The sequence below is a fragment of the Aquarana catesbeiana genome, linkage group LG11, assembly GCF_042186555.1.
Source record: "Aquarana catesbeiana isolate 2022-GZ linkage group LG11, ASM4218655v1, whole genome shotgun sequence".
Classification (NCBI taxonomy): Eukaryota; Metazoa; Chordata; class Amphibia; order Anura; family Ranidae; genus Aquarana; species Aquarana catesbeiana.
This window is the reverse complement of record NC_133334.1, coordinates 23,098,403-23,386,760: the sequence shown is the minus strand read 5'-3', so window position 1 is coordinate 23,386,760 and position 288,358 is coordinate 23,098,403. Positions and strand designations below refer to the sequence as shown.

Here is a 288,358-nt window from a genome sequence, read left to right as displayed (position 1 = left end):
CTAATGTAGCTTTGATGAAAGATTGCGCCTCTGTACCGCAGCACACCCGGGTGTCGCTATGGCTTAGTTGGTAACAGCGCCTGTCTTGTAAAAAGAAGATCCTGAGTTGAACTCTGAGCTGTGCCTTTCTCTAGCGCACATTTGACGCCAGTAAATAGAAATGTGTTCTGCTGCCTCTTACCGCAACCCAACATTATCACTCACTCTGCACAGCGTACACGAAAAATATAGATTGATAAATGAGCTATGAATCACCTTTCTCCCAATTCCTTTCTTGCACGCCAACTCACATAGACGCATGTGGGATGTGATAAATCACATCTAGGAGGGAAGGCTCATTTTGGTTTAAAAAGTAGCTAAACCCCAAAGTAAAACTGCAATTTATTGCTGCTTAGCAGTCCCTAGAGGTGGCTGCTTTAGCTTTCTTTTTTTTTCATTAATATTATACAGGATTTATATAGCGCCAACTGCTTGCACAGCACTTTACAATATAAAGGGAATACAATACAGTTACAAAACAATTTAACATAAGAGGGTTAGGAGGGCCTTGTTCGTGGGAGCTTACAATCTAAATGGGGGGGTCAAGTGATACAAAAGGTAATAAATGTGGAGGGAAGATTTGATGGAGAAAGTAATAGTCCACTTTTTAGCTGAAGGCAGGATGGGCTTTTCTGAATAAATCTGTTTTCAGGGATCACCTAAAAGAGTAAGGAGATAGCCTGAAAAGGTTGGGGTAGGGAGTTCCAGAGAATAGGAGAGGCTTTGGAGAAGTCCCAGAAGTCAGCAATGGAGGAGGTGATGAGGGAACTAGAGAGCGGGAGGTCACAGGGATCGGACAGGTCACTGTAAGCTGAGCTGCGCATGCACATACAGGCCGCACATTGTGAAACTGTAGAATGTCATAAGGTGGGAGGCTGCAGCAGGAGCTGATCTGTGTCAGACATTTGTGAGCAAAGAACTGCACAGGCAGCAGGATTTACGATTGTGCTATTTATCTCAATTTCAATCGAGAAGATTGATTGTGAACCTGGTTGATACCTGAAGAAAGACGGCGCTGTCCTTCTGGAGAGAAAAATAGATGAAGGCATTGTCAGGGGGAGCGCTGTGATCTCTGCGAGAGGTAATGAATATCTGGAAGAGTTACACTGGCACAAGACTTACTTTTTTTTTTCATAAAACATTCACATTCTTCCAGTGAATCTGCATGTACATTCCTGCATGTAAAATACAGCAATATGGACACTAGATGGAGCCGAGGATCATAGGAAATACATACATCGGGGATACTGAATTAAAATTCACGGAGTAACATTTTCTTTCTAGAGAGGTCCGACTCTCATTTATGTTCTATGACTCGGGTCCTTCACATCACAGCCCCCTTTATGTCAGTGTCTTCAGACCCCTCTTTCACATCGCAGACCCCCTCCCACTTCACATCAGAGCCCCCTCTCCTCACATCACAGCCCCCAAACATCATCCTTGCAATCACATCCCTTCACATCACAGCCCCCTCATATTACTGCTCTCTCTTCTCATATCACAGCCCCCCCATATCACTGCTCCCCCTTCTCACATCACAGCCCCCCATATCACTGCTCCCCCTTCTCACATCACAGCCCCCCATATCACTGCTCCCCCTTCTCACATCACTGCCCCCCCATATTACTGCTCTCTCTTCTCACATCACAGCCCCCCCATATCACTGCTCCCCCTTCTCACATCACAGCCCCCCAATATCACTGCTCCCCCTTCTCACATCACAGCCCCCCATATCACTGCTCCCCTTTCTCGCATCAAAGCCCCCCATATCACTGCTCCCCCCTCTCACATCACAGCCCCCCATATCACTGCTCTCCCCTCTCACATCACAGCCCCCCATATCATTGCTCCCCTCTCTCACATCGAAGCCTGCCAATATCACGCCCCCCTCACATCATAGCCCCCCATATCACTGCCCCCCCTCTCAAATCACAGCCCCCCCTCTCACATCGCAGCCCCCCATATCACTGCTCCCCCATCTCACATCACTGCTCCCCCTTCTCACACCACAGCCCCTTATATCACTGCTCTCCCTTCTCACATCACAGCCCCTCATATCACTGCTCTCCCCCCTCACATCACTGCCCCCCCTTCTCACATCACAGCCCCTTATATCACTGCCCCCCCTTCTCACATCACAGCTTCTTATATCACTGCTCTCCCTTCTCACATCACTGCTCCCCCTTCTCACATCACAGCCCCCCATATCACTGCTCCCCCTTCTCACATCACTGCTCCCCCTTCTCACATCACAGCCCCCCATATCACTGCTCCCCCTTCTCACATCACAGCCCCCCATATCACTGCTCCTCCCTCCCACATCACAGCCCCTCATATCACTGCTCCCCTCTCTCACATCAAAGCCTGCCAATATCACGCCCCCCTCACATCACAGCCCCCCATATCACTGCTCCCCCTTCTCAAATCACAGCCCCCCATATCACTGCTCCCCCCTCTCACATCACAGCCACGCATATCACTGCCGCCCCTTCTCACATCACAGCCCCCTATATCACTGCTCCCCCTTCTCACATCACAGCCCCCCATATCACTGCTCCCCCTTCTCACGTCAAAGCCTGCCAATATCACGCCCCCCTCACATCACAGCCCCCCCATATCACTGTCCACCCCTCCCAAATCACAGTCCCCCATATCACTGCTCCCCTCTCTCACATTGCAGCCCCCCATATCAAAGTTACCCCCAAAGACAGTCCTCCCTTACAAACACAGCCCTCCCCCCATTTAAATCATAGTTTCCACTGCAGTTACAGCTCTTCCCCCTTTACAGTCCTACCTTGGCACATTTGAGGGCACTTAGCAGCCTGAACTCTTCTCCTGCTGCCACCACTGCTGCTCTTAAAACTCACAGCGGAGGGCAGGAGACAGCAGGCTGGTTTCCTTTTCTGTATTTGTATTCGCCTGCCTGCCACTGGAACGTCTGCACTGAGGGCGGGAGCTGACTAACATCTCTTAACAAGCGAAAGGTTGGGCAGCTCCCGCTCCCTGTGTAAAAATGCCATATCTATGGCCTTCTCCCCTGTTGCGAATGTAACAGCAACGGCAACAGGCAAATATATATACAGAAGAGGAATCCACCCTGCTGTGTCTCCTGCCCTCCACTGTGAGTTTTAACAGGAGAAGAGATCAAGTTGCTAAGTGGTGCAGCCGCGGTTTGGACAGGACTGTCACTTGGTCCGTATCCAGACCGTGGGCCACCATTTAGGTAATGAGATACAATGTAACAATTCTAAAAAATACTAGTGTTAATTAGCAAATAAATATAAACAATGGTTTTGTTTATTTTCTAATTCCTTCTAGAGAATTGTTACATCGTATCTCTTCTTACAAAGATATATCTGTTTCCTATGCTTCTAAGCTCCACCTAGTGGTGATATGCGGTATTATACTACTGCCCATAAGTAAAGTACATTCGTTCCGAAGAGAATATAGCCTAAAGAACATTTGATTTTGGCAATTTGCACATGCAGATTCATTGGACAAATGGCGAAAGCAAAAGTTTAAGTATAGATCCCCTAAATCTTTATCTACACATTTGTTCCAAGCCAAAAATTCAGCAATGAGGCTAGGGGATCAGTAAGACAACCACAATACTAAAAAAAATGGAAAGGACAGCGGCTACAGGCTTCACTTTTCATTTTTACTTCATCCGTTCAATAAGTCGGACTTGCTTCGCACCAACTTTCAGAGTAAACATTATTCGCAAACAGTCAATACCTCCACCATTCATGAGACCGCGCTGTCGGGTCAAGGCGAGGGCTCTATATACAATTTCAGCAATGACGCCTCTGGATAAACATCCATTATCTGTTGAAATTGGTCTACGCCATTATATCCCTTGGTGAAAAGCCACATTCAGCAAGCCTTTAACCAGCTGCAAAAAAAAAAACAAAACAAAAGCGCATTTTGTTTGTTTTGAACAACCTTGTATTGGATATGCTAAGCACTGTTATAGGGATTTGTTTGCGCTGCTTTTCCAATTAGCCTGCACGCGGTGTACTTCAATTTCTATAGTATTGAAAAAGTGAAATAAAGACACAATGTCCTAAGTCTCACACTACATGAGGAATGGGGGGGGGGGAGTGAAAGAAGTGACATCACCATTCTCAGAGGGGAATTAAGGTAAAGCGAGAAGAGACATACAAACAGTAGAAGGATAAGTGCAATTTCAGAAGCCAAACATCATTTAGATGTAATATTGCACAGAAATGTGATGGCCTTTATGCAATATTAACCTTTTTATGTGATGATGGCGCCATCTTGTGGACATGTAGGATTATCACAGATTGCCCTTGACATACCATAGCCTTGACATTTTGTGAATATACACTATACCAGGGTTTCATGGAAGCCTTCAGAGGTTGCTAGGGGTTCCTTGAGCCATGGGTCATTTCTGCCTCTCAGATGAGTAACCTCTGACACCAATGATCTTTATAGCTCTCTGTAACAAGGGGATTCTTCCCACTGACCACCACACTAATGTACTGTGAGCTGTAAATATAATTATTACTAGGGGTTCCCTGGAGCCTAAAAGCTATTTCAAGGGTTCCTCCATGTTAAAAGGGTTTAGAAAGGCTGCACTATACTATAGCCAGACTTTCTACAACAGCCTTTCTCAATAAGGGTTTTTGTGGAACTCTAGGGTTCCTTCTGAGGTTGCTAAGGATTCCTTGAGCAGTGAGAACTGAAGTACTGATGCCCCACCTAAACTGGCCACCATCAGCCTTCTTCAACAAGGGATTCATGGAACCCTAGGATTCTTCATGAGGTTGCTAAGGGTTCCTTGAGCTGTAAGCATTGGAGTACTGATCCCCCACCAAAACCGACTACCGTCAGCTTTTCTCAATAAGGGTTCCATGGAGCCCTAGGGTTCCTCCTGAGGTTGCTAAGGGTTCATTGAGCAGTGAGCATTAGAGTACTGATCCCCCACCTAAACTGACCACCATCAGCCTTTTTCAACAAGGGTTCCATTGAACCCTAGGGTTCCTCTTCACGTTGCTAAAGGTTCCTTGGCAGTGAGCACTGGAGTACTGATGCCCCACCTAAACTGGCCACCATCAGCCTTCTTCAACAACAGTTCCATGGAACCCTAGGGTTCCTCCTGAGGTTGCTAAGGGTTCCTTGAGCACTGAAGTACTGATCCCCCACCAAAACTGGCTACCATTACCCTTTTTCAACAACGGTCCCATGGAGCCCTAGGTTTCCTCCTGAGGTTGCTAAGGGTTGCTTGAGCAGTGAGCATTGGAGTACTGATCCTCCACCTAAACTGACCACCATCAGCCTTTAACAACAAGGTTCCATGGAACCCTAGTGGCCCTCCAAATGTTGCTAAAGGTTCCTTGAGCAGTGATAATTGGGGTACTGATCCCACACCTACACTGGCCACCATCAGCCTATCTCAACAAGAGTTCAATGGAACCCTAGGGGTCCTCCTGAGGTTGCTAAGGGTTTCTGTAGCAGTGAGCATTGGGATACTGATCCCATACCTAAATTGGCCACCATCAGCCTTTCTCAACAAGGTTTCCATGGAACCCTAGCGGTCCTCCTGATGTTGCTAATGGTTCTTTAAGCAGTGAGCATTGGGGTACTGATCCCACACCTAAACTAGCCACTATCAGCCCTCCTCAACAAGAGTCCCACAGAACCCTCTGGTTCCTCCTAAGGTCGATAGGGGTTCCTCGAGCAGTGAGCAATTATAGTGTCAGGGCTGGGCTCAGCCCTTCCTTCTCTGAGCTGGAAGCTCAGCTGTTGGATAATTGTCAGCTCTCTTCTCTCTCCACAGTTACTCAGCTGTTGATGATATCCTGCTCGTCAGTCCTGCCTACTTAAGCCGTCCAGCCCAGAGGATCTCTGCATTCGCCTTAGTCAACTTCACAGAGACGCTCTCCTGCATTCCTGTTTAAAGACTTGCTTGGCTGACATCCCTTCTGGCTCCAGATCCTGCTTGCTGTTCTAATACGCTCATCTTCGGCTCCCTGACGTTTGGCTTGTCTGATTATCCGTTCCGGTTCCTGAACTCTGGCTATGTTTTGACTACGTTTTGTTCTATTTACTTTTATTATTAAACAAGTGTGATTTAACTGTACTTCTGTCTCGGTCTGATTTCATGGTTTCTGACATATAGTACTAATCCCATACCTAAACTGGCCACCATTAGCCTTTCTCAACAAGGGTTCCATGGAACCTTGGGTTCACCCACCGTGGAAATCCGACCTGAAGTGGGAGCGGGCACCTGTCAAAACAAGCTACCAAGCCCCCCCCCCAAAAAAGAAGTGCAAAATATGGTAGAGGGCAGACAAGTGGAACTTTCCTCTTCTGTCAAGTTCCGCTTTAAAGACATGCAATATCCATACGAAGAAGGCCACATACTGATGACGACAGTCCCTTAAAATTAGTTTATTCAGGACGCGTTTGCTGAAAGTCCCTGTAGCCATGCTCCTTATGATGCATTTCACCCTGATTGGGCCTCTCCATGCCCAGTCTGGGTTAAATACATCAGTGGGGGTGGCTATTGTAAACTTTTAGCAAACGTGTCCTGAATAAACATGACCTCTGCAGAGACACTACTGCTTCCACAAAAAGAATAAGAAAACTCTGATAGCAGAATGCTGGCAGGGAAACGGCTTTCCTCCTCAGGCTGTGGCTGCTTTCTAAAGAAAATGAGGCACCAGGAATAAGCTTAGTCAACTTAAACATAAGGTTTGAATCGAAGTTAAAACTGTAGGTTGGGCTTTATTGCATAATGAGCAAAGGTAAGGCTGGCTGCAGGAACTTTTCTTTACATGTGATCAATTTTTTTTTTAGCTTAGTTTTCTTTAGAAAGCACCTACTGCCTGAGTAGAAAAGCCTGCATGCTGCAGAGAAGGATCCTTTACTCTATGTGAAAGCAGCGGCCACTCTGCAGAGTTCCAACATGCTGCCTGCTGAGTCAGATCCATAGCTGATCAATCACCAAACCTCATGCTCCATGCTAATTGGGCAGAATTATGTGTAAATCAGCAAGGGGTGTTTTGGACCTCTGCTTCCACACAAAGCGTAACAGTCTATTAATGCAGCATGCTGGCAGAAGACAGGCTTTACAACTCAGACTGTGGCTGCTTTCTAAAGAAAATAAGGAATCAGGAATAAACCGAAATGTTAACGTTGAAATCAAAGTTACAACTGAAACTTGGGCTTTACTGCATGCTGCACATGATGGACCCCTTATAGAAGCAGTGGTCTCTCTGCAGAGTTTCAACACACTGCCTGCTGAGCCAGACCCAAAGCTCTATAATCAGCAAAGCTCGTGCTCCCTGCCAATTGAACAACTACAGTGCCTTGAAAAAGTATTCATACCCCTTGAAATTATCCACATTTTGTCATGTTACAACCAAAAACGTAAATATATTTGATTGGGATTTTACGTGACAGACCAACACAAAGTGACACATAATTGTGAAGTGGAAGGAAAATGATAAATGGTTTCCAACATTTTTTACAAATAAATAATCTGAAAAGTGTGGAGGGCATTTGTTTTCAGACCCCCTTTTGCTCTGAAACCCAACTAAAATCTAGTGGAACCAATTGCCTTCAGAAGTCACCTAATTAGTAAATAGAGTCCTCCTGTGTGTAATTTAATCTCAGTATGAATACAGCTGTTCTGTGAAGCCCTCAGAGGTTTGTTAGAGAACCTTAGTGAACAAACAGCATCATGAAGGCCGGGGAACACACCAGACAGGTCAAGTTGTGGAGAAGTTTAAAGCAGGGTTAGGTTATAAAAAAATCTCCCAAGCTTTGAACATCTCACGGAGCACTGTTCAATCCATCATCCGAAAATGGAAAGAGTATGGCATAACCGCAAACCTACCAAGACATGGCCGTCCACCTAAACTGACCAGCCGGGCAAGGAGAACATTAATCAGAGAAGCAGCCAAGAGGTCCATGGTAACTCTGGAGCAGCTGCAGAGATCCACAGCTCAGGTGGGAGAATCTGTCCACAGGACAACTATTAGTCCTGTACTTCACAAATCTGCCCTTTATGGAAGAGTGACAAGAAGAAAGACATTGGTGAAAGAAAGCCATAAGAAGTCCAGTTTGCAGTTTGCGAGAAGCCATGTGGGGGACACAGCAAACATGTGGAAGAAGGTGCTCTGGTCAGATGAGACCAAAATTTAACTTTTTGGCCTAAAAGCAAAACCCTATGTGTGGCGGAAAACTAACACTGCACATCACCCTGAACACACCATCCCCACCGTGAAACATGGTGGTGGTGGCAGCATCATGCTGTGGGGATACTTTTCTTCAGCAGGGACAGGGAAGCTGGTCAGAGTTGATGGGAAGATGGATAGAGATAAATACAGGGAAATCTTAGCAGAAAACCTGTTAGAGTCTGGAAAAGACTTGAGACTGGGGCGGAGGTTCACCTTCCAGCAGGACAACGACCCTAAACATACAGCCAGAGCTACAATGGAATGTTTTAGGTCAAAGCATATTCATGTGTTAGAATGGCTCGGTGAAAGTCCAGACCTAAATCACATTGAGAATCTGTGACAAGACTTGAAAATTGCTGTTCACAGACGCTCTCCATCCAATCTGACAGAGCTTGAGCTATTTTGAAAAGAAGAATGGGCAAAAATGTCCCTCTCTAGATGTGCAATGTTGGTAGAGACATCCCCAAAAAGACTTGCAGCTGTAATTGCAGCGAAAGGTGGTTCTACAAAGTATTGATGTGGATAGGCTTTTCCACTCAGGCTGTGGCTGCTTTCTAAAATAAAATGAGGCACCAGGAATAAAGTTTAAATCAAAGTTAAAACTCAAAGTTGGGCTTTATATGATATGAAGAAAGGGCTTGGACAGTAAGGCTGGCTGCAGGAACTTTTCTTTACATGCGATAACACTTTTTTCCTGTATTCATCATTACAATTTTGTGAGGCGGAGGGAACCTTGAACTAAGCCGGTTTGCATTCAGCTTGCAGAGTGTTCTTCTACTCTCATGACACTTGATCACTGATACTTATTAAAATGTGTAAAAGCCACAGTACCTCCAATTAACCGAAAAGCACTGAAATAAAAAGGAGCCTGGAATGGCCTCAGTCACATCGAGGAAAACGGTCTGAATGAAGCCCTTGAATTCCTCTGCAGTACATTTACCTTGGCACCGCACTTGTGATTTATATAACGTGTTCTAATTCTGGTGATTTCAGGCTACAAATTGCTGTGGTTGAAAAGAGAGAAATTATAATCATTTGGAAAAAGATTGCCTGGAAAAAAACAAATCTGATATAAACTGTACGCTGGGTTTATTAAAGGGAAAAGCCAATGGTATGAATGTCATAGAGAAGTGTATAGAGTTCACTTAAAGTGGACTGTCCCTGTTGAGTTCACTTTTTTATGAAGGGTACCCACAATCCTTGTGCTGAGTTCCTGGGTCTGTACACCTGCTGTGCCCATTATGAAAGGTTCCCACCATCCCTGTGCTGAGCCCCAGGTCTTTAAACCTGCTGTGCCCATTATGAGGGCCTCACATCATCCCTGCACTGAGTTCCTGGGTCTGTACACCTGCTGTGTCCATTATGAGGGGTTCCCACCATCCATGTGCTGAGTTCCTGGGTCTGTACACCTGTTGTGTCTATTATGAGGGGTTCCCACCATCCCTGTGCTGAGTTCCCGGGTCTGTACACCTGCTGTGTCCATTATGAGGGGTTCCCACCATCCATGTGCTGAGTTCCCGGGTCTGTACACCTGCTGTGTCCATTATGAGGGGTTCCCACCATCCATGTGCTGAGTTCCCGGGTCTGTACACCTGCTGTGTCCATTATGAGGGGTTCCCACCATCCATGTGCTGAGTTCCCGGGTCTGTACACCTGCTGTGTCCATTATGAGGGGTTCCCACCATCCATGTGCTGAGTTCCTGGGTCTGTACACCTGCTGTGTCCATTATGAGGGGTTCCCACCATCCCTGTGCTAAGTTCCCGGGTCTGTACACCTGCTGTGTCCATTATGAGGGGTTCCCACCATCCATGTGCTGAGTTCCCGGGTCTGTACACCTGCTGTGTCCATTATGAGGGGTTCCCACCATCCATGTGCTGAGTTCCCGGGTCTGTACACCTGTTGTGTCTATTATGAGGGGTTCCCACCATCCCTGTGCTGAGTTCCCGGGTCTGTACACCTGCTGTGTCCATTATGAGGGCTTCCCATCATCCATGTGCTGAGTTCCTGGGTCTGTACACCTGTTGTGTCTATTATGAGGGGTTCCCACCATCCCTGTGCTGAGCCCCGGGTCTTTACACCTGCTGTGCTCATTATGAGGGGCTCCCACCATCCCTGTGCTGAGTTTCTGGATCTTTAAACCTGCTGTGCCCATTATAAGGGCCTCCCATCATCCCTGCACGAGTTCCCGGGTCTGTACATCTGCTGTGTCCATTATGAGGGGTTCTCACTATTCCTGTGCTGAGTCCCCGGGTCTTTACACCTGCTGTGCCCATTATGAGGGGCTCCCACCATCCTTGTGCTGAGTTTCTGGATCTTCACACCTACTGTGCCCATTATAAGGTGCTCCCATCATCCCTGCATTGAGTTCCTAGCTCTGTAGACCTGCTGAGCCAATTATGAAGGATACCCACCATCTTTCTGCTGAGTTCCCAGGACTGTACACCCGCAGTGTCCATTATGAGGGGTTCCCACCTTCCTTATGCTGAGTTCCCAGGTCTGTACACCTGCAGTGTTCTTTTTAAGGAGTTCCCACCATCCCTGTGCTGAGTTCATAGGTCTGTACACCTGCTGAGCCCATTATGAGGGGTTCCCACCATAGAGCTGGAAATTATGGTTTGGAGATCTCACTATTGGCATACCCTAGACCAGTGTTTTCCAACTTTTTTTCAGTCAAGGCACCCTTAAAAATTCTACATAATTTTTAGGCACCCCTTCCCCTCTGTGAAAGTCACGTGGGTGTGACACAACACGTCAGGGTGGAGCTAGTGACGTCATCATGTCCAAACATGAAAGTAAGCTAATTTTCTCAGAGCATGGCCAATATTAGCTTGATTTTAAGGGGGAAATGTATATGTTTTTACCTTGAGTGCACCAGTGTTGTAGACAATATTCTGCCAGTCATATTTTAGTGCTTTAGTAAATTTCATAATATTGCAGCAGAAAGCACTATCATCTTTTTTATTTATTCCTGAGCACCTGTTGTGGGGAACATAAAAAGGAGCAATATAGAAAAAAAAGTACCACCTTTGGAAAAATTAGAAATCAGGACGGTATGGAGCATAGATGGAGATATAAAATTCCAACAGAGGTCTGCAGTGAATAACCCAGCATCCATTTGCCCCTTAAAGGGAGGGTGCATTTCGATCTATTATTTTCTATAGGTCAAATAATAAGGTGAGATCACATGGGTCACATGGTTTTTATTAAAGTGGATGTGGAGCACAAAAAACTGACACAAGTGGATTTTAATTGCTAATGGAGAGTGGTAAACAAGGATATCTTTAGGTACCCGATGTCCTCCTTATTAACCTATGACATAATTGGTTGTTAAATAAATCAAATAAATAAATAGTGTAGCGCAACCTGTAGAACAGGCACAATATCTAAGCGTAAAAATACCGTATTTATCGGCGTATAACAGGCACTTTTTTCCCCTTAAAATCAGGGGAAAATCGCGGGTGCGTGTTATACGCCGAACCCCTGCGATCCCCCGCTGTCAGATCTAAAAAAATCGCCGACCGCGATTTGAAAATGGCGCCACAGGCGCCGAAATACACAGTGCCGGTCCTCGGCTCTTCTCAGCCACTCTCGGCTTCACTCGAGCGCCGCCCGAACCCAGTCAAGTGTACTCGGCTAGGTTCGGATAGCTCCGCTCACCGTCACGCCCATCCTGAGTGGAGCCGAAAGTGAACGAGAGCCGCCGAGAAGAGCCGAGGACTGGCTCTGTGTATTTCAGTGCCGGCGGCACCATTTTCAAATCGCGGTCGGCGATTTTGAAGCTCAGCAAGCTGCAAGGCTGGACTGGGGCAAGGCTGCAATGGACACTGCGGAAGGCTGCACTAACATGGCTGCACTGGCAAGGCTGCACTGGGGCAAGGCTGCACTGAGAAGGCTGCAATGATGGGCATTTAAATGTAAGTTTTTTTCCCTTCAACTTCCCTCCTAAAAGTTTTTTTTTCCTTAAAATTCCCTCCTAAATTGGGGTGCGTGTTATACGCCGATAAATACGGTAATCAAAATTAAACCAATAGTGCTATAATTGTCCATAAGAGTCCAAAACACCAAAGATCTTCAATGTTACATTTCTAGATTATAAGTGTATCATTCTTCAGGAAATGAGATAAACACCCAAGTGTTCTCCTTTAATGAACAAAATTTGTGCTAATCCTCCACCAGGTGAAAAACCTGCTTACCTCAAAATCAAGGAAAAGGCACCTGTATCATGTACTGTATCATCCAGAATACCAGCACACAGAAAAGATCCTGCACTCCTCTTCCCCTTGCTCCGACCGGCAGACTTATAACTCCTCCATACAGTTTATATATCCATAGCCAGGCAATATGGAAAACATAAGGCACAGAAACATAGTGCACACTGTTAAAAACGTTTACGCAGAAATACACTTACTAAAAACAGACTTGAACAGAGCTCCAAGAAAAATATCACCTGCCGACTCAGCTCCTGGGCACTAAGAACGGCGTGACATCACAGGCTTGGCTCCTCCCTAGACACATTGCGCCCTCTGATTGGGCCTCATCGATAGGCCTACTAAAGAAGCCCAATCAGAGGGCGCAACGCACCTGATTATTTGCCCTATAAAAATAATAGCTCTAAATGCACCTTCCCCTTTAAGATATAAAGATATACTGCCATATGGTGAAGGTATCATCATTTTTATGTCACATTGAAAATGTATCACTGAATAACTTGTGGACATCACAAAGGACTGCTTTATTATTTAATAGTACCAAGCAGGTTGTACTTTATATTTGTTTATGAAATTAATAAATTGCATCATATTTTATTGTTGAATCAATTGTCAACAATCACTAGCGCCCCCTCACTTCTGTTCAATATTACTAAAGTTAGCATGTCTATACTTTAAGGGGAGCAGCTCTTTTAGTCATTTTTATTTTCCTTTTTGTTGTTCACTCTTTGTTGGCGTGAGGTTTTTTTTAAAGTATTTTCAATGATCCACCTGCAAGTTGTTGACAATGATTGGGCAATTTATATGCATTTTGTTAAGATAGGTTCCTGGCACGCTACTCTGGTTGAAAAAGGCTGCTCTAGACCACGAGTAGGCAACCTCAGCACTCCAGCTGTGGGACTTATGGCTCTCACTCTTGCAATGCCTCATGGGACTTGTAGTTCCACAACAGCTGGAGTGCCGAGGTTGCCAATCCCTGCCCTGGACACACAAACACCAAGAGCCGACTCAGCCCACCGGGCCTCACTTTATAAAAAGGGGTGTCAAACTCAATTTCATTGCGGACTGCATCAGCATTATGGTTGCCCTCAAAGGGCCGGTTGTATCTGTAAGAGTAGATGTTCAGAGCACCCAAACCCCATTTACATAAGATGTCAAGAGCCTCCCCACCACAGTGCAACTCCCCTTACCTTGTGCTGCTTCTGGGAAGAAGCTGTGGGCTGAGCTGGGAAACGAAACGTACGTCACGAAACGAGTTGTATGAAACGTATGTTGGGGCGCATTCCGCTTCCTGATTACGTTGTGAAATGAAACGTGCGTAGTGAAACGAATTGTACGAAACATATGTCAGGGAGCATTCCGCTTCCTGATTACGTTGTGAAACGAAACGTACTTAGTGAAACGGATTGTACGAAACGTATGTCGAGGAGCATTCCGCTTCCTGATGATGTGAAACGAAACGTACGTAGTGAAACGGATTGTACGAAACGTATGTCGAGGCGCATTCCACTTCCTGATGAGGTGAAACGAAATGTACGTAGTGAAAACGGATTGTACGAAACGTATGTCAGGGAGCATTCCGCTTCCTGATGAGGTGAAACGTACGTAGTGAAACGGATTGTACGAAACATATGTCGAGGCGCATTCCACTTCCTGATGAGGTGAAACGAAACGTACGTAGTAAAACGGATTGTACGAAACGTATGACAGGGAGCATTCCGCTTCCTGATGACGTGAAACGAAACGTACTTAGTGAAACAGATTGTACGAAACGTATGTCGAGGCACATTCCACTTCCTGATGAGGTTGCCTATTCCTACCCTGGACACACAAACACCAAGAGCCGACTCAGCCCACCAGGCCTCACTTTATAAAAGGGGTGTCAAACTCAATTTCATTGCGGACTACATCAGCATTATGGTTGCCCTCAAAGGTCCGGTTGTATCTGTAAGATTAGATGTTCAGAGCACCCAACCCTCCTTACATGAGCCCCCCCCACCATCAGAAGTTAAGAGTCCCCCACCCTCCCTTACATCACAGTGCAACGCCCTTTATCTTGTGCTGCTTCCGGGAAGAAGCTGTGGGCTGAGCTGGGAAGCAGAAAGTGCAGTGTCTGGAGGAGGACCAGAGGAGGGCTGCAGTCAGCTCCTGGAGTGTGCTAAATGCTGAAACCAAGGGAGGCAGAGATGAGGGTGTGCTGTGGCTGCACAGAGAGGCGCAGGATCTGGTGAAGAAGTTCTGTCCTCCTCTTTGCTACAGGCTGCCGAGATGGGGGGGGGGGGGCAGAGATAAGGGAGGTGCCACAGCTGCAGGAGGTGTGCGAGGACCACATGAAATGGCCTGGCAGGCCAGATTCAGCCCTTGGGCCTTGTGTTTGACACATGTGCCTTATAACTAATTAACTTTAAGGCCTCGTTCACAGCTATGTGTTTTTAGTGTATTTTGCGTTTTTCAGTACATTCCATTTAAAAAAATGATCAATCCAACACATATGAGTATGCAGAAAGTCCATAAGTAATCACTTCAGCTTGTTGATGTCACCACAGTGCAGGATCCAGTCTGCCGATTTTGGTGTGATCATCCACAAGCTAAAGGCCACGGCTGGGTTATAGCCATCTGCCCTTTATGCTTGCTATCTGGTAAGCAGGTCCATATTACGGTGGTGGGCACTCTCCTGTCTGTTTTTATACACTGTGGTGACATCAACAAGCTGAAGTGATTGACTATGGACTTTCTGCATATTCATATGTGTTGATTTGATCAATGGATTGATCATTTTTTTAGTGCAGCTTCTCTATTCCCAATTATCCCTTGTGTGCATCCCACTTCATGCTGCTGCTTGTTTTGGTTCATATATGCTCTTCATGTATGTTAGTTAGCATAATTTTTAGCGGGGTTTATCTTTTGTCTTTCTACAGTCCATTTAACACGGTTTCCAATGTTCACATCTATGCGTTTTTGAGCCTCTGCCTTTTTGGAAAGGGTCTTTTTTTCTTGCAGCAGATTGCGTTTTGGGTGTAAAAGACTTCAATGGACCCGCACCAAAAACACAAGTGTTGCGTTTTCGATGCATTTTTGCATGCGTTTTATTCTTTCCAATAGAAAAGGCTCCTTAGCAAACTGTGAATAGCCGGTTGTTAAGGAACAGGCAGCCTCAGCGTCCTTAAAAACCAATGAGTCATCAGCCGTCAGCGGGATTCCCCGCTGACAGCTGAATGTAAACCAAAGAATGCCGGCAATGAAAACTGTGTGTGGGTCCCCCCAATCCATACCAGGCCCCTCAGGTCTAATGCAAAAAGCATAAGAAACGCAGCGCGTGCAAAAATGCGTGTTCAAAAAAAGGCAAAACGCACTGGAAATCCTAATCAACCACAACAGCACAGATGTGAACCGAGCCTTAGGTAAAATGTCCCTTTAAAAATGTAACAGTTGCAATATTTCATATCTTTACAAATGGATACATTGTTTTTTTCCTTCCTTTCTCTGTGACTTCTCCTGTAAAAGCCATAATTGTATCTCATCACCAGTCGCTGCCCATCTTCCGCCTATTTTACTGACACGAACGTCTTCGTAGCCAAAGTTTCCGCACTTTAAAAGCTGCTCAAAGGGAAAAAAGCGATACATCAAAGGCAGAGCGGTGAGGGTTTCTATACAATCATTTTCCTGCACGGATCGTTACGTTCCGAGCCAAAGCTGCTACTGGCAACGCATTGCGGAAGCGCAGACAGTTTTCACATCGCCAGAAAATGCTAATCCGAGGACATTTTATCTGTTCTCGTGCATTAAACAGGAAATAAAAATGTACGGCAAATGGATCTTCAGAAAGATAACATCAGCAGTACGAGGTCTCAGGAACTGCATAAAGTTACATTTCTTTCTACAGCAGAAGCGGCGTGCCGTGCACAGGTCTGTTGGGAGCTAGAACCTTACTGTGCTGTAATGGCCTTAGCTCCGCCCACTGCGACCGATGCCGCTTACTGAAATATCTGGCCTGCCCACAAAATTGAAGTCTCTTTTGATTATTCTTGACCGATGCCTTTAAAGCCCGTCTAGGCTCTTTCACACTAGAGGTTGAAGGGCGGTTAACACCCCCCTCCAGTTGAGCTGTTTTTACTGCCCTCCAACCACTTCCCCTTAACTATTTGCCTACTGGCCACTTTTACCCCCTCCCTGCCCAGGCCAATTTTCAGCTTTCAGCGCCGTTGCACTTTGAATGACAATTGCGCGGTCATGCAACGCTGTACGCATATTAAATTTTTGTCATTTTTATCAGACAGATAGAGCTTTCTTTCGGTGGTATTTATTCCCCATCAAGTTTTTATTTTTGCTAAAAAAAATAAATAAATAAATTTGAAAAAGTAAAAAGTTTTTCTTATGCCGTGTACACACGAGCGGAATGTCCGACAGAAAAAGTCAGACGGAAGCTTTTCATCGTCTATTCTGATCGCGTGTACGCCCCAACGGACTTTTTACATCGAAAATTCTGACGGACCTAGAAATGGAACATGTTCTAAAATATTTCCGACTAAACCAATTCCTATCGGGAAAACCGCTCGTCTGTATGTTCTTCCGACGGACCAAAAACGACGCATGCTCTGAAGCAAGTACGAGACGGAAGCTATTGGCTACTGGCTATTGAACTTCCTTTTTCTAGTCCCGTTGTACGTGTTGTACGTCACCGCGTTCTGGGCGGTTGGAATTTGGTGTGACCGTGTGTAGGCAAGACCGCTTGAGAGTTTATTCCGACTGGAAAACCGGTCGTGTGTACAGGGCATTGGTTTCTGTTACGAAAATTTTGTAAACAAGTAATTTTTCTCCTTCACTGATTTGCGATAATGAGGCTGCACTGATGGGCACTAATAGGCTGCACTGACGGGCACTGATAGCACGGCACTGAAGGGCACTGATGAGGTGGCACTAATATGCAGCACTGATAGGCTTCACTTATGACCACTGTAAATAAGTCATTTTTCTCCTTCACTGATTTGTGATGATGAGGCTGCACTTATGGGCCGCATTGAGGTGGCACTGATATGCAGCACTGATGAGCGGCACTGATGGGCACTGACAGGTGGCACTCATGGGCACTGATTGGCGGCATCGATGGGCACTGACAGGTGGCATTAATGGGATGTAACAGGCAGCACTGACTAGCATCACTGATGGGCACTGATTGGCATCACTGATGGGCACAGACTGGCATCTCTGCTGGGCACTGATTGGCATCACTGCTGGGCATTGTTGGTGCTGCACTGATGATCAGTGCCTGGATTATCTGTGCAGATCTCCCCTGTGAGGAAATGCCGCCGTCTCCTCACACGCTGTCAGCGTGAGGAAAGGAATGCCGATAACCGGCATTTCCTTCTTTACATGTGATCAGCTGTGATTGGACACAGCTGATCACATGGGTAAAGAGCCTCGTCATTGACTCTTTACCGCGATCGATGATGTGCCATATTGTGCTAGCACGGCGGGAGTGGGACGATGTCATACGACGTCGACCCAGAACGAGAGAGCCGCCGCCCGCCCGTCATTTGACAATACAGCGGGCAGGAGGTGGTTAAGGCCCTGTTCACACCTGAGCCTAGTGAAATCACGCCCCGAAACGCGGTGCGATTTTGATACGCAAAAAATAGCTGCACAACACGCAAATGGGCCTGGCTCATTTGGTACACGAGATTCTTTTTTTTTTGGAGCAGAGGGAGGCTCATTTAAAATGAACGGTGCCACTCCAAAAAAAAGCAGCAAAGAAATGCGACGAGGCAGCATCATTTGGTGTCACTCAGGGGGTGTAACCCATGTTGCGGCAGGAATTCTAAACCAGCTAAACCGCCCGGCGTTGTGGTGCGCTAGCGTGGAGATTAAGGGGTTAACGCTGGTGGTGAGGAGGCAATACAACGCACAACTCGCTGCCTGTCAAACCCTCTCTGAAGAGCACTCCAAACATGTAATGCTCTTCAGAGATGAACCCTCTCCCTCTTAGATTGTAAGCTCTAAGGAGCAGGGCCCTCTGATTCCTACTGTATTAAAGTGTATTGTATTTGTACCGTCTACCCTCAAGTTGTAAAGCGCTACGTAAACTGTTGGCGCTATATAAATCCTGTATAATAATAATAATATAATAATGAACACTAGTGTGAATGAGCCCTAAGGCTGCTCTTTATCCTGGGGGGTCCCTCGAGTAGGAGCACCCCAACTCAACGGTACCTTTGAATTGTGGGTGTTGCCATTATTTTAAATATTTTTTGCTTTCTTCTTCAAGGAATAGATGAGAACATTTTGTTCCAGGATCGTCATTTTTTTTTTTTTCTGGGGAAAGCCGCGCAGCGTTTAATCAAACGGCCTGGAAAGAAAATGTTCTTGTGATTCGGCGTTCGCGGAGGACAATTATTTATGTTCTACTTCTCCTCAGTAAACAGATGCTTTGAAATCGCGCTGATTGTAAACAGTAAACTGGCCCTGACAAGCCATGCGTTTCCCCAAATCTACAAACCTTTCATCACATTCGTCTGAGAGTTCGGGGGAGGAGATCAACGTGACGAGCCGCACAGCGATGTCTAGGGGTATCAGCGGCAGAGGACCAAGACAACGTTATGTGTGTTTACTGTGAAACAAATACACACACACATATACTGTATATGTATAGTGATAAGAGAAATAATCATTATATGTTTTACTAAAGATCAAACGACAATATTAAGCGCTTATATGCTAATCTTAGGTTCTTTATATGGTTTGCTTGCTAGAAAGACTTTGTGCAGAAAGATGTTGTTATTGGAATTAATTATTGTTCTCTCATCTCCTTGGAAATAGCTTGCTGTGCAATTTAGCCTTAGTTTGCAATTTTTTTTTTTTATGTCACACGGTATTTGCGCAGCTGTTTTTCAAATGCAATTGTTTTCTGGGAAAAAAATCCACTTAAATGAATTTGAATGCAAAACAAAAAACACAATACATAACCCACTTTTTGGGTAAAATATAAAAGATGCTGTTATGCCGAGTAAAGAGATACTGCACGATTCTGGCTAAAATGAGAATCACGATTTTCTTGCTTAGAATAAAGATCACGATTCTCGCGGCGTAACATCATCTTTCACATTATACAAAAAAAAAATTTGGGCTAACTTTACGGTTTCATTTTTAACTCATTAAGGCCCCTTTCACACTTATACGACTTCAAAGTCTCGCGATTTTACCGCGATTTCGCGGCCACTATTTTGCTGCGATTTGGGAGCAGTACTACTTTGTACGACTTTGCCACAACTTTGGCATGAACAAATGAAAACATACATGGTGTGAGGCTTGTGCTTACAGTTTGTGCTTACAAAGTCGTACTGAAATCGTGTCTATATTATTCAGGTACGATTTGCATGCTACTTGAGGGTTTAACATTGAGGTCTATGGACATCAACTCGCATGGAAGTTGGACCAAAGTAGTGCAGGGACTACACTGAAGTCGGCACAACTTAAAGTCGTGCCAATATGAATGGTAGTCATTGAAAATCATGGATTTTGCAGTACAAAATCGTGGGACAAGTCGTATAAGTGTGAAAGGGGCCTAAAGTGTATTTTTTCCCAAAGAAATTGCGTTTGAAAGGCCGCTGCGCAAATACAGTGCAACGTAAAATATTGCAACAACCGCCATTTTATTCTCTAGGGTCTCTGCTAAATACACATATACACATATATATATAATGTTTGGGGATTCTATGTAATTTTCTAGCAAAAAATACGGATTTTAACTTGTAAGCAACAAATGCCAAAAAAAGGTTTAGTCTTTAAAGGGGTTGTACATGTTGTGCATCCTATGCATTAAGGTGAAAAAAACACCTGGCAGTGACCGGGGGTTCTCGGCTCTTGATTGGATAGGTCGATAGCAGCGCAGCCATTGGCTCCCGCTGCTGTCAATCAAATCCAATGACGCGGGCGCCGGGGGGGAGGCGGGCCGAGTCATACATTCGGCGGCTATGGACGCCGAATGCTGGACTCGGGAGCGCGCCCGCAAGGTAACCCCCCCGGGAGAGCGCTTCTCCTAGGAGGTTATCTGATGTGGGGAGGAGCCGCGAGAGCCACCGGGGGACCCCAGAAGAGGAGGATCGGGGCCACTCTGTGCAAAACGAGCTGCACAGTGGAGGTAAGTATGACATGTTTCTTATTTTAAAAAAGGAACCCTTACAATCACTTTAAGACCCCTTTCACACTGAGGCGCTCAAAAACTGCCCATAAAACATCAGGCGTTTTTGTGGTGCGCTTTTTTTAAGGTCACGTGAGAACATGACCTTAAAAAAAAAAGAAAAAAGAGCCATTTTATGGCACTTTGGAAGCGCTTCCCGTTCATTTCAATGGACAGGGGCATTTTTTGTAAGACCTCTCTTCCGCCCCTGATAAAAGTGATCTCGCTGTGAAAAAAATAATATAGCGTATACAATTGAGACACAAGTCATATTGTAATTGAATGTTATTAATAATTTCCTTTCCTTTTTCAATCTGCAGCCGCTGTAATTTTCTGAAAAATGCAATACAATATGGCTACCTGGAGGTGTTTTCCGTACACAGAATGTCTACTGACCAATCCCCAGAAACTGCTTGTGTGATTGGTCACTAATTTTCCCAGAAGTCTGCACTAAGATACTTGTCAGATATCAGGCATCCCCTGGAACAAAAATGTAATTTTTGGTAAGATACTCCCATTAGGAAATCACGTCTAAAAGGATGCAGGCCCAGCAGCTTTCCTCGTTGGTGGCCTGCAGCTGCTGCAGCTGATTGATAATTATAAAACCACTCCCATTCAACTCACTTTCCCACACGGACACAGAGAAACACACAGGGATTTCTTCAGAATAACAAAAAGGTAGGAATCTGCAGCAAAGTTTGTAGAAATCCTTGTAGTGTACATCGATCACCCAGAGGGGAAGGTTTTTTTTCTTGATAAAAGTGGAAATTACGCTTTAAAGTGGTTCTATAGGCAGAAGGCTTTTTTACCTTAATGCATTATATGGATATAAGTCTGTACAACCAGTTTTCCCTACAGGTAAGCCTATAATAAGGCTTATCTGTAGGCACTGGAAATAACTCCTAAACCTGTACAGTTTAGGAGATATTCGCCATATATGAAAATTTACAATATTTTGTTGCGCTAGGGGAAGACAGCTGTGGATTGGGGTGAGCAATACACAAAGGGATATTAAGTAATAGAATTGATAAAAAAATTTTTGGATAAGAAATTAAGAATAGCTTGTATGAGACATCAAATATATAACAGTAATATATAAATTATAATACAGTCCAATAATAAAAAATGATAAAAAGAGTCCAGGTATAGTGCTGGGTTAATAAACAGCAGTCCAGGCATAAAACTGGGATAAAATGGATAAATGGGGGGGGAGAATTGGGGGGGGGGGGGGCGGACAGAGTATAGGTCTGTGACCTCAGGGGGAGAGGTACTGACACAAACACAGATACAGGTGCTTGAAGGGCAGAATTCACCTTAGGAGGAAGATAAAAAAAGAAGAAAAGCAGCGCCAACCTAAGTGCTCCTTCATTAGGCTGATGAAGGAGCACGCATGCTCCGAACGCGTGCACGCCCCCAACGTCACTGTAACCTGGGAAATACAACATTGAACAAGACGATCCACGCTGTGCCTGTCTCAACCCAGCCTGTGACACTGGTCACCACCGGCGCCGCCAGACGGGACAAGAGACAGTTGTGATACACTCCAGCACATAGGATCGCCCCCCTGTGGAGCCCTGCTGCCCACCACACAACCTACCCGGACGGATTTTTTTACCTGATGTGCCTGTATCTACCTTACTCTGAGTGAGTGCATTTCAACTTGTAGTAAAATGTTTAGGCTTCAATACTGCACTTAGGTTGGGGGCTGCTTTTATCCTTTTTTATCGCCATATACGCCTGCGCCGACATCATCGGCGCTTGCGCACTGAAGAAAGGGCACGATCGTGCCCTTTCTATAGTGACATGACCGTCGGCTCCCGCGTGGGAGTGACGTCACGCAGCTCCGGCCAGTAACAGAGCCGGAGTCCGCGGCCCCGGAGGGAGCAGGGGATGAAGATGGACGCATTTCACAGCCGGGACAGCAGTGACATTGCGGGCTTCTTCTGCAAGTAAGTGGCACATAATGGGCTAGTATGCGATGAATACTAGCCCATTATGCTTTTACTTTGCAGGGAACAAACACCATCAGGGTTTACTTCCTCTTTAAGGTAGTTGTAAAAAACCTTCTGTGTGCGGCTGCCCCACAACACTTATGGGGCGTACACACGGTCGGACTTTTCGTCTACAAAAGTCCGACAGCCTGTCCGACAGACTTCCGGCGGACTTTCGGCGGACTTGCGGCAGACTTTCTAACGAACGGACTTGCCTACACACGACCACACAAAAGTCCGACGGATTCGTACGTGATGACGTACACCGGACTAAAATAAGGAAGTTCATAGCCAGTAGCCAATAGCTGCCCTAGCGTGGGTTTTTGTCCGTCGGACTAGCACACAGACGAGCGGATTTCGGGGTCCGTCGTAGTTACGACGTAAAGATTTGAAGCATGTTTCAAATCTAAAGTCCGTCGGATTTGAGGCTGAAAAAGTCCGCTGAAAGTCCGGAGAAGCCCACACACGATCAGATTACCAGCCAGCTTTAGTCCGTCGGCGTCCGTTGGACTTTTGTAGACGAAAAGTCCGACCGTGTGTACGCCCCATTAGACCTCATACACACTATTAGATTTTCTGCAGATTTTTGTCTTCAGATTTACCAAAACCATATAATATGAGGTCAAACCTTAAGAGTTTAAATTTGTATGCAATCAGACAGGCCCTTGCACTACATGGCTTTGGTAAATCTGAAGACAAAAATCTGCGGAAAATCTAATAGTGTGTATGGGGCCTTACCTGAGCCCGATGTCGATCCAGCACAATACATGAAAGCAGCATCGCTGCACTTTCTCCTCAATGGCTCAGGGGCAGCAACAGGAGCCACTGGCTCCTGCTGCTGTCAATCAAAGCCAATGAGGAGGCAGTGGGGGGGGGCTGGGCCAAGTCGGGCTCTGTTTATCAATAGACACACAGAGCCCAGCTCAGGGTCAAGTCCACACGAAGTGCCCCCGTAGCAACTGGCTTGCTATGGGGGCACTCGTTAATGAGGAGGAGCAAGGAGTGCCAGTAGGGGACCCTAGAAGAGGGGGATTGGGGCTGCTCTGTGCAAAACTATTACACAGAGCAAGAAGGTAGGACATGTTTGTTATTTTAAAATTAAAATTTTTTTTCTTTACTATCCCTTTAAGGCCAACTGCCCCTCTACCCCTACTACTGAACAGCACCACATACCTCATACCCACCCTGACCTCTTTCCATACTGTAAGCCTATTTCACCACCTACCTACCACGTCCTTTATAAACCTTATTTCACTGACATAGCACCAACACGTGCACCTCACAGATAAAAATCATTCTATATCGACCTCTGCCCCTGAAGCAGTGCCGGGTCATCCAGTGCCCAAGGCAAAGATGCCAAACTGTGCACCCTCTCCCATTCATGATGTGCAAGCTAAGAGGATCCTACAGCCAGGAGTCACACACTTCGTAAAATCACTGTCGCTGTCACTACTCCTGCCAGCCTTGCAACAGAAGAAAGGTGCCCCCCATCCCTACAGTTAACCGATTGTGCCTACGGCAACAGTCCCCTCCTGCCCACCCCTTGTCCCAAAGGTAGCTCCACCCCAGAGGAGCTTACACTATAATGTCCCTAGTCAAGGCTTTTTTTCGCAAACAAATAGGTGCTGGAACTTAACCACGGCCCCACCAAACCCCTCCCCCTACACACACCCCCCAAATCACATCAAATAGTGGGTGTGTTCAGTCAAATTTCACAAAAACAGTAGGAGAGTCTTAAAGGGGCATTAAATACCAGGACTGCATTACATACAGAGTGCAGAGCTGTCACTTGTAAACACAGAAACCGGACTTCTGTGTTTACAAGTGATTGTGGTGAGCAGGCACCAAAGGGTCTGAGCCAGAGGTGGTGGAACTGAGTTCCACCAAGTTCCCCCTGAAAAAAAGCCCTGTCCCTGGTACAGTCACACTATTATTATTAGACTTTTACAAAAGCTCTGACATAGTCCACGGTGCTGCACAGAGAACACTGTATTAGTCACATCAGTCCATGCACCTGGGGAGCTAACACTCTAATACACCCATCTTGGTCTATTATATTATATTTATATACAGTAGCTCTGAAATAGCCTACAGTGTTTTACAGAGAACCCTGTACCAGTCACATTGGTCTCTGCACCAGAGGAGCTTACACTCTAATATACCCAACTCAGTCACACGCCGTTTTTATTATTATATATTTGTATAGCTCTGAGATTTTCTGTAGTACTGTACAGAGAACACTAAGCCACTCACATTGGTTTCTGCACCGGAGGAGCTTACACTCTGTCCCCTACAGTCACAGACAATTATTTTATTTTTTTATAGCTCCAACCTAGTCCGCAGCACTGTACAAAGAACCCTGTACCATTCACATCAGTCTCTGCACCTGGGAAGCTTACCCTCTAATACACCCACCTCAGTCACAAACTTTTACATTTGTATAGCTCTGACATATTTCATAGGGCTGTACCCAAAATGGAAACATCAGCCTTTAACGACTAAATACAGCTCACAGTAATGTTTTTCATTTTTTTTTTTTTTTTTTTTATTAAATATATATAATTTATATAAAAATACAAACAAATTTATCCAGCGCCATTAAAAAAAAAATAGAGCTGATAAAAAAAAAAGTACACAAAGAAACAATAGAACATTTAAAACTTATAACGACCAATAGTCTGGGAATGCGCTTGCAATCTGATGTCTTCAGGAAAGAACTGAAAATGTGAGTTTTGCAAGAAAGAGATACATTCCCTTCACTTCATGAAGGGGGCCAGTTAGTGATTCTCTAATATTCGCTCTGCAAGCTTTCAGTGGCCATGGATATATGTGAGATGTGCGCAGCCAGGCTGAGATGGATTGGTTGTTAGGGGCGGGTTCTGCCAAAGATACTCGGAGAAGTTGTTATCAGTGGTGTCACCTCACCCAAAACGTCCATCTCTTGTAAACCACCGAACAGACCCCATCTACTGGAAACACTCGAACTGCTTCAACCTTTAAAAATCATTAGTAACAACTTTAAAACCCAACTACAACCAAAATAAATGAACTATATTGCCAAAAGTATTGTGACGCCTGCCTTTACACGCACATGAACTTTAATGGCATCCCAGCCTTAGTCTGTAGGGTTCAATATTGAGTTGGACCACCCTTTGCAGGCAATAACAGCTTCTGGGAAGGTTGTCCACAAGGTTTAGGAGTGTGTCTATGGGGATGTTTGACCATTCTTCCAGAAGCCCATTTGTGTCAGGCACTGATGTTGGACGAGAAAGCTTGGCGCACAGTCTCCGCTCTAATTCAGCGTGTTTAGAGTAGTGGAACTTGACTGGCCTGCATAAAGTCCTGACCTCAGAACACCTTTGGGATGAGTTAGAGCGGAGACTGCAAGCCAGGCCTTCTCGTCCAACATCAGTGCCTGACCTCACAAATGTGCTTCTGGACGAATGGTCAAACATTCCCATAAACAACCTTGTGGACAGCCTTCCCAGAAGAGCTGAAGCTGTTATAGCTGTAAAGGGTGGACAACTCAATATTGAACCCTACGGACTAAGACTGGGATGCTATTAAAGTTAATGTGCGTGTAAAGGCAGGCGTCCCAATACTTTTGGTAATATGTATTTTATTTTGATTAGCATGAGGAACTGTTATACCATCTGTTGGTCCTATTTTGAAGATTGCTGCTCACTTCTTGTGCTGGTAACCTAACCGAAACTGAGATCAACCCAAAGAGGAGACAGACGGCAATAAAAATCCAACAGAAGTTCTCATTTTCCCCCACCATGGTTAACAAAATGTTTTATTTCTGTATATTGTCCCATTGGAGAAGTTTTGTTCACTTTGTCTTGGTGGCCTTGCAGGAAGCAAGGGAAAATCTCCCTAATGGTTACTGTGACATCTTTAAAACCTTGATATCAGTTATGGTCCAAGGAAGGAAGGGAGTGGGCAAACTTTCACACTGCCCTAAAGAGAAGAAGCTTTGACCTTGACCTCAAAAGTGATAGGTTAATAGGGAAGAGGGAGCAGGCAACCTTTGACAATACCTTCAAGAGACAGCGTTTTGACCTTTACATCACAGTAATGGGCCAAACGGGAGGAGGGAGCAGGCAAACTTTGACAATGCCCTAAAGAGACAGAGCTTTGATCTTAACATCACCGTGGTGGGCCAAAAGGGAGGAGGGAGTAGGCAAACTTAGACACTGTCCTAAAGAGATGGAGCTTTGACCTTGACCTCAAAGTGATAGGTCAATAGAGAGGAGGGATGGAGCAGGCAAACTTTGACACGGCCCTAAAGAGATGGAGCTTTAACCTTGACATCACAGTGATGGGTCACTAGGGAGGAGGGAGGGAGCGGGCAAACTTTGACATGGCCCTAAAGAGATGGCACTTTGACCTCGACATCACAGTGATGGGCCAATAGGGAGGAGGGTGGGAGTGGGCAAACTTTGACATGGCCCTAAAGAGATGGAGCTTTGACCTTGACCTCAAAAGTGATAGGTCAATAGGGAAGAGGGAACAGGCAAATTTTGACAATGCCCTAAAGAGATATAGCTTTGACCTTGACCTCACAGTGATGGGTAAATAGGCAGGAGGTAGGAAGTGGGCAAACTCTGAAAATGCTGTAAAAAGATGAAGCTTTGACCTCAACTTCACAGTGATAGGTCAATAGGGAGGAAGAGGGTGGGAGTGGGCAAATTTTGACAATGCCCTAAAGAGACAGAGCTTTGATCTTGGCCTCACAGTGATGGGTCAATAAGGAGGAGGTAGAGAGTGGGCAAACTTTGAGACAGCTCTAAAGAGACAGAACTTTGACCTTGACCTCACAGTGATGGGTTAATAGGGAGGAGATAGGGAATGGGCAACCTTCAACAATGCCCAGAAGTAACTATGAGCAATCAGAATGCCCCAGGATTCAGCAGTTGGGACTTTAGGGTGTTGTGAGACTAAAACACAAAGTGGGCTTAGCTATTGAGATCTGGTCTGGTTTAATTAATATAGTATATGACTATTCAAAATTATCTAAAACTCTTAAAATAACTGCTGATAGCATCTCTCTTATGTACAGAATACAATTGTTATGACTACATTTGCACTTTAAAGTGAACCTGTATTTGGCTGTCCCAATCCACCACTACGGGCAAACATTCATTTATAGGGAAAGATGTGACACTTGTCCTCCTTCTCCAGGCTAAGTACTTGAGCAGCCAATCACCTGCCCTAAACATTGGTCAGATGCAGCCAAGATATAAATTTATAATACAAGCTTGTATTATATTTGACAAGAGACAGGTTGATATCTTTTTGTTATGTCATTCCTTTCTACCACTGTTGTTCAAAAGGGCATCAAAAAAGTTCTGGTTAAACTGAAATGTAAAGGTTCCTTGAGTGAATAATACTGGTAGGTATTCTGAAATACTGAAAAACCTTAAGAAAAAATATAATTCTCTGGGGGATAACCTATGTAAATGTATGACAATAGTTAGAGGACACTTGCAGTATCCTTTATGACCTAGATTTTTTGCCTTTTTTCTTGGGCTTTTTCTTCATCCTTAGCAACGGTGTGATAGGAGTCAGTTGGTCATTCTCTCCTTTACCTTTGAAATAATATGACGAATTTAGGATGGTCTGAACAAACTTTGAATTATCAAAAGGCTGTGGTGGGCTCAAAATGATTTGTCCCTTGAAAGCCTTTCCTGAGGCTTTGAGGTCTGGAGAAGATTCTATTATAATGACCTCTTTGTCATTGACAAGACCTCTGCGTGAGCCTATAGCCCTGGTTCGAGACTGCAGGCGAAGATCAAGAGGCTTCTTGGAGCAAGCCTCCAACACCTTGACTTTCTTCAGGTAGGTCATCAACGAAAGGTAAGTGAAAAGGTTGTCAGTCTGAGTTGACTTATCCTTCGAGTTTCCACCACTGTCTTGCATCTCACATGAATCATCTTCACTCTTCGGCAAGGAATGAGACAGCGGCTGTATTTCACAGGAAGAGTTTTGACTTCTCCTGTGTTTCAAGCCTCTACCATCTTGCCTTTTCTGACCAAGAGGTGGCGACTCTTCACTACAACTCGAAAGTCCATTCGGCAAAAACTTCATCTGAGTTATAAACAGATCTTGACTGTGATCAGAAACGGTGTTTGTATCTTCAACTTTGCCGAAAACCCCAGTTTTGTCCTCCAAGAAAGCCTTGGGTAGATTTTGTGGAGAAGACAATGAACATCTCAATGATTCTGCTTGTCGGTGACGCCTTAATTTGTTTCGGGAGGACCACCCTTCTAGAGTGGGTTCTTGATCCGATGGAGAACAGTTATTTGGAAGCAGTGATTCAAAATGAACTTCCCGGGTTTTATTCTTTCCCTTCCTCACCTTGACAGAAGACAAGTCTGGTATTTTGCCAGCTTGGCCGTTTTCCTGTAGCAGAAAACTCTCCAAGCTTTCCAGTGTAGATCGTTTACCCTTCTTCTTCTTCTTTGATGAGCTACTTTTAATGGAGGAATCACCCAAAAGGTTGCCATTCTCCACATCTTTGCATAGCAACGGAGATCCCAAGGATTCAAAATTAACTTCATGCTTTTTTTTCTTTTCCTTCTTCACTTTGATGGAAGATGGTTCAGGAATTTTGTTAGATTGGCTGTCTTCCTGTGGAAGAACGTTCTCCAAAAATTCCAACTGAGACCTTTTCTTCTTTGATGAGCTGCTTTTAAAGGAGGTGTCACTTACAAGGCTACCATCATCTATTTCAAGTTTGGGAGATCCTAATAACTCATCAGAAGACAATTTTGATTTCTTGTGTTTCTTTGATTCTTTTTTCTTTCGGTTACTTGGCTTGTCTTTGGTGTTCAAAAGAGAATTTTCCAGATGATGTAGATATTCAAGGTCCTCCTCCTTCAACTCCTCATTATCCAGCTTCTAGACAAAGGAGCAGGAAGCAATATATTACAATGGATGGCTATTTTCTAACATATATGGAGTTCTGTTAGACCCCTTTCACACTGAGGCGCTTTACAGGAGCTACAGCGCTAAAAATAGTGCCTGCATAGCGCCTGTAAAGAGCCGCTCTTGTTTCTCCAATATGAAAGCCCCGAGGGCTTTCACACTGGAGCGGTGCGCTGGCAGGACACTAAAAAAGTCCTGCAAGCAGCATCTTTGGAGCGGTGAAGGAGCGGTGTATACACCTCTCCTTCACCGCTCCTGCCCCTTGAACTGAATGGGCACTGCTGCAGAACCGCCGGCAAAGTGCCGCTGCAGCTGCGCTTTGCGGGTCGTTTTAACCCTTTTTCGGCCGCCAGCGGGGGTTAAAACCGCCCCGCTAGCGGACGAAATCCCCCGCAAATACGACAGTAAAGCGCCGCTAAAAATAGCGGCGCTTTACCGCATACGCCCCGGTGTGAAAGGGGCCTTAAAGCGGAGCTCCGGGCTCCTTCAGAAAAAAAATAAAAGTCAGCAACTACAAATACTGTAGCTGCTGACTTTTTATCTTAGGACACTTACCTATCCAGGAATCCAGCGGTGTCCTCACCTGAGCCGATTTTTCAATCCTGGCTAAGGGAATCCGACAGTGAATCCTTGCGGCTTCACAGGTGGTTCCCTACTGCACATGCGAGCACGCTTTGTAAATGGCCCGGCAGCAGGGGAAGGAGAAGGGGGGCCAAACTTCCTGCTGACTATGCTGTGGCGAAGTCAGCCGGAAGTCGGAGCGGGTACCTGTCATACAGGCTCCCCCCCCCAAAAAGGTGCCAAATGTGGTAGTGGAGGGGAGGAGGGGGCAAACAAGCAGAGCTTCCCCTTTTTGGTGGAGCTCCGCTTTAAGGAAGGGCAGGCTTAAAATACAGAACCGTGCTTTGCTAAACAAACAAAATTACAAGGTTCGAAGGTAAACTACTTCTTTCTCTGTCTGTGGAAGACATCAAAGATCTTTAGAGCAGGTGGGATTATAAATACTTGGTCTGCTTATTCACATGGCTCAGTGGCTCCTATTCCCAGAACAGATCTCTAAGAACAAGACCATTGTAAGCAGAAGCAAAACAAATGATGCCTGGGTGGAAAACAGAAGCTCTGGGAGGGTGTCCTTCTAGGCATTTCAAGGTCAGATTTGACCGCATTGCACCTAGAGCCTTACTTCCCTAATGATTATTAAATTATTTTTTATTTTTCCAAGGAGAGGGTTACAGGAAGGGTTAGTGTTATGATTACAGGGAGGTTTAGTATGAGAGTTAAAGGATATACAGCAGGTAAAATACGTATTGAACATGTCACCATTTTTCTAGGTAAATATATTTCTAAAGGTGCTATTGACATGAAATTTTCCCCACATGTCGGTAATAACCCATGCAATCCATACATACAAAGACCAGAAATGAAGTTCTGTGTAATAAAATGGAAGGACACAGGGAAAAAGTATTGAACACACTAACTGAAACGTATTTAATACTTGGTACAAAATCCTTTGTTGGTAATGAGGGCTTTGAGACGCCTCCTGTATGGAGAAACGAGTCGCATGCGTTGCTCAGGTGTGATTTTGGCCCATTTTTCCACAAAAACAGTCTTCAAATCTTGAAGGTTCCGTGGGCCTCTTCTATGAACTCTGATCTTTAGTCCCTTCCATAGATTTTCTATTGTATACAAGTCAGGTGATTGGCTGGGCCATTCTAGCAGCTTTATTTTCTTTCTTTGAAACCAATTGAGAGTTTCCTTGGCTTTGTGTTTGGGATGATTGTCTTGCTGAAATGTCCGCCCTCGTTTCATCTTCATCATCCTGGTAGATGGCAGCAGATTTTTATCAGGAATGTCTTGGTACATTTTCCCATTCATCCTTCCGTCAATGATATGAAGTTTGCCAGTACTGTATGCTGAAAAACAGTCCCGCCCACACCATGATGTTCCCACCTCCAAACCTGTTGGTGTGATGTGCCATGTGACCTCCAAACATGGTGTGTATTATGGCATCCAAAGAGTTCAGTTTTGGTCTCATCTGACCAGACTATATTCTCCCCGTATTTCTCAGGCTTGTCTAAATGTTGTGCAGCAAACTTTAAAAGAGCTTCAACATGCTTTTTCTTCAGCAATGGAGTCTTGCGTGGTGAGCGTGCATACAGGCCATGGCGGGTGAGGGCATTACTTATTGTTTTCTTTAAAACAATTGTACCTGCTAATTCCAGGTCTTTCTAAAGCTCTCCACAAGTGCCTCTTGGACAACTCTTCTGATAATTCTTCTCATTCCTCTGTCAGAAATCTTGCGAGGAGCGCCTGGTCGTGAGGCCAGTTAATGGTGAAATTATGTTCTCTCCACTTCCGGATTATGGCCCCAACAGTGCTCACTGGAACATTCAGAAGTTTAGAAATCCTTCTGTAACCAATGCCATCAGTGTGTTTTGCAACAATAAGTTTGCGAAGGTCTTGAGAGAGCTCTTTGCTTTTACCCATCATGAGATGTTTCTTGTGTGACACTTTGGTAATGAGACACCTTTTTTATAGGCCATCAGTTGAAACTGAACCAGCTGATATTAATTTTCAATGACAAGGGGCAGGATTGCTTTCTAATTACTGATCGATTTCAGCTGATGTCTTGGCTTTCCATGCCTTTTTGCACCTCCCTCTCTTCATGTGTTCAATACTTTTTCCCTGTGTCATTCCATTTTATTACACAGAAATGCATTTCTGAACTTATTTGTTTTGGTGTCTTTGTATGTATGGATTGAATGGGTTGTTACCGACATGTGGGGAAAATTTCATGTCAATAGCACCTTTAGAAATATATTTACCTAGAAAAATGGTGACGTGTTCAATACTTATTTTAACTGCTGTAGGAAGAGTTACTGTTAGGTCTGGGTTCATAGAGAAGGTTTCTGGGAGAGTTATTCCGCGTACACGCGGTCAGACTTTCCGACGGGAAATGTTGGATGTGAGCTTGTTGTCGGAAAGTCCGACCGTGTGTACGCTCCATCGAACATTTGCTGTCGGAATTTCCGGCCACAAGTGTTTGAGAGCAGGTTCTCAAATCTTCCGTCACTTGTTGTCGGAAAGTCCGATCGTGTGTACACCAGTCCGTCGCACAAAAGCTCACGCACGCTCGGAATCAAGCAGAAGGAGCCGCACTGGGCTATTGAACTTCCTTTTTCTCGGCTCGTCGTACGTGTTGTACGTCACCGCGTTCTTGACGTTCGGAATTTCCGACAACATACGTGTGACCGTGTGTATGCAAGACAAAGTTTGAGCCAACATCCTTCGGCAAAAAAAAAATCCACGTTTTTGTTGTCGGAAAATCTGATCGTGTGTACGGGGCATTATGCCCCGTACACACGATCGGACTTTCCGACGGAAAAAAATGTGCGATCGGAGCTTGTTGTCGGAAATTCCGACCGTGTGTGGGCTCCATCTGACTTTTTCCAGTCGGAATTTCCGACACACAAAGTTTGAGAGCTGGATTTAAAATTTTCCGACAACAAAATCCGTTTGCGTAAATTCCGATCGTGTGTAGACAATTCCGACGCACAAAGTGCCACGCATGCTCGGAATCAAGCAGAAGGAGCCGCACTGGCTATTGAACTTAATTTTTCTCGGCTCGTCATATGTGTTGTACGTCACCGTGTTCTTGACGTTCGGAATTTCCGACCAACTTTGTGTGACCGTGTGTATGCAAGACAAGTTTGAGCCAACGTCCGTCGGAAAAAATCAGATGGATTTTGTGGTCGAAATGTGCGATCATGTGTACAGGGCATTAGAGTTGCACAGAGGATTGATCTTTGGAGCCGAGGATTCCAGTGCTGGAGGAGAGGTAAGTATGCAACAAACAAGAAGTTTAAGCAGTTGAAAAAGTGTAAAGGTATGCATTAAAGTAAAAAACTTTTCAGTGCAGCTCGCCCCCCCCCCCCCACCACCACCATAAATACTCACCTGAGCTCGATCTGGATCCAGCTCTGTGCCCTCTGCAACAGTTCTTCTCCCCTCTCCTGGCTCTCATAGGCTTGGCTGAGAGCAGTGGGAGCCATTGGCTCTTGCTGCTGTCAGTCAAAACCTGTGAGCAGAAAGTGGGTGGGGGGGCGGGGATGAGCCAAGCCATATGTCTGAATAGATGCAAAGAGCCCGGCTCGGAAGCGAGCATGCACGAGCACCGCCATAGCAAGCAGCTTGCAATGGGGGGCACTTGGCGGGGAAAGGAGCCAGGAGCACTGGTGGATCCCAGAAAAGGAGGATCGAGGCTGCTCTGTGCAAAACCATTACACAGAGCACTGTAAATATAACATGCTGTTATTTTAATTATTTTAAAAATGGAACCCCATTAGGTGCACGTGCCCTCCTATAAACGTTCAGTGACCAAGTCCCCTCTCCCCTTCACCACTATAACAGACGCATGTAAAATCCTGCAGGCCGGTTGTTTCCCAAGTTTCTCAATCGATCACCTTGAGTATATTCGGCTTGCCCATACATGGTTGGAATCTCAGCCGGTTAACCTTTTCGAATCGTCTGTGGCCCGGCTTTAGGATTAAAGGGAGGTTTGTAAATTAGGGGGTCTATCTATTAAAGATTTGTACAGCAAATGTTGACTGGGCATTTGTCCCTTTGCATTTTAAAGTATTCAGTTATCAAAGAGGATTCACCCATACAACACAGAGATTGGAAACCAGATCTGTCACGTTGGAATTCAAACAATATTCATCTGTCAGCATACATAGTAAGAGATTCCAATTACAAGCAAGATTCCCTCTTTGCATTTAAGTAGTTCAAAGAAGATACTCCCATTGGTATCAGTATACAACATAATAGAGGGATTCCAACCGCAAACAAGACATCAGCTGCTGCATTACACTAATGCCGCGTACACACGGTCGGACTTTCCGGCATACTTGGTCCGGCGGACCAGAGTGTGCCGGACAATCCGCCCGTGTGTGGGCGCCGGCGGACTTTTCCGGCGGGCTTTTTCCCAAAAGCCCGCCGGACCTAGATTTGAAGAAAGTTTTAAATCTTTCCGCCGGACTCAGTTTCGGGCGGAAAGTCCGCTCGTGTGTGTGCTGGTCCGACGGAAAGCCCGCTCGTGTGTATGCTGGTCCGACGGACCAGATACGACACGAGGGCAGGGTATTGCATCTCGCGCTCGCTGCAATAGGAAAAACAAATTTTCCTATTGCGGCGAGCGCGGGGCATACCAGGCCCTTAGGTCTGGTATTGATTATAAAGGGAACCCCCTACGCCGAAAAAACGGCGTGGGGTCCCCCCTAAAATCCATACCAGACCCCGATCCGAGCACGCAGCCTGGCCGGTCAGGAAAGGGGGTGAGGACGAGCGAGCGCCCCCCCCCCCCTCCTGAACCGTACCAGGCCACATGCCCTCAACATGGGGGGTGGGTGCTTTGGGGGAGGGGGGCCGCCCTGCGGGCCCCCCCACCCCAAAGCACCTTGTCCCCATGTTGATGAGGACAAGGGCCTCTTCCCGACAACCCTGGCCGTTGGTTGTCGGGGTCTGCGGGCGGGGGCTTATCGGAATCTGGGAGCCCCCTTTAATAAGGGGGCCCCCAGATCCCGGCCCCCCACCCTATGTGAATGAGTATGGGGTACATGGTACCCCTACCCATTCACCTAGGGAAAAAGTGTAAGTAATAAAACACACTACACAGGTTTTTAAAATAGTTTATTAAACAGCTCCGGGGGGGATCTTCCTCCGGCTTCGGGGGTCTTCTTCCGGCTTCGGGGGTCCCTCCGCTTCATCTTCTCCCGGCGTCCGGTTGGTTCTTCTCCGCTCTCTTCTCTCCAGTTCTTCGGCCGGCTCCTCTGCTGTCTTCAGGTAGCTCTCTTGCCAGCAGAGGTCCGGACTTCTTGTCTTCTTCTCTTCTCCAGATGTTGACACGACGCTCTCTCCGGCTGGACTGCTCTCCGAGGGCTGCGTTGTGACTTATATAGGCGGAGACCCCGCCCCCTTTTGATGTCACAGTCCCTGGGCATGCTGGGACTGTGACGTTTTAGGGGGCGTGGTCACTGGGTGATGTTGACCACGCCCCCTAAAACGTCACAGTCCCAGCATGCCCAGGGACTGTGACATCAAAAGGGGGCGGGGTCTCCGCCTATATAAGTCACAACGCAGCCCTCGGAGAGCAGTCCAGCCGGAGAGAGCGTCGTGTCAACATCTGGAGAAGAGAAGAAGACAAGAAGTCCGGACCTCTGCTGGCAAGAGAGCTACCTGAAGACAGCAGAGGAGCCGGCCGAAGAACTGGAGAGAAGAGAACGGAGAAGAACCAACCGGACGCCGGGAGAAGATGAAGCGGAGGGACCCCCGAAGCCGGAAGAAGACCCCCGAAGCCGGAGGAAGATCCCCCCCCGGAGCTGTTTAATAAACTATTTTAAAAACCTGTGTAGTGTGTTTTATTACTTACACTTTTTCCCTAGGTGAATGGGTAGGGGTACCATGTACCCCATACTCATTCACATAGGGTGGGGGGCCGGGATCTGGGGGCCCCCTTATTAAAGGGGGCTCCCAGATTCCGATAAGCCCCCGCCCGCAGACCCCGACAACCAACGGCCAGGGTTGTCGGGGAAGAGGCCCTTGTCCTCATCAACATGGGGACAAGGTGCTTTGGGGTGGGGGGGCCCGCAGGGCGGCCCCCCTCCCCTAAAGCACCCACCCCCCATGTTGAGGGCATGTGGCCTGGTACGGTTCAGGAGGGGGGGGGGCGCTCGCTCGTCCCCACCCCCTTTCCTGACCGGCCAGGCTGCGTGTTCGGATCGGGGTCTGGTATGGATTTTAGGGGGGACCCCACGCCGTTTTTTTGGCGTAGGGGGTTCCCTTTATAATCCATACCAGACCTAAGGGCCTGGTATGCCCCGCGACGGGGCTCGCAAGGTGTCAATCTCGCCGATAAAAGCGGCAAGATTGACATCCTTTTCTAGTCCCGTCGCACCTGAGTCACGTTCAAAATGAACGGACTTGTCCGTGTGTGGGCAAGTCCGTTCATTCTGAAAGTCCGCCGGAACTCCGGCGAAAGTCCGTCGGAAAGACGGGCGGACTTAGCCCGCCGGAAAGTCCCGGCGTGTGTGGGCAAGTCCGTCCGTTTTAAAGTCCGGCGCACCTGGCGGACAAAGTCCGTCGGAAAGTGTGCCGGACCAAGTAGGATAGAAAGTCCGACCGTGTGTACGCGGCATTAGGGCTCTTTCAGACAGGCAGTAATGCTTTTCTGCCCTTTGAAAAGTGATCTGCGGTGGACTGCCTTTCACAGGGCGGAATAACAACAGCTGAACTGTGCTGGCGAGTCCAACTGTACTGAGGGGTCTGTGGGGGGGCGTTAGCATTGAGGGGTCTGTGTTGGGAGATGGGGGGGTCAGATTGTACTGCAGGGTCTGTGCTGAGTGGGGGGGGGTTTAGACTGTATGGAGGGGGCGTTAATATTGAGGAGTCTGTGTTGGGGGGGGGGGGGGCAGACTGTACTAAAGGGGTCTGTGCTGGGGGGGGGGCGAGGAAGGGGAAATTAGTACTGAGGGGTCTGTGTAGGGAAATGAGGGGACGGGGGGGGGGGGGGGGGGTTCGGTCTGTACTGAGAAACCTGTATTGGGGGGAGGGGTCACACAGTGCTGGGGAGGTCCAACTGTACTTAGGGGTCTGTGCTGGGGGGGGGGGAGTTAGCACTGAGGGGTCTGTGTTGGGGGAAGGGAGGGGGGTCAGACTGTACTGAGGGGGAGTTAGCACTGAGGGGTCTGTGTTGGGGGAAGGGAGGGGGGTCAGAATGTACTGAGGGGTCTGTGCTGGGGGGGAGTTAGCACTGAGGGGTCTGTGTTGGGGGAGGGGGGGTCAAACTGTACTGAGGGGTCTGTGCTGGAGGGGGGGGGGGCATTAAAACTGAGGGGTCTGTGTTGGTGGGGGGTCAGATTGTACTGATGGATCTCTGCTGGAGGGGAGGACTGTGCTAAAGGGTCTGTGTTGGGGGGACATTAGTACTGAGGGGTCTGTGTTGTGGGGGAAGGGGGGCTGTACGGAGAGGTCTGTATTGGGGAGAGGGGTCAGACTGTGCTAGGGAGGTCCAACTGTACCAAGGGGTCTGTTGCGGGGGGACATTAGCACTGTGGGGTCTGTGCTGGGAGAAGAGGCTTCAGACTGTACCGAGGGGTCTGTGTTGGGAGAGGGGGGTCAGACTGTATTGAGGGGATGTTAATACTGAGGGGTCTGTGTTGGGGGGGGTTGGTTTATGTTGGAGGTGTCGGTCTGTACTGAGGAGTCAGAATGGAGGAGTTGTTCTTGAACCCACAATTCCTTTATAAACAGACTCAATATGTGGGAGTATAAGGCTTTACATACCTGTTGCTGCTGTGAGGCTTCTGACTTTCTGAAAGGTGAAGGAATGTTCTGTGATGCCATTTCTATTCTTCCTGGATGGCGCATGCTGAAAACAAGAGATGGGATATGAACATCTGAAAATCCCACCATCCTCAGTGCAGGGTGAGAGCTCAAACATGTCACAGGGAAACAATTTTCAGAGATCTTAAATAAGAACTCTCATCAGAAGTTAGAAGGCTTGTTCAATCCTCCATGAGACCCCGTGCACATAGAACTTGTCCCCAATAAATGGGGTGCCGGGGTTTGGAAATGAAATGCCGTATTTAATACTGCCAGTGCTGACTGTAGCTGCACCCTAGGCAGAAGCCCAATTTACGGGCACTCTTATGCCGCGTACACACGGGCGGACTTTTCGACGGACTAGGTCTGGTGGACTTTTCGACGGACTTTCCGAATGAATGGACTTGCCTACACACGATCAACCAAAGTCCGACAGATTCGTACGTGATGACGTACGACCGGACTAAAACAAGAAAATTCATAGCCAGTAGCCAATAGCTGCCCTAGCGTCGGTTTTTGTCGGTCGGACTAGCATACAGACGAGCGGACTTTTCTACCGGACTCGAGTCCGTCGGAAAGATTGAAACATGTTTCATTTCTAGGTCCATCAAACTTTTGGGAAAAAAAAGTCCGCTGGAGCCCACACACGATCGAATTATCCGCCGGACCAAGTCTGATGTAAAGTCCGGTCGTGTGTACGCGGCATTATGGTGACAGGTACAGGCAGCACTGAAGCTACAACCCCACTCGGTTCTGAAGTCCTTCTTACCATCACTCTGCTGGGCCTCCTCTGATATTTGTACCAATTAAAAGGCTAAAAGGATAAGCCCACGCTACACCCAGCAATATATATACCGCCCCACATACACAACACACCCAGCAATATATATACCGCCCCACATACACAACACACTACACCCAGCAATGCATATACCACCCCCCATACAGTCCACATTACACCCAGCAATGTATATACCCCCCAATGCACACCACACTACACCCAGCAATGTATATACCGCCCCCCATACAGTCCACACTACACCCAGCAATGTATATACCCCCCAATACACATCACACTACACCAAGCAATGTATATACCCCCCCCATAAACACCACACTAAACCCAGCAATGTATATACCCCCCCCCATAAACACCACGCTACACCCAGCAATGTATATACCCCCCCATAAACACCACGCTACACCCAGCAATGTATATACCCCCCCCCCCCGCCCATACACTGAATGTCCCTCAAACCCCTATACATTTGGTGCTTCTCCCATACACTGAACCCCCTCCATGCAGTCAGTTCTCCCCCATACATTAAACCTCCTCCATGCAGTCAGAGCTCTCCCATACAGTGAAACCCCTCCATGCAGTCAGTTCTCCCCCATACATTAAACCTCCTCCATGCAGTCAGAGCTCTCCCATACATTGAACCCCCCCATGCAGTCAGTGCACTCCCATAAATTGAACCCCTCCATGCAGTTGGTGCACTCCCATACAGTGAACCGGCTCCATGCAGTCAGTTCTCCCCCATACATTAAACCTCCTCCATGCAGTCAGAGCTCTCCCATACATTGAACCCCCCCATGCAGTCAGTGCTCCCCCATACATTGAACCCCCTCCATGCAGTCAGTTCTCCCCCATACATTGAACCCCCTCTATGCAGTCAGTTCTCCCCCATACATTGATCCCCCTCCATGCAGTCAGTGCTCTCCCATACATTGAACTCCCTCCATGCAGTCAGTGCTCCCCCATACATTGACCCCCCTCCATGCAGTCAGTGCTCTCCCATACATTGAACCCCCTCCATGTAGTCAGTGCTCCCCCATACATTGAACCCCCTCCATGCAGTCAGTGCTCTCCCATACATTGAACCCCCTCCATGCAGTCAGTGCTCTCCCATACATTGAACCCCCTCCATGCAGTCAGTGCTCTCCCATACATTGACCCCCCTCCATGCAGTCAGTGCTCTCCCATACATTGAACCCCCTCCATGCAGTCAATGCTCCCCCATACATTGACCCCCCTCCCTGCAGTCATTGCTCCCCCATACATTAAACCCCCATGCAGTCAGTGCACTCCCATACATTGAACCCCCTCCATGCACCCAGCAATGTATATACTTCCCCCCACCCCATACAGTCCACACTACAGCAAGCAATTTATATATCGTCCCCTAATTTAAACCCCCCTTTACATTTGGTGCTCCCACATACATTGAACCCCCTCCATGCAGTCAGTGCTCCCCCATACATTGAACCCCCTCCATGCAGTCAGTGCTCTTCCATACATTGCATTGACCCCCCTCCATGTAGTCAGTGTTCCCCCATACATTGAACCCCCTCCATGCAGTCAGTGCTCCCCCATACATTGACCCCCCCTCCATGCAGTCAGTTCTCCCCCATACATTGACCCCCCTCCATGCAGTCAGTGCTCCCCCATACATTGAACCCCCTCCATGCACCCAGCAATGTATATAGCGCCCCCCATCCCATACAGTCCACACTACAGCCATCAATTTATATATCGCCCCCTACTTTAAACTCCCCTTTACATTTGGTGCTTCCCCACACATTGAACCCCCTCCATGTAATCAGTGCTCCCCCATACCTTGAACCCCCTCCATGCAGTCAGTGTTCTCCCATACATTGAACCCCCTCCATGCAGTCAGTGCTCTCCCATACATTGACCCCCCTTCATGCAGTCAATGCTCTCCCATACATTGAACCCCCTCCATGTAGTCAGTGCTCCCCCATACCTTGAACCCCCTCCATGCAGTCAGTGTTCTCCCATACATTGAACCCCCTCCATGCAGTCAGTGCTCTCCCATACATTGACCCCCCTCCATGCAGTCATTGCTCCCCCATACATTAAACCCCCCATGCAGTCAGTGCACTCCCATACATTGAACCTCCTCCATGCAATCTGTGTTCCCCCATACATTGAACCCCCTCCATGCAGTCAGTGCTCTCCCATACATTGAACTCCCTCCATGCAGTCAGTGCTCCCCCATACATTGACCCCCCCTCCATGTAGTCAGTGCTCCCCCTTACATTGAACCCCCTCCATGCAGTCAGTGCTCTCCCATACATTGAACCCCCTCCATGTTGTCGGTGCTCTCCCATACATTGAACCCCCTCCATGCAGTCAGTGCTCTCCCATACATTGTACCCCCTCCATGCAGTCAGTGCTCTCCCATACATGGAACCCCCTCCATGCAGTCAATGCTCCCCCATACATTGACCCCCCTCCCTGCAGTCATTGCTCCCCCATACATTAAACACCCATGCAGTCAGTGCACTCCCATACATTGAACCCACTCCATGCACCCAGCAATGTATATACTTCCCCCCACCCCATACAGTCCACACTACAGCAAGCAATTTATATATCGTCCCCTAATTTAAACCCCCCTTTACATTTGGTGCTCCCACATACATTGAACCCCCTCCATGTAGTCAGTGCTCCCCCATACATTGAACCCCCTCCATGCAGTCAGTGCTCTCCCATACATTGAACCCTCTTTATGCAGTCAATGCTCCCCCATACATTGACCCCCCTCCATGCAGTCAGTGCTCCCCCATACATTGAACCCCCCATGCAGTCAGTGCACTCCCATACATTGAACCCCCTCCATGCACCCAGCAATGTACATAGCGCCCCCCATCCCATACAGTCCACACTACAGCCATCAATTTATATATCGCCCCCTACTTTAAACTCCCCTTTACATTTGGTGCTCCCCCACACATTGAACCCCCTCCATGTAGTCAGTGCTCCCCCATACCTTGAACCCCCTCCATGCAGTCAGTGCTCTCCCATACATTGAACCCTCTCCATGCAGTCAATGCTCCCCCATACATTAAACCCCCCATGCAGTCAGTGCACTCCCATACATTGAACCCCCTCCATGCAATCTGTGTTCTCCCCATGTGTTACCCCCTCCCCAAACATTTGGTGCTCTCCCATACACCGACCCCCCTCCATGCAGTTAATGGTCCCCCATGTATTGAACCCCCTCCATGCAATCTGTATTCCCCCCATACACTGACCCCCCTCCATGCAGTCAGTGCTTTCCCAAACATTGAACCCCCTCCATGCAGTCAGTGCTCTCCCATACATTGAACCCCCTCCATGCAGTCAGTGCTCTCCCAAACATTGAACCCCCTCCATGCAGTCAGTGCTCCCCCATACATTGAACCCCCTCCATGCAGTCAGTGCTCTCCCATACATTGTACCCCCTCCATGCAATCTGTGTCCCCCCATACATTGACCCCCCTCCATGCAATCTGTGTCCCCCCCATACATTGACCCCCTCCATGCAATCTGTGTTCCTCCCATACATTGACCCCCCTCCATGCAGTCTGTGTTCCCCCCATACATTCAACCCCCTCCATGCAATCTGTGTTCCCCCCATACATTGAACCCCCTCCATGCAATCTGTGTTCCCCCCATACACTGACCCCCCTCCATGCAGTCAGTGCCCCCCCCATACATTCAACCCCCTCCATGCAATCTGTGTTCCCCCCATGGGTTACCCCCTTCCCAAACATTTGGTGCTCTCCCATACACCGACCCCCCTCCACGCAGTTAATGGTTCCCCATGTATTGTACCCCCTCCATGCAATCTGTGTTCCCCCCATACATTGACCCCCCTCCATGCAGTCAGTGCTCGCCCATACATTGACCCCCTCCATGCAGTCAGTACTCTCCCATACATTTAACCCCCTCCATGCAATCTGTGTTCCCCCCATACATTGACCCCCTCCATGCAATCTGTGTTCCCCCCATACATTGACCCCCTCCATGCAATCTGTGTTCCCCCCATACATTGACCCCCTCCATGCAATCTGTGTTCTCCCCATACATTCAACCCCCTCCATGCAATCTGTGTTCCCCCCCATACACTGACCCCCCTCCATGCAATCTGTGTTCCCCCCCATACATTCAACCCCCTCCATGCAATCTGTGTTCCCCCCCATACACTGACCCCCCTCCATGCAATCTGTGTTCCCCCCATACATTCAACCCCCTCCATGCAATCTGTGTTCTCCCCATGGCTTACCCCCTCCCCAAACATTTGGTGCTCTCCCATACACCGACCCCCCTCCATGCAGTTAATGGTCCCCCATGTATTGAACCCCCTCCATGCAATCTGTATTCCCCCCATACACTGACCCCCCTCCATGCAGTCAGTGCTTTCCCAAACATTGAACCCCCTCCATGCAGTCAGTGCTCTCCCATACATTGAACCCCCTCCATGCAGTCAGTGCTCTCCCAAACATTGAACCCCCTCCATGCAGTCAGTGCTCCCCCATACATTGAACCCCCTCCATGCAGTCAGTGCTCTCCCATACATTGTACCCCCTCCATGCAATCTGTGTCCCCCCATACATTGACCCCCCTCCATGCAATCTGTGTCCCCCCATACATTGACCCCCCTCCATGCAATCTGTGTCCCCCCCCCATACATTGACCCCCCTCCATGCAATCTGTGTTCCTCCCATACATTGACCCCCCTCCATGCAGTCTGTGTTCCCCCCATACATTCAACCCCCTCCATGCAATCTGTGTTCCCCCCATACATTGACCCCCCTCCATGCAATCTGTGTTCTCCCCATACATTGACCCCCCTCCATGCAGTCTGTGTTCCCCCCATACATTCAACCCCCTCCATGCAATCTGTGTTCCCCCCATACATTGTACCCCCTCCATGCAATCTGTGTCCCCCCATACATTGACCCCCCTCCATGCAATCTGTGTCCCCCCATACATTGACCCCCCTCCATGCAATCTGTGTCCCCCCCATACATTGACCCCCTCCATGCAATCTGTGTTCCTCCCATACATTGACCCCCCTCCATGCAGTCTGTGTTCCCCCCATGGGTTACCCCCTTCCCAAACATTTGGTGCTCTCCCATACACCGACCCCCCTCCATGCAGTTAATGGTTCCCCATGTATTGTACCCCCTCCATGCAATCTGTGTTCCCCCCATACATTGACCCCCCTCCATGCAGTCAGTGCTCGCCCATACATTGACCCCCTCCATGCAGTCAGTACTCTCCCATACATTGAACCCCCTCCATGCAATCTGTGTTCCCCCATACATTGACCCCCCTCCATGCAGTCAGTGCTCGCCCCATACATTGACCCCCTCCATGCAGTCAGTACTCTCCCATACATTGAACCCCCTCCATGCAATCTGTGTTCCCCCATACATTGACCCCCTCCATGCAGTCAGTACTCTCCCATACATTTAACCCCCTCCATGCAATCTGTGTTCCCCCATACATTGACCCCCCTCCATGCAATCTGTGTTCCCCCCATACATTGACCCCCTCCATGCAATCTGTGTTCCCCCCATACATTGACCCCCTCCATGCAATCTGTGTTCCCCCCATACATTGACCCCCTCCATGCAATCTGTGTTCCCCCCATACATTGACCCCCTCCATGCAATCTGTGTTCCCCCCATACATTGACCCCCTCCATGCAATCTGTGTTCCCCCATACATTGACCCCCCTCCATGCAATCTGTGTTCTCCCCATACACTGACCCCCTCCATGCAATCTGTGTTCCCCCCATACATTGACCCCCTCCATGCAATCTGTGTTCCCCCCATACATTGACCCCCTCCATGCAATCTGTGTTCTCCCCATACATTCAACCCCCTCCATGCAATCTGTGTTCCCCCCCATACACTGACCCCCCTCCATGCAATCTGTGTTCCCCCCATACACTGACCCCCCTCCATGCAATCTGTGTTCCCCCCATACATTCAACCCCCTCCATGCAATCTGTGTTCTCCCCATGGCTTACCCCCTCCCCAAACATTTGGTGCTCTCCCATACACCGACCCCCCTCCATGCAGTTAATGGTTCCCCATGTATTGTACCCCCTCCATGCAATCTGTGTTCCCCCCATACATTGACCCCCCTCCATGCAGTCAGTGCTCGCCCATACATTGACCCCCTCCATGCAGTCAGTACTCTCCCATACATTGAACCCCCTCCATGCAATCTGTGTTCCCCCATACATTGACCCCCCTCCATGCAATCTGTGTTCTCCCCATACACTGACCCCCTCCATGCAATCTGTGTTCCCCCCATACATTGACCCCCTCCATGCAATCTGTGTTCCCCCCATACATTGACCCCCTCCATGCAATCTGTGTTCTCCCCATACATTGACCCCCTCCATGCAATCTGTGTTCCCCCATACATTGACCCCCCTCCATGCAATCTGTGTTCTCCCCATACACTGACCCCCTCCATGCAATCTGTGTTCCCCCCATACATTGACCCCCTCCATGCAATCTGTGTTCCCCCCATACATTGACCCCCTCCATGCAATCTGTGTTCTCCCCATACATTCAACCCCCTCCATGCAATCTGTGTTCCCCCCCATACACTGACCCCCCTCCATGCAATCTGTGTTCCCCCCATACACTGACCCCCCTCCATGCAATCTGTGTTCCCCCCATACATTCAACCCCCTCCATGCAATCTGTGTTCTCCCCATGGCTTACCCCCTCCCCAAACATTTGGTGCTCTCCCATACACCGACCCCCCTCCATGCAGTTAATGGTCCCCCATGTATTGAACCCCCTCCATGCAATCTGTATTCCCCCCATACACTGACCCCCCTCCATGCAGTCAGTGCTTTCCCAAACATTGAACCCCCTCCATGCAGTCAGTGCTCTCCCATACATTGAACCCCCTCCATGCAGTCAGTGCTCTCCCAAACATTGAACCCCCTCCATGCAGTCAGTGCTCCCCCATACATTGAACCCCCTCCATGCAGTCAGTGCTCTCCCATACATTGTACCCCCTCCATGCAATCTGTGTCCCCCCATACATTGACCCCCCTCCATGCAATCTGTGTCCCCCCATACATTGACCCCCCTCCATGCAATCTGTGTCCCCCCCCATACATTGACCCCCCTCCATGCAATCTGTGTCCCCCCATACATTGACCCCCCTCCATGCAATCTGTGTTCCTCCCATACATTGACCCCCCTCCATGCAATCTGTGTTCCTCCCATACATTGACCCCCCTCCATGCAGTCTGTGTTCCCCCCATACATTCAACCCCCTCCATGCAATCTGTGTTCCCCCATACATTGAACCCCCTCCATGCAATCTGTGTTCCCCCCATACACTGACCCCCCTCCATGCAGTCAGTGCCCCCCCCCCATACATTCAACCCCCTCCATGCAATCTGTGTTCCCCCATGGGTTACCCCCTTCCCAAACATTTGGTGCTCTCCCATACACCGACCCCCCTCCATGCAGTTAATGGTTCCCCATGTATTGTACCCCCTCCATGCAATCTGTGTTCCCCCCATACATTGACCCCCCTCCATGCAGTCAGTACTCTCCCATACATTCAACCCCCTCCATGCAATCTGTGTTCCCCCCATACACTGACCCCCCTCCATGCAATCTGTGTTCCCCCCATACATTGACCCCCCTCCATGCAATCTGTGTTCCCCCCATACATTGAACCCCCTCCATGCAATCTGTGTTCCCCCCCATACACTGACCCCCCTCCATGCAATCTGTGTTCCCCCCATACATTGACCCCCCTCCATGCAATCTGTGTTCCCCCCATACATTGACCCCCTCCATGCAATCTGTGTTCTCCCCATGGCTTACCCCCTCCCCAAACATTTGGTGCTCTCCCATACACCGACCCCCCTCCATGCAGTTAATGGTTCCCCATGTATTGTACCCCCTCCATGCAATCTGTATTCCCCCCAAACATTCAACCCCGTCCATACAGTTAATGTTCTCTCATACACATTGTGCTCCCCCATACATAGAACACCCTCCATGCAGTCAGTGGTTCTCCACACGTTGTAGCCCCCCCCCCACACATATATTTGAAGCTCTCTCTTCCATACACTACGCCCCCCCCCCCCCCCCTGCAGTCATACATAGCTCCTCCCCCACACACTCGGTACTCCCCGGTTCCTCTCACCGGCTTCTTCTGGCGGCAAATCCCCCGCGGCTCCTGACTGACCGCCCGGGCCTGGTGACGTCAGTGGAGAGGGCGGAGCCTGTGTCCCTCTCTCCTGTATACAGTATATGAGGGGGGGGGGGTCCGTGTGTCCTCCACCTATCACAAGAGGAGGTCACTGAGGGGTCACCAACTATCACTGATACATTATATACAGAGGATAATACCGATACATTGTATTCATCCCCATCATTTCTTCTATAGTACATCTATATATTCTAATAGAGGGGCAATGAATGGCCTGTGTTATTATCCTTGGGGATATGTATTATATGTAATATGTGTATTGTGTGTAATATGTGTAATATGTATATTGTGTGTAATATGTGTGTTATGTGTAATATGTGTGTTATGTGTAATATGTGTAATTATGTGTATTATGTGTAATATGTGTAATATGTGTATTATGTATATTATGTGTAATATGTGTATTATGTGTAATTATGTGTAATATGTGTATTATGTGTATTGTGTGTATTATGTGTAATATGTGTATTGTGTGTATTATGTGTAATATGAGTATTATGTGTATTATGTGTATTGTGTGTATTATGTGTAATATGTGTATTATGTGTAATATGTGTAATATGTGTATTGTGTGTAATATGTGTATTATGTGTATTGTGTGTATTATGTGTATTGTGTGTATTATGTGTATTATGTGTAATATGTGTATTGTGTGTAATATGTGTGTTATGTGTAATATGTGTATTATGTGTAATATGTGTATTGTGTGTATTATGTGTATTGTGTGTATTATGTGTATTATGTGTAATATGTGTATTGTGTGTAATATGTGTGTTATGTGTAATATGTGTATTATGTGTAATATGTGTATTGTGTGTATTATGTGTATTATGTGTGTTATGTGTAATATGTGTATTATGTGTGTTATGTGTAATATGTGTGTTATGTGTAATATGTGTGTTATGTGTAATATGTGTATTATGTGTAATATGTGTGTTATGTGTAATATGTGTATTATGTGTGTTATGTGTAATATGTGTAATATGTCTAATATGTGTATTATGTGTATTATGTGTATTATGTGTAGTATGTGTATTATGTGTATTATGTGTAGTATGTGTATTGTGTATTATGTGTAATATGTGTATTGTGTATTATGTGTAGTATGTGTATTATGTGTAATATGTGTATTATGTGTAATATGTGTAATATGTGTAATATGTGTAGTATGTGTATTATGTGTATTGTGTAATATGTGTAGTATGTGTATTATGTGTATTGTGTAATATGTGTATTGTGTATTATGTGTAATATGTGTATTATGTGTATTATGTATAATATGTGTAATATGTGTAATATGTGTAGTATGTGTATTATGTGTATTGTGTAATATGTGTAGTATGTGTATTATGTGTATTGTGTAATATGTGTAATATGTGTATTGTGTATTATGTGTAATATGTGTATTATGTGTATTATGTATAATATGTGTAATATGTGTAGTATGTGTATTATGTGTATTGTGTAATATGTATAATATGTGTATTGTGTATTATGTGTAATATGTGTATTGTGTGTTATGTGTAGTATGTGTATTGTGTATTGTGTGTAATATGTGTAGTATGTGTATTGTGTATTATGTGTAGTATGTGTATTATGTGTAATATGTGTAATATGTGTAGTATGTGTATTGTGTATTACGTGTATTGTGTAATATGTGTAGTATGTGTATTGTGTATTACGTGTATTGTGTAATATGTGTATCATGTGTATTGTGTATTATGTGTAGTATGTGTATTGTGTATTATGTGTAATATGTGTATTGTGTGTATTATGTGTATTATGTGTATTGTGTAATATGTGTAGTATGTGTATTGTGTATTATGTGTAATATGTGTAATATGTGTGTTATGTGTATTATGTGTATTGTGTAATATGTGTAGTATGTGTATTATGGGTAATATGTGTATTATGTGTATTATGTGTAATAAAGGGTTTTGTACTGTGTGTGTGTTGGTAATGTAGATATTTATTGTAGGTCCGTCCTACTTGGAATTTTTTCCTAGACCTCGGTGATCCTTTATTAGAGTCCAAACCAGATTTTGGGTGGATTTTGTCTCACTTCAATGCCGGGCACTGTCACCCCCTTTCCTGCCCAGACCAATATTCAGCTTTTAGCGCTGTCAGACTTTGAATGACAATTGTGCGGTCATACTACACTGTACTCATATGGAATTTTTACCATTTTATTGAGACAGAGCTTTCTTTTGGTGGTATTTAATATCCACTGTTTTTTTTTTTTAGTTAAATAAATGAGAAAAGCCTGAAAATTTTTCTCTTTCACTGATGGGCACTGATGAGGCTGCACTGATAGGTGGCACTGATATGTAGCACTGATAGGTGGCACTGATATGTAGCACTGATAGGTGGCACTGATATGTAGCACTGATAGGTGGCACTGATGGGCAGCCTTAATGGGCACTGACAGGTGGCACTGATGGGCAGCCTTTATGGGCACTGATAGGTGGCACTGACGGGCAGTCTTTATGGGCACTGATAGGTGGCACTGATGGGCAGCCTTTATGGGCACTGATAGGTGGCACTGATTGGCAGTCTTTATGGGCACTGATAGGTGGCACTGATGGGCAGTCTTTATGGGCACTGATAGGTGGCATTGATGGGCAGCCTTTATGGTCACTGATAGGCGGCACTGATAGGTGGCACTGATGGGCAGTCTTTATGGGCACTGATAGGTGGCACTGATGGGCAGCCTTTATGGGCACTGATGGGCACTGATAGGTGATATACATCCTAATAATCTCCCCCCAACTCTTGGGCAGACCCCCTTAGGCTTGATCCACCTCCGGCACTCTCTCAGCACCTCCCACATGGCCTCTTGTGGGTCGTTTTTTGACGCTCCTGTAACGATGACAGCCAGAAAACAGTGCCGAATTTTAACCTTGATCAGCTGTGGTTGGTGTTTAGTGTCTCCATCTTTAAGATGTCCCTACCCCCCCCCCCCCCCCCAGGAAGATTCTGATCATTATAATCGAAACGCGTTGGGTTTTATTGATAGGCAGGAGGACAGCTTTGGAAATTCCCATACAAAGTTTGTTACCGGCCTCTGTCTAAGGACATCACTTACTGTAGTTGGGGTTATACATACCAGAGCTCATATTTTAAAGAGTATTGTTTCTCAATTTTAATATCTGAATCAATAAAAATGGTTCACTTTGTTCACTCTTTGACGCATTGTCTAAATTTTTGCTGCATAAAAGTCCTTGGGAGAAACTATATTGTGTTTGTAATACTGCGAACAAACTTACAGTGCCTTGAAAAAGTATTCACACCCCTTGACATTTTCCACATTTTGTCATGTTACCACAAAAAACGTAAATGTGTTTTATTGGGATTTTATGTGATAGACCAACACAAAGTGACACATAATTGTGAAGTGGAAGGAAAGTGATAAATGGTTTCCAACATTTTTTACAAATAAATATGTAAAAAAGTGTGGGGTACATTTGTATGGCGCCCCCCGGAGTCAATACTTTGTAGAACCCCCTTTCACTGCAATTACAGCTGCAAGTAATTTTGGGGATGTCTCTACCAGCTTTGTACATCTAGAGAGGGACATTTTTGCCCATTCTTCTTTGTAAAATATCTCAAGCTCTGTCAGATTGTATGGAGAGCTTCTGTGATCAGCAATTTTCAAGTCTTGCCACAGATTCTCAATTGGATTTAGGTCTGGACTATGACTGGGCCATTCTAACACATGAATATACTTTGATCTAAACCATTCCATTGTAGCTCTGGCTGTATGTTTAGGGTCGTTGTCCTGCTGGAAGGTGAACCTCCGCCCCAGTCTCAAGTCTTTTGCAGACTCTAACAGGTTTTCTTCTAAGATTGCCCTGTATTTGTCTCCATCCATCTTCCCATCAACTCTGACCAGCTTCCCTGTCCCTGCTGAAGAAAAGCATCCCCACACCATGATGCTGCCACCACCATGTTTCACGGTGGGGATGGTGTGTTCAGGGTGATGTGCAGTGTTAGTTTTCCGCCACACATAGCGTTTTGCTTTTAGGCCAAAAAGTTCAATTTCGGTCTCATCTGACCAGAGCACCTTCTTCTACATGTTTGCTGTGTCCTCTCATGACTTCTCACAAACTGCAAACGGGACTTCTTATGGCTTTCTTTCAACGGAGGAAGGTAGTATGGGGAAGGGGGTCCTGTGTAATGATGGGGGTAGTATGGGGAAGGGGGTCCTCTGTAATGATGGGGGTAGTATGGGGAGGGGGCTCCTGTGTAATGATGGGGGTAGTATGGGGAGGGGGGCCCTGTATAATGATGGGGGTAGTATGGGGAAGGGGGTCCTGTGTAATGATGGGGGTAGTATGGGGAAGGGGGACCTCTGTAATGATGGGGGTAGTATGGGGAAGGGGGTCCTGTGTAATGATGGGGGTAGTATGGGGAAGGGGCTCCTGTGTAATGATGGGGGTAGTATGGGGAAGGGGGTCCTGTGTAATGATGGGGGTAGTATGGGGAAGGGGGCCCTGTGTAATGATGGGGGTAGTATGGGGAAGGGGGTCCTATGTAATGATGGGGGTAGTATGGGGAAGGGGGCCCTGTATAATGATGGGGGTAGTATGGGGAAGGGGGTCCTGTGTAATGATGGGGGTAGTATGGGGAAGGGGGTCCTGTGTAATGATGGGGGTAGTATGGGGAAGGGGGCCCTGTATAATGATGGGGGTAGTATGGGGAAGGGGGTCCTGTGTAATGATGGGGGTAGTATGGGGAAGGGGGTCCTGTGTAATGATGGGGGTAGTATGGGGAAGGGGGTCCTGTGTAATGATGGGGGTAGTATGGGGAAGGGAGCCCTGTGTAATATTGGGGGTAGTATGGGGGAGGGGGCCCCTGAATAATGATGGGGGTAGTATGGGGAAGGGGGCCCTGTGTAATGATGGGGGTAGTATGGGGAAGGGGGTCCTCTGTAATGATGGGGGTAGTATGGGGTGGGGGGTCCTCTGTAATGATGGGGGTAGTATGGGGAAGGGGGTCCTCTGTAATGATGGGGGTAGTATGGGGAGGGGGCCCCTGTATAATGATGGGGGTAGTATGGGGAAGGGGGTCCTGTGTAATGATGGGGGTAGTATGGGGAAGGGGGTCCTCTGTAATGATGGGGGTAGTATGGGGAAGGGGGTCCTTTGTAATGATGGGGGTAGTATGGGGAAGGGGCCCCTGTGTAATAATGGGGGTAGTTTGGGGAAGGGGGTCCTGTGTAATGATGGGGGTGGTATGGGGAAGGGGGTCCTGTGTAATGATGGGGGTAGTATGGGGAAGGGGGTCCTCTGTAATGATGGGGGTAGTATGGGGAAGGGGGCCCTGTATAATGATGGGGGTAGTATGGGGAAGGGGGTCCTGTGTAATGATGGGAGTAGTATGGGGAGGGGGGCCCTGTATAATGATGGGGGTAGTATGGGGAAGGGGGTCCTGTGTAATGATGGGAGTAGTATGGGGAGGGGGGCCCTGTATAATGATGGGGGTAGTATGGGGAAGGGGGTCCTGTGTAATGATGGGGGTAGTATGGGGAGGGGGCCCCTGTATAATGATGGGGGTAGTATGGGGAAGGGGGTCCTGTGCAATGATGGGGGTAGTATGGGGAAGGGGGTCCTGTGTAATGATGGGGGGAATATGGGGAGGGGGCCCCTGTATAATGATGGGGGTAGTATGGGGAAGGGGGTCCTCTGTAATGATGGGGGTAGTATGGGGAAGGGGGCCCTGTGTAATGATGGGGGTAGTATGGGGAAGGGGGTCCTCTGTAATGATGGGGGTAGTATGGGGAAGGGGGTCCTGTGTAATGATGGGGTTAGTATGGGGAAGGGGGACCTCTGTAATGATGGGGGTAGTATGGGGAAGGGGGTCCTCTGTAATGATGGGGGTAGTATGGGGAGGGGGCCCCTGTATAATGATGGGGGTAGTATGGGGAAGGGGGTCCTCTGTAATGATGGGGGTAGTATGGGGAAGGGGGTCCTCTGTAATGATGGGGGTAGTATGGGGAGGGGGGTCCTCTGTAATGATGGGGGTAGTATGGGGAAGGGGGTCCTCTGTAATGATGGGGGTAGTATGGGGAGGGGGCCCCTGTATAATGATGGGGGTAGTATGGGGAAGGGGGTCCTCTGTAATGATGGGGGTAGTATGGGGAAGGGGGTCCTCTGTAATGATGGGGGTAGTATGGGGGAGGAGGTCCTGTGTAATGATGGGGGTAGTATGGGGAAGGGGGTCCTCTGTAATGATGGGGGTAGTATGGGGAGGGGGCCCCTGTATAATGATGGGGGTAGTATGGGGAAGGGGGCCCTGTGTAATGATGGGGGTAGTATGGGGAAGGGGGTCCTCTGTAATGATGGGGGTAGTATGGGGAGGGGGGTCCTCTGTAATGATGGGGGTAGTATGGGGAAGGGGGTCCTGTGTAATGATGGGGGTAGTATGGGGAGGGGGCCCCTGTATAATGATGGGGGTAGTATGGGGAAGGGGGTCCTCTGTAATGATGGGGGTAGTATGGGGAAGGGGGCCCTGTGTAATGATGGGGGTAGTATGGGGAAGGGGGTCCTGTGTAATGATGGGGTTAGTATGGGGAAAGGGGACCTCTGTAATGATGGGGGTAGTATGGGGAAGGGGGTCCTCTGTAATGATGGGGGTAGTATGGGGAGGGGGCCCCTGTATAATGATGGGGGTAGTATGAGGAAGGGGGTCCTCTGTAATGATGGGGGTAGTATGGGGAAGGGGGTCCTCTGTAATGATGGGGGTAGTATGGGGAGGGGGCTCCTGTGTAATGATGGGGGTAGTATGGGGAGGGGGGCCCTGTATAATGATGGGGGTAGTATGGGGAAGGGGGTCCTGTGTAATGATGGGGTTAGTATGGGGAAGGGGGACCTCTGTAATGATGGGGGTAGTATGGGGAAGGGGGTCCTGTGTAATGATGGGGGTAGTATGGGGAAGGGGCTCCTGTGTAATGATGGGGGTAGTATGGGGAAGGGGGTCCTATGTAATGATGGGGGTAGTATGGGGAAGGGGGCCCTGTATAATGATGGGGGTAGTATGGGGAAGGGGGTCCTGTGTAATGATGGGGGTAGTATGGGGAAGGGGGTCCTGTGTAATGATGGGGGTAGTATGGGGAAGGGGGCCCTGTATAATGATGGGGGTAGTATGGGGAAGGGGGTCCTGTGTAATGATGGGGGTAGTATGGGGAAGGGGGTCCTGTGTAATGATGGGGGTAGTATGGGGAAGGGGGTCCTGTGTAATGATGGGGGTAGTATGGGGAAGGGAGCCCTGTGTAATATTGGGGGTAGTATGGGGGAGGGGGCCCCTGAATAATGATGGGGGTAGTATGGGGAAGGGGGCCCTGTGTAATGATGGGGGTAGTATGGGGAAGGGGGTCCTCTGTAATGATGGGGGTAGTATGGGGTGGGGGGTCCTCTGTAATGATGGGGGTAGTATGGGGAAGGGGGTCCTCTGTAATGATGGGGGTAGTATGGGGAGGGGGCCCCTGTATAATGATGGGGGTAGTATGGGGAAGGGGGTCCTGTGTAATGATGGGGGTAGTATGGGGAAGGGGGTCCTCTGTAATGATGGGGGTAGTATGGGGAGGGGGCCCCTGTATAATGATGGGGGTAGTATGGGGAAGGGGGTCCTCTGTAATGATGGGGGTAGTATGGGGAAGGGGGTCCTTTGTAATGATGGGGGTAGTATGGGGAAGGGGCCCCTGTGTAATAATGGGGGTAGTTTGGGGAAGGGGGTCCTGTGTAATGATGGGGGTGGTATGGGGAAGGGGGTCCTGTGTAATGATGGGGGTAGTATGGGGAAGGGGGTCCTCTGTAATGATGGGGGTAGTATGGGGAGGGGGGCCCTGTATAATGATGGGGGTAGTATGGGGAAGGGGGTCCTGTGTAATGATGGGAGTAGTATGGGGAGGGGGGCCCTGTATAATGATGGGGGTAGTATGGGGAAGGGGGTCCTGTGTAATGATGGGGGTAGTATGGGGAGGGGGCCCCTGTATAATGATGGGGGTAGTATGGGGAAGGGGGTCCTGTGCAATGATGGGGGTAGTATGGGGAAGGGGGTCCTGTGTAATGATGGGGGTAGTATGGGGAAGGGGGTCCTGTGTAATGATGGGGGTAGTATGGGGAAGGGGGTCCTCTGTAATGATGGGGGTAGTATGGGGAGGGGGCCCCTGTATAATGATGGGGGTAGTATGGGGAAGGGGGCCCTGTGTAATGATGGGGGTAGTATGGGGAAGGGGGTCCTCTGTAATGATGGGGGTAGTATGGGGAGGGGGGTCCTCTGTAATGATGGGGGTAGTATGGGGAAGGGGGTCCTGTGTAATGATGGGGGTAGTATGGGGAGGGGGCCCCTGTATAATGATGGGGGTAGTATGGGGAAGGGGGTCCTCTGTAATGATGGGGGTAGTATGGGGAAGGGGGCCCTGTGTAATGATGGGGGTAGTATGGGGAAGGGGGTCCTGTGTAATGATGGGGTTAGTATGGGGAAGGGGGACCCCTGTAATGATGGGGGTAGTAAGGGGAAGGGGGTCCTCTGTAATGATGGGGTAGTATGGGGAGGGGGCCCCTGTATAATGATGGGGGTAGTATGGGGAAGGGGGTCCTCTGTAATGATGGGGGTAGTATGGGGAGGGGGCTCCTGTGTAATGATGGGGGTAGTATGGGGAAGGGGGTCCTGTGTAATGATGGGGTAGTATGGGGAAGGGGGTCCTGTGTAATGATGGGGTTAGTATGGGGAAGGGGGACCTCTGTAATGATGGGGGTAGTATGGGGAAGGGGGTCCTGTGTAATGATGGGGGTAGTATGGGGAAGGGGCTCCTGTGTAATGATGGGGGTAGTATGGGGAAGGGGGTCCTGTGTAATGATGGGGTTAGTATGGGGAAGGGGGACCTCTGTAATGATGGGGGTAGTATGGGGAAGGGGGTCCTGTGTAATGATGGGGGTAGTATGGGGAAGGGGGTCCTGTGAAATAATGGGGGTAGTATGGGGAAGGGGCTCCTGTATAATGATGGGGGTAGTATGGGGAAGGGGGTCCTGTGTAATGATGGGGGTAGTATGGGGAAGGGGGTCCTGTGTAATGATGGGGGTAGTATGGGGAAGGGGGCCCTGTGTAATGATGGGGGTAGTATGGGGAAGGGGGTCCTGTATAATGATGGGGGTAGTATGGGGAAGGGGGTCCTATGTAATGATGGGGGTAGTATGGGGAAGGGGGCCCTGTATAATGATGGGGGTAGTATGGGGAAGGGGGCCCCTGTATAATGATGGGGGTAGTATGGGGAAGGGGGCCCTGTGTAATGATGGGGGTAGTATGGGGAAGGGGGTCCTATGTAATGATGGGGGTAGTATGGGGAAGGGGGTCCTGTATAGTGATGGGGGTAGTATGGGGAAGGGGGTCCTGTGTAATGATGGGGGTAGTATGGGGAAGGGGGCCCTGTGTAATGATGGGGGTAGTATGGGGAAGGGGGTCCTGTGTAATGATGGGGGTAGTATGGGGAAGGGGGTCCTGTGTAATGATGGGGGTAGTATGGGGAAGGGGGCCCCTGTATAATGATGGGGGTAGTATGGGGAAGGGGGCCCTGTGTAATGATGGGGGTAGTATGGGGAAGGGGGTCCTATGTAATGATGGGGGTAGTATGGGGAAGGGGGTCCTGTATAATGATGGGGGTAGTATGGGGAAGGGGGTCCTGTGTAATGATGGGGGTAGTATGGGGAAGGGGGTCCTCTGTAATGATGGGGGTAGTATGGGGAAGGGGGTCCTTTGTAATAATGGGGGTAGTATGGGGAAGGGGCCCCTGTGTAATAATGGGGGTAGTTTGGGGAAGGGGGTCCTGTGTAATGATGGGGGTAGTATGGGGAAGGGGGTCCTGTGTAATGATGGGGGTAGTATGGGGAAGGGGGTCCTCTGTAATGATGGGGGTAGTATGGGGAGGGGGGCCCTGTATAATGATGGGGGTAGTATGGGGAAGGGGGTCCTGTGTAATGATGGGGGTGGTATGGGGAAGGGGGTCCTGTGTAATGATGGGGGTAGTATGGGGAGGGGGCCCCTGTATAATGATTGGGGTAGTATGGGGAAGGGGGTCCTGTGTAATGATGGGGGTAGTATGGGGAAGGGGGTCCTCTGTAATGATGGAGGGTAGTATGGGGAGGGGGGCCCTGTATAATGATGGGGGTAGTATGGGGAAGGGGGTCCTGTGTAATGATGGGGGTAGTATGGGGAGGGGGCCCCTGTATAATGATGGGGGTAGTATGGGGAAGGGGGCCCTGTGTAATGATGGGGGTAGTATGGGGAAGGGGGTCCTATGTAATGATGGGGGTAGTATGGGGAAGGGGGTCCTGTATAATGATGGGGGTAGTATGGGGAAGGGGGTCCTGTGTAATGATGGGGGTAGTATGGGGAAGGGGGTCCTCTGTAATGATGGGGGTAGTATGGGGAAGGGGGTCCTTTGTAATAATGGGGGTAGTATGGGGAAGGGGCCCCTGTGTAATAATGGGGGTAGTTTGGGGAAGGGGGTCCTGTGTAATGATGGGGGTAGTATGGGGAAGGGGGTCCTGTGTAATGATGGGGGTAGTATGGGGAAGGGGGTCCTCTGTAATGATGGGGGTAGTATGGGGAGGGGGGCCCTGTATAATGATGGGGGTAGTATGGGGAAGGGGGTCCTGTGTAATGATGGGGGTGGTATGGGGAAGGGGGTCCTGTGTAATGATGGGGGTAGTATGGGGAGGGGGCCCCTGTATAATGATTGGGGTAGTATGGGGAAGGGGGTCCTGTGTAATGATGGGGGTAGTATGGGGAAGGGGGTCCTCTGTAATGATGGAGGGTAGTATGGGGAGGGGGGCCCTGTATAATGATGGGGGTAGTATGGGGAAGGGGGTCCTGTGTAATGATGGGGGTAGTATGGGGAGGGGGCCCCTGTATAATGATGGGGGTAGTATGGGGAAGGGGGTCCTGTGCAATGATGGGGGTAGTATGGGGAAGGGGGTCCTGTGTAATGATGGGGGTAGTATGGGGAAGGGGGTCCTGTGTAATGATGGGGGTAGTATGGGGAAGGGGGTCCTCTGTAATGATGGGGGTAGTATGGGGAGGGGGCCCCTGTATAATGATGGGGGTAGTATGGGGAAGGGGGCCCTGTGTAATGATGGGGGTAGTATGGGGAAGGGGGTCCTCTGTAATGATGGGGGTAGTATGGGGAGGGGGGTCCTCTGTAATGATGGGGGTAGTATGGGGAAGGGGGTCCTCTGTAATGATGGGGGTAGTATGGGGAGGGGGCCCCTGTATAATGATGGGGGTAGTATGGGGAAGGGGGTCCTCTGTAATGATGGGGGTAGTATGGGGAGGGGGCTCCTGTGTAATGATGGGGGTAGTATGGGGAAGGGGGCCCTGTATAATGATGGGGGTAGTATGGGGAAGGGGGTCCTGTGTAATGATGGGGTTAGTATGGGGAAGGGGGACCTCTGTAATGATGGGGGTAGTATGGGGAAGGGGGTCCTGTGTAATGATGGGGGTAGTATGGGGAAGGGGCTCCTGTGTAATGATGGGGGTAGTATGGGGAAGGGGGCCCTGTATAATGATGGGGGTAGTATGGGGAAGGGGGCCCTGTGTAATGATGGGGGTAGTATGGGGAAGGGGGTCCTATGTAATGATGGGGGTAGTATGGGGAAGGGGGCCCTGTATAATGATGGGGGTAGTATGGGGAAGGGGGTCCTGTGTAATGATGGGGGTAGTATGGGGAAGGGGGTCCTGTGTAATGATGGGGGTAGTATGGGGAAGGGGGCCCTGTATAATGATGGGGGTAGTATGGGGAAGGGGGTCCTGTGTAATGATGGGGGTAGTATGGGGAAGGGGGTCCTGTGTAATGATGGGGTAGTTTGGGGAAGGGGGTCCTGTGTAATGATGGGGGTAGTATGGGGAAGGGAGCCCTGTGTAATGATGGGGGTAGTATGGGGGAGGGGGCCCCTGAATAATGATGGGGGTAGTATGGGGAAGGGGGCCCTGTGTAATGATGGGGGTAGTATGGGGAAGGGGGTCCTCTGTAATGATGAGGGTAGTATGGGGTGGGAGGTCCTCTGTAATGATGGGGGTAGTATGGGGAAGGGGGTCCTCTGTAATGATGGGGGTAGTATGGGGAGGGGGCCCCTGTATAATGATGGGGGTAGTATGGGGAAGGGGGTCCTGTGTAATGATGGGGGTAGTATGGGGAAGGGGGTCCTCTGTAATGATGGGGGTAGTATGGGGAAGGGGGTCCTTTGTAATGATGGGGGTAGTATGGGGAAGGGGCCCCTGTGTAATAATGGGGGTAGTTTGGGGAAGGGGGTCCTGTGTAATGATGGGGGTAGTATGGGGAAGGGGGTCCTGTGTAATGATGGGGGTAGTATGGGGAAGGGGGTCCTCTGTAATGATGGGGGTAGTATGGGGAGGGGGGCCCTGTATAATGATGGGGGTAGTATGGGGAAGGGGGTCCTGTGTAATGATGGGGGTGGTATGGGGAAGGGGGTCCTGTGTAATGATGGGGGTAGTATGGGGAGGGGGCCCCTGTATAATGATGGGGGTAGTATGGGGAAGGGGGTCCTGTGTAATGATGGGGGTAGTATGGGGAAGGGGGTCCTCTGTAATGATGGGGGGCAGTATGGGGAGGGGGGCCCTGTATAATGATGGGTGTTTTATGGGGAAGGGGGTCCTGTGTAATGATGGGGGTAGTATGGGGAGGGGGCCCCTGTATAATGATGGGGGTAGTATGGGGAAGGGGGTCCTGTGCAATGATGGGGGTAGTATGGGGAAGGGGGTCCTGTGTAATGATGGGGGTAGTATGGGAAAGGGGGTCCTGTGTAATGATGGGGGTAGTATGGGGAAGGGGGTCCTCTGTAATGATGGGGGTAGTATGGGGAGGGGGCCCCTGTATAATGATGGGGGTAGTATGGGGAAGGGGGCCCTGTGTAATGATGGGGGTAGTATGGGGAAGGGGGTCCTCTGTAATGATGGGGGTAGTATGGGGAGGGGGGTCCTCTGTAATGATGGGGGTAGTATGGGGAAGGGGGTCCTCTGTAATGATGGGGGTAGTATGGGGAGGGGGCTCCTGTGTAATGATGGGGGTAGTATGGGGAAGGGGGTCCTGTGTAATGATGGGGGTAGTATGGGGAAGGGGGTCCTGTGTAATGATGGGGGTAGTATGGGGAAGGGGGCCCTGTATAATGATGGGGGTAGTATGGGGAAGGGGGTCCTGTGTAATGATGGGGGTAGTATGGGGAAGGGGGTCCTGTGTAATGATGGGGGTAGTATGGGGAAGGGGGTCCTGTGTAATGATGGGGGTAGTATGGGGAAGGGGGTCCTGTGTAATGATGGGGGTAGTATGGGGAAGGGGGTCCTGTGTAATGATGGGGGTAGTATGGGGAAGGGGGTCCTGTATAATGATGGGGGTAGTATGGGGAAGGGAGCCCTGTGTAATGATGGGGGTAGTATGGGGGAGGGGGCCCCTGAATAATGATGGGGGTAGTATGGGGAAGGGGGCCCTGTGTAATGATGGGGGTAGTATGGGGAAGGGGGTCCTCTGTAATGATGGGGGTAGTATGGGGTGGGGGGTCCTCTGTAATGATGGGGGTAGTATGGGGAAGGGGGTCCTCTGTAATGATGGGGGTAGTATGGGGAGGGGGCCCCTGTATAATGATGGGGGTAGTATGGGGAAGGGGGTCCTGTGTAATGATGGGGGTAGTATGGGGAAGGGGGTCCTTTGTAATGATGGGGGTAGTATGGGGAAGGGGCCCCTGTGTAATAATGGGGGTAGTTTGGGGAAGGGGGTCCTGTGTAATGATGGGGGTGGTATGGGGAAGGGGGTCCTGTGTAATGATGGGGGTAGTATGGGGAAGGGGGTCCTCTGTAATGATGGGGGTAGTATGGGGAGGGGGGCCCTGTATAATGATGGGGGTAGTATGGGGAAGGGGGTCCTGTGTAATGATGGGAGTAGTATGGGGAGGGGGGCCCTGTATAATGATGGGGGTAGTATGGGGAAGGGGGTCCTGTGTAATGATGGGGGTAGTATGGGGAGGGGGCCCCTGTATAATGATGGGGGTAGTATGGGGAAGGGGGTCCTGTGCAATGATGGGGGTAGTATGGGGAAGGGGGTCCTGTGTAATGATGGGGGTAGTATGGGGAAGGGGGTCCTCTGTAATGATGGGGGTAGTATGGGGAAGGGGGTCCTCTGTAATGATGGGGGTAGTATGGGGAGGGGGCCCCTGTATAATGATGGGGGAAGTATGGGGAAGGGGGCCCTGTGTAATGATGGGGGTAGTATGGGGAAGGGGGTCCTCTGTAATGATGGGGGTAGTATGGGGAGGGGGGTCCTCTTTAATGATGGGGGTAGTATGGGGAAGGGGGTCCTGTGTAATGATGGGGGTAGTATGGGGAAGGGGGTCCTCTGTAATGATGGGGGTAGTATGGGGAGGGGGCCCCTGTATAATGATGGGGGTAGTATGGGGAAGGGGGTCCTCTGTAATGATGGGGGTAGTATGGGGAAGGGGGCCCTGTGTAATGATGGGGGTAGTATGGGGAAGGGGGTCCTGTGTAATGATGGGGTTAGTATGGGGAAGGGGGACCTCTGTAATGATGGGGGTAGTATGGGGAAGGGGGTCCTCTGTAATGATGGGGGTAGTATGGGGAGGGGGGTCCTGTGTAATGATGGGGGTAGTATGGGGAGGGGGGCCCTGTATAATGATGGGGGTAGTATGGGGAGGGGGTCCTGTGTAATGATGGGGGTAGTATGGGGAAGGGGGTCCTGTGTAATGATGGGGGTAGTATGGGGAAGGGGGACCTCTGTAATGATGGGGGTAGTATGGGGAAGGGGGTCCTGTGTAATGATGGGGGTAGTATGGGGAAGGGGCTCCTGTGTAATGATGGGGGTAGTATGGGGAAGGGGGTCCTCTGTAATGATGGGGGTAGTATGGGGAAGGGGGTCCTGTGTAATGATGGGGGTAGTATGGGGAAGGGGGTCCTCTGTAATGATGGGGGTAGTATGGGGAAGGGGGTCCTGTGTAATAATGGGGGTAGTATGGGGAAGGGGCTCCTGTATAATGATGGGGGTAGTATGGGGAGGGGGCCCCTGTATAATGATGGGGGTAGTATGGGGAAGGGGGTCCTGTGTAATGATGGGGGTAGTATGGGGAGGGGGCCCCTGTATAATGATGGGGGTAGTATGGGGAAGGGGGTCCTGTGTAATGATGGGGGTAGTATGGGGAGGGGGCCCCTGTATAATGATGGGGGTAGTATGGGGAAGGGGGCCCCTGTGTAATGATGTGGGTAGTATGGGGGAGGGGGCCCCTGTGTAATGATGGGGGTAGTATGGGGAAGGGGGTCCTGTGTAATGATGGGGGTAGTATGGGGAAGGGGGTCCTGTGTAATGATGGGGTTAGTATGGGGAAGGGGGTCCTGTGTAATGATGGGGGTAGTATGGGGAAGGGGGCCCCTGTATAATGATGGGGGTAGTATGGGGAAGGGGGCCCTGTGTAATGATGGGGGTAGTATGGGGAAGGGGGCCCCTGTATAATGATGGGGGTAGTATGGGGAAGGGGGCCCTGTGTAATGATGGGGGTAGTATGGGGAAGGGGGTCCTATGTAATGATGGGGGTAGTATGGGGAAGGGGGTCCTGTGTAATGATGGGGGTAGTATGGGGAAGGGGGTCCTGTGTAATGATGGGGGTAGTATGGGGAAGGGGGTCCTGTGTAATGATGGGGGTAGTATGGGGAAGGGGGTCCTGTGTAATGATGGGGGTAGTATGGGGAAGGGGGTCCTGTATAATGATGGGGGTAGTATGGGGAAGGGGGTCCTGTGTAATGATGGGGGTAGTATGGGGAAGGGGGTCCTGTGTAATGATGGGGGTAGTATGGGGAAGGGGGTCCTATGTAATGATGGGGGTAGTATGGGGAAGGGGGTCCTGTATAATGATGGGGGTAGTATGGGGAAGGGGGTCCTGTGTAATGATAGGGGTAGTATGGGGAAGGGGGTCCTGTGTAATGATGGGGGTAGTATGGGGAAGGGGGTCCTGTGTAATGATGGGGGTAGTATGGGGAAGGGGGCCCCTGTATAATGATGGGGGTAGTATGGGGAAGGGGGCCCTGTGTAATGATGGGGGTAGTATGGGGAAGGGGGTCCTATGTAATGATGGGGGTAGTATGGGGAAGCGGGTCCTGTATAATGATGGGGGTAGTATGGGGAAGGGGGCCCTGTGTAATGATGGGGGTAGTATGGGGAAGCGGGTCCTGTATAATGATGGGGGTAGTATGGGGAAGGGGGTCCTATGTAATGATGGGGGTAGTATGGGGAAGGGGGTCCTGTGTAATGATGGGGGTAGTATGGGGAAGGGGGTCCTATGTAATGATGGGGGTAGTATGGGGAAGGGGGTCCTATGTAATGATGGGGGTAGTATGGGGAAGGGGGTCCTGTGTAATGATGGGGGTAGTATGGGGAAGGGGGTCCTGTGTAATGATGGGGTTAGTATGGGGAAAGGGGCTCTGTATAATGATGGGGGTAGTATGGGGAGGGGGGTCCTGTATAATGATGGGGGTAGTATGGGGAAGGGGGTCCTGTGCAATGATGGGGGTAGTATGGGGAAAGGGGCTCTGTATAATGATGGGGGTAGTATGGGGAGGGGGGTCCTGTATAATGATGGGGGTAGTATGGGGAAGGGGGTCCTGTGCAATGATGGGGGTAGTATGGGGAAGGGGGTCCTGTGTAATGATGGGGGTAGTATGGGGAAGGGGGTCCTGTGTAATGATGGGGGTAGTATGGGGAAGGGGGTCCTGTGTAATGATGGGGGTAGTATGGGGAAGGGGGCCCCTGAATAATGATGGGGGTAGTATGGGGAAGGGGGCCCTGTGTAATGATGGGGATAGTATGGGGAAGGGGGCCCTGTGTAATGATGGGGGTAGTATGGGGAAGGGGGTCCTCTGTAATGATGGGGGTAGTATGGGGAGGGGGGCCCTGTATAATGATGGGGGTAGTATGGGGAAGGGAGCCCTGTGTAATGATGGGGGTAGTATGGGGGAGGGGGCCCCTGAATAATGATGGGGGTAGTATGGGGAAGGGGGCCCTGTGTAATGATGGGGGTAGTATGGGGAAGGGGGTCCTCTGTAATGATGGGGGTAGTATGGGGTGGGGGGTCCTCTGTAATGATGGGGGTAGTATGGGGAAGGGGGTCCTCTGTAATGATGGGGGTAGTATGGGGAGGGGGCCCCTGTATAATGATGGGGGTAGTATGGGGAAGGGGGTCCTGTGTAATGATGGGGGTAGTATGGGGAAGGGGGTCCTCTGTAATGATGGGGGTAGTATGGGGAAGGGGCCCCTGTGTAATAATGGGGGTAGTTTGGGGAAGGGGGTCCTGTGTAATGATGGGGGTGGTATGGGGAAGGGGGTCCTGTGTAATGATGGGGGTAGTATGGGGAAGGGGGTCCTCTGTAATGATGGGGGTAGTATGGGGAGGGGGGCCCTGTATAATGATGGGGGTAGTATGGGGAAGGGGGTCCTGTGTAATGATGGGAGTAGTATGGGGAGGGGGGCCCTGTATAATGATGGGGGTAGTATGAGGAGGGGGCCCCTGTATAATGATGGGGGTAGTATGGGGAAGGGGGTCCTGTGCAATGATGGGGGTAGTATGGGGAAGGGGGTCCTGTGTAATGATGGGGGTAGTATGGGGAAGGGGGTCCTCTGTAATGATGGGGGTAGTATGGGGAAGGGGGTCCTGTGTAATGATGGGGGTAGTATGGGGAGGGGGCCCCTGTATAATGATGGGGGTAGTATGGGGAAGGGGGTCCTGTGCAATGATGGGGGTAGTATGGGGAAGGGGGTCCTGTGTAATGATGGGGGTAGTATGGGGAAGGGGGTCCTCTGTAATGATGGGGGTAGTATGGGGAAGGGGGTCCTCTGTAATGATGGGGGTAGTATGGGGAGGGGGCCCCTGTATAATGATGGGGGAAGTATGGGGAAGGGGGCCCTGTGTAATGATGGGGGTAGTATGGGGAAGGGGGTCCTCTGTAATGATGGGGGTAGTATGGGGAGGGGGGTCCTCTTTAATGATGGGGGTAGTATGGGGAAGGGGGTCCTGTGTAATGATGGGGGTAGTATGGGGAAGGGGGTCCTCTGTAATGATGGGGGTAGTATGGGGAGGGGGCCCCTGTATAATGATGGGGGTAGTATGGGGAAGGGGGTCCTCTGTAATGATGGGGGTAGTATGGGGAAGGGGGCCCTGTGTAATGATGGGGGTAGTATGGGGAAGGGGGTCCTGTGTAATGATGGGGTTAGTATGGGGAAGGGGGACCTCTGTAATGATGGGGGTAGTATGGGGAAGGGGGTCCTCTGTAATGATGGGGGTAGTATGGGGAGGGGGGTCCTGTGTAATGATGGGGGTAGTATGGGGAGGGGGGCCCTGTATAATGATGGGGGTAGTATGGGGAGGGGGTCCTGTGTAATGATGGGGGTAGTATGGGGAAGGGGGTCCTGTGTAATGATGGGGGTAGTATGGGGAAGGGGGACCTCTGTAATGATGGGGGTAGTATGGGGAAGGGGGTCCTGTGTAATGATGGGGGTAGTATGGGGAAGGGGCTCCTGTGTAATGATGGGGGTAGTATGGGGAAGGGGGTCCTCTGTAATGATGGGGGTAGTATGGGGAAGGGGGTCCTGTGTAATGATGGGGGTAGTATGGGGAAGGGGGTCCTCTGTAATGATGGGGGTAGTATGGGGAAGGGGGTCCTGTGTAATAATGGGGGTAGTATGGGGAAGGGGCTCCTGTATAATGATGGGGGTAGTATGGGGAGGGGGCCCCTGTATAATGATGGGGGTAGTATGGGGAAGGGGGTCCTGTGTAATGATGGGGGTAGTATGGGGAGGGGGCCCCTGTATAATGATGGGGGTAGTATGGGGAAGGGGGTCCTGTGTAATGATGGGGGTAGTATGGGGAGGGGGCCCCTGTATAATGATGGGGGTAGTATGGGGAAGGGGGCCCCTGTGTAATGATGTGGGTAGTATGGGGGAGGGGGCCCCTGTGTAATGATGGGGGTAGTATGGGGAAGGGGGTCCTGTGTAATGATGGGGGTAGTATGGGGAAGGGGGTCCTGTGTAATGATGGGGGTAGTATGGGGAAGGGGGTCCTGTGTAATGATGGGGGTAGTATGGGGAAGGGGGCCCCTGTATAATGATGGGGGTAGTATGGGGAAGGGGGCCCTGTGTAATGATGGGGGTAGTATGGGGAAGGGGGCCCCTGTATAATGATGGGGGTAGTATGGGGAAGGGGGCCCTGTGTAATGATGGGGGTAGTATGGGGAAGGGGGTCCTATGTAATGATGGGGGTAGTATGGGGAAGGGGGTCCTGTGTAATGATGGGGGTAGTATGGGGAAGGGGGTCCTGTGTAATGATGGGGGTAGTATGGGGAAGGGGGTCCTGTGTAATGATGGGGGTAGTATGGGGAAGGGGGTCCTGTGTAATGATGGGGGTAGTATGGGGAAGGGGGTCCTGTATAATGATGGGGGTAGTATGGGGAAGGGGGTCCTGTGTAATGATGGGGGTAGTATGGGGAAGGGGGTCCTGTGTAATGATGGGGGTAGTATGGGGAAGGGGGTCCTATGTAATGATGGGGGTAGTATGGGGAAGGGGGTCCTGTATAATGATGGGGGTAGTATGGGGAAGGGGGTCCTGTGTAATGATGGGGGTAGTATGGGGAAGGGGGTCCTGTGTAATGATGGGGGTAGTATGGGGAAGGGGGTCCTGTGTAATGATGGGGGTAGTATGGGGAAGGGGGCCCCTGTATAATGATGGGGGTAGTATGGGGAAGGGGGCCCTGTGTAATGATGGGGGTAGTATGGGGAAGGGGGTCCTATGTAATGATGGGGGTAGTATGGGGAAGCGGGTCCTGTATAATGATGGGGGTAGTATGGGGAAGGGGGTCCTATGTAATGATGGGGGTAGTATGGGGAAGGGGGTCCTGTGTAATGATGGGGGTAGTATGGGGAAGGGGGTCCTATGTAATGATGGGGGTAGTATGGGGAAGGGGGTCCTATGTAATGATGGGGGTAGTATGGGGAAGGGGGTCCTGTGTAATGATGGGGGTAGTATGGGGAAGGGGGTCCTGTGTAATGATGGGGTTAGTATGGGGAAAGGGGCTCTGTATAATGATGGGGGTAGTATGGGGAGGGGGGTCCTGTATAATGATGGGGGTAGTATGGGGAAGGGGGTCCTGTGCAATGATGGGGGTAGTATGGGGAAAGGGGCTCTGTATAATGATGGGGGTAGTATGGGGAGGGGGGTCCTGTATAATGATGGGGGTAGTATGGGGAAGGGGGTCCTGTGCAATGATGGGGGTAGTATGGGGAAGGGGGTCCTGTGTAATGATGGGGGTAGTATGGGGAAGGGGGTCCTGTGTAATGATGGGGGTAGTATGGGGAAGGGGGTCCTGTGTAATGATGGGGGTAGTATGGGGAAGGGGGTCCTGTATAATGATGGGGGTAGTATGGGGAAGGGAGCCCTGTGTAATGATGGGGGTAGTATGGGGGAGGGGGCCCCTGAATAATGATGGGGGTAGTATGGGGAAGGGGGCCCTGTGTAATGATGGGGGTAGTATGGGGAAGGGGGTCCTCTTTAATGATGGGGGTAGTATGGGGTGGGGGGTCCTCTGTAATGATGGGGGTAGTATGGGGAAGGGGGTCCTCTGTAATGATGGGGGTAGTATGGGGAGGGGGCCCCTGTATAATGATGGGGGTAGTATGGGGAAGGGGGTCCTCTGTAATGATGGGGGTAGTATGGGGAAGGGGCCCCTGTGTAATAATGGGGGTAGTTTGGGGAAGGGGGTCCTGTGTAATGATGGGGGTGGTATGGGGAAGGGGGTCCTGTGTAATGATGGGGGTAGTATGGGGAAGGGGTCCTCTGTAATGATGGGGGTAGTATGGGGAGGGGGGCCCTGTATAATGATGGGGGTAGTATGGGGAAGGGGGTCCTGTGTAATGATGGGAGTAGTATGGGGAGGGGGGCCCTGTATAATGATGGGGGTAGTATGGGGAAGGGGGTCCTGTGTAATGATGGGGGTAGTATGGGGAGGGGGCCCCTGTATAATGATGGGGGTAGTATGGGGAAGGGGGTCCTGTGCAATGATGGGGGTAGTATGGGGAAGGGGGTCCTGTGTAATGATGGGGGTAGTATGGGGAAGGGGGTCCTCTGTAATGATGGGGGTAGTATGGGGAAGGGGGTCCTCTGTAATGATGGGGGTAGTATGGGGAGGGGGCCCCTGTATAATGATGGGGGAAGTATGGGGAAGGGGGCCCTGTGTAATGATGGGGGTAGTATGGGGAAGGGGGTCCTCTGTAATGATGGGGGTAGTATGGGGAGGGGGGTCCTCTTTAATGATGGGGGTAGTATGGGGAAGGGGGTCCTGTGTAATGATGGGGGTAGTATGGGGAAGGGGGTCCTCTGTAATGATGGGGGTAGTATGGGGAGGGGGCCCCTGTATAATGATGGGGGTAGTATGGGGAAGGGGGTCCTCTGTAATGATGGGGGTAGTATGGGGAAGGGGGCCCTGTGTAATGATGGGGGTAGTATGGGGAAGGGGGTCCTGTGTAATGATGGGGTTAGTATGGGGAAGGGGGACCTCTGTAATGATGGGGGTAGTATGGGGAAGGGGGTCCTCTGTAATGATGGGGGTAGTATGGGGAGGGGGGTCCTGTGTAATGATGGGGGTAGTATGGGGAGGGGGGCCCTGTATAATGATGGGGGTAGTATGGGGAGGGGGTCCTGTGTAATGATGGGGGTAGTATGGGGAAGGGGGTCCTGTGTAATGATGGGGGTAGTATGGGGAAGGGGGACCTCTGTAATGATGGGGGTAGTATGGGGAAGGGGGTCCTGTGTAATGATGGGGGTAGTATGGGGAAGGGGCTCCTGTGTAATGATGGGGGTAGTATGGGGAAGGGGGTCCTCTGTAATGATGGGGGTAGTATGGGGAAGGGGGTCCTGTGTAATGATGGGGGTAGTATGGGGAAGGGGGTCCTCTGTAATGATGGGGGTAGTATGGGGAAGGGGGTCCTGTGTAATAATGGGGGTAGTATGGGGAAGGGGCTCCTGTATAATGATGGAGGTAGTATGGGGAGGGGGCCCCTGTATAATGATGGGGGTAGTATGGGGAAGGGGGTCCTGTGTAATGATGGGGGTAGTATGGGGAGGGGGCCCCTGTATAATGATGGGGGTAGTATGGGGAAGGGGGTCCTGTGTAATGATGGGGGTAGTATGGGGAGGGGGCCCCTGTATAATGATGGGGGTAGTATGGGGAAGGGGGCCCCTGTGTAATGATGTGGGTAGTATGGGGGAGGGGGCCCCTGTGTAATGATGGGGGTAGTATGGGGAAGGGGGTCCTGTGTAATGATGGGGGTAGTATGGGGAAGGGGGTCCTGTGTAATGATGGGGGTAGTATGGGGAAGGGGGTCCTGTGTAATGATGGGGGTAGTATGGGGAAGGGGGCCCCTGTATAATGATGGGGGTAGTATGGGGAAGGGGGCCCTGTGTAATGATGGGGGTAGTATGGGGAAGGGGGCCCCTGTATAATGATGGGGGTAGTATGGGGAAGGGGGCCCTGTGTAATGATGGGGGTAGTATGGGGAAGGGGGTCCTATGTAATGATGGGGGTAGTATGGGGAAGGGGGTCCTGTGTAATGATGGGGGTAGTATGGGGAAGGGGGTCCTGTGTAATGATGGGGGTAGTATGGGGAAGGGGGTCCTGTGTAATGATGGGGGTAGTATGGGGAAGGGGGTCCTGTGTAATGATGGGGGTAGTATGGGGAAGGGGGTCCTGTATAATGATGGGGGTAGTATGGGGAAGGGGGTCCTGTGTAATGATGGGGGTAGTATGGGGAAGGGGGTCCTGTGTAATGATGGGGGTAGTATGGGGAAGGGGGTCCTATGTAATGATGGGGGTAGTATGGGGAAGGGGGTCCTGTATAATGATGGGGGTAGTATGGGGAAGGGGGTCCTGTGTAATGATGGGGGTAGTATGGGGAAGGGGGCCCTGTATAATGATGGGGGTAGTATGGGGAAGGGGGTCCTGTGTAATGATGGGGGTAGTATGGGGAAGGGGGCCCCTGTATAATGATGGGGGTAGTATGGGGAAGGGGGCCCTGTGTAATGATGGGGGTAGTATGGGGAAGGGGGTCCTATGTAATGATGGGGGTAGTATGGGGAAGCGGGTCCTGTATAATGATGGGGGTAGTATGGGGAAGGGGGCCCTGTGTAATGATGGGGGTAGTATGGGGAAGCGGGTCCTGTATAATGATGGGGGTAGTATGGGGAAGGGGGTCCTATGTAATGATGGGGGTAGTATGGGGAAGGGGGTCCTGTGTAATGATGGGGGTAGTATGGGGAAGGGGGTCCTATGTAATGATGGGGGTAGTATGGGGAAGGGGGTCCTATGTAATGATGGGGGTAGTATGGGGAAGGGGGTCCTGTGTAATGATGGGGGTAGTATGGGGAAGGGGGTCCTGTGTAATGATGGGGTTAGTATGGGGAAAGGGGCTCTGTATAATGATGGGGGTAGTATGGGGAGGGGGGTCCTGTATAATGATGGGGGTAGTATGGGGAAGGGGGTCCTGTGCAATGATGGGGGTAGTATGGGGAAAGGGGCTCTGTATAATGATGGGGGTAGTATGGGGAGGGGGGTCCTGTGTAATGATGGGGGTAGTATGGGGAAGGGGGTCCTGTGCAATGATGGGGGTAGTATGGGGAAGGGGGTCCTGTGCAATGATGGGGGTAGTATGGGGAGGGGGGTCCTGTGTAATGATGGGGGTAGTATGGGGAAAGGGGCTCTGTATAATGATGGGGGTAGTATGGGGAAGGGTTCCTGTGTAATGATGGGTGTAGTATGGGGAAGGGGGTCCTGTGTAATGATGGGGGTAGTATGGGGAAGGGTTCCTGTGTAATGATGGGTGTAGTATGGGGAAGGGGGTCCTGTGTAATGATGGGGGTAGTATGGGGAGGGGGGTCCTGTGTAATGATGGGGGTAGTATGGGGAGGGGGGTCCTGTGTAATGATGGGGGTAGTATGGGGAAGGGGGTCCTGTGTAATGATGGGGGTAGTATGGGGAGGGGGGTCCTGTATAATGATGGGGGTAGTATGGGGAAGGGGGTCCTGTGTAATGATGGGGGTAGTATGGGGAGGGGGGTCCTGTGTAATGATGGGGGTAGTATGGAGGAGAAGCTGGAGGAGAAAGATTTGCGTCACAGCCTCAGCAAATTTAATTTAACCCGGCTTTTCTAATTGACAGGCGGCCTGGTAAACTCGCCAATTCAAGTCAATGCAACTGTAAGTCATACGCTTGGCTCACAGATGCCGCGTATTCGTTTTATTCAAAACCGGGCATTTGGGAGGTGGCGGGATTGCCTCCTGGATGCTTGGAAGCCACCTTCCGAGAAGCGATCCAGCACGGGTTGCTTTTCACTGTGAAAGTAGCCTAGCTTTATTGAAATGTCACAAAATGACTCTTTGAATTGCAGCTCGTTGTGACAGTTTGGCGCGGTGACGTGCAATGAGGTGCTTTGCGATGCAAACCAATGCAGCACCTCAGTGGAGTGTGATGGTGTAAATGGGGCTTGTAAAAACAGTTGCGCTCTTGCTTTAATCCTGCGTGGTGAGGCTGTGCAGATCAACAGACATGAAGGAGCCCTAAGGCTGCATTCACACCTGAGCGCAATGTCTTTGAGCGCTTTTTTATTAGCCAATAGAGAATATAGCATAATTTTACGTAGCATATTTTTTTATTCATTATAATGTTTTTTTTCGTTAGGGTAAGGGGTTCGAGTTCAGTTTAGGGTTAGGATTAGGAGTTGGCGTTAGGGTTATTTATTATTATTTTATTTATTTTTTATTTTATTTTATATATTATTATTATTATTATTATTATTATTATTATTATACGAATAATAAAAAAATAAAAATAATTGTAAAATAAATACACAAATAAATAAAAAATAAATACATTTAATAAATTAATACTAAGTAATAATAAATAAATAATTAACCCTTACCATTAACCCTTACCCCTTAAATAATAAAATAATAAATAACTAAACACCCTAACCCTAATACAAAAAATATTATTATTATTATTATTATTATTGTATTTTTTTGTTCGTGTTTGGGTGTTGTTATTTTATTATTATTATTATTAATAGTAATAATAATGTTTTTAATATTTTTTAAGGTTAGAGGTTAATTATTATTTATTAATGTGTTATTACATATTATTAATTTATTTTACGTATTTATGATGATTTTAAGTTATTTGTGTATTTATTTTACATTTATTTATTCATATATTATTACTATTTTATTTTTTTACTTTTTTAAATTTGAGCAGAAAATCGCGCAGAAACGCACAAAAACGCGCAAAAAACTTGCGAATGGCGTGTTTCCATTCATTTCTAAGGGAATACAAACGTACCAAAAACGCCCAAACCTGCCCGATTCGAGCGACAAAAAAAAAGTTCCAGAACTTGTCTGAGCTTCAGGCGTTTGGCTTCAGGCAACTTGGAGTGGAGATGTGAACCAACTCCATAGAGAATAATTGATTTTTTTTCCTCCTCCAACTTTTTTGAGCTTCAAGTTTCAAGCAGATAATCGCTCAGGTTTGAACGGGGCCTAAAACTTTGCAGTTCTGGGGGGATCTACTATACAGCCACTAGGTGGGGACAGAGTACACATAGCAGCTCAACATCTATAGAAAGTTTATGGCATTCTTGCACATCTCATGCGTTTATGTAGAAAAAGCAATGACGTGTAATCAATGACATCTACCAGTTTAGAGGTCAGCGCAGAGCCGGCCCACAGAAACTGTTTTCTGACTGGCTGTCATAAGATGTGGTGAACCACAACAGGCATGTTTTTTGAAGAATTTATTTTGTCCGCCCCCCCCCCCCCCCCCCCCCAAAAAAAAATCACAGTTTCCTTTTTACTTTTCTAGATCAGAAGTGAGAATAAAGGGGACAGTGATGGGCTGCCATGAGTATGTCTCTGGCATTCAGGGTTCTGTGAACCAACTGCTTATTGTCCATGAGATCCAATGCACTCCATAGAGCTATAGCCCTAAAAAAGGGCAGGTGCTTTGGTGAGATGGTGGATGGCGCCATCAATAAACCACTCCAAAATGCAAGGTGTTTCTAGCGCACCTCTGTTTCATTGATGGCATCTTCAGGCATCTTCAGTCACCCCATCAAAGCACCCACCATTATTGTGCTGCTACATTCTCTATATCATCGGGGGGTTCCAAGATCCATCTATTTACTATCCACGGGGTCCAATCCACTCCTTACAACCATAGACCTAACAGATTGATGAGATTTACAAATGGTGCCATCAGCAAACCAGCTCAACGTTCAAGGCATCACCAGCACACCATTGTTATATTCATGGTGCCTTCTGTCATCTCACCAAAGCCCCCCACCATTGTTGAGCTTCTACATACTATATATCACCAGTTCCGACATCCATCCAAAGCACTCCTTACAGCCATAGCCCTAAAAAATGGCAGGTGCTTTGGTGAGATGGTGGATGGCGCCATCAATAAACCACTCCAAAATGCAAGGTGTTTCTAGTGTACCTCTGTTTCATTGATGGCATCTTCAGGCATCTTCAGTCATCTCATCAAAGCACCCACCATTATTGTGCTGCTACATTTTGTACATCATGAGGGTTCCAAGGGTTTCCGTCTATTTACTATCCACGGGGTCCAATCCACTCCTTACAGCCATAGACCTAACAAATGGCGAGTGCTTTGGTGAGATTTACAAATGGTGCCCTCAGCAAACCAGTTCAATGTTCAAGGCATCACCAGCACACCATTGTTTTATTCATGGTGCCTTCTGTCATCTCGCTAAAGCCCCCACCATTATTGCTTGTGCTTCTACATATTGTATATCACCACTATAAGCTGTATATCACTTGCTGACACTCAGGGTTCCAAGATCCATCTGGTTAATATCCATGGGATCCAAGGCTCTCCTTAAAGATATGGACCTAAACACTGGCAGGTGCTTTGGTGGTGAGATGATGGATGGCGCCATCAATAAACCAGTTTAAGGTGTAAGGTATCACCAGCGCACCATTCTTTAATTAATGGTGTCCCAAGTTATCTCACCAAAGCACCTACCATGATTGTGCGTCTACATATAGCACTACTACATGCTGTATTTCACTTGCGGACACTCAGGGTTCCATGGAATCCAATGCATTTCTTACAGCCATAGACCTAAATAATGGCCAGTGTTTTGGTGAGATGGTCGATGGGGCCATCAATAAACCACTCCAAAATGTAAGGTATTTCTAGCGCACCTCTGTTTCATTGATGGCATCTTCAGTCATCCCATCAAAGCACCCACCATTATTGTGATGCTACATTCTGTATATCATCGGGCTTCCAAGATCCATCTATTTACTATCCACGGTGTCCAATCCACTTCTTACAGCCATAGACCTAAAAAAATTGCGGGTGCTTTGGTGAGATTTACAAATGGTGCCATCAGCAAACCAGTTCAACGTTCAAGGCATCACCAGCTCATCATTGTTTTATTCCTGGTGCCTTCTGTCATCTCACCAAAGCCCCCGCCATTATTGTGCTTCTACATACTGTATATCACCAGTTCTGACACCCATCCCAAGCACTCCTTACAGCGATAGCAGAAAAGGAGAAGCGGTGGGGGCGGCTGCATATAGAACAATAATTCTCTCCATCTTCCTCCTGCAGTCTCCTGCTTCTCCTCTACCTCTCGCAGGCATTCCGATACTGCAGGAGGAAGATGGAGAGAATAATTGTTCTATATGGAAGATGGAGAGAATGATTGTTCTATATGGAAGATGGAGAGAATGATACTGCAGGAGGAAGATGGAGAGAATGATTGTTTTATATGCAGCCGCCCCCACCGCTCTTACTATCCAGGTTACAGGGGGGTGGCGGAGAGCATGGGGCTGCACTCACGTTTTTCTGTTATCCAGCTTCAAGTTGTTAGCAGCAGCAGGTGTCTGCTCTGGCTCCTCCCCCTTTGCAGTCACGCCCCCTGGCACCGACGGCTGACCTAAACGGGCGGCTGCAGAAGGCTCTAGCTCCACCCCCTCTATGTTTACGTCCCCCCGGCGCCAATGGACTAAGTTTAACTGGCAGCCGGGCAGCCGCGGAGAGGCTGCATGAGCGGCGCGGGCTCGAAGAGCCTTGTGCCCTGCAAGGACTTGCAGCCTGGCGGCCCAGGCGGCCGCGGCCCACCGGGCAAGTGCCCAGTTTGCCCTATGGCCAATCCGGGCCTGACCGCCCATACCTCAGGGGAAAACAATATTGATATGTCGGGTGGATCTAACATGGCCAATCAACTGTCCCCACCTGAAGGTTCAGCCAGAACATTTATGAGACAATGTGCAATTCGTTTTGTTCCGAATTAGTTTTTTAATGAATTTTGACAAATTCGGAAATTGGGAAATATCAAAATTAACAAAAACCCGTTTAACTAATTTTTCAGAATATTCGTAAATTCGAAAATCCAGAAATTCAGAATTCAAAAATCCAAAAAAACTAAAATTCTGAAATTCTGAAATTCGAAAATCCGAAAATTTGGAAATTCTAAAATCCGAAAATAAATGAAAATTCAAAAGGAGAATGAAAATCTGATAATTTGAAAATCTGAAACAATAACTAACTAATAATAACTTAACTATTACTAACTATTATGCCCCGTACACACGGTCGGGCATTGATCGGACATTCCGACAACAAAATCCTAGGATTTTTTCCGACGGATGTTGGCTCAAACTTGTCTTGCATACACACGGTCGCACAAAGTTGTCGGAAAATCCGATCATTCTGAACACGGTGACGTAAAACACGTACGTCGGGGCTATAGACGGGGCAGTAGCCAATAGCTTTCATCTCTTTATTTATTCTGAGCATGCGTGGCACTTTGTGCGTCGGATTTGTATACACACGATCGGAATTTCCGACAACGGATTTTGTTGTCGGAAAATTTTATAGCCTGCTCTCAAACTTTGTGTGTCGGAAAATCCGATGGAAAATGTGTGATGGAGCCCACACACGGTCGGAATTTCCGACAACAAGGTCCTATCACACATTTTCCGTCGGAAAATCCAACCGTGTGTACGGGGCATTAAAGTGATTGTAAAGGCTCATTTTTTTTTTTTAAAATAACAAACATGTCATACTTACCTCCATTGTGCAGCTGGTTTTGCACAGAGTGGCCCCAATCCTCAACTTCTGGGGTCTTGCAGCCCCTCCCTGCATCAGATAACCCCCTAGGAGAAGCGCTCTCCCGGGGGGTTACCTTGCGGGCGCGCCCAGGAGTCCAGCATTTGCGTCCATAGACAAGAAAACCGGACTCAGCCCCGCCCCCCCCAGCGCCGGCGTCATTGGATTTGATTGATAGCAGCAGGAGCCAATGGCTGCACTGCTATCAATCTATCCAATCAAGAGGCGGGACCCTGTGCAGAGAGGGACAACGCCTTACGGGGGGAATTATGGGGCTCAGGTAAGTGAAACGGGGGGCTGGGGGGCCATTGACTGCCAGAAGTTTTTTCACCCTAATGCGTAGGATGTATGAGGGTTTACAACCCCTTTAAATTATGGGTATCGTTCCATTTGTTTAGATGCGACATTCGTTATTTCGGATAATTTGTAACTTAGGATAAATTCGTATTTGTTATGTTCACTAACAGGAAATCCCAATACCTATAATTTAATAGTAATTATTAGTTAGTTCGTTAGTTATTATTTCGAACTTCCGGATTTCGGATTTTCTAATTTTCCAATTTACGAAATTTCTCATTTCCGGATTTCGGATTTTCGAAAATTACGAATTTATGAATGAATTTTTGAATTTCCGGATTCATGAATTTACGAAATTCCAGATTTACGAATTTTTGTATGTCCGGGTTTTGGATTTTCGAATTAACGAATTTTAACATTTTAGGATTTATGAATCTCGATCATAACGAATGACCCGAAAAACAAAAAAAAAAAAATGAAGCAAAAACTAAAACAAACACATTTTGCAGCAGTGAACATGTCTAACATTTATGGTTGGACAATAAGACTGCTGTCCGATTGAGGGAGGCTCCTCCTATGTCTGCGGCCATCTTTATTTTAATTTGCCAGGCATGGTGACATCTGCAGTAACATCTGATGGGTTCCTGAGTTTCCCAGAGAAACCCTCCAAGGATTCAGAATGGCTCGCCATTATGACATCAGTGCTGGTGAAGGGTCCAGCAGGACAGGAAGTGAGAGGAAATTCAGCAAACAGAAAAGAATTCTAATCCTGACTCACTCTATTCACAATAAAGGCTTTATGCAGGGCTATAAGGTGGTCACACCGTGTTCATTCAGGCGTATTTCTCTTCCTGGGGGTGACAGGTGGGTCATACAGCCAGCCTATAAACCAAAGACAAGCTGGCTGCAGCCGGGAAAGTACAGGAATAAACGAAAATCCCATTGTTTACATCTGTACCCCCCCCTCCCCCGGTTGTCTCCAGAGCAGGAATAGAGGGGAAATCTTCCAATGGGGACACTAGTTCTGGTGACAACCAGGGATTCCCTCACTTTAGAGGGATTTCCTCACTTCCTGTTTTGGATATAATACCAGACATCTCAAGTCTCCCGCGAGGTGCGGGAGACTCCCGCATTTCTGCAGCGGGACTGATCGGTGCGGCGGGGAACAGCTATGAAGACAGACTCTGTCCCCGCAGACGTCTCTGCAAACAGCTTCCGCTCCTAGCATCCCCATCAACACTAAACAATCTGTCCTTGTAATTAGGGCTCCAGCTGGTGGCCATTTTGTGGTGGACCAACTTGCATTGATTTTAATGGGAGAATTCTCAAACGCTAGAGAAAAAATGTTCTTCTTGTGTTGAGTCTCCTTACAGCATAGGAAAAAAAATAAAAATAAAATATGTTACTATATTTTATATATATATATATATATATATATATATATATATATATATATATATATATATATATATACACATGTACACACATACACACTGTTTGTTTATTTGTTATGTTTTTTACTTTATTTCAGAGCATATATATATATATATATATATATATATATATATTCTGCTTTGAAGTAAAAAAAAAATGAACAAGTATATATGCTGACATCTCACCAAAGCCCCACAAAAAAAAATATTTAAAAAATTGTAAAAAAAAATCTAAAAATTAAAAAGTGTAAAAAAAAAACTACTGACACCACTCTCCCCTGCCCTACCAACACTGTCCACTGCCCCAACCCCCTCCCCCCAAAAAGCATTGTGAAAAAAAAAATAAGAAACAAATTAAATTGTAAAAAAAAACAATTATTAAATATAAAAATAACTACTGACACCGTCCACTACCAAATACCACTCACCCCCTTTCCCAGAAGCACTGTGGAGAAATATTAAAAATGTGATTTAAAAAATATTTTGCCGCGGGGGGGGGGGGGGGTATGTTGCGGGCACGAAGTGTCACCTCCCTGAAATTAGATTTTGCAGGTTGGGATGTCTGTGATACAGGAAGTGAACCATTTTCTATTACCCTGAAGACTGAAAGTGAAAGAAAATCCTATTTTTTGGGTTGTCACCAGCACAGGAATAGAGGGGAAATCTTACAATGGGGACACTAGTTCTGGTGACAACGGGGAATTCCCTTACTTTAAAGGGATTTCCTCACTTCCTGTTTTGGCTATGCTACAAGGAAGTGAATCATTTATTGTTATCCCCAAGAGTGAAAGTGAAAGAAAATCTAAAATTTTGGCTTGTTGTCACCGGAACAGGAAAAGAGGGGAAATCTTCCAATGGGAACACTAGTTCTGGAGGCAACCAGGGATTCCCTTTCACTTCCTGTTTTTTGCTATGGGACAGGAAGTAAAGGGAAATCTCCCCTATGTCCACCACAATATTACAGTCCTGCTAAAGGTCGCTGATTGCAGCCATTACTAGTATTAAAAAAATAAATAAAAATCCTGCATATCCTATAGTTTGTAGACGCTATATCTTTTGCGCAAACCAGTCAATATACGCTTTTATTTTTTATACCAAAAACATGTAGCAGAATACATATTGCCCTAAATTTTTGATGAAATTTGATTTTTTACATTTTTTTATTGGATGTTTTATAGCAGAAAGTAAAAACATATCATTTTTTTTTTCCAAAATTGTCGGACTTTTTTTGTTTACAGCACACAAAAAAAAAATGCAGAGGTGATCAAATACCACCAAAAGAAAGCTCTATTTGTGGAGAAAAAAAGGACATACATTTTATTTGAGTGCAGCATCGCACGATCGCGCAATTGTCAATTAAAGTAACGCAGTGCCGTATCGCATAAAATGGCCTGGCCATGAAGGGGGTAAATCTTCCAGGGGTCAAGTGGTTAAAGGAAACATTTATTATCAATATTATTATTTTAACAGGCTGCAGTTGGGGTGTCCTTCTCACACTGTGGCAGTGAGGTGACATGAGTCAGTGTTGTTGTTGTTGCTCAGTGCGGGTGTACCAATATGGCTGCCCACCCAACTCTAATCAAGCAGCGCTCCGGCCATCTTGGTACTCCCAGCTTGGCATCGCCATAGCGACGGGAGCCCCGGGGCCTGGGGAAGTGACATCGGCCGTGCTCTCGCGAGAGTTCCGTCGGCCATTTCTCCATTGATTGCGTCTGCTGCTGGCAGGGTGTCCGCTCAGCATGTACCCCGTGTGACGCCGCCCGCCGCCCGGAGAATGGTGCCCGGAGAGGACGGACAGCCCGTCCCCCGAGAGGTGAGGAACCCTGACAAGCTGGGGGCCCCCGGATCAAAGGAGGGGCCCCCCAGGCCTGACAGCACTTTGAGGGCCCTGATCGCCGTCACTGTGGCCCTGATTAGCATTGTCATCTCTGGGGCCCCTTGTCATTAGGTGGGCTGATGGCTCTCACTGATGGGGCCCTAAATATTATGAGGCTCTCAGGGGCCCCTTATCATTGCCAGTGAGGGCCCACCATCATAGGGGCCCCTCATTGTAGCCCTAGGGCCCCTTGTTCTTCCTGATAAGCCCCTCAATATTATTAGGATCTCAAGGGCCCCATTGTCAACCTAGGGTCCCTTATCATCATTGTGAGTTGGGGGCCCATCTGTTGCTGTCATCATTGGGGGGCCCCCTGTCATTATAGGACTTTTCATCATTATTAGGATCTCAAGGGCCCCTTGTCATCCTAGGGCCCCTTCATCTGAGGGTCCACCATCATAATGGTCCCTTATTGTAGCCCTAGGGCCCCTTGTTCCTGATAAGCCCCTCCAATATTATTAGGATCTCAAGGGCCCCTTGTCATCCTAGGGCCCCTTATCATCATTACCAGTGAGGGCCCACCATCATAGGGGCCCCTCATTGTAGCCCTAGGGCCCCTTGTTCTTCCTGATAAGCCCCTCAAAATGATTAGGATCCCCTTGTCAACTTAGGGTCCCTTTGTCATCATTGTGAGTTAGGGGCCCATCTGTTGCAGTCATCATTGGGGCCCCCTGGCATTATAGAGCCCTTTATCATTATGAGGATGTCAGGGGCCTCTGGTCATTTCAGGGCCCCTTATCATCGTGAGTTAAGGGCCCATCAGTTCCTTGGGGCCCCCTGGTCATCTTGGGGTAGCTTTATCATCATTGTCAGCGAGGGCCTACCATCTCAGGGGCCCCTCATTGTCATCATAGGGATGGTCATGTCCTTTACCCTTTTTAAAGGGACCCTATACTGTCATCACAGGGGCCCCTTTGGATTATTGGGCCCTTTATCATTGTTTTCTTCATCGAAGTCCCTTTTTATTATAGCAGGGGCCCCTCACCGCTGTGATCATCCTAAAGACCCCTTATAATTTTTATTGAGGGGCCCTTACCATTAACATTACAGGGGCCCCATGTCCTCATAGTGGCTGCTATAAGTGTCAATGAGGACCCCCTATCATAAAAGTCCCTTTATTATCAGGGGGTCCTTCATCACTGTGATCATCCAAAGGACCCCCTAGAATATATGCTATTGAGGGGCCCTTGCCATTAAGATTATAGGGGGCCCCTTTCATGGGGACTACTATAATTGCTGTCAGTGAGAAACAGCTCAACAGGAAGGATGATCTCTTATCACTCGGGGGCCCTAGCCATTATGACTGTCCCCGGGACCCCTTATAATGGTTTTATGCTGTTAAGACAATTCTTGACATTAAAGGGGCCCCATGGTCTTCTAGGACCCTCTGTTGTTGTCCATGAGAACATCTATCATAGTACAGTGTGCTACATCGTCACTGGGGCCCCAACTCATTATGATTACTCTTGGAACCCCTTATTATTTTCTTTATTGTTGTTCAGGGGCCCTGAGTGTTGACATTATAGGGGGCCCTTTGTCTTTATATGATCTTCTAGTATTACTTTTATTGAGAATCTGTCATTGTAGAGGTTGCTGCATCATCACTGGGGGCCCCTAACCTTCATGATTATCGCAGGGACCCATTATAATAATTTTATTGTTGACCCTATAGGGTCCCCATGGCCTTGTAGGACCCTTGGTCACTGAGAACATCTGTCATTGTGGAAGTATCATCACCGGGGGGCCCCGAACCTTCATGATTAAGGATATATATATTTATATATTTTTGTTGTTAAGGGGTCCATAGTGTTGACATTAGAGGGGCCCCATAGTCTTATAGGGCCCTCTATCGTTGTCCATGTGAACATCTGTCATTGTAGAAGTTTCTGCATCATCACTGGGGCCCCTAACCATTATCACTACCCTGGGAACCCCCTTATTATGTACTTTATTGTTGTTAGGGGGCTCTTAGGATCATCTGCCATCATTGATGGTGAGACCATCTGTCATCATGGAGGTTGGTGCATCATCGCTGGGGCCCCTAAACGTTATGATCATCTGAGAGACCCCTTATAATAATTTTGTTATTAAGGGGCCCCTACTTTTGAATTTCTAGGGGCCCCATGTCATTTATGGATCCTTCATCATCATCATCATCAGTGAGAACAATTGTCATTGTAGAGGTTGCTGTATCACTACAGGGGCCCCAACCATTAGAATTATCCTAGGAACACCTTATCATTAGGGACCCCTTGGCCTCATTGTCAGTGAGCACCATTATCCTAGAGGACTCATTATTATCGCTGGGGGCCCCCCTAACCATTATGGGTATCCTAAGGACCCCTTATAATACTTTTTATAGTTATGGATGGGGCCTTGCTATCGTTAACTTTACATGGGCCCCCGTGTCCTTATAGGACCCTCTATCTACACTGTCAGCTATCATCACTGGGGCCCCTTAACCTGTAATAATACAGCAGCCTCTACAGTGACATGCGTTCCCACTAGCTCTGATGATAGAGGGTCCTATAAGGGCACGGGGCCCCCGATGGCACTGGAATGAGTAGGGATCCCTTATTAGGGCCACTTCAGTAAATACCAGCCAGGCAGAATGTCATCTCTCTGCTCAGGTTTTGCTGATGATTGCACTGTGGGGGGCCCCTCCAGTGTTCTCACTGACTTCAGGGATGTGTGCATGCTGAAAGCAAGGGCCCCACCCGGGATCTGGGCCACCAGAGTCCAGAACAAACAGGATACAAAAATACAACGTTGGTTGAGTTGTCTGTTGTAGAAGTAGAAGAAAAGGAATATAACAAAAAATGACTTTGTACACGTTCCTCCGCATTGCCCTGCGTATGTTTCCTCATAAATTGTAATGTCAGTGTAGGCTTCCTGTGTGATCATGTGACCACAAATCTCCAGCTAGTCTTCATGTCTGTGGAGGGCCCACAACGCTTCTTAAACACATCTTCTGTGGAGGGCCGGGAACACTTCCTCGTCCCATCTTCTGTGGAGGGCCCACAACGCTTCCTTATCCCATCTTCTGTGGTGGGCCACAACGCTTCCTTATCCCATGTTCTGTGGTGGGCCACAACGCTTCCTTATCCCATGTTCTGTGGTGGGCCACAACGCTTCCTTATCCCATGTTCTGTGGTGGGCCACAACGCTTCCTTATCCCATGTTCTGTGGTGGGCCACAACGCTTCCTTATCCCACCTTCTGTGATGGGCCACAACGCTTCCTTATCCCACCTTCTGTGATGGGCCACAACGCTTCCTTATCCCACCTTCTGTGATGGGCCACAACGCTTCCTTATCCCACCTTCTGTGGTGGGCCACTACGCTTCCTTATCCCATCTTCTGTGGTGGGCCACTACGCTTCCTTATCCCATCTTCTGTGGTGGGCCACTACGCTTCCTTATCCCATCTTCTGTGGTGGGCCACTACGCTTCCTTATCCCATCTTCTGTGGTGGGCCACTACGCTTCCTTATCCCATCTTCAGTGGAGGGCCCACTACGCTTCCTTATCCCATCTTCAGTGGAGGGCCACAACGCTTCCTTATCCCATATTCTGTGGAGGGCCCACTACGCTTCCTTATCCCATCTTCTGTGGAGGGCCCACTACGCTTCCTTATCCCATCTTCTGTGGTGGGCCACAACACTTCCTTATCCCATCTTCTGTGGTGGGCCACAACGCTTCCTTATCCCACCTTCTGTGATGGGCCACGACGCTTCCTTATCCCATCCTCTGTGGTGGCCCACGACGCTTCCTTATCCCTCCTTCTGTGGTGGCCCATGACGCTTCCTTATCCCATCTTTTGTGGTGGGCCACGACACTTCCTTATCCCATCTTCTGTGGTGGGCCACGACGCTTCCTTATCCCATCTTCTGTGGTGGGCCACAACGCTTTCTTATCCCATCTTCTGTGGTGGGCCACGACGCTTCCTTATCCCATCTTCTGTGGAGGGCACACGACGCTTCCTTATCCCATCTTCTGTGGAGGGCCACAACGCTTCCTTATCCCATCTTCTGTGGAGGGCACACGACGCTTTCTTATCCCATCTTCTGTGGAGGGCCGGCAACACTTCTTCATCTCATCCTCTGTGGAGGGCCTACGATGCTTAGTCATCCCATCTTCTGTGGAGGGCACACAATGACGTTTCCTCATCCCATCTTTTGTGGAGGGCCAGCAACACTGCTGAATCCCATAGAGCAATGACATCCCTGCTGGTGTTGTCAGATGAGAGAGTTGATGCCCACCAGTTGCTCAGATAGTGATAGTGCTGAAGCTTTGCGGTCACGTGATCACATAGAAGAACTTTAGATAGTTGCAATTTATTATTTAATGTATGTAGGGCAATGGGAGGGGGCAACATTCAAAAGTCAGTGTATTGTGTAGACTTTCCTTCTACTTTTAAGGGGTCTGTTTCTAACAAAACAAAAAATGTAGATATCCGCACAGCCGTCAAATCCCCGTAACGTGTGCATTTCCCATGATTGCCAGCTCCATCTAGTGGTATTTTTCATTATTGCAGGAAAATGCTACATTATGACCACTATATGGTGATAATGGTCAAAGAAAATGGACATTTTAGTCACGTTATGGCGACCGTATGCACAAAGCTTATTTTATAAATAGCCTGTAAAATATAAACACCCTTAAAACATTTTTTTTTCCTTCCACAATCACAGTGCGCTATTCTTGTTAGATCCAATGATCGATTTGTAGATTTGAGCATTTGAATTGATTGGCATCAGTGCTGCCCGGGATCCCACTGTCAGACCGGAGAGAGGTGTATTGTGTTGTGTTTTTTTTTTTTTTTTTTTTTTTTTTTTTTTAGGTTTGCTCAAAAAACACATGACCCCAGGCTTGATTTTCTGATTGGCCAGGAGGTGAAGGGGCGGAGACAAGACCACAGTACTGGTATTGGGTTCCTGCAGTCCGGATCACTCCTCTAATCCCGGCATGTAGAACGATTTCCAGGACATGGGTTTGCCTGCGTGCCGGTGATCGAGTTTTAAAGAACAGGAATATTTGCTGTAAACCTGTTATAATTGCGCCCGGAGTGACACTTCAAGATCATTGGCTGGTTGTGCGTGTAGATTGGCGCTTCAGTTTTATACCACCTGACACCCTCTTATGTTCTATTTAAATGGCCGATTTATTTTTAGCAGAGAAAATCATTTCCTATTTATAGAAGGAGCTTTTCTAGGAAGGATCATCCATGTGCAGGGTTGGCCCGGAGTCTGGCCGGCGGTGTCCTGTGTCTTCTGGTAGCCTGGAGATAGGGCAAGGTGCCGGCTCGTGTCTTCTTCTCTGGAGCCCCAGAACCTGGATAGCTCAGTATACAAGGAGCACCCCCACTCCCAGAGTGACCCCCTCAATGCACTGCGATGGGGACGTTCCAGAACTGGAAGAGGGGATGTAAATTCTACGACTCCCGGGTTGGATTTGGAGAAATAAGTTTGAAGATGGAATCTTGGGGTGCCGGCTGTTAAAGGGGAAGTACGGTGTATTTTTAGTGCACTCGTGTTTTTTTTAGCAGCATTGTCTTACCTGATAAAATTGTGAGACTTTTTTTGTTTTAAAGGGAGACCAGTCCTCTAGAAATATAAAAGAATGTATAATAAAATTAAAGCATATGTAAACTCAAGAACAGAAATGTCATATTGCAGATTACCAGTCATTCGATGTACTGGCTGCATTTGTTTTCTTTTCTTAGGCTTTTTTTTCTCCTTTTTATTTTCACTTGTTAGTTCTGTAAATATCACACTTCCTGTCCTTCTGTGGCTGGATACAAACACAATGCACTTCCTTGTTCGATTTTTCTTTCCTTAATATTCAACAAGCTTTATTGTAAGTAGTACTCCTAAACACAGACTGTAGCATATCACTTCACCGCGAGGCCAGACTCTCCCGTGCTCCCTGATAGGGATATTTAATAATAATAATAGAGATATATAATAATAATAATAGGGATATTTAATAATATTTTTAATAATATTATTATTAAAAATATTATTATTATATATCCCTATATTATTATTATTATTATTATTAACAATGTTATAATAATAATTTTATTCTTCAGGATTTATTTAACGCCAACAGTTTACGCAGCGCTTTACAATATAAGTACAATTTCAGTACAGAAGGAATAGGAGGGCCCTGCTCATGGAGCTGACAATCTAAAGGGAGGGAGAGGTGGTACAAAGGGTAAAATCTGCGGGGGGGGGGGGGATGATTTGATGGAGGTGGCTCACTACAGTTCTTTAGGTGGAGGAGGGGATAGGCTTCCCTGGTTAAGTGAGTTTTCAAGGATCACCTAAAAGGCGGACAGGGTAGGAACAGACCGGACATACTGGGGTAGGCAGTTCCAGAGGATGGCAGAGGCTCTGGAGAAGTCTTGGAGGTGAGGATGGGATTTTGTCATGACACAGCTTGGGAATGGAGTCGAGGGGGATCGCAGAGAAATTGGAGAGTTGCCCTTAAAAGGCAAAGTGTCAGTTACTTTAACCTCCACAAATCTATTGTATGTGGAGTCACAGAGGTGAACTTTAACCACTTCAATACTTTCACCCCCTTCCTGCCCAGGCCAATTTTCAGCTTTCAGCGCTGTCACACTTTGAATGACAATTGCTAAGTCCATGCAACACTGTATCTAAACTAAATTTGTAATCTTTTTTTTTTTTTTACACAGAGCTTTTGGTGGTTTTAAAACACCACTGGGTTTTTAAATTTTTTTTTTTTTTCTAAATAAACAAAACCCCCCCCCCCAAAAATAGCAAAAAGGTAATTTTTCACCCTCCCTGATGGGCGATGGTGGGGCTTCCTTGGTGGGGCTTCCTTGATGGGCGCTGATGAGGCTTTCCTGGTGGGGCTTTCCTGGTGGGGCTTTCCTGGTGGGGCTTTCCTGGTGGGGCTTTCCTGGTGGGGCTTTCCTGGTGGGGCTTCCCTGATGGGCGCTGGTGGGGCTTCCTTGGTGGGGCTTCCCTGATGGGCGATGATGAGGCTTCCTTGGTGGGGCTTCCCTGATGGGCGATGATGGGGCTTCCCTAATGGGCGATGATGGGGCTTCCTTGGTGGGGCTGCCCTAGTGGGCGCTGATGGGGCTGCCCTGATAAAAGCAAACTTCCCCATCCATGTCTCGGTGTTTTATTATGCTGAGAAATCACTTTGAAACCACCCCTCCCCCAGCATTTCTTGCTAACGATCTTGAGTAAGGGCAGACGATTCATGTACCATTTACTTCCTGAAGTCCATCTGTCCTTAGCTCGGGCATGCGGATGTACTTCGCAGAGAAAAACTCCTCTTCCTTTCCTGGAGACTCCTGGAATGTATGCCGTAATTTGCCTAGGAATGGAAAGCAAGAAGTAACTGAAGAAATGTGAAGAAAAAAAAAAAGATTTAAAACAAGTAAATATAATATACCTTCCTATCTATTTACTAATGCTAGCAGCATGAGGATTAAAAATAATCAATGCTGATTGAGAGTGAAGTTCCGCTTTGAATTACAAAAGTTTTACACTGCATGTGCAAGACAAAGTTCAACCCCCCCATATATATATATTTTTTTTTACCTGTGACTGCGGTCATGCGATACTCCAATTCCAGGCTTTTTCTTCTGTTTTACTGCCTGTGGGGTCCTTCTTTGGGTGTCCACATTACTGCCGGCGTGATGTGGACACTTCCTATTGGCTGTCCGGTGGTAGGGTCCTCTCAGGATCGAGAAGAGGGGTCTCTAGGGGATCTAGCAGTCCCCTGCACCCAAGAACATGGTAGTGAGGGACCTAGAGAGGGGTCTAGTATACTTTCATTCAATAAATGTCTTTTAAATTTCTAAGAATGTTCATTGGAAAACCAAATAATCAGTGGGGGGGTCAAATTAGAAATGCGTTTTTGTCTGTCTGCAGTAATGAGAAAATCTAAAGGAGCAGCATGGAAACCTTTTCTCAAACACATTTCTAACACTGAATGTAGTTTTCTTTCCAGGAAGTCCAAAATCAATTGTTCAAATGAAGCTACATTTTCAAGTACTTTTTGAGCGATTATTCAACAAGTCTTCCAATGTACTGAGATTATTAGTATGAATGTTTGTAAGAAAATAATCTATTTGTGTATGGCCGGCTTTATGCCTCTTTTACATCAGAATAGCGATCTTTACTCCCCTGTGAAGGGTCGTCTTCCACCATCTGGGATGGACAGGTGTTCTCTGCAGGAAGCCTATTGAAATCAATGACAGATGGTGGGCTGCACGGACCTCCATGCACCTCCTGAAGTGTACATCTTCCGGTCCGTGTCCTGATCCATGCCTTGGGTACATCTTCCGGTCCCTGTCCTGATCCATGCCTTGGGTACATCTTCCGGTCCGTGTCCTGATCCATGCCTTGGGTACATCTTCCGGTCCGTGTCCTGATCCATGCCTTGGGTACATCTTCCGGTCCGTGTCCTGATCCATGCCTTGGGTACATCTTCCGGTCCGTGTCCTGATCCATGCCTTGGGTACATCTTCCGGTCCGTGTCCTGATCCATGCCTTGGGTACATCTTCCGGTCCGTGTCCTGATCCATGCCTTGGGTACATCTTCCGGTCCGTGTCCTGATCCATGCCTTGGGTACATCTTCCGGTCCGTGTCCTGATCCATGCCTTGGGTACATTTTCCGGTCCGTGTCCTGATCCCTGGATATTTTCTCTTTTTCCCACCATTCTCTGTAAACCCGAGAGATGGCTGTATGTGGAAATCCCAGAAAGACTCAGACCAGCCCGTCTGCCACCAACAACCATGCCATGTTCAAAGTCACTTAATGCCCCTTTCTTCCCCATTCTGATGCTCAGTTTGAACTTCAGCAAGTCGTCTTCACCACATCTAGAGGCCTAAACCTGGGTTCAAACTCTTGCGATGCGGGAAGCAGCGCGATTCCAGTGTGGGTTCTCACAACGAATCTCCCCCGCAGGCAGTTCACACTTCCCTCTGTAAACCGATGCGGGTGTCAATACAAAGTTAATGACACCGCCCAGATCAGTTCACAGATCGCAGATGCGAACTGTGGATTGGGATTGTATTGTTGTGAACACCCATGTGATCCGATTCCAGTGTGTGTGTATGGGATTCCCTGCACCTACTTTGTGCGAATCCAATGCGAGTTCAGCCATACAAACTGTATGGCTGAACTTGCATTGCACAGACGTCGCATGTGATCGGCGCAGCAATGCGGGTGCGAATCACATGCGATGTTTGTGTTTTGCATATGTGTGAACCGAGGCTCAATGCGTTGAGTTGCTGCCATGTGATTGGCCGATTAGCAATTTGTGTTACCAAGCGATTGAACGGGTGTACCTAATAAAGTGGCCGGTGAGTGTATGTGATATGAATTTGAATGTACACTTTACATAATATGTGTATATATCAGGTGTGGTGTTTTTTTTTTACTGATCTAAAATAAACCGTGATCCCCCTCCAGCCACGAACACACATCAGTGTCTGATCCCCTCAGGACATGGAGCAGATCACAGCCGTCACTTTTGTTTGTTGTCAGTCTGTGGCTCCGCCCCCTCCTCTGCACTTCCTGGAACTGCGACGCCTGCGATGGGTTTCTGCCAGGAGTTTAACCGTCTCCTGCCCGCCACCTTCAGTGAGCCGCCATCAGTTTCTCAAATGTTTAATTTTGGCCTCGGTGGTGATGTCATCCATCGCTTGTAACGGGACGAGCCGTGTCATTTTCATGCATTTTAGGATCTGCAAAAGAGTAGAGATCTGCAGGGAAAGCTGTGATGATGAACGCACTCTCCTTCCAATCAGAGGATCCCCAGCGCCCGCAGCCTGTTTGCTTATCTTTTCATACCCGCCCTATTTTAAAGGAACCCAGTCATGTAGGTCAATGCTGACTTTGTGTTTTTTAAAGCAGATCTTTAACATAAAGGACATGTTGCCCGGCCTCGCCCTCCCCTCCTCCCACCTTACAATCTACTATCATTGACTTCCACATTTCCTGCCTAGGCAAGAACTACTCACCCCCCCCCTGTGTGTGCATAAATGTGTTGCAGTGCTTTGGATCCTGAGCCAGCCCTGTGGCTCAGCTGTGCAGACGCTGCTCTCCCCATCCACCTGCACATGTGCAAAAACAGCTATTAGGGAAGTTGCAAACCTTACCTGTCTTTGCACAAATGTGCAGATGAGCTCTGCCAGGACCTTAAAGAAGAACTGCAGTATGCTCACATAATTTGTAATAAAAACATCTTTGCCATTCTGAAGCTTCCTTCCCAACCACTTTGCATATTATTTTATATATACTGTGATTCTGTACTTGACAAATATGCTGCAGAAATCTCCCTCCACTGAGTCTGGCTGCAGCCATTTTAACTGTGGGCAGCTGAAGCTGCTGCCTGTTCACTTCCTGGATTTACACAGAGGCACACCTCCAGATCTGCAGCTCTCATTGGCCCTCTTATGACTCACCCCCTCCCTCCGTTCCTGGCAAACTCTCAGGAGTGGGAGAGCTGTGCATGATGACATAAGCCTAGGCTAATGACCAGACAAGAAACAGGAAGTGGGCTGTATAGGGGATTTACTGGCTGAAAAAAAAAAAAATGTCCAAAGTTAAAACAACAACAACGGCAGAAGATTTAATAGATGAAAAGATGAAAAAAAAAAAGACGGAAGTTTCGCTTTAGGGCCAGGTAGAGCCCTTTCAGCATGTCTGCACATCTGCAATAATGGCGGCGCCGGGGATGGTGGAGGTACAGAATGGGATGAAAGTTTTTGCTTTAAGGGTTAATTTACACCAACCCTGCGTCTGAATCGCACAGGAATTCCTTTGTGATAGAAATGGGGTTCTGTGCGTTGCAATTTTGAATAGGTTGTAATTTCAGCACACCAAAAGTAGTGCATGCACCACTTTTCAAAACGCCCCGTAACCGGATCACTCCCTTTTACAGTGAAGTCCCCTTTATATTAATGTAACGGGGACTGCACTGTAAAGGGGCAATGTAATGTAATGGGGGGGGATGTGAAAGGTAACAGAGAACTCTGTGGGACTGCTTTAAAGGGGCAGCTGTGATGTAAAGGGGGTTGTGGTGTGAAGGGGGCGCTAAGAACAGACTCCATGAATATCCAGTCCCCCCGGTCACTGGAAAAATTGGTTGCCACGAAAGTGGTCCCGGGTACCATCAGGTTCTTAGGGAGGTTGGTCTGTCCAGAAGTGGTGAGAAATATTTCAAAAGAGGAACGTTGGCTTTCTGTGACGATCTGCACCCCCAGTTCTCGTTTGGGTGTCACAGGAAGTGAGGAAAATTCTACCCAGTGGGTGGGCATAGACAAGAGTTTGAAATTGTCCCTTCAGTCTTCTTCCCTTCACCGCACATCTCACCAAATGGAGAAGCTTTTCTGAGAAATTCTCTTGTTGCTGTCTATTGTGACGTGTCAGGAATTCTTGGACACTTGGTCCACTTTAATTCAATTGCTCCGAGAAAGGGGAAGATAATTCTTGAATGGCACAAAATAGAAATCATAGTAGAATGTTGATCTGGGGAGTTATCAGATTATGTCCGGGGCGGGGGGGGGGAGGTCAGGAGGAAATTTTATTTCCCTGTCGAAACAAACCAGGCTCAGATAAGGGGGGTGGTTTCTCTCCTCTGGGTCAGCTGTGAGGGTGGGATTTGTAGTGTCAGCACTTTGCTTGGAAATGGTTCAATCTGAGATGGGGATTGTCTATGGGCCTTCTCCTTTCCAGTGGAAGTGAAGGCCAGCTCTACTCATTTAGGCCTCCTTCCCCATGGCCATACTTGTGTACTCCTGTGCAAAGGGCTTGGGTTTTCCGTGCAGCAGAGGCGTTTTGTTGTCGGCTCACTACAGGAAGTTGGAGCTCCTTGGATTGGAATTGTTGGGGAGGGAAGGCTCATTGATGGAGGTGGGGGGGGGGAGGCTCATTAATGGAGGTGGGGGGGAGGGGCTCTTTGATGGAGGTGGGGGGGAGGGGAGGCTCATTGATGGAGGTGGGGGGGGAGGGGAGGCTCATTGATGGAGGTGGGGGGGGGGGGAGGCTCATTGATGGAGGTGGGGGGGGAGGGGAGGCTCATTGATGGAGGTGGGGGGGGAGGGGAGGCTCATTGATGGAGGTGGGGGGGGGAGGGGAGGCTCATTGATGGAGGTGGGGGGGAGGGGAGGCTCATTGATGGGGGGGAGGGGAGGCTCATTGATGGAGGTGGGGGGAGGGGAGGCTCATTGATGGAGGTGGGGGGGAGGGGAGGCTCATTGATGGAGGTGGGGGGGAGGGGAGGCTCATTGATGGAGGTGTGGGGGGGAGGGGAGGCTCATTGATGGAGGTGGGGGGGAGGGGAGGCTCATTGATGGAGGTGGGGGGGAGGGGAGGCTCATTGATGGAGGTGTGGGGGGGAGGGGAGGCTCATTGATGGAGGTGGGGGGGAGGGGAGGCTCATTGATGGAGGTGGGGGGGGAGGGGAGGCTCATTGATGGAGGTGGGGGGGGAGGGGAGGCTCATTGATGGAGGTGGGGGGGAGGGGAGACTCATTGATGGAGGTGTGGGGGGGGCTCATTGATGGAGGTGGGGGGGGAGGGGAGGCTCATTGATGGAGGTGGGGAGGCTCATTGATGGAGGTGTGGGGGGGGGGGGGGCTCATTGATGGAGGTGGGGGGTGAGGGGAGGCTCATTGATGGAGGTGGGGGGGGGAGGGGAGACTCATTGATGGAGGTGGGGGGGGGGAGAGGCTCATTGATGGAGGGGGGGGAGGGGATACTCATTGATGGAGGTGTGGGGGGGGGGGGCTCATTGATGGAGGTGGGGGGGGGAGGCTTATTGATGGAGGTGGGGGGGGGGGAGACTCATTGATGGAGGTGGGGGGGGAGGGGAGACTCATTGATGGAGGTTTGGGGAGGGGGGGGCTCATTGATGGAGGTTTGGGGGGGGGGCTCATTGATGGAGGTGGGGGGGGGCTCATTGATGGAGGTGGGGGGGGGGGGGCTCATTGATGGAGGTGGGGGGGGGCTCATTGATGGAGGTGGGGGGGAGGGGAGGCTCTTTGATGGAGGTGGGGGGGAGGGGAGACTCATTGATGGAGGTGGGGGGGGGGGAGGCTCATTGATGGAGGTTTGGGGGGGGGGGGGCTCATTGATGGAGGTGGGGGGGGGCTCATTGATGGAGGTGGGAGGGGAAGCTCTTTGATGGAGGTGGGGGGGAGGGGAGACTCATTGATGGAGGTGGGGGGGAGGGGAGGCTCATTGATGGAGGTGGGGGGGAGGGGAGGCTCATTGATGGAGGTGGGGGGGAGGGGAGGCTCATTGATGGAGGTGGGGGGGAGGGGAGGCTCATTGATGGAGGTGGGGGGGAGGGGAGGCTCATTGATGGAGGTGGGGGGGAGGGGAGGCTCATTGATGGAGGTGGGGGGGGGAGGCTCATTGATGGAGGGGGAGGGGAGGCTCATTGATGGAGGTGGGGGGGGAGGGGAGGCTCATTGATGGAGGTGGGGGGGGGGGAGGCTCATTGATGGAGGTGGGGGGGGGGGTGAGGCTCATTGATGGAGGCCGGGGCAGGGGAAAAGGTAAATGCTGGCTCTGATAGGTGTCAGGACACACAGAACATCTCAGTTTGTTGTGTATGGGGCAGACCGGTCAGGGTGTCCATGCTGACCCGTGTCCACAGCCAAAAGCGCCTACAATGGGTACGTGTGCATCAGAACTGGAGCACGGAGCAACAGAAGAAGGAGGCCTGGTTGGATGAATTCAAGAATGGTTTGATGAGCACACCAAGTTTGAGGTGTTGACTCGCCCCTTCACATTCTCCAGCTCTCAGTCCAATTGAGCATCTGTATGATCTGCTGAAAAAACAAGTCCGATCCATGGAGGCCCCACCTCCCGACTTAAAGGACTTAGAGGATCTGCTATTGACGGCTTGGTGCCAAATACCACAGCGTACCTTCAGAGCTCTAGTGGAGTCCATGCCTGGATAGGTCAGGGCTGTTTTGACCGCAAAACCTACTCTATATTAGGTGGGTGGTCATAGTGTTATTGCTGATCGGTGTATGCAGAACCATTAGGGAATAGTCCTTGTGTGTTGCATATGACAAATTATTAGGAAATATTCCCCAACCCTGCTTGGGATCTATAGAAATATTCATCTTCTCTTGGGTCGAGCGCTCTGGTGGTAAGCCCGCAGCTTATTCCTGATCAGCCTGCCTTGTAGCTGTGACGTCTAGTACTTTGACGTAGTGACACGAGCTAAATATATGCCTGGTGTCACCTGCCTTGTGTGCTGATGGCTCCAGAACGGTGGGAATGTTGGAGCGCACGCTGGCCGCGCTCTCCATCTGCTGGAAATCTTCTGTCTTCACATAGAAGCCATGTGCCTGTTTGCTGAATAGGAACATTTAAAGGGGAACGTTGTGTGGTTTATTGTTCGATGTGCCTGTGTAGTATCTGAAGATCATTTGATCTGTGATGGAGCTCGTTAATGTTTTCTTGTGCAACTTATAACATCCAGGTGAAAGATATCACACCAACATGTCAGAAAAAAATCTAAATAAAGTTCCAGTCCCTGCTGCAGAGAACCACCCCCATAACCGGATATTACCACCCCCCCCCCCCCCCACCCCCGCCAGACGTATTGTTTGGTACTGAGGCCAAATAACTCAATTTTGGTCTCATCTGACCACCTTAGACCCCTTTCACACTGAGGCACTTTTCAGGAGTTTGATAGCTCCTGATATCTGCCTCTCAGGCCACCCCAGTGTGAAAGCCCAAGTGCTTTCACACTGGGGGCGGTGTGCTTGCAGGACAGGCCTGCTTGACTCCTCCTCCCACATTTGTGTTTCTGTCCCCCCATGTAGTTTTCGGCAGACAGCCTGTAGTGGGTAGGGCCTGCTTGACTCCTCCTCCCACAGTTTTGTCTCAGTCCCCCCCCATGTAGTTTTCGGCAGGCAGCCTGTAGTGGGTAGGGCCTGCTTGACTCCTCATTCCACAGTTGTGTCTCAGTCTCCTCCAGCCCCCCCCCCCCTTGTAGTTTTTTTGGCAGGTCAACCCAGCCTGCTTCTCCTTAATGGAGGGATCGTGCCTCCTGGGATATGAGACAGCATGGTTGTATCTGTAAGACTAGATGTCCAGTGCACCCCCCCCCCACCTTGTGCTGCTGCCGGGAAGAAACTGTGGGGGTGGAGCTGGGAAGTGGAAAGTGCAGGATCTGGAGGGGGGCTGGAGTCAGCTACTGGAGTTTTCTGAGACCAGAGGGGGGTGCTGCAGCTGCACAGGTGAGGTACAGGATCTGTAGGAGGAGTTCTGTCCTCCTCTCTGCTTCTGACTGCTGAGACAATCCTCTAGCTGGATGAAGAAGTGCAGGGTCTGTGGGAGGAGTTTTGTCCTCTCTGCTATGAACTGCTCAGACGGGGGGGGGGGGGGGGGGGACCTTAGGTAGAGACCAGCCTCTCTGCAGCTGCACTGAGAAGCGCAGGATCTGGCAGCGGATTTCTGTCATCCTCCCGCTGCTGGGATGGGAGGGGTTTCTGCAGGAGAGGTGTGAGGGCCGCATAAAATGGCCTGGCAGGCTGTATTCGGCCCGAGGGCCTTGTGTTTGACACAGGTGGCCTAGGCCAGTGGTTCTCAACCTCAGTCCTCAAGTACCCGAAACGGGCCATGTTTTGGGAAGTTCCCTTAAAGATTAAATGGCTCCTATCAATACCATGTCTTTGATATTGATTTAAAGCAGCTGTGCAAAGTAAAGGAAAACCTGAAAACATGGACCGGTTGGGGGTACTTGAGAACTGAGGTTGAGAACCACTGGCCTAGGCAAATGACATGAACAGGGGGGCGGTCCTAACGCGTTTTTTATTCCGGCACATCGATTCATATTATTTTGCGAAGTGCTTGCGCCTTTTCTTTATATTTTACCTAAATCTAAACAGTTTCTGGGTGGACGTCTCCTTTAAGAGTAACTCTACTTTTGTTGAGAAAAAAATATTCCCCTCTGGGTGATCGATGTCCATTGAAGGGATTATAACCTTTTTTGTTCTTCAGAAGAAATCCCTGTGTGTCTTTCTGTGCTGAGTAGGTCTTAGGCCACTTTCACACTGAAGCGCATTAAAGGCGTTTTAGCGCTAAAAATAGCATTTCGGCCCAGCTAGCGGCCGAAATGCACCGCTAGAAGGGCGGTAAAGCGCCGCTAAAACTAGCGGTGCTTTACCGCCGACGCTTTCACCGCCCCAGTGTGAAAGTAGCTTAATGGGAGTGGTTTCGTAATTAACTGTCAGGTGTGCAGCTGCAGGGTAATGAGGTCAGCTGCTGGGTCTGCATCCCTTTAGACGTGCTCCTATTGAAAGTATCTCTCCAAAAATGACATTTTTGTTGCAGAGGATGCCTGAAATCTGACTTGTATCTTAGTCAGACTTCTGGGAAAATCCAAAAAGAACCCGCTCCAGGTGTTTGCTTCCTAATGATCTCTCCCCTCTCCGGGCGTGGGTGCAGCTCAATATGCAACCATATGCAAAAATTGAACAAAAAGGTCCAGATGGCCGCAATCCAATGAAAATGATTTCTTTATTGTTATAATAAATCCATGCAGCAAGGTTAAAACTACTGACGCGTTTCACACCTTTACAGCAGGTGCTTATTCATAGCTGTAAATAAGAACCTGCTGTAATGGTGTGAAACGCGTCAGTGGTTTTATCCTTGCTGCATGGATTTATTATAACAATAAAGAAATTGTTTTCATTGGAGTGCGGCCATCCAGACCTTTTTCAATTCTTGTTCTGGGAAAATCAGTGAGCCAATCACACAAGCAGGAAATGATGTTTCTGGGGAGTGGTCAGTACACGCTCTGTGTGCAGAACAACTCCAGCTGGCCATATTGCATTTTCCGAAAATTGCAATGGCTGCAGATTGAAAAGGTAACTTTTAATAAGGCCCCTTTCACACTGGGGCGGTGCGGGCGCCGGCGGTAAAACAACGCTATTTTTAGCGCCGCTTTAACGTCATTTTAGAGGCGCTATTCGGCCGCTAGTTGGGCGGTTTTAATCCCCCTAGGGGCCGAAAAAAAGGGTTAAAACCGTCTGCAAAGCGCCGCTGCAGCGGCGTTTTGCCAGCGGTATAGCCGCGCTGCCCCATTTTATTTCAATGTTTAGGAGTGGTGTATACACTGTTCCTTCACTGCTCCACAGATGCTGCTTGCAGGAGTTTTTTTACCGTCCTGCCAGCGCACCGCTCCAGTGTGAAAGCTCTCAGGGCTTTCACACTGGAGACACAGGAGAGGCGCTTTACAGGCGATATGCAGGCGCTATTTTTAGCGCTGTGGCGCCTGCAAAGCGCCCCAGTGTGAAAGGGGTCTAACATTCAGTTACACTATGATTAGTGTCGCAATTATATGTGCTATATTATTTTTTTTCTTCATTTGCTATCTTTTTTTTTTTTCCTCGCGAAAGTAGAGTCGCCCTTTAAGTTTGAACACTGCCTTGGAGTTCCCATTCTATGGTTTGGTCATTATGGAGCAGCTGGCAGCGTACGGCGTGCCACCTGTCAGGCATCCCATTTGGCTGACAACTGTCACTCCAGACATAGCCCCCCCCCCCAACTGTTGTGTTTGTAGGTCAGTTGTATATTAGCTGGGCTGCTGGGTGCTCAACTTAGCGATCTCTAAACGCTGGGGGGGGTCATAAAGTGAATGGCCCATTCAAAGTCCTGGACTTTGACTGGGCCATTCTAACACATGAATATGCTTTGATCTAAACCATTCCATTGTAGCTCTGGCTGTATGTTTCGGGTCGTTGTCCTGCTGGAAGGTGAACCTCCCCCCAGTCTCAAGTCTTTTGCAGACTGTAACATGTTTTCTTCTAAGATTTCCCTGTATTTATCTCCATCCATCTTCCCATCAACTCTGACCAGCTTCCCTGTCCCTGCTGAAGAAAAGCATCCCCACAACATGATGCTGCCACCACCATGTTTCACAGTGGGGATGGTGTGTTTAGGGTGATGTACAGTGTTAGTTTTCCCCCACACATAGCGTTTTGCTTTTAGGCCAAAAAAGTTTAATTTTGGTCTCATCTGACCAGATCACCTTCTTCCACATGTCTGCTGTGTCCCCCACATGGCTTCTCACAAAATACAAACGGGACTTCTTATGACTTTCTTTCACCAATGTCTTTCTTCTGGTCACTCTTCCATAAAGGACAGATTTGTGGAGAACACGACTAATAGTTGTCCTGTGGACAGATTCTCCCACCTGAGCTGTGGATTTCTGCAGCTCCTCCAGAGTTACCATGGACCTCTTGGCTCTTCTCTGATGAATGCTCTCCTTGCCCGGCCGGTCAGTTTAGGTGGACGGCCATGTCTTGGTAGGTTTGCGGTTATGCCATACTCTTTCCATTTTCCGATGATGGATTGAACAGAGCTCCGTGAGATGTTCAAAGCTTGGGAGATTTTTTTTATAACCTAACTCTGCTTTATATTTCTCCACAACTTTATCCCTGACCTGTCTGGTGTGTTCCTTGGCCTTCATGATGCTGTTTGTTCACTAAGGTTCTCTAACAAACCTCTGAGGGCTTCACAGAACAGCTCTATTTTATACTGAGATTAAATTACACACAGGTGGACTCTATTTACTAATTAGGTGACTTCTGAAGGCAATTGGTTACACTAGATTTTAGTTGGGGGTATCGGAGTAAAGGGGGCTGAATACAAATCCACGCCACACTTTTCACATATTTATTTGTCGACTTTTGAAAACCATTTATCATTTTCCTTCCACCTCACAATTATGTGCCACCTTCTGTTGGTCTATCACATAAAATCCCAATAAAATACATTTACGTATTTGGTTGTAACATGACAAAATGTGGAAAATTTCAAGGGGTATGAATACTTTTTCAAGCCACTGTACATAAAATTTTAAGTATATATTGTCGACTGAAGATTTTTTGGTGCCGGGCTCCTGGGATTCGCCATGACCAGCAGCCTTATGTAGGGCAGCACCCGGCGGTGTGACGCACTCTATTTGGTTGTGTAAATAAGCATCTTAAGTTGACATTGCTGAGTCATCAGTGTTGATCTGGGGAGTGCGGCCCATTCAGTCACTGGTCGGTGTAATCTGCACTCGTCTCTTCTTCAGACAAATGGATGTAATCGTGTTATGTAGTTGTTTGCCCTTTTTTAAAGGCATATTCCACTTTTTGCAAAAGTAAATAAAATGTATTATAAAAATGATTGCACCCACTGATTGTCACTGAGTGACTGTATACTGTATCGCGTTCCTGTACGTAATTCTGAACTTCTGGGTCTGGGGCATGCAAGTGCGCTGCCAGCGGCCTGCTCTCACTGTGATTGGACACAACAGGAGCCATTCAGCAGGTCCGGTGGAGCGGCCAATTGTTCCTGAAGGAGGCAGGAGGCTGGTCTGCTTATGTAAACAAGGCAGATCACTGTTCTGTTTGTAGAGAGGATAGAGATCTTGTGTTTCTGTAAAGCAGCAACACGGCTCTCTGCCTTCTCACAGTTAAAGCACCTCCCCCCACAGTTAGTAAGCACTCCCTAGGGACGCATTTAACACTTTGATTACCCCTGATGTTAACCCCCTTCCCTGCCAGTGTCATTAGTACAGCGACGGTGCTTATTTTATTTATTTATTTTTATTTTTTTAAGCACTGATCTCTGTATTGGAGTCACTGGTCCCCAAAAAAGTATCATCATAGTGCAAAAAATAAAAACACGCAGAGGTGATCAAATACCGCCAAAAGAGCACTATTTGTGGGGGAAAAAATTATTTTGGTACAGCGCTGCACACCTGCCCAATTGTCAGTTAAAGTATAACACAGTGCTGTATCACAAAAAATGGCCTGGTCATGTAGGGAGGTAAATCTTCAGAGCTGAAGTGGTTAAAAAAATGCATTTTAAGCCCCTTCCTTCCTTCCTTCCTTCCTTCCTTCCTGGCCCCTCCCTTCCTTCCTTCCTTCCTGGCCCCTTCCTTCCTTCCTTCCTTCCTGGCCCCTCCCTTCCTTCCTTCCTTCCTTCCTTCCTGGCCCCTCCCTTCCTTCCTTCCTTCCTGGCCCCTCCCTTCCTTCCTTCCTTCCTTCCTGGCCCCTCCCTTCCTTTTTTCCTGCTACCATTCTTTCCGCCTCCCTGAGATTCCATGACACACATCCAGGGCTTTTTTTCAGCAGGAACGCGGGGGGGGGGGACACGCAGTTCCGGCACCTCCAGCACTGAATGTATGTAATAGTATGGGGTGTGGGGTGTGCTGGAGGGTCTATGATGTTGACTGCTGGGTGATCTGTTGTCACTGGTGGGGATCTGATTTTGTGTGAGGGTCTATTGTTGCTTATGGGGAATCTATTGTTGTTGTTGTTGGGGGGTCTTATGTTGCTGGAAGGGATCTACTCTTGAGGGAGAGGTCTATTTTTGCTGGCTGCTGGGAGATCTGTTGTTGCTGCTGGGGGGGTCTAATGTTGCTTGGGTGGATATTTTGTTACTGGATGTGATATTTTGTTGTGGGTGGTTCACTGTTGCTGCAGGGAATCCATTATTGTTGGGGTGGAGTCCATTGTTGCTGGGGGAGTCTATTGTTGTGTGGGGATCTATTGCTGGGATTCTATTGTTGCTGACTGCAGGGGATCTATTTTACTGCTTTTTCTTTTTATCATCAACATGTTTCATACAAATGATTTAGCTCCACAAAACGATACTTGGTTCTGTATTCTCTAAAAGGGGCAGTACTAGTAGGTGGGTAGGGGGTGGTCAGAGACTGCAGATATAGTACAGGAGATGGGCAGAGACTGCAGACATAGTACAGGAGATGGTCAGAGACTGCAGATATAGTACAGGAGATGATCAGAGACTGCAGATATAGTACAGGAGATGGGCAGAGACTGCAGATATAGTACAGGAGATGGGCAGAGACTGCAGACATAGTACAGGAGATGGGCAGAGACTGCAGATATAGTACAGGAGATGGGCAGAGACTGCAGATATAGTACAGGAGATGGGCAGAGACTGCAGATATAGTACAGGAGATGGGCAGAGACTGCAGACATAGTACAGGAGATGATCAGAGACTGCAGACATAGTACAGGAGATGGGCAGAGACTGCAGACATAGTACAGGAGATGGGCAGAGACTGCAGACATAGTACAGGAGATGGGCAGAGACTGCAGATATAGTACAGGAGATGGGCAGAGACTGCAGACATAGTACAGGAGATGGGCAGAGACTGCAGATATAGTACAGGAGATGGGCAGAGACTGCAGATATAGTACAGGAGATGGTCAGAGACTGCAGACATAGTACAGGAGATGGGCAGAGACTGCAGACACTGTCTCTCTATAGTTTGTATGACCATAGAGCTAGATATAGATCGTAGAGCACTTTCTGGGTCCAGCACAGAATAGCGGGTCTTTAGTTGGGTTGGTGGACAATCTGGAAATCTCGCTCCCTCATTTACCGACTTCAGTCTCAATCTATTCTGATTGTCTGTCTGATACAATCGCTGATCGTCTAGGAAGGTCATTGGTTTCCTCAGTCTGATGGTCGGTGTGTTGGGTGCCCCTCCCGGTCACGTTGCCCCTTCGGTGATCATAGAATTGGGAGTGTGAAGTTCATTGTGGATATTAAGCAGTGTGGAAGGTCTTAGTACAGTCATACGTCTTAGTGAGCCTGGCCCAGGATTATCTCCTGAAGAATCTGACCGAGCGTCATTCTCTTCACTTCTATCCCTCGCCGTTCTTTCCTCCCTCCAGTCTTCTCTTCAGTCTTGCACAGTTGTATCGGCTCCTCTCCTGGACTGAAACGACTTCCTCTGATTTCACCGCACACTGTGAGCTTCTCACAATGTGCATTAGAGGCTGCAAAAAGTCAGACAGAGCCCCGCCTCATTTCCTGGCTGGAGGACGCCCAGCATCATCGAAGTTTGTCCTCCGCAGCCTGACTGTCCTTGGCCCTGCCCCTTTTTCATTCATTGACTTTCATTTTTTTTTTTTAGTCGTAAGGGATCAGTAATCGTATCGCATGCGTGTTACCTATGCAAATACATCCTGTCTAGGATCGCACACTTCTCCAGTCTGACATCTTCACATTAAGACATTTTGATATTTGCATAACTCCTCCCATGATCCCACCCACTGTTTGCATCAGGACTGAGGGCTCTTAGGAGCAGTACTGAGGCCGGGGGGGGGGCTGGGATGTTTTCAGGAAGCCATGTACCGCCCCTCCCACCCGCTATGATCTGTATGCACTGCATAGAGAAGCACATAGACCCAGCGATGACCTCAGTGAGGAGTAATAAAACTAGAAGAGTTTTGATTACAAATATCATCAGTGTGTGTGGGGGCAGGGCAGGGAGGACCAAGTATAAGTAGATTAAACTCCAGCTTTATAGGTCGGCTTTGAGCCCTGGTTCACACTGATGCGGGAAACGCACAAGATTCGCAGCATTTTCCCGCATCGCACTGCATAGCAATCGCATGGCGTCCCTGCGATTAACGACACCTTGAAACAGCGCAAAATGCAATGTGATTTCCAGAATCGCATGGGTGTTCACGATGCGGGAAATAAAAGGGCAATTTGAGCCATACAAAATGTATGGCTCAAATCGCACAGACATGACGTGATGTGCACAGGAATGCTGTGCGAATCGCATGCCGCGTTCCGCATGTACTAGTGTGAACCTAGGCTAAAGGTCACATTCTCAATGATAACACAGCTAACATGAGCAAGGGGCGCTTTAAATGAATTTATATTTTTTAATTGTATTTTTACACTGTTTTGTTTTGTTTTTTGTTTTGTTTTTTGTTTTGTTTTTTGTTTTGTTTTTTGTTTTTTGTTTTGTTTTTTGTTTTTTTTGTTTTTTTTTTGGTTTTTTTTTTGTTTTTTTCAACATTTTTTTTTTTCCCCCCCATCACTTTAATTCCAATAACAAGGGATGTAAACCTCAATAAGGCATGACAGGTCCTCTTTATGGAGACCTCTTTTTTCTACTCTAGAAAGTATGAGATCAAAAAAAAAATTGATCTGTGTTTGCCATTGCCGGAGGTGACTGTCACTTCCGGCCTCCCAGGATCATAGAGCTGGCCGGGGACCATCCAGTACACGGCCAGCTCTGTGGTAACTCCACTGCCAGATCGGATCCTCAGCTCTCCAATCACACAGGAGAACCTGAAGAGGGGGCGGTAGCAGCGCCCCCCTCCTGCTGCCTGTTAAAGCATTCCAGTGGCTAATCTGCTGCTAGGATGGCTTTTATTAAATTGTAAGGAATGGCCCGGCTAAAAAGAAAGCTATCCGGATGATTCCTGTAGCTGCATTCATCAACCAGATATTTCCACTTCAAGTCCTCGACATCATACGGACGGGAAGTGGTTAACCACCTGCCAACCACCCGCAGTAAATATACTGTGAGCGGATGGCAGATACAGGCATGGAAATGTACGTGACGGACCTCTTCCTGGTTTGGCTCGCGCCAACACCCCCCCGCAAACTCGTGCTGTGATTGGACACACCACGAGTTTGGCAGGAGATTTCAGCCAATAATTTTGGCTGAAACCTGCTGATTGGCTGTGTCGGATCGCTGTTCCTATGCACACTGATTTGTGTGTTTACAAACACATAGAACTTTGTGTACATAGGAACAGCGATCTGGCTGTTCTTCCTGAAAAGCAGGGAGGAAAAACAGCCAGATTAGTAAGTAAAAGAAGCATACATTACACTTGTTAGGCACACAGTTAGCTCCTTGGCTGACTTATAGGGGCAATCCCTTCCCATCCAGTGTCATTAGAGACAGAGTGTATAATATTATCATTGATCACTGCATTCGTGTCACTTGCAACGTCGGTGTCCCTTCAAGCCAGTCATACTATAAGTTTCTAATCACCGCCATTGCAGTGTAGCGTCTAGCTGCACAAATTGGTATATATACCATAGTTTGTAGATGCTATAACTTTCACATAAACCAATTAATATACACTTACTGCAATTTTTTTTTTTTTTTTTTTACTTAAGACGTAGCAGAATACATTTTGGCCTCAATTTATGAAGAAAATTGATTTTATTGGACAGGTTTTTATAACGGAAAGTAGAAAATCTTATTTTTTTTTTTTTTTCTTCAAAATTTACAGTAATAGTGCACTGAAATGAAAATTCTGTTGCTGAAACCGAACATTCAGGATGCACTTGACCAAAACTGAAATTGACGTTTTTTTAACCACTTCCCGCCCGCCAAATAGCAAAATGATGGGGGGAAAGTGGTTGTATTATCCCGACTGGATAGGAGCGCTTGCAGGGGCGTGCAGCGCTGCAATCAATGGTGTGGTGTCAGTCTGACACACCCCAACTCTGATCTAGGTAAAGAGCCTTTAACATAGGCTCTTTACCATGTAATCAGCTGTGTCCAATCACAGCTCATCACATGGTAACCAGGAAGTGCCGTTTATCAGCTTTTCCTCTTCGCGCTGACAGGTGCAAGTAGAGGAGAGCCGATCAGGGGGCGAGGGCGCTGCACTAATAATAAGTGCATTGATTATCATTGCAGACCCATCGAGAATGCCCACTGGAGACCATCAGGGATGACTATCGGTGTCCATCAGTGCTAATCAGCAAAGGAGAAAATGTACTTGTTTACAAAGTTTTGTAACGGGAACGAAGAAACTTTCTTTATTTTTATTCTTTTTCAACATTTTTCTTTTCTTTTTTTACATTTTTTTTATTTGTAGTGCAAAAACTCCAGTGGTGCTCAAATACCACCAAAAGAAAGCTCTATTTGTGTGGAAAAAAAAAATATAAAAACTTTGGGTACAGTGTTGCATGACCGCGCAATTGCCATTCAAAATGTGACAGCGCTGAAAGCTGGTCTGGGAAGGAAGGGGGTAAAAGTGCCCAGTATTGAAGTGTGTGTCTGTCTCTCTGTCTCTGTCTCTCTGTCTCTGTCTCTCTGTCTCTGTCTCTCTGTCTCTCTGTCTCTGTCTCTCTGTCTCTGTCTCTCTCTGTCTCTCTCTCTGTCTCTCTCTGTCTCTCTGTCTCTCTCTCTCTGTCTCTCTCTCTCTGTCTCTCTGTCTCTGTCTCTGTCTGTCTCTCTGTCTCTGTCTCTGTCTGTCTCTCTGTCTCTGTCTCTCTGTCTCTCTCTGTCTCTGTCTCTCTCTCTCTGTCTCTCTCTCTCTCTGTGTCTCTCTCTCTGTGTCTCTCTCTGTGTCTCTCTCTGTGTCTCTCTCTCTCTCTCTCTCTCTCTCTCTCTCTCTCTCTCTCTCTCTCTCTCTCTCATTTTTATATATATATATATATATATATATATATATATATATATATATATATATATATATATATATATATATATATATATATAGATATAAATCCTGCATTTTTGATGCATATTCAGTCTGTTAAAAAAAAAAAATGCACCTCCCCATTGAAATGCATTGAAAACACATAAAAAGTGCATCCGTGTTGCGCTTTTGATGCACTTTTTGAGTCACATGACCTCTGATAAGCACGGTAAAATCCCAGGTGTTATTGGCACTTTTTTTTTTTCTTTTCGGCACAATGCTGAAAACCCTATTTTCAACGGCCGAAATTTCGGTGCATCACTAGTTTTCAGTATGTTTGTTTTATTTATTTTTTTATAGCGCAATTACCAGTTAAAGTAGCGCAGTGCTGAAAAGCATAAAATGGCCTGGTCACAAAGGGTGGTTAAAGTTCTGGCGTTGGATATACTTTTTAGACATGCTGGGAGGTTAATTGGCTTCTGTCTAAATTGGCCCCAGTATATGAATGTGAGTTAGGGACCTTAGATTGTAAGCTCCTTGAGGGTAGGGATCGATGTGAATGTACAATGTATATGTAAAGCGCTGCGTAAATTGACGGTGCTATATAAGTACCGTTTTAAATAATAATAATTGAATTCCACCGGTGCTTGTCAAATTTGGTGGACAAGCTCTGCTGGTATACATGAGTCTTATCTGACCTTATTGTTCCCCATAATGTTCTAATGAAACGCTGGGATTGATGGCATTTTATAGCCACATCTCTCGTGGTTGGGGCCTCTAATTCTCCTTCCTTGCAGTGTGAATTCCTGTGCCTTGACCAGGTGACGTAGGTTATAGTGGATGTTATATTGCAGCTCAAAGTCTTACTGATAAGAATTGAGTAAGAAAGTTTCTGAGAAAGCAGGAAGTGGTTGTGACTTTCACTTCTGAATAAAGTCACAGAAAAAAAAGACGGTCATTTTGGATTTAGCCGGGTGCTGGACGTTGGCTACGGGCCCCCTTCCATGGTCCTGGGATTAGGAACGATCCCTGGAGCTATGAACCATGTCAGCGTGGCCTGCTCAGAGCTGGCTGGAGGGTGCATCTACCATAAAGGAAAGTGCTGAAAAATCTGCACATGACTCAAAGCTCGGGCTCCTCGATGATCAGGTTCCTGGTCAACCTGTTTCAGTCATGCTCCAAATCCAAAGGTGAATTCCGAATCCTCAGCCAGGTGAGTCGCGACCTGAAGATTAGGAGACATTTCTGTTCTCTCTGTGGGTGGTGTTGAAAAGTTTATTGAAAGATTTGTTTGTTTTCATTACTAAATCTAACTTACTGAGTCAAAGTGAACCTGTCCTGTTTATCAAGGTGTTTAAAGCAAAATTGCCCAAGAGTATCTATACTGGTCTTCAGAACAGCAGACTTTGGGTGTAGAATGCAAGGTATTTCAGAGGTACAAAACCGAAAAAAGATACTTTTATATTCTTGGACAGGCACGACAAGTTCACTTTAAGGGCAAGCACCTAAAGATGTCTGCATACTTCCTTCTTTATCCTCCTGGGTGCTCCGTTTAAAGAATTTTTAATAGATGTAGAATGCGGGGTCTTTAAAATAACTCAATCATGTGGAGCGGTCTGTAACACTAACCCTTGTCTAATAATAAATTCCTGGATCTCCCAACCTTAATGCTGACCTTCCCTGGATCCATGGCCTTCACTTTTATCTCTCCAAGAAACAATCCTTATATATCCCAACCCTCAAGTTAACCCTCCCTTGATTCCCAACCCTCATTGCAACCTTCACACTGACCCTCCCTGGTAACACACATAATAACCCTTCTTAAAACAGTCCTTGGATCTCCCATTTTTTTTTTTTTACTTTTTTTGTCCCTGAATTGCTAGCCCTCCCAGTAACACTCCATTAAACAATCCTGGGATATCGCAAGTGTCATGCTTGGCCCCAACCCTCCTTGTAACCCTCCCTGACCCTCATTGGTACCACTCACACTAACCCTTCTTAAAATGGGATTTTGATCTCCCAGTACTCATAGCTGTCCTCCCTGGACCCCCAGCTCTCATGCCAAACCTCCCCGGATCCCCCAACCTTTATTTTAATTTTTCTTTGGATCTCTCAAACTGACCCTCCCTTGTAACCTCCACTAACGCTCATGCCAACCCTCCTTTTGAGTCTTCCAACTATCACACCAACCTTCCTCCCCCGATTGGCCACCCTTCTGCCAACCCTCACCGCTTACCCTCCTAAGATCTACCAACCCTCCCAGTTATCTCCTTTATCCTCCCTGAATCCTCAGCCCCCCCTGTAAGTCTCACAATAACCCACCTTGAAAAAAATGCTTGGATATCCCAACCCTCATGCTTACCCTCCCTTGATCCCCAACCCTCCTTGTAACTCTCTGACCCTTACTGGTACCACTCACACACTAACCCTTCTTGAAACAGGCCTTGGATCTCCCAATTCTCACGCCTATCCTCCCTGGACCCCCAGCCCTCATTATAACCCTCCCTGGGTTTATTTTAAACTTCTTTTGGATCCCTCAAACTCGCCCTCCCTTGTAACCCCCACCAACACTCATGCCAACCCTCCTTTTGAGTCTTTCAACTATCACACTAACTTTTCTCCCAGATCGGCCACCCTTCTGCCAACGCTCACCGCTTACCCTCCCCAGATCTACCAACCCTCCCAGTTATCACCTCTTTCCTCCCTGAATCCTCAGCCCCTCCTTGTAAGCCTCACAATAACCCACCTTGAAAAAAATCCGTGGATATCACAACCCTCATACTTGCCCTCCCTTGATCCCCAACCCTCCTCGTAACTCTCTTACCCTTACTGGTACCACTCACACACTAACCCTTCTTGAAACAGGCCTTGGATCTCCCAATTCTCACGCCTATCCTCCCTGGACCCCCACCCGTCATGCTAACCCTCCCTGGATTTATTTTAAACTTCTTTGGATCCCTCAAACTGAACCTCCCTTGTAACCTTCCACTAATTCTCACGCCACCCCCTCCCCGGAACTGCCACCCCCTCCCCAAATCTCACAATGCTCCTTGTAATCTCTGGACCCCCCCAAATCCTGTCCCAGTATCCTCTGCACGGAAAGATACCAGCACTGGGAGCCCAATTCTGCAATCTGCTATTCCACTCTTTAGTTCGCTCGATGTACTTGGGATCAGTTTTTCTGCTATTCTGATCATTGTAAAGAGTAGGGTGTGCTGTTTGTTCTAAACAATTAACTTTTTTATGTGTAGGTTCGCTTCAATCTCTCCTGGTTAAATTTTTATTGGGGACCCTTCTGGCCCTTATTGCCTTGAGGCCTTGAGCCAATGGTGAACTTCTAGCTTCTATCACGTCTTGACATTCGTGAAGTAGTAGGCCGTGTCGGAGATGAGGAGGTAGGCCGTCGTTTCACATGTGCTGTAATCACGCCGAGCTCTGCTCCTTGTATGACCTTTAGCCGGTGAGTTGTGAACACGGATTGGTGGCGGGTGTAATCTCGGTCTAATCTCAGATTTATTACCTCACAGGAGTATTCCATCGCAGATCTGGCTTATTCTCTTTTTATCTGCAACACCCAAAGAGCCAATCAACTTAAACCACAAGCTGATTTATGGAAAGGAGATCTTTAAATTTGTATGTAATGATCTTTTTAATAAAATTTCATCTCCCTTTAGATACAATTTTTAAGTTGCATTTTTTAAATGCTTCTAAAGGTATTTTTAGTTTTCTTAGCTTTTCTCGTTCACATCGCTTCTCCAAACTTCCAGCAAAGGAACATGCATTGAGTAATCGCCTGACGTCTGAACTACATGTTCCTTGATTCTTGGACGTAACATTGTTCCTTTTTTGGGTGCAGGTCAGACAACCAGCTGTCAATCGCAAGCTTGTGGGCGGAGTGACTGACAAGATTGCTAGGAAGGCCATATGGTCATTAGTTCTACAGCCTCGAGGAGGGGGGGGGGGGGCAGCCAATCATGGAACTCTGGGAGTGAGTCTAATCCATGGGTGCTCAACCTGTGACCCCTGTGGGCCTACAACTCCCATGAGGCATTGCAAGCTGCTGACAACTACAAGCATGACTCGCAGAGGCATGATGGGACTTGTAGTTCTCCAACAGCAGGAGGGCCACAGGTTGAGCACCTATTGTATCCAACAACCGGAGAATATTCTATCCGCTGATATGAATAAAATGCCGGCCTCTCCTTCCAGTCTTGCACAGTTGTTCCGGCTCCTGTCCTGGACTGAAATGGCTTCCTCTGATTTCACTGCACACTGTGAGCTTCTCACAATGTGCATTAGAAGCTGCAGATAGAGCCCACCCGCTTTCCTTCCCAGCCTGACTGCCCCTGGCTCGCTCCTTTCATTATTTGGATTTCAGTTCTTTCAATCATTGAGTCTCAGCATCATATGTGGGTGTTCTGTATACAAACGCCATCTGCCTAGGAACACCCACCCCTCCAGACTGACCCATTAAGGCATTTGCATAACTCATCCCAAGAGCCAGCCCACTGTTGCATCAGGACTGAGGAGTACAGGGGGGGGGCTGTGATGTATTTGGGAAGCTATTTACAGCACCCTGCCGGCACCTCCCACCGGCCATGATCTGCCCGCATTGCATGGAGGAGCATAGAGAACCAGTGCTGCCACCATCTTGGATTTGATTACAGTAGACTCCGTGCTTATATCCTATAGCAGCCATTCTCAGCCAGGGTTCTGTGGAAACCTAGGGTTCCTCGAGGGGAGTACCAGATGAGAAGAAATGAGGGGCGCAATCGAAGTGTAGCAGATTACATCTTTGTCAGCTGATAAATCCCAATATATTTCTACCTGGACTGTGGTAACCTGCTGTGTCCCCTACACCACAGTGCAGCACAGTGTAGTGGTTAGCACTTTCACCTGGCAGCAATAGGGTCGCTGGTTCAAACATCGACCAAGACACCATCTGCGTGGGGTTTGCATATTCTCCCTGTACTGGCGTTGGTTTCCTCCGGGTACTCCAGTTTTCTCCCACATGCCAAAAGACATGCTGGTAGGTTAATCAGATCCTGTCTTCAAAAACTGGCCCTAGTATGTAGTATGTGTATGTGTTTGTAAGCGCGTCGAGATCCTACGGGGTAAATGACCGCGCTATATCAAGATGCAACTCAACTCTCAACTCAACCACTATATTGATGAGCCAGTGTTTTTTACTGTCACATGTGAGTTGCCAATTGTCTTTTATTACAATAAACCTGTAATTTACTGCACTTAGATTGTGCCTTCCTTTCTCCTTATATGTTGGATGTAGGATGGCACTTCGATGAAAATTCTCAACCTACAAAGAGCTGAATTCAAAGACACCCTGAAAATCAAAGTGATAAAATGGAGCAGGCTAGTCCATTTTGCTGAAATCTCATTGCAGCAACTCAAAATGTTCCTCAGTAGTTTGTATGGTCCCCATGTGTTTGTATGCATTCCTGACAACGTTGGGGCATGCTCCCAATGAGACGACGGATGGTGTCCTGGGGTATTTCCTCCCAGATCTGGACCAGGGCATCACTGAGCTCCTGAACAGACTGAGGTGCAACCTGGTGGCGTCAGATAGACCAAAAGATAATGTCCCCGAGGTGCTCTATTGGATTTAGGTCGGGCGAGCATGGAGGCCATTCAATGGTAACCATTCCTTCATTCTCCAGGAACTGGCTGCATACTCTCGTCACATGAGGCCGGACATTGTTGTACACCAGGAGGAACCCAGGACCCACTGCACCAGCGTAGGGTCTGCCAATGGGTCCAGGGATTTCATCCCAATATCTAATGGCAGTCGGGGTGCTATTGTCTAGCCTGTAGAGGTCTGTGTGTCCCTCCATAGGTTGGACTTGATGGACTTGTGTCTTTTTTTTCAATCTCACCTACTATGTAACTATGATATGCCTCCCCAGACCATCACTGACCCACCACCAAAAACCGGTCATGCTGAACAATGTTACAGGCAGCAGAACGTTCTCCACAGTTTCTCTAAACCCTTTCAGGTCTGTCACTTGTGCTCATGGTGGACCTGCTCTCACCTGAGATGAGTAGAGGGCGCCAGTGGTGGACCTGCCAATTCTGGTGTTCAATGGCAAATGCCAATCAAACTCCACAGTGCCGGGCAGTGAGCACAGAGCCCACTAGAGGACGTCGGGCCCTCAGGCCACCCTCATGTAGTCTGCTTCTGATTGTTTGGTCAGAGACATTCACACCAGTGGCCTGCTGGAGGTTGTTTTGTAGGGCTCTGGCGTTGCTCATCCTGTTCTTCCCTGCACAAAGGAGCAGATACCGGTGTTCTATCAGAATACAGCTACCCATCAGAAAGTGCAACGGAAGTGACGTTGCAAACAAAATTTGCTTATTGCGCACAAACTAAGCGTTCCAAAGTGGCCACTATGTGATTCAATAGATTTCCTAATTTGATAGAACACGAAGGCGGCAGCGGACATCTTGTTACACCCAGCAAAGTCCTTAATTTCACACTTATTTTAGCAGTTAACTCGCCTTATATACTGAAATAGACTATTTCACTGCGACCGAGTGAGGGTGTCGAAAAATGTGCCTCGGCGCCAAATGACTATGGGTTTGGTGCTGAGCAGTGCGGGGTGTACCAAGATGGTTGATGTCACCTTCTGACTGCAGGCTTGTCGCTGCTTTTCAAATGCAACATCAAAACGGTATCACAGATTTTAGAAATACTATTTTATATATTTATATATACTGTATTTCAGTATATAAGGTGAGTTATTACTGCTAAAATAAGTGTGAGATTGAAGACTTTGCTGGGTGTAAGAAGATGTCCACTGCCGCCTTTGTGTTCTGTCAGATTAGGAAACCTATTGGAATGCATAGCGGCCATGTTGGAACACATGGAGCATGTGCAGTAAGCATTTTTTGCTCAGAACATCGCTTCTATTACATTTTCTGATGGGTAGCGGTATTCTGATGGGTTAAAGACCTTCTACGACCCTGTCCAGCTCTCTTAGAATAGCTGCCCGTCTCCCGGAATCTCCTCCTTGCTCTTGAGACTGTGCTGGGAGACACAGCCAACCTTCTGGCAATGGCGTGTACTGAGGTGCCCTCCTGGAGGAGTTGGACTGTCTGTGCAACCTCTATAGGGTCCAGGTATGGCCTCATGCTACCAATAGTGACACTGACCCTAGTCAAATGCAAAACTAGTGAAAAACAGTCAGAAAAGATGAGTGGGGGGAAAAAATGTCAGTGGCCTCTACCTGTAAAACCATTCCTGTTTTGGAGGTCATCTCATTTTTGCCCATCTAATGCACCTGTTGTTAATTTCAATAACCCCAAAGCATCAGAAACTGATTAACAACCCCCTCTGCTACTTTAAAGCGGAACTTCAGTCATTTTTTTTCATCATTCAATGTCTAGGCTTATGACATCATGCACAGCTCTCTCTTTCACTCTTGTCAGAGTTTGCCAGGAAGGGGGGGGTTGGGGGGGGGAATGAGTCATAAGAGGGCCAATGAGAGCTGCAGAGCTGGAGGTGTGCCTCTGTGTGTCTGTGTAAATCCAGGAAGTGAACAGCCAGCAGCTTCAGCTGCCCACAGTTAAAATAGTTGCAGCCAGACTCAGTGGAGGGAGATTTCTGCAGCATATTTGGCAAGTACAGAAAATATATATATATTTATATATGCAAAGTGGTTGCAGGGAAGCTTCGCAGACTGCAGCTCCTCTAACTGACCAGATCAATATGCCAAGAGTTCCTCATCAGAGCCCCCCCTCCCACGCTTGTATTCCCATCAGAGCCCCCCTCCCACACTTGTATTCCCCCTGTCTATTCCTGCTGTACTGTGCCTCTCAAGGACTGGCTTTATTGCAGACCTCCTGCACCCCCGACTCCCTTTACATCGGTAAAGGACTGAATCTACCTGGAGGGGGGGGGGGGGGTGCAGCAGGTCTGCATTGAGAAAATGTGGACTCTGTTGGGTTGCAGGACTTGCGCTGCACACTCAACCCATATCAGTATCCAGAATAAGTCCCACAACCCGAGCAGAGACCATCCCTGCAGTGAGTCTGAGGACCAGATGTGGCCCCTGGGCTGTACATTGGGAACCCCTGAGCTAGATGGAATCTTGCCCCGCCCCCACACACACACACACACACACACACACACACACACACACACACACACACACTTGACTCTCTATGTACTATTGGAAAAGGAGGACTGAGCCTTTAAAGTACATAGAAACCTTTTCTTGGTGATGGGCCATGATAATAGTTTCTGGGTGCTCAGTGTGGGACTGCTGTGATTTATAGTCCTTATGGGTGATCCATATCATTGGTATGGTGGTCATGTGATCAGTGATGGAGGAATAGTTGGCGTCCTGCCCCGGGTGTGGATGGTTCCAGGCTGGTCTCAGTTTATTGTACACAGAAAGGTGTTTTATGTGTGAATTGTATTTCCTTTTTCCTTATAAAGTTGTCAGTTAATGATTTATTTTTCTCACCTGTGCTGAGGGGGGGAGGGGAGGGGATATTCGGATTTGGAGTGACGCCCCAGAAATGTATTCTGCATTTATAGTCACTTGGCTCTGCAGCCTAAGATTTCATACATACGGGGCGTTTGCCCATCTCTCCTAGACATCTTTTCCTCCTGGCGGCAGCATTTTGGCAAAAAAATAAAAATGCTTCACCCTTGCAAATGCATTAAGGTGCGTCAAGCTTTTGGGCGTTAACCACTTGCCCCCCCGGAAGATTTACCCCCCCCTTCACAGACAACAAATAAACTCAGCGCTCGTTTGAGGGGAGACCCTGGAGGTGTACACAGATCAAATAAATGTGGTTAATAAAGTCTCTTAATAGGAGGGACGAAGTCCATAGCAACAGTCTCTAAGAGGGAGAGGAATCCATGTACCAGCACTAAGGCCCCTTTCACACTGGGGCAGTTTGCAGGCGCTATTGCGCTAAAACTAGCACCTGCAAACCGACCTGAAAGTGCCACTGCTTTGTCTCCAACGGGAAAGCCCCGAGGGTTTTCACATTGGAGCGGTGCGCTGGCAGGACGGTAAAAAAAGTCCTGCTAGCAGCATCTTAGGAGCGGTGAAGGAGCGGTGTATATACCGCTCCTGCCCATTGAAATCAATGGGACACTGCGGCAATCCCGCCGGCAAAGCGCCTCTGCAGAGGCGCTTTGCGGTGGTTTTTAACCCTTTCTCGGCCGCTAGCGGGGGGTAAAACTGCCCCGCTAACGGCCGAGTACCGACGGTAAAGCGCCGTTAACAATAACGACGTTTTACCGCCGATGGCGCCCCCGCCCCAGTGTGAAAGGGGCCTAAGGGCAGCCAGTGTGAAGAGCTAGAAGCAGTCTCTGCAATGCAACAAAGGAAAAGAAACACAGCGCCTTCTAAGTGCAGTATTGGTAAACCATTTATTAAGTCAAAAGTAAAACCACTCACAAAGGGAGCATAAACACAAGCATGATGGTAATCCTGCAGCAAAATCCAGAGGTGGTTTTACTCCTAAACGTCTCCGAAGTGCAGCTGACTGCTCGTGCAGGGGGATTCCAGCATTCACAGCCTATGAGAACAGCAGGGAACACAGGGGCGATCGGAGATGACGTCACTTCCGGGTGCAGCATGCTTGCTCCTCCTTCCTGAGGAGCAAGCATGCTCCGCTGCGACTAATCTTTTTAGCTCTTACTGACTCTTTGTCACTACTCTGCCATTTGTCTGATCCCACAGTTTGTGTTCCTCTGCCCAGGCTTTTTTCTTAACTTTTGCAATCTTAGTGTCACTAAACCCACATCATAAAAAACGATCAATAAATGGTGTATTACATGATGTTCATACTCCACTCAGTCACTACAAGATTCCTTTTCTGTATTCTGCAAAAAACCTGGTTGATCCTGCTGCTCTCTATCGCCCTCTTCTGTCCATGTCCCCACTGCAGCTATGGATTTTGCAGCTGTGGTGGCAACTCTGCACATGCTCAGTTTTCAGTAAGTTTCTATGCTGAGCATTTCCTCCCTATAACATCTGAGGGCTCATGTGAATTTAGAGTCACACATGTGGGCGTATACACTGTGGTAAATGACAGCCCACTCCCTCCTCCTCCTCCCTCCTCCTCCTCCCTCCTCCTCCTTCCTTCTTTTTCCTCCTTCTTTTTCCTCCTTCTTTTTCCTCCTTCTTCTTCCTCCTTCTTCTTCCTCCTTCTTCTTCCTCCTTCTTCTTCCTCCTTCTTCTTCCTCTTCCTTCATCTCCTCCATCATGCCCACTAACTAACTAAACACAATGGGATTCTGATATTACCATGTAGTTTGATGGAGGCTTCACCTCCCTCTTCTAAGACACAGCCTGTGACTGGCAGAAATCAACCCACACCATGTTATTGCCAAAAAAATAATATAGATTTAATTTCAAATATATATTTGTATGACCATTTAAAAACGTTTGCTATTAATTATTTTTACTCTGTAATCCAAAGGCTGTTTTATTTTTTGAACATGTGACCAGCACCAGAGGACTTGAAGCTCCTCCTGCTTATGTTTCCCTGCAAACAGGCTTGGAGAGAGCTGGGTCATGGATCGATTTTGGGTAAAGGCACTAAAAGCTGGTGGTTTTTTTTTTTTTATTAAAATACAGTGCCGTCATCCATCCTTTTCCCTATTATGGAGAGGTGCCAGCCAATTTAAAAAAAAAAAAAAAAAAAGAAAAAACCTTTGAAAATGTATACTCTGTAATGCTGATAATGTTGAATGCTGTTATCTGTCCAATGTCTGATGGGCCTCGTCTCTGTCCCAGGGGTTATTTTGGAGTTGCAGACAGAGTATCTTTAATGAAATGAAGAAGAAATTCTCGCAGGTATTCGGTTGTTGTGTGTTCCCGGAGCATGGCGTCCATATTGCACGGTGTTGAACACTAACATTTGATATACGGATTGTGCTGGACTAATATTGGCCTAGACTGTGTCTGATAGTCATATCGGGTTCATGAATAATGGAGTACAAATTTGTATCAGGGAAAAATCATCTGGCCATACATTATACAATTTTTTAAATTTAATTAGATTTACCTTCAACTGTGTAGTGCAAGGACCTGCTTGGTTGCATACAAATTGAAAGGGTTTAGGTTTGATTTCACATTATATGGCTTCAGTAAATCTAAAGGAAATTTGTATACTGTATGGCCAGCCTTGGGTTTGCTGAATTTTGCACCCCATCTTTACTCTACCTACTTGCGCAAGTCCAGTAATTGGAAATTTGCATGTGCTTATGGTAGGTCTAACCAGTTTTGCCCTTAAACAGTGGCTGGCATCAAGTTTGAAAAAGCTGTAAATTTTGAAAAGAATAATAAATAAAATCTGCACACTGCACAGGTGGAACAGAATATTCTAAGGGTCTTTTAGATTCTTGCCGACTGCTACAGACTCTGTGCCACTGCCCTGCCTTTTGCCTGCTCCTGCAGTGTCTGTGGCCCTGCCCCACTCCTTGCCTGGTCTTGCAGTCTGTGCCCCTGCTCCTGCAGTCTGTGCCCCTGCTCCACCTCTTTCCTGCTCCTGCAGTCTGTGCCCCTGCTCCGCCTCTTGCCTGCTCCTGCAGTCTGTGCCCCTGCTCCGCCTCTTTCCTGCTCCTGCAGTCTGTGCCCCTGCTCCGCCTCTTTCCTGCTCCTGCAGTCTGTGCCCCTGCTCCGCCTCTTTCCTGCTCCTGCAGTCTGTGCCCCTGCTCCGCCTCTTTCCTGCTCCTGCAGTCTGTGCCCCTGCTCCGCCTCTTTCCTGCTCCTGCAGTCTGTGCCCCTGCTCCGCCTCTTTCCTGCTCCTGCAGTCTGTGCCCCTGCTCCGCCTCTTACCTGCAGTCTGTGCCCCTTCTCTGCCTCTTGCCAGCTCCTGCAGCCTGTGCCCCTTCTCACCTCTTGCCAGCTCCTGCAGCTTGTGCCCCGTCTCACCTCTTTCCTGCTCCTGCAGTCTCTGTGCCCCTGCTCAACCTCCTGCCTGCTCCTGTAGTCTGTGCCCCTGCTCCACCTCCTGCCTGCTCCTGCAGTCTGTGCCCCTGCTCCGCCTCCTGCCTGCTCCTGCAGTCTGTGCCCCTGCTTTGCCTCTTTCCTGCTCCTGCAGTCTGTGCTCCTGCTACTGCAGTCTGTGCCCCTGCTCCGCCTCTTTCCTGCAGTCTGTGCCCCTGCTCCGCCTCTTTCCTGCAGTCTGTGCCCCTGCTCCGCCTCTTTCCTGCAGTCTGTGCCCCTGCTCCGCCTCTTTCCTGCAGTCTGTGCCCCTGCTCCGCCTCTTTCCTGCAGTCTGTGCCCCTGCTCCGCCTCTTTCCTGCAGTCTGTGCCCCTGCTCCGCCTCTTTCCTGCAGTCTGTGCCCCTGCTCCGCCTCTTTCCTGCAGTCTGTGCCCCTGCTCCGCCTCTTTCCTGCAGTCTGTGCCCCTGCTCCGCCTCTTTCCTGCAGTCTGTGCCCCTGCTCCGCCTCTTTCCTGCAGTCTGTGCCCCTGCTCCGCCTCTTGCCAGCTCCTGCAGCTTGTGCCCCGTCTCACCTCCTGCCTGCTCCTGCAGTCTCTGTGCCCCTGCTCCGCCTCTTTCCTGCTCTTACTGACTCTTTGCCACTACTCTGCCACTTGACTGCATCTACAGACTCCGTGTCACTGCCTGATATCTTGACTGCTCTTTGATTTGCTAGTGAGCATCACCACACTGATGAGACCTGACCTTCTCCACCTCCTATTTTTTTTTTTCCTCCCATCAACTCCAAGGTGGCCATTCTATCTTTCAGCTTGTATGTGCCAGCTCAGTAGTAAAGTCCGACATTCCAGGTGATTACACGTCATCTATTAAAAATGAGACTTTTGAAGGAGTGAAAGCAAACCTGCTGTAAACATATAATGTCAGCCAAGGTTGTGTTTAGATAGTAGGCACCATAAAGTGCCATATTATACCTGCACTATATCAGACCACCTCGCCCAAGTGCCACCACGCCCCTTTAAAAGCCTGTACTTCCCGGTATAGGGAGAAATGGGCACTACAGGGTGTAGAGGAAATCACTTCGATTAGACCGTTGTCCTGGAATCAGGTGTCCTCATGGAAAGACTTTTCCTCACTTTGAGTTATAGTGACAGCTATATAAAATGTGATTTCCCATCACTGGCTGATCCGGTGAAAGTCGCAGGACGGGATGGTGGATCTCCCCAATAATATAATCACATACAGATATATTGCCTGTCTCTGTGCCGGCACATCGTTCATTTTTTTTTTTTTTTCTGCTTCCAATCTTGCTTTGTCAAGAGCACATGTGTCACCTATTATTCCCTATAGCGCCTCCTAGAGTGTGCACTGTTCATGGCAGATCTATGGAAGTGGACAATGTATGGGGTGGGTGCACAGTGTAAAACCTGAAGCTCCATTGAAGTTTCCGATGACATCCTCTACTGGACTGAAATGGCTTCCTCTGATTTCACTGCATCCTGTGGGCTTCTCACAATGTGCATTAAAAGCTACAGCAAGTCAGATAGAGCTCCGCCTCATTTCCTGACTGGAGGACATCCAGCATCATATAGCGCTTTTTTTCCCTTAGCCTGACTGTCCCTGGCCCACCCCTTTTCATTCATTGGATTTCAGTTCTTTCAATCATGGCGGCTCAACATCACATGTGGGCATTACCTAGGGTGGTCTGTATGCAAATACCATTTGCCTAGGAATGCCCACTCCTCCAGACTGGCACCCATTCATCAAAGCATTTTGATATTTGCATAACTCCTCCCAAGATCCCGCCCACTGCTTGCATTAGGGCTGCGGGCTCTGTAGTACAGTACTGGGGCCGGGGGCTGGGATATTTTCAGAAGGTATTTGATCCCCTGCTGATTTTTTTACATTTGCCCAGTGAGAGAACAAGAAAATCAAGAAAAACACGTTTCAAAAAAGTTATAAATTGCTTTGCATTTTAATGAGTGAAATAAATATTTTTGATCCTTTCACAAAACATGACTAAGGCCTCTTTCACACGGATGATCCGTATGTCCGTTTTTCATCCATCCGTTTTCGGATGAAAAACGGACATACAGTCATCCCTATGGAGCGTCGGATGTCAGCGGTGACATGTCCGCTGACATCCGACCCCGCTCCGATCCGAAAAGTGTAACGGAGGAAAAACCTACTTTTCCCTCCGTTTTCGGATCGGATCGGATGACGACGGACACTACGGACCGTCATCATCCGATCCCCCCATAGGGGAGAGCGGCGCTCTGACAGGTCCGTCGCTGCACAGCGTGCAGCGATGCACCTGTCATCTTCCTGCTCAGCGGGGATCGGCGGAGCGATCCCCGCTGAGCCAGCGTGTGTTCACGGGGCGGATCATGACTGATCTGCCCCGTGTGAAAGAGGCCTTAGTACTTGGTGGAGAAACCCTTGTTGGCAATCACAGAGGTCAGACGTTTCTTGTAGTTGGCCACCAGGTCTTCACACATCTAAGGAGGGATTTTGTCCACTTCTTTTTGCAGATCTTCTCCAAGTCATTAAGGTTTCCAGGCTGACGTTTGGTAACTCGAACCTTCAGCTCCCTCCACATATTTTCTATGGGATTAAGATCTGGAGACTGACTAGGCCACTCCAGGACCTTAATGTGTTTCTTCTTGAGCCACTCCTTTTGTTTTCTTGGCTGTGTGTTTTTGGGTCGTTGTCATGCTGGAATACCCATCCACAACCCATTTTCAATGTCCTGGCTGAGGTAAGGAGGTTCTCACCCAAGATTTGATGGTACATGGCCCCGTTTATCATCCCTTTGATGCGGTGAAGTTGTCCTGTCCCCTTAACAGAAAAACACCCCCAAGGTATAAGATTTCCACCTCCATGTATGATGGTGGGGATGGTGAACTTGGGGTCATAGGCAGCATTACTCCTCCTACGAACACAGCGAGTTGAGTTAATGCCAAAGAGCTTGATTTTGGTCTCAACACTTTCACCCAGTTCTCCTCTGAATCATTCAGATGTTGATTAGCAAACTTCAGACAGACCTGTACATGTGCTTTTTTGAGCAGGGGGACCTTGCGGGAGCTGCAGGATTTCAGTCGTTCACGGCGTAGTGTGTTACCAATTGTTTTCTTGGTGACTATGGTCCCAGCTGCCTTGAGATCATTAACAAGATTCTCCCGTGTAGTTCTGGGCTGATTCCTCACCGTTCTCATGATCATTGAAACTCCACGAGGTGAGATCTTACATGGAGCCCCAGACCGAGGGAGATTGACAGTTATTTTGTGTTTCTTCCATTTGTGAATAATCGCACCAACTGTTGTCACCCTCTCACCAAGCTGCTTGGCGATGGTCTTGTAGCCCATTCCAGCCTTGTGTAGGTCTACAATCTTATCCCTGACATCCTTGGACAGCTCTTTGGTCTTGGCCATGGTGGAGAGATTGGAATCCGATTGATTGCTTCTGTGGACAGGTGTCTTTTATACAGGTAACAAGCTGAGATTTGGAGCACTCCCTTTGAGAGAGTGTGCTCCTAATCTCTGCTAGGTTACCTGTATAGAAGACACCTGGGAGCCAGAAATCTCGCTGACTGATAGGGGATCAAATACTTATTTCACGCAATAAAATGCAAATCAATTTATAACTTTTTTGAAATGCATTTTTTCTGGATATTTTTGTTCCTGTCTCACTTAAAATAACCGACCATTAAAATTTATAGACCGATCACTTCTTTGTCAGTGGGCAAACATACAAAATCAGCAGCCGATCAAATACTTTTTTCCCTCCACTGTATGTACAGCACCCTGCTGACCACTGGCCTTGTCTGCATTGCATAGAGCAGCACAGAGACCCAGTGATGACATCGATACAAAATAATGAATGTGGTAACTTTAATTAAAAAAAAAAAAAAAAAATGACTAAAAAAGCATGTTGATTGGGGTAAGGGTGGATGGGGTGACCAGGAAAGGCAAAATGTAAGCCACTCAAAGAGGAACTGCAGTCTGCTCACATAATTTGTAATAAAAACATCTTTGCCATTCTTAAGCTTCCCTCCAACCACTTTACATATTATTTTATACATACTGTGATTCTGTACTTGCCAAAATCTCACTCCACTGAGTCTGGCTGCAGCCATTTTAACTGTGGGCAGCTGAAGCTCCTGCCTGTTCACTTACTGGATTTGCACAGAGGCACACCAGCTCTGCAGCTCTCATTGGCCCTCTTAGGATTCATCCCCCTCCCTTCCTGGCAAACTCACAAGGGTGAGAGAGAAAGCTGTACATGATGTCATAAGCCTAGGCTAATGACCAGACAAGAAACAGGAAGTGGGCTGTATAAAGGGATTTACAGGCAGAACAAAAATGTTTTACTATCCAAAGTTAAAACAACAACAACAAGGGCAGAAGATTTAATAGATGGAAAGATGAAAAAATGACTGAAGTTTCGCTTTAAACTTTTAGCTTTTAAAAACTTTTTTTTTTGTTTTTTTTTTTTTTTTGTAGGATTCAGTAAAGATTTGACCCTCTACCAGCTTTCAATTGCTGTCTTAATTCTCATTTGTATTTTTTTTTTTTCTTTCACTTCCTGTCCTGGAATCAGTGTTTGTCGCCAAAACAGGAAGTGCAAGGAAATCTGCCACAAGGGTCATCAACCTGGCAGAGGTTCTAGCCTTCTCTATTCTGCCCAAAAACGAAATATATGGTCTTCAGTTACACTTTAAATAGTTTGTTTTTGCTGGCAGCCTGTAAGTGCACAGAGCAACCATTGCATGGCGCTGTCGTACCCCGTGTGGTAGATGTAGCCCTCTGACCTCTTCCTTTTTTACTGTCTCTTCCAGATAGAGAATGCTGCTGATGAGCCGCGAGTGCTGTGCATAGTCCAAGACACCACCAACTGCAAGACCATCAATGAACGCATCACTCTGAACCTCCCGGCCTCCACCACCGTGCACCAACTCTTCAAGGATGTGGCCGGCAAAGTGGGCTACGTGAGCGGGACCTTCAGCCTGAAGAGGGGGAATGTAGGCAGCACGGAAGACATGGTGGGTGATCAGACCTCATCATCTGTTCTTAAACTGATACCAATAGCAGGGCTTGTGGTTTTTGGCCTCTTAGAATTGGTGCCTGAGTTTAGGGTTAGTTAGACCCAAAATCCTGGCACCAGTACATTGTACACGACATAAAGGGGGTTGTGACCTGTCCACACCAAAATATAAACAATGACATGCCTCCATCCCTAATTTTGTATGAGAACAAGGGATAGAAATTCGAACGGGACATGCCTCATGCAAAGTCCCGTTTCAATTTCTATCCCTTGTTCTCATACATTGTACACAAGTTCTTTAATCACTAAGGACCAGGCCTCTTCTTCTTTTTTTTTTTTTTTTTTTTGTTTTTTTTTTTTTTGTTTCTAGAAAATTACTTAGAACCCCCAAACATTGTACATTTTTTTTTTTCTAACACCCTAGAGAATAAAATGGCGGTCGTTACAATACTTTCTGTCACACCATATTTGTGCAGCAGTCTTACAAGTGCACTTTTTTTTTTGGAAAAAATACACGTTTTTTTTTATTAAAAAATAAGACAACAGTAAAGTTAGCCCAATTTTTTTTATATTGTGTCACGCTTCAAAATTGCGCCCGCTCGTGGAATGGCAACAAACTTTTACCCTTAAAAATCTCCCTAGGCAACATTTAAAAAATTCTACAGGTTGCATGTTTTGAGTTACAGAGGAGGTCTAGGGCTAGAATTATTGCTCTCGCTCTACCGATCGCAGCGATACCTCACATGTGTGGTTTGAACACAACGTTTTCATATGCGGGAGCTACTCACGTAGGCTTTCGCTTCTGCAAGTGAGCTCGGCGGGACGGAACGCGTTTAAATTTTTTTTTTCTTATTTATTTTACCTTTTTTACTTTTTTATTTTTACACTGTTTAAAAAAAAAATTAATAGAATAGAATTAAATAGAAAAAAAGCATGACAGGACCTCTTAAATATGAGATCTGGGGTCAAAAAGACCTCACATCTCATATTTACACAAAAATGCAATAAAAATTTGTCATTTAAAAAAACGATTTAAAAAAAATGGCCCTTTAAGAGCTATGGGCGGAAGTGACGTTTTTGACGTCGCTTCAGCCCTGCAGTGTCATGGAGACGGGTGGGGGCCATCTTCTCCTCACTCGTCTCCATGCACAGTCTGTGAAAGGACCGGATCGCCTCCGCCGCTGCCGGCGGCTCCGGTAAGTGGCAGAGGGCACCGGAGCGTGGCGGGAGGGGGCCCTCTCCTGCCGTCGAAAAAAGTGATCTTGCGGCGAATCCGCCGCAGAGACCACTTTTATCTTGTAGCCAGCCGAACACTGGGATACCGGGGTTTGGCAGTTAGATACTGGCATAACAACGATACCCGTCCTCAAAGTGAGTACGTAAATCGGCGGTTGGCAAGTGGTTAACCAGTCTATGAATGTGTGGACAGGTGATGTAAATTGCATAGACACTGCTATTGATTGTGTCCAGTGATTCCCAATTACAACCAACTTTAATAGCCCACAGGGGACCTAGCAGGACACGACAGAGCTTTACTGTTTGAAATTATTTTTATCTCTAACCTCACATTAGATTTGGTGTTTAGGATAAAATGATTTACCTGGTCACATACTTGATCAGTTCAAACTGGGCATATAATGACAAGATCAATCCCAGGTACGCTCGCTCTCCCATGCTCCTTGACCACCTTCAGGCTCTGTTGCTTTAATGAGGCTTCCAGATACAGGGAGCTTGTGACCTCCTTCCCCCAACTATGTGACCATTCTAAAGAAGGAACGTTCTCCCGGGTAGGTTATGACAGCGCTACACTTAGTGCCGGTTCACATAGGGGCAACCGACTTACTGCGCGACTTTGCAAGGCGATTTGGAGGCAACTTCAGCGCTACATTGCGCAACTTACAACGCGACTTAAAGTTGCCTCCAGGACAGGAGACTTTGGCCAATCACAGAATAATCAGCTCTGTGGGAGGGAGGGGGTTACCTGGGTAAACGTGGAAAGTACCTGGGTGAGTTATTTTCTTTTTCCTGTAAAGTCGCTTCACAGGAGATCTGACTTGGAGGCGAATTCCATTTAAAGCTATGGGTACGTGTTGCCTAGAAGTCACCTTGAAGCATTACAGGAACCTTCGGAGCAATTTCAGTAGTGTACATTAAGACGGCTCTCATTTACTTCTTTGGCATTTCTTATGTCCAGCAACTTGGGGCGACTTGAGGACTTACAAGTCGGATCCCAAGTCGCTGTGGTGTGAACTGGCACCTAGGGCTTCTTCAAACTAGCATTTGGGGGGGGTGAGTAGTAAAACTCTGGTACTGAGCTGCATTCTTTCTGCCCCACAGTAGGCAGAGGCAGCAGGTGGGGGGTGTACATATTCCACGATGGTTTGCGACAGACATTACACTCGTGGTATTTTCAATGGGTGTAACGCCTGCAACCTGAATTTGGCTGCTCTGCAAGCGCCCTGCAACCGATGTAATCAAGGGGTTAAAGGGGTTGTAAACCCTCAAGGTTTTTCACGTTAATGCATTCTATTTATTAAGGTGAAAAACGTCCTGTGATGCAGCTGCCTCCCCAGAGCCCCCCTTTTACTTACCTGAACCCTGTCTTTCCAGGGACAAGCACACCAGCTCCAGCCACTGTCTCGGGTCCTGATTGGATAGATTGATAGCAGTGCAGCCAATGGCTCCCGCTGCTGTTAATCAAATCCAATGACGGGGGGGATTTGCGCGAGTCCTGCTGCCTGTGTCAATGGACGCAGCAGCAGGACACAGGAGCGCACCCGCACGAGCCAGGAGCCCAGAAGAGGAGGATCGAGGCCACTCTGTACAAAACCAACTGCACAGAGGATGTAAGTATGACATGTTTGTTTAAAAACAAAAAAGAAACAAACCTTTAGATATCCTTTAAAGCAGGCAGTAAGGAGGCGATATGACGTCTCCTCACTGCCCGTCCACAATGCTCTCTGAAGAATGATGTGTTCGCAGATCACTGTTCAGGGTCCAAAGCTTGTGTGAACAAGCTCTTACTCAGTGTGGACTCCTGCACTCAGGACAGTCCACTGGCAATGACATCACCCACTTTGTTGCACCTTGACTGTTGCTCGTGGTGGACTCCTGCAGTGTGACCGTGCTCAGGCAATGACCTCATCACCCCGGTAAGCTGTGACACATTTAGGGCCTGTTCACACTGCAATGCAATTGGGAGAGCTGTGTTCCCTCGCGGCTTTCCGCGCTGTGTTCTGATCACAATGCTATTGAGATCTGCTGCGGAGTCAGTTCAAGTTAAAGCGGAGCTCTACCCAAAATTGGAAGCTTTGCTTGTTTGCCCCCCCATTCCACTGCCACATTTGGCACTTTTTTTTGGGGGGGGGGAGTGGGTACCTGATTTTGACAGGTACCCGCCCCCACTTCCGGGTCAGATCACCACAGCGATCTACGAGGTTCTTCGACCCCCTCTTCCTGCAGGTCCCAGAAGACTGCAGGATCATTCACAAGCATGGCTCATGCTTGTGCAGTAGAAGACCGGCTGTGAAGCTGGAAGACTTCACTGACAGTTTTCTTTTACCTAAGATGTCAGTGCCTGCACCAAAGCCGATTTGAAGAATTGGCTTGGGTGCCGGTGTTCTGCCGAGAAAGTTCCCCTCAGCGGATAAGGACCCCCCTCTACTGCGCAGGCGCGCCTGCGCAGTAGGAGCTGGCGGAAACAGCCGAAGCCGAATAGTTGGAAATCAGCTGTACACGGCTCGCTTCGCTCGCCACGCTTCGGGCACGGCCTCGCTTTGCTCGGCACTTTTTTATTCTCCCTCTAGGTCCACTCGGATGGTAGGGCTTGAACCTGGACCCAGGGCACAGGTGCCGTGTACAGCTGACTGAAGATTTTCAGCTTCAGCTATCTCCGGCGGCTCCTAGTAATTCGTACTGCGCTGCGCCTGTGCAGTATGGGGGGGGGTCCTTATCCGCCGGGGGAACTTTCTCGGCAAGACACCGGCATTGCTGGATCCCTGGACAGGTAAGTGCCTTTACATTAAAAGTCAGCAGCTACAGTATATTTTGCTACTGACTTTTAATGTTTGGTTTGCCCAGACTGGAGTTCCCCTTTTAAGGACAACCCAAACACAGGTTGTAAATGCATTGTGTTTGCCTGCACTAGATTGCATGGTTCAAAATAAAAATATTGAGTACAGTGTTGAATGACTGCTCAATTGTGTCTTAAAGTGCGACAGCGCTGAAAGCTGGCCTGGGCAGGAAGGGGGTGAAAGTGCTCAACAGGCAAGTGGTTCTTCACACATATAGAGCTTTCTTTTGGTGGTATTTAACCACTGCTGAGTTTTTTATTTTTTACTAAAAGAAAAAAAATTTGGAAAAAAAAAAGTTTTTCATAGTTTGTCAGTAATTTTTTTTTTCTCCTTCACTGATGTGCGCTGATGGGCACTGGTAGGCTGCATTGATGAGGTGGCAGTAATGGGCACTGATTAGGTGGCACTGATGAGGCACTAATATGCGTCACTGGTGGTTACGGTTAGGTAGCACTGATAGGCGGCACTAGTGGGCACGGATAGGTGGCATTGATGGGCATCACTGATGAGCAGGCACTGAAAGGCAGCACTGACTGGCGGCACTGGGGGGGATTTACTGTAATCGGCACTGATGATCAGTGCCCTGATTATCTGCCGGGGGTCCCCTGCGAGGAGATTGTGATGAGCGCCGATTACCGGCACTTCCGCATTTATATGTGACCGGCTGTGATTGGACACGGCCGATCACATGGTTAAAGAGCCGCGTCATCGGCTCTTTACAGAGATCGGGGCCACACCGTGTCCTAGGAACACGGCGCAGCTGCGATCGCCGTGCTGCATGACGCCCACCCAGAACGAGAGCTGCAATTCTCCTCCGTCATTTGACGTGGGTGGGTGGGCGGGTGGGCGGGCGGCAAGCGGTTAAATGTGGAGTTGGTCTTTAAAAAAAAAAAATGGTAGTGCTATAAAAAATATAGTACCAAAGCCTCCACTTTTTATCAGAAATAACTTCCTTTTGACCCATTTATCACTGGAAAGTTATTTCCAATGGTGTCCCAAAACAGATTTTTAATCTTTTTACTCCTGCGGCCCCTGGCTTCCTTTGTGCCTCGACCCCAAACCTCCGGTACTCTGGGAGCCACCTGATCTTTGGGACTACATGTCCCATCAGTACTCGCCCCTTTGCACATGCATGCCCCGTCATTGATGTTCTTGTTTCTGGTATCTTGGGCTGCCTGGGCATGTGTGGTACAAGCCGCACCTGCATGTCAGGCCATAGTTCATGAATGCACATGAAAGGGTGTTTACAGCAGGGCAGCATAGGACTCTGCAAGGCAATGTGCCCGAAAAAAGGGATGCTGGTTGGCAAGGCCAAAGGCAAGCCTTCCAAAGGATAAGCAGCACACAAGGTAAGTGCTGAGGTCAGCGGCTGTGTCTTCTAACATTATTAAGGTTTTATTACATTTTTATTATTGTATGATGTACTTTGGTTCATAGAACATTGTCATTGGGAAGAGTTTGCCTCTAAAAGATTGAGACAGATGGCGGGAAGGCATTTCATCGTTTTCTCAAGTCCAGTTGCTATCTTCTTTTTTCAGACTGAGCTGGATCCCAGCCCGGATCAGTCTCTCCTGGATGCTGGCTTCGAGGCGGGGAAGAAGAATTTCCTCCATATATCGGATAAGAACGGGGAGCAGCCGCAGCTGACATCGGTAAGATCCCATCTCTGCTACATCCCAATAAAGATCTATAAATCTTACCCCAAGTCTGCACATCAGAGGTTTCATGTAGGGATCTTCTTCCTGACCGGACTGAGCTGACACTGACCTCCTGAATCCAATTCTTCATACCTACAGAGAAGGTTCATCATACCTACAGAGAGCGTGTCTTTTCTTCATAAGACGCAATCTGATTCCACCTGTCATAAAAAACTTAAAGCGAAATCCCTGTCATACCTATAATCACTTCCAGCCCAAGGATGTCATATGACGTCTTGGATTTTGAGTGGGGATATCTGAATGAGGGGTGCAGCTGTAGGGATCATTAAGATATATTTTTTGGGCAGTTCAAACGCTTGATTGTCCCCCCCCCCCCCGCCCTTGAGTGCTTCTCCCGGCTCGCTCCCGTGTGATCTGCGAGCAGGAGAATGAAACGGTCACTGACGGAAGTTTACCATAGAGATTACCATAGCACCCCAGATGGTCCACAGCCATCTCTATGACCCTCAGAGGCCCGGGTGCAATGTTATGACATCACGTCCGGGCCAGCGGAAGTAAACCATGCCAAGGCCAAGACAGTGTTTTTTTTTTTTTTTTTTCTTAATCTGTCTTTCAAGCCTGGAAGAGAGATGGGGGGTCTTATAGACCCCCCATCTCTCCATAAAGAGGACCTGTCACGCACTATTCCTATTACAAGGGATGTTTACATTCCTTGTAATAGGAATAAAAATGATCAAAAAAAATTTTTTTCTCAAGAGAAAGTAAAAATAAAAGTAAAATGAACAATAATAACTTTTTTTTTTTATAAAGCGCCCCCATGCTCGCGCACAGAAGCAAACGCATAGGTAAGTCGCGCCCACATATGTTAACGGCGTTCAAATCAGGAAACAATCGCCATTTTATTCCCTGCTAAAAAAAACATATATAATGTTTGGGGGCATGAGCGACAGCATGGGGATATATATATATATATATATGTGTGTGTGTGTGTGTGTGTGTGTGTGTGTGTGTGTGTGTGTGTGTGTGTGTGTGTGTGTGTGTGTATGTGTGTGTATGTGTGCGCGCATGTAAACACACAAATCCCTGTGCTGTCAGGATACATGTCGTTTATTCCTAGTAAGTAGGAACAGCGATCTGGCTCCTCCTCTAGTCAGTCCCATCCCCTCACAGTTAGAAACACACTGAGGGAACACACATTTAACCCCTCGAACGCCCCCTAGTGTTAACCCCTTCCCTGCCAGTGACATTTACACCGTAATCCATGCATTTTTATAGCACTGATCGCTGAATAGATGTCAGTGGTCCCAAAAATGTGTCAAAAGTGTTTGATCTGTCTGTCCGCATTGTCGCAATACCGCTAAAAATCGCAGATCACCGCTATTACTAGTAAAAAAAAAAAAGAAATAATAAAAGTTTGCGCACAAGTTAAAGCATCTACAATCAATATACGCTTATTGTGATTTTTTTTCTGTTTTGTTTTTTACTAAAAACATATAAGAGAATATATTGGCTTGAACTGATGAAGAAATTTGTTTTTTAAAAATATTTTTGGGGATATTTATTATAGCAAAAATTAAATCTTTTTTTTTTTTTTTTTTTTTTTTTCAAAATTGCCGCTTTGTTTTTATTTTTTGTGCTATACAAAAAAAAAAAAAAAACTGCAGAGGTGATTAAATACCACCAAAAGAAAGCTCCATTTGTGGGGGAAAAAAAGGACACGCATTTTTTTTTTTTTTTTTGGGTACAATGTTGCATGACTGCGCAATTACCAGTTAAAGCGACGCAGTGGCAAATTGTAAAAAGTGCCTTGGTCAGGAAGGGGGTAAAAACTTCCGGTGATAAAGTGGTTTTAAAAACAAGATTGCGCATTTTGCTGGTTTTCTCTTCTTCTTTTTTTTTTTTTTTTTAACCAGCCTAAAACACACTAACACAAATTTGAAAAAAGAAAAAAATCCTGTCCCCCCCCCCCCCAAAAAAAAACTGACCTAGATCAAACCTTGATCTAGGTATATTCTTGTGCTTTTTTTTTTTTTTTTTTTTTTTTTTTTTAAATGTAGTAGTAGTATTATTATTATTATTATTATTCATTTTATTTTTTTCCTCTGCAAAAAGAGATAGATACAGTTTATCTCTCTCCTCCATTTCACAGAGAGAGGACACACGGGGGCGGGCTTCACAGTGACTATTCATTGTGATAGCCAATCAGAGGCTTTCACCGCGATCGGGAATCGGGAGTTCCGGGTCCAGATTGTTGGTACAGGGCCCGGACGCGGTGAGTCCCCGGTCTCTGTGCTGGGAGCGCGCTGTGCGGTGAGCTTCCAGCACAAAAGGAGATGCGCAAATATGCGGCCCCACGGGAAAAAGCCCAGCGAATATTTGTGTACGTTCCGCATGAAGGGGTTAAAGTGTTTTTGTAGCTGTCTGCAAAGATTTCCCTTGAAGTCCCGTGTTGTCATTGGGACAGGAAATTAAGGGAAATTCCTCCGGTGGTTTCACAACCGTAAAAACAGGGCAAAGGTTTTAGCCATTTCCAACCTTGTGCAAAAAAAGTAAAATAAATTTCAGCGGAAGTTGTGCTTTAAACATTTGTCTCTCCCTTCTCCGCTCCTGCTCCCTGCAGCCATCCTGGCCCCCGGCACTTGTGTCCCCGAACGTTATCAGTGCGGGGACTGAAAACATGGAGGCAGAGATGAGCACCAGAGACAATTTTTCCTAAGCCAGTGAAAGATGCTAAAGAGATGAGTGTTAAGTCGGCTATGCATGGATCGAATTTCTGTTGGTTCAGCAGGGACCGGCCCAGATTGGATCTGTCTACGGGCAGGCTGGTTGTACTGTCGATCCATTGATGGACTTCAGTACAACCAGCCTGTCAGATTTTTTTCTTCTTCATGCGATCACTGCCAGCGGATATAGCCACCAGTAGTGATCATTGTGTTCTGCTGTCAGGGAAGGCTCCCCCACTAGCAAAACACGATAGTGCTGCAGGAAGGATTCCAATCCGTGTTGATGGGGAAATCATGCAAACTGCTCAATCTGTGGGCTGCTTAACCACTTCATAACCGTGCTAAAGCCGAAAGATGCTACAGTGCAGCTCTGTTGTTCTGGAAACAACCCCCCCCCCCTCCCCCCCCCGTGTGCCGCCTGTGATCCCTGTGTCCTTTTACAAACAGCTGATCGCAGATCGAGGTAGAGGGCCAATCACAGCGGCCCTTTACCACGTAATCCGCTGTGTCCAATTACAGCTGAGCACATTGTAAACAGACTTGCCGGTTATTAACAGTCCTTTCCCTAAGCGCTGTCACAACGCGAGGAGAGGAGAGCCAGTAACCGGCAAATGTGATGGGACATTTACACTGCCAATCAGTGCAGCATCATCAGGCTCATCCAGGACCTATCAGTACAGCGTCGTCAGGGCCCATCGGTGCTTGTCAGGGTCCATCAGTGCAGCGTCGTCGGTGCTTGTCAGGGCCCATCAGTGCAGCGTCGTCGGTGCTTGTCAGGGTCCATCAGTGCAGCGTCGTCGGTGCTTGTCAGGGTCCATCAGTGCAGCGTCGTCGGTGCTTGTCAGGGCCCATCAGTGCAGCGTCGTCGGTACTTGTCAGGGCCCATCAGTGCAGCGTCGTCGGTGCTTGTCAGGGCCCATCAGTGCAGCGTCGTCGGTACTTGTCAGGGCCCATCAGTGCAGCGTCGTCGGTGCTCGTCAGGGCCCATCAGTGCAGCGTCGTCGGTGCTTGTCAGGGACCATCAGTGCTTGTCAGGGCCCATCAGTGCAGCGTCGTCGGTGCTTGTCAGGGCCCATCAGTGCTTGTCAGGGCCAATCAGTGCAGCATCATCGGTGCTTGTCAGGGCCCATCAGTGCAGCATCATCGGTGCTTGTCAGGGCCCATCAGTGCAGCATCATCGGTGCTTGTCAGGGCCCATCAGTGCAACGTCGTCAGTGCAGCGTTGTCAGTGCAGCGTTGTCAGTGCTCGTCGGGGCCCATCAGTGCAGCCGAAATGTATTTTCACAATTTTATAACCTAAACTAAAGCGGTTAAGTTACACATTACACCAACTCTACAGAATTGCCGACTTCCTTGAGTCTCCTGTCACACATCTATGACCAGAGGTCTCTTGATAAAGACCTGGGAATTCCCCCATATATTTTTCCTTTTTTATTGACTTGTCCTACAAAAAGGTCACCAGCCTGTAACCAAGACTGTACTGTGACAAAGCAAACCTCCACCAGTGGGTGAGATAAATTGAGGAAGTATGCGGAACAACAAAGGATTTCTTTATTTGAAGAAGAGAAAAAATCGCACTTAAAATGAACCTACGTGCCACCAATTAACCCCTTGCCAACCGGAGCAATTTTTTAGTTTTCACATAAGTGCAAAACTTGCAATTTACAAATGTTTTTTTTTTTTTTTTTATTTGTTTATTTCGTTTTTTTTATCATTTTAACTGCATTGCTGTCACGGGGGTTGAACACAACCCCTTGTGATAGCTTTGAGCAGTGACAAGTATTTTTATTTTTTTTTTATTCCTGCATGCTTTATTTACAAAGTCGTTTCCATTTTTAGACAGACCGTAAAAACAATTTACAGGCCAAAGAAAAAAAAAAAACAAGAAAAACGGGTAATACAGCAGCAAACCACCCGTATCGGGTGCAACGGGAACCAAACTATAACAACATTCAAAAGTGGGCCCCATGACACCTACGTCATAGAAACAGGAATTCAACAGGTACTTTATATGCAGACATTGGGGGACTATTGGGCCCCTGATGCCCTGTCCTTCAAAAACATCTGATCAAACACAGTTCGTGATTGGTCAGATGTTTCTGTGGCTGTAATGGCCGATAAAACAAACATGACAGTCACCAGCTCTCTGCTCGGGGAGCTGTGAGAACCGAGCGATCGACTGTGTTCAATCGCTCGGTTCACAGTGTAGGGGCTCTGGTGGACCGATCCACCTAGGTAAGTATTAATCTGGAAAACAACCCAACCCCCATACTTTTCTTTTTAATGATGCATTAATAAGTTCAGTACTATGTATGTTTTTATTTTTGTATTTTAAAGTGGTTGTAAAGGCAGAAGGTTTTATACCTTATGCATTAACCACTTGAATACCAGGCTTTTTCTGGCACTTTTTGTTTCCAAATTTAAATTAGTATTTTTTTGCTAGAAAATTACTTCTAACACCTAAACATTATGTATTTTCTTTTTTTTTTCTTTTCTTTTTTTTTTTTTAGCAGAGACCCTAGAAAATAAAATGACGTTGCAATTTTTTATATCGCATGGTGTTTGCGCAGCAATTTGCAAACGCAATTTTTTGGGGGAAAAAATACACTTTTTAATGAATTTAAAAATACCACAATATATACCCCATTTTTTTGTAAAATGTGAAAGATGATGTTATGTCGAATACATAGATATCTAACATGTCACGCTTTAAAATTGCGCACGCTCGAGGAATTGCGACTAACTACGGTACTTAAAAAATCTCCATAGGCGATGCTTGAAATTTTTTTTACAGGTTACCTGTTTAGAGCTGTAATGTTCATGGTGATGCTTCACGTTTGGTGCAAATACCGTTTACTTATGCGTGCGCTACTTACGTATGCGTTCGCTTCTGTGCACAAGCACGGAGGGATAGGGGTGCTTTTTACATTTGTTTTTTTATTTTTTTTTATTTTACACTGTTCTTTTTTTTAAAAAAAAAATGTTTATCTTTTTTATTTCTATTACAAGAAATGTAAACCGTGTAATAGAAATAAGAATGACAAGTCCTCTTTATGGAGAGATCTGGGGTCAAAAAGACTAGAGCTAGTCAGCTCACCCTTCTTTTTTTTTTTTTTTTTTTGTTTTTGTTTTGTTTTGTTTTTTGTTTGTCTATCAGTTTTCTTTTTAGTAGATTTTGTCACCAGACCCCTAATGTTGAGGTCTGGGGGAAAGTTACTTTTCTTATCCTAAAAGTAGATAAGCCAAGGAATAATAAAGAGAGATATTAAGCAGCGATATAAATATAATGTATTATAGATTAATAGTTGATGTAAATATTATATTTTAGGTATAGGACCCTATTAGATTTGATAATTAATTTTTATTAGGGTGGCGTAGGGCTGGGGAAAAAAATCGATTTAAATCTTGAATCGAGTTGAGAGGTCAAATCGATTCAAAATTTAAGCAAATCGATTTTTTTTTAGTGGTTTTTTTTTTTTCACCGTGCCGGTCCTGAGGAGCTGCGGGCAGGAGTTTTTAGGTGAGGCCGTGGCTTCGGCCTAGTCCACGAACGAGGCCGGATGTTCACGGACTAGGCCGAAGCCGCGGCCTTGCCTAAAAACTCCTGCCCGCAGCTCCTCAGGACCGGCGCGGTGAAAAGAAAAAAAAAAAAACTTTATTCGAATCGTGAATCCGAGGTTTTTTTAAGAAAATCTCAGATTTTTTATTTTTCAGAAAATCTCCCAGCCCTAGGGTGGCATAATTATTATTATTATCATTATTATTATTATATTTTATAATTTGTATTAATTTTTCTTTGCCCATGAATTTAATATGTGCCGCTGCTGGTCTATCTGTTATATTTACTTTGTGAGGTTGGTTTTGATTTATTTCTCATTTTAAAATGTGTTTATTTCCTTTTTCTGTTATTATGTAGATGTTTTGTAAATTAATGGAAAAATCTTTCGAATAAAGAATTTATACTTAAAAAAAAAAAAAAAAAAAAAAAAACAGGAAGGGGGTATAAGTGGTTACAGAGATGAATTCAGGCCTTTCTTAAGTTGTTTTATCCTGTGATCTGATGTAGGATGAATCGGGCACAGCAGACAGCAGCGGTCTCGATGACAGCACGCAGGAGAAGTTCATTGGACCTCTTCCCCGGGACGGCTCGGTGGGCTGCACGAGCGACTACGTCAGTCAGAACTACTCCCATTCATCACTGCTCCATAAATCAGACACTGGTATGTGTCCTCCCCTCCGCTGACCTTCCCTGGCCTCCTTCTCCACCATGAGGAGGCGATATTTATCCTGATCCTGTCCTTTTTCTACTGTTTTTTTTTTTCACCTCTCTCCTTCCAGGTTACGTGGGTTTAGTAAACCAAGCCATGACCTGCTACCTGAACAGCCTGCTGCAGACACTGTATATGACCCCGGAGTTCCGCAACGCTCTCTACAAGTTAGTATTGTGCAAACTGTTATTTTTTTAATGGTGATAGTCAAGCCACATGGTTAATTTTTCTGACGTGGGGGATATTTACAAAAACTGGTACACACAGAATCTAATGCACCTGTGCATAGTAACCAATCAGATTCCAGGTTTTATTGTCAAAGCTTAATTGAACGAGCTGAAGTTTGAAGCTGATTGGTTACCATGCACAGCTGAACCAGATTTTGAATGCTCTTGTTTTAGTAAATCTCTCCCCCTCTGTTCTCTTTGGAGTAACCCTTAATGCATCCAGTGGGTTCCTAGTCCCTTTAGTAACTTATTTTTGTTTGTGTTCATGGGAACATTTCAGTATGTTTCCATATTTTGCTCAGTGCCTGTCCTGTTCCATTTATATTCATTTAAAGCTAAACTCCGGGATAGGCAAAATTTGTGTAAATCCATCAGTCATGTCTATTCTTCCTGAATCTCGGTGAGATTTGTGTATTTCTTCCAGATCTGTGCAGTAATCCAGTGTGAGACTTTTCCTTCCTGTAATAAAGACCGCTCACTGCTGCTCTCTCTCCTTGTGTAGGGGGACTGGTCTTGTCTCCACCCCCTCCTGTCGTTTCCTGCAGGCTGCCTGTAGTGGGTGGAGCCTGCTGAGCCTCTCCCACAGCTCTGCTGCCTTTCCTTGTGCAGGGGGACTGGTTTTGTCTCAGCCCCCCCCCCTCCTGTAGTTTCCTGCAGGCTGCCTGTAGTGGGTGGAGCCTACTGGCCCCTCCCACAGTTCTGCTCCCTCTCCTTGTGCAAGGTGACTGGTCTTGGCTACACCCCTTAATGTAGTTTTCTTCAGGCTCTTCAGGTTTTCTTCTTCACTCTCCCACAGCTCTGCTGCCTTTCCTTGTGCAGGGGGACTGGTTTTGTCTCAGCCCCCCCCCCCCCTCCTGTAGTTTCCTGCAGGCTGCCTGTAGTGGGTGGAGCCTGCAGGCCCATCCCACAGCTATGCGCCCTCTACTTGTGCAGAGGGACCGGTCTTGTCTCTGCCCCCTCCTGTAGTTTTCTGCAGGCAGTCTGTAGTGGGTGGAGCCTGCTAGGCCACTCCCACAGCTCTGCTCTCTCCTTGTACAGGGTGACTGGTCTTGTCTCCACCCCTTTCTATAGTGGGTGGGACTTGCTGGCCCCTCCTACAGCTCTACTTTCTCTCGTTATGCAGAGTGACTGGTCTTCTCTGCTACACACAGATTGTGGTGCGGCTGTGCATGGTAACCAATCATGAAGCTTTCACAATAAAACCTGGAAGCTAATTGGTTTCTATACACAGCTGCACCAGTTTTAGTCTCCCCCACAGAGTCTCCTCTGTCATAAAAGCCCCTCTATCAGTGTTTTGTTTTTTGTTTTTTATTGGGGTTTACTTTGACTTTAAGGTGTTTTATGCCACTCCTAAAATTCAATTATCTTTTTTTTTTTTTTATTATAATGAACACATACTTGGATTTTTGATCTATATTAATCTGCTTGACGTTTAGCATGAACATGTTGTTCTGACAGGTGGGAGTTTGAAGATCCTGATGAGGACCCAGTAACCAGCATCCCCTACCAGCTGCAGAGGCTCTTCGTCTTATTACAGACCAGTAAAAAAAGGGCGATCGAAACAACAGATGTGACGCGGAGTTTTGGCTGGGATAGCAGTGAAGGTAAAAGGAAAAACTTAGACAAAGCATACATTGTTAGAGGATCATGTCTGCTTAGCATGCTCTAAGCCCTGACTATTGTTGTGTTTGACAGCCTGGCAGCAGCATGATGTGCAGGAGCTCTGCAGGGTCATGTTTGATGCTCTGGAGCAGAAATGGAAGCAGACGGAGCAGGTAAGTGTCCCTGGAGGGGGGGGGGTGTTAATTGCTGAAGATATGTACAGCAGCTCCCTGAGTAGGGCTGAGCCTCCTCTTTCATAAAGTGCCTTCATGTTATAACTCTGATTGCTTAAACACTTGCTGACCCGCCACAGTACATTTACTGCGGGGGGGGGGGGGGGGGGCGGGGCGTCACAATTAAGTAGATGTACATCATTGTGCCTGCTCGGGCTTATCGCTTTTTGGAGACCAGTGACACCAAAACGGTGATCAGTGTTTAAAAAAAATGCACTGTCACTGTACTAGTGACACTGGCTGAGAAAGGGGGAACATCATGAGCGATCAAAAGGTTAAATGTGCCCTTAGGGAGTGCTTGCTTGCTGTGGGGGAGGTGCTTGTACTGTGGGAAGACAGAGATCCGTGTTCCTGCTTAGCAGAAACACAGGATCTCTTTCTCCCCTCGTCACATAACGGCGATCTGCCTTGTTTTTATAGGCAGACCGCCGTTCTGCCTCTTGTCGGGAACGATTGGCGGATCCGCTGATTAGCTCCCGCTGTGTCCAATCACAGCAGAAGCTGGTCTCCCGGTGGCACGCCGCAGACCTGGAAGTGGGGAAAACGTACAGGTATGTGATTTCGTCTGTAGGAGCCGCCTCCCCGCAGTACACATACATATATGTGAGGAGGTTGGCAAGCAGTTGAACATACGGTCACCAGTCAGTGTCATGAGATTGGCTGTCAGTACATCGGGATTGATCAGTTTTCAAATATACAGTGGGGACGGAAAGTATTCAGACCCCCTTAAATTTTTCACTCTTTGTTATATTGCAGCCATTTGCTAAAATCATTTAAGTTCATTTTTTTCCTCATTAATGTACACACAGCACCCCATATTGACAGAAAAACACAGAATTGTTGACATTTTTGCAGATTTTTAAAAAAAGAAAAACTGAAATATCACATGGTCCTAAGTATTCAGACCCTTTGCTCAGTATTTGGTAGAAGCCCCTTTTGATCTAATACAGCCATGAGTCTTTTTGGGAAAGATGCAACAAGTTTTTCACACCTGGATTTGGGGATCCTCTGCCATTCCTCCTTGCAGATCCTCTCCAGTTCTGTCAGGGGGGATGGTAAACGTTGGTGGACGGCCATTTTTAGGTCTCTCCAGAGATGCTCAATTGGGTTTAAGTCAGGGCTCTGGCTGGGCCATTCAAGAACAGTCACGGAGTTATTGTGAAGCCACTCCTTCGTTATTTTAGCTGTGTGCTTAGGGTCATTGTCTTGTTGGAAGGTAAACCTTCGGCCCAGTCTGAGGTCCTGAGCACTCTGGAGAAGGTTTTCGTCCAGGATATCCCTGTACTTGGCCGCATTCATCTTTCCCTCGATTGCAACCAGTCATCCTATCCCTGCAGCTGAAAAACACCCCCACAGCATGATGCTGCCACCACCATGCTTCACTGTTGGGACTGTATTGGACAGGTGATGAGCAGTGCCTGGTTTTCTCCACACATACCGCTTAGAATTTTGGCCCGAAAGTTCTATCTTGGTCTCATCAGACCAGAGAATCTTATTTCTCACCATCTTGGAGTCCTTCAGGTGTTTTTTTTTTTTTTAGCAAACTCCATGCGGGCTTTCATGTGTCTTGCACTGAGGAGAGGCTTCCGTCGGGCCACTCTGCCATAAAGCCCCGACTGGTGGAGGGCTGCAGTGATGGTTGACTTTCTACAACTTTCTCCCATCTCCCGACTGCATCTCTGGAGCTCAGCCACAGTGATCTTTGGGTTCTTCTTTACCTCTCTCACCAAGGCTCTTCTCCCCCGATAGCTCAGTTTGGCCGGACGGCCAGCTCTAGGAAGGGTTCTGGTCGTCCCAAACATCTTCCATTTAAGGATTATGGAGGCCACTGTGCTCTTAGGAACCTTAAGTGCAGCAGAATTTTTTTGTAACCTTGGCCAGATCTGTGCCTTGCCACAATTCTGTCTCTGAGCTCTTCAGGCAGTTCCTTTGACCTCATGATTCTCATTTGCTCTGACATGCACTGTGAGCTGTAAGGTCTTATATAGACAGGTGTGTGGCTTTCCTAATCAAGTCCAATCAGTATAATCAAACACAGCTGGACTCAAATGAAGGTGTAGAACCATCTCAAGGATGATCAGAAGAAATGGACAGCACCTGAGTTAAATATATGAGTGTCACAGCAAAGGGTCTGAATACTTAGGACCATGTGATATTTCAGTTTTTCTTTTTTAATAAATCTGCAAAAATGTCAACAATTCTGTGTTTTTCTGTCAATATGGGGGGCTGTGTGTACATTAATGAGGAAAAAAATGAACTTAAATGATTTTAGCAAATGGCTGCAATATAACAAAGAGTGAAAATGGTAAGGGGGTCTGAATACTTTCCGTCCCCACTGTGTATCCCATAGTTTGTAGATGGTATAATTTTTACACAAAACAATGATTATACACTTATTGGGATTTTTTTTCACCAAAGACATGCAGCAGAATACATCTTGGCCCAGATTTTTGAAGAAATTTGTTTTTTTGTTTTTTTTTTTAAATCTACTGCAGAATTCTCTCCCTACATCCAGCCGTGCCGCTGACAGAGATGGTCTGTCAGATGACATCTCCTCCAAGGCGCTTTACAAGCGTTTCCACTTAAAGGCTAAGATCACATACACTATATTACCGAACGTAGTGGGGCGCCTGCCTTTACACGCACATCTTAGTCCGTAGGGTTCAATATTGAGTTGGCCCACCCTTTGCAGCTATAACAGCTTCAACTCTTCTGGGAAGGCCGTCCACAAGGTTTAGGAGTGTGTCTATGGGAATGTTTGACCATTCTTCCAGAAGAGCATTTGTGAGGTCAGGCACTGATGTTGGACGGGAAGGCCTGGCTCGCAGTCTCTAATTCATCCAAAAGATGATCAGGTTGAGGTCAGGGCTCTGTGCAGGCCAGTCAAGTTCCTCCACCTCAAACTCGCTCATCCATGTCTTTATGGACCTTGCTTTGTGCACTGGTCCAAATCATTTGGTGGAGGGGGGATTATGGTGTGGGGCAGATTATGGTGTGGGGGTTGCGTTTTAGGGGTTGGACTTGGCCCCTTAGTTCCAGTTAAGGAACTCCTAAGACTTCCGCATGCCATTTTTGGACAATTTCATGCTTCCAACTTTGTGGGAATAGTTTGGGGATGAAGAAAGAAAAAATCCTGGACGGCTGCACTCTGCTGAAGGCATCTTTATTGAAAAAATGTTTTAAAATCCAACATGGTCACTTCATGCACAGAGAAAACAGGGAAAACCAGCTTAGCTTTTTCTTTCTTCTAAATTTTGTGCAGAACCAGCACCTGTGAGTTCCTAATAGGGTGGGTGTTTCCAAGAGGTCTGGAGCTTTTTGGAGCGGCAATCCCTTTTTCATCTAACGGTGGGGATTGCACCATAATCCCCCCTCCACCAAATGCACAAAGCAAGGTCCATAAGGACATGGATGAGCGAGTTTGTGGTGGAGGAACTTGACTGGCCTGCAGAGAGTCCTGACCTCAACCTGATAGAACATGAATTAGAGTGGAGACTGTGAGCCAGGCCTTCTCATCAACATCAGTGCCTGACCTCACAAATGCGCTTCTGGAAGAATGGTCAAACATTCCCATAGACACACTCCTAAACCTTGTGGACGGCCTTCCCAGAAGAGTTGAAGCTGTTATAGCTGCAAAGGGTGGACCAACTCAATATTGAACCCTACGGACTAAGACTGGGAGGCCATTAAAGCTCATGTGCGTGTAAAGGCAGGCGTCCCAATGCTTTTGGTAATGTATTTGAATATGGTACAAGTTACACCGGGTTTAAGATGTAACCTGTTTAGCATGCACCCCCGCATGACTGTGGGTGTGGGATCCTCTCCCCATATCTACTGTCGCAGTTTGAGAACAGTATGGCCATGCAGTCTCTGCCCACACGCCTGCTCCATTCATTCACAGTTTCTTGCGAAAGAATAAACTGCAAGTACCATCAACCATTGCGGCTGATGGCTGCTTGTTCTCTTGGTGAGCGCTCTCAAAGTTCATTGATCTTCCTGCTCTCAAGTATCTGCCTGCCTGTATCAGAGATATGAGCAGAAAGCTATCCTGAGAGTCATAAGGACGTCCCCACGATCTGCTGATCTGGATCCTTAGAAAAAGAAATAAATGCACATTTATTGCGGTGCGATTCCTGTGCGAATCACATGCAGCGTTCCGCACTGCACTAGTGTGACCCCTGGCTTAAAAGACTGTATTTTGAGAGATTTATCCTGAAGCACAAGTTAAACCGTCAGGTTTTTATTTCAGATTTCCCATCACTTCCAATCTCAGCTGGGATGGGAAATCAGGAGGAATCGTCCCAACAGGGAGCACAGGCGGCAGTAAAAACCTGACAGAGGATCTAATTTTATTAGTTACCTGGTCCATCCAGAACAAGTTTTGCAGGAATTCCACTTCAATCTGTTGTAGTTTTATTTTTTGTTTCTTTTTGTTGGCAGGCCGACCTCATCAATCAGCTGTATCAGGGGAAGCTAAAAGATTACGTCCGATGCTTGGAGTGCGGCTATGAGGGCTGGCGGATCGACACCTTTCTAGACATCCCTCTTGTCATCAGGCCCTATGGCTCCAGCACAGCGTTTGGTAGTGTGGTATGTAGCTGTACTGAGGGCTATGTAACTGTGCTGAGGGCTATGTAGCTGTGCTGAGGGCTATGTAGCTGTGCTGAGGGGTATGTAACTGTGCTGAGGGGTATGTAGCTGTGCTGAGGGCTATGTAGCTGTGCTGAGGGCTATGTAGCTGTGCTGAGGGGTATGTAGCTGTGCTGAGGGGTATGTAGCTGTACTGAGGGCTATGTAGCTGTGCTGAGGGCTATGTAGCTGTGCTGAGGGCTATTTATGTAGCTGTGCTGAGGGCTATGTATGTAGCTGTGCTGAGGGGTATGTATGTAGCTGTGCTGAGGGGTATGTATGTAGCTGTGCTGAGGGTTATGTATGTAGCTGTGCTGAGGGTTATGTATGTAGCTGTGCTGAGGGTTATGTATGTAGCTGTGCTGAGGGTTATGTATGTAGCTGTGCTGAGGGTTATGTATGTAGCTGTGCTGAGGGTTATGTATGTAGCTGTGCTGAGGGTTATGTATGTAGCTGTGCTGAGGGTTATGTATGTAGCTGTGCTGAGGGTTATGTATGTAGCTGTGCTGAGGGGTATGTATGTAGCTGTGCTGAGGGTTATGTATGTAGCTGTGCTGAGGGGTATCTCCCTGTTGCTGGGGTTGAAGTTGCTATCTAGTTTTGGTAGGAGGGTCGTCCTCCTTAAGCACTTCCATACCGGACCTATTCTGGTACTTCTCTCTTACATGTAGAAACCATCAGTTTTTTTTGCTATAAAATTACTCAGAACCCCCAAACATTATATATGTTTTTTTTTTTTTTTTTTTTTTTTTTTAGCAGAGACTCTAGGGGAAAAAATGGCGATCATTGCAACTTTTCACATGGTATTTGCGCAGGAATTTTTTGTAAAAAAAAAAAAAAAAGGAAAAAAAAAGCAAAACCATAAAGTTAGCCCAATTTTTCTGTACAATGTGAAAGATGATGATACGCCGAGTAAATAGATACCTAACACGCAACGCTTTAAAATTGCGCCCGCTCGTGGAATGGTGCCAAACTTTGGTACTTAAAAATTTCCATAGGCGACACTTTAAATTTTTTTTTTTTTTTTTTTACAGATTACCAGTTTAGAGTTACAGAGGAGGTCTAGTGCTAGAATTATTGATCTTGCTCTAACGCACGCGGCGATACCTCACATGTGTTGCTTGAACGCCGTTTACATATGTGGGTGCGACTTACGTATGCGTTCGCTTATGTGCATGGGGACAGGGTGCTTTAAATTTTTTTTTTTTTTTTTTTTTTGTTTATTTTACTTTTTTTATTTTTTCATTTTCACACTTTTTCTCTTTTTCACACTTTCAAAAAATTTTTGATCACTTTTTTTCCTATTGCAAGGAATGTAAACGTCCCTTGTAATAGAAATAGTGTGTGACAGGTCCTCTTTATGGAGAGATGTGGGGTCTATAAGACCCCAGATCTCCTCCAGGCTGGAAAGCTTGAGATAAAAAAAAGAATGTTTCTGCCTTTACAGCCGAGTCCCCAGCTTTGGTTACATCCGCCTGGCCCGGACATGACGTCATAATGTCGCACCTGGGCCCCTGAGTGTTATAGAGAGCACTGGGGACCATCTGGTTACCATAAATCTCTATGATCAACTTCCGGCGGTGACCGATTCGTTCTTCGGCTCGCTGATCGTATGGGCAAGCCCGGAGAAGCACTGGGGGGGGGGGTTGGGTAAATGTCCCCTCCCACCACCTGTAAGAACGACCAAGCGGCTGAACTGGCTGCTCAGGTACTAGTCAGTGCATTGTGGGAATACGGGAAGCCTAGTTACTGATCAGGAGGTGTGGGGTATTGTAGGGGAAGGTAAGTCCAGCCTTCTTTAGGTGAACCTGTGCTTCACTCATAGAAGATAAAGCAACAGGTTCTCTTTATTTTGACCTTCACAGCAACGTATACTCGTCTTTCTTTCGCTCCTGCTCTGCAGCCACTGGGAGCCAAGAAAAGACCCGTGTAAGCTACAAATCACTGAAATCATAGCCTATAAAGGACTAGGGACTCCCCTGTGCCAGTTCTAATTGGCCCAAAGCTATCACATGCCCCTTCATACCCACAAGTATCCTTTGGGCTCCCTGCACTGACCAGAGTGGCGGGGGGGGGGGGATTTGCTGGAGCGTAGATAGATTTGTAACCTATTCCAGCCTTGTGTAGGTCTACAATCTTGTCCCCGACATCCTTGGACAGCTCTTTGGTCTTGGCCATGGTGGAGAGATTGGAATCTGATTGATTGCTTCTATGGACAGGTGTCTTTTATACAGGTAACAAGCTGAGATTAGGAGCACTCCCTTTTAAGAGTTCTAATCTAAGCTTGTTACCTGTATAGAAGACACCTGGGAGGCAGAAATCTGATTTGATAGGGGATCAAATACTTATTCCACTCATTAAAATGCAAATCAATTTATAACTTTTTTTTTTTTTTAAATGCATTTTTTTCTGGATATTTTTGTTATTCTGTCTCTCACTGTTAAAATAAACCGACCATTCAAATTATAGACCGATCATTTCTTTGTCAGTGGGGCAAACGTATAAAATCAGCAGGGGTTCAAATACTTTTTTCCCTCTCTGTAAGACCACGCTTGCTATCATGTTATATATGTCTGTTGGTCTTCAGCCATTTTTATAAGTACGATTTGTGTTGTGTTCTGCCAGGAAGAAGCTCTTCATGCATTCATCCAGCCTGAGACTCTTGACGGTCCCAACCAGTACTTCTGCGAGCGCTGTAAGAAGAAGTGCGATGCCAGGAAGGTAGGGGGTGTGTGTGTATGGTGGGGAGGGCAATCTATATTCATTGGCCTTTGCTTGTTTCTGGTGTCTGTCCCATTAAAGTGGTAGTAGACTGCCTTCTGTTTTTTTTTTTTTTTTTTAAAACCTGCAAGGCAAAGTTATAATGTGCTAGTATGCATCACATACTAGCACATTATGTGAAACTTGCCTTAAAACGATCTGTCACTGCTGATGGGGCTATCATCTTGACCCGGTCTTCCTACCGGGTTAGCGTTTTCCAGCCGTCTGATTGGCTGCACCACGATGACATCAATCCTGCGCATGTGCGCGGGAGCCGCTATTCATGGCACAGGACTCTGAAGGAATGGTACGGGCAATGCCATTCATTCAGAGCGCATGCACCGATGATGTCACCGGCTCATTCACAAGTAAATATCTCCTAAACGGTGCACGGTGTTTAGGAGATATTATTGTACCTGTAGGTAAGCCTTATTATAGTCTTGTCTATAGGTAAATATCATCCATGGGAGTTTCCTCCCTGTTTAATTGTTGACATTTATAAAAAGCAGTAAGGACATTACACCAGTGATCACGAGTCCAGAAAACTTTATTGGTAGAGAAGAAAAGCCAATGCCTTTTGAGGGGTTTGGATTCTTTCCCTCCATTAGGGTGTAAGTAATATGTAACCTCAAGATTGAATGGACACAGTAGGATGTGGAGTCATTTTGTACAGAGAACGGAATATCGGCAATTCTATAACAAGTTGGTTACATAAATTGCTGATATTACCTGACTTGCGTGTATAAAATAATACCCCTATATACTCACATAACTTGGTAAATAATATGCTGGTATTACCAGTTTCCTGATTTTGTGCATATACATTTTAGCTATATCCTATTGAGTCCACTTAATCTTAAAGTTACATTTTACATGGGTCCTGATGAAGCGGGAGTGTCCAAACACCCGAAACTCACTATTTTTAAATTGTGACTAAGTGCAGGGAGAAGATCCCCTGTCTGCTGTCACAGGGAGGGGAGATGGGGTGGAGGAGGCAGGCGCTGCAACATGTTACACCCTAAATAGGGTGGAATATGTAACCTGTTCCAAAGGTGAACCCAAAGTGGAAGTCCATGCAAAAACTAAAATCCCTGCCATCTATAGACACCACGGATCTAACACTGACCTCTCTATCCCTGGGAAGAAAAGATGAGTATACATACCTTTTTGGAAGCCGTTCTGACCCGCTCCAACCGGATCCCATGCTGAGCTGTCAGCCTGCGGCTTCACTGTAGAGGCGGGTGCAGAGGAGACGGACAACAACGGACGCCCCATAGTAAGTCTATGGGTGACGTCGCTTCCTATTCATTTCACAGCCGTTGTCGACCGTGTCCTCTGCAGAGCTTCTGCCACTGGAGATCGGGTCACAGCGGCTTCCAAAAAAGGTATGTGTACTCATCTTTTCTTTACAGGGATAGAGAGGTTAGTGTTAGATTCGTGGTGTCTATAGATGCAGGGATTTTAGTTTTTGCATGGACTTCCACTTTAACCTTTAAAAACGTATTCTGGACTCTATGATCATTGGCGTGGCACTGGTTTCTACAAATTTTGACTTCTCCCCATCTTGCTGGGGTTATTTTTGGTGTATGAGGAGCCTTTCCGAAGTGAGTCAGTGAAAATACTAAGGCCCCTTTCACATTTGTACGACCTGAAAGTCACACGACTTCAAGCTATCCCTGTGTAATCTTGAGGTCCATAGACCTCAAGTCACATCAAAGTTGGACCAAAGTAGTGCAGGGACTACTTCAGTTGCAATTGAGCAATGGGGCGGAATGCCTGATCAGAGGAGGCCTGCAAGGGAGGGATGGCATCCTCAGCATGTCTCAGGTGGTCCTCTGCCTCTGATACACAATCCCAGAGTTTATGAAGATCCTGTCCGATTAAAGTAGGGGTCTCAAACTGGCGGCCCTCCAGCTGTTGCGAAACTACAAGTCCCATAATGCCTCTGCCTGTGGGGGTCATGCTTGTAACTGCCAGCCTTGCAATGCTTCATGGGACTTGTAGTTTTGCTACAGCTGAAGGGCCACCAGTATGAGACCCCTGGCTTAAAGAGATGTCCACCTTCACCTCCTCGATTTTGGTAGTCGGTGTTGCCTGACAAGTGGAGATTGCCTCCAGGACCTTATTAGTTACAGGGGCCGTTGTCTCCATCCCAGAAGCAGAGGGGTCGCCATCTTCTCCCTGCCCGTCCTTCTCTTTGTGGCGGAATTTGTCCAGCTTTGCGATGGTCTCCGTGACCTTACGAGGAGGGGACATGTCACTGGCAGTGGAGGTATCGTAGGAAGTAGTTGTTAGGCAAGTATGGACTCGGGATAGATGAGAAGACGAGATGCCGACGGAGCTCTGGTGATGTGCGTTCTACTTTGTGGCTTCAGGTCACCCCCCCCCCCCCCCCCCCCCCAGTGCAGGGACTGCTTAAAAGTCCCTACGACTTGAAGGCCCACAGATATGAACGGTATTCATTGGAAATCTTGGGGTACGACTTGTCATGCGGCTTTGCAGTCTCCAAGTCGCAGGACAAATCGCACAAGTGTGAAAGGGGCCTAAAATAGTCATTTTCATTACCGGCAATCAAAAATAGGAGATCCTGGGCCTCTTATGCATCTGCCCCATGAGAGTTCTGACCTGAGATCTGCTTCTCCAGGGCCTGCGCTTCCTGCACTTCCCATATCTGCTGACTCTGCAGCTGAAGAGGTTCGACTTTGATTACACCAGCATGCACCGAATAAAGCTGAACGATCGGATGACCTTCCCCGAGGAACTGGACATGAGCCCTTTCATTGATGTTGAAGATGAGGTAATCTAATTGCTCTGTGTTGGGGGGGGGGGGGTTCTGTTGAACTAGTGTATTTAGTGTCTTAAAGATGTGCTTTGCAGTGGATTCTTCCAATGCAGGTCTGTGCTGGGAAATAGACAATCCCTGCAATTGACAGACCATCAGATTTTCTACTTGTGACTAGGGCTGGGGAAAAAATTTATTTAAATGTTGAATCGAGTTGAGAGGTCAAATCGATTCAAAATTTAAGCAAATCGTTTTTTTTTTCGATTTTTTTTTTTTTTTTTTTTTTTTTTTTTTTTTTACTGTGCCGGTCCTGAGGAGCTGTGGGCAGGAGATTTTAGGCAAGGCTGCAGCTTCGGCATAGTCCAAAGCCGTGGCTTTGCCTAAAAACTCCTGCCCGCAGCTCCTCAGGACAGGCGCAGTGTTAAAAAAAAAAAAAAACGATTCGAAATGTGAATCGAGTTTCTTTTTTAGAAAATCGCCCATCCCTACTTGTGACACACAAAACTGTTTATTCCCCCCCATCATCGCAGTCAGTGTTGACAGGGGAATCCTTCCCACCGAGCTTCTGTGTTCTGCTGAGGGGAGCCTCCCCCACCGGCAGAATGCAGTCCTCACTGCTTGCCGCCAGCTATGAGTAAGCATTTCCGTATGTGAAACGCGTTAGCTATCGCTATTCCCCTATCGTATCTGATGACTTTTGTTGGATTTTAATACTTTTTGAAATAAAGTTGAACTTTTTCAGAGTGCAGCAGTCCGGGATTTCCTTGCTACTACAGCCACACACATTATACAGAGCTGCGTTTCGGAAGCAGGACAGGGAACTTCCATCCTCTTCCCAAAATGGAGTTAGGCTGAGCGCTGCTGAGACATACATATGACGCCTTGTATTTTTTTTATCAGTGAATATAAGGCTTCCTCTGATTGGCGGAGGTGGGGAGGTGGGGGTGGATGTCTTGATCCCCATCTCAGCCAATCAGAGGAAGCTGTTTATTCATGCACACAAGTACAAGGCTTCCTGTAAATGGCTAAGCAGCGTTCAGCCCGACTTGATTTTGTTCTGGGGACGGGAAAGGTTCAGCATGTGGCTACTTTATACCCTTTGTTCCCTTTTTTTTATGATTAATAACTGGACTTTACAGCAGCATAAAAATCATCCCCCATCATCTTAATGGAAGACCCTCACCCTGCATTTCCTGTGTAAACTATCATTGTGATATATACACAAAAGTGAGTACACCCCTCACCTTTTTTTAAAAAATATTTTCTTCTATCTTTTCATGTGACAACACTTTGCTACATTGTAAAGTAGTGAGTGTACAGCTTGTATAACCGTGTAAATTTGCTGTCCCCTCAAAATAACTCAACACACAGCCATTAATGTCTAAACTGCTGGCAACAAAAGTGAGTACACCCCTAAGTGAAAATGTCCAAATCGGGTCCAAAGTGTCAATATTTTGTGTGGTCACCATTATTTTCCAGCACTGCCTTAACCCTCTTGGACATGGGGATCACCAGAGCCTCACAGGATGCCACTGGAGTCCTCTTCCCCTCCTCCATGACGACATCACGGAGTTGGTGGATGTTAGAGACCTTGCGCTCCTCCACCTTCCATTTGAGGATGTCCCACAGATGCTCAATAGGGTTTAGGTCTGGAGACATGCAGCTTCTTTAGTAAGGCAGCGGTCGTCTTGGAGGTGTGTTTGGGGTGGTTATCATGTTGGAATACTGCTCTGCGGCCCAGTCTCTGAAGGGAGGGGATCATGCTCTGCTTCAGTATGTCACAGTACATGTTGGCATTCATGGTTCCCTCAATGATCTGTAGCTCCCCAGTGCCGGCAGCACTCATGCAGCCCCAGACCATGACACTCCCACCACCATGCTTGACTGTAGACAAGACACACTTGTCTTTGTACTCCTCACCTGGTTGTCACCACACACGCTTGTCACCATCTAAACCAAATACGTTTATCTTGGTCTGATCAGACCACATGGTTCCAGTAATCCATGTCCTTAGTCTGCTTGTCTTCAGCAAACTGTTTGCAGGCTTTCTTGTGCATCATCTTTAGAAGAGGCTTCCTTCTGGGACGACAGCCATGCAGACCAATTTGATGCAGTGTGTGGCGTATGGCCTGAGCACTGACAGGCTGACCCCCCCACCCCTTCAACCTCTGCAGCAATGCTGGCAGCACTCATACGTCTATTTCCCAAAGACAACCTCTGGATATGACGCTGAGCACGTGCACTCAACTTCTTTGGTGGACCATGGCGAGGCCTGTTCTGAGTGGAACCTGTCCTGTTATACCGCTGTATGGTCTTGGCCACCGAGCTGGAGCTCAGTTTCAGAGTCTTGGCAATCTTCCTATAGCCTAGGCCGTCTTTATGTAGAGCAACAATTCTTTTTTCAGATCCTAAGAGAGTTCTTCGCCATGAGATGCCATATTGAACTTCCAGTCACGGGTATGCAAGAGTGAGAGCGATAACACCAAATTTAACACACCTGCTCCCCATTCACACCTGAGACCTTGTAACACTAACGAGTCACATGACACTGGGGAGGGAAAATGGCTAATTGGGCCCAATTTGGACATTTTCACCTAGAGGTGTACTCACTTTTGTTGCCAGTGGTTTAGACATTAATGGCTGTGTGTTGAGTTATTTTGAGGGGACAGCAAATTTACACCGTTATACAAGCTGTACACTCACTACTTTACATTGTAGCAAAGTGTCATTTCTTCAGTGTTGTCACATGAAAAGATAGAAGAAAAGATTTACAAAAATGTGAGGGGTGTACTCACTTTTGTGAGATACTGTAGCTGTCCTCTTCTGTGTAATCATGCCAACTTGTGTCCTCTTTGTAAGAAGTCTCCTCAGACGGAGAGCTGCACAGACAGCGGAGCAGAGAACGAAGGAAGCTGTCATAGCGATCAGATGAGCAATGACTTCTGCACTGATGACGCCTTAGATGAGGGAATCTGTCTAGAGAGTAACAGCAGCGTGGAAAAGCTGAACAAGTCCTCCGAGAAGGTAAGGGACTTCCATCAAAGGAAATTAGGTTTGGAAAATATTCTGCAGCTCAGTACCTCTTGATTATACAGGACAGATCATAAAGGTGAACTCTAGGCAAATACTAAAGACACAAATTAATGCAACTCTATTCATTAGATTGGTAAAGTGGAACTAAACCCTCCTATCCTTTTCAGCCAAGGAAGCTGCCATCTTGGTCTCAGTTTGATCTGCAACTGCGATGGTGCTACACATGTGATCCATTATGACACCAGCCGTTTGATGGTTTGACAGTTTGGTTGAGAACAAAAGGAAATGTGACCGTTGGCATTCCTGGCATACCGTGACTGCCAGGTCCTTTCACACTGACAGCGCGGGCGGGGGAGCGTTTTTAGCGGTGTTTTACCGTCGTTTTAGAGTTGCTGCAGCGGCGCTGCCCATTGCTTGTATACACTTTTCCTAAAGCGCCTCAAAGAAGCTGCTTGCAGGACTTTTTTTTACGTCCTGGCAGCGCAGCGCCCCAATGTGAAAGCACTCGGGCTTTCACACTGGGATTGCAGGTGAGGCATTTTTCAGGCGCTATGTTTAGCGCTAAAGCGCCTGAAAAGCACCTCCAGTGTCAAAGGGGTCTAACTTTTTTTTTTTTTTTTTTAACTCGTTTTAATGGATGGGTTTAATTTCACTTTAAAGTGTAAGTTCACCTTTACAGAAAATCTGTAAAGGTGGAATGGTGGACCCTGTCCACCATTCCACCCCCCACCCTCCCACCCCCGTCCTGCTAACCTGTAGTCCGGCAATCGTTCGTTCTAACAGCTCGTATCGCTGCTTTACCAGTCAGGAGATTTGAAATCCCCGCGACTTTCCTCTTCGCCCGCAGTGACAGGACGGGCTACGCGGGTTCTGATTGAACGGCGCCCGACCAATTAGAATGCTCCTAAAAGTACCTCCTGACGAGGTACGTTTTGGAGATTAAGCTGAGTGGCTTTCTAAGCCTTGGACCGGTGAGGCGGCGACCCGATGTGTCAGTGCGGGTGATTGCCGCGCTCCAGGTCAGTGGGACCAGGGGGGATGGGGAAGGGGTCCTGTGTAAGTTCACCTTACAGATTTTTCTGTAAAGGTGAACTTGCCCTTTAAAGATGATCTCGATGTTTTAGTGAACTTTAAAGTGGAACTAAACCCTCTCTATCCTTTTCTGCCAAGGAAGCTGCCATCTTGGCCTCTGGTTGGTTTGCAGCTCCCATGGTGCTGCACATGTGATCAGTTATGACACCAGCCATTTGATGGTTTGACAGCTTGGTTGAAAGATCAAGCAAACGTGACATTTAGCAATCTTGGCATGCCAGGAATGTAAGGGCTCGTTTACATCATACTTGAATGAAAACTGATGGGAAAAACCGTGCAGATTTCACTTGCAGAGACATCAGTTTACATAATTTTCACATCAGTTTCACATCAGTTCACATGCAAGTTTCAGTGAGTTTTTATGCGCGTCATTTATGTGTTCTGCCTGTTCACAAAAATGATTTCATGTAAATTTTATTTTTTTCCCCGGAAGATTTTCCCCCCTTCATGACCAGGCCACTTTTTGGGATATGACACAGCGCTACTTTAACTGACAATTGCGCGGTCGTGCGATGCTATACCCAAATACAGTGTATGTCCTTTTTTTTTCTCTCCCACAAAGTTTTCTTTTTGGTATATGATCACATCTGCTTTTTTTTTTTTTTTTTTTTTTTTTTTTTCTGCGCTAGAAATGAAAAAAGAGCGACAATTTTGAAAACTTTTTTTTTTTTTACTTTCTGCTATAAAACTTATCCAATAAAAAAAAAAAAAATTTTAAAAATCTAATTTCTTCATAAGTTTAGGCCAATATGTATTCTGCTACTAAGCGTATATATTGATTGGTTTGTGCAAAAGTTATAGCGTCTACAAACTATGGGATATTTTGTTTTTATTTTTTACTAGTAATGGCAGCGATTAGCGACTTATAGTGGGACTGCCATATTGTGGCAGACAACTCAGACACTGACTGAAGCTTTGTGGGAGCCAGTGACACTAATACAGTGATCAGTGCTAAAAAAAAAACAAAAACACTGTCACTGTACTAATGATACTGGCTGGGAAGGGGGGTTAACATCAAAAGGTTAACTGTGTGCCTAGCCAGTGTTTTACTACACTGTGTCAGGTGCTTCTACTATGGGATGAGATGATGTGTGTAACAGGAGCGACCTGGTGGCGGCACACATGCGAGCCCCCTACCCGAATGATTTGGATTCCATATATAGCCTCAACCCATATGTGAAACATTCATTTTGCATTAACTTACTTTTGATACCCTAAAATGTTTGTTAACCCCCAAAAAATAAAGATCCTCTTCCCTTAAAGCATGTTAAACAGCACAGTGCTTGTGCTGTGTTATTTGGACCCCCATATCATCTGAAATTCCTGGCTGATCCTGCCTGGCTATGCCCTCCCCTCTGCAGACTGACCACAGTAATTATGGCTGCTGAACTCTGACACTGTGGTCAGTTTGCTTGATTCCATCATCCGCAGCCTGCTATCTGTCTCCTGTGTCCTTCTCCCCCCTCCCCTCTCTGCCTGTCTCTGCTCGTTCCATTATAATAACTGTCCCTGTGCCTGTGTTCTGTAAAAAATTTGCCCGATCATACCTATATAAGTGCGGCCCTCGGCGCTCAGCTGGTTGTCGGCTCTCTCTCCTCTCTCCCCCTCCTTCCTGACTGATGTTAGGGCTTGGCCCCGCCCACTGCAGCCGTGATCCAGGGAGAGAAGAGAGCTGAAGTCTGCTGAGCAGCGGAGCTCGTATAGGTACAATCGGGCAGATTTATTTTAGAGAACACAGGGACAATTATTATAATGGTACAGAGCTGATGGGAGTATTTAATAGAAGTGGGTTAACAACCACTTTAAAGCTAAATTTCAGGAATTAAGTTCAGCGAAGTACACCTGGGCTTAGTCCTATTATTTATATCTGACAGCTTTATAGTACTCCTAGAAGACTATCTCTGTAGTTCTGGGAGAGCGACACTAATCCTTTTGCAGTAGAGCCATTGCAGCTGCTATGACCTCCCCTCCTCCTGCCCAATTACAGAAGGCTTGGTATTATGTGAACACATTCACAAAATACAAAGGCTTCTATGAATGGGAAGGGAAGGGGCGGGCATAACAGCTGTGTGGGTTTCACTCCTCTCAGATCCAGGAGTGTCTCTCTGGGAGAGCAATAAACCCATCAAATGTTAATAATAGACATAAGTCCAGGAGATGTAATGCAGCTTTCAGCCTTAATTACATTTTTCGTTTCTATCTCCTATTGTAGAGATTCGTATTTGTGAATTGTCTTTTTGTACCACATATTAAAATGTACACAAATTTCCTTTTCTAGAATTGTTTGTATGAACTCTTTTCCGTGATGGTGCATTCAGGCAGTGCAGCGGGCGGACACTACTATGCCTGCATCAGGTCCTTCTCCGACGACCAGTGGTATAGTTTCAACGACCAGCATGTCAGCCGGGTAAGTTACCAGAAGTACAAACAAATACCCACTGCCCCTACCTATAACTGGCCTTTGCAGCAAAAAGCACGTGGAAGGGCAACGCATGCAAAACAAAACCAAAGCAATTCCCAGCTCAACTTACCGACCAGTCTGCAACCAACAGAGTTATCCTTTCTAACAGTTTGCTTTAAAAACGGGTTTAGTTTGCACACAAATGCAAATACATGTGTAAGCCACAGAGCCCTGTCAAGGCACCCCAATATTACAACTGGGGTGCCTTGGCAGGGCTCTGTAGCTTATGGATGTGTTTGCAAATGTGTGCAAATTAAACCTCTGTTTTTAACGCAAACTGTTAGGCCCGGTTTACACCTATGCGAATTGGATGCTGCTTACACCACATCCAATTCGCATGACATTTTAAAATACGTTCATTTGAATGAGGCTGGTTCACATATGTGCGTTGCATTCGCACTCCGCTTTGCTCAAAAAAAGTGTGTGTTTTCTGGGCATTGCGGTGCGAATTGCAAGCACATTATCTTCTATGGGAACGCATCTGATTCGCAGATGCATTCCGTTGTGAAGAGGATAAAATCCTGGTCGGTAAGCTTAGCTAGGAATTTCTTTTGGATTTGGGTTACCAGAAGGTCCTGTTGTCTGCTGTATTTCAAGTCCTAGATGGTGGCTTTCAGTAGCCAGGGTCCTCATTACTTGTAATTGATGCAAACACACAATATAGATTATGTGGCTCAGTATGAAGTAGGCTTTCTTGGTGTTTAACCACTTCCAGTCAAAGGACGTCATATGACGTCTTTGGGGATATCTGAATGATGTCTGCAGCTGCAGGCATCATTCAGATATCATCCTCTTTTACAGCCAGCGAGTCTGTGCACCCTAAGAACAATTATAGCGGCAGTTCAGCCTCTTGATCGTCACCGTACACCCCCCCCCCCATATCCCGCTACCCTCCGGTGCTTCTCCAAGCTTACCAGTGCGATCGGTGAACAGAAAGAAGAAAGAAAGAAGCCGCCGGATGTTGAGCATAGAAATTTCCCCAATCATGTCTATGACCTTCGAATGGCGGCAGAAGTAAACAAAGCTAAGAACTCGGTTGGAAATAAAGAGATCGTTCGTTCATTTTTAAAAAATGTTTATTTTTTATTTTTTTATTTCGATCTTTCCAGCCTGGAGGAGAGACCCCAGAGCTCTCCATAAAGAGGACCTGTCACTCACCATTCCTATTAAAAGATTACAAGGGATGTTTACATTCCTTGTAATAGGAATAAAAGTGATCTGAAAAAAAAAAAATAATTGTAAGAAAAAGTAATATAAACAATAAAAAAAAAATAATTTTGAAGCGCCCGTGTCCCCGTGGGCTCGTGCACAGAAGCCAACATATGTAAACGGCTTTCAAACCACACATATGAGGTATCACCGGGTGCGTTAGAGCAAAAGCAACAATTCTAGCACAAGACCTCTCTAACTCTAAATTGGTAACCTGTAAAAAAAAAAGTTTGGCGCCATTCCACAAGTGTGCGCAATTTTAAAACGTCACATGTTGGTGGATATCTATTTAGTCGGCGTAACATAATCTTTCACATTATACAAAAAAATTGGGCTAACTTTACTGTTTTATTTTTTAATTCATGAAACGGTCCCCCCCCCCCCCCAAAAAAAAACGCGTTTGAAAAATTGTTGTGCAAATACCATGTGACATAAAAAGTTGCAACTGCCGCCACTTTATTCCTTAGGGTCTCTGCTTAAAAAAAAAAAAAACATATATAATGTTTGGGGGTTCTGAGTCATTTTCTAGCAAAAAAAAAAAAGATGATTTTTACATGTAGAAGTGTCAGCTTAGGCCCGGTATGGAAGTGGTTAAAGAGGACCTGTCATTTTTTTGTTTTGTTTTGTTTGTTTTTTTTTGTTTTTTTTTTTTACATTTTCATAAAGCAGAACTAAAGTTTCACTGTCACAGGACAGGAGGGGAAGGGAAATCTCTGCCATGGGACACAGGTGATGGGGGGGGGGGGGGGGACCTGACGGGTTATAACCCTCCCTTACTCTATCCAAAATGGAAAAAAAATATGTTTTTCCTATAGTTCTACTTTAAGGCTTTAGAATCACTTTACACTAGCTTGTCAGGTACGTCTGAACTAACAAAACAGCAGCACCTTGTGTTCTGTAGATAGCAATGAAATTCCTGTACTAAATTTCTGTTCATTCAGGTATACATTACATGCAATTACTATTGCCAAATTTGGAGGTAATGCTGGGGATTCTGATTGGCAGTCGAGTAGACCTGACGCCTCTTTATTGACATAACCCCCCCCTCCATGTTCTGCTGTTATTGGGTTTGGTCATACCTCTCAATTTTCTCTGCTGTAATGATAAGGGTTGTGCTTTGGTAATACAGATAACTCAAGAGGACATTAAGAAAACCTATGGAGGGTCTACAGGAAGCCGGGGATACTACTCCAGTGCCTTCGCCAGGTATGTACAATGCTTTTTTTCTGATAAAAAATGTATCCACATCTGCCAGAATATTTACTAGGAAATTGTCAGAAACTACTGCTATATAACCGTTCTTCTTTCCACAGTTCTACTAATGCTTACATGCTCATGTATCGGCTGAAGAATCCTGCCAAAAACGCAAGTAAGTGAGGATCGGTGTCTTGTATGTTACCAATTTGGAAGGTGTGGTGTTTGTGGTGGGTAAAGCATCGGCTGCAGGAGGTTTTGCAGGAACTTTAAGTCTGGCTTCACGCTGGTGCGACATCGCATGTGTTTCGCTCCACATTTCTGTGCAGATAACACGCGATGTCTGTGCGATACGAATTCAGCCATACAGATTGTATGGCTGAATTTGCATCGCATTCGCACCAAATTGGTGCAGTACCCTTTTTTTTTGGTCCGCACTAGAATCGGATCATATGGGTTGTTCATACCCATGCGATTCAATACCTGCACCATTTGACAGTTTTCGCACTGCGATCTGCGAACCGATCTAGGGGTGTCATTAACTTTGTATTGACACCTACAGCGGTTCGCATAGGGCAATGTGAACGGTCTGCCAGACACATGCGATGCAGGAACCTGCACTGGAATCGTGCATCGCAATAGTATGAACCCAGCCTAAAGGAGGGGGCAGACACATTGTTCTGCTGTACATAACTTAGAGATTCACGTGACACTAATCAGGGAAGAGAATTCAGAATTTAAAGGGGTGCTGCATTAAGGTAAAAAAACACCTGTCAGTGACCAGCCCCCCGTTTTACTTACCTGAACCCTTGAACTTGACCCGGCGGGGACGCGCCGTCTCTCTGCCTGGGGTTATCGGCTGTTGATTGGATAGATTGATAGCAGCACAGCCATTGGCTCCCGCTGCTGTCATTTAAATCTACTGACACGAGCGCCGGGGGTGGAGGCGAGCCCTGCATTCGGCCTCTATGGATGCCGAGTGCTGGACTCGGGAGCGCGCCCGCAAGGTAAAGCCCTCGGGGAAGCGCTTCTCCGAGGGGGTTATCAGATGTGGGGAGGAGCCGCAAGAGCTTCCGGGGGACCCCAGAAGAGGAGGTTCGGGGCCACTCTGTGCAAAACGAGCTGCACAGTGGAGATCTTGGTAGAGGCAGAACTTCGCTTCCTCTTATTAGAGCCTCCAGCAAGGAGAGCAGCCCAGTAGTGACCTCCCCAAATCTCACTTTAATTTCACATTTGTGTAGAAAGCCTCCTAGAGCTCCTCGCATTGCATTCTACTCAGTGACTCAGAAGGTGTAATGAGACCTCTCACGTTGTTCCCTTCCAGAATTCTTGGAGGTGAGCGAATTTCCGGAACACATCAAGCGTTTGATGCAGAGAGAGAAGGAGCAGGAAGAAGAGGAGAAACGCCAGCGAGAGATCGAGCGGAATACTTGTAAAGTACGGCCCCCCCTTTCTCTGGCTTTATCCCCCCTGATTTTATGACCGGTCTGTGGTCTCCATCCCTTGTAATGATCCCTGTTGTGTTTGCAGTTGAAGCTCTTCTGTATGCATCCCGTCAAGCAGATCCTGATGGAGAACAAGCTGGAGGTGCACAAGGATAAGACCATGAAAGAGGCCGTGGAGATCGCATGGAAGGTACTGCACACTGTAGATCACAGATGAGCGATTTCAAATAAAACTCCACTTTTAAAGACTGGGTTGATCTGTGAAAAAAAAAAAATGATAAATGCATGTTTTATTTTTTCAAGAAAAAATGTGAATTTTATTTTTTTATTTTATTTTACAGTAGCCTGCATCAGCAATCAGTGGATCACAGGTGCAGTGTGAGGCTCCTGCTGACTTCCTCCGGCTCTCTGCTCGTACCTGTGTACGGGCTGTCAGTTGGAGAGCTGGAGGAAGATTCAATGGACTAAGAGCATGCTGATTATTGCAGTCTTAGGCTGGCCGTAGACGGTTCAAATCTCATCCGGTTCTGCAGGAACCGTCCGAGATTCGAACCATGTATGTGCAGGCTGAATATAGTTCAGCCTGCACATTGATCGATCAACTTGGGTACACCCAGCCTGCCGGATCTTGCGTGCAGTTATTGCAAGCAGCTGGTATAGCCACTAGTCATAATCAATGTCTTCTCCCTGTGGGGATGGTGACGACTGTCTGTGTTAATGGGGAATTAAAGCAAATTTCTTTCCTGCAACCCGGAAAGAAATTTTGCATCATGCATGGCCTGGTCTAGCCTTGGTTCACACTAGGAACCGCATCTGAATCGCACAGGAACCGCACAGCATTCCTGTTCAATTAACATGCGATTCAGTGAAGGGCGATCTGGGCCCATTCAATTTGTAACGCACTGTACCAAGTTCTGCATGCACCAACTTGGGAACTGGACTGCAACCAAATCACATGGTCGTTCAGTTCCATGCGATCCGAAGCAAGCAAATTCATTGCATTTGCGACCTGTGTTGGGCAGTGTCATTAAAGAGAAACTGCAGTCTGCTCACTTAATTTGTAATAAAAACATCTTTGCCATTCTGAAGCTTCCCATATTTTATATATACTCTGATTCTGTACTTGCCAAAAATGCTGCAGAAATCTCCCTCCACTGAGTCTGGCTGCGTCCATTTTAACTGTGAGCAGCTGAAGCTGCTGCCTGTTCACTTTCTGGATTTACACAGACACACATAGGCACACCTCCAGCTCTGCAGCTCTCATTGGCCCTCTTATGACTCTCCCCCCTCTGTTCCTGTCAAACTCTCACAAGAGAGAGAGCTGTGCATGATGTCATAAGCCTAGGCCAGTGATGGCGAACCTTGGCACCCCAGATGTTTTGGAACTACATTTCCCATGATGCTCATGCACTCTGCAGTGTAGTTGAGCATCATGGCAAATGTAGTTCCAAAACATCTGGGGTGCCTAGGTTCGCCCATCACTGGGCTAGGCTAATGACAAGACAAGAAACAGGAAGTGGGCTGTATAAAGTATTTACTGGTAGAAAAAAAACTTTTTACTATCCAAAGTTAAAACCACAACAAGAGCAGAAGATTTAATAGATAGAAAGTTGAAAAAATGACTGAAGGTCCGCTTAAGATTGCACTGACACCCACTGCAGATCGCAAGGGTAGTACCAGGATGGTGGGTTTCTAGTGTGAACCCAGCCTTGGTCCATTGATGACTACATGTTATGTGGAGGGGCAGACGGGACTTGCAGTTCATTCGTTCAGAGAGCCCCACTGATTTTAAATTTACCAGTGGCTGCGGGGGAGAAGAACCCTCACCTACTGTTGCAAGAGGAAAGGGGGGTGGGGGCGATTTGAGGGTGGAAGGCGAGGCGTTTGCAGCATGTTACACCCTAAATGCAGGTGCAAAAAGTGAACTTACTTTGGAGAGGAATATAAATATTTCCCTCCAGGTGAACCATATGTGTCATAAGGTCTTGTTCAGACTAAATTCTTCCGGAAGGTTTACACCCCCCCCCCCCCCTTTTATGACCAGGCCATTTTTTTGCGCTTACTTTAACTGGCAATTGCGCGGTCATTTTTCCCACAAATAGAGCTTTCTTTTGGTGGTATTTAATCACCTCTGCGTTTTTTTTATTTTTTTTGCGCTATGAACAAAAAAAGACCGACAATTTTTGAAAAAAATAACATATCCAATAAAAAAAAATGTAAAGTCAAATTTCTTCACAAATTTAGGCCAATATGTATTCTGTTACATATTTTTGGTTAAAAAAAAAAAAATCGCATATATTGTTTGGCTTGCGCAAAAGTATTAGCTTCTACAAACTATGGGATGTTTTTATGGAATTTTTATTTTTATTTTTTTTACTAGTAATGGCGTTGATCAGTGACTTATAGCGAGATTGTGATATTGCGGTGAACAAATCGGACACTGTTGACACTTTTTGGGGACCAGCGACATTATACAGTGATCAGTGCCAAAAATATGCACTGTCATTGTACTGACATTTGCTGGGAAGGGGTTCACATCAAGGGGTAATCAAAGGGTTATGACCCCTTTCACACTGGGGCCGCCCGCGTGTTAGCGTTGAAGCGCCGTTCGTTGTAGCGGCACTTTATGTTTAAGCGGTCCTTTTCGGCCACTAGTGGCCGAAGAAGGGGTTAAAAATGCCCGTGTTGCGGCACTTCCGAAGTGCTTTTCAGGTGCTTCCGAAGCGCTGGCCATTCATTGCAATGGGCAGGGGCTATGCGATGCATACTAGCACATTATGCTTTTACTTTGCAGGGAACAAAAAAAAGAAAGTAAAAACCCATCAGGGTTTTCTTCCTCTTTAAAGTTTGAAAAATTGTGAGAAGGCTTTTTACTGCAGGATGGACATTCTACGCCTCTTCTGCAAAGAAAAACAAAAAACCTTTTATCCTTCTTTTGAATGTATGCTGAACTGCGCATGCACACCATGGGATTGCTCTGTAAAAAACTCCATAGTGCATGCACAAGAAGTACATCAATCATTGTCAGCAACTCAAGGCAGCTGAAGACCCAACATCTCCGATGTTGCATCACTGGAAACGGAGGGGAATAGTTGCCGATTTTGCAAGACTTTAGGGGGGGCCACAGGCAGGAGAGGGGAACCAGTGTTAGCCCTGATGGCCAAACAGGGGAGGGTCTGCGGGGGGGGGTCTGCTTTTACCTCCCAGCTCCATGCCAGTAAAGCTTATAATGGAGATGTGCGAGAGTCAGGAACTTTGTTCTGTCCGCTGTATGTAGGGAGAGGAACGTTTTTGGGTCTCTGCCCTGGAGATCTGGGTGGAGAAGGGTCAGGGCTGCAGAGGTCGCAGTGTACATCGCTGATTACTGGATTGGCTTTTTTATTTTTTTCAGATCATGGATTTGGAAGGGGTCGTCCCTCTGGATTGCTGTCGGCTAGTAAAATACGATGAATTTCATGACTACTTAGAGCGATCGTATGAAGACGAGGAAGATCGGCCAATGGGATTGCTGCTGGGTGGGGTCAAATCCTCCTACATGTTCGATCTGCTACTGGAAACTAAACGGCCAGACCAGGTGTTCCAGTCCTACAAACCGGGAGGTGAGTGACCAGTCTGACGCGCTCCGCTTATATCGGTTGGGCAGATTGCAGCTTCACTGATCAAAATAATCGTTCTGTTTTAGGCAAGTGAACCCTTGTCAGGTCTGGCTGCTGAGGCGGAGGACACACAGGCCTGTGTTAGCTTTATGTAGCCTGGGCTTCATGTTCGATAAGTGTGTCTAAAGCCACTGCAAAGTATTTAAAAACATTGAGAAGCCATTTGTGATAGCCCTTAGGTCCGGGTCACACTAGGTGCGGTGCGAATTTGCTGCAAATCCGCACCGCGTCTAAATTGCAAACCTGTTCATGCAAACTGATTTGCGGAGTGTATGTTATTGACATCCCGCAATCAGTTTGCAAAACGCAGCGCGATTTGCAGAATCGGATCGCATGAGTGTGAACACCCATGTGATCCGATTCTGGTGCGGACAAAAAAAAAGGGTCCAGCACGAGTTCGGTCCTAATGCGATGCATCACACAAACCTTGCATGTGATCTGTACAGCAATGCGGTGCGAATCGCATGCGATATCTGGCACCGCACTAGTGTGAAACCAGGCCTTAAAGTGTCAATTCACCTTTGCAGAAATCTGTAAGGTGACCTTACACTGGACCCCCCCCCCCCCCCCAGTTTCTCTGTACCTGAGTCCTACAATCAGGCATCAGCAAGCTTTGAAATCCCCGTGGCTTGCTCTCCTCTCCTCGCAGCGCTGGCAGGACGAGTTAGACAGATTCTGATTGGTCAGCGCCGTCCATTTGATGGTGCTGACCAATTAGAATGCCTCTTTTCTGTACACACAGAGGTACAGGTAAGAGATTAAAGGGGTTGTAAACCTTTGTGTTTTTTCACTTTAACGCATCCTATGCATTAAAGTGAAAAAACACCTGGCAGTGACCGGCCCCCCAGCCCCTTCCACCTTCCCCTTTCCCCGTTTTACTTACCTGAACCCTCGAACTTGACCCGGCGGGGATGTGCTTTCTCTCTGCCTGGGGTTCTCGGCTCTTGAGTGGATAGATTGATAGCAGATTTTTTTTTTTTTTTTTAATTCATTGATTTATATCCACCCTGTTACTTTACCTTTGCAGTAATATCGTGTCACGTAAAAAAAAATTGGCACTGCCCTGGTTTTATTTTCTAGGGTGTGTGCTTTCAGAAAATGGATATTTGGGGGGTTTTGTGTAATCTTCAGGCCTAAAATGATTTTTTTAAATGTGTGCAAACAACCCTAAAAAAACAGCGAAAAGGTTTAGGAATTTTTTTTTTTTTTTTTTTTTTTTTTTAGTAAACTTTTGTTTACTAGTTTTTATAAGTTTTTTGCTTTGTCCCTTGTGCTGGATATGTAAAATCTTTATTGTGACTGTGCAGAGGTGATGGTGAAGGTGTACGTGGTGGATCTGAAGGGAGAGACGATCGTCCCACCAGTCAGTGTTCGCGCTTATCTAAGCCAGACAATCCAGGAGTTCAAGCAGCTCATCTCCAAGGTCAGGATTGGTGGAGTAGTAGTTCTTCAGATTGCAATGTTCTGTGTCTTTATTCCAGTGCTGTGTCCACATGCTAAAACATCGGATTCTCTGCGCAAATGATCGGGGGTGGGGGGTTGTTATGGTGGTTTTCATCCATGTGTATGTATGTGTATTGCTGGATTGTAGTTTTGTTATGCTGGGGGTTGCGGTGATGTCTTTAATATTTTCTCATTCCCAATTGTCTCTTTGTATGGCAGACCATAGACTTATGGGATCCTATGCGTATCGTTCTGGAACGCTGCTACAATGACCTACGACTGCTGAGCGTGCCCAGTAAAACACTCAAGGCGGAAGGATTCTTCCGAAGCAATAAGGTGAGGTCATGTATGTATAAATTCCTACTCGCTAGTGTCCAACCTGCGGCCCGAGGGCCATATGAGCCGCTTTGGTATTTGTTGTCCAGCCCTTGGACGCCAACAACTCTGCAGGCCTCTGCTAGTTCTACATGTCTCAAGTTTCTTACTGTCTTCTGCAGCATGTCTCCAGTCTCAATCCAAACCTGTAGCACAGTGTTTTTCAATCGGGGTGCCACAGGGAGTCCTCAGGGGTGCCGCAGGAACAGCCCGATTTGAGCAATCCTGTTAACTCCTGTGACAGAGGAGGGAGAAAGCTTAACAAATCTTTTTTTTTTAAAGTCAGCAGCTACAAACACTTACCTGAGCCCGTGATTTGGCCCCCCCCCCCAGCCGTTCCATCAATCGGATCGGATGCAGGCGCCACCATTCTTATTAAGGGAAACAGGCAGTGGAGCCTTGCGGCTTCACTGCCCATTTCCTACTGTGCGAGTCGCACGGCACTTTGTGAATGGCCGGTTGTCTTCTGGCACACACATGTCCCAGAAGACATGGGGGGAGGGGGGCTCGCTGAAGAAGAGGATATGACGTCCTGTGCCGCGAACCAGATGGATCGGAAGTACAGGCTGTACTTCATAAAAAGGCAAATTAGAAGAAATTTTTTTTTTTTTTAACTAGCCAAAAACGAGCGGTGGAGGGGTGGTCTTTCATTTAAGACCACCTCTGAAAACTCCGCTTTAAGTGATTGTAAAGGCAGGTTTTTCATCTTAATACATTCTATGCATTAAGATTAAAAAAAACCTTTAGTGTGCAGCAGCCCCCTCTAATACTTAACTGAGCCCATCTCGATCCACCATTGCCTTGGCCATCCAGGACTCTCCCTCCTGATTTGGTTGAGACACAGCAGCAGCGCCATTGGCTCCTGCTGCTGTCAAAGTCAGCCAATCAGAGAGAGCAGGGGTGGGGCCGAAGACCGCTGCTCCGTGTCTGAATGGACACAGGGAGCCTCGGCTCGGGTGCCCCTATAGCAAGCTGCTTGCTTTGGGGGAACTCAACTGGAAGGAGGGGCCAAGAGTGGCGGCGTCCTGCTGAGAAAGTTCCCTCAGCGGATAAGGACCCCCCCTGTACTGCGCAGGCGCAGCGCCTGCGCAGTACGAACTACCATCAGCCGCCGGAGATAGCCGAAGCTCAAAATCTTCAATCAGCTGTGCACGGCACCTGCTCCCTGGGTCCAGGTTCCTTCCCCACCATCCAAGTGGACCTAGAGGGGGAATAAAAAAGAGCCGAGAGGGGCCCTCTTACAGGCGCCGTGTACAGCTGATTTTCACCTTCGGCTATTTCCGCTGGATCCTACTGCGCAGGCGCAGCGCCTGCGCAGTAGAGGGGGGTCCTTATCCGCCGAGAGGAACTTTCTTGGTAGAACACTGGTAAAGGGACCTAGAAGAGGAGGATCCAGGCTGCTCTGTGCAAAACCATACACAGAGCAGGTAAGTATAACATGATTGTTATTTTTAAAGAAAAAAAACAAGACTTTAGTATCACTTTAGCCCGCACCTGCTCCCGGCCTTTTCCTCCTCTCCGTATATTGTCTGCAAAATGGAAAGCTGTGCAGGCCGTATCCTAGCAACGATGATGTCATGGGTTGCTAAGGACATGTCGGGTGGCCTGTACAGCTTTCTGTTTTGCCGGCCCATGTGCATGGGGCCATTTACTATATTGTACAACCTGTTTTGAATGCCTCTGATTCATACCTTTTTTTTGGTTTTATTGCAGGTATTTGTTGAGAGCTCGAACTCCACAGACCACCAGCTGCCGTTTCCCGAGTCTCACCTGTGGAAGCTCCTTGACCGTCACGCTAATACCATTAGACTGTACGTGTCCCTCCCAGAGCACGCCCCGGGCCCTCAGGCTCTGCGCTCCTCCTGCACGAAGCCTTGCAGGGACTCCGAAAGCCAGGGGTCACTCCACGAGAGGGGCAAAGGAGACGGGAAGTCCGTGGATGCCATTCTGGAGGAAAGCACTGAAAAACTCAAGTCCCTGTCCCTCCAGCAGCAGGAGGAAGGGGGGAACGGGGACAGCAGTAAAAGTACAGAGGGCAGTGACTTTGAAAACATTGACTCTCCGCTGAACGAGGCGGATTCCTCAGGGTCAGCCGATAACAGAGACCTGGAGAACCGGATTCTCCCCGCCGACTCTGAGAACAACTTCCAGTCGGAAGAGCGATCGGACTCTGATATTAATAACGACCGGAGCACTAGTTCTGTGGACAGCGATATCCTTAGCTCAAGCCATAGCAGCGACACCCTGTGCAATGCGGACAACGCCCCCATACCACTAGCCAACGGGCTCGACTCCCACAGCATCACCAGCAGCCGCAGATCCAAAGCCAACGAGGGCAAGAAGGAGACCTGGGACACGGCCGAGGAGGATTCTGGGACGGACAGCGAGTACGACGAGAGCGGGAAGAGTCGAGAGGAGACCCAGTTTGTGTATTTCAAAGCAGAGATGCATTCTGGGGAGGAAGGATCTGGGGAAGGGCAGAAATGTACGTTTCGTAAGTTTGTGCACCGTGGAGAAAGGAGTTCTTTAAAAACGTATCTTTTTGCTTTGATCAGAATCCATATATTTCTGAGGTGCGTTCTCTGATCTGGGAGACATCACGCTTTTTATGATTATTGGGAAGCCTGCTGCTCTGGTAGCTGCGGACAGAGGTAACAAAATGGCAGCAAAGTTATCGATCTATTAGAAGAGAAGTATGGGCTTTTGGGGGGAAAACCATAAATAAAAATTATACTTCCCGAGGCCAGTGATGGTGTACCTTGGTACCCCAGATGTTTTAGAACTACATTTCCCATGATGCTCATGCACTCTGCAGTGTAGTTGAGCATCATGGGGAGGAAATGTAGTTCCAAAACATCTGGGGTGCCAAGGTTCGCCATCACTGACCTAGGTGGCTGCCGCATTACTCCGATGCTGCATCTGTCTCCTGCTGGCTCTGCGCAGAGAACTGAGCAATCCAAGACTGCGATCGCTCAGTTCTCCCCCTCTGCTCTGAGCAGAGCTGTGACTGCCAGGCTCCGGCCCTGGCTTTCTGCCCCGCCCCTCCAGCGCTCACTGGAGCGCTAAGCTGTGGGGAGGCGGGAGTGGCTAGCTCGGGCTTTCGGCGGATCGCTAAAAAGCCGAGTCAGGTTCCGGTACAGGGTTCTGGGTGGATCATTAGACTGGCTCTATGATGTCAGCCAATGGCGGGATTCAGCGCTCTGTCGGCTGAAAATGGGTCACCAGGCTGCAGAACTAACTGCACTCCTGTGATCCATTAGGCAAAAAAGCTTTGACTGTACTTGTCCTTTAAGCCCTCTCCTATTCAGTCTATACCATGGTGGGTGTATTCTTATTGGATCACTGCAGCCCAGAAGTGAGATTGTGTTACATGAGGAATTAAAGTGGAAGAAAAGGCAAATCTGAACTACCTCTAATCCTACTCTCAGCCACATTCTAAGCCTAATCTTTTTAGCCCTGTAAAGGAAAAAAATGACTGTCATTGCCTGTTCTGCAGCCGCTCCGGTGTCCAGCATCACCCTCTGTGTGCCTGGGAAGTGAATGTCACCCATAGAGATATTATGGGGGGCTCTGTTGCCGGCTCAGTGTGGGACAGGACCAGAGCGGTTGCAGAACATTGAAGTATAGCGATTTTTTTTTTCTTTACTGGACTAGATAGATTGGGCTTAGAATGTGGCTGAGAGTAGGAATTGCCTTTACTTTCACTTTAAGGCCAATTTTCGGGTGGAGCGCAATCCATTAAGTAGATCCGCCTGCTCAGCATTTCTCCGTTAATCCTCGCGGAGCAGGCAGATGACAAGTCTGTGTCCGCTTCGCTATGCAGAGCGGGCAAGGACACAGCCCCCTGTTCTCTATGGGGCAGTCAAATGGAAACAGACCGACTGTCGATCCCCATCCGTCTGTTTTGATTGGATGCCGGTGGGTGTCGGTGGACTAGGGCTGAAATGATTAATCAATATTATCGATAATGAAAATCGCTGCCAACGAGTGCCCCATCATTGGTTTTCCTGGGAGGGGGGGAAATAGTGCCCCATTGGTGTTCCTGGGAGAGGGAGGGGAATAGTGCCCCATCATTGGTGTTCCTGGGAGGGGGGGGAATAGTGCCCCATTGGTGTTCCTGGGAGGGGAATAGTGCCCCATTGGTGTTCCTGGGAGGGGGAGAGGAATAGTGCCCCATCATTGGTGTTCCCCGGAGGAATAGTACCCCATCATTGGTGTTCCCCGGAGGAATAGTGCCCCGTCATTGGTGTTCCCCGGAGGAATAGTGCCCCGTCATTGGTGTTCCCGGGAGGAATAGTGCCCCGTCATTGGTGTTCCCGGGAGGAATAGTGCCCCGTCATTGGTGTTCCCGGGAGGAATAGTGCCCCGTCATTGGTGTTCCCGGGAGGAATAGTGCCCCGTCATTGGTGTTCCCGAGAGGAATAGTGCCCCATCATTGGTGTTCCCAGGAGGAATAGCGCCCCGTCATTGGTGTTCCCAGGAGGAATAGTACCCCATCATTGGTTTTCCCAGGAGGAATAGTGCCCCATCATTGGTGTTCCCAGGAGGAATAGTGCCCCATCATTGGTGTTCCCAGGAGGAATAGTACCCCATCATTGGTGTTCCTAGGAGGAATAGTGTCCCATCATTGGTGTTCCCAGGAGGAATAGTACCCCATCATTGGTGTTCCCAGGAGGAATAGTACCCCATCATTGGTGTTTCCGGGAGGAATAGTACCCCATCATTGGTGTTCCCAGGAGGAATAGTGCCCCATCATTGGTGTTCCCAGGAGGAATAGTACCCGATCATTGGTGTTTTATTCTGCAGTTTGAGTGTAACACTCGTTTTTTTTCATTATTACTTTTAAATAAACGGAAAAATGGCATATTACATTTTTTTTATGATTTTATCCGATTAATAGAAAAAATAATCGGCCGATTAATCGCTTATGAAAATAGTCGTTAGTTGCAGCCCTACAGCGGACACATGTCCGATGACATTCGCTGCTCCATAGAGAACAATGGGTGATCGTCTGATTGGGTCCGCCTGAAAAACGGAAAGGCAGACCCGATCGGTCCGCTCGTGTGAAAGGGGCCTAAGGGGTTAAGCTGAGGGTACCAGGCAGGCATTGTGTGGCATCACATGTTTTGTATCTTAAGGTATTCCAGCAAGTTCAGACTTAAAAATGTTATTAGTAATATGAAAATAGTTCCTCTGCCCCCCCCAGTGCCTACAGCTTATAAATCTTCTTTTTACATTAAAATACTGCCACTATATACCTTTTTGCTGATCTGTATACCACAGTCACGTGATAAACTGCACAGTTTGTCCAGTGCTAAGTTTTCAGAAAATGGGAGATTTCCAATACAGCCTGCATACACGTTTTATCAAATTTTTCCGAAAACTCAAATTCGCAGATTCAGAAATTCGAAAATAAGAACGAAAATTAGAAAATACAAAATTCAAGAATCTAAAATAACTAATAACTATTAGGAACTATTAAATTATAGGTATTGGAATTTCCTTTAAAAATGAGCTGTTAGTGAACGTAACGAATACGAATTTATCCGAAATAACGAATGGAACGGAACGAATTCATAATATTAATAATAATAAAAAACATTTTATTATTATTAATTTGTTGATAATAATAAACAGGCCAATTTGAAAGGAAATTCCTATACCTATAATTTAATAGTTCTTATTAGCTAGCTAGTTATTTTGGATTTTCGTTCTTTCGAACTTTCGGATTTTCTTTCTTGTATTCGGATTTACGAATTTTTTCAAACAAACGAATGACCCGAAATCTAAATAAAAATAAAAACAAATTTTTTGGCAGTGCACGTGTCTACTGCTGATAGAACAGAGTCTTGGAGTCAGGCTGCACATGCTCAGTTTGGTGTGTATTGCTAGAGAGTTTTTTTTTTTTTTTTTTCTTTGGCCCTGTTCTGATCACATGCACCCTCCCATCGGCACTGTCCAGAGGGTCAGGGGTCATGTAGCCTCATAGGACAGTCAGAGTAGAATGAAAACTCTTCCTACAAGCTTTAACCAGACACTGATAAAAGTCATAAGACTGCTATAGACTGCTGACGAGAAAAGGTATTTAGCAGTTTATATTTACTAAAATAATTGCATTTCCATGTTCTGTGTGCTGTGGGAGACCAGATATAGAGAATGCAGAGTCCTGGGGAGACCAGATATAGTGAATGCAGAGTCCTGGGGAGACCAGATATAGTGAATGCAGAGTCCTGGGGAGACCAGATATAGTGAATGCAGGCTCCTGGGGAGACCAGATATAGTGAATGCAGAGTCCTGGGGAGATCAGATATAGTGAATGCAGGCTCCTGGGGAGACCAGATATAGTGAATGCAGGCTCCTGGGGAGACCAGATATAGTGAATGCAGAGTCCTGGGGAGACCAGATATAGTGAATGCAGGCTCCTGGGGAGACCAGATATAGTGAATGCAGGCTCCTGGGGAGACCAGATATAGTGAATGCAGGCTCCTGGGGAGACCAGATATAGTGAATGCAGAGTCCTGGGGAGATCAGATATAGTGAATGCAGGCTCCTGGGGAGACCAGATATAGTGAATGCAGGCTCCTGGGGAGACCAGATATAGTGAATGCAGGCTCCTGGGGAGACCAGATATAGTGAATGCAGGCTCCTGGGGAGATCAGATATAGTGAATGCAGAGTCCTGGGGAGATCAGATATAGTGAATGCCGGGTCCTGGGTTTAGTAACACTTTAAAGAAAAGCTGTACTAAAAAAATATGATGCCTGATTTTGCTGATCTATCCTGAAAATTCCAATGGCCTGGCCAACTGATTTGATGGCTTTGTACTTTGACCCAAAGCGGAACCCCAGCTTAAACTTTCTAGTTTTGAGATAAGGAAGGGTCACAGTCTGATTAATTTCTTTTAATTGCATCTGCACCCCCGTAGCAAACATTCCCCCCTCAGACCCCTTTCACACTGGGGCGCTTTGCAGGCGCTACAGCGCTAAAAATAGCGCCTGCAAACCGACCTGAAACAGCCGCTGCTGTGTCTCCAGTGTGAAAGCCCCGAGGAGCGATGCGCTTGCAGGACGTTAAAAAAAAAAAAAAATTCCTGCAAGCAGCATCATAGGAGCGGTGAAGGAGCGGTGTATACACTGCTCTTTCACCGCTCCTGTCCATTGAAATCAATGGGGTAGCGCGGCTATACCGCCGGCAACGGCGCTTTGTGGGCGGTTTTATCCCTTTTTTGGCCGCTAGCGGGGGTTAAAACCACCCTGCTGACGGCTGAATAGCGCCGCTAAAACGACGGTAATGCGCTGCTAAAAATAGCGCTGTTTTACCGCCGGCGCCGCTCCCGCCCCAGTGTGAAAGGGGCCTCATTTCCAGTCCTGGTGATGCACATATGAGGGGGGGTGTCCACTCAGACAATAATTGAGGGGAGATCTCTAAAAGGGGCACAGTAATATATTTTTTCCCTCACCCTAGTGACAGCTGGTATGACGGGGTACCACCAGGTCAGTTAAATGGGGGGGGGGGGGGGGAGAGATTGTCACAACCAAACCACTGTTCTAACCACCTTCCCTACATTATCCAAAGAATGTCGGCTGCAGTTTAATTTAGAATGAAGGGGTAATGGAATGGAGATTCCTGTCCTCTTAGATTTACTCTGTGCTTAAAGTGGAGTTCCACCCAAAAGTGGAACTTCCACTCATTTGTCTCCCCCCCCCCCCCCCCTCCAGTGCACCTTGGCAACTTTCGGGGGGGAGGGGAGACCGAATACCTGTCTTTGACAGGTATCCTGTTACCACTTCCGGGATTCTGCGCCACAGCCCATGATGTCACCGCGGGGCTCCCTCCCTCCTCCTCCTCCCTCCTTCCTCTCCCTGTCGCGGTGCCAGTGGGAGAGAGGAGCGGGGCTTCGCGCATGCGCAGTAGGGTTCCCAGCATCGAAGCCGTAAGGCTACACTGCTGGGTTACCTTGCCCGCAATGGCGGTGGCAGCACCTGACAGCTGATGGAAACATGAAGCTGCGATGCCGACATCGCTGGACTCCAGGACAGGTAAGTGTCCGATTATTAAGTCAGCAGCTGCAGTATGTGTAGCTGCTGGCTTTTCATTTTTTTGGGGGGCGGACCTCCAATTTAAAGGTTTGATCAGCACAGTTCATTGTCCCCTAGGGTGGGGTGTGGGGACAGGAGGATTAATCTGTGGAGGTCCAATTCACCATATCCAGAACTTGATAAGAAAACCGTAGGTAGGTTTTAAAGCGGCTGGTTCAATTAAAAAAAAATGGTGGGGGGGTAAAGGTCATTTTCTTTTATAAATAACAAACATGTTATACTTGCCTGCTCAGTGTAATGGTTTTTCAGAGCAGCCCCGATCCTCCTCTTCTCAGGTCCCCTGCCAGCACTCCTGGGCCCTACCTCCTGATGAGGGCCCCTACGCAGGGGGTCTCAAACTGGCGGTCCTCCAGCTGTTGTGAAACTACAAGTCCCATCATGCCTCTGCATGTGGGAGTCATGCTTGTAACTGTCAGCCTTGCAATGCCTCACGGGACTTGTAGTTTTGCAACAGCTGGAGGGCCACCAGTTTGAGACCCCTGCCCTACAGCAAGCAGCTTTAGAATAGGGGCATCCAAGCAGGCTGGCTCCCGAACCGCTGCTCTGTGTGTCCATTCATGCACAAAGCCACGGCTCAGCCTGCCCCCTCACTCTCCTCATTGGCTCACTGGCTGTGATTGACAGCAGCGGGAGCCAATGAGAGAGAGTCCCCGGACAGCTCAGTCTCTCTTGCACATCGCTGGAGGAAGATTGGGCTCAGTTAAGTATTAGTGGGGGGCTGCTGCACACAGAAGGTTTTTTACCTTTATGCATAAAATAGAAGATGTAAGGTAAGGTGGTCCCCGCCAGAACAACCCCCCCCCCAGAACACACTGGTCAGCGCTCGCAGCCATTGGCTGAGAATGCTGATCTGATGCCGGTCAGCTGCTGATTTCGTTTGACAGAAGCGGGCCTTGACACAAGGACCTGTATGTATGGGCTTAGAGTCTGCTGGTTTCTACTGTACCAGCTAATTTCGGCCTGTGTGTTATGGGGGTTTAGGCCTCATGTACACTGCTGCACCTAAACTCGCTTTTTTAGGAGCTTTTTGGTGTGTTTTTTTTTTTTTTTTTTTGCCAAAGCCCCTGAACTCAACTTAATAAAAGCCTTTGTGTCCATGCACCCAGCGTTTAGGAGCAGCGGAGTATAGAAGGAGTAAAATGCCCCTCTCCTGAACGCAGAAGAACTGCCTGAATACAGAGGAGTGTTCTGACAGGGAACAGCCAAACATGGCAAAAAAAACGCACCTAAATGCTAGGCGCTTCTAGCACTTCAGTGTTTATATCAATAGACAGAATAAATCAAAGAGGATCTCCAAGCCCCCCCCCAAAATAAAATTTAAAGTCAGCAGCTACAAATGCTGTAGCTGCTGACTTTTAATATAAGGACACTTACCTGTCTTGGATTCCCGCGATGTCCTCACCTGAACTGATTCTTCAATTGGCTTCGGGTGCAGGTGCCGCCATCTCTAGTAAGGGAAACAGGAAGTGAATCACAACTGTTTTCCTACTGCTCCTTGTGAATGGTCCTTTGATGTGTCCCAGAAGACAGCGGGGGGGGGGGGGGGGGGAGGTAAAGGGGAGGGGGGGGGGGTGCAAATAAGCGGGAACTTCCCCTTTTAGATGGAGTTCCGCTTTAAAGTTTTGCCCAATTAAATCGATAATTGTCCAAATTTTAAACTCTGCTAAACTGGTTTGATAAAATGCAGCTTGGGTGAGTTTTTAAGGAGACACAGCATTTAAAATAAACCCGTGTGCGTGAAGCCTTCTTCTACGGACTTGAAAGACTTTATGGTACGAAGCACCCGGCTGTTTACTGACTCCGATCATAGAAGCCACATGCGAATGTCTGCCCCCCCTCTGTCATGCGTGTTTTTAATCTGGTTTGCCCCTCACTTCTGGGCTTTTGGCTGCAGAGAAGATCTGATTCTGAGTCCATGACCGATGAGCTTACACCTGAGGAGTTCTAGTCTACAGCCCTGGCCAAAAGTTTTGAGAATGACAGCAATATTAATCTTCACAAAGTCTGCTGCTTCAGTTTTTTTTTTTAGATCTTTTTGTCAGATGTTACTCTGGAATACTGAACGCATTCCATAAGTGTCAAAAGGCTTTTATTGACAATTACATGAAATTAATGAAAAGAGTTAATATTTGCAGTGGTGACCCTTCTTTTTCAGGACCTCTGCAGTTCTCCCCGGCATTCTGTCATCATCTTCTGGGCCACATCCTGACTGATGGCCGCCCCCCATTCTTCCATAATCAATGCTTGGAGCTTGTCCTATTCACCCACCACCACCACTGACCACTAATACAGTGTAATTTTGTTCTTACGCCCGCTGACCACCAAGCCTGAGGCATTGTCTCTTCCTACTGTCCACAGTCTGGCCCCCTAAAAATCTGAAGAACAATTACTTTGTTTAGAGAGTCTGTAGACCCCGGTCTAAAGGATTGGGTTCCACCCTTTCCTGTCAAGGTGCTTTCTTCTACTGGTTTTTGGATGTCACTTAAAGTGAATCTTCACTGCATCTGAGCACCACAAACCAAAAACACTGTTTTATTAATTGTTAACATTTAAAGCAAACTTCCCCATCCACCCACCCATCCATCCATGTCTCCATACTTTATTTTGCTGCAATCACGTTAAAAAACACCCCCCTAACATTTCTGGCCGTGGCCATTCCTAAGTAAGGGCAGATGATTCATGTAGCATTTACTTCCTGGAGTCCATCTTGCCTTAACTCAGACATGCAGGAAGGAGGGTGTGCTTCGCTGAGAAAGCCCCTCCTCCCCTCCTGAAGACTTCTGGGATGTATGACCTCATTTTGGCCTAGGCCAGAAACCAGGAAGTAACTGAAGAAATGTAAAAAAAAAAAAAATAAGATTAAAACAAGTAAATATAATATACCTTCTTATCGATGTACTAACGCTAGCACCATGAGGATTAAAAATAATCAATCTACATAATATAACTGACATTTATAGGTAAAGTTGATCCAGGGAAAATCTGATTGCCTCTCGGGGGATCAGGAAGGATTTTTTTCCCCTGTTGTAGCAAATTGGATCATGTTTTGCTGGGGGTTTTTTCGCCTTCCTCTGGATCAACTGTGGGTGAAGCATTGTGTATATGGGATTGTATTATTTTTTTTTTTTTCCCCCTTTTATTGGTTGAACTGGATGGATTTGTGTCTTTTTTTTCAACCTATGTAACTAGATCAGGGGTCTCCAAACTGCAGCCGAGAACTGGATGTGGCCCTTTGCTTGCTTTCATCTGTCCCTTGGGGCGCTATTCCTCCCACTGACACCAATGATGGGGCGCTATTCCTCCCACTGACACCAATGATGGGGCACTATTCCTCCCACTGACACCAATGATGGGGCACTATTCCTCCCATATTCCGCTATTCTACCAATTGACACCAATGATGGGGCACTATTCCAGCAACTGACACTAATGATGGGGCACTATTCCAGCAACTGACACCATCATTGAGGAACTGTTTCTCCCATTAATACCAATGATGGGGCATTTTCTGCTGCCACTGGCCACAGTCCGACCCCCTTAGGCTCGGTTCACACAGGGACGACTTGTCAGGCGACCTAGTCGCCTGACAAGTCGCCTCCCGTTCTGTGCTATGGAACCGTTCTAAGGGGAGCGACGCAAGTCGCTCCGACTTAGAAAAAGGTTCCTGTACGACTTTGGGGGCGACTTGGGGCGACTTGCATAGACTTCTATACAGAAGTCGTTTTGCAAGTCGCCCGGGCAGTCGCGTGCAGGTCGACTCGGTGAGGCGACCTGCAAGTTGTGCCCCCTCTGGTGTGAACCGAGGCTTAAAGCCTGAAGGACAGTAATCTTGCTTAGTAAAGTTTGTAGCCAAACCCCTCCTCCCCCCCCCCCCCCCCGGCACTACATATTGGGAAGTCAAGTTGTTTCCTACTCTACCTGATCACAATTTAAGTTGAGCAGAAAATGGGTAGACAGTTTGGCACATTTTTAATTTTCTAGATGTAATCAAAATACCTAAAATGAGTGAAAGTCAAACAATGAAATCTGTGCATGTGTGGTCTAGGCTAGGTTCACACCTATACAATTGGTGCCACTCCCATTTTTATGCGGGCTTAGAAGCCAATCCATTTGAATGGTCTGCTGTACCGGCGGGACAAGCTGGAAAAAGGACCCTGCATCTTTTTAAAACCGCAGTCGCATGGAAATCGCACGATTGCAGCGCCATGCGATTTCTCGTCTTCAGATGCGTGAGGGTGCCATTAAGAATCAATGGCACCCCCCACAAATCTGCTAAATAGCAGTACAGTTGTGCCTGTGGATGCAGGAATGTAGGTGTGTATATATGTGTGTGTGTGTGTGAATCCAGCCTTCTAGAGTCCTCCAATGTTCTGTCGGGGGTGTGATTAGACGTGTGAAGCCCAGAAATGTGTTGTGCATGTTCCTGACCCGCCTCGTCTCTCTGCAGGTTTATTGGTGAATGTAGATAAAAGAATCACCCTCTCTGCTTTCAAACAGCAGCTGGAGCCTTTTGTGGGGGTCCCCTCCTCCCAGTTTAAAGTCTTCCGGGTCTATGCCAGCAATCAAGAGTTTGAAAGTGTGCGCCTGAACGAAACGCTCTCCTCCTTCTCCGATGACAACAAGGTAGGAAGTTGGATCTCAATGTCTTATGTTGCATTTTCCATTTCAGTCTGTGGGTTGCCACAAAAAAAAAATGTACATCTGCCCTTGAAACCATGGCAACGGTACTCATTGCATACTCAGGATTTTCTAAAATGTCATTATTTGCTCACCACCTCTCCCAGAAATGCACATGGCTTGATGTCAGTTCATAGACTTCCTGCTAAAAAGGATCTGGCATCTCCGGCCAAATTCTGCTCTTCTGCACCTCCATCCTTGCTACATGCCAAGTGATCACATCTGGACATGCAGGAGTTGGGGGTGCCATGTTTCCTAAAGCAGCGCTTGAACTGACTGTGTGATCATAGTAAAATCACGCCCTTTAAACGCTCATGCATAGGCAGACTGGTGGTTAAAAAAATTTGGGGGGGGCACAAACAGGTCGCAATCCATGCCTCGCCATTTCCTCTTTGTAGTATCACTAATGTGGAAGTGCTAATATGAGGAAAAACAGCATGGTGAGCTCTCTGCCTGTTTGTGTCTGCGTCAGGTCAAATTACAGTGTAGCTCTTACCTGCGCTAGCACTAGACTGAAAAACCCAGGGATTGTGGGATATGTAGTTTCTTCACAGGAAGTGTCAGTTCTTGGACAACAGACAGAGGTCATGCATTAACCTGCATGCCTCATGTTGGAACAGAAACTTCTGACACTGGAATGTGAAGGTTTACTCTACTATAAGCTGTGTGTACAGAGTAACCAATGACATTTAAAAAGGTACATGCACATGTTATGTAGGTTTAGAACACAAGGTGCAGATAAGGAAGGTTTATAATGCCTTTTAGGTGCTCGTGTATACCGAGGTAGAGGGCGCCATGTTAATTATTGCAACACCTGGGAAAGACAGCACCTCTCGGCACACACTCTTATTAGCAGAAGCCGGTATGTATTTGCAGTAACTTTTTCCGGGTAGTTTTGAAATACAGTGAAACCTTGGATTACGAGCATAATCCATTCCAGGAGAAAGCTTGTAATCCAAAGCACTCGCATATCAAAGCGAGTTTCCCCATAGAAGTCAATGGAAACGAAGATAATTTGTTCCACATTGACTTCTATTATATGCAATACCGCATGTATTGCATGTGGCCAGAGGTGGTGGGGGGGGGGGGTGGCGCCGGAGAGACTCAGAAGCACTCAGGAATGGAGTATTTCCGAGTGTTTCCGGGTATTTCTGAACGGCTCAGAGTGTTACCGGCGCCCCCGCACCTCTGGTCAAATGCGGTACTGCACACCGCAGAGGCTTGAATTCTGCTCGTTTTGCGAGACAACACTCGCAAACCGAGTCAGGATTAAAAAAAAAAAAAAAATAGCTCGTATTGCGAAACGCTCGTCAACCGCGTTACTCGCAATCCGAGGTTCCACTGTATTTAATATTATATCTCGATAGCAGATATTTGCCGTAGCAGCTTTATTTGGCTTAGATCATTTATGGGCAGAACTACTACTAATCATTTCCCACTTTTTTTTTTAATTTTGTTTTAGTTTTTTACATTTCTATGTATAGGAAAAGGTAAAGGCTTTGCTTGTTCTTGTATTTCTAGATCACCATCCGGCTGGGAAGGGCCTTGAAGAAGGGCGAGTACAGAGTGAAGGTGTTCCAGCTCCTAATAAACGACCCCGAGGTAGGAACACTACACAGAGACCTCCTGACCCCGCAGTGCCGCGCCTGCGTGGAATATTCATCTTCTGCATTTCCGGTTTTGTTTTGCAGCCATGTAAGTTCCTGCTGGACGCCGTGTTCGCCAAAGGCATGAGTGTCCGACACTCCAAGGAAGAGCTGATTCCTCAACTCAGGGAGCAGTGTGTCCTGGACCTCTCCGTAGACAGGTACCTACCCTTCTCTCAAGGCTTTCCACTCCATTGTGTCTGGTTCAGGCATGCACATGGGCTAAAAGTTTTTGTAATCAGTAAAGTTTATTAAAAGGGAACCGTAGAATAGGGAAGGCTCAGGACCTGTCATCATGTTTAAATCACAGATAGACAGTCTTAAAGCAAGTCGCTCCCCACCATGGTCTCTCTTTCAAAATTAACCTAGTGCTCTGTTACTCTGGTGTCATAGGTACCCTGTGTATTAAATCTGTACTCCGGCCTTCTCTTAAGACTTGCACAGTTGTAGCGGCTCCTCTCCTGGACTGAAATGGCTTCTCCCAATTTCACTGCACACTGTGAGCGTCTCACAATGTGCATTAACTACCAACTTCTAGGCACTATCAACTTGTAATTTAGACCCCTTTCACACTGGGGCGCTTTGCAGGTGCTACAGCACTAAAAATAGCGCCTGCAAAGCACCCTGAAAGAGCCGCTCCTGTCTCCCCAATGTTAAAGCCCCGAGGGATTTTACACTGGAGCGGTGCGCTGGCAGGACGCTAACAAAAAGTCTTGCTAGCAGCATCTTTGGAGCGGCAAAGAAGTGGTGTATACACCGCTCATTCACCGCTCCTGCCCATTGAAATTAATGGAGCAGCGCGGCTATACCGCCGGCAAAGCGCTGCTGCAGCAGTGGTTTTAACCCTTTCTCTGCCCCGGGGGGGTGGGGGTGGGGTAAAAGCACCCTGCTAGAGGCTGAATATCGCAGTGAAATTGATGGTACAGGTAAAAATAGTGGCGTTTTACCACCGACGCACCCACCGCCCCAATGTGCAAGGGGCCTTAGTGTCTCTGTAGTCAAAAACATGACCGTCACTAACCCAGCTGCTCAGATTATTCCTCTAGGAGTTGTGGAATGATAATCCAAAAAAAAAACCACACAAACCAGAGCGCTATATGGAAAGTCACCACAAGATGGTGCTGTAATGTTTCTATATTCCAGTTCTCTGTAGTAGGATCTCACAAATCAGTCCATGTATACGAATGATCCATAAGGTTAAAAAGTTTATTCAGAATTGGTGGCAGTGACTGAGCAGTGATTGGAGGATTTTGTCGCACTGCTAGAGTTGGAATCTGTCTCTACATGAATCACATTTTTATTTCTATGGCTCCTTTTAAGTTTTGAGAGAGTCGCATCTAAATGTCTGTTTTCTGCAGGTTCCGATTAAGAAAAAAGACCTGGAAGAACCCCGGCACAGTATTCCTCGATTACCATGTCTATGAGAATGAGATCAGTATTTCAAGCAACTGGGAGGTCTTCCTTGAGGTCCTGGAAGGTAAAGTGTGTGTGTTCTGATTTCTGGAGAGTCAGCCTGGGTTCTTGTGCGATGCGGGAACCGGTGCGATTCAAGCGCTGTTTCCCGCATCGCATCTCTCCCGCAGGCAGTTCACACGGCCTTCTGTGAACCGCTGCGGGTGTCAATACAGTGTTAATGACACCCCCAGGTCGGTTCACAGATAGCAGTGCGCACTGTGGATTCGGACAGGAATCGGATCGCATGGGTGAGAACACCCATGTGATCCGATTCCAGTGTGAGGGGGAAAAAGTCCCTGCACCTTTTTTTTTTTTTTGTTTTTTTGTTTTTTGTTTTTTTTTTTTTTGTGCGAATCCAATGCGAGTTCAGCCATACAACTGTATGGCGGAACTCTCATTGCTCAGACATCACATGTGATCATCACCTGCGGTGCGGGTGCGAATCACATGCCATGTCCGAGATCGTACTAGTGTGAACCTGGGCTCAAGGACACTCTGAGGGAATCCTGACCGCCGGTGCAGCCTGAGTCTTCTAAAGAAGCTTGTTGTCAGACTGTAATCCCGATCCTGTGGCTTCAACCCATTCAGAATTGTTGACTTTACAGTCTAAATGAATCCAGAGACAGACAAATCATCTGAATTGTCAGGAAGAGTCGGCACTGAAAGTCTTTATGACTTTAATAAGAGGTTTCTGTGTTTTACCTATCAAGGATCTGTAAATTAGCCAAAAGATGGCTACAGCACAGGCTTAAATTGCCAGGAGGGCGTACATAGATGTCGTCCCGTGCTCGCACTGCCCACCCGCCCTCTGCGGCACACAGGCAGAGCGCTCTGTGATCACCAATCCTTGGGACTCGGCTGATCCCAGATCGGAGTAAAGGGCCAATCCTGACCCTTTACCACGTCTTCAGTTGTCAGCCAATGACAGCTTATCTTGTGATGTAAACAGAAGCCGGTAATCGGCTTTTTTTTCCCCTGCGTGCTGACAGCGTGCCGAGAAAAAACAAGCCCATTACCGACTCATGTAAAAGGGATATCGTTCCCACACACAGACAGCCCCTGCTGCTAAGCAGTGCCCTCCAGTGCCACCTATCAGTGCCCATCAATACAGCCTCATCCTCAGTGCCTCCTGATCAGTGCAGCCTCATCCTCAGTGCCTCCTGATCAGTGCAGCCTCATCCTCAGTGCCTCCTGATCAGTGCAGCCTCATCCTCAGTGCCTCCTGATCAGTGCCGCCTCATCCTCTGTGCCTCCTGATCAGTGCCGCCTCATCCTCTGTGCCTCCTGATCAGTGCCGCCTCATCCTCAGTGCCTCCTGATCAGTGCCGCCTCATCCTCAGTGCCTCCTGATCAGTGCAGCCTCATCAGCACAAGTCAATGAGGGAAAAAAATTACCTGTTTGCAAAATGTTATAACTAAAAACTATAACTTTATTTTTTTTTAATTTTCGGTCTTTTTTTCTTTAGCGAAAAATAAAACACCCAGTGGTGATTAAATACCACCAAAATTAAAGCTCTGTTTGATAAAAATGTCATATGGTTACAGTGTAGCATGACCGCCCAATTGTCATTCAAAGTGCAACAGCAATGAAAGCTGAAAATTGGCCTGGGCAGGAAGAGGATAAAAGTGCCCGCTAAGCAAGTTGTTAAGGAACATAAACTTGTTGCAAAATTCACATCGCATCACATGGAGACCAACTTGTGTTCTTTTCTAACTTCAACTCCCAGTGAGTTTCTGCCTCTGGTGCCCATAGACCAATGATCATTTGTCTCCGGCGCCCAGAGACCCGTTACCCCAGACCACCTCCGATGCTCAAAGACCATCTGCCTCCCATCCCCAGAGACTGTGTGTTTCCAGAGACCCATGACCGCCGTCGTCCCGAGGTCCGTGACCCCCCCACCCCTGTCACCTGGAGCCTAGGACTGGCACCCAAATACTGAAGGCCCACCATCAAAGTGACCCATCACCTCCAGTGCCTAGACCAATAGCAGGACAACCTCTGCTTCCCAGAAATGTAGTGTCTGCCGTGTTTCATCTCTTCTAATAGATGGAAAATTATTCTATTCTTGTACTTACTGATCTACCTCTCTCCCTGTGTTTTATGTTTTCCTGAAACAGAAGGTGAGAAGATGAAGTGCATGTCCCAGCTGTCCTTGCTGACTAAGAGGTGGAGGCCATCACAGCTAAAACTGGACCCCTTCCAGGAGATTGTGCTGGAGACCAACAGTGTGGATGAACTTCGGGAGAAGGTGATAATCACAGCATTACAAGTCTTAAGCTGGATACACATTATACAATTTTCTTTTAGATTTTTTCCTTTAGATTTACCAAAACCATATAATATGGAGGTCAAACCTAAACACTTTCAATGTGTATGCAATCAGGCAGGCCCTTGCACTACATATTTGAAGGTAGATCTAAAGGAAATCTAAACAAAAGTTGAATTGTGTGTATCCAGCTTTAGAGTCATTGTTCTAAACATTTTTTTTTGGCGGCTGCTAAAGGTTTGCACTGCCAATGCAGTTTCTATGGGGAAAATTTACTAAAGCTGTTGCACACAGAATCCAGTGCAGCTGTGCATAGTAACGAATCAGCTTCTAGGTTTTATTGTCAAAGCTTAAATGAGCAAGCTGAAGTTAGAAGCTGATTGGTTATCATGCAAAGCTGCACCAGATTCTGAGTGCACCAATTTTAGTAAATCTGCCCCAATGTGTCTAGAAGACTTTGTCAATGAGATCTCTGTGCTGAACTACCAGGGCTGTACATCTGTTGTACTCATTATGAGGGCTTTTCCCCATCCCTGTGCTTAGTTCCTGAGTCTGTACACCTGCTGTGTTCATCATGGGGGATTTCCACCATTCCTGCTGGATTTTACATTCCTGATGCAAGGTGGATGGGAAACGCCCAAAACTCCCAGTTGGACAGGAACAGTCTCTGGAATTATGGGTGGAGATCTCACAAAGTATACAAGACCTATATAACAGTAGACAATGATTTGGCCAACAAGGCTTTTTCTTTAATTACAATACAACTTTTGAGTGGATTGATCCTTTAATTGCAGTGAAAGTTTAACACTTGTTGGACAGCTGAGTGTGCTCACACACACCATGTCATTTCAAAGCCATTGTTTCTAATTTTTAGGGACTCGTTATTGACGGGAATAGTACCACTGGATTGGCGCAGGGCCATTGTGGTGCCCATATTTAAAAAGAGTTCAAAGTCATTGCCAAGTAACTATACTGTTAGTTTAACTTCTATAGTTGGGAAGGCACTGGAGAGCAGTGGCAGCCCTCTCATTAGGGGCACGGGGGCGCTGCCCCCCAATCCATGCGCCCGGCTTCTAATCTCCATGCAGGGCGCCGGATGCATAGATTTCAATGGGGCTCTAATTGGCTTCAAAAAGGGTGGGCTCGGAGCGCAGAGCAACCACTTGTGTGACATTAGCAAGTAGTCCTTTGGACTCGGCTGATCACAGATCCGGGGTAAAGGACCATCCACAGTGGCCCTTTACCACGTGATCAGCTGTCGGCCAATGACAGCTGATCACAGGATGTAAACAGAATGCAGTTGTCTTTTTTTTTTTTTTCTCCCCTCATGCTGACAGCATGAGGAGAAAAGAAGAAAGCCGATAACTGGCTTCTGTTAAAGGGACATTGATCCCAACATTGCCCACCAATGCCACCTCTCAATGCAACCTTTTCAGTGCCTCCTGATCAGTGCAGCCTCATCAGCGCACATCAGTAAAGGAGAAAAATTACCTGTTTGCAAAATTTTATAACAAACTATGAAAAATGTTTTGTGTTTTTTGTTTAGCCAAAAAAAAACCAAAAAACCCCAGTGGTCATTAACCACTTCAGCCCTGGAAGGATTCCCCCCTTTCATGACCAGGCCATTTTTTGCGATACGGCACTGTTACTTTAACTTACAATTTTGCGGTCGTGCGACGTTGTACCCAAATAAAATTTTTTTTTTTTTTTTTTGCCACAAATCGAGCTTTATTTTGGTGGTATTTGATCACCTCTGACGTTTTTTATTTTTTGTGCTATAAACTAAAATTTTGACAATTTTGGTAAAAAAAAAAACAATATTTACTTTCTGCTATAAAAAAATATGTAAAAAATCTATCCGTTTAGGCCACTATGTATTCTGCATCCCAATTAGCATATATTAAGTGGTTTGCGCAAAAGTTATCATGTCTACAAACTATGGGATAGATTTAGGGACTAGTAATGGCGGCAAAAAGCGATTTCTTTTTTTTTTTTTTTTTTTTTTTTTGCGGGATAGCAGCGAACAAAGTGTACACTACCAATACAGTGATCAGTGCTAAAAATATGCACTGTCACTGCATAAATGACACTGGCAGGAAAGGGGTTAACATCAGGGGCAATTAAAGGGTTATATGTGTTCTCTGTGTGTGCTTTCTAACTGTGTGGGGGATGCTGACACTAGACAAGAAGAGAGATCGGTGTTCCTGATTAGTAGGAATCACAGATCTTTCTCTTCCTCTGTGACAGAACGACGGTCTGCCTTGTTTACATAGGCAGACTCCCATTCTGTCATTCCCCCGAACGATCGCGGGTAGCTCGCGGCCGCCGGACCCGCTGATTGGCTCCCGTTTCGCCCAATCACATCGGGAGCAGGTCGCCGGCGGTGCGCATGTGCTGCCCTAGACCAGGGAGCATGAACAACGTACAGGTACATTGTTTCACGCAGTATATGTGCAGCTGGCTGTCCGGAAGTAGTTAAATACCACCAAAAGAAAGCTCTACTGTGTAAAAAAACGATAGAAATGTCATTTGGGTACGGTATTGCATGACCACGCAATTGTCATTCAAAGTGTGAGAGCGCTGGAAATTGGCCTGGGCAGGAAGGGGGTAAAAGTGCCCTGTAGGCAAGTGGTTAAATAGAAAAAAAAAAGTTAAGCCAAAACTTACAGTACAAGTTTAAAACTATGAAATAAATACAAAAGGTAAATGACTTTTTTGTGCTTCTTTCAGATGTGTGAGATCAGCGGCATACCGCTAGAGAATTTGGAGTTTGCCAAGGTGAGTTTGTCTGCACCACGTCCCCGTAGATCTTCGTCCCCGTAGATCTTCGTCCCCGTAGATCTTCGTCCCCATAGATCTTCGTCCCCGTAGATCTTCGTCCCAAAGCATCTCATTTTCCGATCATTTAGTAAATACTTGCCTATAGACCATCTAGTAATTTGATGTTATTTAAAGGAGTAGTAAAGGCAGAAGGTCTCAATTCAATGCATTAAGGTAAAAAAAAACCTTCTGTGTGCCGCAGCCTCCCCAGCACCCCCTAATTACTTAGCTGAGCTCCATCTCTATCCAGCAACGTCCATGTGTTTTTTCTTTGTTTTTTTGTTTGTTTGTTTTTTTAGTGCAAATATGAGATGTGAGATCTTTTTGACCCCCAGATCTCATATTTAAGAGGTCCTGTCATGCTTTTTTTTCTATTACAAGGGAGATTTACATTCCTTGTAATAGGAATAAAAGTGACACAATTTTTTTTTAAAGAACAGTGTAAAAAAATTGGTAAAATAAGAAAAAAAAATTAAAAATTTAAACAAACCCCGGCCGTCTGAACTCGCGTGCAGAAACGAACACATACAAGAGCAGCGCCCGCATATGAACACGGTGTTCAACCCACACATGTGAGGTATCGCCGCGATCGGTAAAGCGAGAGCAATAATTCTAACCCTGGACCTCCTCTGTACCTCAAAACATGCAACCTGTAGAATTTTTTTAAACGTCGCCTATGGAGATTTTTAAGGGTAAAAGTTTGCCACCATTCCACGAGCGGGCGCAATTTTGAAGCGTGACATGTTGGGTATCAATTTACTCGGCGTAACATTATCTTTCACAATGGAAAAAAAATTGGGCTAACTTTACGGTTGTCTTATTTTTTAATTCAAAAAAGTTGTTTCCAAAAAAAGTGCGCTTATAAGACCGCTGCACAAATACGGTGTGACAGAAAGTAATGCAACGACCGCCATTTTATTCTCTAGGGCAGGGGTCTTCAAACTACGGCCCTCCAGTTGTTCAGGAACTACAATTCCCATCATGCCTAGTCATGTCTGTGAATGTCAGAGTTTTACAATGCCTCATGGGATATGTAGTTCCGCAACATCCGGAGTGCCGTAGTTTGAGGATCCCTGCTCTAGGGTGTTAGAAAAAAAAAATGTATAATGTTTGGGGGTTCTAAGTAATTTTCTAGCAAAAAAAAAACTGTTTTTAAATTGTAAACAACAAATCTCAAGAAGAGGCTCGGTCCTTAAGTGGTTAATATTAACAATTCACTTCAGTCTGTATTGATTGTGGTTTTCTGCCGGAGTATGTAGCCCGGTACACAGGACCAATAACTGTCCAGTTCAGCAAGAAGCGGTCAACTTTCGGTCAGGCAGTCTAATGACCGGCTTCTGTGGGATGAGCATGCTGGAAAACCAGCATTCCATCAGCGATCGCAGCCAATGGCTCCCTCTCAGAATACAAAGCCCCAGCAGGAGAGATCCTCTCATCAGCGTAGCTTGTGTTGATGCTGGGATCTCTGTGTTTTTTTTTTTGTTTTTGTTTTTTTTTTTCATCCCACTGGTTGAACGAAAAAAACAAACCAACATGTGTACTGGGTTTTAGCTCACCTATACTCCAGTGATGCCGCCTCCAGGAGCTCCCCGCCAAGGTGGGGATGACGTCACTCTTGCGCATGCACCAGAGTTCAGTCAGATTTGGCATTACATCATTTGTACAGTGAGCTGCGCATGCGCATATTACTGTACAGGGGCAGGCAGGTAAGTAACTTTAATGCAGAAGAGACAAAGCTTTTCTCTTCTGCATTAAAATGCCTGCCTGTTCACCTATTTTTTTTTTTTTTTTCTTTTTGGACCTAAAATTCCAACTTTAATATATGTGAACCAAGAATCTCTGTTTTCATGCAATAGTTTGTTATACAAATATCGGGGTGTATCGCAGTTTGCAGAGGGTTAATTTGGCATCTTTGGTGCTAACGTTGTTACACCCCCTATAGCACCTCATTGTCTTCATAGATTCAGATTGATCAGCCATAACATTACAACCTCTGACAAGTAAAGAGTAACATTGATTATCTGGTTACAATGGCATCTGAAAGTAGGTGGGATATATTAGGCAGCAAGTGAACATGTTGTCCCTGAAGCTGATGTGTTGAAAGCAGAAAAAAATGGGCAAGTGGAAGGATTTGAGCAGCTTTGACAAGGTCCACATTTGTAATCGCTAGACGAGCAACTTAAAAAAACGACAGCTCTTGGGGAATATTCTGCAGTAGTCAGGACCGACCAAATGTGGTCCGGGGAAGGAAAAGGTAGAAGGTGGCCTGATCTGATGAATCACAAGTTCTTTTACATCATGTGGATGGGCAGGTGGGTGTGCATCACTTACCAGGGAGGGGGAGATTTCACCAGGATGCATTATGGGGGGAAAAGGGAAAACTGGCGAAGGTTTAAAGGATCTGCTACTGACATTTGCCAGATACCACAACGTACCTTCAGAGGTCTAGCGGAGTCCATGCCTGGATGGGTCGGGACTGTTTTGGCGGGACAAGGGGAACCAATTCAATATTAGGCGGGCGGTCTTAATGTTATGGCTGATATTTATATATTTATTTGTAACAGCAACTAAGAAATGCCCCCCCCCCATCTGACTTTTGAAATGACATTTGCCAATCCTTATTCTTTTTACCCTGCAGGGTCGAGGGACGTTTCCCTGTGACATTTCTGTCCTGGAGATCCATCAAGAGTTGGACTGGAACCCAAAAGTATCGACACTGAACGCCTGGCCTCTGTATATCTCAGACGATGGGGCCGTTATATTCTATAGGTACGCTGAACAGCAACCCTCTGAATAAAACAGGACTGTGCCATTTTCCGTAGCACATCAATCTTACAGAGCCCGCCTCCTGCGTCTGTGTGTTTTGTATATCCATAAGACCCCTTTCACACTGGGGCGGTTTGCAGGCGCTATTGCGCTAAAAATAGCGCCTGCAAACCGACCCGAAACAGCCGTTGCTGTGTCTCCAGTGTGAAATCCCGAGGGCTTTCACGCTGGAGTGGTGCGCTAGCAGGACGGGAAAAAAAGTCCTGCTAGCAGCATCTTCAGAGCGGTGAAATCAGTGGGGCAGCACAGCTATACCGCTGGCAAAGCGCCTCTGCAGCGGCCGAATACCGCCGCTAAAATGACGGTAAAGCGCCGCTAATAATAGCGGCATTTTACCGCCGACGCACCTCCTGCCCCAGTAGGAAAGAGGCCTAAGGGTTGGAGATGTAGATGGCTTCTTATCTTGTAGATGGCTTCTTGAATTCTAGGTGTGCCAAGCACAGTGCAGAGATTCAGACACAGCTCAGCTATACATGTATGTCATCGTGCCTGCACCGGACACGGAATGCGGATCCCGACAGGCGGGGGATCATGTGATCACAATGTAAACAAAGCTGTTATGGATGAATTCAGTCATAACGGCTCTGCTTCCGTTACCATTGAGCTGTGATTGGCCCACAGCTATCACATGGTATACCTGGATCAATCCCAGCACCTTGTAGCATATGATTAGCTGTATCCAATCCCTCCTTTTGCCCTTTAAAGCTTCAAATCATACCAAGATCGGTATGATCCAATTCTTTTTTTTCAAACCCATCGGGGTTTGTTTACAATTACGAAACTGGAAGTGATGAAATGCGCCATTGCTTCCGGTTTTATATACCATAGAGATGATTGGAGGGGTTCTGGACTCTGATCATCCCTATGGTCAGCTGATCACTCGTGTGCGATAGGAGTGCCTGGGAAAGCTGGGGGGGGGGTGATGGAGCGTCTCAAAAAATTGGAATAACACTCCCAAAGCCACATCCGTATAGACTATAATTTGGAAAGGATTGGTTGAGAGACAAAAAAAAGTCTCTTGATCGGACTCTATAGGCAAAATGGATGAGAGTATAGTAAAATTGATACTTTATTGACAATAAGTCATAACCGACAGGTCAAGTAGAAAAAGAATTAAAAACATACAATAAACACGTGATGGTCGTGAGTATATGATGTAAACAGAAAGTTGACACCAAGTGGACAGCAGTGAGCCCCTGTGCGTCAACGCGTTTCACTATTTTGCTTTGTCAGGACATACTTGGGGGGTAGTTGAAAGGCATAAGATTATCCCCACATGGAGATCTCCCAGGTGATCATCGGAGTATTACCGTGTAGATAGGGAGGCAGATTCTACCAATGCTAGCAACCGTATAGTGGGCTGATAACACAAAAGTATAGATATAAATATCACTTTATACACTTCACCGGGGGGTAGACCGTAGACACCGGAAATATTGGAGGAGGGGAGAAAGGAAAGGTAAAGATAAAACCTTCCCAACTATATTTAGTCCACAATATCAGGGACTTAAATATTTGTCCTCCTGGACGCCTAAGTGTCCCTTTTAAGACCAAACTCAGTAGTCTCCCCTACATGTATGCCAAACAGGTATGGCTAAGTGAACTACATTGATGTGTTCAGGCTGGCATTAGCAGCATAGGTACATTGCATCCCCCGGGAAGGTATCGACCACCTGATGGAGTGTCCTTTCCCACTGCTTGTTAAAGCAATCTAGCAACTAATAAGCTGCTAGGATTGCTTTTACAAGAAAGGCGACCATCGGCTGAAAAAAACAATACTGGGATCAAGCCTACAGCTGCAGGCATTGTCCTGGTGTAACCACTAAAAGGCCAGCAGCGTACGTGAACATTGCTGGTCGTCAATGGTTATTATTATTATTATTATTATTAGCCTTAGTGCCAACAATTTAGGCAGCTCTATAGCTCAGACCCTGCTTACAATCTAAGGTCCCTACTGTATCTCACATACATACACAGGGGTTAGTTCACCTTCCAACCTTCCAAATTCAAGCTCCTTGTAGATAGTGTCCTGTCCGGAAATTTGATCTGAGGACCCCAGTGCTGCAAGGTAGAAGTGCTAACCACGAAGCCACAATCTGTGCCCTTATCACATCATTTAATATTCTCTTCCTCTCCTAGGGATAAAACCGAGGATCTGGTCGAGTTAACGGACGAGCAGCGCAACCAACTGATGAAAAAGGAAAGCAGCCGGTTGCAAAAAACTGGACACCGCGTGACTTACTCCCCCCGCAAGGAAAAAGCCCTCAAAATCTACTTGGACGGAGCTTCGAGTAAAGACGCCACTCAAGACTGACGGGCAGCCCAGGGGGCCCACCTTAGAGAGCCGTGATTAACACAGACACTGCCGCCAAGGAGAGCCTCTCTTAGCCCGGGTTCCACTTACCGAGTGTGAAGCTATAAAGAAAAACCAGCACTGATTGGTGGACTTGCACGGCCAATCAGCACCCTTGTTCCTTACGAGAAAACAAAAAATAAAATAAAAGTGGGGGGGCAATCACCGTTTGTGACTTGAGATCTTGTTTCTGCACTATGGTCGATTAAACTGTAAAAAAAAAAAAAAAACGCTGAAAGGGATGTGCAAATAACAATAAAATTATAGAAATATATAGAGAAATATATTAAATTAAGTCAGGTGCATTGAAAGTTCTGGGCTTCGTCTTGCTCAGGTAGGATGCGGGTCCCACGTTGGCTTCTGGCTATTCAAAAAGGAAAAAAAAAATTAAATTCTTGTACAGTCTTTTTATTTTGCTGATAAACACATTACCTCATTGAACGCTAGATACGTTTTTTATGTACAAGTCGGAAGGCGAAGCACAGCGCAAGAGAAAAGGAAAAGTTGTAGATTTGTACTGAATAGCAATCAGACTAAGCCGCGTTCTCCACGGAATCGGCGCCCCCGTGTTACCGTATTGAAGGTTGAGGTGGTTGTCCACTGGGCATGAAGCAAGAGGGGGAGCCATGTATTACGGTATTGATATTGGGACGGTCGTCCGCTGGGCATTTTGCAAGATGGGCGCCCCGCACTGTGGTATTAAAATCAAGGCGGTTGTCAACTGGGCATGATGTAAGATTGGGTGCCCCCCATTACGGTATTAAGGTCCGTCGTCGACTGGGATTGATGCAAGATGGGTGCCCCCCCATTATGGCATTGAAATCAAAGCAGTCATCAACAGGGCATGATGCAAGGTGGGCGTCTCTCCATTATGGTATTGAAATCAAGGCCACTGTCATCTGGGCTTGATGCAAGATGGGCGCCCTATATTACGGTATTGAAATTGGGGAGGGTTTGGCGACTGGGCAAGATGGGCACGCCACATTATGGCGTTGAAATCAAGGCCACTGTCAACTGAGCTTGATGCAAATGGACGCCCCACATTGCAATATTGAAATCAGGGTGATCGGCGACTGGGCTTGATGGAAGGTGGGTGCCGACTTTTATGGTATTTAAATCAAGGCGGTTGGTGACTGGCCATGATATGCATAATGGGCACCCCCCCCATTAGGGTGTTGAAATCAAGGCAGTCATCAACTGGTCTGGACGAAAGATGGGTGCCGCCCATGGCGGTTTTGAAATCGAGGCGGTCGTCAACTGGGCATGATGCAAGATGGGTGCCGCCCATTACGGGATTGATATCAAGGTGGTTGGCGACTGGGCACGGGGGGGCATTAGGGTTCTGAAATCAAGGCAGTCGTCCACTGGGCTTGATGCAAGATGGGCGCCGCCCATTACGGGATTGAAATCAAGGTGGTTGGTGACTGGGAATGATGAGCACCCTACATTACGATATTGAAATCAAGGTTGGTCGTCAACTGGGCTTGATGCAAGATTGGGCGCCCCATATTACTTAAATTCAAGGGGGTTGGCGACTAGGCCTGATATGCAAGATGGGCGCCCCCATTAGGGTATTGAAACCAAGGCAGTCATCCACTGGTCATGATGCAAGCTGGGCGCCCCGCGTTACTGTATTGAAATGGGGACGGTCGTCCACTGGGCATGACGCAAGATGGGCACCCCCGTATTACGGTATTGAAATAAAGGTGGGGGGTTGGTAGCAATATGGAAAGTCCCAGGCCTCCCGCAGCTTCCTGGCGGTCCTTAGACTCTAGAGCTGCAGGGAGTCTTGCTTTGCAATAGAGCAATCTCCTGCGTTTCATGGTAGTGTAAATAATTCCTCCCCCTAAAAAATAAATGAATTAAAAAAAAAAATACCCCCCCCCCCCATTTCCTGTTCCTAGATTTATCGCATATCAACACTGTGTACATTGGGGAAAAAAAAAATTAGCTGCCTATTTAAGTTTTTTTTGTTTTTTTCTCTACTGCTGTTTGACTATTCTGGTACTTAAATTTTTTTTTGTTTGTTTTTTTTTTTAAAGCACGGTTTGTTTTTGCTCCTGTTTTTAGTTCCCCTCCTCCACGCACACCCCACATTTTTTAGTTTGTTTTTTTCTTGCATCTGTGTCGACAGCTGACGAGCGCTGATCTTGGGATGTACATCGTGTAATCATTTTTTTTTGTTGTTTTTCAGTTTTTGATCTGTATAATTTGCAAAATAAACCTTCATTCACACGCGCAAACCACAAATGTAACAGATTCTCGCCTACCTTTTGGAAAATTGCCATCTAATTTGTAACAGATCGATAATGAGGTTTTGATAATTTTTTTCATGCCGCTGTTTACACAGATGAAACATGCCAATAAATTAAAAATGAGAAAAGAAGTTTGTTTTTTCTGAGTTTGTCTTTTTTTTAGGGGGGGGGGGAGGAGGGAAAAGTGTGTAAGAATTTTTTGGATGCAAGTATTTTGCATTTTTTTTTAATCTTTAAGGGCTTATTCACACTTGCTTTGCTCTCTGAAGCAGTGGCGGTTGGTGCTGGAGGATTTTAGGGAGGGGGCGTGGGCGGGCCCCTCCAGGTCCGTGCTCACCCTATGGGCGGAGCCCTCTAGCGATCACGGATCTCCTGTTGCCCGGCGCCGCGGCTCCTGTGTTGACCCAGTCTTCTTTCTGGGTTCTGGGTCTTCGGCCTCCTTTCCTGATTGGTTGGGAAGCCAATGGCGAGTGTTGATTCGCTGGTATTGCAGGGTGGGAGGGTTTGGGGCGCAGTGCTCTGCGCCCAGAGGACCACATGAGACAGGCCAATTGAGGCCTTGGGCTCTGGTCACGTGCTTGTGAGGGGGTGACCGACCTGGTAGAGACCTCAATTGGCCTGTTTCATGTTGTCTCCGGGGTGCAGAGCCCCAAACCCTCCCACCCTGCGATACCAGTGAATGAACACTCGCCATCGGCTTCCTGCCCCTAGAGGTCACAGGTGCCCGATGCAGCGGCTTCGGTCTTCTTTCCGGGTTCTGGGTCTTCGGCCTCCTGTTCTCATTGGCCATTGCCACAAAAACAGAGGCAGCAGACTTTGAAAATTAATATTTGTGGTGTTCTCAAAACTTTTGGCTACCGCTGTATACACCCCAGCCAAATAAAGTGTATGATCTTTGGTTGGTTGCTTGAGAAAGGAACGCCCCTGTCGCTCCATGCGCATGTTCGGAAACCTGTTGCACAACACCCGGTGACGTCATCGCGCCCAGTGCGGTGGTCCACAAGCGCCTCGGTCTCAGTCTTCCATCTCTCCTAGCCAGCTTTCTAGAGCCCAGACGAGTGGCAGTGGCACACCAGCAGAACTGGCGGTGACTCCTCACCAGAGATGGATTATTATTTGCCTACCTGTACCTTTTCAAATGTAAGTGGCCAATTGTATTGCTCTTAACATTAAATTAATCCTAACGTCTACACTTAAAGGGGCTTCTGGTTTTTTTGCCCCCCACTCTTTACACACCCCCAGCCGTTGCCTCTGCAACTAAAGGGCGAGCGAGGGGTTTTTACTGCCTCTCAACCACTAGTGTGAATGAACCCTAAAGAAGAAATCTCACTATACTATCCCACATGGGACAAAGTGCATGTTTCCAGGTGCTGTGGATGCTGAGCTAGCATGGTCGACATCACATCTCCCTACCCCCCCCCCCACCGCAGTTTGAGCAAACTGATCGGAAACTATTAACTAAACCTGCTAATTGACAGTTTGTTTTGGGCACCAGGTGCTTGCCGTACACCAGCGCTGTCATCAATCCTGCAGGGGGAGGAGGGCACCAGCGAGACTGCTTATAACACAAACAGTCTTGATCTTAGGTGCGCTCACAGCAAAGGGGAGCTATCAACTGAGCTCTACCCCCCCAGACCCATGTAGTGGTTTGTTAAAAAAAAAAAGATATTTCTTTAATGTCTGTGCTAGCTGTAGCTGCACCCCAGGCTGAAGCCCAATTTATGGGAGTTTCTGTGAGGGAGTTCCAATCAGCACTGAAGCTACCTCTTCCCTCTTTTTCTTTCTAACATCTGCCGTTCTGCTATCTAATCTGAAATTCCTCTGACTCTTCTGCTCTACCCCTCTGCTATCTACCATCTTCCATGTACCGAAAAAGACTTCCTTGTACTTAGAGAGGTATGACCATGCTTCTCCTCTGGGTCACAGAAATGCACTTAGTTCTGCATTTCTATGACCCAGATTCAGCCTATGGCAGGCTTTGGCTCATTGTTGGCTGACATCACAGAGTCGGTCCATGCTCTGCAAGGATCCCGATCATATTGTTGGGATCCACCCAGATGCCTGATTGGTAGTTGGCTCAGCCTCTCAGTGTGCCACTAGGAGACTGAGCCAGCCACTTCCATCCTCTCCACAGCCCGGCACTGCAGTGAACGCAGGAGGGGCAGAGCTGAGTGACGGTGATTGACAGTTACTGCTTTCTGCTGAGCGAAGATCAAGAACTGTGCGATCTGCGGTCATGTGATCATTCCGTTCTTGGTCTTCGAGCTGGCGGGGAACAGTTGCAGCTTGGATCAATGCTTCATTTCCGTATGCGAGTATGGAGTTTTTTTTTTTTTTAATCCCGCACTTCTCTTTTTAAAGAAAAGACTGATCCCAGACCTGCCTACCAGGTTTTGTAGGGAGGAGACTAGTGTACTAGCTGGTAGCTTGTGTTGTGACCGATGGCACACTGGAAAGGAGTGCTGTCAATCACAGCCCAACCCAAAATACATGCCAGCTGCTACTCTAGTCTCATCCTTAACATAGCAGGCAGGCGGGTCTGGGTGCTGTTGTCAAAGAGAGACTAGAATGGTAGATGGCAGGTTGTGTTTTTGTCTCCAACACTCCATAATTCACAAACACATAAGCCCATAAACCCCACATGTCAGCTACCATTCTAATCTCTCTTGGACAACTGCGCTGAGACCAGCCCACCTGCTATGCTAAGAGACTAGAGTAGTAGCTGGCATGTGTTGTGGGCTGGGTTCTTGTGAATGATGGTACTCATCTCCAGTGTGCCACCATTCACACTGCCAGCTTATGCCTTAGCCTCTCTCCCCAGAAGGTCTGACTGGTAGGCAGGTCTGGGTTTATAGTTGTTCGAGAGAGACTAGGGCGGCAATTGGTAATGTTGTGCTGTAAACTTGCATTTTTGTCAATGATGGTGCTCAACGCCAGCGAGGCATCCTTCACAACACAAGCTGCCAGCATTTAAGCTAGTCTTTCTTACCCAGGAGAGCTGGCAGGCAGGTCTGAGCTTAGAGGTCCAAGAGAGACTAGACCTGTAACAGGCGTGTTGAGTTGTAGGCTTGTGTATTTTTTTGAATGGTGGTGCTTCTCTCCAGCGAGCTAATACTCTAGTCCAGTGATGGCGAACCTTGGCACCCCAGATGTTTTGGAACTACATTTCCCATGTTGCTCAACTACACTGCAGAGTGCATGAGCATCACTGGAAATGTAGTTCCAAAACATCTGGGGTGCCAAGGCTTGCCATCGCTGCTCTAGTGTCTCTTCCGTTGGATCTGGGCTCCGCCATTTTTTTACAGGAATACCTTTTTTGGTACAAGGAAGCCTGCAGATAGCAGAACCCGCTCTCCTCTGTGAGCCTGTCCTTCAAAACTAATTATTCATCTCCCTGTGAGCAGCGTGATCAGACAGAGGTGGGGAGGGAACAGTGGTGAACTGTGGATCACACAAGCTCAACAACCACTGCACTGATCTGAACGGGGCCTATTGCTATGTGTAATGGGTTCCCCTGGGGAAATTCAACAGCGATTTTCAACTTCTGGTGGTGATACTTCTCTAAAGAATATGTAAACAACACCTCATATTCCTGATATGTTTCTGCTGTACCATGTACCTGTATGAGAGAGTCCCCTGTTCTCTTTGTTTTGCTTCCTTTGTGTGAAATCCCTGGTGTTCCTGTCAGGCCCTCTGCTTTCCTATTTAAAACTGACCACACTAAGCAGGAAAACATGGTCAGTTCTCTAGCTATGCTGGGATCTCAGCCTGCTCTCCAATGATCAGACTTGTCCTGACATACACAGCCATTCACTGGGAAGATCAGTGTGATGCTTTATCTCACCCCCCCCCCCCCCAGCTCTTATGCAGCTAAGAACTGAGGGGATGTGATAATTTATAAAAAAGGGAGAGGTATTTATGTTTTTTTGGTGTTTTTTTGTCTTTTGTTTTGTGTTTTCTTTTTTAATATGTATACATAAATGTTTTGCCTTTTTATTTTTATTGTAAACCGAATGGGTTGTTTTACAAGTTGAGGGTTTATATATACTTTTAATTCCAGACAGATCTAAAACCCAGCATGCACCGGTCTGTGATATCACAAGGGGCATGGCCACTAAGTGCTGTAGCCAGGTGGCCCCACCCTTTACCTATATAAGAAATGTCAGACAGCGGAGCCTGCAGGAGGCTCTGCTGTCTTTCTGCCTTCACCGACTGTGGGAGCGGTTTTCTCTTTCAGGTCTAGCAGGCTGCGTGATTGACGATGGATTTACATGGGGGGGGGGTATTTTTTTTATTTTTTTATAAAAAATTGGCAAAAACTGTGTGTGCGTTTATTACCTTGTGGCACTTTTTTGGTGAATGGGTAAGGACACGATGTAACCAATACGCATTCACATTGGGGGGGGGGCGGGATCTGAGGTGCCCCCTGCTAGAAGGGGGCTTCCAGATTCTGATTAGCCCCCCGCCCGCAGACCCCCATAACCACCGGCCATGGTTGTGGAGATGAGGCCCTTGTCCCCATCCATATGGAGACAGGGTGCTTTGGGGTGGGGCAGAGCCCCCCTGCCCCAAAGGAATCCCCCCCCAGTGTTGAGGGCATGTGGCCTGGTATGGTTCAGGAGGGGGGCTGCTCTCCTCTGCTGCCCCCCCCCCTTTCCTGACCTGCTAGGCTGCATGCCCAGATAAGGGTTCGGTATGGATTTTGGGGGGAACCCCTCAGTTTCTTTTTGTTTTTTAGGTTTGGGCCTGGTATGGACTGGAGGGGGGGGACCCCCAAGCTGTTTTTTTTTTGTTTTTTTTTTGTTTTTTTTTTTACAGTCAGCTGTGAGCAGGGAAGTCCACTGACAGCTGAAGAGTCATTCAATGTTAAGGATGCAGCAGCGGGCCCGCTCCTTAGCAATCAGCTCAATGCGGTAATTACAGCTAAATCGAACAAATACAGCGTTCTTAGTGTATTGAACGCTTGCACAATTGTTAGCACATGCGGTATTTTACGGCATATTATTAGCTGTTATTTAACTCTTAGTGAGTTGACCCCACAGATTAATATAGCTCTGTATTTATTAATATGTCATTAAATGTATTTTTTTATACTTGAATTTGATCTGTTATCAGCCTCTTGCAGGCCACTGTACAGCAGAGCTCAATGTTAATAATTAGTGATTTTATTAATTAGTGATCAATTAATCCTGGTGTGTGGAAATAAATGTTTTTCTACCATTGAGGGACACTGTGTGCTGATAATAGGCAAGCTAGGGTTATACTGTCACCATCAGGGGTTACTAGGCACATGGAAAACCGAAGGTCAGTCCCCTTGGGGCGGCCCTCCAGCTGTTGGGGAACTACAAGTCCCATCATTCCCCTGACTGGGAGTCATGCTTGTAACTGTCAGCCTTGCAATGCCTCATGGGAATTGTAGTTCAGTAACAGCTGGAGGGCCGCCATTTTGACACCTGTGCGAAAAAGTCTTTTTTTTTTCTGCTCTATTTTTTACTTGTATTGGCGGCTTTTTCTGCTATTACCAAGCTACTGGTATATTCAAGTCCAATATTGTAAATCCTGGAAGTGTCTGAAGTTAGCATGAAACAAAATTTTAGAGATAGACTGAACTATTAAAATATTTTAATAAGGACATGAGAACATTAAATAGATCATTTTATAATCAGCCAAAATCTAGAACCGCTCTACATCAAATGACACATGCAAACAATGAATTAAGAATATAAATTAGACACTTGAAGTTATTGCATTTCCATCCAGTAGAGGGCGAAATCAACCAAACAATCCTGTCTGCTCAGCATAAGGCAACACTATACTACAAGTTTACTCTAGCCACATTTTAATCAAGATACTGAATCCAACAAGAAGGAAATAAAGGGAAATATCAAAAACTGCGAGAACTGTCTCATCCTGAGGTTCTGGCCAAGTAGTCTGGAGGATGACGTTCAGACAGAGCCACCGAGTTAGCTACTCAACTTGAACCAAGACTCCTGCCATGGGCAGAAACCATGGAGGGTTTTTTTATGAAGTGTATTTCTCTTCTGTTCATGGAAGGACACAGCAAAGACCCAGAAGATCTGAACCGTTGGGTTATAGTGCCACCTACAAGAGTACGGAATTAGGGTAGTGGTGGTCCTCAAAAGGTTTGATGGGTCAGCCCCTAAAAACTGGTTGAAACCACCGAGTTAGCAACTCAACTTGAACCATGACTTCTGCCATGGGCAGAGACCCTGGAGGGTATTTTCATGAAGGGTATTTCTCTTCTGTTCATAGGACACAGCAAAGACCCGGAAGATCTGAACCGTTGGGTTATAGTGCCACCTACAAGAGTACGGAATTAAGGTAGTGGTGGTCCTCAAAAGGTTTGATGGGTCAGCCCCTAAAAACTGGTTGAATCCACCGAGTTAGCAACTCAACTTGAACCATGACTCCTGCCATGGGCAGAGACCATGGAGGGTTTTTTCATGAAGGGTTTTTCTCTTCTGTTTATGGAAGGACACAGCAGAGACCTGGAAGATCTGAACCGTTGGGTTATAGTGCCACCTACAAGAGTACGGAATTAAGGTGGTGGTGGTCCTCAAAAGGTTTTATGGGTCAGCCCCTAAAAACTGGTTGAAGACCCATAGAGAGGCCTGAGATATCCACCTGAAAAAAAAGAGGGGAAAGCCCCTTATAGTGAAGTATGTAAATGAAAATAAGGTTATGGATCCGAAATGTATGTTTTTTTTATAAGAGAAAAAGTAAACAAAAAATTACTTGCATCTAGTTAGGTTGCAATGACACAGATGGATGGAACCACACAAACTTCCATAAGATGCAGAGTCCCCTGGTCTCAGCAATCGACAGCAGAGAGGAAGACAGAACTCTTCCTACAGTTCCTGCGCCTCTCTGTGCAGCTGCAGCGCCCCCTGGTCTTCACATTCAGGAAGACTCTGGCAGCTGACTCCAGCCCTCCTCCGATCCTCCTCCAAGCCTTGCACTTTCTGCTTCCCAGCTCCTCCCAGCAGCAGCACAAGCTAAGGGGGATGCACCATGATGTAAGGGAGGGTGGTGGACTCTTGACATCTGATGTAAGGGTGGGGGTGCTCTGGTCATCCAGTCTTACAGATAAAACTGGCCATTTGAGGGCAACCATAATGCTGCTGTGGCCCACGACAAAATTGAGTTTGACACCCCTCCTCTAGAGGTTCTCAGGTAGGTTTTGAACTGGTAGAGTGTGAAGAGGTAAAAAATCCATCGGTGAGCTGAATGGCAGAGGTACCGATCACTGACTCTGTTCATTAGGACAAGGAAGGGGCCGGTTAATGACACATTTACTGGCTCCTTCCCCGCTCTCCATCTTGACAGATCACTCGCAGCAGTCAGTGGGAGGGGGAAACTCTGCAACGCTTGGGGGGGCACACAGGAGCCCGGGACAGCAGGAAAGTGATAGGTAGGCAGCGGGAACGGCATGTAGAGATACCAATGCCCTCCATTTACATCCTGCAGCCGATGAATGTCTGCGGGAGGGAGAGGAGGAGAAGCGGGCATTCAGCAGCTACATAAGGAGATCTGTTCCTCTACATGCCACCACCCCTCCTATGCAGGCGTACAGGGGGGCTGGGTCGCAATGGTGACCCCTGTATGTACGTCCCTGCAGCTAACTCATGTTGTGTGTGGGATCGCCTACGAAAGCCCTATCCTGGACCCTAATGCAGCCTGTGGGAAATCACATGGGGGTCAAACATGGCTAAATGGAACTGGAGGTGGCTTGTCAAGGGAAAGGTACCCCTACCCTCCCTTACTAAGGGTATATTTTGGCATTTATCTTTTTTTTCTTTTATTTTTTCCTTTACACTCTTGATTAAAATGTGGTCATAAGTTGACTTTAAACAGCAAAGATGAAATAAAATAATGATTAAGCAGGAAGCGAAGGAAGAGGGAGTTTTATGTTATGAATGTAGGTAATACAGCAATATAAACAGCAATTTGGTCCCGGCGTTTGGCAAAGCTGAATCTGAGGGTCTTCTCCTAACTGGTTCTGTCAATCTTTGGTCCATAATACCAACCCTTCTCTCTTTCATTGCAGGCCAGAGTGGACCTCTATGTATATTCCCCACCTATGGACGATGATAGTTGCTTTTTGCTCCAGTTTAAAGTTTAAAGTACTCATGTGCTTTGTCCACGTAGGGCAAAGCAATGGTTTTCCTTTAATGGCGCCCCCATGGCTGCTCATATTTTAATTCTCTTTGATGCTTTGTTCACCATTGGGAGCAGGGAAAAGAGGTTGTCAGGGAACCAACAGCAGGAGAAGGGCTCTAGGACCCAGCATCTCTACCAACACTTATGGCAGGAGAAGGACTTTAGCACCCAACATCTCTTCCAGCAGGTCACATGGGCCTATATAAGGAAGTCTACTAGTGGCTTTAGTTGCTGGTTCATCTTCGGCTCCTCCAGTGTGTTATCTCTGTAATATTCCTGTGTCTCCTGTTACCGACCCAACTTGTCCTTGACCTGTTTGCTTCCTGTGTTTGACCTCAGCTATCCACCTGACCACGTCTCCTATACTACCCACCCGGCTCATGACCTAGGCTTCCTTCTGACCATGCTCCAGTCTCAGCATTTTCTGAATCCTGCAACACCTCACAGGCGCCACCTGTTTGTCGATTCTACACTAGCACATCAGCTGTACTCTGGAACCTCCTGCATACAGTCCAACAGGCGACCCATGCTACTTTGGGCCTGACCTCTCCTGTTTCCACCCTCAGGGGGGGTCTGGAACTTAGTCGCAAGGGAAGCCCTCTCTCTCCATTGGCCTCTAGCACCAGGTACGTGATAGAGGTCCTGTATAAGCTGCAAATCATGCTTACACAGGGCTCTCTCCCCACAGTGCTGGGTTCTGAGCAACCAATTACCAGCACCCTCTTGTGGCAGGAACTGGAATGAGTCACATGCTCCCTCATACTTAGAAGTACCAGGTAGTGGGAAAACAGAGCAGCTGCATTATAGAGAACCTGTTGCTTTGACCTGCAAGGGTCACGTTATCCAATTTTTTAATCTAGTACTTGGTGGTTGGCTTTGGCTGATCACGACGAGAGGGGTCTGCTGGGCCTTTTGGCTAGGTGGACCTGAGGCTAGGAGTCTTGCACCCTGGGAGGTTAGGGAAGGGTCCTTCCTCTTTGGGAGGGGACCACATTAAACACCCTAGTGCACTTTTTTTTCCAAATTATCCAATTTTCCAGCAACTAATAAACAGAGCATTGTCATAGAGAAAATCCTGAGGCTATAATTGGCAACCAAAAAATAATTACAAACCCAGCCCTGCTAGGCAAAGACTATACAAATACAGACAGGCAGCTGGCAAACTATGCTGAGAGTTGTAGTGCTTAAGCAGCTAGCAAATTCTTGCTTCTAGGTACTTCAGTTGTACAATCCTCATTAAGAGCTATCCTATGACAGATTAAAATCTAGGCTGACTACTTTCTGCACATTAGATATATTTTTCAGAAGCATCCCCAACACCACTCTGAGGTCCCGCACCAAATTCCAGCCAAGGGTGGTGGCAGCAAGACTTTGAGTTCCGTCACCCCAACCCCCATCCCCTTTGCAATAGAAACAGATGTGCAGCCGCCCATTGCTTCTTTCTCTGCAAACAAAATGTTATTGTGCAAACAACACAGAGACATGCCACCCATTCCTTCCACTGACGCATTTCGCCCCCCCCTACTGGGGCTTCATAGAGATTAAGAGAGAACTCTACAATTAAGCCCCAGTAGGGGGCGAAGCAAGTTAGAGAGGATTGAGTGAGATGTGCCTGCTGCACAATAAAGTTTTGTTTGCAGAAGAAGCAGTCTGCAGTTCTTTGTTTATACTTTTAGGCATTGTTCAGCGCTCGATGTATCATTTCACGGGGTAAAGTGCCAAATTCCATATTTACAGCTTAATGCAACCCCTTTGAACTTAAACTACATTTAACCCACACACTCTTTGTAGTAGGTCAATTTGATGGCATGTGAAGGATCTGTGGTCAGAATGAACAATGATTAGAGAAAGGTCCCCGTGTATGCGCTATACCAACCAAAGCAGTAGTTTCCCATTTTTTCATGATATAACGTAATTTTCCAGTTTGGAGAATATTTGTGTCAATTTTTGAGTGATCAGTTCTTCAATACACCCCCCCCCCCCCCCCCCGAGGTCCTTCATTAATTAATAAGTCCTCTAGATATAGTCCACAAAGGGACGTTCAGAATCGATTAAATCTCTTTCGTCTTCGGGAAAGCTGAGATCGGCTCCAATTCCTGTGGGTGAAATATTGCCGTCTTCGTAGTTGATCTCCTCCATTGGCAAGGCGGTGAAAAATGGCAGGTTGATGGTCTCCTCCCTCTTGCTCTGCATCAGAAGTTCTTCGCAGACAAGCGCAAAGTTGTCCCTGCAGCAACAAACAAGGAAAGGAGTTATGACCTGGAAGTTTCCAGGATTGTGTGGGTTACAGAGGAAAGTAGAAGAGTGTCTTAATGGGTCTTTGCTTTATCAACATACGTCAGTTTTACCTGTTCCCTATTTAACCTGGCCACCAGAGTTGAGTGGTTCCATCCCACTATCTCACGTTGGCTTTATGGTAAGACATTAGGTCTCAATTCATTGGTGCCATTATTAGCCAAGGCTGGTACAAATAAGTGGTAAAGCATCAACCCAATAAGTATCATCCTAGTGGTTCAGAAGATACTTCAGGTTTTGGAGTCAACAAGGTGGTGATGCCCTCTTAAAGGGCCAGTTTACGACACCCTGTGCTCCCAGAATATCCTCAGTCTTATGGGGTTCACCAAGGACATCTTGTGGCAGAGTGGATTAACTGCAGAGGGACAGCACTGGAGAGGAGGTGAATGCTGCAGCCAACGCAAGTTTAAACCCACTAGGGAGGGATGGGGTTAACTGCTAAAATTAGAGTAGGTGTATGGGTTTAGGTCAGACTAATGACTAAGTTTCCGTCTTGAGGATAGAGCAGAGCCCCCCCTCTCACTGAAGTGGGGAAGGATAAAACCTTCCCTTGACTGAGACACTCTCATGCCCTACACCTTCCAGCTTCATTTTGATGGATAAAACCTCTCTTGAGCTGCTTTTTGTGTTCCTGTGGTCAAGTGAAGGTATATGTCATCAGAGAACCATCAAAGCCTTTCAGAGGTTTTAGAACTCTGCCACTCTATCCAAAGCTAAAATATGGCTCTAATGGCTGAACTCTAAAACCCATCACCATCCCTTTCACCCATTCGCAATTTAAAAAAAACAACCCTTGCTATTCCCTTTTTTTACTAATCTGGATTCATCGTCAATCCAGCATACCAGCATCTTCTGGTAGTAGAAATTGGTGATCCACCACTGTTGCCACAGCCAGGCCTCTCCAGTCTCCACCAAGCAGCCTGGTTGATGTCATTTGTTGTAACAACCCAATGGGAGGTGTGCTAGCTGGACCTTTACTGTACACTGGAGAACCCTTTCTCATGTTTTTTCTCACAGTGATGGTCAAAGGTGACTACCTACCTCTGAGCCTGACAGATCAGTCCGCTGGCACAGGGACAACGGTTTAGAGGGGCTTCTGACTCCAGATCCCATGAAAATATATCGAGGAGTGAGTTCGGAGTCTGGCACTCCTCACCCTTAACCAGCAAAGGTGTGCACACTGGAAAGAGAAGACCTGAAAGACAAAGAAACCAGGTTTACAAATGAACACTTAGAGCAGCCATATTCAAACTTTTTACCCTAGTGGAACCCTTCAAATAATTTTCAGATCTCAGGGAACCCCTGCTAAAACCACATTATTAGGGGTCAGTGGGAAGAATGCTCCTTATATTGGTGGTCAGTGGGAAGAATGCTCCTTATATTGGTGGTCAGTGGGAAGAATGTTCCTTACATTGGTGATCAGTGGGAAGAATGTTCCTTACATTGGTGATCAGTGGGAAGAATGCTCCTTACACTGGTAATCAGTGGGAAGAATGTTCCTTACATTGGTGATCAGTGGGAAGAATGCTCCTTACACTGGTGGTCGGTGAGACGAATGTTCCTTACATTGGTGATCAGTGGGAAGAATGTTCCTTACATTGGTGATCAGTGAGAAGAATGTTCCTTACATTGGTGATCAGTGGGAAGAATGTCCCTTACATTGGTGATCAGTGAGAAGAATGTTCCTTACATTGGTGGTCAGTGAGAAGAATGTCCCTTACATTGGTGATCAGTGGGAAGAATGTTCCTTACATTGGTGATCAGTGAGAAGAATGTTCCTTACATTGGTGATCAGTGGGAAGAATGTTCCTTACATTGGTGATCAGTGGGAAGAATGTCCCTTACATTGGTGATCAGTGAGAAGAATGCCCCTCACATTGGTGGTCAGTGGGAAGAATGTTCCTTACATTGGTGATCAGTGGGAAGAATGTTCCTTACATTGGTGATCAGTGGGAAGAATGTTCCTTACATTGGTAAACAGTGAGAAGAATGCCCCTCACATTGGTGGTCAGTGGGAAGAATGTTCCTTACATTGGTGGTCAGGAGAAAGAATTTTCCTTACATTGGTGATCAGTGGGAAGAATGCTCCTTACACTGGTGGTCAGTGGGAAGAATGCTCCTTACATTGGTGATCAGTGGGAAGAATGTTCCTTACATTGGTGATCAGTGAGAAGAATGTTCCTTACATTGGTGATCAGTGAGAAGAATGTTCCTTACATTGGTGATCAGTGAGAAGAATGCTCCTTACATTGGTGATCAGTGGGAAGAATGTTCCTTACATTGGCGGTCAGGAGAAAGAATGTCCCTTGCATTGGTGGTCAGCAGGAAGAATGCCTCCACTACAGTGGTGGTCAGAATGCCATCCTTACCAATAGCTATAAAAAGCATTGGTGTCAAACTGCTGACACCAAGGTCAAGGGGCATTGGCCCTGGAACTTTGCAGGAACCATCAAATGGAAGGTCAATTAGCCACAGCTTAAGGCAGCCTTTTCAACCAGGGTGCCTTAGCAAAATGCCTAAAAATTGATAAAAAATTGTATACAAGCCAGCAGGTGAATCAAGCCCGCCTTTTAGTTACACAAAGCCACAGGTTTTCATTTTGCACCATTACGACTTTCCAGACACTGGCATCCTAACAACCAATGACATCATCAGTTAATAAGGAGGATTTCTATTGCCTTCACATTATTGTTTGACCCTCCTGCGCCCCTTTCCCTCAGCACTGGGGTCACATTAGCTGACTGATGGAGAGAAATTGAGGGAGAAGAGAAACATTGGAATACTAGTCAGTACAGGTGTGCAAAAGTGTATTTGATTTGAAAGAATAAATCCCCTCTAACATTGGGGGTCCTACGTGTGGATATTGCTGCATTGTGTAAAGCTATTAGAATAGTGTTTAACATTTTAGAATGGGATGCCTTGAGACTGTCCATAATTTATAAAGGGTGCCTCGACTGAAAAAAGGTTGAGAAACACTGAATTAAGGAACCCCTTACAACATTTGGATGAACCCTGGTTGAGAATGGCTGACTTAGAGGGACTCTATCACCAAGATAAGTAAAAAAATATGCAATACAGTATTTTGTTATTTCTGGGTATAACATATCAGACCATACAAACTTTTAACTTGAAACAATGGTCAAAAAGATAGCTGCCCTTGTAGCTATAAATGCTAGGTATGTTCCTGACATTAATAAACTGGGGAAGCCATTTCGTTGAGTGTTGATACATCTTCAGCATTACAGAGCAAGTCCATCTGAATGTTAACAACTACGACTTATATCATGACCTGGATAAATGAAAACCTGCACAGCCAATAACTGCACACTCATCCTTGCTGCATGTACAGATCATAGATTAACAGGCCAACAAGAGATTTTGAGAGCTGAAGTATGTCTAGATCAGCCTTTCCCGACCTTTTCAACACAGAGGAACCCTTGAAGTAACTTTCCAGTCTCGGGGAAGCCTTGCTAAATTCGACTATATTTACAACTCGTGATACATTAGTGTGGTTGTCAGTGGAAAGAAAACTTCTTACACTTGTGGACATTGGGAAAAATGACCACCTTCAGGATAGATAAAAAGGTCAATGGTTTCAGTGGGAACTTATCTGAGAGGCAGAAATTGCTCATTGCTCAAGGCACCCCTAGCAATTTCTGGAGGAACATGTGAGTTCCATGGAACCCTGGCTGAGAAACTCTGGTCTAGACCAAACTTTATCAACCTTTTTACCCCTGAGGAACCCATTGGTGGTCAGTGGGAAGAATGCCCCTTACATTGATGGCCAAAAAGCCACCCTTCCCAAGAGTTAAAAAGATTATTGGTATCATGCTGTTGACTCTGCCAAGTGGCTTCGGACCAAGGCATCACCATATGGCAGGTCAATCAGCCACAGCTCAAGAAGCCCCTAGCAACCTCTGGAGGAACCCTTGCGTTCTATGGAACCCTGGTTGAGAAACCCTGGTCTAGACCAAACTTTATCAACCTTTTTACCCCAGAGGAACCCATTGGTGGTCAGTGGGAAGAATGCCCAATACATTGATGGTCAAAAAGCCACCCTTCCCAAGAGTTAAAAAAAAAAATTGGTATCATGCTGTTGGCTCTGCCAAATGGCTTCAGACCAAGGCAACATCAGATGGCAGGTCAATCAGCCACAGCTCAAGGAACCCCTAGCAACCTCTGGAGGAACCCTTGCGTTCTATGGAACCCTGGTTGAGAAATCCTGGTCTAGACCAAACTTTATCAACCTTTTTACCCCAGAGGAAACCATTGGTGGTCAGTGGAAAGAATGCCCCTTACATTCATGGTCAAAAGGCCACCCTTCCCAAGAGTTAAAAAGATCAATGGTATCACACTGTTGACTCTGCCACGTGGCTTCAGACCAAGGCATCACCAGATGGCAGGTCAATCAGCCACAGCTCAAGGAACCCCTAGCAACATCTTGAGGAACCCAAGGTTTCTATGGAACTTTGACTGGGAATAGTTGGTCCACCAATATTCATCCTTCCTTTTCCTCCATCCCAGGATGAGAGGAAAAAAAATCCCAACCCACTTAGTGCAGGTCTGTAGCACCCGACCTCAGGTCTCTTTCAGTAAAGCCCAACCTTTTCCTAATCTATCCAAAGAAAACAAACGTTTCAGCTGGACCTGAGTACTAGGATACACTGAGTGGACGTGTGGACTTGAGCACAATTGAAGCGTTTTTTGGTTAGCAATTCACAGGTTGATTCTACTTGATGTCTGAGGTGTACACAATAAATCATGAAGACATTTCATATTGGGGGGGTAGATAGTTACTTGAATGTACGGCGCAGCAGAAGCCAGGGTCGCAGTCGCTCTGCTTCTCACAGATGGCACCGCTCTCCCCCTTCTCAGATTTCTTGCACTGACCCCAGATGCACAGCTGCCCGTCGCAGCATTCGCCGTCTCTGGTGCACTGCATAAGATAAAAAAAAACATAACCCACCAATCAGATGTGTGCAATGATACATCTTTAAATTTCACTGTCTTCGCATCTGCCAGGGGGCCGGTGAGCTACTCTGGGGCCCAAGGAACCAGCTGCAGCCATGCTAACGTTTTAAAATTAAAAGTTTTCCCTTTAATAAATCCTGATAAAGATTATTATTGTGTGGTCCCTGTTGAAACCTCCTCCTCCATGCCCACTAACCAGCTAAACACAATGGGGGCGGGATATTACATGTATATTGATGGAGGCTTCACCTCCCTGTTATTCTAAGACACGGGCTGGAGGGGCGTGGCATGGCCTGTGACTGGCAGAAACCCGCCCACACCATGTTATTGCCAAAAAATAACACGTTTTGATTTCAAATATATATATTTGTATGACAATTTAAAACAGTTTATTGATGTTATTTATTTATTTTGACTCTGTATTCTAAAGGCTGTTTTTTTTTTTTCTTTTGAACATGTGACCCCCAGCAGAGAACTAGAAGCTTCTCCTGCTTATGTTTCCCTGCAGACAGGCTGGGAGAGAGCTGGGTCATGTGAAAGCTGGATATCAATAAGGAAAAAAGGTACTTCGATTTTTTTTTTAATTAAAATAATTACAGTGCAATCGTCCACATACAGAAATAGAAGGGACAATGTAGATTATACAGTCTGTGTTTAGTATCACTTTATTATTCTCCACAATAACTGGAGAAATCACAGTAAGGACACCATAGATGGCCTGAATTATGTCTGATTCCTGCTAAATCAACCTAACTTCGAGCTGTGGGTGGCGCTGATGGCACCACCTGGATCAAAAAATGCTGATTGTTGAAGGAGCCAAATTGTTGGCTGAACAATGACTCCATCCAATCAGACGCAGTCATGGTTCAGGTAGTCAGACAGCCGCAAGTGCTGGCGGTCAGAATAAATTAGCCGGCCCGCTATTAGCGGGATGGAGAAATCTAGAGGTGTATAGCACTGCCCGGTTCCCGACCATGTCACGCAGATATACTGCGGCACAATGGCTCTCCTGGGCGAAATCACGTACGGGTACGACCTACCCTTTTTCCGGCCACCAGAGGGCGCGCGCCCGTTGCACGGCAGGGGGACCCCGATGCACGTGGCCGGCGGGCTTGATCGCCGCCGGCAACGTGCGATCATGTGCACGAGCGCCAGCACGGGGATTTGTGTGTGTGCAAACACACAAATCCCTGTGCTGTCAGAGGAGAGGAGTTATATCGTTTGTTCCTACTAAGTAGGAAAAACGATAGGTCTCCTCTCCTAGTCAGTCCTATCCCCATACAGTTAGAACACACACTGAGGAAACACACATTTAACCCCTTGATCGCCCCCTAGTGTTAGTCACTTCCCTGCCAGTGACATTTACACAGTAATCAGTGCATTTTTATAGCACTGATCGCTGTATAAATGCCAACGGTCCCAAAAAAAGTGTCAAAAGTATTCAGTCTGTCCACTGCAATGTCGCAGTACAGCTAAAAATTGCAGATCACCGCCATTACTAGTAAAAAAAAAAAAAAAAATGCCATAAATCTTTCCCATAGTTTGTAGACGCTATAACTTTTGCGCAAGCCAATCAATATAGGCTTATTGCGATTTTTCTTTACCAAAAATATGTAGAAGAATACATATTGGCCTAAACTGATGAAGAAATTTAAAAAAAAAATTTGGGGGGGGGGGGGATATTTATTATAGCAAAAAGCAAAAAATATTGTTTTTTTTTTCAAAATTGTCGCTTTTTTTATAGCGCAAAAAATAAAAACCGCAGAGGTGATCAAATACCACCAAAAGAAAGCTCTATTTGTGGGCGAAAAATGACGTCAATTTTGTTTGGGTAAAACGTTGAACAACCGCGCAATTGTCAGTTAAAGCGACGCAGTGCCGAATCACAAAAAGTGTTCTGGTCAGGAAGGGGGGTAAAATCTTCTGGGGCCGAAGTGGTTAAAGTGGATGTACAAGTAGAAGGTTTTTTTAAATCTTAATGCATTCTATGCATCTGTGTGCAGCAGCCCCCCCCTAATACTTACCTGAACCCCTTCTAGATCCCGCTATATTATAGGAATGTCTCGGCTGCCTGGGACTCCCCTCCTCATTGGCTGAGACGGCAGTGCCGCGCCACTGGCTTCCGCTGCTGTCAAAGTCAGCCAACCAATGAGAAGAGAAAGGGGGCGGGGCAGGGTGTGGCTCCGTGTCTGAATGGACACGGGGAGCTGTGGCTCAGCTCGGGTGCCCCCTGTAGCAAGCTGCTTTTTGTGGGGGCACCCAACAGGAGGGAGGGGCCAGGAGCGCTGAAGAGGGACCCAAGAAGAGGAGGAGCCCTTGCATAGAGCAGGTAAGTATAACAGGTTTGTTATTTTTACAAAAAAAAAAAAAAAAACAAGACTTTACAATTGATTTAAAGTATAACTAAAGACAAAGCTCTTTTCCTTAGTTTTGGATGGAGTGGAGAGGGATTAGAACCCCTGTCAGGTTTTTTTTATTGCTGTCTGCGTCCCCAAAGGTTTACCCTGTGTTTTTGTCCTGTTTACCGTTATCAATGAGCAGGGGCGTTGCTAGATCTACAAAAGATCTGGGGCTAGAGCCCATAGCAGTGTAGTAAAGAAAGTCATACGCTTGGGCGGCATACACATGTATATAATATAGGTGTGTGTGTGTATAAATCCCCAGAAAGCCTCCCTCTTGCATCAGGATCCCCAGAGAGCCCCCCTTACATTAGGGTCCCCAGAGAGCCTCCCCCTTAAATCAGGATCCCCAGAGAACCCCCCTTACATTAGGGTCCCCAGAGAGCCTCCCCCCTTAAATCAGGATCCCCAGAGAACCCCCCTTACATTAGGGTCCCCAGAGAGCCTCCCCCCTTAAATCAGGATCCCCAGAGAACCCCCCTTACATTAGGGTCCCCAGAGAGCCTCCCCCCTTAAATCAGGGTCCCCAGGGAGCCCCCCATACATTGGGGTCCCCAGAGAGCCTCCCCCTTAAATCAGGATCCCCAGAGATCCCCCCTTACATTAGGGTCCCCAGAGAGCCTCCCCCCTTAAATCAGGATCCCCAGAGAACCCCCCTTACATTAGGGTCCCCAGAGAGCCTCCCCCCTTAAATCAGGGTCCCCAGAGAGCCTCCCCCCTTAAATCAGGGTCCCCAGGGAGCCCCCCCTTACATTAGGGTCCCCAGAGAGCCTCCCCCCTTAAATCAGGATCCCCAGAGAACCCCCCTTACATTAGGATCCCCAGAGAGTCTCCCCCTTAAATCAGGATCCCCAGAGAACCCCCCTTACATTAGGGTCCCCAGAGAGCCTCCCCCTTAAATCAGGATCCCCAGAAAGCCCCCCTTACATTAGGGTCCCCAGAGAGCCTCCCCCTTAAATCAGGATCCCCAGAGATCCCCCCTTACATTAGGGTCCCCAGAGAGCCTCCCCCTTAAATCAGGGTCCCCAGGGAGCCCCTCACTTACATCAGGGTCCCCAGAGAGCCTCCCCTCCCTTTGGGGACCCCTGTAGAGACTCGGAGCTATGGGAGCCAGATTCGGGGCTACAGCCCCAAAAACCACCCCCTAGCGACGCCACTGTCAATGAGAATGAAAGTCTCCAGAACAGGAATAGAGGGGAAATCTCTCCAGTGGGGACACTAGTTTTGGTGACAACCAGGAATCACTCACTTCCTGTTTTGGCTATAAGACAGGAAGCGAAGGGAAATCTGATGGGGGGGGGGTATAACCCTCCCTTACTCTATCCACAGTTTAGTTCTCCTTGATGACATCATTGAATTCTCGAAGGGTTTTTCAGACATTCGTAGAAACATTTTAACAAAAATCTAGCCTTAGATGTGTAGAAGTGGCATCAGTGTGCAGGACGTACCGCTTCCTGTTCCTTGCACGGCAGACATCTATAGACAAAGTCTGAGAGATGACAGAAGCCGCCCAGACCGCAGTCCTCGTCCACAATGCACTCCTGGAAAAAAAAAATAATTATAAGAGATCAAACAGAGCAGGAAGTGGAAAGAAAAGTTACATTGAAATAAATGTCTCCACTGCGCTAAAGATGGAAAATCCGCCCAAAGTAACGAAAAATCTACACTCCATATTTAACTTTTTAAGTTTTTAATTTTTTGGTTTTGGATGGAACGGGCAAAGGAGAAACCCCGTCTGAGCTTTTTTTTTTTGCATCCCATCGAGGAGATTTTCTATATGGTAGATACAACAGGAAGTGATGAGAAATCTCCCCATAGTGAGGGAAATCCCCAGACAGTTGTCACTGTCACAGCTGGTTTTGCTAAAATAGTACTTAAAGCAGGGGTCTCAAACTTGTGCCCCCCCCCAGCTGTTGCAGAAACTACAAGTCCCATAATGCCTCTGCCTGTGAGAGTCATGCTTGTAACTGTCAGCCTTGCAATGCCTCATGGGAATTGTAGTTTCGTAACAGCTGGAGGGTCGCCAGTTTGAGACCCCTGATTTAAATAGTACTTTAGCCACTTTAAATTCAAACACTTTCACCCCCTTCCTGCCCAGGCCAATTTTCAGCTTTCAGCGCTGTCGCACTTTGAATAACAATTGCACGGTCATGCAACACTGTAACCATATGACGTTTTTATCATTTTTTCACACAAATAGCGCTTTCTTTTGGTGTTATTTGATCACCACTGGGTTTTTATTTTTTTGCTATATAAATGAAAAAAAGACCAAACATTTTGAAAAAAAATAAAATTTTTTTTTTTTGCTTAGCTTTTGTTATAATACTTTGCAAATAAATAATCTTTCTTCATAAGTTTAGGCCAAAATGTATTCTGTTACATTTTGTTGGGTAGAAATAACCCACAACAATGTATATTATTTAGTCTGCGTGAAAGTTATAGAGTCTACAAACCATGGGATCTACAGTATCTCACAAAAGTCAGTACACCCCTAAGTGAAAATGTCCAAATTGGGCCCAAAGTGTCAATATTTTGTGTGGCCACCATTATTTTCCAGCACTGCCTTAACCCTCTTGGGCATGGAGTTCACCAGAGCTTCACAGGTTGTCACTGGAGTCCTCTTCCCCTCCTCCATGATGACATCACAGAGCTGGTGGATGTTAGAGACCTTGTGCTCCTCCACCTTCCGTTTGAGGATGTCCCACAGATGATCAATAGGGTTTAGGTCTGGAGACATGCTTGGCCAGTCCATCACCTTTACCCTCAGCTTCTATAGCAAGGCAGTGGTCATCTTGGAGGTGTGTTTGGGGTGGTTATCATGTTGGAATACTGCCCTGCGGCCCAGTCTCTGAAGGGAGGGGATCATGCTCTGCTTCAGTATGTCACAGTACATGTTGGCATTCATGGTTCCCTCAATGAACTGTAGCCCCCCAGTGCCGGCAGCACTCATGCAGCCCCAGACAATGACACTCCCACCACCATGCTTGACTGTAGACAAGACACACTTATCTTTGTACTCCTCACCTGGTTGCCGCCACACACGCTTGTCACCATCTGAACCAAATAAGTTTATCTTAATCTCCTCAGACCACAGGACATGGTTCCAGTAATCCATGTCCTTAGTCTGCTTGTCTTCAGCAAACTGCGGGCTTCTTGTGCATCATCTTTAGAAGAGGCTTCCTTCTGGGATGACAGCCATGCAGACCAATTTGATGCAGTGTGCTGCGTATGGTCTGAGCACTGACAGGCTGACCCCCCCCCCATCCCTTCAACCTCTGCAGCAATGCTGGCAGCACTCATACGTCTATTTCCCAAAGACAACCTCTGGATATGACGCTGAGCACGTGACCTCAACTTCTTTGGCGGACCATGGCGAGGCCTGTTCTGAGTGGAACCTGTCCTGTTATACCGCTGTATGGTCTTGGCCACCGTGCTGCAGCTCAGTTTCAGGGTCTTGGCAATCTTCTTATAGCCTAGGCCATCTTTATGTAGAGCAACAATTCTTATTTTTCAGATCCTCAGAGTTCTTTACCATGAGATGCCATGTTGAACTTCCAGTGACCAGTATGAGAGAGTGAGAGCGATAACACCAAATTTAACACACCTGCTCCCCATTCACACCTGAGACCTTGTAACACTAACGAGTCACATGACACTGGGGAGGGAAAATGGCTAATTGGGCCCAATTTGGACATTTTCACTTAGGGGTGTACTCACTTTTGTTGCCAGCGGTTTAGACATTAATGGCTGTGTGTTGAGTTATTTTGAGGGGACAACAAATTTACACTGTTATACAAGCTGTACACTCACTACTTTACATTGTAGCAAAGTGTCATTTCTTCAGTGTTGTCACATGAAAAGATAGAAGAAAAGATTTACAGAAATGTGAGGGGTGTACTCACTTTTGTGAGATACTGTATATATATATATATATATATATATATATATATATATTTGTTTAGCAGAGACCCTAATGAATAAAATGGTGATTGTTGCAATATTTTATGTCACACGGTATGTGCGCAGCGGTCTTTCAAACACACTTTGTTGGGAAAAAAGACACTTTCATGAATTAAAAGAAAAACTAAACAGTAAAGTTAGCCCAATTTTTTTGTATAACGTGAAAGATGATGTTACGCACAGTAAATAGATACCTAACATGTCATGCTTTGAAATTGCGCACACTTGTGGAATGGCGACAAACTACAGTACCTAAAAATCTCCATAAGCAACGCTTTAAAAAAATTAATGGTTACCAGGTTAGAGAAGGTCTTTTGTTAGAATTATTTCTCTCGCTCTGGCGATCGCGGTGATACCTCACATGTGTGATTTGAACACCGTTTACATATGCGGGCGCGACTTACACATGCGGTTTCTTTGCTGTGCGAGCTCGTGGGGGCAGGGCCTCTTTAACCACTTAAGCCCCGGACCATTTGGCTGGCCAAAGACCAGAGCGTTTTTTGCAATTTGGCACTGCGTCGTTTTAACTAACAATAGCGCGGCCGTGCGACGTTGTACCCAAACAAAATTGACGTCCTTTTTTCCCCACAAATAGAACTTTCTTTTCATGGTATTTGATCACCTCTGCGGTTTTTATTTTTTGCGTTATAAACAAAAAAATAATGACAATTTTGAAAAAAAAACACATTATTTTTCACTTTTTGCTATAATAAATATCCCCCAAAAATATATAAAAAAACATTTTTTTTCCTCAGTTTAGGCCGATATGTATTCTTCTACATATTTTTGGTAAAAAAAAATCGCAATAAGTGTTTATTGATTGGTTTGCGCAAAAGTTATAGTGTTTACAAAATAGGGGATAGTTTTATGGCATTTTTATTAATTATTTTTTTTTACTAGTAATGGCGGTGATCAGCGATTTTTATCATGACTGCGACATTATGGCGGACACATCGGACACTTTTGGCACAATTTTTGGACCATTCATATTTATACAGCGATCAGTGCGAAAAAAATGCATTGATTACTGTGTAAATGTGACTGGCAGTGAAGGGGGTTAACCACTAGGTGGCGCTGTAGGGGTTAAGTGTGTCCTAGGGAGTGATTCTAACTGTGGGGGGGGGGGCTATGTGTGACACAACACTGATCACCGCTCCCGATTACAGGGAGCGGTGATCAGTGTCCTGTCACTAGGCAGAACAGGGAAATGCTTGTTTAGCATTTCCCCGTTCTTCCTCTCCGTGAGACGATCGCGGGTATCCCTGCGGAGATAGAGTCCGCGGGACCTCCGCGATCGCACTCACGAAGCTCCTAGCAGGTGCGCGGGCGCCCACAAGCCACCTCTTTAGGGGCAACGTACAGGTATGTGATTCTGTCTGTACGTACCCTTCTGCCGCAGTATATCTGCGTGAGGCGGTCGGGAAGCGGTTACATTTTTATTTTTGTTCTTATTTTTTTTATTTTTATTTTTTTACATTGTCACTTGAAAAAAAAAAATTCTGACCACTTTTATTGCTGTCACATGGAATGTAAACACATGTGGTTTCTTTGCTGCGCAAGCATGTGGGGACGGGGGCGCTTTAAATTTTTTTTGTTGTTGTTCTTTTTTTTTTTTTGGCATCATCCTGATATAACCCCTTAAAGCCGAAGCCGCATATGTGCGTACGGTTGGCGCTAAGGGGACATGTTTAATAAGATCTGGTCTTTTTGGTTATCCTCCCCATATATTTTATATATATATATATATATATATTTATATATATATTTATTTATTATTTATATTATATTATATATTATTATATTATTATTATTATTATATTATATTATATATTATTATATTATTATTATTATATTATATTATATTATATATTATTATATTATTATTATTGTTAAATGTATTTATTTTATTTTTTATTTGTTTATTTTTTGTTTTGGTTTGTTCCGTATAGGTATTTGTGATGTGCTTCCTTTGTATATGCGTAAGAAAAAAAAAACAAGAAAAAAATTCAATAAAAAGTAGTTGATATAAAAAAAAAAAAAAAGGACGTTCATTTTAGGGCTCATTCACACAAGCAGGGGAGACCTGTGTGTGCGCGCTTTTTTTTTGGTCACGTTCACGCACCTACAAGCACCGCAGACGAGGTGAACAAGCTCTTAGGGGATGGGGGATGGGGGATGGGGACTGGGGATGGGGACGGGGGACGTGGGATGGGGGACGGGTGACTGGGGACGGGGATGGGGGACTGGGGACGGGGGATGGGGGACTGGGGACGGGGGATGTGGGATGGGGCACTGGGGACGGGGATGGGGAACGGGGGGACAGGGGACGGGGGGACTGGTGATGGGGGACATGGGATGGGGGACGGGGGATGTGGGATGGGGCACTGGGGACGGGGATGGGGGACGGGGGGACAGGGGACAGGGGAATGGGGGGCGTGGGATGTAGGGCGGGAGACGGGGGATGGGGGACTGGGGACGGGGACAGGGGAATGGGGGACGTGGGATGTAGGGCGGGAGACGGGGGATGGGGGACTGGCGACGGGGACATGGGATGGGGGATGGGGGATGTGGGATGTGGGATGGGGCACTGGGGACGGGGATGGGGGACGGGGGGATGGGGGACGTGGGATGTGGGACGGGGGATGTGGGATGGGGGACTGGGGATAGGGATGGGGGACGGGGGACGTGGGACTGGGGACGGGGAATGTGGGATGGGGGACGGGGGTACTGGGGACAGGGGACGGGGGGACGAGGGATGGGGGACGTGGGACGGGGACAGGGGACGGGGGACTGGGGACGTGGGACGGGGATGGGGTTGGTGGGGGATGGGGAACGTGGGATGGGGGACGGGGGATGGGGGACGGGGGATGGGGTCGGTCCTGACGGCTTTTGGATTTTAATTGTTTTGATTTTAATTCTTTTGATTTTAGTGGCAGCTGAGAGACGAATCTCATCCAGAGCGATGTTTACGGACGACGTCTTCCTGGATGGCTTCGCCAGAACGAACGATTCTCCTGCCAAATGTACAGACCGGCAGCTGTCCTGCTTATCATTATTACTCTAAGTGGCTTCATTAAGCGGGAGGGGCGAAGGATAAAAGAAATGAAGGCTTTCAATCCCTCCTGAGCGTTCGTCTAACTCCCGGGGACAAAATGTACCAGCTACCTTCCATGTAATTAAAATAATTTGAGTTATCTTTTTTTTTTTTTTTTTCCGGATGCTGTCTCCATGGAGACGGTACTTGTTTAACAATCTGAAGACAACATTGTTGCACGTGTTTTATCCCCGTGCGGAAAAATTTTGTTTACCGGCTTGTGAAATGTTTCTGGAAGCCATAAAAGACGTTCCGAAGCCCAGAAGTTTTGAAGATTTAACCCCTTCAATACCGGGCACTTCCCTCCCCTACAATGTTCAGCTTTCAGCGATGTCGCATTTTGAATGACAATTGCGCGGTCATGCTATGTAGACATGTGCGCCGTCAATAAATTTGTTTCGTATTAGAATTAATTCGTATTTCGTAATTCGTGTCCGAAATCTCGTACGAAATACGAATTTTCGTTAGGTTCCTTAACTTTTCGTAACAATTACGAATGTTCGTAATGATGAATTTATCATTATGAGGGGCTCCCCCCATCCCTGTGCTCTGCGGACTTCCTGGGATTTTAACTTTTAAGTTTGTTAACTTTTTGTAACAATTACGAATGTTCGTTAGGGATTTGGAATCCGAAATTCGTAAACGAAATTTCGTATTTCGTACAAAATTCGTACGAATTTTCGATTCGTACGAAACTAATCGCACATGTCTAATGCTATTCTGTACCCAAAAAAAAATTTGTTCCCACTAATAGAGGTTTCTTTTGGTGGTATTTGATCACCTCTGCGGTTTTTATTTTTTTGCTAAACAAATTAAAAAAGACCGAAAATTTTGATTAAAAAAAATATGTATACGTCTTCTCCTTCACTGACGGGTACTGATAAGGCAGCACTGATGGGCACCGATGGGCACTGGTAGGTGGCACTGATATGCGGCACTGAGGGGCACTCATAAGTGTCTCTGATGGGCAACACTGATGGGCACTGAAAGGTTGCACTGATGGGTACATATAGGTGGCACTGATGGGCACTGATAGGGGGCACTGATGGGCACTGATAGGTGGCACTGATGGACACTCATAGGTGGCACTGATGGGCACTGATGATGGGCACTAATATGCAGCACTGATGGGCACTGATATGTAGCACTGAGGGGCACTCATAGGTGGCTCTGATGGGCAACACTGATGGGCACTGATAGGCGGCACTGATGGGCACTGATAGGGGGCACTGATGGGCACTGATAGGTGGCACTGATGGACACTCATAGGTGGCACTGATGGGCACTGATGATGGGCACTAATATGCAGCACTGATGGGCACTGATATGTAGCACTGAGGGGCACTCATAGGTGGCTCTGATGGGCAACACTGATGGGCACTGAAAGGCTGCACTAATGGGTACTTATGAGTGGCACTGATAGGCGGCACTGATGGGCACTGATAGGCAGCACTGATGGGTACTGATAGGCAGCACTGATGGGCACTGGTAGGTGGCACTGATATGCGGCACTGAGGGGCACTCATAAGTGTCTCTGATGGGCAACACTGATGGGCACTGAAAGGTTGCACTGATGGGTACATATGGGTGGCACTGATGGGCACTGATAGGGGACACTGATGGGCACTGATAGGTGGCACTGATGGACACTGATAGGTGGCACTGATGGGCACTGATGATGGGTACTAATATGCAGCACTGATGGGCACTGATATGTGGCACTGAGGGGCACACATAGGTGGCTCTGATGGGCAACACTGATGGGCACTGAAAGGCTGCACTGATGGGTACTTATGGGTGGCACTGATGGGCACTGATAGGCGGCACTGATGGGCACTGATAGGTGGCACTGATATGCGGCACTGATGGACACTCATAGGTGGCACTGATGGGCACTGATGATGAGCACTAATATGCAGCACTGATGGGCACTGATATGCGGCACTGAGGGGCACTCATAGGTGGCACTGATGGGCACTGATAGGCGACACTGATGGGCATCACTGTAAAGGCATCACTGGTAGGCATTCCTGATGAGCACCATGTGGCATCATATATGGGCACTGATTGGCATACTTTTTGGGCACAGATTGGCATCCCTGGTGGCCAAGGGTGGCATATCTGGTGGTTATCAGTGGTGGCCATCCCTGGTGGTCCTGGGTGGGCATCCTTGGGGGGGGCTGCTCTAATAATCAATCAGCGCAGACCCCCCCTGTCAGGAGAGCAGCCGATTGGCTCTCCTCTACTCACGTCTGTCAGAAGTGAGTGAGGAAAAGCCGGTAAACAGCTCTTCCTGTTTACATCGTGATCATCTGTGATCGGACACGGCTGATCGCGTGGTAAAGACTCTTTACCGAGATCGGTGTAGCGGTGTGTCAGACTGACACGCCGCACCACCGATCGCCACGCTGAGCGCTCCAGCGGGCGTTCCCCGGCTGTTATCCTGAAAGACGTCATATGACGTCCAGTTAAGGATGACGAAACCTCCGCCCGGACGTCATTCTGCTATAGGCCGGGCAGGAATTGTTAAAGTCATTTTTAAAATATTTTTTTTTAAACCTGCAGCTTTCATGATAATAACCCCTGAGGATCCCATTATATAAGTCCTCATTCAGGAACTTCCTGTTTGTAGGGTGACAACAACACATTGTCCCCGTCTCCCAGATGGGCCCCTGTGTTGTCACCCTGTTGCGCAGTCTTCTGATGGAATCTTCCAGCGGCTCCTCCATTACACACAACGCCGGCATGGCGCTCATCTGCTGGGAATTGTTACTCTTCACTATAATTGAGATTGTTTCCACCTGTTTGGGATCCATAAAGCCGCTGACATTCTACCGAGGCTCACACTGGGATGTGCGACTTCCAGCCGGCATTTCAGTCCGACTTCGGGGAGCGATTTCAGAGACGCCTGTGCGGGTTCATTCACATCTTATGTCTATTGAGATCGCCCAACAAAGTCACCAAAAATAGCGCAGGAATTACTTTTGGGAATCGGTGCCGCAAAGTCGGCGTCGCACCGATACGGACGGTGCTGTTGCCGGCAATAGGCGGCGAATTGGCATGCGATTTGACACGTCAGTCGCATGTGAACAGGGGGGCTCTAAGCTACACTCATGTAACTGGGGCAATCTCTTCCAACCCTGGGTGTAAGACCCTATTAAAGGTAAGCCAGAACTGGGCGGGAAGGGGTTAATCTTGTATATTCTAGAGTTAAAAATGTGTTTATATACATTTACCGGCCGCTTTATTAGGTACACCTGTTCAATTGTTTGGTAACGAAAATTGCTAATCAGCCAATCACATGGCAGCAACTCAACGCATTTAGGCATCTAGACGTGGTGAAGACGACTTGCTGAAGTTCAAACCGAGCATCAGAATAGAGAAGAAAGGGGATTTAAGTGACTTTGAACGTGGCATGGTTGTTGGTGGCAGACGGGCTGGTCTGAGTTTTTCTGTGATTTTCACACACAACCATCTCTCGGGTTTACAGAGAATGGTGGGAAAAAGAGAAAATATCCAGTGAGCGGCAGTTGTGTGGAGGAAAATGCCTTGTTGAGGTCAGAGGATAATGGGCAGACTGGTTCCAGATGATAGAAGGACAACAGTAACTCAATTAACCACTCGTTACATCCAAGGTATGCAGAATACCATCTCTGACCGCACAACACATCCAACCTTAAAGCAGATGGGCTACAGCAGCAGAAGACCACACCGGGTGCCACTCCTGTCAGCTAAGAACAGGAAACTGAGGCTACAATTAGCACAGGATCACCAAAATTGGACAATAGAAGATTGGGAAAAATGTTGTCTGGTCTGATGAGTCTGGATTTCAGCTGCCTTGTATCACCGGTTCAGGCTGGTGGTGGGGGTGTAATGGTGTGGGGGGGGAGATTTTCTTGGCACACTTTGGGCCCCTTAGTACCCATTGATCATGGTTTATACACCACGGCCTACCTGAGTATTGTTGCTTGGCATGTCCATCCCTTTATGACTACAGTGTCCCCATCTTCTGATGGCTCCTTCCAGCAGGATAATGCACCATGTCACAAAGCTCCAATCATCTCACCACTGGACAATGAGGTCCCTGTACTCCAATGGCCTCCACACTCACCACATCTCATCCAATAGAGCACCTTTGGGATGTGGTGGAACGGGAGATTGGCATCATGGATGGGCAGCCGACAAATCTGCAGCAACTGTGTGATGCTATCATGTCACTATGGAGCAAAATCTCTGAGGAACGTTTCCAACACCTTGTTGTATCTATGCCACCAAGAATGAAGGCCAAAGGGGGTCCAACCCGGGACTAGCAAGGGGGACCTAATAAAGTGGCCGGTGGGTGTAGATTGCTCTCTGTGCCTCAAATCCTACAAACCAGAATATCTGCATTATATATGTAGAGAAACAGCAGCCAGCGCCGGATATTATGGCCGTAACCAAAGTAGCGCCGTCCCGGGAATAGAACATTCCGGAGAAGACAGAGAGGGTGAAAACTGCCGCAATATGACTAGACTGGGAGCTGAGTGCCAATCACAGGGAAAACATGAAGGAACAGTCATAAGATGAGAGAGAGGAGAAGAGAATGGTGAGGAGAGGAGAGAAAGAATGGAAGAGGCGGAAAGAGAGGAGAAGAGAGTGGTGAGAAGAGGAGAGATGGAAGAGAGGAGAAGAGAAGAGAATGGTGAGAGAATCAAGAATGGAAGAGGCAGAGAGAGAGGAGAAGAGAGTGGTGAGGAGAGGAGAGGAGAGATGGAAGAGAGAGAGAGAGAGAGGAGAAGAGAGTGGTGAGGAGAGGAGAGATAGGAGAGGGTGAGAGAGAGGAGAAGAGAGTGATTCAGAGAGGAGAGATGGAAGAGAGAGAGAGAGAGGAGAAGAGAATGGTAAGAAGAGGAGAGGAAGAATGGAAGAGGGAGAGAAAAGATAGTGGTGAGAAGAGGAGAGGAGAGATGGAAGAGTGAGAGGGGAGAAGAGAGTGGTGAGAAGAGAAGAGAAAGAATGGAAGAGAAAGAGAAGAGAGTGGTGAGAAGAGAAGAGAAAGAAATGGAAGAGGGAGAGAGAAGAGAGAGGGTGAAGGAAGGGGAGGAGAGAGAGAATTGGAGATGGAAGAGAGGAGTGAGAGCAGTAGAGAGAATGAAAAAAAAGAAAGGAGAGGAGATGAACAAGGAAGAAGAGAGAAGGCAGAAGGGAACTGGAAGGGGAGAGAAGAGAGAGAAGAGAGTGGTAAGAAGAGGTTAGAGATAGAATAGGGAAAGAGGGGAGGACCAGAGAGAGGGAGAGAATAGGGGATGGAAGAAAAAGGGGGAAGAGAGGAAAGAAGATGGAGAGGTGAGAGGGGGAGAGGAGAAGAAGAAAGGAGGGGGAGAGAGGAGATGGAGAGGTAAGAAGAGGGTGGGGGGATAAGATAGAAGAGTGAGAATGAGAGGGGGGAGAGAGAAAGGAAAACAAAAGGAGAGGAGATGGACAAGGTATTAGAAAGGCTGGAAGAGGATAGAAAGGGTGATTTGGAGAAAGAGTTGGGTAGAGGAGGAGGGATAAAGGGGAGAAGAGATAAAAAGGAAGAGAGGAGAGGAGAGGAGAGGAGATGGAGAATGGGGAGAGTGAGGAGAGGAGAGAGAGATGGGGGAAGAAGAGAAGGGAAAACACAGGGAGAGAGAGGACAGAAATGAAAGAGAGAGAGAGTGGTGAGGAGAGAGGAGGAGAGAAGAAAGGAGGGAGAGGGAAGTAGAGGAGTTGCAAGAAGGATAGAGAGAGAAAGGTGAAGAGAGTGGTGAGGAGAGGAGAGGAGAGATGGAAGAGAGAGGGAGAGGGAAGTGAGAGGAGTAGAGAGAGAGGAACAAATAAAAGACATGAGAGAGAGGGAGAGAGGAGAAGAGGATGGGAGGGGGAGGGAGAGAGAAAAATGAAAGGAGAGGAGATGGACAAGGTATTAAGAGAGAGAGAGAGAGAGAGAGAGAGAAGGAATATGGGGAGAGGAGAGAGAGAGAGATAGAGCAGAGGAGGAATAAATAAGAAAGAATCAGAGGAGAGGGAAAGAGATGGGGAAGAAAGAGGAATACAAAGGGGAGAGACTGGGAGGGAGAAAAGGGGGGGTGGGATAGAGAGGAGAGGAGAGGAGAGCAGGAGAGATGTTAAAAGAGGAGAGAGGTGGGGGGATGAGAGGGGAGAGAGATATAAGAGGTGGAGAGCAAAGGAAAAAAAATGGAGAGGTGAGATGGAAGGAGAGGAGATAGGAAAGAGACAAAGAGAGGGTTGGAGATGAGAGAAAGGGGTGAAGAGGGAGAGGAGGGAGGAAAGAAATGGGAAGGGTGGAGAGGGAATAGTAGAAGGGTGAATAAAGGGAATGATGAGAGATGAATCAGGGAAATGAAAGGAATGAGAGAGAGGAAAGAAGGGAGGAGAGAAGAGAGGTGAGGAGAAGAGTCCAGTGACTTTTGCCCCAGTTGAAGGAGAAGTAAAGCACAACCCAGACAGAAGACCCTGTGTATGTGATATGAGCCCACATATAAATAAATCCTTCACAAATAAAAATGTTTTTTTTTTACTCATTGATCAGACTAATCTATTGATCACATTCACACACATCTACAATAAGCCATAAAGAGTTTGCAGGGCCCTTTAAAATGTGTTGTCTGACAGTGGCTGCCATGGCACAGCTCGCATGGCTCCCCCCAGTGGCCGTCTCCTCCCATCACACCCGGCTCCTGGGAACTGACAGCTCGGGAACTTTTCCAGGACAAATCCGCAGACTGGCTGTTCTTTTGTCACAGGAGATGAACAAACACAAGCTGGCACTCTCTGCAGGGAGATTACTGTCTGTTATCCCCCGTCCTCCATTCCCCCATTCCCGGCGCTTGGCTCGCTGCCTCTATTGTCACACTTCTACACTTTAATAAAAAGAACTGCGAGCTTTTTTAGTGCTTTTTGCATTGAGTTTTATGATTAATGATGCAATTTTTTTTTTTTTTTTTACCATCGTGGATCCTCCCGTCCTTACAGAGGCTAATTGAAAACAGCGAACTCTCTACAGTCTCTAATGACATTAAACACCCACAATGACCCTGATTGTCATCTAAGCTGCCTGGGCTTTAAGCTGAGCTCCAGGCAGATACAAATGAAAGCAGCTCTGTGTTCATTAAAGTGGATATTCCATGAAAATGGAAGGTCTGCTCGATTGAAAGCCCCCCCCCCCCCCCCCACAAAGTCAAATTGTCTACATAGGTTGTACTGCTAGTAATATCACCCCCCCCCCCCCCCCCCCGAAGGGTGGGCATGTACATGGCAGCCGGGTTGCACGGGAAGTGGAAGTGTGACCATGGCCATCCCACATCTGAAAGTCCGCCGGAGCCCACTTAAGCAATGAAGATTTGGTTTTATTTCTGCGTGACACAAGATTTATAAGTTCTGTGGAGTTCTGCTTTAACTTCACGTGGTATATGAAAACCGTTCTCATTTTAAAGCTGAATTCTAGATATGCGTTAGAAGCTGCAGCAAGTCAGATAGAACCCGCTTCATTTCCTGACTGGAGGACATCCAGCATCATCTAGCTCTTACCTCCCCATCCTGACTGTCTCTGGCCCTCCCCTTTTATTCTTGGATGCTCCGTGTCACATGTGGTTGGTCTGCATGCAAATACAACCCACCTAGGAACACCCAGTCCTGTATACTGACAAATACCCAGCAAAGTATTTTGATATTTGCATAACTCCTCCCGAGAGCCAGCCCACTGCTTGCATCATCTAGCCCAGGGGTATTGAATTCAAATTCAAGGAGTTCCGGTCACACATTTCTTTCAGCCGAGTTCCAAATCTTAAGTTTGTGCTCTGACTCAAAAAGATTGGAGTCATTGAATGTCTATCAAGAAATTAGAAATGTACGATTTCCATAGCATTTCAACAGTGTTTATCCCCCATCAGAGTGCCCCTTTACATCATGTGTTCCAATCAGAGTGCCCCCATAGATCAGGTTCCCCCATCAGAGTGTCCCTTTACATCAGGTTCCCCCATCACAGTGCCCTCTTACTTCATGTGTTCCAATCAGAGTGACCCCATAGAGCAGGTTCCCCCATCGGAGTGACCCCATAGAGCAGGTTCCCCCATCGGAGTGACCCCATAGATCAGGTTCCCCCATCAGAGTGACCCCATAGAGCAGGTTCCCCCATTGGAGTGACCCCATAGAGCAGGTTCCCCCATCGGTGTGACCCCATAGATCAGGTTCCCCCATCGGAGTAACCCCATAGATCAGGTTCCCCCATCGGAGTGACCCCATAGAGCAGGTTCCCCCATCAGAGTGACCCCATAGAGCAGGTTCCCCCATCAGAGTGACCCCATAGATCAGGTTCCCCCATCGGAGTGCCCCCATAGATCAGGTTCCCCCATCAGAGTGACCCCATAGAGCAGGTTTCCCCATCGGAGTAACCCCATAGATCAGGTTCCCCCATCGGAGTGACCCCATAGAGCAGGTTCCCCCATCAGAGTGACCCCATAGAGCAGGTTTCCCCATCGGAGTGACCCTATAGATCAGGTTCCCCCATCGGAGTGACCCCATAGATCAGGTTCCCCCATCAGAGTGACCCCATAGAGCAGGTTCCTCCATCGGAGTGCCCCCATAGATCAGGAGTCCCCATCAGAGTTCCCATTTACATCAGATGTCCCCGTCAGAGTGCCCCTTTACATGATGTGTTCCAATCAGAGTGACCCCATAGAGCAGGTTCCCCCATCAGAGTGACCCCATAGATCAGGTTCCCCCATCGGAGTGACCCCATAGATCAGGTTCCCCCATCAGAGTGACCCCATAGAGCAGGTTCCTCCATCGGAGTGCCCCCATTCAGTAGGTGTCCCCATCAGAGTGCCCCCATAGATCAGGAGTCCACATCAGAGATCCCATTTACATCAGATGTCCCCATCAGAGTGCCCCTTTACATCATGTGTTCCAATCAGAGTGCCCCCATAGATCAGGTTCCCCCATCAGAGTGTCTCTTTACACCAGGTTCCCCCATCACAGTGCCCTCTTACTTCATGTGTTCCAATCAGAGTGCCCCCATACAGCAGGTTCCCCCATCAGAGTGACCCCATAAATCAGGTGTTCTCATCAGAGTGACCCCATAGAGCAGGTTCCCCCATCAGAGTGACCCCATAGAGCAGGTTTCCCCATCGGAGTGACCCCATAGATCAGTTCCCCCATCGGAGTGACCCCATAGAGCAGGTTCCCCCATCAGAGTGACCCCATAGAGCAGGTTCCTCCATCGGAGTGCCCCCATTCAGTAGGTGTCCCCATCAGAGTGCCCCCATAGATCAGGAGTCCCCATCAGAGTTCCCATTTACATCAAATGTCCCCATCAGAGTGCCCCTTTACATCATGTGTTCCAATCATAGTGCCTCCATAGATCAGGTGTCCCCATTAAAAAGCCCCTTTACATCACATGTCCACATCAGAATGCCCCCATAGATCAGGTTCCCCCATCGGAGTGACCCCATAGAGCAGGTTTCCCCATCAGAGTTCCCCCATAGATCAGGTTCCCCCCATCAAAGTGACACCATAGAGCAGGTTCCCCCATCAGAGTGACCCCATAAATCAGGTGTTCCCATTAGAGTGACCCCATAGATCAGGTTCCCCCATCAGAGTGACCCCATAGAGCAGGTTCCCCCATAAGAGTGACCCCATAGAGCAGGTTCCCCCATAAGAGTGACCCCATAGAGCAGGTTCCCCCATCGGAGCGACCCCATAGATCAGGTTCCCCCATCGTCGTGACCCCATAGATCAGGTTCCCCCATCGGAGTGACCCCATAGAGCAGGTTTCCCCATCGGAGTGCCCCCATAGATCAGGTTCCCCCATCAGAGTGACCCCATAGATTAGGTTCCCCCATCAGAGTGCCCCCATAGATCAGGTTTCCCCATCAGAGTGACCCCATAGATCAGGTTCCCCCATCAGAGTAACCCCATAGAGCAGGTTCCTCCATTGGAGTGCCCCAATTCAGTAGGTGTCCCCATCAGTGTGCCCCCATAGATCAGGAGTCCACATCAGAGATCCCATTTACATCAGGTGTGCCCATCAGAGTGCCTCATTAAATGAGAGTGTCCCCATAGATCACGCCATCAAAATGCCCCCATAGATCAGGTGTCCCCATTAGAGTGCCCCTTTACATCACATGTCCACATTAGAGTGCCCCCATAGAGAAGATGTCCCCTTCAGAGTGTCCCCCATACAGTAGATGTCCCCATAGATCAGGTTCCCCCATCAGAGTGTCCCCCATACAGTAGGTGTCCCCATAGATCAGGTTCCCCCATCAGAGTGTCCCCCATACAGTAGATGTCCCCATAGATCAGGTTCCCCCATCAGAGTGTCCCCCATACAGTAGGTGTCCCCATAGATCAGGTTCCTCCATACAGTAGGTGTTCCCATCAGAATGTCCATATAGATCAGGCGTCCCATCAGAGTACCCCCCTAGAATAGAGTGCCCATCTTTAAATTTCAGTTTTGAACCATCACCGTGCAGCAGGTGTAGATTGGTAGAGCCCATCTAAATAATCGGTGTACCTGATGGATAAATCCCCTGTAGGCAGGCAGCGGCGGAGGCGGAGCTTGAAGAAGAAGTGTGCTGCAGGGGGCGGGAGCTGGGTGAAGAAACTTCCTGAAGCGGACATCCTTGGTAGCTAGGACGCTAGCGGTCCTAGCAACCAATGACGTAGTGCAGCGGGGATTAAGCGCTGCAGATTGGCAGGGCCAACAGGAGCGTAACTGGGTCTGCGGACCGCAGTAAGCCATTTGATGAAGGCGGATCTAACCCTGCCTGGCTGTCTCTGGCCCCCCCCCCTTTTATTTTTGGAGGATTCGTGCCACATGGTGGCGGTCTGCATGCAAATTCAACCTGCCTAGGACCGCCCACTCCTCTAGACCAAGGTTTCTCAACTCCAGTCCTCAAGGCGCCCCAACAGGTCATGTTTTCAGGATTTCCATTATTTCGCACAGGTGATTTGATCAGTTTCACTGCCTTAGTAATTACCACAGCTGTTTTATCTGAGGGAAATCCAGAAAACATGACCTGTTGGGGCGCCTTGAGGACTGGAGTTGAGAAACACTGCTCTAGACTGACACTCACCCATCAAGGCATTTTGATATTTGCATAACTCCTCCCAGGAGCCAGCCCACTGCTTAGAACAGGGCTGAGGGATATACAGCCTCCTGCCAGCCCCTCCCACCAGCCAGGATCTGCCTGCATTGCACAGAGAAGAACAGAGAACCAGTAATGACATCACTGGGAATAAAATAAGGTATGTCATTAAAAGGGAAAAGTTTTATTTAAAAATCTCATTAAAGAGGAACTGCAGGCCGCTCACATAATTTGTAATAAAAACATCTTTGCCATTCTGAAGCTTCCCTCCAACCACTTTGCATATTATTTTATATATACTGTGATTCTGTACTTGCCAAATATGCTGCTGAAATCTCCCTCCACTGAGTCTGGCTGCAGCCATTTTAACTGTGGGCAGCTGAAGCTGCTGCCTGTTCACTTCCTGGATTTACACAGAGGCACGCCTCCAGCTCTGCAGCTCTCATTGACCCTCTTATGACTCATCCCCCTTCCTGGCAAACTCTCACAAGAGTGAAAGAGAGAGCTGTGCATGATATGATAAGCCTAGGGTGGCTTTTGACCAGACAGGAAACAGGAAGTGGGCCGTATAAGGGATTTACTGGCAGAAAAAAAATGTTTTACTATCCAAAGTTAAAACAACAACAAGAGCAGAAGATTTAATAGATGGAAATGGCTGCAGCCAGACTCAGTGGAGGGAGATTTCTGCAGCATATTAAATATGCTCCCAACTGTCCCTGATTTCAAGGGACTGTCCCTGATTTGGAGCAATGTCCCTCTGTCCCACATTCCTCCTCATTTGTCCCTCATTTTGGTCTGATCTATATAGTTGTATATAAAATGCACTTTTTATCTTTTAAAAAAGTGTTTCCCAGTGCTAAACCTTTCATCCAATCTCTAAATTGCTGCATTTGTACATTTTAAAAGCCAATATAAAGGAATAGTAGAGGTAAAAAAAAGTCCTTGTGGATTTAATTAACCTTTTTTTTTTTTGGTTAATTCTCCTTTAAGGGGGTGTGGCAGGGGGCGTGTCCTATGCCTAGATACATTTGTTAGTAGGCGTCCCTCATTCCCATCTCAAAATGTTGGGAGGTGTGATATTTGGCAAGTAAAGAATCACAGTATATATAAAATAATATACAAAGTGGTTGGAAGGATACCGTATACAGAATCAAACGCCCATGGGGGTTATTGTCTATAATAAGTGCATTCTCATTTGGGAAATGCTTGGGGTCATTGGTGAAAGAAGGAATTAAGATTTACTTTTTCTCTTTTAATTCCTCTTTTTTTTTCCTTTTTTGTGGGATTAATAATTCTTATATTTACATAGTAGGTGAGGTTGAAAAAAGACACAAGTCCATCAAGTCCAACCTATAAATTATATATTAGATTTTGGAAATCGTATTATTATATTTTTGATTTAATGTGTATGATGTTTTTGTTGTGTCTTTTTGTGTTTTGTTTGTAAATAATGAAATTTAATAAAAAAGATTAAAAAAAAAAAAAAAGTGGTTGAAGCTTTAGAACGGCAAAGATGGTTTTTATTACAAATTATGTGAGCAGACTGCAGTTCCTCTTTAAACTCCAATTATAAGGGATACAAAGAATGTGGAGTTGTCATTCGTGACATTGTATCATTTGTACGGAATGTTCCTGTTAGAAGCATTGTGATCCTATATAATATGATGGATACAATGGAATGGGTTGCAGCTGCTGTAGACGGGTGCTGAGTGTTGTAGTTCCTGAACAGGATGCAGGTAGGTGGTTGCCCATCCCCCCCCCCCGCTGGGATTTGGTGCGCTCAGTAAACAGCACCCCAAGGAGCCGCCAGGCTGTTCTATAAATAGATCTTCCGGTAAACACGCCGCCATTACAGAGATTAAAGTCTGCAAGGTTCATCTTCTATCCATCTGGAAGTGGGCGTGTCACCGCTTTCATTTCCACAACCTTCTCCGTATTCAGATAGAAAATTAAGAATCGATCTCGGGGTACACACGGTGCCACGTAAGCAGATCTAAGCCCAATCAAAATTCTGGTACAATCTTCAACAGGTTGATGTCATTTCAGAAGTCGGTCTTCACATTTCCTTCATCCTTTCTGCATCTCCATGCTGCTGATCCTCTGCATCCTTTTTACAGCCACTTCCGGCGATGGCTGTGTGGTATTTCTCAAGGCGGGTCTCTCTCTCTCGCTCCCCCTCTTCCTCTCTTCTCTCCTCCTCTCCCTCTGTGACAACGCCGGAGCACGTTTGGCAGAGAGGGACAGAGCGTGGTCACCCAATGACAGGAAGTGCCTGAACAAGGACCCAAGGAACGGCCTCTCAGGGCTTCCTGGATGGTCACATGCCTGGATGCTAATGTGGTGGCCAGGGGGGGTGGTAAGTTTTACCACAGCGGGGGCCAAATCAGGTTGTACACATGCCATGGCCATGGAAAAATGATACTTACTGTTTCTTGCGGTGGCTAGGTCAAGGAAGCGGGGCCGCAACGCAACCTCCCTGCAACCATGTGTAATGGACGCAGTTGCGGTGTGATGCTGCAGGATTTTTAGGGTTAAAACAGGCGGTTAGGAGGAGACATAGCATCTCCCAGCTGCCTGAATACTACCATCTGAAAAGTGATCCACCAGATCCTTGATCCAAGGGTTGCCGCTAGGGTTGCCACCTGTTCGGGATTCACCTGGACAGTTCGGGTTTGGAATCATGCGTCCGGGTTTCAGTCTATCTGAGACCCGGCACATTATTCAGACTGGACTAAGTCTCCCCCTTCTCTCTCCTAACTCTAAGTGAGTACGCTAATGTAAATCAAGGTTCTCAAAGCACTCATTACATCAGTGCTCCCCTTTACATCAGAGTCCTCTGTGTACACCAGAACATCCCTTATGTTAGAATCCCCAGAGTTCTCCCTTACATCAGATACTGCAGAGTCCCCCCTTACAGTGAAAGGGAACTCTGCGAGTTCAAATGTAAAGGGGGAACTCTGTGGACTATTATGTAAAGGGGAACTCTGTGGACTCTGATGTAAAGTGGGAACTCTGTGGACTCTGATGTAAAGGGGGACTCTGTGGACTCTGATGTAAATGGGGAACGCTGTGGACTCTGATGTAAAGGGGGAACTCTGTGGACTCTGATGTAAAGGCGGACTCTGTGGACTCTGATGTAAAGGGGAACTCTGTGGACTATGATGTAAAGGGGAATTCTGTGGACTATGATTTAAATGGGGAACGCTGTGGACTCTGATGTAAAGGGGGACTCTTTGGACTCTGATGTAAAGGGGAACTCTGTGGACTATGATGTAAAGGGGAACTCTGTGGACTCTGATGTAAAGGGGGAACTCTGTGGACTCTGATGTAAAGGGGGAACTCTGTGGACTCTGATGTAAAGGGGACTCTGTGGACTCTGATGTAAAGGGGGACTCTGTGGACTCTGATGTAAAGGGGATCTCTGTGGACTCTGATGTAAAAAGGGAACTCTGTGGACTCTGATGTAAAGGGGAACTCTGTGGACTATGATGTAAAGGGGAACTCTGTGGACTATGATGTAAATGGGGAACGCTGTGGACTCTGCTGTAAAGGGGGACTCTGTGGACTCTGATATAAAGGGAGAACTCTGTGGACGCTGATTTAAAGGGGAACTCTTGTGATTAACTTCATATGATTAGAAATGTTATTAAATAGCAACATCTATGCATAGTTTATCTATGCATACTATGAAAAAAAATTGCTGTGCGACACTGAAGTGTTCAGGTTTGACTTGAAGAAAAGGTGGCAACCCTACCTGCCGCTAGTGTAAAAAAGCCCTTAGTCATGTGATCCCAACCAAAAGAGCTTGGAGAATGACATTCATGTAGGAACAGATTCACACGGCTGAGGCCATCAAATGCTGACTTTACAAAGAACTGGAAGCCGGTTTCATTACAGAGACTGGGGACATGTTAGATCTGCGGTTGGAGACTGGAGATGTGCTGTAGGAGCCAGAGACTGGGGACATGTCAGATATGTGGTTAAAGACTGTGGGCATGCTGTAGATGACAATCAGAGACTGGAGATACGCTACATTTGTGGTTGGGAGACTGGAGATGTTGCTGTAGAAGCCAAAGACTGGGGACGTTACACGTGTGGTTGGAGACTGGAAATTTAATGTAGAAGTCATAGACTGGAAACACGTTACAGGTGTGGTTGAAGACTGGAGACATGCTCTAGGATAAAGCCGAGACTGATGACAACATGCTACATGTTAGAAACTGGAGATGCTCTATGTTAGAAACTGGAGATGCTCTATGTTAGAAACTGGAGATGTGCTGTTGAAGTAAGAGACTGGGGACAAGTTACATGTGTTGTTGAAAACTGGAGATGTGCTGTAGGAGCCAGAGACTGGGCACATGTTAGATATGTGGTTGGAGACTGGAGGCATTCTGTAGGGGACATCCAGAGACAGGAGACATGCTATATTTGCGGTTGGAGACTGGAGACGTGCTGTAGGACACAGCTAGAGACTGCGGACGTTCTACATGTGCAATTGAAGACTGGAGATGTGCTCTAGGAGCCAGAGATTGGGAACATGTTAAATGTACAGTTGTAAACTGGAGAACTTAGTGGCGTCAAAGGAAGAGATATGGGGATATATATGTGTTGTTGGAGACTGGAGGCATGATGTAGGAGAGAGCCAGAGTCTAAGGACATCTTACAATGTTACATGCTTGTTTGAAGACCTGAGATGTGCTGTAGAAGACAGACAGAGACTGGGCACATGCTACATAGGCCATTAAAGACTGGAGATGTGCTGTAGGAGACAGCCAGGGACTGGAGACATGCTACATAGGCCACTGAAGACTGGAGAAGTGCTGTATGAGACAACCAGAGAATAGAGACATGCTACATAGGCCATTGAAGACTGGAGATGTACTGTAGGAGCCAGAGATTGGGCAAATGTTACATGTGCAGCTAGAGACTGGAGATGTGTTGTAGGAAACAGTCAGAGACTGGGGACATGTTACACTACACTGTGAAGAGTCATTCAGGTCTTAGTCCTGGTGCGGTGTGTTAGAGCACTTTTTCTGGAGCGTTTCCATGCATTACATTACTGCAGTCCATTGAAATGGAGACTAGGGAAATGTTACATGTGTAGCTGAAGACTGGAGATGTGCTGCCTGTAAGAGACAGCCAGAGATTGGGGAGTGGACATGTTACATAGCCCTTTGAAAACTGGAGTTGTACTGTAGGATCCAGACTAGGGAAATGTTACACATGCAGCTAGAGACTGGAGATGTGCTGTAGGAGACAGCCAGAGACTGGGGACATGCTACATAAGCCTTTGAAGACCTGAGATGTGCTGTAGAAGACAGCCAGAGACTGGGGATATGCTACATAGGCCATTGAAGACTGGAGATGTGCTGTAGGAGCCAGCCAGAGACTGTGGAAATGTTACATGTGCAGTTAGAGACTGGAGATGTGCTACATAAGCCTTTGAAGACCTGAGATGTACTGTAGGAGACAGCCAGAGACTGGGGACATGCTACATAGGCCGTTGAAGACTGGAGATGTGCTGTATGAGACAACCAGAGAATAAGGACATGATACATAGGCCATTGAAGACTGGAGATGTGCTGTAGGAGCCAGAGACAGGGGAAATGTTACATGTGCAGCTAGAGACTGGAGATGTGTTGTAGGAAACAGCCAGAGACTGGGGACATGTTACATGACACTGTGAAGAGTCATTCAGGTCTTAGTCCTGGTGCAGTGTGTTAGTGCACTTTTTCTGGAGGGTTACCATGCATTACATTACTGCAGTCCATTGAAATGGAGACTAAGGAAATGTTACATGTGTAGCTGGAGACTGGAGATGTGCTGTAGGAGACAGCCAGAGACTGGGTACATGCTGCATAGGCCATTGAAGACTTGAGATGTACTGTAGGAGCCAGCCAGAGGCTGGGGAAATGTTACATGTACAGCTAGAGACTGGAGATGTGCTGTAGGAGACAGCCAGAGACTGGGTATATGCTACATAGGCCTTTGAAAACTGGAGATGTGCTGTAGGAGCCAGAGACTGGGGATTTGCTACATAGGTCTTTTGGAGACCTGAGATGTGCTGTAGAAGACAGCCGGAGACTGGGGACTTGTTCCACCATGACACTGTGAAGAGTCATTCAAGTCTTTGTCCTGGTGCGGTGTGTTAGTGTACTCTTTCTGGAGCGTTACCATGCATTACATTACTGCAGTCCATTGAAATGGGCCGTCAACATACCAAAATGACCAAAAAAATGGACATGCACCATTTCTGGCAATGCAGCAAGGGGTGTTGGTTGTTCGACACGCTCCGACAGCTCTATGTACCACCGTTGGCAGGAGCAGTGTGGTGCGTTGTGCTGTACAATGTGTTAGGTGTCCTAATTACACTGAACGATGCGGCATTGCCGTGCGTTGTGGTAATGTGCGTTGCGGCACTCATTGCCCCAGTGCATGGAAATGTGAATGTGCCCTCCAAAAATATTTAGATCATGCGACAGCAGCTCTCCTTTAACCCTTTCTTGTCGTTTGTTGCAGCGGCTCTGCGACCTCAGGACGCTTCCAGTGCATACCATAAAAAGCACATTAGCGTGCCGGGGGAGCGTGGTGAGTCACGATGAATCACGCGGGGAGCCGGTGTCATGCACAGTGACAGCTCTGCCTAGCAGCACGTCATGAATTAAATATCAGTCGCCTTTTAGCCGAGAATAATTCAGATTTAACATCCCCCAGACTAGCGCTGCGTCCTGGCGATTAAAAGAGAATGGCGGGCCGGATCAGAACCGCGAGGAACGCTTACATAATGTCAGCTCTATGGAGATAAAGGTTCTTATTTCCCCATCAGGTCCACTGCCACCACCAATGCACAGCCGGCTTAAAGGATTACTCCACTCCTAATTGGATATTTTAGCTCAGCTGAATGATCCTCTGGATTCTTCTGTCTTTCAGGTACCAAGGGAGCTCCTAGGAGTCTTACTCACCTTGCTGCATTCTCTAACGAAAAATCCAAAGGGGGAGAGTCTGCACTGTTCTGTTTCGAATGCCGCTTTATGCATTGCCATAAGTCCTTAGACCTGGTCTGTCCAGGCAGTATGGTCACCTGCTGACTTGGCATCATCATTTAAGTTCATTTTTTCCCTCATTAATGTACACACAGCACCCCATATTGACAGAAAAACACAGGATTGTTGACATTTTTGCAGATTTATTAAAAAAGAAAAAGCTGACACTTCCCTCCAGCCACTTTGCATATTATTTTATATATACTGTGATTCTGTACTTGCCAAATATGCTGCAGAAATCTCCCTCCATTGAGTCTGGCGGCAGCCATTTTAACTGTTGGCAGCTGAAGCTGTTGCCTGTTCACTTCCTGGATTGACACAGACACACAGAGGCACACCTCCAGCTCTGCGGCTCTCATTGGCCCTCCTATGACTCATCCCCCCTCCCTTCCTGGCAACCAGTAAGAATTCCGGCTGGGAGAAGGTCATGTGGTCTGATGAGACAAAAATAGAGCTTTTTGGTCTAAACTCCACTCCCCATGTTTGGAGGGAGAAGGAGGATGAGTACAACCCCAAGAACACCATCCCAACCGTGAAGCATGGAGGTGGAAACATCATTTTTTGGGGTTGCTTTTCTGCAAAGGGGACAGGACGACTGAACCGTATTGTGGGGAGGATGGATGGGGCCATGTATGGTGAGATCTTGCCCAACAACTTCCTTCCCTCAGTAAGAGCATTGAAGATGGGTTGTGGCTGGGTCTTCCACATGACAACGACCCGAAACACACAGCCAGGGCAACTAAGGAGTGGCTCCATAAGAAGCAACTAAAGGTCCTGGAGTGGCCTAGCCAGTCTCCAGACCTGAACCCAATAGAAAATCTTTGGAGGGCACTGAAAGTCCTTATTGCCCAGCGACAGCCCCGAAAACCTGAAGGATCTGGAGAAGGTCTGTATGGTTTCTGTACCAAATATTAAGTTCTGCTTTTCTGATGTATCAAATACTTATGTCATGCAATAAAATGTGAATGAATTACTTAAAAATCATACAATGTGGATTTTCTAGATTTTTGTATTACATTACGTCTCTAACAGTTGAAAAGTAGGGATGAGCTTCGAGTTCGAGTCGAACTCATGTTTGACTCGAACATCGGCTGTTCGCAAGTTCGACGAACAGCGAACAATTTGGGGTGTTCGCGGCAAATTCGAATGCCGCGGAACACCCTTTAAAAGTCTAAGGGAGAAATCAAAAGTGCTAATTTTAAAGGCTTATATGCAAGTCATTGTCATAAAAAGTGTTTGGGGACTTGGGTCCTGCCCCAGGGGACATGGATCAATGCAAAAAAAAGTTTTAAAAACGGCCGTTTTTTCAGGAGCAGTGATTTTAATAATGCTTAAAGTCAAACAATAAAATATCCCTTTAAATTTCGTAGCTGGGGGGTGTCTATAGTATGCCTGTAAAGGAGCGCATGTTTCCCGTGTTTAGAACAGTCTGACAGCAAAATGACATTTCAAAGAAAAAAAGTCATTTAAAACTACTCGCGGCTATTAATGAATTGCCGGTCCCGAGTCTCCCGACAATACACATAAAAGTTCATTGATAAAAACGGCATGGGAATTCCCCACAGGGGAACCCCGAACCAAAATTTAAAAAAAAAATGACGTGGGGGTCCCCCTAAATTCCATACCAGGCCCTTCAGGTCTTATATGGTTATTAAGGGGAACCCGGACAAAATTTTTTTTAAAAATGACATGGGGTCCCCCTAAATTCCATACCAGACCCTTCAGGTCTGGTATGGATTTTAAGGGGAACCCCGCTCCAAAAAAAAAAAAAAAACGGCATGGGGTCCCCCAAAAATCCATACCCTTATCCGAGCACGCAACCTGGCAGGCCACAGGAAAAGAGGGGGGACAAGAGAGCGCCCCCCCTCCTGAACCGTACCAGGCCACATGCCCTCAACATTGGGAGGGTGCTTTGGGGTAGCCCCCAAAACACCTTGTCCCCATGTTGATGAGGACAAGGGCCTCATCCCCACAACCCTGGCCTTTGGTTGTGGGGGTCTGCAGGCGGGGGGCTTATCGGAATCTGGAAGCCCGCTTTAACAAGGGGACCCCCAGATTCCGCCCCCCCCCTGTGTGAAATGGTAAGGGGGTACAAAAGTACCCCTACCATTTCACTAAAAAACTTAAAAATGACAAGAGACAGTTTTTGACAATTCCTTTATTTAAATGCTTCTTCTTTCTTCTATCTTCCTTCATCTTCTTCTTCTGGTTCTTCTGGCTCTTCTGGTTCTCCGGTGTTCTCGTCCAGCATCTCCTCCGCGGCGTCTTCTATCTTCTTCTCCTCGAGCCGCTCCACACCCATGGCATGGGGGGAGGCTCCGGCTCTTCTCTTCATCTTCTTCTCTTCTTCATCTTCTTCTCTTCTTCATCTTCTTCTCCGGGCCGCTCCGCACCCATGCTGGCATGGAGGGAGGCTGCCGCTGTGTGACGCGTCTCCTCTTCTGACGGTTCTTAAATATCGGGGGGCAGGGCCACCCCCCCTCTTATGCACGGGACATGACGGGACTTACCTGTGGCATTCCCCGTGACGTCACAGGAAAGTCCCGTCAAGTCACCGTGCGTCAGAGGGGGGCAGGGTCACCGGGTATCCCCGCCCCCCGTTATTTAAGAACCGTCAGAAGAGGAGACGCGTCACACAGCGGGAGCCTCCCACCATGCCAGCATGGGTGCGGAGCAGCCCGGAGAAGAAGATGATGAAGAAGAGAAGAAGATGAAGAGAAGAGCGGGAGCCTCCCCCCATGAAATGGGTGCGGAGCGGCCTGAGGAGAAGAAGATAGAAGACGCCGCGGAGGAGATGCTGGACGAGAACACCGGAGGAAGAACCAGAAGAGCCAGAAGAACCAGAAGAAGAAGATGAAGGAAGACAGAAGAAAGAAGAAAGGAAGAAAGAAGAAGCTTTTAAATAAAGGAATTGTCAAAAACTGTCTCTTGCCATTTTTAACATTTTTGACAGTTTTTTAGTGAAATGGTAGGGTACCCCCTTACCATTTCACACAGGGGGGGGGGGATCTGGGGGTCCCCTTGTTAAAGGGGGCTTCCAGATTCCGATAAGCCCCCCCGCCCACAGACCCCCACAACCACCGGCCAGGGTTGTGGGGATGAGACCCTTGTCCTCATCAACATGGGGACAAGGTGTTTTGGGGGGCTACCCCAAAGCACCCTCCCAATGTTGAGGGCATGTGGCCTGGTATGGTTCAGGAGGGGGGGGGGGCGCTCTCTCATCCCTCCCTCTTTTCCTGCGGCCTGCTAGGTTGTGTGCTCGGATAAGGGTCTGGTATGGATTTTTGGGGGGACCCCACACCATTTTTTTTTTGGCACGGGGTTCCCCTTAAAATCCATACCAGACCTAAAGGGTCTGGTATGGAATTTAGGGGGACCCCCACGTCATTTTTTTAAAATTTTGGTTCAGGGTTCCCCTGTGGGGAATTCCCATGCCGTTTTTATCAATGAACTTTTATGTGTATTGTCGGGAACGGTGTCTTGCCGAGAAAGTTCCCTTGGCGGATAAGGACCCCCCTAGTACGAATGACTAGGACCTGCCGAAAATAGCCGAAGCTGAAAAACTCCAATTAGCTGTACACGGCGCCCTAGGTCCAGGTTCAAGCCCCACCATCCTAGTGGATCTAGAGGGGGAATAAAAAAGTGCCGAGCGCAGCGAGCCCGTGCCCGAAGCATGGCGAGTGAAGCGAGCCCGCGAGGGGCCCTCTTACAGGCGCCGTGTACAGCTGATTTCTTCTCTATTTCGCTTCAGCTATTTCCGCCGGCTCCTACTGCGCAGGCGCTGCGCCTGCGCAGTAGAGGGGGGTCCTTATCCGCCGAGAGGAACTTTCTCGGCAGAACACCGGCAATGCAATATCCGCGAGTAGTTTTAAATGACTTTTTTTCTTTGAAATGTCATTTTGCTGTCAGACTGTTCTAAACACGGGAAACATGCGCCCCTTTACAGGCATACTATAGACACCCCCCAGGTACGAAATTTAAAGGGATATTACACTTTTATTGTTTGACTTTAAGCATTATTAAAATCACTGCTCCTGAAAAAAGGGCCGTTTTTAAAACTTTTTTTTGCATTGATCCATGTCCCCTGGAGCAGGACCCAGGTCCCCAAACACTTTTTATGACAATAACTTGCATATAAGCCTTTAAAATTAGCGCTTTTGATTATTCATGTTCGTGTCCCATAGACTTTAACGGTGTTCGCGTGTTCGAACAAACTTTTTTCCTGTTCACATGTCCTGGTGCGAACCGAACAGGGGGGTGTTCTGCTCATCCCTATTGAAGAGTACCTATGATAAAAATGACAGACCTCTACATGCTTTGTAAGTAGGAAAACCTGCAAAATCGGCCGTGTATCAAATACTTGTTCTCCCCACTGTATATATAAAATAATATTGCAAAGTGGTTGGAGGGAAGCTTCAGAATGGCAAAGATGTTTTTATTACAAATTATGCGAGCAGACTGCAGTTCCTCTTTAACACTGACTGAAGGAATATGGAAGAAATAGGGAGAGGTGAGGGGGGGGACAGAGGAAGATACCAGAATCACATAGTAAACAAGTTGCAGTAGCCCAAAACTGCCACTGGGTCAGCATACTACAAAGCAATGATAATCCTCATACAAAGACATAAAAGTACATAAAAGTGGGGCAGAACAAGCACTTTTCATCCTTGCAATGGAAAGTGGGCGGAGCTGGGAACTGAAGTACAGATATTGCACCAATGGAATTTCAGGGAAAAGTAAGAAAGGAATTCGCTTTGAGCATTGGAGGTTTTTGCTGCAGAGGGCAATGCACTACCCTAAGTGCCCCCCCCCCCCCCCCCCACACCATGATCCTAACCTTCCCTAAAATCACCCTTACCCCTTGTTTCCATACCCACCTATCCAGCCTTGGGATCCTTCCTAATAAAGGCCAGCAGACTGAGGACATCATCTCAGCCCGGGCAAAGTCACCGGACTGGAGCTCAAGGGGCGGCTTTTTTAATAATCAGTTCTGTGTAAGGAGTGCATTCAAAGGAAAGTTTGTGAAAACTCCTCTTTAATAAATGAGCTGAATGACCACCTCGTGGGAAATAACAGGGCGACCCCTGCTGGGGTGTAAAAGGAACTGCAGCAAGGAAATCAGGATCCACACCCACAGGCACCAATCAGAATTCGTCTTTCATTGTTTGGTAAAAAAGAAAGATGGAATCTAATTGGCCTCCATTAGTAAGTGCTTTTTTTTTTCTGTTCCAGGCTGCCTTGCCCCAGTTTTTTACAGTTTTGGCCTAATAATGGAGTCAGATATCTGCAGCTGATGATGAAAGCTCTCAGAAATGCGCTGTGCTTGCATCGCAGACAACAAAGATTTATGACACCCGATGTCTGTTGTTTATTACATTTTTTAGCATCTGATCCTTGGCTCTGTATTGGGCGCACAGACCAATGTGCAGCTGCCGGGGAGCGGAGACGCCGCTGCTTCCAATACATGGAAAGGTGAGTGTATTCCCTCTTCTATTACAGGTGGACTATTGGCTGAAGATGGCAGCAGGGTCACTTTAGCCATGTCGCTATTTTTTTACTTATCACGCACATCGGCATTGTTTGCTAGAAAATCACTTGAACCCCCCCCAAACATTATATATATATATATATATATATATATATTCTACACAGCAGGAGAATAAAATGGTGGCAGGTGCAATTTTTTTTAATGTCACATGATATTTGCACAGCTAATTTATCAAATGCATATTTCTAAGGGAAAAATACACTCCCTCTTCTGGGAGTGTCTAAATACTGTCAGTGCTGGCCCAGCTTTTACACTCCTCTCACTTCTAGGTGGGGGGGGAGGAGCCAAGGAGAAAAATTTGGATTGACCACTCTGGGTCTGCTGGCACTACATCTAAAGATCCAGATGTGTAAAAATGTACCACCAACAGCAACGGAGTCCAAGATGATATTTTATTGACTGATCGACAATGTAAAAGAGGCGACGCGTTTCAGGGAAACTCTCCCTTCATCAGGGCTACAATACAAAAAAACCATATTCATTCATAAACTCCCTAAATGTTACTTTAAACGACATGATGTGTGTAGCCTTTTGCACACCAAAGCTCAAACACGCATTCCTTTCCCTGGACAGTGAATGAATAGGAAGTACTCTGTGCTGAGAGGCTTCCTGTTCATTCACAAACAGAAGCATAGTAAACACAATTTCCTATGCTTCAGTTATGAATGGACACAGTGAGTGAGTGTGTTCATTTAGAAAAGGAAGTGCTCTCCATTCTAAAAACGCAGCAGCCGGGGGAGGGGGAGAAAAGAGGAGGGAAGCCAGCAGCATTGAAGGGCAGGCGGACCAACAAGGAGGGGCGAGCCCAGGCGGTAGGGGGAGTTCACACCACATGCAGTCCAGTGCGGTTTATCTGAAAGAACAAATGCCGTATCTAAACAAACGGAATGTAACGAATTAAAAATAAGAAATAACAATAATAATAATAAAAACTTTTTTATTAATATTTATTATTATTATTTTGTTCTGCTCCATTTGTTTAGATGCGGCATTTGTTATTTCAGATAATTCGTAACTTCGGATAAATTCGAATTTGTTACATTCACTAACAGCCAAAGGCTGTGAAAAGTATTTGAAAGGAATTCCAATACCTATAATTTAATAGTTAGTTATTATTAGTTAGTTAGCTAGTTATTCTTTCTTATTTCGAATTTTAGAATTTACGAATTGCGACCATAACGAATGACCCGTAAAATTTAAAAACGAATGAAACGAAAACTGACACATTTTTCGGCAGTGCACATGTCTAGTGGCTACCAGGACCTGTCTTGATGCCAATATTGATGATCAAAGACAAGCCAGAGGAGTTTTGGAAGGCTTGTATGACCACCTATAATCTAGTGGTCCATACCTTGGGGTAAGAGGCCCGGTGTGCTATGGTGTCATTGGAGGAGTGTTATTTCACCTATATTATATCTCTACGCACCTTGGGTGTCCCCTTATGTACTTGTACATCTAAAAAATAATTATTTATTTATTTTTTATTTCTGTCACATATCCTGGGAGTTCCTATTGATTTTTTTTTACTTTTTTCAAGAAATGAACTTTTAAGCGTCGCATTTCTTTTTTTTTTTATATAGTACTTTTAGAATAATTGTAGCCGCTGGAATGTTTTTAGGAGTTCTGCTGATTCTGGTGGATCAGGGGCGGGGTTTGTACATTTATAATGAATATTGTGTATTGTAGTGAGCTCTGGGTCATCCTATGGGGGTTTTGTTCCCCTCTCCTGTATATGTGGGCGATATAAGGTCCTGATAATGAATCTGTTGGCTGGCTCTGTGTACAATGAGTAACAGAAAGGTGAAGCTGATTGAGCAGAGAGGGCACCGCATGTTATGTGAGGACTCCGACCCGTCATACATCCCAGGACGACCTCTGTAACCAGATAGGTGTAGGATTTCCTGGCAAGTACAGCGATCCCTCCGGCCATTCCACATCTGGATCATTTTACTGGAGGGGAACCCAGGATGAACCATAGAGAGGAGCAACCAGACAATACTCAAATACTTCTAATACTCTGCAGTATTACTCCTATTCTCTAAAACAGGTAGGGCTCGAAATATTCCAGAGTGACAGGCAGGGGTGTTGCTGGGTCTACAAAAGATCTGGGGCTAGAGCCCATAGCAGCATGGTAAAGAAAGTCATACGCTTGGATGTGCATACACATGTATATACAGTAATATATGTGTATATGTGTGTGTATCCCCAGAGAGCCTTCCCCTTGCATCAGGGTCCCCAAAGAGCCCCCCACTTACATCAGGGTTCCCAGAGAGCCCCCCTCATCAGGGTCCCCAGAGAGCCCCCCCTTAAATCAGGGTCCCCAGAGAGCCTCCCCCTTAAATCAGGGTTCCCAGAGAGCCCCCCCTTACATCAGGGTTCCCAGAGAGCCCCCCCTTACATCAGGGTCCCCAGAGAGCCCCCCCTTACATCAGGGTCCCCAGAGAGCCTCCCACTTGCATCAGGGTCCCCAGAGAGCCCCCCTTACATCAGGGTCCCCATAGAGCCTCCCACTTGCATCAGGGTCCCCAGAGAGCCTCCCACTTACATCGGGATCCCCAAAGAGCCTCCCCTCCCCCTGGGGACCCCTGCAGAGACTCGGGGCTATGGGTCCCAGATTCAGGGCTATAGCCCCAAAGGCCACCCCCTAGCGATGCCACTGGTGACAGGTATTAGTAACAAGTCTCCTAATACTCTCAAACAATAACTCATCCTACTGGAAATAATTCTAGTACTCTGCTGCAGGACTGTGCATTACTCCTATACTCTAATGCCAAGCAATATTCAGAATATATGTATCCGATACCAAGTTACAGTAACAGACATTACTGACAATACTCATAATATGCTACAGTACCTAGAAGTACCCCTACTTTCTAATGCCATAACTGGCAGTTTTCAAATTACTTCTAATACCCTGCCTTGGGGGGGGGGGGTGCTCGCTCGTCCCCACCCCCTTTCCTGACCGACCGGGGTGCGTGCTCGGATAAGGGTCTGGTATGGATTTTGGGGAGGACCCCAGACTGTTTTTTCAGGGTAGGGGGTTCCTCTCAAAATCCATACCAGACCTAAGGGCCTGGTATGCCCCTGGGGGGGAACCCACGCCGTTTTTTTAATTTAAAATTTGGCGTTGAGTTCCCCCTCAAGATTCATACCAAACAGTGCCGAGCATTGGCGGGGATCCGAGTCGGATCCCCGTGCTTGTCGCTCATTGGGAAAGGAAAAATCATTTTTTCTTTCCCGATGAGCAGCTCGGCGCTGTTATCCGCAGCTGACACAGTGCACTGCGATGACCTGCGGTTATGTGCGGATAGCTGCGCTAAATCGCTCCTGGACGCAGTCAATTCTATTTTTTCTATCCGCACGGAACCGCATGTATCTAAATGCTAAACGCAGTGTGTGAATGGGGCCATAGGAAAGCATTGTGTGCTTTTAGCTGCGGTAGAAAATTAGAAAATCCGCAGCTAAAAGCACCATTCTATCCGTCCGTGTGAAAGGGGCCTTATACTGTAATGGCATAACTAGCAATATTTGAAATACTTCTGATACTCTTCCATAGTAACTAGCATTAGTCAGAATGCTCCCATACTCTAAGGCCATAAAAGGTAGTACTCATATTACTCCCAATACTCTGCCACAGTTACTAGCATTGGTCATAATGCTTCTATACACTAATGTCATAAATGTCATAACTTATAATTAAGGATGCACCGATATCATTTTTTTTACAATGAGTATGAGTACCGATACTTTTTTTTTAGTACTCGCCGATACCAATTACCGATACCTACCGCAACTGTTTTGCTTACACTTCAGCTGTCAGCAATGGTACAAAGCATTGAAAAGTTATTTACAAATGAAATAAATAGATTTGTTTTTTAATTTAGTGCTTTTTCAATGTGAAATGTGTAAATATATGTTAATATATATGTGTAAAAATATTCACTAACAAAGTAAACAAAAAAAAAAGTTAATTGTTTATCGTTTATAAAATAGACATGAACAAAAGACAAAAAAAAAAAAACAGGAAAATAATAATTAAATGGAGGAGAATAGGGAGTTAATTAAGGCTGATTAGAGTAAATTAAGGGTTTATAAGGGGTTAAACAGAGGAACATTTGTTCATCCCTTTGATCTGCAGATGAAGAAACAGAAATATACAAAAAGAAACAATGTTTGTTTTTATTTTAGTGTTTCAGGACTGAGCAATGTTGTTAATAAACAATGCCGGATGGTTTTTTTTTTTTTTTGACAGCTCCAATTACCGGACTTCTTTAACACTGGGGAGACCCGCTGACAGCTCAAAGAGCCGAGCCTGAAAGTCTCGGTTTTAAGGTATCGCTGCAACCCTACTTATAATAATTCATGTGCCATAACAAGCACATTACTCCTGCTACCTTGTCCCAGTTACAAGTATTAGCCACAATACTCCTAAACAAAAGAAGGTATTACTGAGAATCCTCCTAATTCTTTGCTGCAGTACAAGCACTACTACTATACTCTAATAGCAAAATCAGCAATGCTCGGAATACTCCTGATATCTGGACACAGTACAAGCCAATCGCCATAATACTCCTATATGGAAGAAAGTGGCATGAATGACCTCTAATACTCTGCCGCAGTGCCTATTATTGCTTATATTCTCTAATGCCATAACAGCCAGTGTTCAAAATACTCCTAATACTCGGTCACAGTAACTAGAATTAGTAACAGTACCTTTTATATTACAAAGTATTAATTCATTACGAGCAACACTCCTTTTGTGATACAATTCTTATACTCTGAAATCCTTCTGATACTTTTCCACAGTAACTAGCATTAGAATCCTCAGAATACTGGCCTTAGACAGGATACTCCCATACTTCATTCTTCCTAATTACTTTCTGTGGTAACCAACATGGCTATTATAATCTAATATGCCTTAACCAACAATGCTCAGAATACTCCAGATTCCTGCTCACAGTAATGCCCCGTACACACGGTCAGACTTTGTTCGGACATTCCGACAACAAAATCCTAGGATTTTTTCCGACGGATGTTGGCTCAAACTTGTCTTGCATACACACGGTCACACAAAGTTGTCGGAAAATCCGATCGTTTTAAACGCGGTGACGTAAAACACGTACATCTGGACTATAAACAGGGCAGTGGCCAATAGCTTTCATCTCTTTATTTATTCTGAGCATGCGTGGCACTTTGTCCGTCGGATTTGTGTACACACGATCGGAATTTCCGACAACGGATTTTGTTGTCGGAAAATTTTATCTTCTGCTCTCCAACTTTGTGTGTCGGAAAATCCGATGGAAAATGTCCGATGGAGCCCACACACGGTCGGAATTTCCGACAACACGCTCCGATCGGACATTTTCCATCGGAAAATCCGACCGTGTGTACGGGCATAACAGGCAATCGTCACAAAACTCCTATGAGGACAAATGTAATTATTTCCATTATTACTTTTATTCTCTAATACCATATCATTTTTATACTCATAATACTCTGCCACAGTTACAATACTCCTATACTCCAATGCCATATCATGCAGTACTCAAAATACTCCTATTACTCTGCCACAGTTACAACACTCCTATACTTCAATGCCATATCATTTTTTTATGCTGATAATACTCATAATACTCCAAAACTAATTTCAGGGAGGTCACGCTCCGTGCCGACAACCCCCCCTTCCATTCATAATAAAATACTATAATAAAATAATACTTTAAAGATAATTAATAATATAATGCCATAATAAAGTAATACTTTAAAAGATAATGTTGTGTCACACTCACCAACAATGCACCCTCACTGTGCCCATTTGCAGCCTCATCAGTGCCAAAAATGCAGCCTCACTGCCAATCTGCACCCTCACTGTGCCCATCTGCAGCCTCATCAGTGCCAACAATGCAGCCTCACTGTGCCCATCAATGCAGCCTCACTGTGCCCATCTGCAGCCTCATCAGTGCCAACAATGCAGCCTCACTGTACCCATCTGCAGCCTCATCAGTGCCAACAATGTAGCCTCACTGTGCCCATCAATGCAGCCTCACTGTGCCCATCTGCAGCCTCATCAGTGCCAACAATGCAGCCTCACTGTGCCCATCTGCAGCCTCATCAGTGCCAACAATGCAGCCTCACTGTACCCATCTGCAGCCTCATCAGTGCCAACAATGCAGCCTCACTGCCAATCTGCACCCTCACTGTGCCCATCTGCAGCCTTACTATGCCCATCAATGATATTCTGCCACAGTTACAATACTCCTATATTCCAATGCCATAAATGTCAATAATTACAACACTTTAAATGGCTTGAACAGCAATACTCTAACACCCCTGATACCCTCACCATTAATAGCCATTAGCCATCATACTCTTAATACTTTGTAATGTTAGGGGACATTACAGCCTTGGAAAAAAGTTACATATAAAACTCCGGGCTTCTTTGTGGCCTCATTCCTATAATACTGCAGCAGAAACCTACGGTACGCAAATGCTAAAAGCTAAACTCCTAATAATAATAATAATAAAAAAATCTTTCATTTAAATATATTCCTCAATAACCACAAAAGGATATAAATCCACTTTGTGTGCACCAAACACTTATGCAAACCCAGAAATTACCTTGTAAAAGTGAGAGTGACATCATCACTGTGCTTTACATAGCCTGTGCAGAGAGCAGAGCTGTGGGAGGGGCCCAGCAGGCTCCACCCACTACAGGCTGCCTGCAGAAAACTATAGTAAGGGGCGGAGACAAGGCCAGTCACCCTGCACAAGGAGAGAGAGCAGAGCTGTGGGAGGGGCCCAGCAGGCCCCACCCACTACAGGTGGCCTGCAGAAAACTACAGGAGGAGGCGGAGACAAGACCAGTCACCCTGCACAAGGAGAGAGAGCAGAGAGCTGTGGGAGGGGCCCAGCAGGCCCCACCCACTACAGGTGGCCTGCAGAAAACTACAGGAGGGGGCGGAGACAAGACCAGTCACCCTGCACAAGGAGAGAGCAGAGCTGTGGGAGGGGCCCAGCAAGCTCCACCCACTACAGGCTTCCTGCAGAAACTATAGGAGGAGGCGGAGACAAGACCAGTCACCCTGCACAAGAGAGCAGCAGTGATTGGTCTTTATTACAGGAAGGAAAAGTCTCACACTGGATTACAGCACAGATCTGGAAGAAATACACAAATCTCACGGAGATTCAAGAAGAATACACATAAGGAATGGATTTAGACAATATTTACTTTTCCCAGAGTTCAGCTTTAGATACGAAAATGGGAAAATAGCCGGATCCGCCAGAGGGGGGGAGGGTGAGAGGTAGCACTGTCTGTAATGTCTTGCATTTGCCTTCAGGGACACCCAGCAATCTGTTGACTTTTTTGTTACGTTCCCAACCACGAATGAAAACAAAATCCTCCTTCCAATTGGAAACAGATCTGAATTCAGGACAAATCCGCCATCAATCATCGGTGTTCACTATTTAATGTTCTTCATGTGATTCAGCGAGAAACAAAACCTGCAGCAAGCCAGAGGCCAAAACTAACATAGCGATTTTCCCTGATTACAACACCGAGCCGCGAACCGCAAGGGAGTCACAGCGCACCGAGCCATGGATGGGTCAGACGCCGAGAGAGGGACACATGGAAATCAGATGTGAGCCCAGCTGAATGCTACGTACTTTACTCAGTGAACAGTATTATAAATAACTGCCATTAACCATTTACCCCCCTTCCTGACCAGGCCATATTTTGCGATACAGCACTGCATCACTTGGACTGACAATTGCGCGGTCATGCAACGTTGTACACTTACAAAATGTATGTCCTTTTTTTCCCCCCACAAATAGAGCTTTCTTTTGGTTGTATTTGATCGCCTCTGCATTTATTATTTTTTGCGCTATAAAAAAAAAAAAAAAAAAAAAAAACCTGACAATTTTGAAAAATAAAACAATATTTTTTACTTTCTGCTATAAAACATACCCGATAAAAAAAATGTAAAAAATGATGCTACATAATTTTGGTAAAAAAATAAAAAAAAAATCCTAATAAATGTATATTGATTGGGCACAAAAGTTACAGCGTCTACAAACTATGTGATTTATACTGGAATTTTTATTTATTTATTTATTTTTACTAGTAATGGCGGTGATCAGCGACTTATAGCAGGACTGTGATATTGCCACGGACATTCGGACACTAACTGACACTTTTGACACTTTTTGGGACCAGTGGCACTAATACAGTGATCAGTGTAAATACTGCGTTGCACCTGCAGATCAGTGTGAAAGTGCTAATATGTCGATTGCAATTGCCCAATACCTATTAACCATGTTTAATAAACCAACCTATTTCTCTTACAGCTTCTGCTGGCATCGCTAGGCTGATAGAAAGGTCCCAGGCGAAAACACTTGGTATCATTGCTGCCTGGGACGGGAGTTGGTGCTACAGAGGAGGCATCAGCTTATGCAGGTCCTGCTCACTCCACGGCCACTTTTTTACTCCCCCAGCTGGTGCCAGCTCCATGCACTCTGATGCTCTGGGATGGCTGGTCAGCAACCAGTAATCTGGGCTTGCCAACCCACCATCCCAGAGCACGAGGACATGGGTCACATCAGAGGGCTCAAGTTTAGCACCCCTGTTATAGAGTCTACAGACTATGGTATATACAGTGGAACCTTGCATTACGAGCATAATCCGTTCCAGGAGAATGCTTGTAATCCAAAGCACTCGCATATCAAAGCGAGTTTCCCCATAGAAGTCAATGGAAACGAAGATAATTAGTTCCGCATGGACTTCTATTGCATGCAATACCGCATGTGGCCAGAGGTGGGGGGGGGCGCCGGAGAGCCTCTGAAATACTCAGGGACAGCTCGGCTGAACTTGGAAAGGCTTGGAAACACTCGGGAATGGAGTATTTCCGAGTGTTTTCGAGTATTTCCGAGTGGTTCCGAGTATTTCCGAGTATTTCCGAGTGGTTCCGAGTATTTCCGAACTGCTCCAAACCTTTCCAAGTGTCACCGGCGCCCCCCGCACATCTGGACAAATGCGGTACCGCACACCCCATTAGCTTGAATTCTGCTCGTTTTGCGAGACAACGCTCGCAAACCGAGTCGGAATTTTCAAAAAAAAAAAAGTTGCTCGTCTTTCAAAATGCTCGTTTACCGCATTACTCGTTAACCAAGGTTCCACTGTATGTTTGAAAATTGATCAATCTTGATGTACTGACATCCTATCTCATTTCTTGAGGCCTTAAAATGCCAGGACAATACAAATGACCCCTTCTTGGAAAGTAGACAGTCTGGTGCATGGTGAGTTTTTTTTTTTAATTGTAGTTTTTTCCACAATTTTTTACTTAAGAAAGTAAATAAAATTTGATTTTTTAACAGGTTATTTCTCACACGCACAGCATAGGCATACCTAAAATCCCCCCCCCCCCCCCTCCAAAACACATTCTACTCCTTCCAAGTATAGGAATACCACATGTGTGAGTTTTTTTTGTTGCCGAGATGCATAGAGGGGCCCAAAATCCAAGGAGCACCTGCAGGCTTTCAAGGGGCTTAAATTTTGTATCTGATTTCTCGACTACCTATTACATTTCTTGTGGCCCTGAAGCATACCTCCCAACATTTTGAGATGGGAATGAGGGACACCTGCTAGCAAACTGTATGTAGGCAAAGGACACGCCCCCTGCCACACCCCCTTAAAGGAGAATAACCCCAAAAAAAAGGTTCATTAAATCCACAAGGGCTTTTTTTTACCACTACTATTCCTTTATACTGGCTTATAAAATTTACAAATGCAGCAATTTAGAAATTGGATGAAAGGTTTAGCACAGGGAAACTCTGTTGAAAGATAAAAAGCGCATTTTATTTACAACTATATAGATCAGACCAAAATGAGGGACAAATGAGGAGGAATGAGGGACAGAGGGACATTGCTTCAAATCAGGGACAGTCCCTCGAAATCCGGGGCAGTTGGGAGCTGTGTCTGAAGTGCCAGTACAAGAGAAATGCTCACAAAATAACCCTAATTTGGAGAGTAAACACCCCAAGGTAACACGCAGTATGGGCATACTTAGAATTACACCCTAAAACACATTGGGCCATGCCTCCTGAGTATGGGGATAACACATGAGAGTCTTTTTAAATGATTGCACTGATTATATACCAGACAATGTGTATTACAAGATAGAATAGAATGGTGTATCTTGTGTATGGGGTGATCAGGAACACTGTTGTTGGCTTACACTGGTATGGTGACACTGGCACTGGTGTGGTGGCAGTCAGGAACACGGTTGCTAGCTGCTGCTGTGACACCAATTAGGAACACTGTTGCTGGCTTACACTGGTCTGGTGACAGTTGGACTGGTGTTGCAGTGATCAGGAACATTGTTGTTGGCTGCACTGTTTTGGGGACACAGGGACTTGTGTGATGGTGATCAGGGACACTGTTGCTGGCTGCACTGGTCTCATGATACTGTACGGGGGGTGGGGGAGGTGGCAATAATTAGGAACTCTGTTGCTTGCTTGCACTAGTCTGGTGACACTAACACTGGTGTAACGGTGATCATGAACACTGTTGCTGGCTTGCACTGGTCTAGTGACACTGGGACTTGTGTGGCAGAGATCAGGAACACTGTTGCTAGCCGACACTGGGACTACTATGGTGGTGATCAGGAACACTGTTGATGCCTTACACTAGTCTAGTGACACTGGGACCAGTTTTCTAGTGATCAGGAACACTGTCTCTGGCTAGACTGGTCTGGTCACACTGGGACTAGTGTAGTGGTGATCATGAACACTGTTGCTGGCTTGCACTGTTCTAGTGACACTGGGACTGGTGTGGCAGAGATCAGGAACACTGTTGCTAGCCGACACTGGGACTACTATGGTGGTGATCAGGAACACTGTTGATGCCTTACACTAGTCTAGTGACACTGGGACCAGTTTTCTAGTGATCAGGAACACTGTCTCTGGCTAGACTGGTCTGGTCACACTGGGACTAGTGTAGTGGTGATCATGAACACTGTTGCTGGCTTGCACTGTTCTAGTGACACTGGGACTGGTGTGGCAGAGATCGGGAACACTGTTACTGGCTTACACTGGTCTGCTGACACTGGCACTGGTGTAGTGGTGATCGGGAACACTGTTGCTGGCTGCACTCATCTAATTTGGTGGTGATCATGAACACTGTTGCTGGCTTGCACTGGTCTAGTGACACTGGGACTGGTGTGGCAGAGATCAGGAACACTGTTGCTAGCCGACACTGGGACTAGTGTGGTGGTGATCGGGAACACTGTTGATGCTTTACACTAGTCTAGTGACACTGGGACCAGTTTGCCAGTCATCATCAGGAACACTGTTTCTGGCTACACTGGTCTGGTGACACTAGGTCTTGTGTGGCAGAGATCAGGAACACTGTTACTGGCTTACACTGATCTGCTGACACTGGCACTGGTGTAGTGGTGATCAGGAACACTGTTGATGGCTTATGCTGGTCTGCTGACACTGGTAGTGGTGTGGAGGTGACCAGGAACACTGTTGCTGGCTGCACTCATCTGATTTGGTGGCGATCAGGAACACTGTTGCTGGCTGCACTGGTCCAGTGACACTGTGACTGGTGTGGCAGAGATCAGGAACACTGTTTCTGTCTACACTGGTCCGGTGACACTGTGACTGGTGTGGCAGTGACCAGGGACACTGTAACTGATTGCACTAGTGTGGTGACACTGGGATTGGTGTGACTGTGATCAGGGACACTGTGATTGGCTGCACTGGCCTTGTGACAATGACAGGTGCGGCTGGTGATCAGGGACACTGGCTGGCTGCACCGACATACAGTGCCATCAGTGCAGCCCGCCAGTGTCCCCGATCACCAGCCTCACAAGCCACAACAGTCCCAATGTCACCATACTAGTGCAGCCATTTACAGTGTCCCCGATCACTGCCACACCAGTGACACTTGTGGTAAAATTTTTTCCTCATAAATCACGGTACATTAACATTATTTTCTATTTTTTTTGTTTTTTGTGACCTCACCTGGTACTAGACCCCCCCCCCCCCCCCCCACATGATACATCCCATATTCCCCTACAGGATCCAGAGAGAAATTCAGACACATTCTTCTTTAAATGCATTCATTTTATTCAAAGTTTATTCAAATGTAGATTGTGCCAGTCTCGGTGCTGTAGCCAGGCTCAAGAGTTTATCTCATTTCTGGGTAACACATATCTCCCAGTATGTTCTATACCTGTTATTTAAAGCCGTTAAAGTCTGACACCACAAATTCTTGTTGGGAAATTAGCTGTGAATTAAAATAATTACAGGTTTAGTCAATCAGATCTGGATGGTATGAATTTCATTGCAAAATTTTGAACCAGATGACCCTAAAAGTTAGAGTGTGTGATTATGCAAAGTGTGATTTGCGTCTCTGAAAGCATATATTATACAGTGTATGTAATAATTACTAGCTATGCCTATTAAAATGATTGGTCATTATTTACCAACAGTGCTCATTATTGAAGAGTAATGCCCTTTACATATCAATAGGGCCATTATAGAAAAGAAGTGCCCAGTATACACCAACAGTGCCCATTATAGAAGAGAAAATTCAATTATATGCCAACAGTGCTCATTATAGAAGAGAAAAATCAATTATACACCAACAGTGCCCATTATAGAAGAGAAAAGTCAATCATATACCAATATTGCCCATTATAGAAGAGAAAAGTCAATTATACACCAAGAGTGCCCATTATAGAAGAGAAAAGTCAATCATATACCAATATTGCCCATTATAGAAGAGAAAAGTCAATTATACACCAAGAGTGCCCATTATAGCAGAGAAAAATCATTTATACACCAACAGTGCCCATTATAGAAGAGAAAAGTCAATCATACACCAATAATGCCCATTATAGAAGAGAAAAGCCATCAGAAAAAGTGCCACTTACAGAGGAACAATGCCCATTAAATGCCAACAGTGCCAATAGCAGAGTAGCGCCCACTGTAAAATAACATTTATAGAGCAGCAATGCCCAGTAAAGAAGAACAGTTTTCTTTATATAGCGCGCATACATAAGATATAACAGCAGTGGTAGTAAATCTGTAACACTAATTATATATAGGAGACATCTTATTTATACAAGCAGTGCCATTGTATAGAGTAAGTAAGCATTTATATAAAAGCCCCAAGGATGGAAACGAGTGCGGGGTTTGGAGGGGTCACCGTATATCTCACATGGGTTTTGTAATGTTTCATGAACCGATGATCACAATAACTGGAGCATGGTGCTATTTATATAAAAAGGGAAAGATAACATTCCACCTGACTGATCGCAAAGACAGGAAGGATCAGCACTGATCCTTCAATAAATACAAGATGAATTACTACCAGAAGACATGACAGGAAATAAATACCTAAAAATCTCTGAAGGTGCCATTCAAGGGTCAGTTAGCCCAAAGTTGAAAGCTCAGTTTTGAGTGAATTCCAAGGAGCTGAATTAGTTGTTGCGCTCAGGAGCAATCATCATTATTAATTCCTTCTTAGGTGTCTGGCTGTTAGGGTCATAGGGATGGCATTAAGAGCTTTTTTTTGAAGCTCTGTTACTCCAAAAACATTAAAAAAAGGACACTGCCAATTAATTAGTCCAGAGTGGTGAGCAGTGACTCTGATCCACTTTCTCTTGAGGAGCTACTTTGGGTTCGGCATCCAACACTTCCCGGTGTGCCAGATACTTGGGTCCCAAGTTGTATATGGTTGTTCCTTCTACCCGTTGCTTTGTCACCACTGTGCCCCTGCAGAGCTGTAGTGGTTTAGGGACCACAACGTGCAGTTGGGTAAAGCAGGCTTCCAAAACACTTAGAAACTTGGAGCCCCAAAACAACAAGTTGGTGAGAAGCTGAAATATTAACATGTATATTTCTTTTAGAGGTGCCAGTGCATTTAGAGGGTATCACAATGCCCCAACAACAGCAACAGTTTGAGTAAGGCCAACATGACTGTGCACCTGCGTACAAAGCCAACTCCATAAAGACATCATTTAATGAGTTTGGTATCGAGAAACTAGAATGGCCTTCAGAGAGCCCTGACCTCAACCCTACTGAACACCCTTGGGATGAATTGGAATGAGCCAGGTCTTCTCATCCAACAACTCCATTAAGTTATTGTTTGACCAGTTTGGTGTGGAGGAACCAGAATAGCCATCACAAAGCCCTGACCTCAACCCTACCGAACACTTTTGGGATGAATTGAAATGAGCCAGGTCTTCCCATCCAAGAACTCCATAAAGACACGGTTTGATGAGTTTGGTGTGGAGGAACTCAAATGGCCTTTACGGAGCCCTGACCTCAACCCTACTGAACACCTTTGAGATGAATTGTAATGAGGCAGGTCTTCTCATCCAAGAACTCCACGAAGACATCATTTGATGAGTTGGATGTGGAGGAACTTGAGTGTCCGGCACAGTGTCCTGACCTCAACCCTACTGAATACCTTTGGAATGGTTTATAATGCCAATTACGAGACAGGTCTTCTTAACCAAAATCAGAACCTCACTTCACAAATGTTCTTCTGGCTGCATAGCCAAGCACACTCCAAAGTCTTGTAGAAAGCCTTTCCGGAAGGGTGGGGGCTAATATAGCTCATATAGATGGTCAGGTGTCCACAACTCTTTGGTGTGTTTTAATTTCCCACCAGTCTGTCATTGTGGCCACTCTTTTTCTACAGTTGATGACCACACCCAAGATCCCCAACATTAAGGCCATTAATGTTCTCTGGAACATTGTATCGCACAGTCTAACCACCCTGAGATCCAGTGCTATCTTTCATCAACCTTCCGAGGTTCCTATTGTTATCTATGCCCCAGTTTGGGAGATCCAACCTCCCTGCTGACACCTGTTCCAGGGACAACTACCAGAGGGATTTTCCTAATTTTAGGGCTGGGGTCTCAAACTAGCGGCCTTCCAGCTGTTGCGAAACTACAAGTCCCATGAAGCATTGCAAGACTGACAGTTACAAGCATGACTCCCACAGGCAGAGGCATGATGGGACTTGTAGTTTCGCAACAGCTGGAGGGCCGCCAGTTTGAGACCCCTGTTTTAGGGAAATTTCCACATAATGTCTCCTGGGGCAGCAAATGCAGAAAAATTAATGGAGCTGAGGACGCACACAGCTATAAAACCTGACAGATTGTCAGTGTAGAGTTACATGTTTAATAAAACATAAAACTTTCAGCCTGGCACCGCCCTTAACAAATAAAACAGATGTTACAAAGACTCACATGCTCTCTCTTGTCACCACCTTTCAATGATGATACGATGGTCTTGGACAGGTAGGTTGATCCTGTTTTATTGTCTGTTTTCTGCAAAGACACAGAAGAAATACTGATTTGTAAATGGTAAAGCAAATAATTATCTCAGAATATAAAAATCAAAGAGGTATGTTATATTGATTTTGATGTTCCTGATTAAATCAAAGTAGGTTTTTTTTTCCCCTATTGGTGATTTTCCTTCACTTTCTGTCCTGGAGAGACAACAGAAAATAATAGGAAATCTCTCAGAAACAAGAAAAAAATCCCTTATTAAATAGGTGTCATTGAACAGGTGTACCAATTTGCAGTTTTTAAAGCAGTTGTGATCAATTTTTCTTTGATATAAGGGGCCCAAAATTCAGCCATTGACATCACCAAAGGGCCTTACAGAATATTCAATGAATGGAATACTACAGAAGACTATCAGAGCAGACATGCAACCGGAGATGGTCACAGACTACTGCCATGCTAAAAGAGATGGTCAGAGACTATGGACATGCTACAAGAGAGGGTCAAATATTCTGGACATGCTACAAGAGATGGTCAGAAACAATAGGCATGCTACAAGAGAGTGTCAGAGATTCTGGACATGCTACAAGAGATGTTCAGAGACTATGGTCATGCTACAATAGATGGTCAGCGATTAGGGGCATGATAGAAGAGAGATAGTTGAAGTGATTGTAGCCGTATGTTAGTGCAAATAAAAAAAAGTATCATGGACAGTACTCAAGAGATATAGTCAAAGACGATGGGCATGCTACAAGAGATAGTCAGAGATTATGGGTATGCTACAACTACAAGTGATGGTCAGAGCTTATGGGCATGCTACAAGGGCTGGTCAGAGATTATGGGAATGCAACAAGAGATGGTCAGAGACTATGAGCATGCTACAAGAAATGGTCAGAGACCATAAGCATGCTACAAGTGAGGGTCAGAGACTATAGGTATGCTGCAACAGGTGGTCAGAGACCATGGGTATGCTACAAGAGATAGCTAGAGACTATGGGTATTCTACAAAAGATGGCCAGAGACCATAGGCATGCTACAAGAGCTGGTCAGAGATTATGGGAATGCAACAAGAGATGGTCAGAGGCTATGGGCATGCTACAAGTGGGGGTCAGAGACTTACGGGCATGTTACAAGAAATGAAAAACAAGATCAACCAGCGCAAACCAAAATCCCTAATTAAGCAGCTGTGATACTGAGGGTAAAATTTATCAAATCCCAAAAAGTGCATCAAAGAAAAAAGCAGTACAGCGCATAAATTAAACTAAATATATAGACAAAAAATAAAAGTCCAGTATAAACAAAATGCAGGCAAAATCCAGTGATTCTTCCAGTGATAATAGTGGCATAAGATAAAATGTTGCAGGGTGACTGTGGTGACAAACGTAGACCTCCACCTTCAGTGATACTAGCCGCTCACCTCAATGGATGGACCCCTGAGTTAATCAGTCAGGTCAAACACAGCAGTTCCCTTACCAGGGAATTAATCAGGAGGAGATGAATGCACCGTAAAGCATCAGCAGCAGCTTTCAGTAACCAACAGACAGGCAATGATCACATGTAAAAGATAAGGAAGGAATCTAGTGCTCTCTGAATGATGATCAAATCAATTTAATAAAAAAGCGAAAGAACTCACAATAAAATGCACTGTACCCCAGTGCGGAGGATAAAAGCATGGAAGGAATGGATGTCCCATAGAGGATGGACGAGCGGAGCGCGGGTGACGTCACGATCAGGGCCGCCGCAGAGGAAGTCCCGCCTACTTTGAGGGACGTAACGCGTACGGCAAGGAGAACGTGCCCTGATCGTGACGTCACCCGCGCTCCGCTCGTCCATCCTCTATGGGACATCCATTCCTTCCATGCTTTTATCCTCCGCACTGGGGTACAGTGCATTTTATTGTGAGTTCTTTCGCTTTTTTATTAAATTGATTTGATCATCATTCAGAGAGCACTAGATTCCTTCCTTATCTTTTACATGTGATCATTGCCTGTCTGTTGGTTACTGAAAGCTGCTGCTGCTGATGCTTTACGGTGCATTCATCTCCTCCTGATTAATTCCCTGGTGAGGGAACTGCTGTGTTTGACCTGACTGATTAACTCAGGGGTCCATCCATTGAGGTGAGCGGCTAGTATCACTGAAGGTGGAGGTCTACGTTTGTCACCACAGTCACCCTGCAACATTTTATCTTATGCCACTATTATCACTGGAAGAATCACTGGATTTTGCCTGCATTTTGTTTATACTGGACTTTTATTTTTTGTCTATATATTTAGTTTAATTTATGCGCTGTACTGCTTTTTTCTTTGATGTTACAAGAAATGGTCAGACTATGGGCATGATAGAGAAGAGCTGGTCAGAGTTGTCTACTCTAGAGATCATGCTACTAGAGATCAAAAATAGTAACCCCCTCAGTTGGGACTTTAGATAGACCACCCACTCAGAAATTAGTAAAAAACAATCTTTAATGATGAAAAAAAACCATATAAAATTAACAAATGACGAAGATACACAACGTGAATTACATGGAAAGTCATAAAAATGTTGTACACATAGTTAGCATATAATGTAAATGCCCAGATGCCCGACGCGTTTCCGGTATGAGATGTTCAAATACCTTCATCAGGGGCCAAGGGTTCAAACAGTTTTTAGCATTCAAATATATTCCAGTGTGATGATTCCATGACTTAGCAGGCACTAAGGACCGAAGAGTCCATATTGATATTATAAAATACGCAAGCTGAGAGTGTTGTGTGTGTTGGGCACATTCTTAAGGTGCATAATATCTGCAACATCTATTATGTGGTATATGCCCATATGGTTCGCATCCAAATAGGTGGGACAACCAGTTTGCTGAAACCAGTAATGTAGGCTAAATAGCCCAGGAGTAAATGTCCAACTATCCCACCACAGATGAGTCCTATGGCTCTAGCCATTTGCATTGAGGCATTGATCCAGGTACCACATGCTATACGGCAAATGGCTAGAGCCATAGGACTCATCTGTGGTGGGATAGTTGGACATTTACTCCTGGGCTATTTAGCCTACATTACTGGTTTCAGCAAACTGGTTGTCCCACCTATTTGGATGCGAACCATATGGGCATATACCACATAATAGATGTTGCAGATATTATGCACCTTAAGAATGTGCCCAACACACACAACACTCTCAGCTTGCGTATTTTATAATATCAATATGGACTCTTCGGTCCTTAGTGCCTGCTCAGTCATGGAATCATCACACTGGAATATATTTGAATGCTAAAAACTGTTTGAACCCTTGGCCCCTGATGAAGGTATTTGAACATCTCATACTGGAAACGCGTCGGGCATCTGGGCATTTACATTATATGCTAACTATGTGTACAACATTTTTATGACTTTCCATGTAATTCACATTGTGTATCTTCGTCATTTGTGGATTTTATATGTTTTTTTTCATCATTAAAGATTGTTTTTTACTCATTTCTGAGTGGGTGGTCTATCTAAAGTCCCAACTGAGGGGGTTACTATTTTTGTTCTCATTGATAGGGATGAGACCACCTTGCTCTTTGTGATATGATGGGAGCCTCTCGTTTTTCTATGCTACTAGTGATGGTCTGAGACTATAAGCATGTTACAAAAGATGGTCAGGGACTGCACATATGCTATAGGAGTGGTTGTAGATTAGGCACATGCTTCAGTAGACAGCCATAAGCCGGGGACAGATTACATGAGACTACTAGAGAACACTGCTATCGATGAATGCTCCTCCGTTCAGCTCCTTGTGTTCCCGGGTAATCGCTGTACATACCTTGTTAATCAGTTCTTTGGTGATGATGGTGTCATTCCCAAATTTCGTCTCCTTGACAGTCTCATTATGGTAATTAGGTGGGAGGTCCTTCAAGGTCGCTCTATCTGCCGCAAATTCTTCAGCCTCCATCTGAAACAAGATCATCGTTACAGATCTACATCTTCGGAATTTGACAAATCTTAAAAAAAAAAAAAAGAATCTCCACCCTCTTGTTGTTCCACTGACCACCTCCCGAGTGGTTCTGACTCCTGTCCCGGAATCAGCCTGCGGTGGCTCATTAGCAGAAGTTTAATCCTCTTATATTTAGCCTTCCCTGGTTACTCCACCCCCCCACCCCCCCCCTCAGCAACATGATAATAAAATGTTTAAATAAAACCTGTTTTCATTATATACCGTATTTTAGACCTAGTGATGTCATCACTGGTTTTCTGTGCTTCTCTATGCAATGCAGGGAGATCATGGCTGGTGGGAGGGGCAAGCAGGGGACTGTACATGGCTTCCTGAGAACATCACAGCCCCTCTGCCTCAGTACTCCTCTCAAGAAGCCTCCGTCCTGATGCAAGCGGTGGGCTGGATCTTGGGAGGAGTTATGCAAATATCAAAATGCTTTGATGGGTGGGTGGTCAGCCTGGACTAGTGGGCGTTCCTAGGTAGGCTGTATTTGTATGCAAACCGCCCTAGGTAACACCCTGAAGATTCTAGTGCACATGGTGAGAAGCTCACAGTGTGCGGTGAAATCAGAGGAAGCCGTTTCAGTCCAGGAGAGGAGCCGGTACAACTGTGCAAGTCTGAAGGGAAGGCCGGAGGTCAGATTTTACTTCTCCAGATCTGAATGTCTGAGTGACATTAGAATCACTGTTTCCTGAATGCATGAGTGAATCACTGCCTGGAGTTTAAAGTGGTTGTAAACCTCAGACATGAAATATGAACAAAGCCTATCCCTCTATAGTGTGTACTTGTCTCCATCCAGAGCACTAAGTGTCACTTCTGTCTACTGTCTCATTCTTCTGCTATCTCTACGAGTCATTTCTGACAAGTTTTCCTGATACCAAGAGATAAAAAAAAGTTACAGGGGAGGGAGCTCCAGCACACAGCCTATGGTTGACAGCCTCAGCTCTGTTCCTGTGTCCCTTCCCTCCAATCAGCTCTCAGAGTGTATTTTCAGATCTCCGCCCCCTTTTTTCTGAACTCAATCAAGCTGTGTAAATTCTGGACTTTAAATTGCTGTAGAGAAGGGATGGCTGCAGATTAGGGTTGTCTTAATGCATGAGCAGTGCTCAGAGGCCCCAGGTGCAATTGGGGATCCATGATAATTTCGCATTACATCATAGTTGCCAACTGTCCCGGATTTGACAGGACAGTCACACTTTTTAGTAAGCTGTCCCGGGGTTGGCCGTGTCCCAGGCAGCATTCCGGAACCTGTACTACTACTCCGAGCCCTCCTGATCTCAGTATTGTCCCCTCCTGTCAGTATTGTGCCCTCCTGATCCCAATTTTTTGTCCACCTGATCTCAGTATTGTGTTCACCTGTCCGTATTGTGCCCTCCTGATCCCAGTATTGTGCCTAAATGATTCCCCTTATTGTGCCCTCCTGATCCCAGTATTGTGCCCACCTTATAACAGTACTTTGCCCACCTGATCCCAGTATTGTGCCCACCTGATCCCAGTATTGTGCCCACCTGATCACAGTATTGTGCCCACTTGATCCCAGTATTGTGCCTTCCTGATCCCAGTATTGTGCCCACCTGATCCCAATATTGTGTTCACCTGATCCCAGTATTGTCCCCACCTGATCCCAGTATTGTCCCTAACTGATCCCAGTATTGTGCCCCCCTGATCCCAATATTGTGTCCACCTGATCCCAGTATTGTGCCCACCTGATCCCAGTATTGTGTCCACCCGATCCCAGTATTGTGCCCACCTGATCCCAGTATTGTGTCCACCTGATCCCAGTATTGTGCCCACCTGATCCCAGTATTGTGTCCACCTGATCCCAGTATTGTGCCCACCTGATCCCAGTATTGTGTCCACCTGATCCCAGTATTGTGCCCACCTGATCCCAGTATTGTGCCCTCCTGATCCCAGTATTGTGCCCACCTGATCCCAGTATTGTGCCCACTCGAACCCAGTATTGTGCCTTCCTGATCCCAGTATTGTGTCCACCTGATCCCAATATTGTGTTCACCTGATCCCAGTATTGTGCCCTCCTGATCCCAGTATTGTCCCCACCTGATCCCAGTATTGTCCCCACCTGATCCCAGTATTGTGTCCACCTGATCACAGTATTGTGTCCACCTGATCCCAGTATTGTGCCCACTCAATCCCAGTATTGTGCCTTCCTGATCCCAGTATTGTGCCCTCCTGATCCCAGTATTGTGCCCACCTGACATCAGTGGCGCATGGGCTCTAAAGAAGGTCCGGCGTTCCGTACCGGAACTTCAGAGCTCCTCGCTGGAACGGAGGACTCCCGCACGCATACGTCATCGCGTCTCCGGCCACTCAAAGCGCTGGAGCCTGCGAACCTGGAAGAAACGCCGAGGGAACATGTCAGCTCCCTCAGCGGTGACTGGGCGCTGCTGCGGGGGCTTCGTTTTAAGGTAAGTATTTCATAATGTGCTAGTATGCAATGCATACTAGCACATTATGCTATTGTCTCTTTTTTTTTTTTTTCAGCGGTTTACTACCGCTTTAACTGGAAGCCAAAAATGCATGGGAGCGTAGATTGCAGTTCTCGGTACTGCTACAGAACGTGTTACACACTGCTTATTGGTGCAGAATACCATTGGTCACCATCAGGGATTTTTTTATCCGCCCTCCTACCCACCTCCAAGGACCATTCCTTGGTTCCACCCCCTGCCAACCTCCCTGTACTCTTTAGAGCAGGGATCTTCAAACTACAGCCCTCCAGCTGTTGTGAAACTACACATCCCGTGAGGCATTGTAATACTCTGACATTCACAGACATGACTAGGCATGATGGGAATTGTAGTTCCTGAGCAACTGGAGGGCCATAGTTTAAAGACCCCTGCTTTAGAGAATACATAGCCAAGTATCATTTTATGGTGCCAAGTAATTTGTATGGAATTTGTTAATGGTAACAAGAAAAGCAGTAAAATAGACCCCCTGCAGCCAATAACAACAATAGAACCTCCAGAAACAATATATCCCCGCCCCAACAATAATGGACCACCTGCAGCAAAATATCCCCCAGCAACAATAGACCTCCGGCAGCAACAACAGATCTCCCCACAGTCAGCAACAACAGACCATTCCATCAGCCTCAGATCTCTCCCAGGTACTGACCCCCTAGCAACATAAGACCCCCCCCCTCAGCAACAATAGATCCTCCACCAGTAACAATAGACTTCCCCCAGCAACAACAGACCCCCTGTGGAAAAAATTGATCCCCTCCAGCTACAATAGATCCCCCCAGCAGCTAGCATCAGGACAAATTTCAGCACAACCCAGCACCCCTTGCATACACTCAGTGCTGGAGGTGCCGGAACTGCGTTCCCCCCACGTTCCTTGCTGAAAATAAAGCCCTGGTCACCATTAATATCACAGCAACAGAGACGGTATATTGAGTATCGAAAAGGGGACAACAACTCTAAGAAGAGAAGAGAAAGAAAAAAGGGGTCCAAGAAGAGAAAGAAAAAAGGGGTCCAAGAAGAGAAGAGAAAGAAATAAGAATCCAGAAGACACCAGGAGACCTAGGTTGAAATGGAGGTTGGAGTAATAGGAGATGAGTCCCGCGTTTGTACCGCCCCAGGAGTAAAGGACAAGGGTACATGTATCTAGGTCGCCCAAGGCTCCCAGGTCTGGTCAAACAGCTTACTTTGATCGTTAATAATCCCTGCAATCTTTTCATGTACCGTGATCCAAGAGATTTTATGTTTCAGTCGTCTGAACAATACTGAGGGTGTCTTCCATACTCCTGCAAAAATAATCTTAGCTGCTAGCAGAATAAAGAAAATTAGGCATTTCAGTGGACGTGGCCATCTCGGAGGTAAGTCATTAAGTAAAGCTAGGGGGTTGGGTTGGGTTGTTGCTCAACACAGAGCCCGCGTTATTTTCCAGAGCATCAAAAACACCCTATTCCAGAAGGTCCTGATTTTGGGACACTCCCACCAAACGTGAAAGCATGGAGCCTCCCAGAAAACAGCCCCCCGAAGCATTCTGCGGTGGCTGTGTTATATATCCTGGCCAGGCGCGCAGGGACTAGATACCATCTGGTCGGTGCTTTCAGACTGGCTTCTATCAAAGAAAATGTTCAGGGATGCCTTTGTAGGTAATTTGAAGTCTGGAAAACCGAGACTCCAGGTCCAATTCCTTCTCCCAGGGCAGAAAATATGGTTGTTTCTGAGGTGGAGTGAGCAGCGACTCATATAACATAGAAATACCCCTGATCTTTAGTGCCTCATTGCTCATATGCTGTTAGAGCATCCCCCCGAGGGCCATATTGACCGAAAAAAATTGACTATTTGATCAAAACTGAACCGTTCCATTGGAGGCATCTCCAAGACCGAGGAACATTGGGAGAGAGTAAAGGGGCCGTGGGAAGTAAAAAAGTGACCAATGCGAAATAGGCCCTTATCCGTCCACCACCTGAACGCCCTAATGTCCATACCGGGAGGAAAATCAGGGTTATGAAATATATGAGCTAGAGGGCTAAACGTGGAGATCAGCAAAGGACTAGAACGCAATCGATCCCATGTAGCAAAAGAGTGGGATAGCGTGGGCGACTATATTAAGGGTCTTTGAGAGGGCGCCACAGGAGGAAATCAATCGTGAAAGACGAAATAGCCCGACGCTCCATTCGAACCCAGTCTGTTTTCTCGTGACGAGAGTAAACAGTTGCGTTGCTTGCGTTGCCTTATAGTAGGCGTAGAAATCGGGAACACCAAGACCCTCCTTGATCGAAGAGAAAACAAAGTGGAGCGCGCCAATCTATGGCCTTTAGTGCCCCCCATATACATTTTAACACTTTAGCCTGAAAGCGGAAAAGGTCCGACTTAGAGACCCTTACTGGTAAAGACCTGAATAAATATAAACGTTTAGGCAAAAAGGGTCATTTTGATCGCATGAATTCTACCAAGCCATGAGAGATCGTACAGGGCCCAACTAGAAAGTAGTGGTTCCAACTATTTATGCTTTAGCTCTTGAGAATAGGTGTGTCAATTGGGGCAGGCTGGTAGGGGGCCCCAGTGCATTACTTTACCTAGGGGCCCATTATGCTATTAAGACAGTCCAGGTAAACAGGTACAGGCCAGGTAAACAGGTACAACTTATGTAGGAGGATTTGAATCATCTCTGTGTATCACCTGAGGCCAGTCACTTCACTGGGTATATGGAATGGTAATTCACTACATTTTGCCGAACAAAAAGGATGTTAAAGACTTCAAGCTGTCATTGATGTTCAAGGGGGCAATACACGGTATTAAGAACTGGGGTATGTAAACTTTTGATCAGGGTCATTTGGGTAGTTTCTGTTGTGTGATTATGATTTAAAAAGAGTAAACACAGCTGATTGATAATAAATAGCTTCAGCCAAACACTAACCATGAGTGAAAGAAAAGTTTTTGTGTTCTCATTCATATTCTCTAAAAAATGGCCAAGAAATCATAAATTCTGCCAGGGTATGTAAACTTATGAGCACAACTGTATAATTCAATGTTATCTCTGTAAGGATTATGACAAGATGTGGAGTCTTGTGTCTGCCTTTACATTTTCAGGCCATTGTCTCACATCAAGGATATCCCTCTGGAAAGCAGTCGGATGTAATTGCTGTAATTATCCCAGCTGGCAGATATGAGATATATTTTTATTAACAATATAATTGTGCAATTGAAGAAATTTAAATTAAAGTTTATATTAATCTTATTCCAGATATGACTTTTTTTGCTGTATATTCTGGCTATTGGAATCTGCCTACCTTTTGTGTTTGGACTTTAACAAAAGAGTTTTCTCCTAGGTATGTCTTATAGCGCTGGTTAGCTAATGCTTGACGTGGTGGATATTTGGTAGTGGTGTATTATCTACCATCTTTCCCTGTTTCAGCACCTTATGGCCAAACATGTGACCAATCAGCCATAACCGCCAACCCCTATGTATTGGACCCTTCCTTTAGCTTTTGGGGACGAACCTCTCTATCCGACTTCAGATCCATCGGATATAGACAGATACTTGGTCCACCTTATATTGCACTGGCAGGAATGTGTAATGCCCTCAGGGGGGCATTCCAAAGTCAATATCTACTAAATGTGAGTCTTTGCAATTACTATGTATAAGCAAAATTACAGTGATACACATTAATTTTGTATTTGTGATTATATATTATTTGTATTTATTTTGTTCTTTCTACAGCAACTCTACTACATTCATTCCCCTCCAAAGAGAACTCCCTGAAGAAGCCCGCAGGCGAAACACGTTGGGTTGTGCGTCTCCTCACACATGTGTAACAGTGTATGCCATGGTTATCAATGATTGTGTGCGTATAGGATTACAGAGAAACCAGTGTACTTTGGTTCAGGGGAAGTTTGTTCCATACAGAGTTTGCTTCTAAACAATCTAGTACTTAATGTCTATTTGGTATAGACATCATTTTAACCATTTGTAATCTTAATAAAATGAAATTTTTAAAATATCACGTTGTAAGATCTATTATTCCAGGAAGAGGCTTCAGCACCTTTAAAGTCACAATATTTTGTTGTCTCTTGTATAGTTTATATTAATCTTGATAACATTTACTTTGTTCAATTAGTAGTTTGCCTCGTGGTACTGCGTTTCTCCAAAAATAAGCCCGGGTCTTATATTTATATTGGCAACCAGAAAAACACACTAGGGCTTAATTTCGGGGGATGTCTTATTTATTTACGGTATGTACCGGTACAATGATCTTAAAGTGGTTGTCACCCTAAAAAAAAAAAAAAATCCTGTTCCTTTAAAGCAGGGTAGATTGCATAGTGCCTGCTCCTTGCACTGAAGAGGGAGGGGCCGCAGACGTCAGCCGGGAGGAGAGCAGAAGAGGGTAGCGCCGATATCCCCGCTGCAGACATCAGCCAGGAGGAGAGGAGAAGACCTCTGATGAGTCTGTAAATAAAGTATTTGCACAATGCAGTTACAAAGGGAGACACACACCTTATAGCGGTGTAATCGTTCTGCAAGGTGAATTACATTTTTTTTTTTAACAAACTTTACTAGGGCTTATTTTCGGGGTAGGGCTTATATTGCAGCTCTCCCCGAAAATCCTGCTAGGTATTATTATCGGGGTAGGTCTTATTATCGGGGAAACACGGTAGCACCGGCCCTGAGCCTGTGCAGAGAGCAGAGCTGTGGGAGGTGCCCAGCAGGCTCCACCCACTACAGGCTGCCTGCAGAAAACTACAGGAGGGGGAGCGGAGACAAGACCGGTCACCCTGCACAAGGAAAGAGGGCAGAGCTGTGGGGGGTGCTCAGAAGGCTCCATCCATTTCGGGCTGCCTGCAGAAAACCACAGGAGGGGGACGGAGACAAAACCAGTCACCTTGGACATGCAGAGTGAGCATAGCTGTGGGAGGGGCTCAGAAGGCTCCACCCATTACAGGCTGCCTGCAGAAAATGACAGGAGGGGGGCAGAGACAAAACCAGCCACCTTGGACATGCAGAGTGAGCATAGCTGTGGGAGGGGCTCAGAAGGCTCCACCCATTACAGGCTGCCTGCAGAAAATGACAGGAGGGGGCGGAGACAAAACCAGTCACCCTGCACAAGGAGAGAGAGAGAGAGAGAGAGCAGAGATGTGGGAGGAGCCCAGCAGCCCCACCCACTTCAGAAAATTACAGGAGGGGGTGGAGACCAGACCAGTCCCCCTGCACAAGAGGAGAGAGCAGCAGTGAGCGGTCTTTATTACAGGAAGGAAAAGTCTCACACTGGATTACTGCGCAGATCTGCAAGAAATGCACAAAACTCACCGAGATTCAAGAAGAATACACACGATGAACGGATTGATACAATGTATCTTTAGCCTGGATTTAAAAAGAACTGAAAACAACTTTAATAATAACATTCCCCTGTTAAGTCTCCTATGAGATTTCAGTCATTGGGTCATATTAATGAGTGGATTCCGTGTCTAGCCTGAAGCTCGACGTTGTTCTTCCTCCTCCAGACATCTCCCAGAAATAAAATATGTGTTTTTTTTCCAGGCGGGGAAACTTTGGACTCATGGAGAAGCCGCGGACAGATTTTATTTCTACACCTTCCTCAGCATCTAATTTAATTCCCTGCCAAGAAAATTCTGCCTTCCGAGGAAAATTTAAAAAAAAATAAAACGTTGGGGTTTGTGGGTAAGGGGGGGGGGGGGGGGGGGGGGCGTCTAGGGAACAAGAGAAAAATGTAGGATTCCATCGTTTTATACTGAAAACCCTGTTAACTGATCACAACCCGGCGCCGGCTTTCTGGGTCATCATTAAGCTAAAGCCCAGCTTTTTTTTTAAAGGGGATCTCTACTGAGATGAATTTCAAGGGGCTGACCTCCTTCTGAGACTATCAGGTGTCTGGCTGTCATGGCAATCTGGAATTTATGTGGTGGAGCTCTGACTTCGAATTTAATGGGAATTCCAATGGCATGAAGTGATTTGCCGGGATGTGCCAGCTCTCTGCTGCCCGAAGGAGGTTTAAATCTGACTTCCAGCCTGCCCTTCAGTCTTGCACAGTTGTACAGGATCCTCTCTCGTTGGGATGAGCCGAAAAGGCCCTGGGTTCAGTTCGGCAAACTTCAGATGCCCAACCAGAACCCTACTGAAGTCAATGGGAGCTGAATCTGTAAAATCAAAAATGCAAAAAAAAAACCCAAAAAACCAAAGACCCCCCAAAATACATAGCAATCTGCTGTGTATTTTGGGAGACCTTTGGAGGGGTCTGTATACTGTTTTATTTTTTGACAAAAGAAATCCAGCAGTGAAATGTCATTTGCTGACAATTTCATCTTTTCTTTCCTTGTAAATGTCACCTATGCGGTAGCAAATCCTCCAGCAAAAAATAATAAGACCCTTTGAGTCTGGTATGGATTTTAAGGGGGACCTCATGCAAAAAAGCAAAAAAAAATGTGTGAGGCAGGGGCGGAAACGGGGGGGGGGTCCAACAGGGCAATTGCCACCCCCGAGAAATTTGTTGTGGGCCGGGTGGGTGAGAGAGCGGGCGGATGAGGGAGCGGGCGGCTCCTCGAGCAGATGAGAGAGCGGGCGGCTCCGCGGGAGCACTGGGCGGCTTGGTTTGTGGGCGGGCGTGTGGCTCAGTGTGTGGGCGGGTGAGAGCAGGCTAGGTGTAAGTGGGGGCGGCTGGCCAATCAGCGAGCCGGCGTGCAGGGGAGCAGAGAGATGACATCATCTCTCACTGCCCCACATCCCTGCAGTAACTTCTGCCCTCACTGTTCAGGCAGTGTGGGCAGCAGAGAGATTACATTATTTCTCTGCTGCCTGATCTAGAACAAAGAAGCAAGAGGCAAGCAAAACACCACCTTAGCAGCTACGTGAAAATCCACAAGGTGTGTCAGGTGACGTGGTAAGTGACAATCCTCAATGTGTGGCAAGTGACAATCCGCATCTGGTGGCAGGTGACGTGACAATCTGCAATGTGTGGCAGGTGACGTGGCAAGTGACAATGTGCAAGGTGTGGCAGGTGACGTGGCAAGTGACAATCCGCAACATGTGGCAGGTGACAATCTGCATCTGGTGGCAGGTAAGTGAGAATCCGCAATGTGTGGCAGGTGACGTGGCAAGTGACAATCCGCATCTGGTGGCAGGTGACGTGGCAAGTGACAATCCGCAATGTGTGGCCGGTGACGTGGCAAGTGACAATCTGCAACGTGTGGCAGGTGACGTGGCAAGTGACAATCCGCAACATGTGGCAGGTGACAATCTGCATCTGGTGGCAGGCAAGTGACAATCCGCAATGTGTGGCAGGTGACGTGGCAGGTGACGTGGCAAGTGACAATCCGCATCTGGTGGCAGGTGACGTAGCAAGTGACAATCCGCAATGTGTGGCCGGTGACATGGCAAGTGACAATCCGCAATGTGTGGCCGGTAACGTGGCAGGTGACAATCTGCAACGTGTGGCAGGTGACGTGGCAAGTGACAATCTGCAACATGTGGCAGGTGACGTGGCAAGTGACAATCTGCAACATGTGGCAGGTGACGTGGCAAGTGACAATCCGCAACATGTGGCAGGTGACAATCTGCATCTGGTGGCAGGCAAGTGACAATCCGCAATGTGTGGCAGGCAAGTGACAATCTGCAACATGTGGCAGGTGACGTGGCAAGTGATAATCCACAATGTGTGGCAGGCGACGGTGGCAAGTGACACGCTCAGGGCTCCCACTGATTCTGCATTATGGTGAGTTGAACCATTAAATTTTATATTACAATATATTAATAGAAATAACAACCATGGTGTTGTGGTGCTGGGATAATTGAAGCGCCAACACCAGCCATTTCCTTGATAAATTGCCCACAAAAAAACATATTTTCTGGCAGTGCCCCTCCCGAGACTAGACTCTGGATCCACCCCTGGTGTGAGGTCCACCAGGAAATCCATACCAGACCCTTACTCTAAGCATGCAGCCTGGCTGGCCAGGAAAGGGGGGTAATGAGTGTGTGCTTCCCCCCTCCTGAACCATATCAAGCCCTCAACTTGAGGGGTGTCTTGCCCGGGGAGTCCTATGTTGACGAGGACAAAGGCCTCTTCCCCACAGCCTAACCTGGTGGTTGTGAGGGGGGGGGGTGTCTACAGGCAGAGGGTTTATTGAAATCTGGAAGCCCCTGTAAAAGTGAAAGGGGCCCCCAGATATCAGGGGTTTGGCTTTAGACACACGTTAATTAACACTATAATAGATGTACTCATAGGAAATAGCTGTTCCAGACACTCCAACAACAGTCTCTGCTGACCCTCCACTACGCCATAAACAGAGCACCGCTCAGACTGATGTACACAGGAGATCCCCCATTGCCTCTTGGGAGCAGACAGAGGTTTTCTCCTGGTTCAGACTCTATTAAGCTGTGACATGCTTTAGAGGAGGAATGGTCACATGGAAGCATAGAAATGGAAGCTTCTGCAGAGGGACTTGGCGGTTCCACAGAAATCTTATAAAAACAGTGCAGTTATTTTTGAAGACGGGCTTTCCTTGCCAAAAACAAATCTAAATTATAATGTGTGTAGCCAAATTCCTGAGTTGTAACCTATCGAGAACCTTAACTTTTTCAGTCCCAGAGCCTTCTCCTCCCTTTACCCCCAATGAGTTCAAGAGAATTTTCTTCCCTATACCCCCAATGAGTTCAAGAGAATTTTCTTCCCTATACCCCCAATGAGTCAAAGAGCATTTTCTTCTCTATACCCCCAATGAGTCCAAGAGCCTTCTCCTCCCTTTACCCCCAATGAGTTCAAGAGCATTTTCCTCCCTATACCCTAAATGAGTTCAAGAGAATTTTCTTCCCTATACCCCCAGTGAGTCCCAGAGCCTTCTCCTTCCTTCACCCCTAATGAGTCCAAGAGCATTTTCCTCCCTATATCCCCAATGTGTCCAAGAGCATTTTCTTCTCTATACCCAATGAGTCCCAGAGCCTTTTCCTCCCTTTACCCCCAATGAGTCCAAGGGCGTTTTCCTCCCTATACCCCCAATGAGTCCAAGAGAATTTTCTTCTCCATACCCCCAATGAGTCCCAGAGCCTTCTCCTCCCTTTACTTCCGAGTCCAAGAGCGTTTTCCCCCCTTTACCCCCAATGAGTACCAGAGCCTTCCCTTTACCCCCAATGAGTCCCAGAGCGTTTTCCTCCCTATACCCCCAATGAGTCCCAGAGCCTTCTTCTCCCTATACCCCCAGTGAGTCCAAGAGTGTTTTCCTCCCTTTTTCCCTAACGAGTCCAAGAGCCTTTTCCACCTTATAACCTGCTTAAGTCAGAGAGACTTTTTTTTCTATACCACCAATGAGTACAAGAGCCTTTACCCCCCAAAACCCCCACTGAGTCCCAGAGTCTTTTCTTATCAAAACCCCCAATGAGTCCAAGAGCCTTTTTCTCCCTCTACCCCCCCAATGAGACCTACAGCCTTTTCCTCCTTATACCCTGTCTATGTCTGAGAGCCTTTTCTTCCCTTTACCCCCTTAAAAGTATAACTTTGGATAAAGTGGAGAGGGATTAGAACCCCTGTCAGTTTTTTCTGCTGTCTGTGCCCCCCATTAGGGAGATTCACCCTCTTTATTTGTCCTACTTACCATTATCACCAAAAGTGAAAGTGAAAGAAAATCCCAAATTTTGGGTTGTCACCAAAACACGAATAGATGGGAAATCCTCTAATGGGGACATTAGTTCTGGTGATTCCATCACCCAGGAGGGATTTCCTCTAATTTCCTGTGGTTATGGGACAGGAAGATCTCCCCAATGAGACACAAATGGCAAAAATAAAACAGATGGGGGTTATATACCTTGGGAGCCTTTTCTTCCCAATACCTTGCTTGAGTCCCATAGCCCTTGCTTCCTTGATTCCTAATACCCTAGCTTGAGTCCCAGAGCCTTTTCTTCCCTATACCTTGCTTGAGTCCAAGTGCCCTTGCTTCTTAATACCTTGCTTGAGTCCCAGAGCCTTTTCTTCTCTATACTTCGCTTAAGTCCCAGAGTCTTTTCTTCCCTACTCAGACCAGTGATGACAGACCTTGGCACCCCAGATGTTTTGGAATGACATTTCCCATGATGCTCAACTACAATGCAGAGTGCATGAGCATCATGGGAAATGTAGTTCCAAAACATCTGGGGTGCCAAGGTTCACCATCACTGTCCTAGAGCCTTTTATTCCCTACACCTTGCTTGAGTTGCAGAGCCTTTTCTTCCCTACACCTCAATTAAGTCCCAGAGCCTTTTCTTCCCTATACCTTGCTTGAGTGCTAGAGCCCTTGCTTCTTAATACCTTGCTTGAGTCCCAGAGCCTTTTTTCCCCATACCTTGAGTCCCAGAGCCCTTGCTTTCTAATACCCTAGCTTGAGTCCCGGAGCCTTTTCTTCTCTATACTTTGCTTAATTCCCAGAGCCTAGTCTTCCCAATATCTCACTTGTGGCTCAGAGCCTTTTCTTTCCTATACCTAGTCCCAGAGCCCTTGCGACCTAATACCCTAGATTGAGTCCCAGAGCCTTTTCTTCCCTATACCTCACTTGTGGCTCAGAGCCTTTTCTTTCCTATACCTCACTTAAGTAATAGAGCCTTTTCTTCCCCATACCTTGCTTGAGTCCCAGAGCATTTTTATTCCTATACCTTATTTGAGTCCCAGAGCCCTTGCTTCCTAATACCCTAGATTGAGTCCCAGAGCCTTTTCTTCCCTATACTTCGCTTGAGTCCCAGAGCCTTTTCTTCCCTATACCTCACTTAAGTAATAGAGCTTTTTCTTCCCCATACCTTGCTTGAGTCCCAGAGCCTTTTCATTCATATACCTTATTTGAATCCCATAGCCCTTGCTTCCTAATACCCTAGCTTGAGTCCCAGAGCCTTTTCTTCTCTATACTTTGCTTAATTCCCAGAGCGTAGTCTTCCCAATATCTCACTTGTGGCTCAGAGCCTTTTCTTTCCTATACCTAGTCCCAGAGCCCTTGCTTCCTAATACCCTAGATTGAGTCCCAGAGCCTTTTCTTCCCTATACCTCACTTGTGGCTCAGAGCCTTTTCTTTCCTATACCTCACTTAAGTAATAGAGCCTTTTCTTCCCCATACCTTGCTTGAGTCCCAGAGCATTTTTATTCCTATACCTTATTTGAGTCCCAGAGCCCTTGCTTCCTAATACCCTAGATTGAGTCCCAGAGCCTTTTCTTCCCTATACTTCGCTTGAGTCCCAGAGCCTTTTCTTCCCTATACCTCACTTAAGTAATAGAGCTTTTTCTTCCCCATACCTTGCTTGAGTCCAAGAGCCTTTTTATTCATATACCTTATTTGAATCCCATAGCCCTTGCTTCCTAATACCCTAGCTTGAGTCCCAGAGCCTTTTCTTCTCTATACTTTGCTTAATTCCCAGAGCGTAGTCTTCCCAATACCTCACTTGTGGCTCAGAGCCTTTTCTTTCCAATACCTAGTCCCAGAGCCCTTGCTTCCTAATACCCTAGATTGAGTCCCAGAGCCTTTTCTTCTCTATACTTCACTTGAGTCCCAGAGCCTTTTCTTCCCTATACTTCGCTTGAGTCCCAGAGCCTTTTCTTCCCTATACCTCACTTGTGGCTCAGAGCCTTTTCTTTCCTATACCTCACTTAAGTAATAGAGCCTTTTCTTCCCCATACCTTGCTTGAGTCACAGAGCCTTTTTATTCCTATACCTTATTTGAGTCCCAGAGCCTTTGCTTCCTAATACCCTAGCTTGAGTCCCAGAGCCTAGTCTTCCCAATACCTCACTTGTGGCTCAGAGCCTTTTCTTCCCTATACCTTTCTTGACTCCCAGAGCCCTCGCTTCCTAATACCCTTGCTTGAGTCCCAGAGCCTTTTCTTCCTTATACTCCACTGAATTCTAAAGCCTTTTTTTCTGTCCTAGGATGATGACCCTCACTCATCGCACTGTATTCTGAAGCAACGTTGGAGAGGAAGTACCTTTGGACTACAGAACACCTCCCCTCCTCCTATTTTGTACAGCATAGGAGTGTGATTCTCTACTCCTCAGAGAGAACTAGGAATAATGTAACTAATAAGAATGCAGCACAGGAAGCTATCAGCTTACAAGATCTCTGGCAGAATCACAAGGTATTTTGTGCAGTTATCGAACAGATATAACAAAACATTTTCAGGGCTATATTGTGAGGAAATAATAGAAATGAATTGTTAGGCTTTAAATACACTTTAACCATTAGACTAATACTAAGGGGACTATTTATAGAAAAGTTTACATAGGTGTTCATTCATTATATATAAGCATTATGGCCACTAGATGGTGCTGTGTATTATGGGAAAAAAGTGTTCCCTTAAGCTCCATCTAGTGGCCATAATGTGGTGTTTTTCCCGTCTACACTTTTTTTTTTTTTAATGAATAACATTTGACCTGCACAGAATACAGCCTGAGAATGTTTGATTTTGGCTCATCCAAACAGAATTAATTTACATACAGTTTTTTTTTAATTTTTATTATAGCTACCCTGTTTCCCCGAAAATAAGACCTAGTGTGATTGTCGGTGATGGCTGCAATATAAGCCCTACCCCCCAAATAAGCCTTACCCTGTTTCCCCGAAAATAAGCCCTACCCAGAAAATAAGACCTACAAGGACTTTAACTAGGGATTATTTGGGGGGTAGGGCTTATATTGCAGCCATCACCGACAATCACGCTAGGTCTTATTTTCGGGGAAACAGGGTATACTCCTAAGTTATCTCGTAAAATTTGGTACTTATCTTGCTGAAACTTCACGCTGCACTAAATGGAGATACGCTTCACGGCCTTTCTACGAACAAGCGGTTCGCAGCGCCATTCCAAGATGCGGCTCGGTGCGTCTTACCTCTTTCACAGCATTCTCCAGCTTAGAGTTGGAATCCCTAATCAGATCCCCCACTTCCCTGAAGATGTCATTCAGACTGTCCGTCTCCCCAGGGAGGTCCAACAGGGAATCCGGGGTGACTTCATCGGAGACCTCAGATCTTCTGGTCGGAGAGGTGGACACAAAGCTCAGGGTCACCGCCAAGAAGACGAGAAACATCTTGGAAACAACAAGCGTGGAACTCTTCACTGCACCTTCAATCAGAGGAAGAATTGAGTCTTGTAGACCTGCAGGAGGAGGAGAAAAGTAGTCAGGGACCCTCCTGGTTATTTTTACCTGATGCCCCCCAATGACCCTTGTACTTTATCCACACTGTGTTGTGGTGTGAACCGGCACTGTATACATTAGGCCTAAAGCAACATTGTATACTGTGCATAACAAACATGTAACAAATGTATCAAATGAATCAAAAAAAAACTTAAATGTTCATCAACCTGTTATCCCTTATATATATTTTTTTCTTATTGATTGATAGAGCAAACTTTCCTCTCATTTTTACACTTGACCTCCGGAAAGGTTTACCCCCCTTCATGACCAGGCCATTTTTTAATTAATTTTTATTTTTTGTGATACGGCAACTGCTTTACTTTAACTAATAATTGCGCTGTCATGCAATGCTGTAACCAAATACAATTTATGTCACCCCCCCCCCCCCCCCCACAAATAGAGCTTTCTTTTTGGTGGTATTTGATCACCTCTGGGGTCTTTCACTTTTTGCACTATAAGCAAAAATATACTGACAATTTTGAAAAACGCAAACAAAAAAAAACAAAACAAAATATTTTTTACTGTCTGCTATAAAACATATCCAATAAAAAAAATGTAAAAAAAAAAATATATTTTTTTTCATATATTTAGGCCAATATGTATTCATGCTACATATATTTGGTAAAAAAAAATATCCCAAGAAGCGTATATTGATTGGTTTACGCAAAAGTTATAGGGGGTTGATTTACTAAAGCCATATTGACTGTGCACTTTGCAATGTGCAGTTGCGCTCTACAAAGAGCAGTTGCTCCAGAGCTTAGTAAATGAGCAGAAGCGCTGCTGACTTCCATCATCCAATCACGTGCAAGCAAAAATGCATTTCCTTAAATTTTCCTTGCACGTGATTGGGTATTCTTTGCAAACTGAAGCCTTACCTCGTTTACTAAGCTCTGGAGCAATTGCACTTGCAGAGTGCACTTTGCAAAGTGCACAGTCTAGTTGCCTTTAGTAAATCAACCCCATAGTGTCTACAAACTACAGTACAGTATATCAACCGGAATTGTTATTTATTTATTTTTTATACTAGTAATGGAGGCGTTTCCCAACTTATAGTGGGACTGCGGTATTGCGGCAGACAATCGGACACCTAACTAACACTTTGTGGGAACCAGTGACACTAATACTAATAATATGCACTCTCACTGTACTAATGACACTGGCTGGGAAGGGGTTAACATCAGGGGTGATCAAAGGGTTAACAGTGTGCCTAGCCAGTGTTTTTGTGTACTATGTGTGCTACTTTTACTCAGGGAAGAGATGGATTGTATTCCCTGCTTTGCAGGGGCACAAAATCCATCCCTTCCTCTCTGACAGAACGAAGCTCTGCCTTGTTTACATAGGCAGATCTCCGTTCTATGTCTCTGCCTGAGGACATTTCCAATGGCATGGTTCACACCAGTGCAGTCAGTTCCAGAGCTTTCCAGTTCCAGAAAAAAAAAGTAGAACATGTTGCATTTTACCTGTACTGGAACGCATCAAAAACGCACTGGACCCTAGTATAGTGGGGAGAAAAAAAACAGGAAAAAAGAAGAAAAAAAAGCACCTGGAATGCATCCGGAAATGCATCAAAAATGCACTGGAATGTGTCAAAAACGTGCATGCAGAAACTGATCCGGAAACGCATTTTTATGCTGTGAACCAGCCCTAAAACCTACTTTCCATGCGTTTTTGATGCAGAAAAAAACCCCGCACTGGACTGCATGTGGTGTGAACGGGCCCTAAGCTGACTAAAATAGTATTAACCTCTTGCGACCGCCCAAAATACATTTACTGCAGCAGGGCGGCCCGGCTGCGCAAAATCATGCACCTGTATGTGATTTTGTGCACGCAGTTTAGGGGGGCGCGCTGCCCCCGCTGTGATTGGACACAGCGGCAGCCAATCAGCAGGTCCGGCGGCTGCAATGGCCGCCGCGACCCGCCAATCGTTCACAGGAGAGACGGATCAGCCATCTGCCTGTGTAAACAAGGCAAACGGCAGGTCTGTCAGGAAGGGAAAGAGAGATCTTGTGATTCAGCTAAGCTGAACCACAGATCTCTTGTATCCTTCAGTGTGACACTCCCCCCCCCCCCCCACACACACACACAGTTAGTAAGCACCTCCCTAGGGAACATTTAACCCTTTAATCGCCCCTGGTGTTAACCCCTTCCCTGCCAGTCATTTATACAGTGACAGTGCATTTTTATAGCACTGATCACTGTATTGGGGTCACTGGTTCCCAAAAAGTGTCACTCAGCGTTAGATTTGTCCGCCGCAATGTCGCAGTCCCGCTAAAAATCGCAGATCGCCGCAATTACCAGTAAAAAAAAATTAAAAAATAAAAGTCCCTAAATCTATGCCGTAGTTTGTAGATGCTATAACTTTTGCGCAAACCAATCAATACACGCTTATTGGGATTTTTTTTTTAACCAAAAACATGTAGCAGAATACATATTGGCCTACACTGATAAAGAAATTTTTTTTTTACATTTTTTTTTTTTGGATATGTAAATAGTGTCAAAAGTGTCCGATGTGTCGGCCATAATATCGCAGTCACGATAAAAATCGCAGATCGCCTCCATTACTAATAATAAAAAATAAATAAATAAATAAATAAAAATGCCATAAATCTATCCCGTAGTTTGTAGACGCTATAACTTTTGCGCAAACCAATCAATAATAATAATAATAATAATAATTTTTTTTTTTTTTTAAATTGTCGCTCTTTTTTTGTTTATAGCACAAAAAATAAAAAAGCGAAGAGGCGATCAAATCCCACCAAAAGAAAGCTCTATTTGTGGGGCAAAAAAAGGATATCTTTTTTTTCGGGTACAATGTCGCACGACCGCGCAGTTCTTAGTTAAAACGACGCAGTGACGTATCGCAAAAAAAAAAAAAAAAAATGGCCTGGTCAGGAAGTGGGTAAAACCTTCCGAGGCTGAAGTGGTTAATTTAGCCGATGAAAATATTTTAGTCGAAGAAATTAGCACTGATTTCAATGCAGACAATACAACACAAGTCAATACAGGAGGAATAAAGGGGGCCCTGCTCCCTAGAGCTTACTTATAATGATACAATTGAAAGTAAAATACATAAATAAAATAATAAATTAATAAATAAATATAATACTACTACTACTACTACAATTCAACTAAAACATATATAGATAAAATAAAAAATGAATACAAAAAGGAATAAATGAATACATAAATATTATAATAATGATAATAATAATAAATGAATAAATAGTAAATAAATAGAATAATAATAATAACCCCTTTCCGCCGAGCGTATGCAGATGTGCGTACTCGGCTTTCCGGGTTTATACCGGGATGATGCCCGCAGCTGCGGGCATCATGCCGGTACCGTTGTTTAGAGCAGGCGATCGGCTATCCGAGTATAACAACCGATGCGGCTAATAGCCGCTCAACTGTTATACCGGAGGAGCGGGAGGGGACATCCCCCCCCTCCCGCCGTTCTTACCGGGCCTCCCATTCGATCGGGAGGCCCGATGACCAATCGGCTGCCTCCGGCGGCTGGGGGCGGGCTGGAACGAAGTCGTGGGCGGCTCCGTTCCAGCCTCCTAATCGTAAACACAGAAGTGACGTCATGACGTCACTTCCCGTTTACTCGGCTGCCAATGGCGCTGGTTTTACAAAAATACACAGTATTCAGAATCGCCGTTTTCAGCGATCTGAATACTTTAAAGTGCAAAGGAGGGATCGGGGGTCTTTTAGACCCCCCGATCCCTCCATAAAGAGTACCTGTCACCACCTATTACTGTCACAAGGGATGTTTACATTCCTTGTGACAGCAATAAAAGTGATCAAAAATATTTTTTTTTTAAAACACAATTTATTAATATAAAAATAAATAAAATAAATAAGAAAAAAAATTTTTTTTAAAGCGCCCCCGTCCACCGCGAGCTCGCACAGCGAAGAAAATGCATACGGAAGTCGCGCCCGTATATGTAAACGGTGTTCAAATCACACATGTGAGGTATCGCCGAGATCTTCAGAGTGAGAGCAATAATTCTAGCCCTAGACCTCCTCTGTAACTCAAACCAGGTAACCGTGAAAAAAATTCTTAGGTACCGTAGTTTGTCGCCAATCCAGGAGTGCGTGCAATTATAAAGCGTGACATGTTTGGTATCTATTTACTCGGCGTAACATCATCTTTCACATTATACAAAAAAATTGGGGTAACTTTACTGTTTGGATTTTTTAAAATCCATGAAAGTGTTCCTTTTCCCAAAAATTTGCCTTTAAAACACAGCTGCACAAATACTGTGTGATATAAAATATTGCAACAATCGCCATTTTATTCTCTAGATTCTCTGCTAAAAATATATATATATATATAATGTTTGGGGGCTCTAAGTAATTTTCTAGCAAAAAATACGGATTTTAACTTGTAAACACCAAATTTCAAAAATAGGCTTAGTCATGAAAGGGATAATACAATTTAACAAAAAAAAAACCCCATAAAAATAAAATAATTAATAAATAAACTGAAAAATAATAATAATAATAATAATAATAATAATAATAATAATAATAATAATATTATGAGCTGAAGTGGTTAATGTAGTCTACGAATGTTGTGCTTGTTCACTGTATTGTCTGGACCTGTATGTGCACAAATGTATTCCACGTGATGATATGTACTGTACCTATGGATATGTTTTTATTCAACCTATATGACAACAATAAAACACCTTTGTTTGTAAAAAAAAAAAAAAAAAGAAATGAACACTGATTTGAATGAATGCAATACACCAAAATAAAATGGTCATGCACCATTTCTGGCAGTGCAGGGCATCACAACACATGGCGGTGCATGCAACACTTGTGCTTTGGAACCGATTTGCTTTATTGCGTTGTCCTTAGAAATTAATGGCGTCGCAATGCATTAATGCACAGAACCCGCCTGGTTGTAAAATGTGGTTTCAGACCCGAGGCTATGAAAGATCTTCCCAGGAGTCTGGACATTATTCTCTGCCTGCGATTGGATACAAATCACCATAAAATTCTGTACGTTCTGCACAGCTGCGATCTGTCAGACTGAAAAAGTGGTATTTTATTTTTAGACATGAAATGTACATTTTTAGCTGAACCTGGAGGCGCTCAGCTTCAGATGTCTTCACACCCGTCCCGAATTATTTCTAAGCCATCGGCGTGGAATGATGGACTGTTGTGGGTTTTATGGGCCTGATACATACAGTGCTGTTTGTATTCTTTTATAGGTTATAAAAAGTGTTTCTAAAGCCAAACTATTTTATTGTTTTTTTTTAGCTTTGGATGGAGTGGGAAAAGGTTACGTCCTCTGTCAGGTTTTTATTACTCAGGAACTTGAGTAGGAGGCATTGGAAGGTTGAATATTTTTTATATGTTTTTAATCTTTTTGTCATCCGATAGTACAGTAATAGTGTAAATTTAGGGAATCCGAATATTGAGCTGACAGCTTCTGTACACTGTGGGGCAGAAGAATGTCCCTTACATTGGTGATCAGTGGGAAGAATGTTCCTTACATTGGTGGTCAGTGGGAAGAATGTTCCTTACATTGGTGATCAGTAGGAAGAATGTTCCTTACATTGGTGATCAGTGAGAAGAATGCTCCTTACATTGGTGATCAGTGAGAAGAATGTTCCTTACATTGGTGATCAGTGGGAAGAATGTCCCTTACATTGGTGATCAGTGAGAAGAATGTTCCTTACATTGGTGATCAGTGGGAAGAATGTTCCTTACATTGGTGATCAGTGAGAAGAATGTCCCTTACATTGGTGGTCAGTGAGAAGAATGTTCCTTACATTGGTGATCAGTGAGAAGAATGTTCCTTACATTGGTGATCAGTGAGAAGAATGTTCCTTACATTGGTGATCAGTGGGAAGAATGTTCCTTACATTGGTGATCAGTGAGAAGAATGTCCCTTACATTGGTGGTCAGTGAGAAGAATGTTCCTTACATTGGTGATCAGTGGGAAGAATGCCCCTTACATTGGTGGTCAGTGAGAAGAATGTTCCTTACATTGGTGATCAGTGGGAAGAATGCCCCTTACATTGGTGGTCAGTGAGAAGAATGTTCCTTACATTGGTGGTCAGTGAGAAGAATGTTCCTTACATTGGTGATCAGTGAGAAGAATGCTCCTTACATTGGTGATCAGTGAGAAGAATGTTCCTTACATTGGTGATCAGTGAGAAGAATGTCCCTTACATTGGTGATCAGTGGGAAGAATGTTCCTTACATTGGTGATCGGTGGGAAGAATGGTCCTTACATTGGTGATCAGTGAGAAGAATGTTCCTTACATTGGTGATCAGTGAGAAGAATGTTCCTTACATTGGTGATCAGTGAGAAGAATGTTCCTTACATTGGTGATCAGTGAGAAGAATGTTCCTTATATTGGTGATCAGTGGGAAGAATGTTCCTTACATTGGTGATCAGTGGGAAGAATGTTCCTTACATTGGTGATCAGTGAGAAGAATGTCCCTTACATTGGTGATAAGTGGGAAGAATGTTCAAGCTTTGGTAAAATTCATCACCAGAGGAGATCCCAGGTCGGGGTTCCTGTCTCTTGGATCTATAGAAATTTAGGGACCAGACCTGTGCAGACAGCACTGTTCCTGATCACCTCCAAGGATGCCGAGTTTCAGCCAAGAGGTGACCAGCTCACAGAGACTGGATTCAGTGGATAACTTTTTTGCCTTTCTGCAGAAAGTGTTGTCACCCTCCCTTCACCATCTCCTTACAAGACGATGGGAATTCCTTGCAGCCATTGAAGATAATACGTTGCTGTTATGTAGCCAGGGGTTTGCTACTATAGTCATTATAGTTGAATAGTTCGTTGTTGTTTGCAAATGAGTTTGGCTCCCCCTAGTGTCTGCTGGACTTTGTTAGGATTTTTTCTTTACTCTTTGAGAATAATGCAGCAAAGCATTGTGGGAAATGTAGTCTGGAGGAGGAAGTGACTCTGTTAGCTGGATCAGCCCTGGTCTACAGGACAGACAATGCAAAGCGCGCAGAACTGCCTGCTGGGAGGAGCAATAAAAGGAGAGGCGCGGCCTGCTTTCAGTCTCTCTGGACGCCATTCAACGCCTGCCAGCAGGAGATCTGTGTGTGACCAGGAATGAGAGACTGCGGCCTATACAGCGGAGAGCCGGATCGCCCGCCTCTGAGGGATCTTGGAGGACAGCCCTGCTATTCTAGCAAGAGGACCGCCCTGCGCTTCAGAGCAACTGGAAGCCACCTGCACTTCAGTCCATCGGGAGCTGCAGCACGGCGTGGCGGTGCCATCTTCACTAGATGGAGACACCAGGAGGGGATTCTGGATGGAGACTCACAGCCATTGGAGTCTATTGGTGGTGAGAGGGCACCTGCCCATTCCAGTAGAGATTACAGTGTTGCTGAGTGAGTTCTTTCTACAGACTGCTGGTGAGACTTGTAGTTCCACGGAGGTGAATCAACTTCCTCACAGGCATCATACAGTTAGACTGGGGTCTTGTCTTTTCCCCTGCGCTGTAAGGTCAGTACTGTATTGAAGAAGGAATCTACAAGTGGTGATATTTCTTCAGTTAAGCAATCATCAGCATATGTTTTGTTCTGCAGTCATTTCTTTCCCTTTGTCTTTGTGGATTACAAATTACAACAATATACTGCAGTTTAACCATCAGGCTAGCTGAAGACATCTGGAGTTTGAAGAACTTTCACCATCTTCTTCTTTTACTAAGCATTGCTGCTCTACTCACAAGTTGATCTCTGAATTATAACCTAGGGGCATCCATAAGTGTATATGCTTAATTTTACACTGTGTTACTGAATGTAAATATTATATGCTGCATTTTGGTCTATGTTGAGGCCTCAGTGGGAAGGTATTTAACCACTTCCGAACCGCCCACTGTCATTATACGTCGGTACTTTGAAGGAGGATATCGTTGTTATGGCAGCAGTCCGGTTTAAAATAAAAGTGGTCTCTGCAGCGGATTCGCCGTGAGACCACTTTTATCGGTGGCGGGAGAGGGGCCCCCCTCCTGCCGCGATCCGGTGCCCTCCGCCGCTTACCGGAACCGCCAGCGGAGGCGATCGCATCTGTCCCCTGCCTGGGTATAGAGACGAGTGAGGGGAAGATGGCCCCCCACCTGTCTCCATACCATTGCAGGGCGGAAGCGATGTCAAAACGGCACTTCCGCCCATAGCTCTTAAAGGGCCTTTTTTTTTTTTTTCTTTTTTTTTAAATGACATTTTTTTTTTTATTATTGCATTTTAGTGTAAATATGAGATGTGAGGTCTTTTTGACCACCAGATATCATATTAAAGAGGTCCTGTCATGCTTTTTTTCTATTACAAGGGATGTTTACATTTACATTTACATTTAGGAATAAAAGTGACACAACTTTTTTTTTTTTTTTAAACAGTGTAAAAATGTAAAAAAAAAAAAAAAAAAAAAAAAAAAGTAAAATAAATAAATAAATATGATTAAAAAAAAATATGTTTTAAACGCGCCCCGTCACGAACGAGCATACGTGAGCAGGGCCCGCATATGAAAACAGTGTTCAAACCACACACGTGAGGTATCGCCGCGATCGGTAGAGTGAGAGCAATCATTCTAGCCCTAGACCTCCTCTGTAACTCAAAACATGCAACCTGTAGAATTTTTTAAACGTCGCCTGTTGAGATTTTTAAGGGTAAAAGTTTGTAGCCATTCGACGAGCGGGCGCAATTTTGAAGCGTGACATGTTGGGTATCAATTTACTCGGCGTAACATTATCTTTCACAGTTAAAAAAAAAAAATTGGGCTAACTTTACCGTTGTCTTATTTTTTAATTCAAAAAAGTTTATTTTTTTCCAAAAAAAGTGCGCTTGTAAGACCGCTGCGCAAATACGGTGTGACAGAAAGTATTACAACGACCGCCATTTTATTCTCTAGGATGTTAGAAAAAAAAAATGTATAATGTTTGGGGGTTCTAAGTAATTTTCTAGCAAAAAGAAAAACAGTTTTTAACTTGTAAACAACAAATCTCAAAAAGAGGCTCGGTCCTTAAGTGGTTTCATATATGTTTTGAAGATATTGAGTACCTATCCTTTTGTGCACCTGTTCACATATATAAGGTGATTTATAAGGTTATATGTTGTGTATATGGGCATTAAGTGATAACTGTTGTCAATCATAACTTGTGTTCATTCATGTTTTTCATTGTGTTCCTTTACTTATCTCAGTAAACCTTTCTGAGTGGTTCAGTGATATCGTGTGAGTTTCTTATTGCTAATGTCACATTGCAGAATGGAGGATCTGCAGAGTCGGGGTGGCCGGTGGGGTATCAATCAGCAGCCCCCTTGGGGGTACCGCTACAGTTATGTATTATGTATTCTGTTCTCTGTTTTTCCTTCTTCTGTTTTAGGGAAAGCGGCTTCGCTCAAATTATTATTGAAGCATTTAAAGGGAGGAGGTGGAAACTGAAGGTGAGGAAATCACAGTATTGATTATCACCTGGAGAGAGTATAAGGCTGCACAAAAGTAATCAATATCTGCGATCAATATCTGCGAGCACCAATAACAAGAAGCAGGATACCAATCAATATATGCAAAGAGTGTTCTACCGGTAGGGAAGTGTTCTTGTCTGAATGTCAGCTGGCTCCACACACTGGAAGGATTTATTCAAATGAGAGAATGAGCAAAACTACATGGGTTCTGATTGGTCACTCTGGGCAACAATTTTACTACCCCAAAGAACCCATTAAGATGCAAAACTCAGTCATCCTAGGCAAAATATAGGTAGGCTCTTAAATAAAAAAGATAGATAAAATACAATAAAAATACAAAATAATAATAGCAACAATAATCATATTATTAATAATAATAATAATAATAATAGTTATGTAAACATATATAATTAAAGTCATAAATAAATAGATATATAACAAAAAAATTTGCATTAAAAAATATATATAAATAAAATGAAAAAAAAAGTATAGATTAACAATAATAATAATAATACAATTTAAATAAACATATATAAATACAATTATAAATCAATAAACAAATAGATCATTATTACTACTGCTACTACTACTACTTATTAATATTATCAATAATAATAATAATAATAATTATTAGTAGTAGTAATACTGATCTATTTGTTTATTGATTTAAAATTGTATTTATATATGTTTATTTAAATTGTATTATTATTATTATTAATAATAATAATAATAATAATACAATTGAAATAAACATATATAAATACAATTATAAATCAATGAACACATAGATCATTATTACTACTAATGAGAAAGTTTGTGAACCATTTGCTGTTTTCTGATTTCTTACATGATTGCCTGATAGGTCTGGCAATTTAATAATAATAATAATTATTATTATTATAATAATACAGGATTTATATAGCACCAATAGTTTTCACAGCGCTTTACAACATGAGGGCAGACAGTACAGTTACAACACAATTCAATACAGGAGGAATCAGGGGGCCCTGCTCCTTAGAGCTTACTTATAATGATACAATTGAAAGTAAAATGCATAAATAAAATAATAAATGAATAAATATAAAAATAATAATACAATTTAAGTAAAACATATATAGATACAATAATTGATGACTACATAAGTGAATAAATGAATACATAAATAGCATAATAATAATAATAAATCAATAAATATAAATAGTAAATAAATTAAATAATAATAATACGATTTAACAACAAAAAAAGCATACAAATAAAATAATAAATAAATAAATTGAATAATAATAATAAAATTTTACTAAAACATATTTAAATAAAAAAAATAAATGAATACATAAATGAATGCATAAATAGCATATTAATGATAAATTAATAAATAGTAAATTTATGAATACATAGAATAATAATAAAAATAATAATAATAATAATAATAATAATAATAATAAGTCAATTAAACTAAAAAAACACATAAATAAAATAATAAATGAATAAATAAATTGAATATTATTATTACTAATATTATTACTAATAATAATAATAATAATAATAATAATACAATTTAACTAAAACATAAATCGATCAAATAATAAATGAATAAATACATTAATAAATGAATACATAAATAGCATAATAATAATAATAATAATAATAATAATAATAATAATAATAATAAATTAATAAATAGTAAATTAATAAATAAATAGAATAATATATATATATATATATATATATATATATATATATATATATATATATATATATATATATATATATATATAATGAATACATAAATAGAATCATCACTATTATTATTATTATTATTATTATTGTAAACAGAAGAAGAAGAAGAGCACAATTTAAATGAAAATATATAAATAAAATAACAATTGAATAAATAGAATAATAACAATAATACAATTTAAATAAAAAAAATATATAAATAAAATAATAAATGAATAAATAACTAGATTATTTTTATTATTATTAATGATAATTATCATTAATAATAATAATAATAATAATAATAATAATAATAATTAAATTAAAATAATAAATGAATAACTACATATCATAATGATAATAATAATACAATAATAAATAAAATAATAAATAAATATTATTAATCATAAAATAAAAATAATAATATTTAAATAAAAAAAATAAATGAATACATAAATGAATGCATAAATAGCATATTAATGATAAATTAATAAATAGTAAATTTATGAATACATAGAATAATAATAAAAATAATAATAATAATAATAATAATAATAAGTCAATTAAACAAAAAAAAACACATAAATAAAATAATAAATGAATAAATAAATTGAATATTATTATTACTAATATTATTACTAATAATAATAATAATAATAATACAATTTAACTAAAACATAAATCGATCAAATAATAAATGAATAAATACATTAATAAATGAATACATAAATAGCATAATAATAATAATAATAATAATAATAATAATGAAAATAAATTAATAAATAGTAAATTAATAAATAAATAGAATAATATATATATATATATATATATATATATAATGAATAAATAAATAGAATCATCACTATTATTATTATTATTATTATTGTAAACAGAAGAAGAAGAAGAGCACAATTTAAATGAAAATATATAAATAAAATAACAATTGAATAAATAGAATAATAACAATAATACAATTTAAATAAAAAAAATATATAAATAAAATAATAAATGAATAAATAACTAGATTATTTTTATTATTATTAATTATTATTATTATCATTAATAATAATAATAATAATAATAATAATAATAATAATAATAATAATAATTAAATTAAAATAATAAATGAATAACTACATATCATAATGATAATAATAATACAATAATAAATAAAATAATAAATAAATATTATTAATCATAAAATAAAAATAATAAAATTTAAATAAAAATATGAATAAAATAATAAATGAATAAATAATAATAATAACACAATAAAAATAAAATAGGATAATAATGATAGATAAAATAAATGTAAACCCTAACTGAATGGTATTTAGTTTCCTCTGTCCTCTGTATATCATATATGATCACCTGATCGTACATTTCCCCCGTAGTTTGTGTCTCTGCCCCTCCCATACAGCCATCATGAAGGTGTCACAGGTTGCAGAAGCTGGGTGTGAGTATCTCATCCTCCAAGAGACAGCCTATGACACAACTTCCCAGCTACCAGGCAGATATGAATTAGGAGTTTAGGTTGGAGCGTCAACCTTGAAAATCTGTAACATTGGTTGCTGAGATTTTCCACCATGACGACAAATCTCAGGTCGATGGAATGGAGTTTTATTGCTTCCGTAAGCTGAATATTAACCCTGCACTGCCCCAATATTGGGGTGCTGGGAGGTCCAGCCTAGAGGTGACTGTTCTGAATCTAACCGGTGTCCCCCCAACCACCCCCCAGGCATGCAATCGCAGGGCAGTCGCTGGTACAGACAAGCGTAGACAGGATGAGCCCCACTCCCTCCCACCACTGACCTGCAGTCGCTGAGATGCTGGATGAACAATGATCAGCTGCAGCAGCAGCAGAGCCAGACTGAGAGTGGGACACGCCTACTAATCTGCATAGTGAGCCCTGATTGGAGGGGGGGGCAGACGTCACCTGCAGGGGAGGGGGACCTGAAGGGACCACGTGTGCAGGGGACAACACATAACACACATACACCACATGCTCTATGCAATGTTCCACATTTAATTCATGATTGTGATTGTGCAATTTTTAAATATTTAAGTTTTTTTTTTTTTTTTACATTTTTTAGCCATTTAATGATGAGGGAAATTTACACGTGAAGGTCTGATAGACTGAAGACGATAACTGAAACATTGTTTCCAGTAGCACTGTGCAGCAGAAACAATGTATCCAATGACTCGCCGTGGAATCTCGGAAGATTTTATTTGCAAAGATATAGAAATGCGTAAATCATCGCAGCGTGCGACCAATCACCGAAATATGACATAAGATTTAGTTCTGAACTCAGGGCTGAGATAAAAATCTGCATTCATTAACATCATTGCATTATTATTTGAATGCATGCGTGTCTCCATGCTTTATTTTGCTGTAAAAATAGCTGCATTTCTAGCTGCAGCCA

At 46.3% G+C, this 288,358-nt stretch overlaps 2 protein-coding genes across 7 annotated transcripts; one reads left to right on the top strand and one right to left on the bottom strand.

Moving 5' to 3' along the window:
- Positions 1–79,614: 79,614 nt before the first annotated feature.
- USP47 (ubiquitin specific peptidase 47) lies at positions 79,615–191,421 on the top strand. 6 transcript variants are annotated; one of them, XM_073604074.1, is made up of 29 exons: positions 79,623–79,771; positions 115,838–115,897; positions 121,825–122,028; positions 127,642–127,755; positions 134,551–134,704; positions 134,823–134,919; positions 136,438–136,583; positions 136,675–136,754; positions 141,255–141,404; positions 144,069–144,164; positions 146,848–147,000; positions 149,848–150,009; positions 153,389–153,517; positions 155,910–155,986; positions 156,094–156,149; positions 157,299–157,411; positions 157,505–157,609; positions 160,811–161,018; positions 162,383–162,498; positions 162,738–162,854; positions 164,607–165,387; positions 175,439–175,614; positions 177,190–177,270; positions 177,360–177,475; positions 178,673–178,791; positions 180,888–181,018; positions 183,767–183,814; positions 186,495–186,625; positions 188,822–191,421. In XM_073604074.1, exons 1-29 carry the CDS (start codon positions 79,733–79,735, stop codon positions 188,994–188,996), a joined length of 4,134 nt encoding a protein of 1,377 aa, XP_073460175.1. In that variant the 5' UTR covers positions 79,623–79,732; the 3' UTR covers positions 188,997–191,421. The 6 variants fall into 6 exon arrangements, with proteins under 6 accessions (XP_073460179.1, XP_073460175.1, XP_073460176.1 ...); XM_073604075.1 differs by having other exon boundaries at positions 149,845–150,009; positions 164,607–165,378; XM_073604072.1 differs by having other exon boundaries at positions 149,845–150,009.
- A 5,474-nt stretch (positions 191,422–196,895) lies between these two features.
- Positions 196,896–287,848, bottom strand: DKK3 (dickkopf WNT signaling pathway inhibitor 3). Its single transcript, XM_073604071.1, has 8 exons — positions 287,748–287,848; positions 274,460–274,725; positions 258,984–259,112; positions 255,153–255,233; positions 210,585–210,677; positions 206,564–206,702; positions 202,808–202,961; positions 196,896–201,698 (listed from the first exon to the last, which is right to left on the bottom strand). The coding sequence occupies exons 2-8, from the start codon at positions 274,655–274,657 to the stop codon at positions 201,488–201,490; spliced, it is 1,005 nt and encodes a 334-aa protein (XP_073460172.1). The 5' UTR covers positions 274,658–274,725; positions 287,748–287,848; the 3' UTR covers positions 196,896–201,487.
- Positions 287,849–288,358: the final 510 nt, after the last annotated feature.

What these genes read in the sequence shown, in the direction of transcription:
- USP47 (XM_073604072.1), top strand. Translation starts at nt 79,733, where the DNA reads ATGGTGCCCGGAGAGGACGGACAGCCCGTCCCCCGAGAG. An exon ending in AGCAGCCGCAGCTGACATCG is followed by an intron (nt 127,756 to 134,550) that starts GTAAGATCCCAT and finishes GATCTGATGTAG; the next exon opens with GATGAATCGGGCACAGCAGA. An exon ending in CTGGACCTCTCCGTAGACAG is followed by an intron (nt 177,476 to 178,672) that starts GTACCTACCCTT and finishes TGTTTTCTGCAG; the next exon opens with GTTCCGATTAAGAAAAAAGA.
- DKK3 (XM_073604071.1), bottom strand. Translation starts at nt 274,657, where the DNA reads ATGTTTCTCGTCTTCTTGGCGGTGACCCTGAGCTTTGTGTCCACCTCT. An exon ending in TGGAGAATGCTGTGAAAGAG is followed by an intron (nt 259,113 to 274,459) that starts GTAAGACGCACC and finishes ATCTTGTTTCAG; the next exon opens with ATGGAGGCTGAAGAATTTGC. An exon ending in CTGCTGCGCCGTACATTCAA is followed by an intron (nt 202,962 to 206,563) that starts GTAACTATCTAC and finishes TTTGTCTTTCAG; the next exon opens with GTCTTCTCTTTCCAGTGTGC.